This window comes from Chiloscyllium plagiosum, unplaced genomic scaffold (assembly GCF_037043375.1).
Source record: "Chiloscyllium plagiosum isolate Xiang-an unplaced genomic scaffold, Cpla_swu_hap1 HiC_scaffold_5, whole genome shotgun sequence".
NCBI lineage: Eukaryota > Metazoa > Chordata > Chondrichthyes > Orectolobiformes > Hemiscylliidae > Chiloscyllium > Chiloscyllium plagiosum.
Genome location: NW_028270143.1, coordinates 105,018,794 through 105,307,151, shown reverse-complemented (window position 1 = coordinate 105,307,151; position 288,358 = coordinate 105,018,794). Strand labels below are relative to the sequence as shown.

The 288,358-nt window shown below is 40.7% G+C and overlaps 2 protein-coding genes across 6 annotated transcripts in view; both read left to right on the top strand.

Moving 5' to 3' along the window:
* The window catches only part of LOC122550094 (uncharacterized), a 146,765-nt gene extending 31,880 nt beyond the window's left edge, over positions 1 to 114,885 (top strand). The window contains exons 3-10 of one of the 3 annotated variants that reach the window (XM_043690663.2): positions 10,412 to 10,483; positions 26,933 to 27,004; positions 27,090 to 27,170; positions 73,584 to 73,655; positions 85,749 to 85,820; positions 87,379 to 87,453; positions 104,762 to 104,886; positions 113,186 to 114,885. In XM_043690663.2, the coding sequence (XP_043546598.2) occupies positions 10,412 to 10,483; positions 26,933 to 27,004; positions 27,090 to 27,170; positions 73,584 to 73,655; positions 85,749 to 85,820; positions 87,379 to 87,453; positions 104,762 to 104,886; positions 113,186 to 113,718 (1,102 nt within the window). In that variant the 3' untranslated portion in view covers positions 113,719 to 114,885. The remainder of the gene's footprint in view (positions 1 to 10,411; positions 10,484 to 26,932; positions 27,005 to 27,089; positions 27,171 to 73,583; positions 73,656 to 85,748; positions 85,821 to 87,378; positions 87,454 to 104,761; positions 104,887 to 113,185) is intronic. The other 2 variants (XM_043690664.2, XM_043690666.2) reach the window with 2 other exon arrangements.
* Positions 114,886 to 140,351: 25,466 nt separating this feature from the next.
* On the top strand, positions 140,352 to 286,002 carry wdr37 (WD repeat domain 37). Of its 3 annotated transcripts, XM_043690669.2 has the most exons (15): positions 140,352 to 140,466; positions 158,481 to 158,640; positions 198,653 to 198,749; positions 198,851 to 198,946; positions 202,652 to 202,716; positions 203,506 to 203,589; positions 213,437 to 213,572; positions 223,144 to 223,215; positions 224,014 to 224,058; positions 228,852 to 228,928; positions 237,729 to 237,966; positions 239,941 to 240,082; positions 268,629 to 268,763; positions 279,123 to 279,237; positions 284,024 to 286,002. In XM_043690669.2, exons 2-15 carry the CDS (start codon positions 158,503 to 158,505, stop codon positions 284,153 to 284,155), a joined length of 1,572 nt encoding a protein of 523 aa, XP_043546604.1. In that variant the 5' UTR covers positions 140,352 to 140,466; positions 158,481 to 158,502; the 3' UTR covers positions 284,156 to 286,002. The 3 variants fall into 3 exon arrangements, with proteins under 3 accessions (XP_043546604.1, XP_043546605.1, XP_087843667.1); XM_043690670.2 differs by lacking the exon at positions 203,506 to 203,589; XM_087987541.1 differs by lacking the exons at positions 140,352 to 140,466; positions 158,481 to 158,640 and adding an exon at positions 189,521 to 189,672.
* Positions 286,003 to 288,358: the final 2,356 nt, after the last annotated feature.

Here is a 288,358-nt window from a genome sequence, read left to right as displayed (position 1 = left end):
TCTGAGGTAGGGAATTCCAGACATTCATTACCTTTTGAGAGAAGACATTCCTTCACATTTCAGTTATAAATGAGCATCCCCTTAACCTACAATTGTGTCCTTTAGTTTGAGATTTGCCCGTTATTTGAAACATCTTCTCAACGTCTCTCTGTCAAGCTCCCTCAGACTCTTTAATGTTTTAATCAGATTACTCCTCTTTCTTCTAAGCTTTATTGAATGAAGGCCTAAATTGTTTAGTTATTCATGATAAGTCTGCCTCCTCATCCCAGAAGTCAATCTAGTGAATCACTTTTGAACAGTCTTCAATTCAATATATCCTTTCTTAAATTTGGGGACCTAAACTATACATGGTACTCCAGGTGCAGCCTCACGAAAACCCTTGTAACAAGCCTTCACATTTTTAAACTGCAACTTCACAAAATGAAGACCAAAATTCTATTGGCCTTCTTAATTATTTGCTGCACTGCATGTTGACATTTTGTGGTTCCTGCACAAAAACACCCATAAACCTCTGTGCTGCATTTGTATTGGAGTTCTCCCAAAATAATATTAAATAATATGATTACAAACCATGATTATTGTTTCCTTTGTTTTCAAATGCAAGGAGAAACTTAATATAGAAACAATTGAGGCTGTGATATTTACTTCCGGTTCATACATGATGCAAAAATTATGTTATGATTCAAAATTGGATAGATGGATGAAGGGAATGTGGAATGGGATGAGTAAATAAAATATGATCAGGAATGGAGAATAAAGCAACACAGACTTGTTGGGCTGGATAGCTTGGTTTTATACGTTGTAACTTCAGTGGATGGAATTTTCACTTCCCTTGTGTGACATGGGCAATGATGGGAAAATTGGGGAGAAAACACAATGTCAATATTGAGAAAATGTTTTACAGTTTTCTGCTTAGGATAAAATGGCAAATTCAGAATTTTTGTCTTGAGCATTGCCTGTCTTATTTCCATCTGTATCTAATAATGAGCTCAATTTTCCATAGGAGGGGACTGGCAGTTCTACGGGGCAGCCACTCTGGTCTATATGAGAAATATATCTGGCCAACAAGGGCATGGGCATTCTGAAAGCCATGAACCCTGAGGATAATAATTACATAAAGGGACTCACCATGAACAATGGGAGTCTGAAAGTTCATTGGGGCCACAGAGTCAAAACCACAAAAGGAATATAAAGGATTGAGTGTCAGCCTGTGTCTTAGGCAGAGCCTGGCACTCACTCACAAGAACACAAAGTTGGGAATTGCCATGTCAAATCAAAAATCAACTGTGCAGTAAATGTCCAAAATGACTCAGCCTGTGAAGTGGATGGAGTAAGTTGTTGTGTTTTTTTTCTTTTGGGGTGGACTGAAACTTAGGAAGTTCAGGACTAGCTTGCGGCAATTGCAATAACCGTGACAGCAGTCGTTTAGTAATGCCACCTTTCTGGCTTCAATTTATACTTCATCGTCAGGTCATTCATTGCCCTCAATAAGCAATACGAATTATGGCTTCAAGCAATCATGACTGTTACATTGTATGTATGAATTGCGTTGTATGCATGCCTCCTAACCATGTCAGCAAAACAACTATAATCAGACAAACATAAAATCAACCCCTGAGCCTTTCGTATCAGAAAAAAACTTGCTTTATTGGGATTGGAAGATAATGTTTTGCAGCTTCCACATTCACTTAGTGAGTAGTAGGTATGCAAGGACATGGTCCGTGAATGTAAGGGTGCCTTTTCTTTGGGAACAATACTACCATGTTGGCTTACAGAGAGAATTCTGCTTCCCAATTTGCATGAAAACATTGCTTGTGCAATGTAATCTTGCCAAAATGTACATGCCAATGTGCTCCTTATTGAACAAACTTTTCTTTGAGAAGCTTTCATGCCACACCATGTGAGGACATAACATGAAGCTTACTTGTGAAGGATGAGAGGTCTCAGCACTTGCTTCAGTAACATTACATTATCCTTCTGACCATTCCCACAAGCTATCTGCTGATGAACCAGCATGGGTAGTGTATGGCTGCAGTCCTTGTGGCCTTGGTTGAAATGTGAACACAGCATAGAAAAGGATAGTGATGACAACATCATTAACAAGAATGTCCTCTGGCTCCTGTGTATTCTTCAGAGGGAGAAGCAACAGCTAAAAAGCAACTGATGAGGTGGAGGACAAGAATTAGCCCTCTTCTCTACTGGCTTCGCTGTCAATTTCTTCAACTGTTTGAAAGATCTGCTGGAGAAGGACTTGCGCCCATAAAGAGTGGGTGGAAATCCCATCCTGGGTAACCATTAAGGGCACAGCTGCCCTGAAGTTTTAGCCTGGTAGCTTGTGTTAGGAGCAGCTGGGGACGTGGCAGCTCTTAATTCTCAATCCATAAATGCATCCAGAATGTAATAAATGATTTTCTCCATCTGCACATGCCCTTCCCTTGTGATGTGGAGAATCAAACAGATTGGCAGTGGGTTTCTCCCATTGCTGACTACCCCCTGGTGCAATTGCACCTGCTTTGCTTTGAGAGTACCTTATCACCAACCACCAGGGTTCACCAACAGAACAGATTTATACTCCATAAATATTCAACTTATTTTAACTATTGAATGCCACATTTTGGAGATCTGCTTGAAAAATTTCAGAACTGCCATGATTTGAACATATTAGTGAACTCACAGGTTTTTGCTTCCTTCCAAGGTCTTCAGGCAATGGTTGCTGGGAGATGAGGGCTACTCCCTTCAAACATAGCTCACACCTGTATGAACCCCTTCAACTGATCATCCTAGTTTGTTGTACTTGTGTCAAGGCCTTCTGCTGGATGTTCAAAACACCTGCATCATTCAGGCTCAGATTCTCAAGTCACTCTAAGACAGAGATCCTCTCTGGAATCTGGATGTAATTTTATGAGCTTACTGCAGTTTATGCAGTGAAAACTCTGCTCATATAAAACCTATTTGAAGGAACAAATGAGCAAAATGTCAGATAGTTGAGATTTTTAAAATATCTAGCATGGAACTCTGAGCTGGACAGAATGTAGGTTACCTCCCATCCTTACCCTGTCCCACCAATTTCATTCCCACAATCACAGCAGACCTGTGTGGCCAAACCATAGTCCAATAGTTAACATAACTTCTCCACTTTTCAATTCCATGCCTCTAGAAATGAAACTCAGTGCTTTTTTTTTGTTTACAAACTGTTAATCTGGAGTGGAACTTGTAGTGATTAGTCTATTTGAGCTCGAAGATGGAAATCATAGGCCTTGGTGTTGGTCTTGGCCCAAGCTCCCCACCCTACCTTTAACCTATCCACAAAGGGTACCTGAGAGCTCCAGGTCATAGTTATTGGGGGTGATGTGCCCGCCCAATTCAGGGCCCTGCTTCTGCCCCATATTGACATGCAGCTTCCCAGTAATGAATAGTCTCCCAATTCTTCCAACCAAAACAAACCACCTCACATATATGTGTGTTGAAGTTCATTTGCAAATTATTTGTCATTCTGCAAGCTTATTAATGTCCTCCTGTAATTTGTTGCAGTCCTTCTCAGTATTGACTATCCCATTAATGAAGTAGCTGAAGAAAGTTGAGCTTGGGACAATGTCCTGTGGAACTGCTGCAACAATGTCCAAGGGCTGAGATGATTGGTCTCTAACAACCACAGCCATCTTTTTTTGTGCCAGGTATGACTCCATTCTTGGAGAATTTTCCCCATAGTTTTAACCAGGGTTCCTTGATCCCTCAGATCTTCAAATGCTGCTTTTATGTCAAGTGCAATCATTCACCATGTTCCCTCTAAGCTACGCAGCCAGCCATTCTGAGGGTTTATGCACACCTATTGGCACGCAGATGCATTTTCTACTGTTTCCAGAAGCTTTTCTCATAGGTCTGTGCAATAGCAGAAAAATTAGAGGGAATGTAGGTCATTCCCACCTCTCACTCTATCAACATAGCCGAGTTGTTGCTTTTGCTGTGTCCACTGTTGGAGCTATGTGAACTAACCAAATTGACTGAAAGCTGGCATTTATGATGCAGAGACAGAGCATATATATTGTGACGATACTACCCCTTTAATAAGGTTATTTTGTCCTTTTTTTTAAGAGAGGTCAAAAGGCAGAGGTGTTGAAATGTGTCTGGCAAAGTGTTTTGTTTAACAATGGCCAGTTCTCCCAGTTCAGATTTTTCTAGTTTCCTTTAGCTGTAACAATGAGAAGCTGCTGCAGTCTAGAGAAAGCTTCAGCAGACAATTCTTGATTTACTTCTCTCTTTGAAATCTTTCCTGCCTGTAAGAACCTGTGTTTGAATTTACCTTTTGCTAAGGAATGTGTTAATGGGATGTTATGTGAATTCGAATAGCTCCTTAAGTTGCAGTATTGAACCGGTTAAGTTTTCAAATAGTTAAATTATTCTAAATTCAGCTATTTTGTTCATGTTTTAATTGTAGTGTTTAAATCAATTCTGTTTGCTTAAAGCTGAGTGGATTGACCAGCTGCATTACACCTGGAATATTCACTTCATATCTGCTTTTAAACAAGACAAAGTTAGGCTCTGGGCTACCTTCTTGATATATTTTGAGGAGGTCTGGTCTGGTCCATAACAGTGGTAAAAACAATGACTGCAGATGCTGGAAACCAGATTCTGGATCAGTGGTGCTGGAAGAGCACAGCAATTCAGGCAGCATCCGACGAACAGCAAAATCGACGTTTCGGGCAAAAGCCCTTCATCAGGAATTAAGGCAGAGAGCCTGAAGCGTGAAGAGATAAGCTAGAGGAGGGTGGGGGTGGGGAGAAAGTAGCATGGAGTACAATAGGTGAGTGGGGGAGGAGATGAAGGTGATAGGTCAGGGAGGAGAGGGTGGAGTGGATAGGTGGAAAAGGAGCTAGGCAGGTCGGACAAGTCCGGACAAGTCAAGGGGACAGGGCGGAATCGGAAGTTTGAAACTAGGATGAGGTGGGGGAAGGGGAAATGAGGAAGCTGTTGAAGTCCACATTGATGCCCTTGGGTTGAAGTGTTCCGAGGCGGAAGATGAGGCATTCTTCCTCCAGGCGTCTGGTGGTGAGGGAGCGGCGGTGAAGGAGGCCCCCATAACAGTGTTGAATTTCTGGTTAAGAATGGTTGCAAGATCTTAAGTCTTGTTTTTCAGTCTCAAGTACTAGGCTAAGATATTGAAGGTGTAGTTAGTCATAACCTTGGAGTCATACAGCATGGAATCATGAAGCAACTGCCTCCTGTTTGTTACTTGTCTACTGTCGGTCATATTTGGGATAGATATAGAGTTTCTACTTGATCATTTTTTTTAAGACTGTTTAGCTCTGTCTATGCCATGCTGCTTTTGCTGTTCAACATACACATAATTTTGTCTTGTAGTTTCACCAAGATTAGTACTTTATTTTCAGTATCAGAGAATACCTACAGTGTGGAAACAGGCCAGTAAGCTCAACAAGTCCACATCGACCCTCCGAAGGATAACCCACCCAGACCCATTCCCTTCCCCTATCGTTCTACATTTTCCATGACTAATGCAGCTAACCTGCAAATATTTGGACTGTGGGAGAGAATCCACACAGACATGGGGACAATGTGCAAACTCCATGCATGAGGATGGAATTGAAACCCAGTCCCTGGCACTGTGAGATAGCAGTAGCTAACCACTGAGCCACTCTACTGCCCTTGAAGCACAGAGACTGTTATACATGACACAGTCTTCATTAAACCAGGATTCGTTATGACAATTGGTGATGCAGGACTGAATTTACAGATTACGTTCTGAGCAGCACCTCCCAAATTTCTGATGTTTGCTTGCTCTCTTCTCAAACTGTTCCAATTTAGCATTCAGGTTAGCACATTGCATGAGAACAATGTCCTCAGTCTGAAGACGGGATCTAGCCCTCACAAGGATTGTGTGGTGATCACTCCTACCTGTGCTGCGATGGCCAACTGATTTATGGCAGCAGGTTGGTCAGACCAGGGTCAGGAGTACTGTACCTTCATGTTGTTTCTCTCAGCTCCTGCCTTAAGCTCAGTCTGGCATTGTTGTGCTTCAGGATTCAGCCAGCGAAGTTTGAAGATTTAAAAAATGTGAACTATCAGTATGAGAAACATTTCATCCTGTGAGGTTGACTAATGCTCCAATGATTGCCCAACTCACAAGTGACACAATCAGTCAGTAGACAATAGACAATAGGTGCAGGAGTAGGCCATTCTGCCCTTCGAGCCTACACCACCATTCAATATGATCATGGCTGATCATCCTTAATCAGTATCCTATTCCTGCCTTATCTCCATAACCATTGATTCCACTATCCTTGAGAGCTCTATCCAATTCTTTCTTAAATGAATCCAGAGACTGGGCCTCCAGTGGGGCAGAGCATTCCACACAGCCACCACTCTCTGGGTGAAGAGGTTTCTCCTCATCTCTGTCCTAAATGGTGTACCGCGTATTTTTAAGCTTTGCCCTCTGGTTCGGCACTCACCCATCAGTTTCCTGCCTCCAGAGTGTCCAACCCTTTAATAATCTTATATGTCTCAATCAGATCCCCTCTCAGTCTTCTAAACTCAAGGGTATACAAGCCCAGTCGCTCCAGTCTTTCAGCGTAAGGTAGTCCCGCCATTCCAGGAATTGACCTCGTGAACCTACGCTGCACTCCCTCAATAGCCAGAATGTCTTTCGTCAAATTTGGAGACCAGAACTGCACACAATACTCCAGGTGTGGTCTCACCAGGGCCCTGTACAGCTTCAGAAGAACCTTTTTCCTTCTATACTCAATCCCTCTTGTTATGAAAGCCAGCATGCCATTAGCCTTCTTCACTACCTGCTGTACCTGCATGCTTACCTTCATTGACTGGTGTACAAGAACACCCAGATCTCTTTGTACTGCCCCTTTACCTAAATTGATTTCATTTAGGTAGTAATCTGCTTTCCTGTTCTTGCCACCAAAGTGGATAACCGTACATTTATCCACATTAAACTGCATCTGCCATGCATCACCTAACCTGTCCAGGTCACCCTGTAATCTCCTAACATCCTCTTCACATTTCACCTTGCCACCCAGCTTAGTATCATCAGCAAATTTGCTAATGTCATTATTAATACCATCTTCTAAATCATTAATATATATTGTAAAAAGCTGCGGTCCCAGCACTGATCCCTGCGGTACCCCACTGGTCACTGCCTGCCATTCCGAAATGGAGCCATTTATCACTACTCTTTGTTTCCTGTCAGCCAACCAACGTTCAATCCAAGTTAGTACTTTGCCCCCAATACCATGCGCCCTAACTTTTCTCACTAACCTCCTATGTGGGACTTTATCAAAAGCTTTCTGAAAGTCCAGGTACACTACATCTACTGGACCTCCCTCGTCCATCTTCAGAGTTACATCCTCAAAAAATTCCAGAAGATTAGTCAAGCATGATTTCCCCTTCATAAATCCATGCTGACTCTGACCTATCCTGTTACTACTATCCAGATGTGTCATAATTTCATCCTTTATAATAGATTCCAGCATCTTTCCCACCACTGAAGTCAGACTAACTGGTCTATAATTTCCTGCTTTCTCTCTCCCACCTTTCTTAAAAAGTGGTACAACATTAGGCACCCTCCAATCCACAGGAACTGATCCCGAATCTATCGGACTCTGGAAAATAATCACCAACGTATCCATGATTTCTCGAGCCACCTCCTTCAGTACCCTGGGATGTAGACCATCAGGCCCCGGGGACTTATCAACTTTCAGACCTAACAGTCTCTCCAACACCAATTCCTGGCAAATATAAATTCCCTTCAGTTCAGGTCCTTCAGCCACTGTTACCTCAGGGAGATTGCTTATGTCTTCCCCAGTGAACACAGATCTGAAGTATCAATTCAATTCTTCTGCCATTTCTTTGTTCTCCATAATATATTCCCCTGTTTCTGTCTTCAAGGGCCCAATTTAGCCTTAACCATTTTTTTGCCTTTCGCATACCTAAAAAAGCTTCTACTATCCTCCTTTATATTTTTGGCCTGTTTACCTTCGTACCTCATTTTTCTTTGCGTATTTCCTTCTTAGTAATCCTCTGTTGTTCTTTAAAAGCTTCCCAGTCTTCCGTTTTCCCACTTATCTTTGCTATGTTATACTTTTTCTCTTTTAACTTTATATGTTTCTTAACTTCCCTCATCAGCCACGGCCACCCATGCCTCCTCCTAGGATCTTTCTTCCTTTTTGGAACGAACCGATCCTGCATCTTCTGTATTATACACAGAAATATCTGCCATTGTTCCTCCACTGTCGTCCCTGCTAAGGTATTGCACTATTGTAATTTGGCCAGGTCCTCCCTCATAGCTCCATAGTTCCCTTTATTCAACAGAAATATTGTCACTTCCGATTGTACCCTCTCCCTTTCAAATTGGAGATTGAAGCTTATTATACTATGGTCACTACTTCCCAATGGCTCCTTCACTTTGAGGTCCCTGATCAATTCTGGTTCGTTACACAATACCAGATCCAGAATTGCCTTCTCCCTGGTAGGTTCCAACACCAGCTGTTCTAAGAATCCATCTCTGAGGCACTCTACAAAGTCTCTTTCTTGAGATCCAATACCATCCTGATTCTCCCAGTCTACCTGCATGTTGAAATCCCCCATAACAACTGTAGTAACATCTTTGCGACAGGCCAATTTCAGCTCCTGATTCAACTTACATCCGACATCCAGACTACTGTTTGGCGGCCTGTAGATAACTCCCAAGAGGGTCTTTTTACCCTTAGAATTTCTCAGCTCTATCCACACTGACTCTAAATCCCCTGATTGTAGGTCCCCCCGCGCAAGGGACTGAATATCATCCCTTACCAACATGGCCACCCCACCCCCTCTGTCCTTACGATTGCAGCCTTGAATATTCATTTCCCAGGCCCTGTCCACTTGAAGCCACGTCTCAGTTATCCCCACAATATCGTATCTGCCAATTTCCAAAAGAGCCTCAAGCTCATCCATCTTATTTCTAATGCTTCGTGGTATAATTTATATAATCACAGATTACTACTGGCCTTGATATACAGTAGTACCCCCCGTATCCGCGAGATATGTTCCTAAACCTACCGCAGAAAGGAATGAACCCTTTCATTTAAATGGGAAATTTACCTTCCCGGCACCCCCAGTCCCTGGCTCTGGAAGGTTCCAGATAATATGGTTAGGCCTTGGTAGACCATGGGTAACTGAAACCACGGAAAATGATTCTGCAGATATGGGGGTCGCCCTGTATACCCAGGTTTTGTGTTGTATTGAGGCCAAAGTTGCCAACATTAGTTTCCATTTACAAATGTGAAGCTTAATGTGAAGTTGTCTGGCACTTGGAAAACACTATTCCAAAGTTGAATGAGGTATGACAGGTTTTTAATGGCAAGCTATGTTTACAATTGTTTTTGAACAATCTCTTTGGATCTGGAATATTAATTTTATCTTTATGAAATGTCTTAGTGCAAATTTTGAAAAAATAAGATTTTATGAAATTAACATCTGGAAAGGTGTAATTCACATCACAGAGATCACAAGATCTTTGTAGACAGCTTTCTTTAAAATTAGTGGTGACCACTTTCAATTTTCTTTATTCGTTCTTTGGATGTGGCTGCTGCTGCTTGGGCCAGCATTGTTACCCATCCATAGTTGTCTCTTGAATCAAAAGGTTTGCTCGACATTTCTGCTGAACATGAAAACCAAAAGAACTGTGGATGCTCTAAATCAGAAACCAAAACAGAAACTGTTGGAAAAGCTCAGCAGGTTTGGCAGCATCTATGGAGAGAAATCAGAGTTAATGTTTTGGGGCCAGTGACCCTTCCTCAGAACTGCAGAAGGATCACTCAACCAAAACAGTAACTGATTTCTCTCCCAAATGCTGCCAGACTTGCTGAGCTTTTCCAGCAATTGCAGTTTTTGTTTCTGCTGAATGTGAAGTCTGGACCATAGTCCTTAACATTCCACTGATCTTTTCCCAAAGGAGAAGGCATCTGATTCTGGCAAAAAGTGTTTAAGCTCTGCAAAATTTCAATGCAAAATCTGTATGAGAATTTCCTTTGTGTTTTCCCAGTCAGGTAATGTAACTTTGACAGATACTTGGCAGAAACCCTATTTACATATGAATCTGAGGTAATATATATCTTTAGCTCAAGGAGTGTCTATGATTAAGTTTTCATTGTTGGTCTTTTCAGACTGAGGAGTAAATACCAGGCTTATTTTTAAGAAAAGTAGTCTGAAAGCATTTCAAAGTGTTTTGGCTGTGTATCATTGCTCTTACATGCTGCAAGCTTTGGTGATGACTCGTTTTTTAGAACTAAAAATTAATACAATATTCTTACTGTTTCACCTGAGTTTTGGTAATTTGTTACATGATTTTAAAAAAAATATTCTGATAGACAGAACGATGCTCATTGTAAAATGTATTAACTTGCAGAAATTTAAAGGGAAATCGTATAACGGATTTGATTCCAGAAACTTTTGAAGGTCTCTCACATTTGAAATACTTGTAAGTTTCAAACTTTACTTGCTGCTTTGATATTTTGGTTTTTGGTTCTCAGCTCTTTGTGTTGTTTAAATCTGCTTATTAAATGTCTTGACTTATAGATTGTTGAACCTCATATTGGATGGGGTTAGTGGAATAAATAACTTCATTAAAACCTGCTATTGAACAGTGCTTGAGTAACTGCTATCTGAAGTTGCTAATTTCCTCGTTGAAAGAGATTGCATAAAACTAAAATGTTGTAAGCAGTAAAATGAAAATAGTTGATAAAATCTCTCCAACAGTAATAAAAGAATCAATGAGCTTTGGTGGTTTGATATTGCAGAAGCTTCACCTCTGTGACCTGATTTAAATCCAGTGCAGGTTGACTTGGGCTAAATATAAAGAGAATTTCCCATGTAAAATTAGCAGGAAGTTCATTATGAGCAGTAACAAGAGATTATAACATTTGTCAAGTTCCCTTTAAGTTACTAGTAAACATAATTTGATAGGCCAAAACTATCCATAGCAGAAAGCTAATTGACATTAAATGAAATAGTCTTGACAAGAGGTCACTATGATAACTGGGACAAGAAATAGAAAATTCACATTGCAGCAATAGATATGAGTGGCCATGAGTAAGGTACATTCTTGAAGCAGTTTATGGGAAACACCTGGTTATTCTTGATGCTGACAATAGCAGTTAAGGATTAAATAAACTTTTTTAGTTGCCATCATGTGAAAATTATGTCTTTGTACAATTCACGAAAAATATAATTGTCAAGAATGTGTGAATGAAGAAACAAAATTTTTTCAAAATTCTTTCAATTTTTTAAGAACAAGATCACTGTATGCTTTGATCTATGTTATGAAATATAGCATTTTGTGATTTATAGAGATTTTATAGAATGTGGAATACAGAAACTGGCTATTCTACCTAAGTGGCTCTTCTCAGTGATGTGCTCCACATGTGCCTCACACATACATTTTATTCACCTCCTCTGCCACCTCTTTGGCAATACTATCAATATAACCTGCCATTTGTTTCTCATTTATGTTTTTCTAGCATCCCTTTAAGTGCATGAATGCTTTTTGTCTTAACTATTCCTTGTACTAAGGGTAATGTAGAATTCATGGGGGAATCCGATTTTGGCAAAGCAACATTGTGGTAATAGTGTGAGAGGTGAGAGCATGTAATATATTCAGGGTTTTTTTTCCAGATCAGCATTTGCAGGTAGATAGATCCTTGATATGTCAGAGGGTGAAAGATGATCTGCAGTAGATGGAATTGTGGAGTAATCAGATTAGCCACAATCTAATTGAATGACATTGAAGACACAAGCGATCGAGAGACTCACTCTAGCTCAATGAATATGCTTGTATGTGTATGTCTGTATGTGATCAGTTAGGAGCAGGATATTTTGGATCGCATATTTTGAAATGAGACAGGATTCTGGGAAAAGTTATCATAATGTGAAAACATTCAAATCCATATGGGATTGATATTGTTAAATCCAAAACTGGGGTCTTAAACTCAACAAAGCAGAGAAAAACGGTGTGAGGGATAAATTTAATAATTAGATTGGAAATGATATTAGACAAGGAATGGCAAATATTTCAAGACTTAATTCCTAACTTGCAGCAATCATTTATCCATTTAAGGAATTTACAAAAAAAATGACAGTAATGTAGTTCAACCATGAATAATGAGAATTTCAGGCGAGTGTTCATTCGCAAATTAGGTCTTAGGATATTGCCAAAAAGAATATAAACCCTGAAGATTGAGGGTTTTTATATTTTATCAAAGGATGACCAAAATAATGATAAAGAGAGAGAAAATAACATTTGATAGTAAACTAAGTAGAGATATAGTACCATACAGTCATTATGGTGGATGGCGAGTCTAGAGAGGTGGGTATTGTTTTTCTAGGACATGTCAATATTAAAAAAAAGAGGGTGTTCTGGAAAGCATTAGGGGATACAAGTCCCAAGGATCAGATGGGATCTACCCCAGAATTCTGAGGGAGGCGAGGGAGGAAATTGCTGGGGCATTATATAAAATCTTTGCATCCTCTTGAAGGACAGCAGAGGTCTTAAAAACTGGGAATACCCAATTTTGTTCCTTTGTTTAAGAAGGGCAACAGGGATGGTCTGGGCAATTACAGGCTGGTAAGCTCAACCTCAGTAGTGGAAAACTAGTGGAGAAGATTCATAGGAACAGGATTTACTCACATTTGGAAAAATATTGACTTATTAGCTTCTGAGGAAGGGTTATTAGACCCAAAACATTAACTTTGTTTTCTCTGCACAGATGGTGCCAGACCTGCTGAGTTTTCTCAGCAATTTCTGTTTTCATTTCTGATTTCCAGCATCTGCTGTTCTTTGTTTTTGTTTGGACTTATTAGCAATAGGCAACACATTAGTTTGGGGAGGCAGGAGGTCGCGTCTCACCAACTTGGTTGAGTTTATTGAGGAAGTGACAAACATGATTGATGAGGATAGTGTAGTGGATATTGTCTTTGGCAACGCCTTTCACAAGGTCCCTCATGGCAGGCTGATTCAAAAGGTAATATGGAATCTGTGATGAGCTGGTATGATGGATATAGAACTGGCTTGGTCATAGAGGACAGAGGGTAGCAGTGGAAAGGTGTTTTTGTGACTGGGGATCTGTGACCAGTGGTGTTCCACAGGGTTCAGTGCTGGGAGCCCTGTTGTTTGTAATATATAAGGGGATTGTATGTGGTCTGATTAGTAAGTTTGCAGACAACACAAAGATTGGAGAAGCTGGGGATAGTGAGGAAGATTGCTAGAGTTACAGCAGGGTGTAGATAGGCTTCGGTGGAGAAATGGCAGGTTGAATTTATTCTGGACAGATGCAAGGTGTTATATTTTGGATAGTATAATGCAGGAGGGCTATGTACAGTAAATTGAACCCTTTGAACTGAACCCTTTATTAGCATTAACGTACAGAAAGATCTAGATGTAAGGTCCACAGTTCTGTAATAATAGCAATACAAGTGGATAAGGTGGTCAAGAAGACATATGGTGTATTCGCCTTCATCGGTTGGGCATAGAGTATAAAAATTGGAAAATCATTTTGCAGCTATATTGAACTTTACTTTGGCTATATTTAGAAAATGGTGTGCAGTTCTGATAAGGAGACTTCCGATAAGTTACAGATAAAGGTTTACCAGGGTGTTGCCTAGTTTGCTATGTGGGTGTTAGCTATGAGGAGATATTGGTTTGTTTTCACCTGAATGTCAGAAACTGATGGGCGGTCTGATAGAAGTTCACAAAATTATAAGAGGAATGGATAGAATGGATAGTCTGAGTCTTTTTCCTAGGGTAGAATTGCCAATTACTAGGGGGCATTGGTTTAAAGTAAAAGAGGGAAAGTTTAATGCAACGTGAGAGGTGTGTAACACAGAAGATAGAAAATGTCTTGAATGCACTGCCAGAGGAGAAGCAGACATAATAGCAAAATTTAACAACCATCTTGACATATATGAATCAGTAGGGAATAGAGGGATATGGGTTATTTAACAGCTAAAGATTTTTAGTTTAGAAAGGCGTCATGTTTCGGCATGGTCTTGGTTGGCTGAAGGGTGTGGTCTTGTGCTGTACTGTTCTTTGTTCCTTATAAAACAAATTAAAAATGCTTCCATGAGTTACATGGATACATAGGACAGATTCAGTGGAATAAATGTGGGTTCTTTAGAGGCAGAGACAAGTGAAATGATAATTGGGAATAAGAAAATGATAGAGATGTTATACAAATACTCAAACTGGCTCCACATTAAAAGACACAAAGAACAAATGCCAGAAAAATGGGAAACCAAGGGTCTCATGTAATTGAGAAACTTGAGGATATCAGTGAAAGTATGGTACTGGAGAATTAATGAGGCTAAAAGGCAATGGACCTGATGATTGACACTGTGAAGTTTGCGACAATGAAAATGAATTATTGTTTTTAATATTGCTCAATTCCCTAGATTTTAGACCCAAGAATGTGGATTTGTAGGTGACAAATGTAGGCCTCTATTTGATAAAGAAGGGAGAGAGAAAACAAAACTACAGACCAATTAGCTGAACATCAGCACTAGAGAAATACTGGAATCTATTGTCAGCAGTGTAGTAACAGGACACTTGAGAAATCATAAGAGTCCACATGGATTTGTGAAATCATATTTAACAAATCCTGTTATGTCATTTATATAACTAACTTGGGTGTGAACATAGAAGGAACAGTTAGTAAGTGTGCAGATGACACCAAAATTGGAGGTGTAGTGCATAATGAAGAAGGTTAAGTCAGAGTACAACAGGATCTTGATCAGATGGGCCAATGGACTGAGAAGTGGCAGGTGGAGTTTAATTTAGTTAAATGTCAGGTGCTGCATTTTGGAAAGGCAAATCAGGGCAGGACTTATACTGTTCATGGTAAGGTCCTGGGGAGTGTTGCTGAACAAAGAGTCTTTGGAGTGCAAGTTCATTGTTCCTTGAAAGTGGAGTCGCAAGTAGATAGGGTAATAAAGAAGGTGTTTAGTATACTTTGCTTTATTGGTCAGAGTATAAGAGTTGGGAGGTGATGTTGCAGCTGTTCAGGTAATTGGTTAGGCCAGTTTTGGAATATTGTATGCAATATTCCTATCACGATGATGTTGTGAAACTTGAAAGGGTTCAGAAAAGATTTACAAGGAAGTTCCCACCTTTGGAGGGTTTGAGCTGTAGGGAGAGGTTGAATAGGCTGGGGCTGTTTTCACTGGAGCATTGGTGGCCGAGGGTGACCTTATAGAGGTTTATAAGGTTTTGAGGGGCTTGGAATAAGAGGGCAGCAGTGGATGTAATGTATTTGAATTTTCAATAACTGTTTGATAAAGTGTGGCACGGGAGTATATTAGACAAAATTAGGGTTCATAAGAATGGCAGAAATATATTAACATGGTTTATGGATTGATTAATTGACAGAAAGTTGAATAGAAATAAGCAGGTCATTTTTAGGGTGGCAGGCAATCTCTCAAAATGTACCACAAGAAATCAATATTATTTCTATTATTCTCTCATGAGTTATAAATATTATTGGCAAGGCTAGCACTTACTGAAAAAAAATGACATAGCTGCCTTTTTGAACCGCTGTAGTTCATATATTGTTAGTAAGCCCAGAGTGCTGTTAGAAGGTTCCAGAGTTTTGACACGATGAAAGGAGTTTGTGACTATTTTCCAAGTCAGAATTGTGAATGGTTTGGGGGTGGGGGGGTATCTTGCAGTTGGGGTTCTTTCTATGTATCTGCTGCCATTCTTCTTTTACACAGTAGAGTTTGTAGATTTAGAACTTATTGAAGGGCTATTTTTGATTAGCTGCAATGCATTTTGTATTATGATTCCAGCTGATGATATTATTGGATAAATCAGATCCGAGAATGAAATATGTCCTGATTTAAAAAAAGCACAATCTACGATAATTGACATGGTGGTAATTCATTGAAATAGTCATATGAAATTGCAGAGTTTCTCTAGCAACACTACAGAAATTCATTACAGAGTGAAGAAATGAATAAAACCCAAGCTATCTAAAAATTGAACATAGAAAGATCTCAAACACTAAGTAAAACAAAGTTTCAATCCATTTTTTGAAAATATTCATTTGTCAAATTCAGAGAAGTTATCTCTCTATATCAAAAATTTAAGTTCTGCTTAATTGATTCTATCCAGTCTTTTCCCTGTGCACCGTGGAGTTTTCTAATGTGAATATAAAACTGAAAACTTAAACTTTCTCAGATTCTAATAACCTGTCGATCTCTTACCAAATACTCTTAGTATAGAAGTTGCACAAACTAAACATTTCTACTGAATTAACTTATTTACTTAACTGCTCTGGTCACAGGCCTCCAGGCTGAAAAACAACCCTTCACCACCACCTCTGTCTTCTATCTTTGAGCCAATTCTGTATCCAAATGAGCTCTATTCTTGCTTAGCAGTCTACCATGAGCAACCTTGTTGAATGCCTTACTGAAGTCCATAATAGAGCATGTCCACCGCTCTGCCTTCAATAGTCCTCTTCGTTATTTGTTCAAAGAACTCAATGAACTTAGGGATTCACGACTTCTTACGCACAAAGCCATGTTGACTATTCCTAAACAGTCCTTGACTTTCCAAATACATGGAAATCCTGTCTCTCAGGATTCCCTCCAACAACTTGCCCACCACTAATGTCAGACTCACCGGTCTATAGTTCCCTGGCTTTTCCTTACCATGTTTCTTAAATAGTGACACCACGTTAGCTCTTCTGGCACCTCTTGTGGCTATCGATGATACAAGTATCTCAGCAAGGGGTCCAGTAATCACTTCCCTAGCTTCTCATGTACACCTGATCTGTCACGGGATTTTATCCAACTTAATAAATTTTAAGCTGTCCAGCACCTGCTTCGCTATAATATGGTCATTTTTAAAGATTTTGCTATTTATTCCCCCACATTATATATCGCCCATATCCTTCTCCACAGTAAACATTGATGCATATACTCATTTAGTATCTCACCCATCTCCTGCGGTTCCACACATAGGTGGCCTTGCTGATCTTTATTTGAAGTAGTATGCCACAAGGATCGGTATTGGGTCCACTGCTTTTCGTCATTTATATAAATGATTTGGATGTGGACATAGAAGATATGGTTCATAAATTTGCAGATGACACTAAAATTGGAGGTGTAGTCAACAGCAAAGAAGGTTACCTCAGAGTACAACAGGATCTTGATCAGATGGGCCAGTGGGCTGCGAAGTTTAATTTAAATAAATGTCAGGAGCTGCATTTTGGAAAGGCAAATTAGAGCAGGACTTATACACTTAATGGTAAGGTCCTGGGGAATGTTGTTGAACAAAGAGACCTTGGAGTGCAGGTTCATACTTCCTTGAAAATGGAGTAGTAAGTAGATAGGATAGTGAAGAAGGCATTTTGTTTGCTTTCCTTTATTGGACAGAGCACTGACTATAGGAGTTCGGAGGTGATGTTGCAGCTGTACAGGACATTGGTTAGGCCACTTATATCTTCACTTAAAGATCAGCCCTTTATATATTTCTGTTAGGTGTGGAGGATGAGAGTTTTTGTGGGTTGTGTGTCTCTGAAATTGCCTTCTCCCAGAGAGCACTGGAGACAGGAAGATAGACAGCTTAGTGGCATGTTGTAAAGACAACAATATCTCCCTCAATGCCAGGAAAGTGAAGCAGCTGGTAATTGACTTCAGGAAGCAGAGTGGAGGGCATGCCCCTGTCTGTATCAATGACACTAAGGTGGAGGTGACCGAGAGCTGCAGATTCTTAGGAGTAATTATCACCAACAATATATCCTGGTCCATCCACATTGACGCTACAGTCAAGAAAGCATGCCAATGCCTCTCCTTCCTCAGAAAGCTAAGGAAATTTGGCTTATCCACCAATGACTCTTACTAATTTTTATAGATGTGCCATGGAAAGCATTCTGTCGAGATGCATCACAGCTTAGTATGGCAACAGTTCTGCCCAAGACTGCAAGAAATTAGAATTGTTAACACAGCCCAGTTCAACAAGAAAACCAGTTTTTCTTCCATTGACTCTGTTTACACCCCGTTGTCTTGGGAAAATATAATCAAAGACCCCTCCCACCCCAATTATATTATCTTCCACCCTTTTCAGAATTTACAGAAGTTTGAAAACATGTATCAGTAGATTTAAGAACACCTTCTCTGCTGTCATTAGAGCTATGAAAGGATCTCTCATATATTGGAGGTGATCTTTTTCTTCTCCTTCTCTGTAGCTGTAGCATTATATTCTGAATTCTGTTCTATTACTGTGACACACGTATGTAAAGTATGATTTGTCTGGTTAGCATATAAAGCAATACTTTTCACTGTATTTCAGTGCTTGTGACAATAATAAATCAAATCAAATCAAAAATAGCCATCGAGTAGACTGTGTCCCCAAGAGTTTGGAGGAGTTGGAAGTGAACTCATTGAAACATAAGATTCTGAAGTGGCTTGATAGGCTAAACTCTTCGGATGTTTTCTCCTGGCTGAGAAAGCTAGAATTAGGGATCAAAGTCTTAGAATAAGTGGTCAGTCTTTGAGGATGGAGATGCCAAGCAAATTCTTCATTCAAATGGTTGTGACTCTCTGGACTTCTCTGCCCCAGTGAACTTTTGGTGATCAGTTGTCAAATGTATTCACATCAGAGATCAATAAAAGTTTGGAAATGAAGGGATTAAAAGGATGTGGGGATTATGCAGAAAGATGTACAGCAAACTTTGTTTTGATTGGCACCTTATGAACTGGTGCTCTCGATAAATGGACAAAAATTATGTACTTCAAATACAGCGAAGTTTACAATGTTATTCTGTCCAATTATTATAGTTTTAAAAATTTATTTATTTCAATATAAATGTATTTGTTCAATCGAATGGCCACATGAAATATCAATAGTTGTTTCAATTTCAAGCTACTTTCTCCTCAAATACCACAATCTGCCAAGATGTCTGAATAGTCAGTTAAAGATGTGAGTGAGAAGGCTCTCTGCTGGTAAGTCTTGTTACAGGCAAAGTTGTGTTTCTATTTAAGTGATTAGTACTGTAAATAATGGATAACAGTGATGTTTATATCCCCAGTATGATGTTTCTATTACTTTGTGTGTGTTTTTACTTTGATTGATTATGTAGACCTCTTGATTATCCAGAGTATTGTGGGAATCCTGAGGGACAGGATTGACATGCATTTGGAAATGCAAGGACTGATGAGGGATAGTCAACATGGCTTTGTACTTGCAAAGTCATGTCTCATGAACTTGAGTTTTTTGAAGAAGATGCAATCCTGAGATTCCTGCTCTGCTCATCCTGCCTTCTAGCTACCAACCCAACTCAATACATCAGGTCCTCATCCCATTCCCTACCTATGTCATTGGTACCGATATGTACCATGACTTCTGGCTGCTCTCTCTCACCCTTAAGAATTCTGTAGACTCGATCAGAGACATCCCTGACCCTGGCAACCAGGAGGCAACATACCACAGGGTGACAATAGAATCCCTTGTGTGTTCCTATCACCATTGAATCACCTATCACTATCGCTCTTTTATTCTCCACCCTTCCCCTTCTGTGTCACAGGGTCAGTCTCAATGCCAGAAACCTGGCTGTTGTGGCTTTCCCTTGATAGGTCACTCCCCACCAATAGTATCCAAAATGGTATACTTATTATTGAGGGGAACAGCCACAGGGGGTCCCTGCACTGTTTGCCTATTCATTTTCCCTCTCCTAACAGTAACCCAGCTACCTTTATCCTGTAACTTAGGTGTGACTACCTCCCAACAACTCCTCTGTATCACTTCCTCAGCCTCCCCAATGATCTGAAGTTCATCCAGCTCCAGCTCCAGTTCCCTAATGTGGTCTGTGAGGAGCTGGAACTGAGAGCACTTCTCACAGGCGAAGACATCAGTGATGAGCCTTACCTCCCACATCCTGCAAATGGAGCATGCAACTGCCCTAGACTCCATCCTCTCTGCTCGAAATTGTCAAGAGAGATTGAATAAACGTAAAAAAGTGCCTTTCCTTACCAACCCTCCATACATGGTCTTTGTTTTTGGTTAGGGGAGGGGAATGGATGGGAGACACTGCAAATGTAGTGTCTCAGGTTTAGCCACAGCCCAAATACATTAGCTCACTGCCCAACAATCCCTGTGCCTGTGTCCACTCCTGATGAGCCTTCGCTCTGTCTATCCTCGAGGTAAGTCTTTAAGAGGAAAACATACCTTCCCGGCAGCCCCCAGGTCCACGCTCCCACTGCTCCTGCTGCTGCAAATGGAGGTCGCTGATTCACGAGGTCAGTATTTACGAGGGAAATTTACCTTCCTGACAGGCCCCTGGTCCGCGCTGTCACTGGCTTTTCCTTACCATGTTTCTTAAATAGTGACACCATGTTAGCAAACTTCCAATCTTCTGGCACCTCACTTGTGACTATTGATGATACAAATATCTTATACTAATCTTACTCATTCTTCTACCTACTTGAATGTTGCTTGGATTCTTCAAGTCCTCACCTATCCCATCAAGCTTTGATTTCTTTGGATCATTTACTATTTTTTTCCCTCCTTCAATGTGATATCCCTCTTCCTGGAGCATTCTGAAGTGATCATTCCTTTTGTAAAACTCTGTACACTCATCCAACACCCCTACAACCCCCTTCTAATGGAACGTTTTGATGCAAGTGCAGGAGATGTCACACCTGCACTTTTACCTCTTGCTTCATCAGTATCCATAGCTCCGTTACTCTTATAGGTGAACAATAATTTACATATGCTTATTTCAATTTAGTATACTCTATTTGCTGCTCATAATTTGGTGTGTGCTATAATCAGAAGACCAAATATTAATTGGTTGACTTTATGGAATATCACATTCAGTCATCTCTAAATATTATCCAGAGCATCCCGTACGAGTCATAATCCACTTTTCTTTCATGCTGCTCTCTCTGACCATGGCACCTGCAGTGTTTTAATAAAGCTTGACTTATGCAGATTGGTTTTGATTTTCAAATGGCAGCTGTTCATCCACTGATCACCTAACCCAAATCCTAACTTCCTCTCAATATCACCTTTTATTTCTTACTTGTCCCATTCACATATCCATTTGGTTCTGCACCACCAACTCTTTTTGTCATCTAATCGCTCCTATCTTCTATTCAATCATAGACCTGCCCGTTAAATTTCTTTTCCATTTTCTCCCCTTTCTCTAGCTTAAAATTGATCACATTTCTAACTTTCTCTGTTCTGATGTAAGGTCATCATCCTGAAATGTTAACATTGTCTCTTTACTTGCTGACTTGCTGTGTATTTTCAACACTTGCTTGTTTCTATTTATGAATTAAATCAGAGAAAGGGTATAGAGATAGGCCTTGGAGAAGCTTAAGTTGATAAACATTTTAGAATTATTCATGCCTATAAATCAGCCTCTTTTAAAAATAATATTTTGCTGATTCAAAATTTAATCTCATTACCAACTTTTGATTTAAAGGTACAAATGTTAAAATGGCAATTTAGGAAGTAATTTATTCACAGTGCAAATACTTGTGTAAGCTAAGTGGTTTCATTACAAATATGGATAAATTCAAAATGCGAAGGACTGCATGCGTAGTTTTGATTTGTTTTTGATTTGGGAGAAAAGCTCCGTTGATGAAAGTAAACTAATGGGAGACGATGCTGAACCGGGAGAAATGTTGTTAAACGGATGGTGATTACGAGAACCATTGCTGATGACAAACTGCATTTTTGTACTGCTTCTTGCATGTATGAAGACACATTCACATCAAGGTTGAAAGAGAAAATCTCTCATTCCTATGGCCTGTTGAGAGGGAGAAAATTCCTTTTTTTTTGCTCTTCTTAATGTTGGGGGGAAACAACACTGATTTTTGTTTTGTCTCTGTTTGGTCCAAGACTTAAATAACCTCATGTCCTTGATTTCTCTCCCCTGATAAAATTGTTTTCCAGATGTACCTGACAAAGTCCTTTCCCTACAGTATTTTTGAAGTTCAGCATCTGCCTGCCTCCCCCTTTTTTCTGAAAAAGAACACCATTTACTGTGTGTAATCTTTCAGTAAAAAGGGGGAGGCAGGCAGATGCTGATGTATGTAAGTGTTACCCTTGACCCAATAGAGGACAGATACCCGCCATGTACAAGACATGCAGCAGGGGTAGCAAAAATTCTTCAAAAGGTAGCACATATAGTCATGGGCCATTCACTAACGGTACTGACGACACATAGTATAGTGGCCTATGTGAACTCAACAGCCTTTACAATGACGTCACTGCGGCAAACCAGGTTAGAGAAAATCTGCCTTTGACATCGCCGCTGATCACATCAGGTTTAAAGTCCCTTGGGGTTAGAGTCCCCATAAAAGCGACAAGGTACGTAAATGTGAGGAGGTTTAAAGTCCATTGAGCAGGATCTCATTAAAGCAACGCTCACAAATTTACTAAAGCTTAGTACGTACAGGTTTAAAGTCCCTTGGGGTTAGAGTCCCCATAAAAGCAACGCTATCTATCTTGCCAGCTCACCCCTGATACCATGTGACTTCACCTTTCGTACCAGTCTGCCATGAGTGACCTTGTAAAAGGCAACTTGCTTTGCAACTGAGGTAGATTAGAGCAAGGGAATAAATTTTGAAAGCCAGTTGATAAAAGAAAAGCTGGAGTTGTGGTTATGCTTAATTGCTGGGATACAAGTCTAAGGATTCAGGAGAGTGTTTTCTCCTAAGAAATGAAGATGGACCACAAGCATGTGAATAGTTATTGACGTGGAAGTGCTGGTACTGGAAAATGTTGAAAATCACATGACACCAGGCTATAGTCCAACAGGTTTATTTGAAAATACAAGCTTTTGGAGTGCTGCTCCTTCATCAGGTAGCTAATGGGGCAGGATACATAGGACACAGTATTTATAAGTAAAAGATCAAAGTGTCATACAACTGATGCTATGTATTAGACAAACCTAGATGGCTGTTCAGCCTTTAATCACTTAGAATAGAGATACAGGTTTTAAATATTAATATGTAAATCCCACATCTTTCATTTCACTGCCCTGAGATAACTAAAGGTTTTATCAGTATATAAAAGAAAGGTGACAGATAACACGTTAAATGTACAAGGTTAGAGTCTGTCTGTGTCCCAACCTGTGACATTATATAAATTCCTACTTTGGAAATAAAACCAGTCTGACTGCAAGTTGGGAGTTTAACTGTAATTCTAATTTTAAGAAAATGCCTGTTCTGTACTTCCCTGCAGTAGTCATAGAGTCATGGAGATGTAAAGCACAGAAACAGTCCCTTATGTCCAACTTGTCCATGCCAACCAGACATCCTAACTTAATCTAGTCCATTTTCCACTACTTGACCCATATCCCTCTAAACCCTTCCTATTTATATACTCATCCAGATGGCTTTTAGATGTTGTAATTGTACTATCCTCCACCAACTCTTCAGGCTGCTCATTCCACAAACACACACACCACCCTCTATGTGAAAAATTTGCCCCTAAAGGCCCATTTATATCTTTCCCCTCTCACCCTAAACCTATGCCCTCTAGTTTTGGACTCCCCAACCCCAGGGAAAAGACTTTGCCTACTTATCCTATCCATGCCTTTCATAATTTTGTAAACCTCTATAAGGTCACCCCTCAGCTTCCGAAGCTCCAGAGGAAACAGCCCCAGCCTATTCAGCTTCTCCCTATACCTCAAATCCTCCAAACCTGCAACATCCTTGTAAATCTTTTCTGGACCCTTTCAAGTTTCACAACATCCTTGCGATAGGAGGGAGACCAGAATTGCACACAATATTCCAAAAGTGGCCTAACCAATGTTCAGTATAGCCACAACATGACCTCCCAATCCCTATACTCAATGCTCTGACCAATAAAGACAAGCAGACCAAACACCTTCTTTACTATCCTATTTACATGCGGCTCCACTTTCAAGGAACTATGAACCTGCACTCCAAGGTCTCTATGTTCAGCAACATTCCTCAAGACCTTACCATTAAGTGTGTGAGTCCTTTCCAAAATGCGCCACCAGACATTTATCAAAATTAAACTCCATTTGCCACTCCTCAGCCCATTGGCGCATCTGATCAAGATCCCATTGTACTCTAATGTAACCTTCGCTGTCCACTATGCCTCTAATTTTGGTGTCATCTGCAAACTTACAAACTATGTTCACATCCAAAAAGTTTAGATAAATGATGGAAAGCAGTGGACCCAGCACCGATCCTTATGGCACACCACTGGTCACAGGCCTCCAGTCTGAAAGGCAACCCTCCACCACCACCCTCTGTCATCTACCTTCTGTATCCAAATGGCTAGTTCTCCCTGTATTCCGTGAGATCTAACTTTGCTAGCCAGTCTACCATGAGAAACCTCATCGAATGCCTTATGGAGTCCATAGAGATCATGCCCACCACTCTGCCCTCATCAACCTTCTTTGTTACTTCTTCAAAAAACTCATTCAAGTTTGTGAAACATGATTTCCCATGCACAATGCCATGTTGAAAGTCTCTAATCTGGGAATTTAATCTAATCTAAAAACCAGTCCTTGCCTTTCCAAATACATGTAAATTCTGTCCCTCAGGATTCCCTTCAACTACTTACCCATCAGGCTCACCGGTCTATAGTTCCTAGCTTTTCCTTATTATTCTTAAATAGTGGCTCCATGTTAGCCAACTTCCAGTCTTCCCGCACCTCACCTGTGGCTGTCGATGATATAAATATCTCAGCAAGGGGCCCAGCAATCACTTGGGGCAAAACATTTCCTTGTTTCAACTCCTTCAATTATTTGAAATACCTTTATTAATTATTTGAGATTCAAGGAAATTGAAAACTAAAGGTTCTTAGATTCTTAGATTACTTACAGTGTGGAAACAGGCCCTTCGGCCCAACCATAGAAGGTTATTTCATCTTTTTAGCTGAAATTATAATTATAACCTATTTCAGAGCCGAATTATCTTTTCATTGCTTCAAATGCATTGGACTAAAACATTCCTCCTTTTTTTTGGATTTATTTTAGCTCTGTGAAGGTACTGTGTAAACTTAATCAGTTAAATTTCGCTCAACCGTTGAATTTTTAACATGCAAGTAAGGTCCACTTGATTATTTTGTTTGCTTTCTAGTCCGATCACTTGTTGGCATAAAGGCATGGAAGGTCGTTCATGCCAGGTTCTGAAACAGAGTCAGACTTATTTTCCTTCTCCAGTCCCATAACTTGGAAGTGTATTTCCTTAAATGCCCGTGGAAGTTCATTTTGAAATAATTGATTGTCTCTGCTTTTACTGCCTTCTTAGGCAACAAGTTCCAGCTAATGTTTAAGTCGCTGCGTAAAGAGGTTTGTTCTCCTACTGAACACAGCCTCCACATTTAAAGGCCTCAAATCTTTAAATCTGTGTTGCCTAGTCATGATATTATCAATTAAAAGGCACAACTTGTGTCCCTTCATCTAAATCTGTGACAATCTGAATCAGATCTCCCATCAATTTCCTTAGCTAGAATAACCACAATTTCTCCATTCTAGCCTTTTGAGTAAATTTCCTCATCCCTGGAACCATTCCAATAAAGCTTCTTCTCAAGGTCTTCACACCTTTCCTGCAGGCTGATGACACTAAATAGGTGCAACAGAGCTTTATAAAGTTCAGCATAGCTTCCCTGTTTTGATCCTCAATACATTTATTTCCGATGCTCAAGATCCAAATTGCTTTACAATTCTAAAACTATTCATTTAGGTAGGATGGGGCTTGTAGCTATAGGGTTTTATGATGGGTGATGGCTAGTCCCAGGTATTAAATGGTTGCATGGGAAGCGGTGGGAGTGGTTGGAGTGGGGGTTCAGGTTGGAATGGCTAAGATGGAGTGAGGGAGTACCTTCAATGGGGTGTACCAGACAGAAGGGGTGGGGGAGCATAGACCATAGAAGGATGAAGTCCAGATCTGGAAAGAGACCCCTGAGAAAAGGCTTGCTGCTTCCCATCTAAGACATAATTAGGCTTAATTGCTGGGCTTCTCCTGTTTGTTACCCCCTCCCACTGAGCTCAAAGTTGAGGCAGAATGGAAAGCCTCAATAAAGTGAACATAAATTGACATTGTAGGCCACTTTACCCATATCCTATAACATTTCAGATAGGTTTGTTGCAGACTGGTTAGCAGCTGGAAGGCCACTCAAGGAATTTTATAGATCCAAGTGCCTGCAAATCTGCTGGCGTAGAGGCGGGACAATACAATTCTGCCCATTAACTCTGTTTCTCCTTCCACCAATGCTGTCAGACCTACTGAATGTTTCCACCATTTTCTGTTTCTATCTTTTTTTAAGTTAATTTAGTGAAGTTAATTATTAAATCTTTCATATCCACCTGAGAGCTTACAGGGTCTTTAGTTGTCTGAGAAAGTTTGCTTGCTTCACATGGCATTTGAATTACTGTGACAATGCAGTACTCCATGGAATATCAGGCTCTAATTTTATGCCGAAGTCTCCAAAGTAGAAATGGAAACTACAATTGTCTGACTTAGGCAAAGGTGTCACCAGACACTTGCAAATTTGTAAAATAATCCAATTGAATTTATGCTTGATTATGTGCAGTAATTTTGTTTATCACTTTTGATTTGTAAAGATGAGTGAATTCAGAAGAATTATAACATGATTTATAAATTCATTCTTGATCAATGAAATTGCTTCTGTAATTTTACTCTTCAAATACTACCCACATAGTTTGTAATACTTATCTCAAAACCACACATCTATCTATAAATTTTTGGGTTGCTTTATTGGAAAAGAAATAGATATTTACCATTTCCGTTCTTCAAACTCCATTTGTGTTTACATTCTAATTATGTTTTTGTTCTTAGTGTGTATGCAGTGAGCTAAAGAGCCCACTGGAACTTTTGAGTTTTATGGAACTGTATATTCCTTCATTTCTTCTTTTTTATACCACAGGTTTTTATCTTATAATCAGATTAGGTTTATTGCAGATTATATGTTCCAGCCTACTCCAGAAATTGAACTTATGTAAGTTTAATTAAAACATAAAAACAAATTGAACATCAGTTTGATACAAAGACTACATATTAAAATGCATCCTTTCTTTCTAAAGTGATATCAGCAACAATCATTTGTATGCAGTACAAAGGGATCTTTTTAGGACAAAGCATGGATTGCCTTCCCTGAAAGTCTTGTAAGTAGTTCAAGGTTATGAATTTCTTTGTCTTTTTCTGGTTCTTTCCTCCTAAAAACAGTGACTGAATCTCCATTGTGATTTCATAGGCCTTATCAATTTTCCATTATTCTATAATGCCTCATTCAGTTGTAAGCCTAAACAACATAAATATTTTGTTGAAGAATTTTAACAAAAGTAATTTTCTTTGAGAGTACTGTTTACAGTACAATTATAGTCACCTACAAATGTGTTCTAAGTACATTTGAATTTTCCAGCTTTTATGTAACAATAATAATGTCTGAATATGTAAAGGCCTAACTTTTAGTAGCAATTTTCACTGAGAAATTGCACATTTTTAATGAGTTGAGAGTTGCTCCTTTTTTGAGGTATTTTAGGTGTTGGGGGTGATTTCCTCAAATTCCAGGAGCAGCAATTACTGTTTTACATCCTGTAGCATTGTTTTGGAACATTGGGGGAGAAAAGATCAAAACAACAGCACTTTATAAAGGAGGAAGACAGATAAAGGCAGTGATCACCTGGTCAGAGAAAGAAACCTGTACTGCTGTCTGACACAGCAATGAATCTGCACAGTTACTGCCTTTGCTGTTTGAATTCAAGTATCTATGGAGATGGAATGCGTCTAGGAAAAATTATGAACAGCGAAATTCACAGCTGGCCTTGGAGGAGAGCTCACAGTACAGGAACAGATAAGTGCACAGTTTTTAAGTATAGAATTGCTATAAATCTAAAATAGTGAATAGAGTGTGTTCTTTCTTAATTATATGTTTTATTGAGATCTGTCTTTTAACTAAGTTTTAAAAATATATACCATATGTAGTAAGTTAGCCTGGAGAAGTATCTTTTAGAGCAAATGATTTTCTGGGTCTGTAGATTGTAAAGGAGCAAAGATAACCTTTGGTAGAGTGATGTGTTCTTCCTGTCAGATGTGGGAGCTTAGAGAGAGTTTCCATGTTACTGATGATTATGTCTGCAGCAAGTGTCTTGGTTGCAAACCTTATTGGCTCACATGGATTGGTTGCAGCGGCAGTTAGAGGCAATAAGGAATTTACAGGAGTTGGGGGCATGATGGGTGGCAGTTATAGGAGGGGAGAAAAGCCACAAATATAGTCAGTTAGATGGGTTGACTCCAGGAAAGGTAGGAGGGGAAGGCAGGTAGTGCAGGAGTCTTCTGTGGCTATCCACATCTCAAACAAGTATGCTGTTTTGGAAAATGTAGGGGGTGATGAACGCTGAGGAGAATGTAGCACGAATAGCCATGTTTCTGGTACTGAGAATGGCTGTAATGTAATGAGGGGTACTTCAGGTTCCAAGCGATTAACTGGGATAGGGGACTCTCTAGTCAGAGGCACAGGCAGATGTTTCTGTGGCTGGCAGCGAAAAATCAGAATGGTGTGTTGCCTTCCTGGTGCCAGGATCAAGGATATCTCAGAGAGGGTGCAGAATGTTCTCAAAGGAGATCGGGACCAGCAGGGTGTCGTTGTACACCTTAGTTCCAATGACATAGGCAGGGAAAAGGATGAGATTCTGAGGGGAGAATATAGAAAGTTAGACAGGACTTTAAAAAGGAGGTTCTCGAGGGTAATACTACCTGGATTACTCCTGTGGTACAAGCAAGTGAGGGCAGGAATAGGAGGATAGAGCAGATGAATGTGTGGCTGAGGAGTTGGTGCAGGGGAGAAGGATTCACATTTTTGGATGGTAGGAATCTCTTCTTGGGTAGAAATGATGTGTACAAGAAGGACAGAGTACACCTGAATTAGAAGGGGACTAATATACTGGCAAGGAGATTTGCCAGAGCTGCTCGGGAGGATTTAAACTAGTAAGGTGGTGGGGGACGTGGGTCCCAGGGAAATAGTGAGGAAAGAGATCAATCTGAGACTGGAACAGTTGGAAAAGAGCGAATCAAACTGTCAGGGCAGGCAGAAACACAGCAGAGAACAAGGCATGAGTGATAAATTAAACTGCATTTATTTCAATATAAGAGACCTAACAGCGAAATCAGATAAATGCAGGCATGGTTAGGAACATGGGACTGGATATCATAGTAATTACAGAGACATGGCTCAGGGGACAGGATGAGCAGCTTAATGTTTCAGGATACAAATGCTACAGGAAGAATAGAAAGAGGGTCAATAGACAATAGACAATAGGTGCAGGAGTAGGCCCTTCTGCCCTTCGAGCCTGCAACACTATTCAATATGATCATGGCTGATCATCCTTAATCAGTATCCTGTTCCTGCCTTATCTCCATAACCCTTGATTCCACTATCCTTGAGAGCTCTATCCAACTCTTTCTTAAATGAATCCAGAGACTGGGCCTCCACTGCCCTCTGGGGCAGAGCATTCCACATAGCCACCACTCTCTGGGTGAAGAAGTTTCTCCCCATCTCTGTCCTAAATGGTCTACTCCGTATTTTTAAGCTGTGTCCTCTGGTTCGGCACTCACCCATCAGCGGAAACATGTTTCCTGCCTCCAGAGTGTCCAATCCTTTAATAATCTTATTTGTCTCAATCAGATCCCCTCTCAGTCTTCTAAACTCAAGGGTATACAAGCCCAGTCGCTCCAGTCTTTCAGTGTAAGGTAATCCCGCCATTCCAGGAATTGACCTTGTGAACCTATGCTGCACTCCCTCAATAGCCAGAATGTCTTTCCTCAAATTTGGAGACCAGAATTGCACACAGTACTCCAGGTGTGGTCTCACCAGGGCCCTGTACAGCTGCAGAAGAATCTCTTTGCTTCTATACTCTTTCCCTCTTGTTATGAAGGCCAGCATGCTATTAGCCTTCTTCACTACCTGCTGTTCCTGCATGCTTACCTTCATTGACTGGTGTACAAGAACACCCAGATCTCTCTGTACTGCCCCTTTACCTACATTGATTCTATTTAGGTAGTAATCTGCCTTCCTGTTCTTGCCACCAAAGTGGATAACCGTACATTTATCCACATTAAACTGCACCTGCCATGTATCTGACCACTCACCTAACTTGTCCAGGTCACCCTGTAATCTCCTAACATCCTCCTCATATTTCACCCTGCCACCCAGCTTAGTATCATCAGCAAATTTGCTAATGTTATTACTAATGCCATCTTTTATATCATTAACATATATTGTAAAATGCTGCGGTCCCAGTACTGATCTCTGCAGTACCCCCACTGGTCACTGCCTGCCATTCTGAAATGGAGCCGTTTATCACTACTCTTTGTTTCCTGTCAGCCAACCAACTTTCAATCCAAGTTAGTACTTTGCTCCCAATACCATGCGCCCTAATTTTGCTCACTAACCTCCTATGTGGGACTTTATCAAAAGCTTTCTGAAAGTCCAGGTACACTATATCTACTGGATCTCCCTCGTCCATCTTCAGAATTACATCCTCAAAAAATTCCAGAAGATTAGTCAAGCATGATTTCCCCTTCATAAATCCATGTTGACTCTGATCTATCCTGTTACTACTATCCAGATGTGTCGTAATTTCATCCTTTATAATAGACTCCAGCATCTTTCCCACCACTGAGGTCAGACTAACTGGTCTATAATTTCCTGCTTTCTCTCTCCCACCTTTCTTAAAAAGTGGTACAACATTAGGCACCCTCCAATCCGCAGGAACTGATCCCGAATCTATCGGACTCTGGAAAATAATCACCAACGCATCCATGATTTCTCGAGCCACCTCCTTCAGTACCCGGGGATGTAGACCATCAGGCCCCGGGGACTTATCAACTTTCAGACCTAACAGTCTCTCCAACACCAATTCCTGGCAAATATAAATTCCCTTCAGTTCAGGTCCTTCAGCCACTGTTACTTCAGGGAGATTGCTTGTGTCTTCCCCAGTGAACACAGATCTGAAGTACCAATTCAATTCTTCTGCCATTTCTTTGTTCCCCGTAATATATTCCCCTGTTTCTGTCTTCAAGGGCCCAATTTTAGTCTTAACCATTTTTTTGCCTTTCACATACCTAAAAAAGCTTTTACTATCCTCCTTTATATTATTGGCCAGTTTACCTTTGTAACTCATTTTTTCTTTGCGTATTTCCTTCTTAGTAAGCCTCTGTTGCTCTTTAAAAGCTTCCCAGTCTTCCGTTTTCCCACTTATCTTTGCTATGTTATACTTTTTCTCTTTTAACTTTATATGTTTCTTAACTTGCCTCATCAGCCACGGCCACCCATGCCTCCTCCTAGGATTTTTCTTCCTTTTTGGAATGAACTGATCCTGAATCTTCTGTATTATACACAGAAATATTCGCCATTGTTCCTCCACTGTCATCCCTGCTAAGGTATTGCACCATTGTAATTTGGCCAGGTCCTCCCTCATAGCTCCATAGTTCCCTTTATTCAACAGAAATATTGTCACTTCCGATTGTACCCTCTCCCTCTCAAATTGCAGATTGAAGCTTATTGTATTATGGTCACTACTTCCCAATGGCTCCTTCACTTTGAGGTCCCTGATCAATTCTGGCTCGTTGCACAATACCAGATCCAGAATTGCCTTCTCCCTGGTCGGCTCCAGCACCAGCTATTCTAAGAATCCATCTCTGAGGCACTCCACAAAGTCTCTTTCTTGAGGTCCAATACCATCCTGATTCTCTCAGTCTACCTGCATGTTGAAATCCCCCAAAACAACTGTAGTAACATCTTTGCGACAGGCCAATTTCAGCTCCTGATTCAACTTACATCCGACATCCAGACTACTGTTTGGGGGCCTGTAGATAATTCCCAAGAGGGTATTTTTACCATTAGTATTTCTCAGCTCTATCCACACTGACTCTAAATCCCCTGATTGTAGGTCCCCCCGCGCAAGGGACTGAATATCATCCCTTACCAACATGGCCACCCCACCCCCTCTGCCCGTCAGTCTGTCCTTACGATAGCACGTGTAGCCTTGAATATTCATTTCCCAGGCCCTGTCCACTTGAAGCCATGTCTCAGTTATCCCCACAATATCGTATTTGCCAATTTCCAAAAGAGCCTCAAGCTCATTCATCTTATTTCTAATGCTTCGTGCACTCATGTATAGTATTTTTAATTTGTTACTGCCCTCACCCTTCCCATCAACTCCTATTTCACTCAACCTTACAGCATGATCCCTTTCTGAGTTTTCTGCCTCATTGATCCAGTTGTCTTTCTTGACTTCCCTTGTTCTAACTTTCCCTCCAATTTCCTTCTTAAACATCCAGTTTGTCCCCTCCTCCCCCCCTACTTAGTTTAAACGTAGCTGTGTTGCAGTAGCAAACCTGCCTGCCAGAATGCTGGTCCCTAACCTATTAAGGTGCAAACCGTCTCTCTTGTAGAATTTATGCTTACCACAAAACATACCCCAGTGATCCAAGAATTTAAATCCTTGCTTCCTGCACCAGTTCCCAGCCACACGTTCAAGTCCATTGTCTCCCTGTTTCTGGCCTCACCACCCCAAGGAACTGGAAGCAAACCAGAGATAACCACCTTGGACATCCTGGTTTTCAGCCGTCTTCCTAGTTCTCCGAAGTCCCGCTGTAGTATGTTCCTCCTCTTCTTCCCAACATCATTTGTGCCGACATGTACCACCACCTCTGGCTCTTCACCTTCAGCCTTGAGGATTTCCTGCACTCTGTCTGTGATGTCTTTAACCCTGGCACCAGGAAGGCAACACACCATTCTTAAGTCCCGTCTGCTACCACAAAAACCCCGGTCAGTTCCTCTCACTATGGAGTCCCCTATTACCACGGCTCTGTGCGATGTCCGACTCTTCCGCTCTATCTCCACGCCAACCTTTGATTGACAGACCTGGCCGCCTCGTGGACTGGCAGTGCCATCTATCTGTACTGTTTCCAAAAGATTCAACTTGTTCCTGACAGGTACTCCCCCCGGGGTCTCTTGCACCTGTCTCCTCTCTGCCTTCCTCATCGTCTGCTCTCTTCTGCTCTCTTCTAGTACGAATGGTGTAATAACCTTGCTGAAGGTCTTGTCCAGAAAGATCTCGTTCTCTCGGATGAGCCTAAGGTCCTCGAGTTCTTTCATCAGTGCTGCAATATGCTCTGTCAGTAGCTGAACGTGCACACACTTTCCACACTTATATGAGCCAGACACACCAGAGTCGTTGACCTTCCACATCAAGCACGTAGCACACTGAACCAGCTTGGCAGTCATGTCTTCACCCTCTTCAACTGTGGCATAATCACTTCACTCCTTGTCAAAGACTCCTGAGAGTCAAGAGAGGAGGGGGAGTAGCTTTTTTGTTAGGAATAGCATTACGGCTGTACTTAGGGTGGATATTCCTGGGAATACATCCAGGGAGGTTATTTGAGTGGAATTGAGCAATAAGAAAGGGATGATACCCTTTTTGGGATTGTATTATAGACCCCCCCAATAGTCAGTGGGAAATTGGGAAACAAATTTGTAAGGAGATTTCAGTTATCTGTCAGAATAATAAGGTGGTTATGGTAGGGGATTTTAACTTTCCAAACATAGATTGGGGCTGCCATAGTGTTGTTGGTTTAGATGGAGAGGAATTTGTTAGGTGTGTACAAGAAATCTTTCTGATTCAGCATGAGTATGTACCTACTAGAGAAGCTACAAAATTTGACGTACTGTTGGGAAATAAGGCAGGGCAGATGGCTGAGACGTCAGTGAGAGAACACTTTGGGGCCAGCTACCAAAATTCTATTAGTTTTTAAAAAATAGTGATGGAAAAAAAAAGACTGGATCTAAAAGTTGAAATTCTAAATTGGAGGAATGCTAATTTTGATGGTGTTAGGCAAGAACTTTCGAAAGTTCATTGGGGGCAGATGTTTGCAGGTAAAGGGACAGCTGGAAAATGGAAAGCCTTCAAAAATGAGATAACATGAGTCCAGAGACAGTATATTCCTATTGGGATAAACGGCAAGACTGGCAGGTGTAGGGAATGCTGAATGACTAGAGAAATTGAGGTTTTGGTTAAGACAAAGATGGAGGCATGTGTCTGGTGTAGACAGCAGTGATCAAGTGAATTCTTAGAAGAGTATAAAGGCAGTAGGAGTATATAAGGAGTAGGCAGTAGAAGGGAAATCAGGAGGACAAGAAGGGGACATGAGATAGCTTTGGCTAATAGGGTTAAGGTGAATCCAAAGGGATTTTATACATACATTAAGGACAGAAGGGTAATGAGGGAGAGAATAAGGCCCCTCAAAAATCAGCAAGGCAACATATGTGTGGAACCACAGAAGATGGTGTTTTGCATCAGTGTTTACTGTGGAGAAGGACAGGGAAGATATAGAATGTGGAGAAATAGATGTTGACATCATGAAAAATGTCCATATTTCAGAGGTGGAGGTGCTGGATGTCTTAAAACGCATAAACGCATAAATACCCAGGGCATGATCAGGTACACTCCATAACTCTGTGGAAAGCTAGGGAAGTGATTGCTTTGCCCCTTGCTGAGATATTTGGAGTCATGGAGTCATAGAGGTATACAGCTTGGAAGCAGACCCTTTAGTCCAACTCGTCCTTGCTGCCCAGGTATCCTAACCTAATGTAGTCCCATTTGCCAGCACTTGGCCCATATCCCTCTAAACCCTTCCTATTCATATACCCATCCAGATGTCTTTTAAATGCTGTAATTGTACCAGTCTCCACCACTTCCTCTGGCAGCTCATTCTATACATGCACCACCCTCTTCATGAAATTTTGCCCCTAAGGTCCCTTTTATATCTTTCCTGTCTCACCCTGAACCTATGCCCTCTAGTTCTTGACTCCCCACCCCGGGAAAAGGCCTTGTCTATTTACACTATCTATGCCCCACATGATTTTATAAATCTCTGCAATGTCACTACTCAGCCTCCGACGCTGTAGGGAAAACAGCCTCTCCATGTAGCTGAAATCCTTCAAGCCTGGCAACATCCTTGTAAATCTTTTCTGAACCCTTTCAAGTTTCACTAGTCTCCCATGAGGAACCTTGTTGAATGCCTTACGGAAGTCATCGATAGGCACAGGTGAGGTGCCGGAAGACTGGAGGTTGGCTAATGTGGTAAGGAATGTGGTAAGGAAAAGCCAGGGAACTATAGACTGGTGAGCCTGACATCAGTGGTGGGCAAATTGTTGGAGAGAATCCTGAGGGAAAGAATTTACGTGCATTTGGAAAGGTAAGGACTGATTAGGGATAATCAACATGGCTTTATGCATGGTAAATCATGTCTCACAAACTTGATTGAGTTTTTTTGAAGAAGTAACGAAGAGAATGGCACAGTGGCTCAGTAGTTAGCACTACTGCCTGGGTTCGGTTTCAGCCTTGGGCGACTGTGTGGAGTTTGCATATTCTCCCCATGTCTGTGTGAGTTTCCTCTGGTTGCTCCGGTTTCCTCCCACAATTTACAGATGGGCAGTTTAGATGAATTGGCCATGCTAAAATTGCCCATAGTGTTCAGGGATGAGTATGTTAGGTGCATTAGTTAGGGGTAAATGTAGAGTAATAGGGTAGGGTAATGGGTCTGGGTGGGGTACTCTTCAGAGGGTCGGTTTGAACTTGTAGGGCCGATGGCCTTTTTCTACACTGTCGGGATTTCATGATTGATGAGGGCAGAGCAGTGGGCATGATCTATATGGACCTCAGTAAGGCATTCAACGAAGTTCCTCATGGTTGACTGATTAGCAAGTTTAGGTCTCTAGGAATGCAGGGAGAACTAGCCATTTGGATACAGAACTGGCTTTAAGGTAGAACACAGAGGATGGTGGTGGAGGGTTGATTTTCAGACTGGAAACATGTGACCAGTGATGTGCCACAATTATCTGGTCGGCATGGACGAGTTGGACGGAAGGGTCTGTTTCCGTGCTGTGCATCTCTATGACTCTATGACTCCATGATCAGTGCTGGGTCCACTGCTTTTTGTCATTTATACAAATGATTTGGATGTGAACATGGGAGGTATTGTTAGTAAGTTTGCAAATGACACCAAAACTGAAGGTGTAGTGGACAGCGAAGAAGGTTACCTCAGAGTACAACGGGATCTTGATCAGATGGGCCAATAGGCTGAGGAGTGACAGATGGAGTTTAATTGAAATAAATGTCAGGTGCTGCATTTTGGAAAGGCAAATCAGAGCAGGATTTATACACTTAATGGTAAGGTCCTGGGGAGTGTTGCTGAACAAAGAGACTTTGGAATGTAGGTTCATAATTCCTTCAAAGTAGAGTGTCAGGTAGATAGGATAATGAAAAAAAAGTTTGGTATGGCTTTCCTTTATTGGTCAAAGCATTGAGAATATGGAATTGGGAGGTCATATTGCGGCTTTACAGGACATTGGTTAGGCTACTTTTGGAATATTGTGTGCAATTCTGGTCTCCCTCCTATTGGAAGGATGTTGTGAAACTAGAAAGAGTGCAGAAAGAATTTACAAGAATGTTTTGGGGGTTGGAGGATTTGAGTTACAGGGAGAGTCTGAATAGGCTGGGGCTGTTTTCCCTGGACTGTCGGAGGCTGACAGGTGGCTTTATCGAGGTTTATAAAATCATGAGGGGCATGGATAGGTTAAATGGACATGGTTTTTTTCCCTCGGGTGGGGGAATTCGGAACTAGAGGCCTTAGGTTCAGGGTGAGGAGAGAAACATTTATAAGGGACCTAAGAGGCAACTTTTTCAGGCAGCTAGTGGTGCATGTATGGAATGAGCTGCCAGAGGATGTGGTGGAGGCTGGTACAATTAGATCATTTAAAGGCATCTGGATGGGTATATGAACAGGAAAGGTTCAGTAAGGCATTCAACGAGGTTAGAGGGATATGGGCAAGTGCTGGCAAATGGGACTAGATTAAATTAGGATATGTGGTTGGCATGGATGAGTTGGACTGTACTGTCTGTTTCCGTGATGTGCATCTCTATGACTCGATGAGAATGAGACTACGTTGCTTCAAGTAGGCAAGAAAGAACCCTTACAAGGTGACTCATGATCATGTGAACAGGGATGGAAATTTGAATATATTCTCCTTTGGGAAGAGCATAACCACAGGCTATCAATACAAGATTGACACAAAGAAATCCAAGAAGGAATTCAGAAGCTTCTTATTTCATCAATAGCTTACAATGTGGAACTCTGGAAGTGGCTGAAGCAAATATTTGAGATGTTTATAAGTGGAAGCTATGCAAGCATTTATGAGGGAACGAACTAGAAGATTATAACTAGTAGATTTAGATGAGTAAGGCTGGGGGGGTGGGGGAGACTTATGGGGAGTATAAGCACCAGCATGGACTGATGAGTTATGCTCAGTCGCCTCTTGTTGTGCTATGATACCATATGTACTTATGGAACTGAGCTCTGTTTGAGATAGGCTCAAGATAGGCTGCTCTCTAAGAATTTGAGGATTGTTGATGATTGGTCAGTCAGCCAGGATAACCAGTTAAGCTTGGTAAAATAGTCATTCTACTCCATGCAATCCTGCAAGTGTGATGACTGGTTGGACAAGTATTGTAAACCATGAGTGATAATATTGGTATATAGGCGATTTTACCTTGTGTAACTCCTGAGCATATTTATGCCCACAGCAGATACCAAAATATCTTCCAACTAAGCATTGAGAGCATGAAAGCTCTATTTACTGTTCCTGTTACAAACTCAATTCCCTATCCACCGATTCTGTTTCTATCCCTCACAACTGTCTAAGGCTGAGGTTTGTAACCGTGGTCCTGTATTTGACCCCAACATCAGTTTCTGACACAGATTCAGCCCCTTACCAAGACAATCTGTTTTTACATCCATAATGTCATCCAATTCTATCCCTGCCATTGGTCAAAAGCTTTTGATTCCCTCGACAAGACTATTCCAATACAATTTTTGGCTGACCTATGAACATCTGAGTTAGAAGCAAGAGTGTGCCATTTGGACCTTTGAGTCTGCTGTGTCATTTAATAAGTTCATGGTTGAACCAATTGTAACCTTGTTTCCAAATTTTGCCCTAACTGCAGTAATCTTTTTCAGCAGTTACTTATCAAGAATCAAGAAGTATTGAAAGACTGCTTTCAACACATTTTGATGAAAAGCATTTTCCTCATCCAATGCATAACTCCTTATTTTTAAACTGCAAGCCACAGTTCAAGCTCCTCTCACAAGAGGAGACCCAACATTCCCACCCCCCCCCCCCCCCCCCCCCCCCCCACCAACAAGCCCTTTCAGGATCTTTTGTGCTTCATTCAAATCACTTTTTACTTTTCTAAACTCCATTACATTTTACATCCTCAATAAAGTTGACTCAAAACTCTGCTCCCCAAATCCTAACTCTCATCAGGTCTTGTTCACCTCCATATTCTTTGTCACATTGGCTAGTTGTTTGGCAACAACACAACGTTAAAGTTCTAATTCTTGTTTTCAAAATCACATCATAGTATTTGCCCTCCCTCAACACATCTAGCCCAACAACTCTTCGAAATCACTGTGTTCCTCTCATTTGTCCCTTAGAGCTTTGCCTATTGTATTTGCTTCACTCTTTGCAACTATGCTTTCAGTTACCTCTGAAGCTCTGAAATATCCTCCTTAATTCTATTGGCTTCTTTCTTTCTTCAAGGCTTTACTTTAAGATTGACAGTTTAACCAAACCTCTGTGGCTTATTGTGAAAGGTTGGTCCTGTGAAACACTTTGGGATATTTTACAATGTCACAGGCTCTATATAAATATGTGATGTATAGAGTTTTACAGGATAAATAATGGCACTTTGGCCCATTTTGTTTGCACCAGTCATCAGGGATTATATATTCCTAAATAATTTTCTAGTAACTGACCCCTAGCCTTGTAGGCTGTGGCATTTGAAGTGCTCATCAACCAACTTCTTAAATGTTGAGTGGTGGAGATACTGTGCCATGAGGTTGCAGATTATGCTGGAGTACAATTCTTCTGCTGTTGATGACGCACAGTGCCCAGTCTTAAGTTGCTGTATTTGTTTGAAGTCTGTCCCATTTAGCATGATGATGTGCCCCATTAAATGATGGAGGGTATTCGCAATGTGAAGGTGGGACTTTGTCTCCATGGAGACTGTGTGATGGTTACTCTTACCGAAACTGTGATGCCAGCAGATTAGAATCATAGAGTCCTAAAGGACCTTTGGCCCAAGCTGGTCCATGCCGACCAAAATGTCCATCCACTCTAAATGCATTTCCCTGCACTTGGCCCATATCGTTCTAGATCTTTTGTATTCATGTATTTGTCCAAATTTTAAACGTTGTTAATGTAACTGCCTCAGCTACTTCTGCTGGCAGCTCATTCCACGTGTATACCACCCTCTGTGTAAAAAAGAGGTCCCTCATGTTCTCTTTTATTCTTTCCCATCTAACCTTATACTGATGCCCTTCAGTCCTCGATTCCACAACCCCGAAAAAAAGACTGAGTGCATTCACCTTAGCCATGCCTCTCCTGATCTTATACACTTCTACAAGATCCCCCCTCATTCCCCTACGCTTGAAAGAAAAAAGCTCTAGCTTATATAACCTTTCTTTAAAATTCAGACCCTTATGTCCTGGCAACATGCTTGTAAATTTCTTCTGCACTCTTTCCAGTTTAATAACATCCTTTCAATAATATGGTGACCAAAACTGAACACAATATTCCAAGTTTGGCCTCACAGCATCCTGTATAACTACAACATAACTTCCCAACTTCTGTACTCAATGCCCCAACTGATGAAGTTAAAAATCACACAACACCAAGTTTCAGTCCAGCAGGTTTATTTGGAGGTACAAGCTTTTGAAGCGCTGTTCCTTTGTCAGGTAGCTAGTCTAGCTCCCTGAGGAAGGAACAGGACTCCAAAAGCTTGTACTTCCAAATAAAACTGTTGGAGTATAACCTGGTGTTGTGTGATATTTTTAACTTTGTCCACCCCAGTCCAACACCAGCATCTCCACATCCTGACTGCTGAGGGCCAGTGTGGCAAAAACTTTCTTCACTGCCCTATCTACCTGACCTCCAAGGTACCCCTGTTCCATATGCTCTTTAAGGTCCTACCATTCGCCATGATATTCCTACCTTGATTTGACTTTCCAAAATGCAAGACCTCACACTCCTGTAGATTAAACTCCATTTCCCATTTCTCGGCTCATTTCCCCAAGCTGGTCAAGGTTCTGCTGCGATTTCTGACAATCTTCCTCACTGTCCATGATACTGCCTATTTTAGTGTCATCTGCAAACTTACTAATCATGCCTTGGACATTCTCATCCAAATTATTGGTATAGATAACAACTGGCAATGGAACTAGCACCGATCCCTGAGGCACTCCACTAGTCACAGGCCTCCAGTCCAAGAAGCATCCTTCCACTAGTGAACACTACTTCCTACCATCAAGCCAATTGTGTATCCAATTTGCCAGTTCCCTCTGGATTCCATACAATCTAATCTTCCAGAGCAGCCTTATGAAAGGCCTTACTGTAATCCATATAGACTACATCTACCGTCCTGCCCTTGTCAACTTTCCTGATCACTTCACCAAAGAACTCTAACAAATTTGTGCGGCATGATCTCCCACGCACAAAGCCATGCTGACTACTCATAGGACATAGAACAGTACAGCACAGTGCAGTCCCTTCAGCCCTCGATGTTGTGCTGGCCTTTTATCCTACTCTAAGATGAAACTAACCTACATACCTTTCATTGTACTATCTTCCATGTGCCTATCCAAGAGCCACTTAAGTGTCCCTAATATATCTGATTCTACTACCACTGCTGGCAGTGCATTCCAAGCATCCCACACGCTTTGCGTAAAGAACCTACTCCTGACATTATCCCTAAACCTTCCTCCAATCACCTTAAAATTATGCCCCTTCATGACAGGCCTTTCCTCACTGGGAAAAGATTTCTGGCTATCCACTCTATCTATGCCTCTCATTATCTTGTACATCTTTATCAAGTCACCTCTCATTCTTTTTCGCTCCAATGAGACAGAAATGTCAAGATCCCTTTTAGTAGTGAATACTGAAGCAATGTATTCATTAAGGACCTCCCCTACCTCTGCTGATTCCAGGTGCAAGTTTCCTCCACTATCGCTGATTGGCCCCACCCACACTCTGGCCATCCTCTTGTTCCTCACAAACGTGTAGGATGCCTTAGAGTTTTCCTTAATCCTACCCCCCTTCTAGCTCTCCTAAGTCCATTCTTCAGTTCCTTCCTGGCTACCTTGTAACCCTCTAAAGCCCTGTCTGATCCTTGCCTCCTCAACCTTAAGTGAAGTTCCCTCTTCCTCTTGATGAGATGTTCCACATCCCTTGTCACTCAAGGTTCTTTCAGCCTGCCATCCCTTCCTTGCCTCAGTGGGACAAACCTGTCCAGCACTACCAGCAAGTGCTTCCTAAACAACCTCCATATTTCTGCTGTGCATTTCCCTGAGACCATCTATTCCCAATTTAGGCATCCCCGTTCCTGCCTAATGGCACTGCAATTCTCCCTCCCACAATTAAGTACTTTTCCATACCGTCTGCTCCTATCCCTCTCCATGAATATAGGAAAGGTCAGGGAGTTGTGATCATTATCATCAAAATGCTCTCCCATTGAGAGATCTGACACCTGGCACAGTTCATTGCCAAGCACCAAATACAATATGGCCTCCCCTCTATTTGGTCTGACAAAATCAACTCCATCCAAACTATTTAAACTAAGGAGGTTGCAATCAATATTAGGGAAGTTAAAGTCACCCATGACAATAACCCTGTTACTTCTGCACCTTTCCAAAATTGGCCTCCCAATCTGCTCCTCTGTGTCTCTGTTGCTACTGGGGCTTTGTAGAAAACTCCCAATAAAGTGATTGCTCCTTTTCTGTTTTTGACTTCCAACCTTACTGACTCTGTAGACAAACCCTCCTCGATGACCTCCCTTTCTGCAGCTGTGATACTAACTGATTAGCAATGCCACTCCTCCTCTCTTTTACCTCCCCCTCTATTCCTTTTGAAACATTTAAACCCTGGAACATCCAACAACCATTCCTGCCTCTGTGATATCCATCGTTCCAAGTACTGATCCATGCTCCAAGTTCATCACCCTTACTTCTGATACTTTTTGCATTAAAGTAGACACACTTCAACCCATCACACCTTTGCCCAATCAAGTGCCTGTCCCTCCTCACAGACTCTCTGCATGCTGTATCTGGCTGTTCATTACGTACTCCATCCATCTGATCCTGAAGAGCTCCAGCAAGCCTCCTGCCCAGGATATCGGTGCCCTTCCAGTTCAGGTGCAACCTGTCCTCCTTCCGCAGAAGAAGACTACTCCTAATCCAACCCTGTCTTTGCAAGTGCATGTTTATCTTATTGGTAAGATTGGTAAGGATAAGGTCAGGTATGTTTTTCCCTCTTGTTGGTTCCCAGCTGATCCAGTCTTGTGGACCGTTCAGTCCAACCAATCCATGCCGACCAGAAATCCCAACCTAATCTAGTTCCACCTCCCAGTACCTGGCCCCATATCCCTCCAAACCCTTCCTATTCATATACACATCCAAATGCATTTTAAATGTTATGATTGTACTAGCCTCCACCACTTCCTCTGGCAGCTCATTCCATACATGGACCACTATCTGTGTGAAAATGTTGCCGTTCAACTCTCTTTTATATCTTTCCGCTCTCACCCTAAACCTATGCCCTCTAGTTCTGGACTCCCCCAACCCAAGGAAAAGACTTTGTCTATTTATCCTATTCATGCCCCTCATAATTTTGTAAACCTCTATAAGGTCACCCATCAGCCTCTGACACTCTAAGGAAAACAGCCCCAGCCTGTTCAGCCTCTCCCTATATCTCTAATCCTCCAACCCTGGCAACATCCTTGTAAATCTTTTCTGAATCCTTTCAAGTTTCACAACATCTTTCTGATAGGAAGGAGACCAGAATTGCATGCAATATTCCAACAGTGGTCTAACCAATGTTCTGTACAGCTGTAACATGACCTCCCAACTCCTGTACTCAATACTCTGACCAATAAAGGAAGCATACCAAACGCCTTCTTCACTATCCTGTCTACCTGCAACTCCACTTTCAAGGAGCTATGAACCTGCACTCCAAGGTCTCTTTGTTCAGCAACATGCCCTAGGACCTTACCATTTAGTGTATAAATCCTGCTAAGATTTGCTTTCCCAAAAACTTGATTGGAAAGCTAAGTCTGCTGGGCCTAAATACCTCCCTTTGTAACTGGATCCTGGCTGGGAGACTTCAGTCAGTCCAGATTGGGAACAACATCTCCAACACCATCACACTGAGCATGGGGGCTCCCCAAGACTGTGTATTGAGTCCACTGCTGTTCACCCTGTTGACACACGGCTATACAGTGATGCACAAGTCGAATCACATCATCAACTTCACTGATGATATGACTGTAGTGGGTCTCATCAGCATGAACGATGACTCAGCATACAGAGAGGAGGTGCAACAGCATTGGACTGGTACAGAGCCAACAATCTATCTCTGAATATGGACAAGATGAAAGAGAAGATTGTTCACTTCAGGAGTGCACTGTGCAACCACCCTCTAGATGGGCATCGACAGTTCTGTTGTGGAGATCATGAAGAGCACCAAATTTCTTGGCAAACACCTGACGGAGAATCTCACCTGGACTCTCAACACCAGCTCCATAGCCAAGAAAGCCCAGCAGCTTCTCTACTTTCTGTGCAGGCTGAGGCAAGCCCACCTCCCATACCCCCCCCCCCCCCATCCTCACCACATTCTACAAAGGGTTAATTGAGAGTACCCTGAGCTGCTGCATCACTGCCTGGTTCAAGAATTGCACCGTCTTGGATTGTAAGACTGTACAACAACTGATAAGATCTGTCTTCCTTCCATTTCAGATATTTACACCACATGCTGCATCCGAAAGGCTAAGAGCATTGTGGAAGACCCCACACACTTCTCTCTCAAACTCTTCTCCCTCCTGCCATCTGGCACAACTTCGAATTGCTAGTAGAAAAATGTCTATTATTTATCATTCTTCTACTACACTGTAACTTGCATGTTTTGGGCTTCTTATGCTCTTTGTGCCATGTGCTATTGCATAGTTTGTGCTGTCCATGTAGCATCCTTGGTACTTGAGGAACACTGTCTCATTTTGACTGTATCAGTTGTATGTGGTAGAAATGACAAATAAAAGCTACTCTATTCTACTCTACTCTACTATGTAAAAATATATCACACCATGTAATTTGGTGCCAAGTATTTTTCTGGCAATATGTAATATTATGGACTGGATTTTTGCAACCGAGTCTGGTATTGAATTTGGAAAACTCCTGGTTCACTGGTCCCATTTCGTTACTGTGTGCTGACAAATGCAATTTTCTTTCTGACAGTAGGGATTGGAGGGGAAAAATTGACATTGGCGCTGACATCCCCAGATACTGAAGTGGCCAAGGGCATAACCAAGTGCCAAAGTCTAAAAGCAAAATACTGTAGATACTGGAAATCTGAAACAAACACAGAGTGCTGGAGAAATTCAATTGGTCAGGCAGCATCTATTGAGAGAAACAGGGTTAAAAATCACCAGGTTATAATCCAACAGGTTTATTTAGAAGTTCAAGTTTTTGGAAAGCTGCTCCTTCATCAGGTAGCTGGTGTCATTGTGTTCAAGAAGGAGATATGTACTAAAGAGTAATCAATGGTAAGTCTAATGGTGGGATGAAACATGTTGATATCACTGTGTAGTTGTTTTAGTGATTCCTCGCCAAGGGTCCAGAGGAAGAAAATATCATCAATGTATCTGGTGTATCGTGCAGGTTGGAGGTCCTGTGCAGCAAAAAAAGTCTTGTTCAAGCTTGTGCATTGAAATGTAGGAGTATTGTCATGCAAATTTGGTCCCCATTCTTGGACACAAGTTTCTCCATCAAGGATAGGCACCTCAGCACCTCACTCTACTGCAAACCCACGGCTAACCTTACAGTGCTGCATTTCTCTAGCTTCCACCCTAAACCTATTAAAACAACCATCCCCTACAGACAAGCCCTCTGCAAAAACAAGATCTGTTCAGATGAGGAGGAATTTGACCAACACCTGAAGGTGCTGAAGGATGCGCTTATAAGAACAGGAACTCTTCGATCGCCAGTTCCGAAATGCCACAGCAAGAAACCGTAATGACCTCCTCAGGAGACAGACACCGGACATAACCAATAAGGTATCCTTCGTGGTTCAATATTTCCCAGGAACAGAGAAACTACGCTGTGTTCTTCGCAGCCTGCAACACATTATCGATGAGGACAAGAACCTTGCCAAGACCTTCCCTACACCTCCACTTCTCGTTTTTAAATAATTGCCAAACATTCAACAGACCATTGTTCACAGCAAACTGCCCAGCCTTCAGGGAAACATTGACTACAAGACCATACAACCCTGTCATGGTAACCACTGCAAGATGTGTCAGAGTGTAGACATGGATACTACCATTACACATGAGGACACCAGTCACCATGTACGCGGCAGGTATTCACGTGACTTGACCAACATTGTCTATCTGATATGTTGCGGGCAAGGATGCCCCAAGGCATGGTAAATTGGTGAGACCAAGCAGACGCTACAACAACAGATGAGTGGACACTATGCAACAATTGCCAGACAGGGATGTTCCCTCCCAGTCGGGGAACACTTCAGCAATCAGGGATGTTCGGCTTCGGATCTTTGGGTGAATATCCTTGAAGGCAAAGTCTGACACATCTTGCAGTGGTTACCATGACAGGATTCCTGATGAAGGGCTCCGACCAGAAACGTTGATTTTCCTGCTCCTCGGATGCTGCCTGACCTGCTGTGCTTTTCCAGCAACATTCTCTCAACAATGCAAAATGGCCAAGCAGAAGCTGATAGCCAAGTTCGGTACCCATGAGGATGGCCTCAACCAGGACCTTGGGTTCATGTCACACCACAGGTGACCCCACTACATTATACGCTCTCACACACAAGCATGCATACACACACACTTAGACACTCTCACTCACACAGACCCTCTCTCATACACACAATTGTATTTGCTGATACATTCTATTTTGTTCAAAAAGCACACAATCTGTGGGCAGTCAATTTTTTTTATAATCCATGTGCCGTTTTATAAATTCCTACTTTGGAAGTAGAACCAGTCTGCCTCAAGATTGGAATGCATATTGACTCTAACCTCACACGTTTAATGTGTTTTCCGAGCTGAGATTTTTTTTTAATAAAACCTTAAGTTATCTCGGGAATGCGACTTGAAAGAGGTTCTGTGATATTAATGAACTGAAACCTACAAATCATTCTACCGATGAAAGACTTTACAGCAATCTAATTTTGTTCAATATATCGCATCAGTATTAGATTAGATTCCCTACAGTATAGAAACAGGCCCTTTGGCCGAACAAGTCCACACCAACCGTCCAAAGACTAACCCATCCAGATCCATTCTAATCCCTGACTAACGCATCTAACACTAAATGCAATTTAGCATGGCCAATTCACTTGGCCTGCACATCTTTGGATTGTGGGAGGAAACTGGAGCACCTGGAGGAAACCCACGCCGACACAGGGAGAATGCACAAAGTCCACACAGATAATAACTCGAGGCGGGAATCAAACCCACGTCCCTGGAACTGTGAGGCAGCAGTACTAACCACTGAGCCACTGTGAGCCACTATGACACTATAATCTTTTGCTATAAATTCCATGTCCTATGATCCTACTCAACTAGGCACCTGATGAAGGAAAAGTGCTCTGAAAGCTTGCACTTTCAAATAAATCTGTTGAACTATAACCTGGTGTCGTATGATTTTTAATTTTGTCCACCCCAGTCAAACACTGGCACATTCACATCAAGAGAAATGGAGTTAACCTGTCATTCTCTGTACGGACACTTCTTCAGAAATGCCATGGTAAGCTGATTAGAGTGGCTGGATTGCTTCCATGTGCCATTTTTTTTTCAGAAACCATTAGCCTCTCATATCCTCCCAGCTATCCCACATCCCCTATGCCCACTCATTTGAGCACACACCCATACCCATTCCCATACCCCTTCTTAGTTCATTAGTTACCTGGTATCCACCTTACTCTTAACTCAGGAATGCGGAGATTTGATGAAGAAAATAGTTCAAAATCACATAACATCAGGTTATAGTCCAACAAGTTTATTTGGAAACACTAGCTTTCGGAGTGCTACTTCTTCATCAGGTGCTTGTGGAGTATAAGATTGTAAGACTATAGCAGAAGTTTACAGTGTGATGTTACTGACATTATATATTGAAGAAGACCTGGATTGTTTGTTAAATCTCTCATTTTTTAGAATGGGCATGTTAGTTTCAGTTCTTTCAGATGTAAATTCCAGAACTTTCTTAAAGTTACATTCTTAAGTGAACTTTAACAAAAAGTGCCATGTTGGCCCAGATAATGCACTGAAGGTGTGAGGTGCCCTGTGTGAGGCTGTCTATGCCCCAATGTTCAGACTCATTGTATTTTTGAAAAGGGAGTTACAGAATCTTATGTGGATTCATGCAGTTTTTGAACAAAATAAAATGTAATTCTGCAAGTACAAATTCACCCCACAAATTTAAATGTGTGTATGTGACATGAACGCAAGGTACCGGTTGAGGCCATCTCCATCGATACTGAACTTGGTTATCAGCCTCTGCTTGTCATTTTGTATTGTTGCCCGTCCTGAAGTCTGCCTTGGAGGATGGTCACCTGAAGGTCCGAGGTTGAATGTCCCACATTGCTGAAGTGTTCCCTACTGGGAGGAAACACTTCTGTCTTGATGTGCTGTGACAATTCATCTGTTGCTATAACCTCTGCTCGGTCTCACCAACGTACCATGTCTCAGGGCATCCTTACCTGCAGCATATACAATAAACAACGTTGATTGAAGAAGGGCTAATGCCCGAAACGTCGATTCTCCTGTTCCCCAGATGCTGCCTGACCTGCTGCGCTTTTCCAGCAACACATTTCCATCAATAAACAACGTTGGTCAAGTCACTTGATTACCTGCCACGTACATGGTGGGAGGTGTCCCCATGTGTCATGGCGATACCTGTGTTGACACTCTGACACGTCTTGCAGTATCTATAGTGACAAGGTTGTATGGTGTTGTCCTGAAAGCCAGACAGTTTGTTGTGAACATTGATCTGTTTGAAATTTGGTGGTTGTTTAAAAGTGAGAAGCTGTTGGCGAGGTACTCTTCCTCATTGACAATGTGTTGCAGGCTGCAAAGAATAATATATCTGTTGTCGTAGCAGGCAATGTGACCCTGTGTGAGAACCTCTCTGGCTATGTCGAAGGTATCTTGAAATCCATTGTGCAGGGGACCCCCAGCTTCTGTCGTGACACTACAGATTTCTTACAAAGACTCAGCACTGACGGACCAGTCAAACTGGGAACATTCCTCATCACAATGGACGTCTCAGCATTCTACACCAGCATCCCCCACAATGATGACATCGCAACAACAGCCTCAGTACTCAACACCTTAACTGCCAATCTCCGAGCACTGTCATACAACTCATCCGCTTCATCCTCAACCACAACATTTTCACATTTGACAATCAGTTCTTCATCCAGACACACGGAACAGCCATGGGGACCATGTTTTCAATCCAATATGCCAACATTTTCATGCACAGCTTCGAACAAGACTTATTCTCTATGCAGAACCTCCAACCAACATTATACACCAGGCATTTTGACAACATTTTCTTCCTTTGGACCCTTGGCGAGGAATCACTGAAACAACTAAACAGTGATATCAACGAGTTTCATCCCACCATCAAACTCACCATGGACTACTCTCTAGTATCTGTGCCATTCTTGGACACATGCATCTACATCAAAGATGGGCACCCCAGCACCTCCCTCTATTGCAAACCCACGGATAACACTTCTCCAACTTCCACCTGAAACATATTAGAACAGCCATCCCCTCCGGACAAGGCCTACGCATACACAGGATCTATTCGGATGAGGGGGAATGTAACGGGCACTTAGAAGTACTCAAGGATGTCCTCATAAGAACGGGATATAATGCTCAACTTATCGACCGCTAGTTCCGACGTGCCAAATGGAGAAACCGTAATGACCTCAAGAGACAGACACGAGCTGCAAATGACAGGATATCCTTCATTGTCCAGTACTTCCCAGGAGCTGAGATACTACACCATGTTCTTTGCAGCCTGCAACACGTTATCAATGAGCATGAGTACCTCGCAAAGACCTTCCCCAGGCGTCCACTTCTCACCTTTAATCAACCACCAAATCTCAAACAGATCAATGTTCGCAGCAAACTGTCCGGCTTTCGGGACAACACCATACAACCGTATCACTGTAGATGCTGCAAGACGTGTCAGAGTGTCAACACAGGTATCGCCATGACACGTGGGGACATCTTCCACCATGTACGGGACAGGTAATCATGTGACTTGGTCAACGTTGTTTATCTTTTACGCTGCAGGTAGGGATGCCCTGAGGCATGGTACATTGGTGAGACCGAGCAGAGGTTATAGCAATGGATGAATGGACACAGCACAACAATCAATAGACAAGAGTGTTCCCTCCCAGTCAGGAATACTTCAGCAGTGTGGGACATTCAACCTCGGACCTTCAGGTGACCATCCTCCAAGGTGGACTTCGGGACAGGCAACAATGCAAAGTGGCCAAGCATAGGCTAATAGTTGAGTTCAGTAACCGTGGGGATGGCCTCAACTGGGACCTTGTGTTCATGTCACACTACAGGTGACCCCACTGCACTATAAACACACACACACAAATTTGTGGGGTGAATCTGTACTTGCAGAATTACATTTTATTTTGTTCAAAAACTGCACGAATCCACATAAAATCCTGTAAGTTCCTTTTCAAGAATGAAATCAGTCTGAACATTGGGGCACAGACAGCCTCACACAGGGCACCTCCACCTTCAGTGCATTATCTGGGCCAACATGGCACTTTTTGTTAAAATTCACTTAAGAAAGTTCTGGAATTTACATCTGAAAGAACTGAAACTAACTTGCCCATTCTAAAAGATGAGAGACTTAACAAACAATCCAAGTCTTTGTCAATATATAGTTTCAGTTACATCACACTGTAAACTTCTGCTATAAATTCTGTTTATTATAATCTTAAACTCCACAAGCATCTGATGAAGGAGCAGCGCTCCGAAATCTAGTGCTTCCACATAATCCTGTTGGACTATAACCTGGTGTTGTATGATTTTTAACTTTGTACACCTCAGTCCAACACCGGCATCTCCAAATCATGAGGAAAATAAACTTTGAATTAACTTATAGTGATTGGAACCAGGTTGACCTCATTGACTATGAGGTCTTTGATTGGGCCAATCAGCAAAGTTCTGGCTGACCAATTTAACGAGGAAATTAGAATCTCTTCAGTTCCGATAACTGATTCTGAATTGGCTGGCCACAGCTAGTGTACTGTGTACAAGTAAATAAAGAGTGATTTGGTGATGGAATACTGAACCTCTCCAGTTATTTCAGTGGGAATGGGCGAAGAACAGTATGTGCCTGCAACAGTCGTCTTGGAGTTGGAGTAAGCATTTCTAGTATCATGCGTTTATTTGGGAAACGACTCATTTGATCCCACTGTTGAAGCTGGATCCAGTATGTGAAAAGAATGTGATACTTTTTCTGGGCAAATAACATTGGGGCAGATGAAAAGGAACAAGTAATTCTTCTGACTGATTGTGGACCTGCAGCATCCTTGGTTATAAGGGGCTGAACTTTCCCAGAGGCACCAGACACTAAAACCTCCCAAGAGTTGACAGAGTTCGTTAAGGATTGTTACAACCCCAAACCACCCCTAATTCTGAGACACTTTTGATTTTATTTGGCTGTTAGAAAACGGGTTCGGGGATGGAGGGGGGGCGCGAATTCGGTATTGGGATTTTTGACAAGGTTGAGGTGATTGGCAGAGGCATGTGATTTTGAGATAAGCCTGAATGAGATACTGAGAGACTATTTGGTATGTGGTATTAATGACGTAACCATGCAGAGGTGCCTATGAGCTGAAGCCCAACTGAACTTCAAATAGGCATTGACAACTGGCATTGTGATTTGAAAATGTGGCTAATGGACACGGGAAATACAGTGCATCCCAATGGAAGTGGACACCCTAACCTGTCTGACTGAGGTTGCAGATTCGCAGAACCTCACGCAGGGCATGTCTTGAGCAGGTGGACCCTAGGTCAGTCCACAAGAGAGCTTCACAACAAAGCTGAGCCTCTGCTAAGTGTCTAAAAAGTTCTTCAGGATCTGAGCTGGCAAGCCATTGTAGTTGCTGCTAGTAAGTGGACTTGAAACAACAAAGAAGTCCTGCTAAGCCTGACGAGTAAGAAAACTCACAGGCTGGTACGCAGGCGAGTGCAAACCCTGGAGCGTCCCCCTACATGTGGATTGGAACAATTAGATTGCTTAGTGACATCCAAATTGGAACCGATTAATATGTTTGGTCAAATGGTCACCCAGTTCTGAAAGTGGTTGATACAGGTGCAGCATTATCTGTGGTTGCAGGATTTGTCTTAAAGATTCACTTGGGGCTTCAACCATGAAGTTTGCACAAGACCTTAGTCAGACTGAGAACATCCACTTGGGAACCGTTGCAGATTAAGGATATGAATTTAGTTCCAGTTTCCTATGAGAAGCAATTAGTGCAGTTACCACTAATGGTAGTAAGTGGCTCAGGCCCATTTACTATTGGAGTGGAATTGGTGGAGAAAGGTTCACCTAGATTGGCTCAATATTTTTCGATTAGAAAATGACTGCCTCAGTGAAGTCCTAGTGAAATACCCAGGAGTATTTCAGGAAGGGCTTGGGACTATCCAAAGGGCTAAAAACCACTTTGCATGTTGACCAAGAAGCAATTCTGAGATTTTGCAAGACCTGCTTGGTGCCATTTACCTTATGGCCAAAAGTAGAGGTGCAAATCAGGAGGCTGGAGAATGAAGGAATGATGAAACCAATGCAGTTTGCAGAATGGGCAGCACCGGCCATACTGATTGTGAAGCCGATGGCTCGGTTCACCTTTGTAGGGATTTTAAGCAAATGCTAATCTGCTTCTCACAGCTTGATAAAGACCTGTGTAGAGGACTTGTATGCAAAGTTGTCAGGGGTGCTAACCTTTACAGAGCTGGACACCTAGCTGCAATTGTGACTGGGTGAGGAGTCCCAGAGGTGCGCTGCAATTAATACCCATAAGGGTTTATACCAATATACAGGACTGCCATTTGGGGTATGATCAGCCTGTTCCCTTTTCCAGCAGACCATGGAGAACATTTTACAAGGGCTACCCCAAGTTACTATTTTTCTGGATTACATATGAGCACTTGGAGAACATAATTCTTAAATGTTTCTCCCAGGCAAGCATATGCCTCGAAGGAGAAAAAGTGATATATTTGGGTTACAAAGTGGACAAAACCGGGTTACACCCATTGGAAGATAAAGTGATGGCAAACAAAAGAGCCCCAGCTCCCATGTCTTTACTGGAGCTGAGATCTTTCCCTGGGTTATTTAATTATTACAAAAAAAAAATCAAATGTAACCTGGCCTCCATCTTTGCACCCTTACACCTGCTATTGAGAAAGGGTCAGCCTTGGAAATGGTTGTGTGGGCAAGAATTAGCCTTTACGATACTGAAGAAGCAGCTACTGTTATCTAAGGTGTTGGCTCACTAAGAGCAAAGCGGGAGGTAGTGCTGACATGCGATGCCTCCCCCTATGGGTTTGGGGTGGTGTCTCACTGGTGACGCAATGGAGAGGAAAGCCCAATAGCATATGCTTTCCAGACTTTGGCTGATGCTGAATGCAAATAAGCCCAGATGGAGAAGGAAGGTTTGGTGGTCATTTTCAGTGTGAGGAGGTTCCACCAGTACCTTTACAGACAGAAATTTGTCATTGTAACAGGTCACAAACTCCTGCTAGGGTTACTGAAGGAAGACAATGCTGTGCCACCCATAATTTCTGGTAGAATTCAGCATTGAGCCCTTATTCTCAGTCCATTGAAGTTGCCTTTGCCGGACCTTTCATAGGGTCAATGTTCCTGGTCATTGTGGACGCCCATTCAAATTAGTTGGACATGCATAAAGTTTGTTCAGCAAACTCAGGGATGAAGATTGAGAAGCTGCGAGCATTGTTTGCGATATACAGATATCTGGAATTATTGGTCATGGACAATAGGACGTCATTGACTAGCAGGGAGTTTGAATATTTCCTGAAATCAAATGGCATTCGGCAGATATTGACAGCTCCATTTCATCCATTGTCCAATGTTCGAGTGGAAAGAGTGGTCCAAATGTTGAAGACAGGCTTAAAGAAGCAGCCTACACCATCAATTGATAGCAAACTGTCCCGATTCCTTCCGATTGTAAGACCATCCCACACGCAACAATAGGGATAGCTCCAGCAGAATTGTTGATGGGGAGAATACTCCACATCAGGTTAAACCTGATATTCCCAGACCGGGTGGGCGGAGGGTGAAACAGCAGCAAGGATGTCAATACTGGCCATATTCCTCCTCTAAATGAGAGAGGCAGTTTAATTCAGGAGACCAAGTTTTGTGCTAGAACCATGGAACTTGCTCTGTGTGTGTACAAGGTGAAGTTAATATGAGGTCATGTCCCACTACTTACAATGTTTGGGTGTAGGTGATACAGTCCTGAACAAATCCACCGATCACCTAAAAACCCGTTACCTCTCAAACTGAGCAGGAGCAAAACATACCTATTCCCTCTGAGCAGCCAGAAGGTTGTTGGAAATCGTAGGTCCTCCCTGTGTCTAGTGTTGAGGAAACCTCTGAGTCTGAGATCAATACAGCCTCAATACTATTACCTCCTGAAGAGGAGGAAATTCTCCCAAGACACTCTTGATACAAAAGGCGGGCTACAGTCTGGTACACACAACCGAATCGGAGGAACTGGACTTGGGGCAAAAACGTTGCAAGAAAAGCTACTAGAGAAAGACTAGACCTACATCTCCAGACTTAGAGTGGGAGGGATGCAGTGATTGGAACCAGGTTGACTTCATTTACTATGAGGTCTTTGGCCTAGGTTAACAATCCCAATCAGGAAAGCCCTGGCTGCCCAATATGACCAGGAGATTAGAATTTTCTAAGTTCAGGTGACTGGCTGTGGCCAGTCAGCTCAGAAGCAATGTACTGTGCACAAATAAATAAAGGGTGCAGTTATTTCAAACCTCATACAGTTCTTGTTCAAACACACTTGTTTGGTGGAGTATGTGGCCACCTTCCACATCATGAAATCCATTCAAGGTTTTCAATCTCCTGAAGTGGTTAATCACTTGTTGAAATTATCTTCTGGTCACACCTAACATAAAATATAGATAATCCTCTTTTTAAACTGTCAATCAAACTGAACTCTGAGAGCCTTGCTCAGATGATTTACAGCTTTTGAAACTATTCCAAGCATTTGCAACAACATAACAATTGAGGAAATGTCAAAGACGGGATTAAAACTTCACAACCATCTGTTCATTTTTTTTTTCCCTAACCTATGCTAGATAAGCAGTTATTCAAAGCAGCGCAGTTATGTTTAATATTTATTGTTATATTTGTGTTTAGACAGTGATGTTTAATCTCTCTGTTTAACGAGTGGAGCATTTGAACACAACTTAAGACAATGACAGTTGAACAGACCTTATTTATCCTTCAGAAGTGCTTATATCTGGTCTGTGAATCGCAACTCCCATGCTGTGACTTCAAGTCCCATGAAACAGCCAAATTGGGGTTGGCTTGAAATCTGTGCCAATTCAAGTGGTCTTACTCAGTTTGGGTTTCCTCCGATGTGATTTACACCTTGCCCTCTTTTCGCCTCCTAACAAATGTTGTTGCTGTCACAAATAGATGTGAGAACTGCATCTGAATCATGCTGCCATTTTTAACCACTATGAAAAGTTTGGCCTTACGTGATCATTCTTAAGCTAATTTAACCTTTATAATAAATTTTCACGTTTCAGAAGCAGTTTATGCCAGCTTTTAGTTTCTGTTCTTTCCTTGCTACAGAGGTGGAGAGTCCGTTGAAGCATACCCATCTGGCACTATGAAGTTTGTGTCATGAGTAATTTGAGTAATTTGAGTAATTTTAGGCAAACTAGCCATTACAGACCCTGTTATAAGTGTTTGCATGAGCTAAGACATTGCCAGCAGAAAATGAAGGCCTTCATAATATCCGTTTCTAAAATTTATCTCAGCATATGTTTAAATGAATAATAGATTATGTTCATTATATAGTAGGCAGGATTATTTTTAACTCATTGTACTGATGTATAAAGCTGGTTTCATATGGTCACAGTGCAAAACTCCCTTAATATGAATTTTAGGATCCAGAAGTAAAATAGTGTTATCAGTAGATTGTGCTGGTAGGAAAACTCCAATTGTTAGCCAGCAAAATGAAGATTTAAATGAAGATTTACTCCCTTTGGCATAGTGAAAACAATGAAAGAACGAGAGGGAGGTTTCTGGTAAAAACTTTGGGGAAGATTGAAACTAAAGTTATGAGCAATGGAATTTAAAAACTGATCAACACAAAAGTTGATTATTTTACTGAATCATTCTTGAGCTCTGAAATAATTGCAAGGCTTCAATATAAGAGGCATGTGAATCAGAGCACTACACCAACAAATAAAGGGCTTTATAAAATTAATCAAAGTCTTATGTCATTTTCAAAATTATATAATGGAAAAATGAAAGGTACATGTTTATATCCATCCAGAAATGGATGAAGAAAATAAACTGAACATTTCACTGGGTTTCTCAATTCAAAGAAAACTAATCCCATTGACCAGAATCAAGGAGACCACTGAGGTTGAACAATGTGGGAGAGAATATGAGAAAGGTCAAGTAATTCAAGAAATGACGATGCTTTGAATTGGACTTCACTGTTACTGGGTCAAAAAGTTGGAAATCCACTCCTTCCCCTGCAACGGACATTGAATAGAATTATATCCAAGGTGACAGTCCATTACCTCCTATTCAAGAACAATTAGGAATGGACAACATATGCAGGGATTGCCAGCAATGCCTTTATTTCATCTGAAAAAAAATTGTGCATCAATAATAGTTTGGTTAGCATAATTACTTTAAATCTTTCTCATACAACTGTGGACAAGTCGGACTTGAACCAAGACCTTCTGGCCCAGAGTTAGGAATGCTACCAAGGCACCACAAGTCACCAGCTTGACCAGTATATGATAACTTGTGTTTAATTAAATCATTAGATTAAGCTATCTCCACACACACACATCTCTAAAGTACTGGCTGCTGAAAGTCTAGAAATTCCAAGAGATAGAGGAATGTTATGGTATTTTGGGGTTCTATCAACTCAACCATGATAGAATAGGATCCCCAGAGTCAACACAAAATTGTTCTAAAAACGATATACCAGAGAAATATAGCCTGTGACTCAATCTGAAGAGCAACTTGATTGCTAGAGAAACAATTTGCTCTAAAGGTTTTGCAAAATATGGTTGCATAATTAATGCAACATACTGTGATCATGCCTGTCCTTCCTGGATAATACAAGCTGCTTTCTGACGTGAATGTAGTTGCTGGTTAAGTATAATATCCCTGTTGGCTTCAAGTAGCCAATTGACATTAACCAATACATTTTTAGAAATGCACCAATTGTATAGCATATTCTAATGAAAATCCAACAGTAGATCTGGTAACAAGTAAAGATTTTTCTCAGTATTTAACTGTATTATTCATTTTTCTTCCCTTTAGCATGTGTTTGGCTGTTGATGTTGATTCAGTTTTTTTTTGCCTGAAGATTCCATCCTGTTACCACTAATTGTGAAGTGGGCTGCCTCAAAATGCAGCTAATGAGGATGTTTGATCTGCAGATACATAAACTGAAATGTTCTTTTAAAAATCTTGGACCTTACTAGAAACTCAAAAGACTGGCAGATGCTGCAGACAAACAGTGTAATTATAGTTGAGGAACATCGCAAATTGACAAAAGCAAACTAATATTGGTAGTGCTTTAACAGTATCAGAATATTGTTGAATAATTGTTTTATGTATTTCACACATTTCAGAAATGTAATGTATTATCTCTGTTGTAGTATGGACTCAATGGCTATTTTTGTTGTATGGATATTTTAATAATTGTTGTCTATTTTTTTTTTCTTATCTCCCAAATGAAATATTCTATTTGCTTGCATGGGCCTTGTGAGATTTGAGAAAATATCAATACTTCATTGACTGTGAGACCATATATGCTTGATTTTATTCTTCTGGGAGATATGGTTTTGTTGTAATGGAATGTGTGTTTTGTAAGTTTTCTCAAAATAAATACTTGGATCTCTGTATGAGATGGTTGGGTCAGACTTCATGCTGTTTGTTCTTTACAGCCAGCAATAAAATCTGGTAGCATTTGGCTGATGCTTTGCTATTTACATGTGGAACATAGCAACTGGAATGACTAATCTAAGCTTTAGGAAGTATTACAGTATTCAGAGTTAAATCTCCACTTACTTGTCATAGACACATGTCCTTTGATACCTGGGCCAACAATAATTCAGAGACCTCAATCTTAAAAGGTCTAAATGTCTCAGCATCCATAGACTTTTGCTGGAAAGAATTCAAGTTTCTCCAATATTTCGGGTGAAAATGTACATCCTAATATCCCAGTTAAGTGACCTAGCATTAACGTTCTTAATTCTCCCACTCAATAAATTTGTTCAGTCACATTCATTCCATGAAATTCTTTCCACATTTCAAACTGTTTAATCAACATTCATTCTTCTGTACTCAAGGGAATTAAAAACCAAATTTATGTGCTCTATCCTCCATAATGTTATATATTTTTTCCAACATTATATATTTAAATAATGTAATCCTGTAAATCTAAGTATCACTCTGAGATACGGTGCACCCCCAAGGTAATACTGTACTCCAACTGTTCTGATGAAGTCTCTATACAACCAAACCAAAACTTCCTCCCTTCTATACTTTAGCAGGACTGGGTCAGCATACCATTGGTCTTGATGACATATTTTTGCTGTCTGTTTTCATTAGATAATTCGTAAACTTTTCTCATTTTCCTCCAAATTTCTTCATTGTTCTACAGTTCTTAGTTTCTAAATTCTTAACTGAAATAAGGCAAATTTTAAGGGTATGAAACAAGAACTTTCAAAAGTTGGTTGGAGTAGACTGTTTGCAGGTAGAGGGATGACTGACAAGTGGGAGATCTTCAAAAGTATGAAAATGAGCATTCCGAAACATTACTTCCTGTTAGGGTGAAAGGCAAAGCTTGTAAGGGAGTAATGGATGAATAAAAATATTGAAGTTCTAGTCTAGAATAAAAAAGAATCATATATTAGATATAGACAACTATATCTTGATTCTAAAGTGTGTAGGGGCATTCTTACGAAGGAGATCTGGAAGGCAAAGAGGGGATATGTGATAGCCTGGGCAGATAATGTTAAAGGTAATCCAAAAAGATACAGCTAGAGAGCAATGAGAAAGAGTAGGACCCCTTAAAGATCAACAAGGTTGTCTTTGTGTTGAACCTCAGGAGATGGAATTGGTACTGGGTTCACTTTTGCTTGTCATAGAGTCATAAAGATGTACAGCACGAAAACAGACCCTTCGGTCCAACCTGTCCGTGCCAACCAGATATCCCAACCCAGTCTAGTCTCACCTGCCAGCACTCGGCCCATATCCCTCCAAACCCTTCCTATTCATATACCCATCCAAATGCCTCTTAAATGTTGCAATTATACCAGCCTCCACTACTTCCTCTGGCAGCTCATTCCATACACGTACCACCCTCTGTGTGAAAACGTTGCTCCTTTGTCTCTTTTATATCTTTCCCCTCTCACCCGAAACCTATGCCCTCTAGTTCTGGACTCCCCCACCCCAGGTAAAAGACTTTGTCTATTTACCCTATCCATGCCCATCATAATTTTGTAAACCTCTATAAGGTCACCCTTCAGCCTCCGATGCTCCAGGGAAAACAGTCCCAGCCTGTTCAGCCTCTCCCTTTCGCTCAAATCCTCCAACCCTGACAACATTCTTATAAATCTTTTCTGAACCCTTTTAAGTTTCACAACATCTTTCTGATAGGAAGGAGACCAGAATTGCAAGCAATATTCCAACAGTGGTCTAACCAATGTCCTGTACAGCCACAACATGACCTTCCAACTCCTGTACTCAATACTCTGACCAATAAAAGAAAGCATACCAAACACCACCTTCATGATCCTATCTACCTGCGATTCCACTTTCAAGGAGCTCTGAAGCTGCACTCCAAGGTCTTTGTTCAGCAACACTCCCTAGTGTGTAACACTTAAGTGTGTAAGTCCTGCAAAGGTTTGCTTTCCCAAAATGTAGCACCTCGCATTTATCTGAACTAAACTCCGTCTACTACTTCTCAGCCCATTAGCCCATCTGGTCCAGTTCCTGTTGTAATCTGAGGTAACCCTCTTTGCTGTCCACTACACCTCCAATTTTGGTGTCATCTGCAAACTTACTAATTGTACCTCTTCTGCTCACATAAAGAAGGCATGGTACGTAAGTTTGCTGATGATACCAAAATTGGTAGTATAGTGTACGGTGAAGAAAGTTATCTAAGATTACAACGGGATTTTGATCGGCTGGGTCAATAGCTGAGGAGTGTCAGATGGAGTTTAATTTGGATAAATGTAAGGTATTGCTTACAAACAAGTACAGGAATTAGTGGTAGAGCCCTGGGTAGTGATGTAGAAAAGAGACTGAGGGATTCAGGTGCATAATTCTTGAAAGTTTCTGTCACTGATAGACAGGGTGATTAAGAAGGCATTTAGCATGCTTGCCTTTATTGCTCTCACCTTTGAGTGTAGGCGTTTGGACGTTATGTTGAGGTTGTACAGGCCTCTTCTGGAGTACTGTCCAGGTCTGGTTGCCTGTTATAGGAGACTATTATTAAACTAGAGAGGGTTCAGAAAAGATGTACCAGGATGTTGCCTTGTATGGAGGGTTTGAGATGTAAACATAGTCTGGGACTTTTTCACTGGAGAGTAGGAGGTTGAGGGGTGACCTTATTAGATAAGGTGAATAGCAAGGATCTTTTCCCTAGGGTAGGGGAGTTCAAAACTGGGGGACATATTTTTATGTTGAGAAGAGAAAGATTTAGAAAGGACCTGAGGGGCAACGTTTTGACATGGAGTGGTTCATGTTTGGACTGAACTGCCAGAGAAAGAGGTGGATGCAAGTGCAGCTATGATGTTTAAAAAAAATTTGGATAAGTACATGAAAAGGAAAGGCTTGGATGGATATGGGCCAGGTACAGGCTGGTAGGACTAATTTAGTTGGGAACATCGTCAGCGTGCTCTCGTTGGACTTCTGGGTCTGTTTCCATGCTGTGTGACTCCATGTATAATACTGTTCTTTTTCATCCAATTCTTGAGTAAATATCATGAAATGCAGAGACCTAGAAATATCACTTGTCCCATCCTATCTTTCAGTCCCTACTTTCATCCCGCTCTTTTTACCTCCCACCTTTCAACAAATTTGTATCTTGTCACAAAGCTACTCCCAACTCTTTCATGCACTCAGGTTTTATTTCAAAAGATTACTGGTTAAAAACAATGTTGTTTTCTCAAAGTCCATTTGGCTAACAACATTTGACATTCCTTTGTCAATCTTATTACTGACCTCAAAAGTTCAACTGGATGAGTCAATTACAATTTAATTTTAAAAAATCCTTGCTTGCTGTCTTTGATCAGCTGATATGTACTCATGTGATTAGCACTCAACCCATACACCCTTAAATTCGAGTAATTTCCCCACAATTGACATTAAACTGACTGGCCTTTAGCCGCCAGTGTCTTTATTCTCCAACTGTATTGAAATATTGGAGAAATATGCATTATTTTTCAATCCAGTAATTGCACTTCCCAAATCGAGAGATTGAAAGATGAAGTTAGGAGATTTGAATCATTAATTAAAATATCAATTAGTTGTTATAATTTAATGTTTGGTAGATTTAGAAGTTGTACATCAGAATTTACATTAAGCTAACAGATGTAACCACTTGCTTGCAGAAATCTTTTAAATTCCTTCTCATTTTGATATTGCATTCCTTAAGAAATATCAATACTTAATTTACAGAGAAGTAAAGTGGATTCACAGAACAGGAGATCAGGAAGTAGTGCAGAAAGGTTAAGCAGTTCCATTTAACTTCAGGGAAAGGAAAATGATTGGTGTAAATGAGAGCATTGGGACAAAGGAGCATTTGTACCTAGAAAAAATTTAATGTGGAACTGGTAAAAGCAAGAAATATCAACTGCAAAACTGGGAGCTAAATGTCATTTAAAACTTTAATCAATCACAATTGTTGCAATTAATTTAACCAATAAGACCTTCGCTTTTGATTTGTCAATTAATTTGTTAAAATTGCCATTTTCTTTTCAATCAGTTGGAGAGGTCAAACATTCTTGACCGTTACTGGTCAAATCATTGGAAGTTTTGATCCCCAAAGACCGATTTAATGATTTGGAGATGAAAGTAAAGATCTTACTTTGCTCAAGGGGAGAAAATTTTAAAAAAGAAACGATAGCAGGTTATTGACTGAATATTTGCAAAAAACATTAATAAATAGAAACATCAAATTGTTTTGATACATTTTCTAAATGTACTCACTTTATGAAATTTTGGAACATTATGTACAGATAGCTATTGTCAATTGCTCAGTTGGCGTAACTGGGATGTAAACTGTATGATTTATATATTTGTATCATTTATTCTAATGTCATAATTTTAAGGTAAAAGGCAGGAAGTTTGGATGAAAGTTGAGGAAAACCTTTCTCACTCAGGGATTGGTGGAGTCTGGAATGCACTGCCTGGGAGGGTAGTTGAGATAGTAACCTCATAATCTTTAAAAAGTACTTGGATGAGCACTTGAAATATCACAACATTCAAGGCTATGGGCCTAGTGCTGGAAGGTGGAACTAATATAGATTTAATGTAGATTTGATGAGCCTAAGAGCATCTTCCATACTATATGACTCTGAGTTTGGATTTGAACTGGTGGCCTGTTGGTCTTTGCCCAGTGTACAAATGGTTTATTAATTATGTTATTAGGCTTTCTCTAGCCATGATTTGAATGTCCATTGATTCTTTGTGAAAGAAATTGTTAAAAGTTTCCCTCTGACTCTCCTGATTTTTCAATGTGTCATTCTTCAAACAACTTTACAAATTCTCTGATTCAAGCATATTTTCGAGAAACAGAGGGCGGTGATAGAGGGTTGTAGTTCAAACTGGAGGCCGGTAACCACTGGTGTGCTGCTACTTGCAGGGTCCACTATTGTTCATCATTTACATAAACAATTTGGATGAGCATTTAGAATGCCTGGTGAGTAAGTTTGCAGATGACACTAAAACTGGTGGTATAGTGGACAGCGAAGAAGATATGTAAGTGTACAATAGGATCTTAATCAACTGGACCAGTAAGCCAAGGAATATCAAATGGAGTTTAATTCAGATAAATGCATGATGTTGGATTTTGATAAGACAAACAAATGCCAGACTTGGAGATCTTTGAGAGCAGTATTATCTGGAGTCTTCCAGGTGCTGTGAGCTAGTGAGGGTAGAAATAGGAGGATAGAGCAGATGAATGAGTGGCTGAAGAGCTGGTGTATGAGAGAAGGATTCACATTTTTGGGTCATTGGAATCTTTTCTGGGGTAGAAGTGACCAGTATAAGAAGATTGCACCTGAATTGGAAGGGGACTAATACTGGCAGGGTGATTTGCTAGATCTGCTCAGGAGGATTTAAACTTGTAAGATTGGGGTGATGGGACCCAGGGAGATACTGAGGAAAGAGATCAACCTGAGACTAGTACAGTTGAGAACAGAAGTGAGTCAAACAGTCAGGGCAGGCAGGGACAAAGCAGAAAACAAGCTTGGACTGATAAATTAAACTGCATTTATTTCAAGAGGCCTAACAGGGAAGGCAGATGATCTCAAGGTGTACTTAGAAACATGGGACTGGGATATCACAGCAATTACAGAAATGTGGCTCAGGGATGGTCAGGACTGGCAGCTTAATGTTCCAGGATACAAATGCGACAGGAAGGACAGAAAGAGAGGCAAGGGGGGGCGGGAGTGGCATTTTTGATAAGGGATAGCATTACAGCTGTACTGAGAGAGGATATTTCCGGAAATACATCCAGGGAAGTTATTTAGATTGAACCCAGAAATAAGAAAGGGATGATCACCTTATTGGGATTGTATTATAGGCCCCCCTAATAGTTAGAGAAATTGAGAAACAAACTTGTAAGGAGATCTCAGCTATCTGTAAGAATAATAGGGTGATTATGGTAGGGGATTTTAATTTTCCAAACATAGACTGGGACTGCCATAGTATTAAGGGTTTAGTTGGAGAGGAATTTAAGTGTGTACAAGAAAATTTTCTGATTTGGATGTACCTACTAGAGAAGGTGCAAAACTTGAACTATTCTTGGGAAATAAGGCAGGGCAGGTGATTGAGGTGTCAGTGGGGGAGCACTTTGGGGCCAGCAACCACCAGTCTATTAGTTTTAAAATAGTGATGGAAAAAGATAGATCAGGTCTAAATTGGGAAATCTGGGAAACCTTCAGAAATGAGGTAACGAGAATCCAGAGAAAGTATATTCCTGTTAGGGTGAAAGGAAAGGCTGGTACGTGTAGGGAATGTGGGATGACTAAAGAAATTGAGGGTTTGGTTAAGAAAAAGAAAGAAGCATATGTCAGCTATAGACAGGATAGATCGAGTGAATCCTTGGAGTATAAACGCAGTAGGAATATACTTAAGAGGGAAGTCAGGAGGGCAAAAAGGGGACATGAGATAGCGTTGGCAAATAGAATTAAAGAGAATCCAAAGGGTTTTTACAAATACATCAAGAACAAAAGGGGAACTTGGGAGAGAATAGGGCCCCTCAAAGATCAGCAAGGCGGCCTTTGTGTGGAGCAACAGGAGATGAGGGAGATACTAAACGAGTATTTTACATCCGTGTTTACTGTGGAAGAGGATATGGAAGATATACAATGTAGGGAAATAGATGGTGACATCTTGAAAACTGTCCATATTACAGAGGAGGAAGTGTTGGATGTCTTGAAACACATAAAAGTGGATAAATCCCCAGGACCTGATCAGATGTACCCTAGAACTGTTTGGGAAGCTAGGGAAGTGATTGCTGGGCCTCTTGCTGAGATATTTTTATTATCGATAGTCACAAATGAGGTGTCGGAAGACTGGAGGTTGACTAATGTGGTGCCACTGTATAAGAAGGGTGGTAAGGACAAACCAGGGAACTATAGACCAGTGAGCCTGACGTCGGTGATGGGCAAGTTGTTGGAGGGAATCCTGATGGACAGGATGTACATGTATTTGGAAAGGCAAGGACTGATCCGGGATAGTCGACATTGCTTTTTGTAATGCTTTGGGAAATCATGCCTCACAAACTTGATTGAGTTTTTTGAAGAAGTAACAAAGAGGATTGATGAGGGCAGAGTGGTGAATGTGATCTGTATGGACTTCAGTAAGGCGTTTGACAAGGTTCCCTATGGGAGACTGGTTAGCAAGGTTAGATCTCATGTACTACAAGGAGAACTAACATATGGATACAGAAGTGGCTCAAAGACAGAATACCGAGGGTGGTGGTGGTGGGTTGTTTTTCAGACTGGAGGTCTGTGACCAGTGCCACTAGGATCAGTGCTGGGTCCACTACTTTTCATCATTTATATAAATGATTTGGATGTGAGCATAAGAAGTATAGTGAGTAGGTTTGCAGATGACACCAAAATTGGAGGTGTAGTGGACAGCAAAACAGGTTACCAACGGGATCTTGATCAGATGGCCAATGGGCTGAGGAGTGGCAGATGGAGTTTAATTTAGATAAATGTGAGGTGCTGCATTTTGGGAAAGCGAATCTTAGCAGGACTTACACAGTTAAGGGTAAGGTCCTCGTGAGTGTTGCTGAATAAAGAGACCTTGGAGCGCAGGTTCATAGCTCCTTGAAAGTGGAGTTGCAGGTAGATAGGATAGTGAAGAAAGCGTTTGGTATGCTTTCCTTTATTGGTCAGAATATTGAGTACAGGAGTTGGGAGGTCATGTTGCGGCTGTACAGGACATTGGTTCGGCCACTTTTGGAATATTGCGTGCAATTCTGGTCTCCTTCTTATCGGAAAAATGTTGTGAATCTTGAAAGGGTTCAGAAAAGATTTACAAGGATGTTGTCAGGGTTGGAGGATTGAGGTCTAGGGAGAGGTTGAATAGGCTGGGGCTGTTTTCCCTGCAGCGTATGCGGTGGAGGGGTTACCTTTTATAGAGGTTTATAAAATCATGAGGGGCATGGATGGGATAAATAGATAAAGTCTCTTCCCTGGGATGGGAGTCCAGAACTAGAAGGCATAGGTTTAGGGTGAGAGGGGAAAGATATATAAAAGGGACCTAAGAGGCAATGTTTTCATGCAGAGGCTGGTACGTATATGGAATGAGCTGCCAGAGGAAGTGATGGAGGCTAGTACAATTGCAACATTCAAAAATCATCTGGATGGGTATATGAATAGGAAGGGTTTGGAGTGATAATGGCCGGGTGCTGGCAGGTGGGACTAGATTGGGTTGGGATATCTGATCGTCATGGACGAGTTGGACCATAGGGTCTGTTTCCATGCTGTATATTTCTATGGGTCTTTGACTCTGACTTGTACAGTTAATGGTAGGACCCTGGGGGGTATTGTCAAACAAAGATCTAGGGGTGCAGGTACATAGTTCCTTGAAAGTGGTGCCACAGGTAGACAGGGTGGTGAAGAAGGCATATGGCAAACATGCCTTCATTGTTCAGAGCATTGAGTGCAGCAGATGGGCCATCATGTTATTGCTGTGCAAGACATTGGTAAGGCCACATTTTGAGTAGTAAAAGTTTGGGCACACTGCTATTGGAAGGATGTTATTACACTAGGGAGGGTGCAGAAAAGATTTACAATGATATTACTGAGACTGGAGGGTTTGGGTTATAAGCTTGGCTGGAATTTCTTTTTCCCTGGAGTATAGGAGGTTGAGGGATGATCTTAGAGTTTTGTAAAATCATGAAGGCATAGATAAGGTGAATAGCCAAGGTCTCGCGCGAGAGTGGGGAGTCCAAAACTAGAGGGCATAGCTTTAAGGTTAGATTAGATTTAGATTACTTAGTGTGGAAACAGGCCCTCCGACCCAACAAGTCCACACTGACCTGCTGAAGCGCAACCCACCCGGACCCATTCCCCTACATTTACCCCTTTGCCTAACACTATGGACAATTTCGCATAGCCAATTCACCTAACCCGCACATTTTTAGACAGGTGGGAGGAAACCGGAGTATCCAGAGGAAACCCACTCAGACACGGAGAGAATGTGCAAACTCCACACAGTCCGTCGCCTGAGGCAGGAATTGAACCCAGGTCTCTGGCGCTGTGAGGCAGCAGTGCTAACCACTGTGCCACCATGCCACCCACGGGAGAAGATCTAAAAGGAACCTGGGGCAACTTTTCCACACAGTTGGTGTGTATATGGAACATGCTGCCAGAGGAAGTACAATTGCAACATTTAAAAGACATTTGGATTGAATAGAAAAGATGGGCCAAACACAGGCAAAATTTGAATGAGTCCTTTTAAATTAATCTGAATGATACCAATACCCAAGTAAACAAAGACTCCAGACTAACAGCTATAGTAACCTGAACGTTAGAACCTTGTAGCTTGCTTCTGAAGGATTTTGAATTCAGTAGGAAAAGCATCTGATCCTTCAAGATAGTCACCTTGTCAGAAACGTCCATCTCATCTTGCTGTTTTATCATCAATTCTGAAGGAGTTCTCGAACTGCTAAGTTCAATCATCTGAAGTTTGATTTTCAAGTGAACTGACAACTGCACTGTTTCCTGTTAGGCGAAGTTTGCTACCAGTATAATTAGAATAGAGGTTGATTTAAAAAAAACTGTAGATGCTGGATACAAGGTAGACACGCAGGAAGCTAGAGGAATACAGTAAGCCAGGCAGTATCAGAATGTGGAGAAGGCAATGTTTCAGATGTAACCCTTCTTCAGGACTCTGGGTGGGTGACAGGTGAGCTGCAGATAAAGGGGGTATTGGGGTTTGCAGGGTGATGATATAGGGATAGGTGAAGACAGGTAGAGGATACGACCTAGTTGGTCGATGGGAGGAATGAACCTCACAGTGGCTAGAAGGAAGCATCGATGAGAGGAATAGAAGGGAGGGGAGGGGCTGGGAAGGGAGTCTGATGATGGGAAGGGAGGTTGTTTGAAATTGGAGAACTCAATTTGAGTCCTCTGGGCTGTAGGCTGCCCAGGTGGAAGATGAGGTGTTGTTCCTCCAATTTGCTGTGATAATCGAAGAGGCCAAGGATGTTCATGTTGGAAAGGGAGTGGGAAGGGGAATTAAAATGAGTAGTGATAGGGAGGTCAGGTCAGTCCCTGCAGGCCCGGCTGAAATGCTCTGCGAAATGTTCCTTAGTTTACATTTGGTCTCCCTGGTGTAGAGACGATCACATAGGGAACACTGGATATAGTAAACTTGGTTGGAGGAGAGGAATGCGAACCTCTGCCTCACCTGAAAGGACTGTTTGGGGCCCTGGATGGAGGTAAGGGGAGTTGGTGTGGTGGCAGGTTTTGCATCCTTTATGGTTATGGGGAAAGTACCTGGGAGTTCGGGAAGTTTGTGGGGAGAGTGGCACAGGCCAAGGATCGACGAAGGGAACAATCCTTGCAGAAGGCAGAGAGGGGTGGGGAGGGGAAGATGTTCTTGGAGGTGGGGTCTAGTTGGAGTTGGTGAAAGTATTTAAGGATGATGCGTTGGATGCGGAATATAATTGGGATTGGCATACTTACTGCACATGCAATGCATTCCACCAGAAACTTTGCATGAACAACTTGTGAGATAGCATGACAATTGTTCACTTTCAAAATCAGCACTGCTAAGGCAACTAATCTGCATATATACTCTATTATTTAAGATTTAACTATGGGTGAGGTGTCTGATGACTTGAGGGTGGCTAATGTGCCTTTGCTTAAGAAAGGTTGTATGGAGAAATTGGGGAACTATAGCCTGTGAGTCTGAATTTGGCTGTGGATAAGTTGTTGGAGGTGATTATAAAAGATAGGATTTATGGACGTTTTAGAGAGGCAAAAATTGATTAGGGATAGTCAGCATGGTTTTTGTGCGAGGAAAATCATGCCTCTCAAACTTGTGTTTTTTGAAGAAGTTACCAAAAAGATTGATGGCAGAGCAGTAGATGTTGTATTCTCCTGTTCCCTGGATGCTGTCTGACCTGTTGCGCTTTTCCAGCAACACATTTCCAGCTCTGATCTCCAGCATCTGCAGACCTCACTTTCTCTTCAGAGTGAGCTTGCCAATTAGATACAGACAGGAGACAGAATTGTGATGGAGGGTTGCTTTTTGGATTGGAGGCCTGTCACTAGCAGTGTTCCACAGGGATCGGTTCTGGGTCTTTTGTTTGTCTTTTATACAAATGACTTGGATGAGAACATGGGTAGTAAGTTTGTGGGCGACACCAAAATTGGTGGTATAGTAGACGTTGAAAAATGGCAGATAGAGTTCAAGCTGGATAAATGAGGGGTATTGCATTTTGTTACAACAAACAGGGGTAGGGCTTATACAATTAGTGGTCGGGCCTTGTGCAGGTGGTAGAATAAAGGTACCTAGGGATACACGTACATAATTCTTCGAAGTTTGTGTCACATATAGACAGGGTGGTAAAAAAGGCACTTGCCACGCTTGCCTTTATTGCTCAGTCCTTTGAGGATAAGAGTTGGGAAGTCATATTGAAGTTGTACATTAGTGAGGCCTCTTCTGAAATACTGGGTCCAGTTCTGGTTGCCCAATTATAGGAGGGATATTATCAAGCTGGAGAGGGTTCAGAAGAGATGTACCAGGATGTTGCTCACCATGGAAGGTTTGAGTTATAAAGAAACAGTGGGACTTTCTTCACCTGGAGCAAAGGAGGTTGAGAGGCAACCTGACAGAAGTCTATAAAATATTGAGAGGTATAGATAGAGTTAATGGTAGTTGTCTTTTCCATAGGATGGAGGATTTCAAGATGAGAGGGCACATTTTTAAGGTGAAAGGAGTGAGATTTAAAACAGACATGAGAGACAAATCTTTACAGAGGGTGGTTCGCATGCAGCATGAACTTCCTGAAGAAGTGGTGGAATTGGGTACAATTAAAACATTTAAAAGACATTTGGATTGGTACATGAATAGGAAAGGTTTGGAGGGACATGGGCCAGGGACAGGCACGTGGGGCTAGTTTAGTTTGAGATTATGTTTGGCATGGACTGTTTGGATCGATGGTGTTTCCGTGCTGTATGACTCTATGTATAGACATTAAACATATAACAGTACAAAATTTAGCTACAGGAGCTGAAATGCATCTTGTACACACTAAGGCTGGTGATTGAATAGAGAACAGAGAATAAACATGGCGGTGAGGGGAGAAGGGAGAAGAAAAATGAATGGAGTGTTGACACAGGCAGAAACAGTGGAGACACTACTTCTGGGTCTGGTTATAACTTCAGATTCAAGTATGTTTAAGTTGGATGAAATGCAATTCTGCATGAATGTGCTTCCTGGCTTGGTGTAGTCATGTAACCTTTGCCATGAGGCATACATATTCGCAATCAATTGTAATGAAGTCTAAGTCCAAGCAGCAAAGAATTTGTTTGAATTTGTAACTTGGTCTCACAGTGAAGCTAAGAATTAGAGTTGAAAAGCTGTATAAAAGTGTGGCTATTAAAAGAGGAATGCAGGAATTTCAGAGCTGCTGAAAGCCACTATAAGGCCACAGCAGAAAGCACTGGGAGAGAAACAAAAGTTTTTCTTTCCTGCTGCCAGTTGAACTGAAAGCATTGTGAAACTAGAACTGTCAGTCTTTCCACTAGCAGTTTGAAAGCAACAGGATTATAATGGGTTTAATTAGCATTTTATAGTTGTTGCTTGTAGCTACACTTATATCACTGTTGAGCACCCTAAATCTCTCCGAAGAATAGAAAATATGGACTGAAGACATTTTTTAAGCTTCAAAAGCATGCTTTGTAGCCCCATTGAAGATAGCATGAACAATTAGTGTTCAATGTCAGAGTTCAAGGTGAAAAAACAGCCTGCTGATAAACGTCATTTCATTAACACAACTTGCAGAATCCAGTGAACTTGACACCTGACTTATTATCTCATCTAAGGTAGAATATTCTGAGGCAAAAGAAATCTACTGTGATAGCATAACTATGAAGAGAATCAACTCTCTAAATTGACAGTCTGTGATGGAACAATGCTCACAGCAAGAGGACAAATTTGCCTGAGAGCCCAATGCAATGGGGACTGAAAATTTGGAATGCCAGGCTCTGGACATGAAGCTGAAGCCATTTATGTCAGAAACAAATTGAAAGCTTAGACTAGGAACATAGAGGAAAAGATTTGCAGTGCTTCGCAAGCAATCATGGTTGATACAGTCAAACAACTATCAGGAGATGGAAAGAGTTTCACTGCAGAATCATAAAGCAAACACAGTGCTAATTTCAAAAATATTAAGAGTTTTTAAAAAATTAATTCACAGAACATGACAGGCCAGCATTTATCGCCCCTCCCCATTTGATATTGGAAGGGTGGTGGTGAGCTGCTTCTTGAACCGCTGCAGTTCATGTGATTGCTTTGCTGAATGCAGCTAATACCACTAAAGGAAAGAGATGTCTCAGGCAGTGTCCTAAATCAGCCGAGTTGGTTAAGATGATTCTGAAACAGAACCAGAGAGCAGAATGTTCCAACCAACAGACATTGGAGAAAAAGCCAATAGCCCACATGAGTGTCATGCATTAAAAGAAACTGATGAAAACAAATAGTTTTGCTAATGCTTGAGAACAGTTGTTTGCTTGGTGGGTAGCTCAGTGTAAATGCGTGCTAATGTATTTTTTGTATGTTAAGCTGGATGCTTGTATTGTAGTGCAATACTGGACTGAAGAAGGGCTTATGCCCGAAACATCGATTCTCCTGTTCCTTGGATGCTGCCTGACCTGCTGCGCTTTTCCTGCAACACATTTTCAATACCGGACTGTCCTATTTCAAGCTTGCCATAGTCGTATGAGTCTTGAGGCACAGTCCATCTGGGCAGCCACCTTACAAGTTGTAATAAAGACCAAGTGCATTTGAGCTCCTAACATGCAGTAATGCAGTGATGAAATCAACAGCGCCGATTTTCTGTACAAGTACATTGACAGGAAAAACATTGGTTTGATATTGATAATATGAGCCTGCTTTCTTTAAATGTATGGTTTTTAGTCTATCAATTTGCATAAAATCACACTTAGAGTGGATGTGAGAGTAAATGGTAAATGGTGAGAATAAATGTAAGAGAGTCTGCTCAATGTTATTTTAGATTTGATTTTACACAGCAGGGTTTTGAGAAATTCTACAAAAGTGGTCTGTTTACAAACAGAAAGCGGAGCAAATAAAGGGGTTCAGGTTGTCATTCTCTACTATCCATAACAGTGGTGAACAGATTTGTGGAACTAAAAAATTAGTAATTTCCTGCAGGATCTGACATGCTCTTGCAGCCTCAGTTTTATGTGATCGTTAACTTAAGTTTCTAACCCATGGTTAATCCCAGAATGTCATTGGTAATGCCAATGCCCTTAAATATCACGGGTTGGGTTTGAGGCTTGTGTGATTGATCCTGATTTGGTTGGGAATGGTCATTTCCTGATCGGTCTGTTTCTGTAAATATTACTATATCAAGCTGTTCCTTAAGTAATCTGTGGGATAGCTTTTCTAAATTGATACAGATCCTGAGCTGTTAGTGAGAAGTCTTTGCAGGGCCAACAGGGCTGTGTATGCCTTTGTTCTCTCTGAATCTAATGCCTAGTTGAAACTGGGTGGTTAATTGATTTTAGTTTTATTATACTTTTTGTAGTCGTTTGATATAACTGAGTGGCTTGCTAGGCCACTGCAAAGGGCAGTTTAGTGTCGAACACATAGCAATGGGTCTCGATTCAAGTACGGGCCAAATCAGGTAAGGATTTCAGATTTCCTTCCCTAAAGGACATTAGTAAATTGCTTGAAATTTTATGACAAACTTCATGGTGACTAGTATTAAAACTAGATTTTCAGTTCATATTTGTTTAATTTATTTTAAACTGGATTCAAATTCATGAAGTGTCACAGTGGGATTTAAACTCAATTCTCTGAATTGTTAGTCCATGCCTCCAGATTATCAATATTCAAACCAATAATATAACCATTACACTACTATACCCATATTACACTTTTAAAAATTTTATAATCGTTTTATATTGTCATTGGTTGACAGGATAAAATCAAAGAGTATAAACCATTCAATTAGTTATTTCTGGTCAATATACATGTGCATCATGTATGCATTCCATAAGTCTGTGAAGTGCAAAAACAAGCTTTCAAAAATAACGTGGTGCATACAGATAAACTAAGCACTTCTTGTCCTATGTTCAATTTGCTCTGTTAAGGGGAAATTTAGTCGGGCATCCTGATTTACTGCTAGCCATCAATACATGCTAAAAAATGTGTAGGATTAAAAACAAAATCAGCTAATCTCTGCTTGCCCTGCTGTTATATAGCTTCTCATTTCTTGTTACTACACTTGTAGATAAATACTGGCCACATACTTGAAATATGGAATTGATACCTTTTGAGGATCCATGGGAATAAAATTGACAAAAATAAAATCAGCAAAAGTAAAAGAGAATGCAGATATATTGAGACATGTTTTGTCTTGGGCTTTTGCTGCAGCAAAGAAAATAGCAAGTCTTATACATAATATGTGTAAAGATAGGTTTAGGAAGCAGAAATTATGTAGATGTTATAATTCTACATTCTGTACTCATTCCACTATGAGACCTACATTGGGATTTAATTTTGTACATCGTTTGCTTATCATGGGTTTCAAATTATTATCTGGAGCACTGCATTAATCCAGGCCTACATTTTAGGTGAAACAAAAACAGAAATTGCCAACGAAACTCAGCAGTCTGTGGGGAGAAAGCAGACTTAAGGTTTTGTGTCTGGTTGCACTTTATCAGAACCATTTTAGGTGACTCATTTCATTAGTTATATGTTCTAATATATTAACATGTGCTTCACACCTGAAATTATCTATGTGAACGTACAATTTGAAACAAGAGCACAATTAGCCTAAGTTTTATATTTTTGTTATCTAACATATGTTGATGGGATAAAGCAAAACGCTTCAAAAATAGAAATAAAGAAATAAATAATCGAACAATATTTATAAATGGACCAAAGGTTAACAATTAACATTTCATATATTATCAAGCTAACTACATTAACTACATGTTAAAGTATTTTCTATTTTTAAAGTATTTTCCACTTTCTAGTGTTCTTTCTCCCACAATACAGCTGAGAATGAGATTGTGAATTTTTATTAAGCAATCATATATTCTGCATATTTTATGTATTGAAGAATGTATTCTGTTTATGTTTTGCACCAGGGATCTGAGCAATAATAATATATTAGTTTTGGGTCCTGGCGCCTTTTCACAACTATCAAGTTTACACTTCTTGTAAGTAATTTTCCTGTAATTTTGTATTAAAAATGTTGAAAATAAATTTATTGATTTATGTTTTTAAAGTTTTGATGGCCAGTGAATGACTAATTGGATGATCACAGTCAGCATGTGTAATTTTATTAACAAAGTGGTGGACCCGTATCCTTTTTACACTGTTCTATGATTTCAATAAATAACATTGGAGTATGACTGATAATCAATGATTGAGAATGTCAATGGAACATTGCACATAGACAGTTACAAAGTTAGTTTTGATAATCATTTTCATTTATATGAATGATTTGGATGTGAGCATAAGAGGTATAGTGAGTAAGTTTGCAGCTGACACTAAAATTGGAGGTGTAATGGACAGCGAAGAAGGTTACCTCAGATTAAATCTAAATATTTCATTCAACCATAATTCTCAAATTTATTGCAAAGCATGACGCAAGTAAATTGATTAAGAATTTGGTGATTAGAAAGAAACGTATGTCTTGGTAATTAGCGAAAATCAACTGTTTGAAGTGGAAGTAAAGCCATACAACAGTCATTACACACAGAAAAAGACTATTCAACCCAAGTCAATGTTAGCTTTCTGAGGAGCAAGTTAGTCAGTCCGGTTTACCCATTTTATTCCTGTAGCCTTGCAAATTTATTTCCGTTGAGTGCTTATCCACCTTTCCTTTTGAGATAAATAATCCTTTTCATTTCCATAGCCTTACTGGCAGCATGTTCCAGGTAAAAAGGTTCTTCCTCACCTTCTTTATCTCGAATGTAAAACTTAAATTTTATTTCCCCAAGTCCTTGTTCCATTAGCTAATACGAACAGCTTTTCTTTGTCTGCTTCACTGAATTCATTTTAATCTTTGATACCTCTATCTGACCTCCCCTCAACTTCCTTTGCTCGAAGGAGAACAATCTCAATTTTTCCATTCTCACCTCTATTAAATTTCCTTATCCTTGGAACCATTTTGATTAATCTCTTTTTAAACCCTCAAGGACCTTCACAGACTTCCTAAAGTGTGGTCAACAGAATTGAATGAACTAGCCCTGTATTGAACTAGCCAGATCTTTATTAAGGTTCAGCGTAATTTCCCTGCATTTGTACTCAATAGGTGTATATGAAGCCCAAGATCTGTTTTACTTTGCGTAATATCCTCTCAATATGAACTGCTACTTTTAAAAAATAATACACAAGAATACCAAATTCCTCTGTTCCTGAACATCTTTCACAATGTTGAGACCTTATTTCTACATTCAGGTGATATTATTTTCTTTCTCTTCTGGCATCATAGCACACTTGTGTATGTTAAATTTAATCTATCATTCTATTGGTCTATTCATGTCATGTTCTTGTCAATTGACATCATCCTCATTGATTCTTTCACATTTCATGTCATTGGCAAATTTAGAAATTTTACTTTGTATTCATAATTGATGCATTTTAATACTTTTTTCATGGGGGGCCAGCATTGCTGGCATGGCCAGCGGTTTTGGCCTTGAACTAAGTGGCTTGCTAGATCATTTCAATAGACAATTATAAGCCATCCGCATGGAGTGACATGTAGGTCAGACCAGGTAAGGAAGCCAGAGTTCTTCCCCTACAGGAACTGAGGAAACCAGATGGGCTTTTACAGCAATTGATTAAGGTTTCATGACATGCTTTCACTTCCCTACTTTCTTTTATTAATTCAAAATCCGTCAGCCACTGCAGCTAAATGTGAACCTCATGTCTGCAGATCAAAAAGGCTGTGGTTTTAGAACTGAGTCTTAGGAACACAGCTGTCCACTGAACTCCATTCTGAAAAACACCCATTTACTATGACTGTCTTTTATCCTGTCCTCAAGCCAATTTTGTTTTATGGGCACTAATCCTTCTTTACTTTGAGCCTTAATTTTGTTCGTCAGCCTTTTATTGCATTTTTTCAAATAATGTCTTATGTACTCTAAGATACATTTAGACAACATCTATTGTTTTCCTTTCATCAACCTTCTGTTTGCTCATTATTCAATTGGATTAATCAAACACAATCTGCCTTTTCAAATCCGTGCTGGCTTTCCTTAATTAACTTAACTGTGTCTACTTTTTTTCCCCCCAGAGCAACACATTACCATAATTATGAAATGTCATAATTCTGGTTTAGAAACAGTAAAGGTTTATGTGAATCACATAATTCTCATAGCACAGAGGGAGGCCATTTGGCACATCATCTATGCACCAGCTCTCCAAATTCAACTTGTGTCATTTCTCTGTCTTCTCCCTGTAAAGTGTGCAATTTATTTTTTTGCTTATAATAGTCTAATGCCCATTTGAATGCCCCATTTGAATTTGCCTTCATCATACTCTCAGGCAGTGCATTTCAGACCATAACCATTCACTGCGGGAGATAATTTTTCCTTTGTCCAGTTTTTCTTCTTTTGTCAATTACTTTAAATTCCTCTCATTCTTATTCCTTTCACAAGTGGAAACAATTTCTCCATATCTACTCCTTTCAGACACCTCATGAATGTGATTTTGATCTGATCCTCACCCTGAATAGAATAGAAATTCATTGAAGGATTTGGGTTACATTTGTGTTTCCAACATTTCATTCTTGGAAATCTATGGATCCCTTTGTTGGGTTGGGTACTTTAAATACGATTACAATAAAATTGTTTTCAAGCTATGTCCATTTATCACTTGCCCCTCATTTCATGTTTGCAAGCTATTTGTGTTGTCATACGGAAGTTTGACAGCTGCCTCCAGATGGGGACAGTGCCATTTATCAATGGTTAAATCATTTGAATCAGTACATTGAGGGACAATATTCCTGGAAATACATCCAGGGAAGTTATTTGGGTGGAACTGAGAAATAAGAAAGAAATAAATTGCACACTTTACAGGGAGAAGACAGAGAAATGACAAGTTGAATTTGGAGAGCTGGTGCATAGATGATGTGCCAAATGGCCTCCCTCTGTGCTATGAGAATTATGTGATTCGGATAAATTGGTATTATATTATAAACCCCCCTAATAGTCAGAAGGAAATTGAGAAACAAACTTGTAAGGAGATCTCAGCTATCTGTAAGAATAATAGGGTGGTTATGGTAGGGGATTTTAACTTTCCAAACATCAACTGGGACTGCCATAGTGTTAAGGGTTTAGATGGAGAGGAATTTAAGTGTGGACAAGAAATTTTCTGATTCAGAATGTGGATGTACCTACTAGAGAAGGTGCAAAACTTGACCTACTCTTGGGAAATAAGGCAGGGCAGGTGACTGAGGTGTCAGTGGGGGAGCACTTTGGGGCCAGCGATCATAATTCTATTAGATTTAAAATAGTGATGGAAAAGGATAGATTAAATCTAAAAATTCTGGATCAGTGGTGCCGGAAGAGCACAGCAATTCAGGCAGCATCCGACGTCGGATGCTGCCTGAATTGCTGTGCTCTTCCAGCACCACTGATCCAGAATCTGGTTTCCAGCATCTGCAGTCATTGTTTTTACCTAGATCTAAAAATTGGAGAAAGGCCAATTTTGACGGTATTAGGCAGGAACTTTCAAAAGCTGATTGGGGGCAGATGTTCGCAGGTAAAGGGATGGCTGGAAAATGGGAAGCCTTCAGAAATGAGATATCGAGAATCCAGAGAAAGTATATTCCTGTTAGGCTGAGAGGTAAGGCTGGTAGATATAGGAAATGCTGGTTGACTAAAGAAATTGAGGGTTTGTTTAAGAAAAACAAGGAAGCATATGTCAGGTATAGGAGAAAGTAAGGACTGCTGATGCTGGAGATCAGAGCTGAAAAATGTGTTGCTGGAAAAGCGCAGCAGGTCAGGCAGCATCCAAGGAGCAGGAGAATCGACGTTTCGGGCATGAGCCCTTCTTCAGGAGGGCTTATGCCCGAAACATCGATTCTCCTGCTCCTTGGATGCTGCCTGACCTGCTGCGCTATGTCAGGTATATACAGAATAGATTGAGTGAACCCTTAGAGTATAAACGTAGTAGGAGTACACTTAAGAGGGAAATCAGGAGGGCAAAAAGGGGACATGAAATAGCTTTGGTAAATAGAATTAAGGAGACCCCAAAGGGTTTTTACAAATATATTAAGAACAAAAGGGTAACTAGGGAGAGAATAGGGCCCCTCAAAGATCAGCAAGGCGGCCCTTTGTGTGGAGCCTCTGAAAATGGGGGAGATACTGAACGAGTATTTTGCATCAGTATTTACTGTAGAAAAGGATATGGAAGACATAGACTGTAGGGAAATAGATGGTGACATCTTGCAAAATGTCCATATTACAGAGAAGGACGTGCATAAAGGTGGATAAATCCCCAGGACCTGATCAGGTGTACCCGAGAACTCTGTGGGAAGCTAGAGAAGTGATTGCTGGGCCTCTTGCTGAGATATTTGTATCATCGATAGTCACAGGTGATGTGCCAGAAGACTGGAGGCTGACTAACGTGGTGCCACTATTTAAGAAGGGTGGTAAGGACAGGCCAGGGAACTATAGACCAGTGAGCTACCAGTCAGTGGTGGGCAAGTTGTTGGAGGGAATCCAGAGGGTCAGGATGTACATGTATTTGAAAAGGCAAGGAGTGATTAGGGATAGTCAACATGGCTCTGTGCATGGGAAATCATGCCTCACAAACTTGATTGAGTTTTTTGAAGAAATAACAAAGAGGATTGATGAAGGCAGAGAGGTGGACGTGATCTGTATGGACTTCAGTAAGGCGTTCGACAAGGTTCCCTATGGGAGACTGGTTAACAAGGTTAGATCTCACGGAATACAGGGAGAACTAGCCATTTGGATACAGAACTGGCTCAAAGGTAGAAGACAGAGGGTGGTGGTGGAAGGTTGTTTTTCAGACTGGAGGCCTGTGACCAGTGGAGTGCCACAAGGATCGGTGCTGGGTCCTCTACTTTTTGTCATTTACATAAATGATTTGGATGCGAGCATAAGAGGTATAGTTGGTAAGTTTGCAGATGACACCAAAATTGAAGGTGTAGTGGATAGCGAAGAAGGTTACCTCAGATTACAACAGTTGGGCCAATGATCTGAGAAGTGGCAGATGGAGTTTAATTCTGATAAATGCGAGGTGCTATATTTTGGGAAAGCAATTCTTAGCATGACTTATACATTTAATGGTAAGGTCCTCGGGAGTGTTGCTGAACAAAGAGACCTTGGAGTGCAGGTTCATAGCTCATTGAAAGTGGAGTTGCAGATAGGATAGTGAAGAAAATGTTTGGTATGCTTTCCTGTATTGAACAAAGAACAAAGAATGTTTACAGCCCAGGAACAGGCCCTTCGGTCCTTCAAGCTTGAGCCAATCCAAATGTACTGTATAAACCTGTCTGTCAATTCCTAAGGATTTGTAACCCTCTGCTCCCACCTACTCATGCATCTGTCCAGACGCATCTTAAATGAATCTACCGTGCCTGCCTCTACCACCTCTGCTGGCAATGCATTCCAAACGCCCACCACCCTCTATGTGAAGTACTTGCCGCGTGTATTCCCCTTAAACCTTCCACCTCTCATCTTGAAAGCATGACCTCTGGTTATTGAATCCTTCACCCTGGGAAAGAGTTTGTCTCTATCCACCCTATCTATACCCTTCATGCTTTTGTAAACCTCATTCAGGTCCCCCCTCAAACTCCTTTTTTTCTAGTGAAAATAAACCTAACCTACTCAACCTCACTTCATAGCTAGCACCTTCCATACCAGGCAACTCGTAAACCTTCTCTGCACCCTCTCCAAAGCATCCACATCCTTTTGGTAATGTGGCGACCAGAACTGTACACAATATTTTACATGTGGCCGAACCAATGTCTTGTACAATTTTAACATGACTTGCCAGCTCTTATACTCAATATCCTGTCCAATGAAGGCAAGCATACCAAATGCCTTCTTGACCACTCTATCCACCTGTGCAGCAACCTTCAGGGTACAATGGAGCTGCACTCCCAGATCTCACTGCCCATCAACTTTTCCCAAGGCTCTTCCATTCATTGTATAATTCGCTCCAGAATTAGACTTGCCTAAATGCATCACCTCACATTTGTCTGGATTGAAAGCCATCTGCCACTTTTCCGCCCAACTCTCCAGTCTGTCTATATCCTTCTGTATTCTCTGACAGTCCCTTATGCTTTCTCCTACTCCAACAATCTTTGTGTCATCTGCAAACTTGCTGATCATACCAATAGTGCCCTCTTCTAGATCATTTATGTATATTACAAACAACAGTGGCCCCAAGACTGACCCCTGTGGAACACCACTGGTCACCTTTCTCCATTTCGAGAAACTCCCTTCAACTACTACTCTCTGTCTCCTGTTGCTCAACCAGTTCTTAATCCACCTAGCTAGAACACCCTGCACACCATGTGACTTCACTTTCTCCATCAGTCTACAATGGGGAACCTTATCAAATGCCTTACTAAAGTCCATGTATATGACAACAGCCCTTCCTTCATCTAACAAATTGGTCACTTCCTCAAAGAAGTTGGTAAGGCACGATCTCCCCCACACAAAACCATGTTGCCTATCACTGAGAAGCTCATTCTTTTCTAAATATAAATAGATCCTATCTCTTAGTAGCCTCTCTAGCAACTTCTCCACCACTACCGTCAGGCTCACTGGTCTGCAGTTACCCAGAATATCCATACTACCCTTCTTGTACAGGGGGACAACATAAGCTACCCTCCAGTCCTCCGGCACCTCACCTGTATTTAAGGATGCTACAAAGATATCTGTCAGGGCCCCAGCTATTTTCTCTGTCACCTCCCTCAGCAACCTGGGATAGATCTCATCCGGTCCTGGGGATTTGTCCACCTTAATAACCTCTAGCATACCCAATACATCTACCCTACTTATGCCAACGTGATCAAGACTAATCTGGTGGTGAGATTATTGAATACAGGAGTTGGGAGGTTATGTTGCGGCTATACAGGTCATTGGTTAGGCCACTGTTGGAATATTGTGTGCAATTCTGATCTCCTCCCTATCAGAAAGATGTTGTGAAACTTGTAAATCTTTTCTGAACTCTTTCAAGGATGTTGCCAGGGTTGGAGGATTTGAGTTTTAGGGAGAGGCTAAACAGGCTGGGGACAGGATAAATAGACAAAGTTTTTTCCCTGGGGTGGGGGAGTCCAGAACGAGAGGGCATAAGTTTAGAGTGAGAAGGGAAAGATATAAAAGAGACCTAAGGGGCAACTTTTTCACGCAGAGGGTGGTACGTATATGGAATGAGCTGCCAGAGGAAGTGGTGGAAGCTGGTACAATTGTAACATTTAAAAAGGCACTTGGATGGGTTTATGAATAGGAAGGGTTTAGAGGGATATGGGCTGGGTGCTGGCAGGTGGGACTAGATTGTGTTGGGATATCTGGTCGGCATGGACAGGTTGGACCGAAGGGTCTGTTTTCATGCTGTACATCTCCATGACTCTATAAATGATATTTTTCAAAAAGCTGCAAATGCTGAAACCTGAAACAGAAATTGTGAAGGTACATGACAGGTCAGTCAACATTTGTAAAGGGAAAAGAGAAGCTCACAGTTCAATGGTAATCCTTAGTCAGTTTTATGTTCTTAACGTTTTTTTTTAATTTTTCGTTATTTTTGATTGTGGGCTGAAATGGGAATACGAATAAATGAAGAAAAATCCAAAGAACTGTGGATACTGGAAATCAGAAGCAAAATCATAACTTTCTGGGAAAACTCAGCATTCTGCCAGCATCTGTGGAGAGAAAGCAGAGTTAGTGTTTCAGGTCGAGTCAGAACTGTTTGTTGCTTGGATAAAGTTGATATATATGTTAGAAAAAGGCCAAGGGATGGGGAAGGAGTAAAGGTAGGTGGAGATGGATAAAAAACAGTTGGGTAGACAAAGGAATGTGTAAAGGTCAGCCTGGGAGAATGATAGCTAATGGGGACCTTCAGTGGCTGACGATGTGTTATTTGTAGTAGCAGTCCATGTGATGACAAGGCCTGGGTGTGGGGGTCAGGGTAAGGACATGGGAGAAGGTGTTCAGACCCTAAAATTATTGAACTCTATACTGAGTCCAGAAAGTTGCAGGCTTCTCAAGCGGATAATGAGGCATTGTCCTTCCAGCTTGTGCTGAACTTTGCTGGAACACTGGAATAAACCAAGACAGAGATATTGGACAGGGAACACATTAGTGTTTTGAAGTGGCAGGCAACGGGAAACTCAGGGTCATTTTTACAGACAGAATGTAGGTGTTCTGCAAAGTGATTGCCAAGCCTGTGCTTTGCTTCCCCAATGTAGAGGAGGCCACATTGTGAGCAGGAAATGCAGTAGACTGGAGTGTAGTGCAGGTGAATCACTGCTTCACCTGGTAGGTGTGTCTGGGGCTTTGGATAGTGAGGAGGCAGGAAGTTAATGAGCATTACACATTCTGCGATTGCGTGGGAAGGTGATGTGGGGTAAGTTGGGAATTGAGAAGGAGTGAACAAAGGTGTCCTAGAGGGAATAGTCTCTGCAGATGGCTGACAAAGGAGGAGAGGGGAATATGTGTCTGGTGGTGGCATCCTGCTAGTGGTGACGGAAAAGGTGGCTAATGATTCTTTGGATGTGGATGTTGGTGGGATGGTAAGTGAGGACAATGGGGACCCTATTGCTGTTATGGGAGGGAAGAGAGCAAGTGAAAGCCAAAGTGCAGGAGATGAGTTGCACATGGCCGAGAGCCTTGTCAACCACAGTGGTGGGAAATCCTTGGTTAAGTAAGAAGGTAGACATTTTGGAGGAATCCTTGTCGAAGTTGGCATCATTGGAACAAATGTTATGGAGATGGAGGAACTGGAAGAATAGAAAAGAGTCTTTACAGGAAGCAGGGTGAGGGTGTATAGTCAAGCTGACTGTGGGGGTTAGTGGGGCTTTAGTGGACATTGGTGGCAAGCCTACTCCAGAAAAGGAGACAGATGTCAAGATTGCACTAGCTTTCTGCCACTCATGTCCTTCCAGATGGAAGTGGTCATGCTGTCTTAAGTGACTTTCTGCTGGTGAATTTTTTCAGTGCAATTTTAGATCAGATTACTTACACCGTGGAAACAGGCCCTTCAGCCCAACAAGTCCACACCCACCCACCAAAGCGCAACCCACTCAGACCTATTCCCCTACACCGAACACTACGGGCAATTCACATGGCCAATCCACCTAATCTGCACATCTTTGGACTGTGGGAGGAAACCGGAGCACCCGGAGGAAACCCACGCAGACACGGGGAGAACGTGCAAACTCCACACAGTCCGTCGCCTGAGGCGGGAATTGAACCCAGGTCTCTGGCGCTGTGAGGCAACAGTGCTAACCACTGTGCCACCGTGCCGCCGTGTTGGAGTTGCACACATCCAGGCAGGTGGTGAATATTCCATCGCACTCCTGACTGTCAGAACAGAGATCTCTTCCTGGAGAAAGGCTTGAACTGTCCCCATTCACAACCGCCCTCCTCTGCTTGACCAAACTTGTCCTCACTTTGAACAAATTCTCCTTTAATTCCTCCCACTTTCTTCTGATCAAAGGTGTGGTAACATACCTGCATGGGCCCCAGTTATGTCTGTCTCTTTGTGGGGTATATGGAATATTCCTTGTTCCAATCATACTGGCTGCCACCCACATCTTTCTCCGGTACATTGATAACATAATTGATGCTGTTTCTCTCTCTTGTCTGGAATTGGAAAAATTCATCAATTTCACTTTGGTGGATGATGTCAAGCTTCTTTTGTTGCAACTGCACTAATTCAGGCAAATGGGGAATATTCTATCACACTCCTGACTTGTGCCTTATAGTCAGGAGGTCGGTTACTTGGTGTAGGATTCCTAGCCTGTGACCTTCTCTTGTACCGCAGTACTTGTATGACTAGTCCAGTTCAGTTTCTGGTTAGTGATGTTGAATTTAGTGGATTCAGTGATGGTAGCACCATTGAATGTCCAGGGACACCAGTTAGAGTCTGTCTTGCCTGGCATTGCCTGGCATTTGTGTGGTGTGAATGTTACTTTTCAGCCCAAGCCTGAATATTGTTCAGGTATTCCTGCATGTGGAATTGGACTGTTTTAGCATTCGAGGAGTCACAACTGGTTGTTCTGCAAAGAACAGAGCCCTATATATTAATATATGTAGTACACACAAGTATTCCAAGCCCAACTGTTCAGTATGTTCAGCGCCATTTGCAACTCTTCAGAAATATACATCAAAACCTGGACAACAAACAGATTTTGGCTGGCTGATAAATGGCAAGTAACATTCATGCTGTACATGAATGGCATGTGAGGTGTTTGTTGACTTGGGTTTTATTCATCAAAGCAAGCGAGGAAGAGAGAAAGAGAAGCGAGACCACAGGCAGAGAGACAGGTGCATGAAGAGAGAAATGGTTCATATCAGGAGGGATGTCATAATCAGCCGTAAACAGGAGGCTTTTGGAGCTGTCAGATGTGGAGGTGCTGGTGTTGGAGTGGGGTGGACAAAGTCACATGACACCAAGTTATAGTCCAACAGGTGAAGATACCTCGGAATCTGCGATGGATACGACAGATGTCGTTGCCTATACACCTTTGTCTCCTGAAAAGTAGAATGAATTTTCCAAGAAGCCCTGGGTGCAAGAGGCAAGCCACTGTGTGTTAGCTGGGAGGAATGCAATGATTGTAATGAGGTCAGCAAGGTGGACCTTATATAATATGGTTTCCCTGACTGGGGCTTTTAATATGGTCTACTCAGGGACCCCTGGATGACAGATATAAACAGGAGTGTCAGAGGTTCTGTTCACTCAGAGCTGGCTCTGAGGGAGCTGGATCAGTGTCAAGGAGTCTCTTTTTATGTAAATAAATGGTGACTGGGTGATGGGATATCAGCCTCAGTGGAGTTATTTCAGAAGGGTTAGAGGGATATTGGCCGAATGTTGGCAAATGGGACTAAATCAGTTTAGGATATCTGGTTGGCATAAATGAGTTGGAATGAAGGGTCTGTTTCCATGTTGTATAACTTTATGACTCAATGACTTTGTGAGGGCAAGACAAAAAGCTTCAACAAATTTTTTTTTCAGCAAAATTCATAGTCAGTTCTCATAAGGTGTGTTATAGCAGCATTGTTAGGCAAAATCCACATTGAACCAAAGGAGGATGATGAGTGAAAAGGGTATCCCACTATCCCATCAACTCGTGTTAATCTACTTCTTGTTAATGTTGGCATCTTCTTCCCTTCCCTAGCTTTCTTTTTCACACTAGAAGTATCTCACTCCTTTCAGTGTTCTGGTTCTTTATTCCCTTAATCTCCCAGTTTACACCAACCTCTTCTGGTGCTGTGGTAATGTCCCTCCCTCTGGTATAGGTAGCCTGCGTTCAAATCTGCCTACTTCAGAGCTGTCTGGTAGCATCTCTGAGCAGGTTGCTGAGAAAATTTCTGTACCAGCACAGTTACAATTTCCATCCCCAAATCCTCACCCCCCACCAGAGTTCATTCCCGGAGTTCCCCTCATTCCAAATTCATTTTTCTTTTGTTTTTCCTTGATATTTTTCCTTTAGCTTTCGGAAGGACGCATTTGCAAATTCAAATTGGCAAACTACAAATACCAGGGATAGATTCCAAATTAACACTTGATCAGTGACATCGAACAAAGAATAGACCATTCATCCCCTTGAACCTATGCTAGCATTCAGTGAGCTCTTGGCTGATCTGTGGTCTAACTCCATATCCCTTACTAGCTTGGCTTAACAAAAATGTATCTATTTCAGATTTAAAATTAACTACTGATCTAACATTCACTGCCATTTGTGGAAGGAAGTTCTAAACATCTACCACCCTTTGTGAGTAGAAAAACTGTCCACCATCTCTCCCAAACAGTTTGGCCATAATTTTAACACTATGTCCCCTTATTTATTTATAATCCTTAACTAGTGGAAACCAAGAGGGAGGAGAAATAAGTTGAAAACCATGAAGTTGAAATGCCGTTTGCTGATATGAACACAGCAGATAATTTCAATCTATTCTAAATAACTTTATTACTTTATTAATTTAATGGATTATTTTTAAATTAATGTATTTTTAACAAAAGTGATGTATAAGCATTGAACATGGAAAATGTGTTCTCTGAAGATAAATGTTTTGAATTATTTTACAATTTATGCTCTCTTTTAGGAACATAAGTGATAATTATTTAAGCTTAATAGGAAATGGTGCTTTTGATCGTCTATCTTCAATAATCTATTTGTAAGTATGTTGACGATATTAAAATTAAAATAATTCATGTCTTTTTTAAAAGATCTGCAATTCCATATATATATTTGAATTACATTTTCGAAGGTTTTATAAAATATCTAGCTTAATTGCCATCCTATAACTGAACTTGTAGGTATTAAATTGTAGTTTAAATATTTAACATTCGTCTATGGGTTAGCAGATAAATAAAATGGCTCTGAATTCTGTGATATTGGTATTAAAACATGTAGAACAGAAAGATCCTGTGTTTTTAGTTAGCTGAAAAGTGTCTGTGGAACAGAAAAATTGGAAGGTAATTTTTTTTTTACTTTGCCTACTTTATTACTCCATTATCCAATGTTGATTAAACTGCCCAACACATCTTGCCATTGAGGTCAATAGAAATCAAAATGGGGATTGATGTATGTCAGATGGTTTAATTATTAACCATTTATACTAACGTCCAAGGTCAAAGTTATGCCCAGATGCTTTAAAAACATAAGCAATTTTACCCTGGAACTAAGTAATTAATATGTACGGACAGGTTGATTTGCCATCTGATCTTTCTTATCTTAATTTACACACAGTTCTACCTATTAGAATTTTATCTTGGAATAGGAAAAGTGCCGAACAATGATCATTATATGAAAAATAGCTTCCTTATCTTCACAGTGAATTACAAATCAAGAAATGAGATAGATTACAATGCTCTCTTTGAATATTTGGCACCAGCAAACCTTTGCATGGGTGGAAGTGTAAGAAGGTGAGGGGAGGAAGCAGTTTGGCTCAGTATCGTAGATTCACGCAGAATAAAGACAGACACTTTGGTCCAAATAGTCCATGCCGCCCTTGTTCCCAAACCAGATTTGTCCCACCTACCTCTGTATTGCCCATACCCTTCCAAACCTTTCCTATTCATGTTCTTATCCAAATGTCTTCTAACTGTTGTAACTGCATCCACCACTTCCTCTGGCAGTTCACTCCATTCATAAACCACTCTATGTAAAAAAAAAAGTTGCCCCCATGTCCTTATGAAAGCTCTTTCCTCTCACCTGAAAAGTATGCTCCCCAGTTTTGAAATCCCCCACCCTAGAGAAAAAACAAACTGTTATTCATCTGTTAGGCCCCTCATACATGTGACATTTTTTTTTTGTTTTAGGAATATATGCTCATGCTCCTTTTACTTTAAAATCAAATTGACAAATTGTGGAAAGATCAATGCTAGATTAATACAGTCCCTAATTCCCTAAGCAAACACTTATTCCTACAATAGAGGAGAGAAAAACTATCAGTTATAGGATGAGGGCAAATGAATTGCCACCAGCCATCTAATCAGTGTCATCTGTAAAAATCTTTGGGTAAGTTTCCTACCTTCTCTCTTGGCTACAAATGCTATTATTGCTTGGCAGCCTTGAATAAGTGGACAGAAACATAGCAATTAGAAAATGTGACAATATTTTAAGTATGTACACACACAGACACACACTGCACACACCATTGTGTAGACATACTAGTTCAGCTAATTATATTCAAAATTAGTCATATATTTGAAGTATTTGTTCATTTCTAGAGATCTTCGTGCAACCTCCATTTCTCTTGATGTTCTCAAAGGTATCTTAGAGAGTACAGTAAATATTGTCAACCTGTAAGTATACCTGTTCTCAGCAATTGCTCCGCTTCAATTTCAGATATTTCAGATGTAGTGTAATGGACGGAATAAGAGAATATAGTGTAACAGACAGAACGAGAGAGTAGCTGAAACGTTTTGTTCCCTTCATTAATGTCTATAATGTATATTACTTATCCTTGAGTGTGTGTGATCAATTTGTGTGCTTAAACAAAGAGGATCACATATTTGCATATTCACCCTGAAAATCTAATGCTATCTCATTCAAGTGCACGCGTGCAACCACACAGAAATACATTTAAAGAGAATGGCGCATTTTTATAAGAAAACTAAAAGACTTTAAGATGTTGTAGTCTCTAGTTTTAAAGGCAAAGTTATTGCTATCCTATTGGCTGCTGTTTCTGCAGTTGTTTGCAGATTGACTGCTTTTCCCTAGTTATAACAGATTTGTTATCTGTTGCCAGTTTTGGTCACATTATCAATACTTATTTTATCTACACAAAGGATAAGACCATATGAAACAGGTACAGGAGTAGGCCATTCAACCCTCAAGACTGACCACCATTCAAGAGGATCCTGGGTGATCTGACATTCCTCACCTACTTGCCTTTGCCACAGAAGATTTGATTCTTTTACCGATCAAGAATCTATTTATCCCAGCCTTATGTATACATAAGGGCCATGCTCCCACAACTTTCTGTGGCAAGGAGTTCCAAAGACTCTCAACCCTCTTCATCTCAGTCTTAAATTGGCACCCTTTTATTCAGAGAGGAAACATCCTCTCAGTTCAGAAGATAATCCTTCCATACTGGGGATTATCCTAGCGAACCTTCTCTGAACTGTCTCAAATGAAATATCTTTGCCTTAAATAAGGGGACAGCGCTTCTCACAATGTGCTCTCACCAGCAACTTATACAGTTTCAGTGAGACTTCCCTACTCTTATGGTCCAACCCCCTTGAGATAAGTGCCAACATTGCATAAGACCTACTGGTTACCTGCTGCACTTGTGTGCTAGATTTCTGTGTTTTGTGCACAAGTACTCCCAAGTCTCTTTACTTTGTAGTTTTCTGCAGCTTTTCTCCATTTAAATAATATTGGACAAGCTGGTTTCTCCATTGCCTGGTTTGTCGAGCTTAAAGTTCAGAGAGAGGAAGACTGCATAAATCTCTAAACAATATAAGATGTATACATTCCACAGATGGGTTTCATATTGCTACGTCCATTACAGGGGGCAAGCCACTCATGGCTAGTCAAATAGGAACTTTGAGAGTTCTAGCAATCTGACCATAAATTGGAAAAGTGACCTGACCATCAGCAGCCATTTTCACAGAATCACAGAAGTATTATAGTACAGAAAGAGGCCATTCATTTGCACCAACTCTTCAAACCAGCATGGATACTTACTGACAATTTCCTGCTTTTCCTTTCACATTATTTCTATCCAGATAATCATCTAATTCTCTCTTGAATCTGCCTCCCCTGCACTTTCAAGCAACGCATTCCCAAGTCTCACTTCTTGCTGTGTCAAAAAGTTTTTTTTCTCATCTCATTTTCTCCTTTTTGCAAATCCTTTGTAATTATGCCCTCTCATTTTGTTACTTTTCTCCCTATCACTCCAACTGGCCAACTCATGATTTTGAAAACCTCTCATCGGCTCTTCTCTTAGCCTTCTTATCTCTAAAGAGAACATCCCAACTTCTTCAATCTATTCTCTTTGCTGAAGTCCCTCATCCCTGCAATCATTCTTGTAAATGGCTTCTACGCGCTCTCCATTGCATTCACATTCTTTCTATAATGCAGTGTCCTGAATTGTACACTGCATTCCAGCTGAGGTCCAACAAATACTGCATACAAGAGGAACATTACCTCCCTGCTCTTGTTCTTTATGCCGCCTTAATAAAGCCGAAGATACTGTATGTTTTGTTAACTGCTCTCTCTCCACCTGTCCTGCCACCTTCAAATGATCTGTGCACATATATGACCAGGCCCTTCTGCTCCCTCTCGTCTGATAGTTCTTGTTTGTCAATTCTTTGTACCAAGACATGATGCCTCACACTTCTGTGCATTGAAACTCATCTGCCACTTATTTACCATCTCCACCAAATTCTCCATGTCTTTTCAGAATTCTAGACCATAAGACCACCAGATATAGGAGCAGAATTAGACCACCTGGTCCATAGAGTCTGCTCAGCCATTAAATCATGGCTTTTATGTTTCTTAACCCCAATCTCCTGCCTTCTCCCCATAACCTTTGATTGATCCCCTTATTAATCAAGAACCATCACTACCTCTCCCTCCACCTGTTTTTGTGTTATCTGCAAACCGAGCCAGAATGTCTTCTGTTCCTTCATTCAGATTGTTAATGTATAATGTGAATAGTTGTGGACTCAACACTGACCCCTGCTGAACTCCACTAGTTACTGGCTGCCATCCTGAAAAGACTCCTTTATCTCCACTCTGCGTTCTTCCAGTCAGCCAATCCTCTCTTCATGCCAGCAATGCCATGCCCCCAACATCATGGGCTCTTGTAAAACCTAGCAGCTTCCTGTGATTTTGATTTTGATTTATTATTATCATGTACTGAGATACAATTAATATTGTTTTGCGTGCTATCCAGACAAATCATACTTTATGTTATTACATTAGGGTAATTGAACAGAATACAGAATATATTGTTACAGCTACAGAGAAAGCATAGAGAAAGATCAACTCTAATATGAGAGATCTGTTCATAAGGCAGGGAAGAAACTGTTCTTGAATCTGTTGGTTCGTGTTTTCAAACTTTTATATCTTCTGCCCAATGGAAGAGGGTGAAAGAGAGTATTCCTGGGTTGGAGGGGTCTACGATGGTGTTGGTTACTTTCTGAAAGTATAGATAGAGTCTATAGAAGAAAGACTGGGTTTTGTGATGGACTGTGCTGTGTTAACAACACTCTGTAATTACTTGTGATCTTGGGCAGAGCCATACTAAGCTGTGATGCATCCGGATAGGATATTTTTCCATGTTGCATCTATAAAAATCAATAAAAATCAAGAAGCATTGTGCATTTCCTGAATTTCCTTAGCATTCTGAGGAAGAAGAGTCATTAGCGTGCTTTCCTGACTGCAGCATCGACGTGGATGGACCACAATAGATTGATGATATTTCCTCCTAAGAACTTGAAGCTCCCGACCACCTCCACCTCAGCACCATTGATACAGACAGGAGCGTGTCCTCCACTCCACTCCCTGAAGTCAATGACCAGCTCCTTCATTTTGCTGACATTGAGGCAGAGATTGCCACCATGCCACTAAGCTCTCCAACTGTTTCCTGTATTGTTTTGTCATTATTTGAGATCTGACCCACGACAATGGTGTCATTAGCAAATTTGTAAGTGGAGTTAGAGCTGAATTTGGCCACACAGTTGAATGTATAAGGAATACAGTAAGGGACTGAGTATCCAGCCTTGTGGGGCATTGGTATTGAGGATTACTGTGGAGGAGGTGTTGTTGCCTCTCCTTACTGATTGTGGTCTGTGGGTTAGGAAGTTGAGGATTGAGTTGCAGTGGGAGCAACAGAATCCTAGGTCTCAGAGTTTGGAGTTTGGATTTGGTTGGAATTATGGTGTTGAAGGTGGAATTAAAATCAGTAAGTAGGAGTCTCTCGTAGGTGCCCTTGTCATCTAGATGTTCCAGGGATGACTGTAGGGCAAGGGAGATGCCAAGTGCCATGGATCCATTTCAACTGCAGGCGAATCATTGTGGATCAAGGCATTCTGGGAGGCTGGAGCTGATGTATGCTATTGCTAATTTCTCGAAACACTAAGGCATGCAACCTGATTTTTCTTTGGCACTGGGATGAAAGTGGTCTTCTTGAAGCAGGTGAGAATCTCACATGAGAGTCGGGAGCGATTAAAGGGCGGCACAGTGGTTAGCACTGCTGCCTTGCAGCGCCAGAGACCTGGGTTCAATTCCTGCCTCAGGCAACTCTGTATGGAGTTTGCACATTTTCCCCATGTCTGCGTGGGTTTCCTCTGGGTGCTCCGGTTTCCTCCCACAATCCAAAAGTGTGCAAGTCAGGTGAATTGGCCACGCTAAATTGCCCGTAGTGTTAGGTGAAGGGGTAAATGTAGGAGTCTGGGTGGGTTACGCTTCGGCGGGTCGGTGTGGACTTGTTGGGCCGAAGGGCCTGTTTCCACACTGTAGGGAATCTAATCTAATGTCTGAGAATTCTGGTACACGCAGGATCTGAGAGCATGGGTGGGGACTCCATGTGGGCCATTTGCTTTCCGTGGGTTCACTGTCAAGAAGGCCGACCTGATATCTGCAGTGGTGACTGGGGATACAGGTGCACCTGAGGCTGTTAGAGCAGGTGACATTGTTTCACTGACCTCATGTTCAAAATGACCGTAGTGTGCATTGAGTTCATCAGGGAAGGATGCCTTGTTGTCATCGATTCTACTCAATTTTGTTTTATAGCCGTTACATTGAGTAAACCTTATAAAAGTACATGTATGTTCATGTGGTTACCCTGAGACTCTGGTATAGTCTGGTACTATTTCTCGGCACCCCTGGTGGCTTTGCGAAGATTGTACTTAGATTTCCTGTATAGCTCAGAGTCACCCGACTTGAATGTCTCAGACCTGGACTCCAGTAGAGAGTGGACTTTGCATTTCATCTGTGGTTTCCAGTTGGGGAACAAGGTGTGGTATCTTATCAAAGGCCTTCTGGACATTCAAATAGATCACGTCCACCAGCTCTACTTTGTCTGATGTACTCATTACCTCCTCAAAGAATTCTAACAGATTTGTCAGGCAAGACCTCTCCTTTTGAAGTCATGTTTTCCCACGCACTTTCAAGTACACTGCAATCTCATCTTTAATAATGAAATCTAAAATCTTACCAATGACCGAGGTCAGGCAAATTGACCTATAATTTCCCATTTTCTGTTTCTCTCTCTTCTTGAATAGGTGAGTTACTTTCACATTCTGCACTATTCTTCTCACTGTTTATAGTTCTTTCAAGTTCTGTGTTACCTGCAAGTTTTGAAATTGTCCCCTGCACATCAACATCTAGATCATGTACCAGGAGAAGCAAGAGTCCCAATTCCAACAGCTGGAGAATTACATTACAAACCTTCCTCCTTATTTGTTTGATAAAGAATGACAGAATTTTGGGAATAGTTCTGCCTTATGGCAATCCCTCCACAGTAAGTTAGTAGGAAGTGCAGTGCCTGGGAAGCCTGGTTAAAAGATCATTAGCGATAGGTGAGTATAAACCCTTCAATACATATCATGGATATGATAATGAGGTGAACATGTCTACGTAACATGGCTGGAGAGTGACAGAGTGCGAATGAGTGATGGTGCTATGAATGTAAGGTTGCAGTGAGAAGATGATGACTGTTACCCTTGTGGAGCATAGGAAATCATTTCTTTTTTTTCCTGTACTGGATCATAATAAATTGATGCCTGATAGAGGCATTGGTCTCGTGAACAAAATAGGTTCAGGTTGCTCGGGCTTTGAACAAGGCTCTGTTGTTTGAAATGTTGTAGTTTTCTGGCACCACTCCTAAGTCTAGGTAAAACTGAAAGATTATGGTTAGTGCCCCTGCAATTTCCACTCTCACTTCAATATCTTGACGTGCATCTCATTGCCTGTTTCATTGCCTGTCAACTTTAAGTACTAACAGTCTGTCCAACATTACTTCCTTATCAATTTTGAACCCTTCAAGTGACCTTGAGTTCCCTCCTTTGTCATTGTGGACTGGGTGGCATCTCTTTCTTTGTTAAAAACAGAATATGGAGGCATGGAATTGGCCATGTACATAGATCCCTCAAAGTTGCCACCCAGATTGATAGGGCTGTTAAGAAGGCATATGGTGTGTTTGCCTTTATTAACAGAGGGATCGAGGTTTGGAACTTTGAAGTCATGCTGCAGCTGTACAAAACTCGGATGCAGCCGCACTTGGAGTACTGTGTGCAGTTCAGGTCACTGCATTATAGGAAGGATGTGGAAGCTTTGGAAAGGGTTCAGAGGAGATTTACTAGGAGGTTACTTGGTATGAAGGGAAAGTCTTATGAGGAAAGGTTGAGGGCTTGAGGCTGTTTTCATTAGAGAGAAAAAGGTTGAGGGTTGAACTAATTGAGACCTACAAGATAATCAGAGGGTTAGATCAGGTGGACAGTGAGAGCCTTTTGCCTAGGATGGTGATCGCTAGCATGAGAGGACATAGCTTCAAATTGAGGGGTGATAGATATAGGACAGAAGTCAGAGGTTGTTCTTTCATTCAGAGTAGTCGGGGTGTGGGACGCACTGCCTGCAACAGCTGTAGACTTGCCAACTTTACTGGCTTTTAAGTGGTCATTGGATAGGCATAAGGATGAGAATGGAATTGTGTAAGTTAGATAGGCTTCAGATTGCTTTCACAGGGCGGCGCAGAATGTTCAATGCGCTGTACTGTGCTGTAATGTTCAATGTTCTCTGTTAACAAAAGTATTTATTTAAAATCTCAGCCATACCCCCTGCTCCCAAGTGAAAATCCTTTTTTTGCTCTCTATTCAGCCCTAGCCCTGTGTTTACCATTTTAAAATTCATTATATGCCCTTAGAAGACTTTGGGACATTCCTTTTATGTTAGCTGCCAGTCTTTTCTCATAATTTCTCACTGCTTCTCTTAATTGCTTTTTCACTTCCCCTCAACCTTTCATATTCCTCTTGGTTCTCAGTTATATTAACTACCTGACATCTGTCATATAGATTTTTTTTCTTCTTTGTCATCAGGGAGCTCAGGATTTGTTTGTCCTATTTTTCCCATTTTTATCCAAGTCATCTCCACTTTAAAAGTAGCCTGTTGTCTAGTTAGAGTTTTCCCCACCAACCTCTTGTTTCAGTTAATCCAGTCCAGTTTATTCTTACCCCATTAAAGTTGGCTCTCCAGCAATTAACCTTCTCTTACTCTGGATTGACTAATGTTATTCTCCACCATCATCCTGAACTTCAAGTTGACCCCCACTGATATTTGATCCTTGAGCCTCACCTCATTTGCAAGAACTAGGTCTAACAGTGCATTCTTTCTTGTTGGTGAAATCCTATGAATGCAATCTAGGAACATTTCTCACTTGTTATCCTTATAGTACCTTTTAAGTACATTCCTGAAGAAGGGCTTATGCCCGAAACATCGAATCTCCTGCTCCTTGGGTGCTGCCTGCCCTGCTGCGCTTTTCCAGCAACACATTTTCAGCTCTGATCTCCAGCATCTGCAGTCCTCACTTTCTCATAGTACCTTTAACCCCATCATTAGTACTGTGTAATGTTCGCATCTGTCGGTAAATTCCCTGCAGATTTGTTCCTTTTCCTTCTTACCACTAGTTGGTGGTCTCTAGACTATACCGAGCTACATAATTGTAGCCTTTTTGTTTTAGCCAAATTGGTGCATTCCTTGAACCCTCTGAGGCATCCTCTTTCTGCAATCCAGTGTAATGTGCTCTTTAACCAATACTGCCACTCTTCTCCTTTCCTTCCTTTTTCTATGTTTTCCGAAAGCATTATACCCACGGATATTTAACTTGTCCTTTCTTGAGTCACAACACATTTCCAGACGGCAATCTGTGTCTGTAGATTCCCAATCTTTTTTATTATATGCCATATATTCACATTCATAGTAAATTAGATTTAGATTTTAATTTCTTTCTGGTGACTTCACCTATTAACTTGTTATTCTCTCTGCTAGTGTCTACTGTATCTCTTAAGTATTTTTTGTAGTCTGGTATCTTCTCTATTATCCCCTTTCAGTTTCCAAATCCCTGTCAAGTTAGTTTAAAGCCCTTCTCATAGTACTAACGTAAGGTGCCATAACAATTGTATTTTCAGATGCATCCTGTCCAGCTTGTACATACCATCATCTCCAGAACAGTGCTAGTATCCCAGGAATTTCAAGTCCTCCCTCTTGCACCATCTTTCCAGTCACACATTCATCTGCTTTACCCACCTACGTGTATTTCCATACTCATTTATATGTGGCATTGGGAGTAATCCAGCAATTAGTACATTTAAGGTCCTGCTTGCTAATTTTCTACCTAGACCCCTAAATTCTGATTGCAGGATCACATCTGGCTTTCTAATGAAGTAATTGGTCCTAACATTGACGTCCTCTCCCAGAATAATGTCCTGCAGCTGTTCTGTGACATTCCTGACCCTGGCATCAGGGAGGCAACACATCATGTCTATTGTCACTGAAACGTCTGTCTACAGCCTAATCCATGGAATCCCATATTGCTTTCAGTTTCCTTCTTCCTCTTCTCCTGTACAGCTGAACCACTTGCAGTACCACATACTTGGTTCTGACTGCATGCACTGGAGGAGCCAGAGCCCCGCGCAGCTTCCAAATGGAAAACTGATTTGTGAATGGGAGCTCAGAGGAGTCCAGTGCACAACTTGCCTATTTAGAACAACACAGCAAGGGAACAGGTCCTTCAGCCCTGTAAGTTCTCTTGGACTTCTCTTGGAAACTTCCATATCCGCCACAGATTCACCTGCACCTCCACACACATCATCTATTGCATCCTCTGCACCCGATGTGGCCTCCTCTATATTGGGGAGACAGGCCGGCTACTTGCGGAGCGTTTCAGAGAAACATTTCAATTCCCCCTCCCACTCCACCAAGGATATGCAGGTCTTTGGACTCCTCCATCGTCAGACCACAACAAAACGACGGTTGGAGGAAGAACGCCTCATCTTCCGCCTAGGAACCCTCCAACCACAAGGGATGAACTCGGATTTCACTAGTTTCCTCATTTCCCCTCCCCCCACCTTGTCTCAGTCAAATCCATCGAATTCAGCACCGCCTTCCTAACCTGCAATCTTCTTCCCGACCTCTCTGCCCCCACCCCAGTCTGACCTATCACCCTCACCTTGACCTCTTTCCACCTATCACATTTCCGACGCCCCTCCCCCAAGTCCCTCCTCCCTACCTTTTATCTTAGCCTGCTGGACAAACTTTCCCCATTCCTGAAGAAGGGCTTATGCCCGAAACGTCGATTCTCCTGTTCCCTGGATGCTGCCTGACCTGCTGCGCTTTTCCAGCAACACATTTTCAGTTCTCTTGGACTACCCAGCAGTCCACCATTTCTTTCCTGCCTCCAGGCCCTTATGCTGTGGTTTAACAGTTTTTGGGTGTGCATTTAAATAGAACTAATGGCAGATTGAGAAAAGTTCAAATTCAAAGTTATGAGTGTGACTGAATATAACAATAGACATCTGGGAGTTTTTAGCTTATAATAAAAACAACAAGTGCCCGAGAAACTCTGCAGTTGGTGCAGAGAGAAGCAAATTTAACATTTGGATTCTCAAAACATTTTTTTTTGCTGCACAGATGCTGCCTAACCTGCAGTTTCTCCAACTTCTTTGTTCTTGTTTAGGATCTCCAGCTTCTTTGCTTTAATTGTGTTTTTAACTTAGCTATGTTTCAGCAAGTGTCTGTTGGGAATTTCTGACACACTAAATATCTACTTATTAAATATTAGTCTGCAGATTAAGTTGTTTATAAAAATGCAAAACTTGCGTATTGTCAAAAATAATTATCCTAGTATATTTTCAGAATTGAGTTGTACAAAAGACCATGAAATATAGGTGCAGGAGCAGGCCATTCAACCCCTCAAGAATGCCCTGCCATTGAACAAGATCATGGCTGATCTGCCCCAGGTGTCAGCTCACCTTTTTGTGCCAGCGCAGCATAGCTATAAACTCTCTGATATTTCAAAAGTGTACCTACCTCCTCCTTAAATACTTGCAGTGAACTCACCTCCATAACTTTTCGACAAAGATGAATTCCAGATATTCACTACCGTCTGGGAGAAGAAATCCCTTTGCATCTCAGTTCGCATGACCCCTTATTCTGTAACATTGTTCCCTAGTTTGAGAATCCTTACTCATCTCAACCACTACCTTGTCATGCCCCCTCAAAATCTTGTATACTTCAATAAGATCATTCCTCATTTTTCTGAACTGTAATGAAAAAAGGCCTAACCTCTTTAGTTGTTTTTGATAAGTCAACCCCTTAGCCCCCAAAATTAATGGACAATGGTCCTGTCTTTTTGGAGATGGTTATTGCCTGGCTTTTGTGTGGTGTAAATGTTACTTGCTACTTGTTAGCTCGAATTTGGATATTATCCAAGTCTGGCCACATTGGGTAAGGACTAATTCATTATCTGTGGAATCATGAATGGTGCTGAACATCATGCTATCATCAGTGAACATCCCCACTTCTAGACTTATGGTGGAGGGAAGATCATTTGTGAAACAGCTGAATATACTTGGACTGAGGACACTACTGTGAGGAACTCCTGCATTGATGGTCTCTGACGACCATAACCAACTTTCTTTGTGCCAGGTATGACACTAACCAATGGAAAGCATTTCCCTGATTCCCATAGGCTCCTGACTTGCTAAGGCTTCTTGATGCCATACTGGGTCAAATGTGGTCATGATGTTAAGGGCAGTCACTCTCTCCTCACGTCTGGAGTTAAGCTCTTTTGTGTGTGTTTGAACCAAGGCTGTAATGAAGTCAGGAACTGTGTGACCTTGGTGAAACTCAAACTGTATGTCTGTGTGGAGGTTATTACTTAGCAAGTATTGATAGCATGAAAACCAAATGAACTGCGGATGCTGTAAATCAGAAACAAAAACAGAAATTGCTGGAAAAGCTCAGCAGGTCTGGCAGCATCTCTGGAGAGAAATCAGACCCCTCCTCTGAACTGATGGTAGCTAGGAAACTGTTGGTTTATATGCAGAAGAACCTCGTCTACTGCTCACAATGTAGTCTACTCTATATTATGGAAGCATCACATTGATTCAGTGACCACTTTACAGAACACCTACATTTTGTCTGCAGAAAAGACTCTGAGCTTCCAGTTGCCTGCCAGTTCAACACACCACCCTGTTTCCTGGTCAATATTTCTTTCTGTCTCAGGCATCCTGCAGTCTTCCAGTGAAGCTTAGTGGTAACCTGGAAAAAGAGCACCTAATTTTCTGCTTGGGGATCCTGCAGCCTTCTGGACTCAATATTGAATTCAACACTTTAGGTTCGGAGTCTCCTATGTCCTACCCCATCCCACACATCAGGCCTTGTTATCATATAGACTGCTATTATACACAACCCATTATTAGCCACGAACAGTCCCCATTCATAGCTATTCATCCAGGCAAAACTGCGGACCGCAGATGCTGGAGATTAGAGTAGAGCTAGAAAAGCACAGCAGGTCAGGCAGTATCTGAGGAGCAGGAAAATCGACATTTCAGGCAGGAGCCCTTCATCAGGAATCCTCACTCTAATCTTGACTGATGGCTATTCACCCCAGTGGGTTGGATCGTTATGTACTGTTTTGTCTGTCCAACTGTTCTTTGCTGTCTTTGGGCCCTATCCCCATCTATTGTTTACTCCTTACCCCCTATCCCAACTTATCTTCTGTGTAAAAATCAACATTTTCCTGTCTACCATCCTTCTGAGGAAGGGTCACTCAACCCAAAATGCTAACTCTGATATCTCTTCACAAATGCTGCCAGAACTGCTGGGCTTTTCCAGCAATTTCTCTTTTTGTTGCTATCGATAGCATTGTTGATGACACCTTCCATCACTTTACTGATAATTGAGAGTAGACCGATGAGTCAATAATTGAATTTGTTGGATCTGAGCTGCTTTTTGTGCACCTGCACAATTTTCCACATTTTTGGGAATGTGCTTCTGTTGTAACTGTACTAGAATAGCTTGGCTAGGAGTGTCATTGCCTTTGGATTATTCAGTCCCTACAACCATTTCTTGTTATCATATGGAGTGTACTGAAATGGCTGAAAACTGGCATCTCAGATTCTGGTGACCTTCAGGGACGCTGAAGTGGTTTATCCACCAGGCACTTCTGGCTGCAGAGTTTTGAGCATGCATTATGTGTTCAGCCTTAAGTATTTAAAGTCCACCCCATTTAGCAAGATGATAGTGCCACACAAAATAATATTAGGTATCTTCAATGCGAAGGCACGCATTTTCTCCACAAATACTGTGTTGTGATCAGTTTTACATTTGCATCCATAGTAAGCAAATTGGTGAGGATGAGATCAAATATATTTTTCCATCTTGCTAGTTCCCTCCCTGCCCCGGGTGCAGTCAAACAGTTGTGTTCTTTAGGCTTGACCAGCTCAGTCGGTAGTGGTTCTGACAAGCCACTCTTGGTGATGGACATTGAAATCCTTTAGGAGAAAGTGAGGACTGCAGATGCTGGAGATCAAAGCTGAAAATGTGTTGCTGGAAAAGCGCAACAGGTCAGGCAGCATCCAAGGTACAGGAGAATCGACGTTTCGAGCATAAGCCCTTCTTCAGGAATGATCCTGAAGATTCTCCTGTTCCTTGGATGCTGCCTGACCTGCTGCGCTTTTCCAGCAACACATTTTCAGCATTGAAATCCCCTACCCAGAGAGCTGCCACTCTCAGTGCTTCCTCCAAGTGGTGTTCAACATGATTTATCAGCCAAGAGAGAACAGTACATGGTAATCAGCAGGAGGTTTCCTTGCCCATGTTTATCCTGATGTCATGAGACTTCCTGGTGTTTGGAGTCAATATTAAGACTCAATAGGGAGTCTCCCTCCTGACTAGTGTTTACCACTGTGCTGCTACCTCTGGTGGGTCAGTCCTGCTGGTGGGATGGGACTTGCCCAGGAATGGTGATGGTTTGTCTCGAACATTGTCTGTAAGCTATGATTCCATGAATACAACCATGCCCAGCAACAGACTGACAGGTCCAAAAGACTGCTCTCCCAATTGTTGCACTAGACTCCAGGTGTTAGTGAGGAGGCTTTTGCAGAGTCGAAAGGACTGCTTTTGGTGTTGTCATTTATGGTGCCTTAGTCAATGCCAAGTGTTCCGCCCTGTTCATTCCTTTTCTGAGACTTTCTAGCTTTACAACAGAATCATATAACTGAGTGGCCTGGTAGCTATTTCAAAGGGCAGTGAAGAGTCAAACAAAAAACCCAAAGAATGCAGATGCTGGAAATCAGTAACAAAAACAGAAATTGCTTGGAAAACTCAGCAAGTCTGGCAGCATCTATGGAGTGAAAGCAGAGATAACATCTCTGGTCCAGTGACCCTTCTGCAGAACCAGAAACTTCCTTCCAAGATAAATGAATGTCTCATGACCCTTTGGCTCATCCCTGAATTTGAAGCAGCTCTACTGATGGCTGAAAGCTGAGATTCTCTAAAATACCTGTGGTATATAAAACAGGTGATGGGTGGATCAGTGCTGGAGATCTAGCAGTTAGCTAATAACAATGATGTGTGTAGTTTCTTTCATGCAGTCAAGACTATTTGCAGTCTATGTACCTAATGCCCCACTCCAATGCTGGTCAAGAATGGAGAGGTGCTCATCAAGGACATCGAGGTAGATACCTTTTTATGCTGAAGCTGAAGTTAGGGGAGGTGAGGAGCACATAGATGGTGATTTTAATTTGATTTATTATTGTAACATTACCTAAGTACTGTATAAGTTTTGTTTGCTTGCAGCACAGACAGATCATAACACACAAAGACATACCAGAATATAGGGTGATTGAACAGAGCAAGGAATACAAAGCTGCAAAGAAGGTGTACAGAAAGCAAGATCAACATTAGATTTGAATTTCAGAGGCCCATCAGTAGTCTAATAATAACAGGGAAGAAGCTGTTCTTGAATCTGTTGACACATGTGATTAAGCTTTTGTATCTCATGCCTGACTGAAGAGGTTGGAAGTGATTATAACCGGCTTGGGAGGAGCCTTTGATGATGTTGGCTACCTTTCTGCAGCAACAAGATGTGTAGATGGAGTCAATGGATGGAAGGTTGGCTTGCGTGATGGTCTGGGCTGTGTTCACAACTTTCTGTAGTTTCTTATGATCCCAGGCAGAGCAGTTGCTTTACCAACCTGTGATACACCCAGATAGAATGCTTCCTATGGTGCATCTGTAAAACTTGGTCAGGTTCCTTATGGGCATACCGAATTTCCTTCGCCTCCTGAGGAAGAAGAGATGTTGTGCCTTCTTGACCGTCACAGCAATGTGAGTGGACTATGATAGATTGTTGGTGATAGTCACTCCTAGCAATATGATACTCTCAACCATCTCCACCTCAGCTTCATTTTTATAGATAAGGGTGTATCCTCCTCCTTGCTTCCTGAAGTCCAGGATCAGCTCTTTAGTTTTGCTGACATAGAAGGAGAGATTGTTATCTTTGCACCAGGTCACTGAGCATTCCATCTCTTTCCTGTATTCTATCTTGTCATTGTTTGATATCCCACATCACTTCATCTGACGAAGGAGCAGCCCTCCGAAAGCTTGTGATTTCAAATAAATGTGTCGTGTGACTTTTGACTTGGTCCATCCCAGTCCAACACTGGCAATTTCACATCTTGCTACATTGTAGATACCATGTAACATTAAGTCACATAAGGAAATATCCGATCAGATAACCAAAAGCTCGGCCAAAAAGATATGTTCCTTCTGTGTCTTAAAGAAGGAAAGTTTGGTAGACGGGCAGAAAATTGTAGGGAGGTAGTTTGAGTATGGTGCAGAAGCAACTGAAGGTCTGGCAACAGTAATTAATGGGAATGCATAAGAGCTCAAAATTAGATTGGCATAAATATCCTGGAGGGTTGTGGGATTGGAGGACATTTCAGAGATAGGGAGTTGCAATGACATGGAGATATTTGAGAATGAGAATTTTAAAACCCATTTCATTGCTTGGCTGGGGCCTAGTGAAGCACAGCAAACGTGGGGTTATCGGGGATTGTGATTTGCTATGAGTTGAGACATGAGCAACAGAATTCCAGATGTAGGCATCACAGGCCAGGCCATCATTTTTTGCCCAACACAAGTTGCTTTGAACTCAATGACTTACTAGGTCATTTTACAGCATAATTGAGAGTCAACTAGATTAGTGTGGATATGGATTTACATGTGGGCCAGATCAGATAAAGATGCAGATTTCCTTCCTTAAAAGACATTGGTGAACCATCCAAATTTTTCCAACAGTCTGGTAGATTGACAGTCGCCTTTGCTGAAATTAGCCTTATATTCCAGATTTACTCATTAAATTCAAATTTTAACCAGCTGCTGTAGTAGAAGCCAAACTTGTATCCCAACAGCACTTTAGGACACCCGCACCAATCAACCACACCACCCCGTGGTCCAACATTTCAACTCCCCCTCCCACTCTGCCGAGGACATGGAGGTCCTGGGCCTCCTTCACTGCCGCTCCCTCACCACCAGACGCCTGGAGGAAGAACGCCTCATCTTCCACCTCGGAACACTTCAACCCCAGGGCGTCAATGTGGACTTCAACAGTTTCCTCATTTCCCCTTCCCCCACCTCACCCTAGTTCTAAACTTCCAGCTCAGCACTGTCCCCATGACTTGTCTGGACTTGTCCTACCTGCCTATCTCCTTTTCCACCTATCCACTCCACCCTCTCCTCCCTGACCTATCACCTTCATCCCCTCTCCCACTCATCCATTGTACTCTATGCTACTTTCTCCCCACCCCCACCCTCCTCTAGCTTATCTCTCCACGCTCCAGGCTCACTGCCTTTATTCCTGATGAAGGGCTTTTGCCCGAAACGTCGATTTCGAAGCTCCTTGGATGCTGCCTGAACTGCTGTGCTCTTCCAGCACCACTAATCCAGAATCTGGTTTCCAGCATCTGCAGTCATTGTTTTTACCTCCCAACACTATTTGCCTGGGTCTCTGGATTATTAGTTCAGTGACATTACCACAATTCCACTGTCTGTCCCAAGCAGTGTGTCAACAGTATACATGTGAAAGCTAAGGTTGTGTCTTTGACTAATGTTGTCAAGTGGAAGTAGGTGAATGGGAAATAGGAGAAGGCCAAGGATTAACAGAAATAATTCTGAATCACTTGCGCAAGTCTCCAATGTCGATCTTATTTGTTTGTTTACTAATTCTAGTTCTTCTGCCACTTTGGAGGTGAAAGACGACTCAGTTCCCATTGAGGAAGCTCAGTATAGGCATGGTGGATGATATGCACCCTAGCCTGCAGAGGTTGGCATTTTGGTGTGTCCTGTGTCAGTGTGATGGAATTCAAATTAATGCATGATAAAGGGTACTGATCACCTCGTGAGGAGCTCACACAGCCATATGGCCAGCTCATCCCTTAGAATTGTGTACTAACACTGACACTATCCTATGAAAGGACAGATTGCAGGAGTGGCATGCTACTCTGGAAGACTTTGACAACTGTGAAATTCAAAGCCAAAGTGACGTCTATCTGAGCTTCCTTCATCCTTATCTGAGTCAGTATCTATATTCCAGCTGGTGAATTAGAACACTTGGCATCTTGTTCTACTTGCCCAGTTTCTCTAAACCCAGACTTCTTTTTATTTCTGATATCTCTCTAAAACAAGAGCAACAAGACCAGGCTTGGGCTGATATGTCATAAGTTACATCTGTGCTGCACAAACTTCAGGCATGACTCAATAAGAAAAACGCCTAACCATCTCCCCATAACATTCAATGCCATTACCATTGCTGAATTCCCCATCAATACTCTAGGAGGTTACCATTGATCAGAAACTTAACTCAACCAACCATATAAATACTGTGGCTGCAAACTCAGCTCAGTAGATGGGAAATCTCCAGTGAGAAAAATATCTTGTGACTCTCCAAACACTATATACAAGACAAATAACAGGACTGTAACAGAACGTTCTGCTCATTTAAATGAGTGTACTCTACACGCTGGACACAATTTACCACTTTTTATATTTATTTCATTCATCTTGCCTTCCAAATGGTAGTAATACCGCCATCTGCATGCGGAGCTGCATCAAGATACAAATGACAGCATTTCTAAACATGAGAGTATTACTCTAAAATGACCATGTGAGCCCATTAATCAATTTTTTGTTCATGCTAATTTATTGCCCCCAATTACATTAGTCTTTATCTTGCATATTAGTGTTTTCTGTGGCATGTTATTGAATACTTTCTGAAAATTGAGTTATTAAGTATATTCATGAATGAAATTGATTGATAGATACTTGGACACTAATTGAATAAAGGAATAATAGAATAGGGTAAGGAAAAATAACAGATTGAAGATCAGCCATGATCCCATGAATGATAGAGCAGGCTCCAGTTTCTGTGTGGTCTATTCCTACTATTGGTTTTGCTATGTTTTCTTACATGTATATTCGAGAAAAAAGTACTGAAAAGAAGTTGTCCTATTGGAGCCATAAAGATACATTTAGCTACTGTTTGCAGATTTGTTTGTTTTAATCATATTACTTTTTTAAAATTGTCAATTCATTCTGCAGGTACATATCTCATACTTTAAAATGTTGCTTATGCAAGTATCCACATCTGGACAAGCTTATTCTGACAAGAAATGTGGAGATTAACTGCAAAAATATCTTTTGCACCATATCACTGATGCAGTGTTGTAAGTTGTTTATAACTGCAGTTAAATTATTTTAAACACTAAAATGCTGGAAATATTCAGGAGAATAGAAGCATCTATGAATAGAGAGCCAGGGTTAAGGTTTGTATGGCACAAAAACAAGGGATACCCTCTGCACCCTCTCCACTGCAATCATGATTAGAAATGCACACAATATTTCATCTGCAGCTTAACCAATGCTCTATAAAGTTGCAACAAGAGTCCCCTGCTCCTATATTCTACACCCAGGCTAACAAAGCCTTCTTCACCACCCAATCTACCTGTGATCTCACCTTCAGGGAGAGTCAAGATTCCTTTGTTCCTCAGTATTGAATTGAATTGAATTGAACTGAATTAACTTATTATTGCGTGTACCAAAGCACAATGAAAAGCTTTGTCTTGCAAGCAATACAGTACGCCTTGTTATAGGCAAATAAACTGCATCTTACCTGAGTATCAGCAAACAACTGATCTAGTAAGTGTTAAAAACCAGACAGGCCTCATCTTGATGAGGTCAGGATGGTTTGCCTTCTGTCTTGGCTCCAATCAGCTTGATCCTTGCTCTTACTTAAAATCAGTAATTGATTACTAATTAATATAAAAACATCAAAAAGGACTACTATTCAGCATAATCATGCCGATCCCCTAACTCAATGCCATACTCCTGCTCTCTTCCAATACCTCTTGCCACATTTTTCTTCTGAAAGTACCTCTATTTCTTGTTTTTATTAATTCACAGGATGAGGACCTCGTTGGCTAGGCCAGCACTTATTGCTCATCTAATTGCCCAGAGGGCAGTTAAGAGTCAAGATAACTTGAGTAGGAAAGAATTGGAGGGATAATGGGACAAGTGCAGGCAGGTTGGACTAGTTTAATTTGGGATTATGGTCGGCTTGGACTGGTTGGACTGTTTCCTTGACATATGACTCTATGACTCTGTTTTTTCTCATAAGTTTTCAGACACTTTTTCAGAACAGATTGTTTCCATAAATATCACCTTAGATGCTGAATCCAGAGGGAAAAAAAGATAAGCAAACAAAGTGATTGTTGATAGTAAGCCAGAGAACAAGAGTTGATACTGGCAACTGTGAGTGGCTGAAAATTAGTTGGTAGTAATGGAAGCAACCCTTGTCATGACAAGACCAGGGGCGTGGAAGTGAGTAAAATATGTGGAAAGGGATATACATCTCTAAACTTATTGAACTCTACAATGAGTTCTGCCAGTTCCCCAAGCAGAAAATGAGATACTGTTCCTCCAACTTGCGTTGAGCCTCATCGGAGTAGTGTAGCAGGCCAAGACAGAAATGTTAGCATTGGAACATGGTGATCTGTTAACATGTCAGGTAACTCAAAGTTTAAGGTCATTTTTATGGCCATAACAGCTATAGTGCATTCATTTTTGCTCATCCAAGTCATTTTTATGAATTGTGTATAGTTGTAGCCAGTTATGGCATCCAATATATGCTCTGAACCTTTGCCACCCTTGGTGCTTCCTCAAAATGGTGGTCAACATGGAAGAGTACTGATTTGTCAGTGAAATGGGTGGTTTGTGGTAATCAGCAAGTAGTTTCTTTACTCATGGTTGATCTTAGCTGTGAGATTTCATGCTGTCTGGACTAGATTGGAGGACTCCCAGGACAACTCCCTCTCAGCTGGTGATGGTATTGTCGGGACATTGCACGTAAGTTATGATTGCATGAGTGTGACTTTGTCAGGCTTTTGCTTAACGAGTTTAAGATAGCTCTCTCAATTCTGACATTAGCCTCCAGATGTTGGTTAGGAGGACTATGTGGGGTTGACATGGCTGAATTTGCCATTGCCATCTCCAGTGTCTTTGTTAATGGTAGGTGGCCTGTCCAGTTTTATTCCTTTTTTGTGTCTTTTCAGCAGTTGATACAACAGAATGGCTTGATATTGGAGTGAGTCAAATTGGCAGGAGACTGACATCTTTGATTTTGATTTTAATTTGATTTAATTTATTATTGTCGCATGTACTTAAGTACATTGAAAATTTTTGTTTTGCCTGCAGTACAGGCATATCATAACATACAAAGATTGTAGGGTAATTAAACAGAATGAGAAATATAAAGTTACAGCTGCAAAATAGGTGCACAAAAAGCAAGATCAATATTAGATTTGAAATTTGAAAAGTCCATTCAGGAGTCTAATAACAGCGGGGACGAAGCTGTTCTTGATCCTGTTGGTACATGTGTTTAAGCTTTTGTATCTTCTGCTTGACAGAAGAGATTGAAAGAGATAATAACTGGGATGGAAAGGTTCTCATCTGGATCATCAACTTGGAATGTTGCGTTAAAAGGGTTGCAAATGGGAATATTTATGAAAATGTGTCCTTTAGTTTGTCGTATAATTGTCCATAACCATTCACAACTGATTTGGAGATGCCAGTATTGGACTGGGGTGTACAAAGTTAAAAATCACACACCACCAGGTTATAGTCCAACAGGTTTAATCGGAAGCACTAGCTTTCGGAGCGCCGCTCCGGTTGTGTACTCTACAACCACCTGATGAAGGAGCGTCGCTCCGAAAGCTAGTGCTTCCAATTAAACCTGTTGGACCATAACTTGGTGTTGTGATTTTGAACATTCACAACTGGGTGTGGTAGGACTGCAGAGCTTTGGTCTCATCAGTTGATTGTGAGATTGTTTAACACTGTCTATTGCATACATGCTGCTTAGTATGCATGTAGTCCTGTCTTGTAGCTTCACCAGGTTTGGATCTCATTTTTAGGTACAAAATTTAAAAAATATATAAGCCATGAGTATTAAGTTAGCCTAGAGCAGTGTTTTGTGGACCAATTAGATGGTGCTATTTTCTGGGTCTGTAGATTAGAAGGAGCAAATAGGTCTTGAATAGAGTGATATGCTCTTCTTATGGATGTGGGGGTTTCACGAGTGTTTAGGGGTGACTGAGGATGATATCTGCAATAAATGTCATTGGTTACAAATCCTGTCAGATCGAACAGATCAGTTGGAGCCACAGTTGGAGGCAATGAGGAATTTACAAGAGGTAAGAGGTGTGATGGATGGCAGTTTATAGGAAGGGAGAAAATCTGCCAATACAGTCTGGCAGATGGCTGAATTTGACTTAACTCCAAGAAAGGTAGGTGAGGTAGGTGGCTAGTACAGGAGTCTTCTGTTGCTATCCCCATTTCAAACAAGTATGCTGTTTTGGAAAATGCAGGGGATGATGGACTTTCAGGGAATGTAGCACGAACAGTTTCTGGTAAAGACTGGCTCTAATGTAATGAGGGGTACATCTAGTTCCAAGAGATTGATTGTATTAGGGGACTCTCTAGTCAGGGGCACAAACAGGCATTTCCGCGGCCAGCAGCGAAAAATCAGAATGGTGTGTTGCCTCCCTGGTGCCTGGATCAAGGCTGTCTCAGAGAGGATGCAGAGTGTTCTCAAAAGGGAGAGGGCTCAGCAGGAGGTCATTGTGCACATTGGTACCAACTGCATAGGAAGAGAAAAAGATGAGATTATGAAGGGAGAATATAGAAAGTTAGGCAGAAATTTAAAAAGAAGGCCCTTGAGAGTAGTAATGTCTAGAATTCTACTGGTGCTACAAGCTAGTGAGGGCAGGAATAGGAGGATAGAGCAGATGAATGCGTGGCTGAGGAGCTGGTGTATGGGGGAAGGATTCACATTTTTGGATCATTGGAATCTCTTCTTGGGGTAGAGGTGACCTGTACAAGAAGGACGGATTGCACCTGAATTGGAAGGGGACTAATATACTGGCAGGGAGATTTGCTGGAGCTACTTGGGAGGGCTTAAAATAGTAGAGATTAGGGGCGGGTGGGACCCAGGGAGGCAAGCGAGGAGGGGGATTGGTGTTTTTGGTAATGAACTTAGGGAGGATATTCCCGGAAATACATCCAAAGAAATTATTTGTTGGAATTGAGAAATAAGAAAGAGATGATCACCTTATTGGGATTGTATTATAGACCCCCTAATAGTCAGCGGGAAATTGAGAAATATATTTTGTAATGAGATTTCATTTATCAGTAAGAATAATAGGGTGGTTATGGTCGGGAATTTTAACTTTCCAAACATAGACCGGGACTGCCATAGTGTTAAGGGTTTAGATGGAGAGGAATTTGTTGAGTGTACAAGAAAATTTTCTGAGTTAGTATGTGGATGTACCTACTGGAGAAAGTGCAAAACTTGACATACTCTTGGGAAATAAGGAAGGGCAGGTGACTGAGGTGACAGTGGGGGAGCACTTTGGAGCCAGCGACCATAGTTCTAGTAGTTTTAAAATTGTGCTGGAAAAGGATAGACCAGATATAACAGATGAAGTTCTAAGTTGGAGAAATGCCAATTTTGACAGTATTAGGCAAGAACCTTGAAAAGCTAATTGCGGTGGGGGGGGGGGGGCAGATGTTCGCAGATAAAGGGATAGCTGGAAAATGGGAAGCCTTCAGAAATTAGATAACGAGAGTCCAGAGACAGAATATTCCTGTTAGGGTGAAAAGAAAGGCTGGTAGGTGGAGGGAATGCTGAATGGGAGTTCTGTTAAGAAAAAGAAGGAAGCATATGTCAGATATCGACAGGAGAGATCGAGTGAATCCTTAGAGTATAAAGGCAGTAGAAATATACTTAAGAGGGAAATCAGGAGGGCAAAGAGGGGACATGAGATAGCTTTGACAAATAGGGTTAAGGAGAATCCAAAGGATTTTCACAAATAGATTAAGGACAAAAGGGTAACTAGGGAGAGAAGAGATCAGCAAGGCAGCCTTAGTGTGGAGCTGCCGGAGTTGGGGGACATACTAAACGAGTATTTTGGATCAGTGTTTACTGTGGAAAAAGACATGGAAGAGATAGAATGTGGGGAAATAGATGGTGACATCTTGAAAAATGTCCATATACAGAGGAGGAAGTGCTGGATGTATTGAAATGCATAAAGGTTGATAAATCCCCAGGACTTGACCAGGTGTATCCTAGAACTCTGTGGAAAGCTAGGGAAGTGATTGCTGAGTCCCTTGCTGACATATTTTATCATTGATAGTCACAGGTGAGGTACCAGAAAGTGGAGGTTGGCTAATGTAGTACCATTACATGGGAAATAGTGATATGGCTAAGCCAGGGAACTATAGACCGGTGAGCCTAATGTCAGTGGTGGGCAAGTTGTTGAAGGGAATCCTGAGGGATAGGATTTACATATATCTGGAAAGGCAAGGACTGATTAGCGATAGTCAACAACTTGATTATATTTTTTGGAAGAGTAACAAAGAGGATTGATGAGGGCAGAGCGGTGGATGTGATCTATATGGACTTCAGCAAGGTGTTCAACCGTACTGCTTAGCAAGGTTAGATCTTGCGGTGATAGTGGAGGTTTGTTTTTCAGACTGGAGGCCTGTGACCAGTGGAGTGCCACAAGGATCAGTGCCGGGTCCACTACTTTTCATCATTTATATAAATGATTTGGATGAGAGCATAAGAGGTATAGTTAGTAAGTTTGCAGATGACATCAAAATTGGAGGTGTAGTGGACAGCGACGAAGGTTATCTCAGATTACAACGGGACCTTGATCAGATGGGCCAATGGGCTGAGGAGTGGTAGATGGAGTTTAATTTAGATAAATGCGAAATGCTGCATTTTGGGAAAGCAAACCTTCGCAGGACTTATCCAACTTAATGGTAAGGTGCTAGGGAGTGTTGCTGAACAAAGAGACCTTGGAGTACAGGTTCATAGCTCCTTGAAAGTAGAGTCGTAGATAGATAGAATAGTGAATAGGCATTTGGTATGCTTTCCTTTATTGGTCAGAGCACGGAGTACAGGAATTAGGAGATCATGTTGTGGCTGTACAGGACGTTGGTTAGGCCAGTTTTGGAATATTGCGTGCAGTTCTGGTTTCCTTCCTATCTGAAGGATGCTGTGAACTTTGAAAGGGTTCAGAAAAGATTTACAACGATGTTGCCAGGGTTAGAGAATTTGAGCTATGGGGAGAGGCTGAATAGACTGGGGCTGTTTTCCCTGGAGCGTTGGAGACTGAGGGATGTCCTTTAAAGAGGTTTGTAAAATCATGAGGGGCATGGATAGGATAAAGAGTCAAGGTCCCCCTGGGTTGGGGGAATCCAGAACTAGAGAGCATAGGTTTAGGGTGAGAGGGGAATGACATAAAAGAGACCTAAGGGGCAACGTTTTCACGCAGAGGGTGGTACATGTATGGAATGAGCTGCCAGAGGAAGTGGTGCAGGCTGGCGCATCCATAGGCATCTGGACGGGTATATGAGTAGGAAAGGTTTAGAGGGATATGGGCCAAATGCTGACAAATGGGACTAGATTTATTTAGGATTTCTGGTTGGCATGGACAAGTTGGACTGAAGGGTCTGTTTTCATGCTGTACATCTCACTGACTCTATGACTTTATGACCTGATGCTGTTCCTGATGTGCTTTCCTGTACTCTTTATTGAAGGATTTGACTACATACCTTGGTAGTCATGACAGGTTGTGACAGGAAGTGATATATGCCAGGCTAGGAAGTTAGAAGCTATGAGAGCATAAAATTCTACTGCTGCTGATGGCCCATAGTGTCTCATGGATACTCCAATAGTTTCTTGATGGAGCTAGTCTCATTTAGCGCAGATGTAATGCCACTCGATATGGATGATATCTTTAGTGTGAACACGGAACTTAGGCTCCCGAATGACCAAATACATGCATCAGCAACATATATCACTGGGGTTAAGTTTAAGGTGAAGTATGTTTTCCCTCTTTCTAGTTCCCTCATCACCTGATGTTGGCCCAATGTGGCAGATATGTCCTTCTGGACATAGTAGCTGATTCTGTAGTAATACTGCTGAGTTAGGAATATGTCAGATTGAGTAGTAGGTCCAAAAATATGAGGTTATCCATGATGGTAGGAAGAATGGAAGAATAATTGAGCAGAATATTTTGTAAACAGTTAAAGGTTAGAAAGTATAGGTGTCCTTGAAAATAAGTCACTGAAGGCTAATGTGCAGAAGCAGCTAACTATTGGAAAAACTAATGTTATGTTGACTTTGATCATAAGAGAATTTGAGGACAGGAATAGTGATGCCTTGCTTCAATTGAATAGAACGTTTGGTTCAGCTGCATCTGGATTACTCACTTAGGAAGGATGTTATTGCTGCATAAGGAGTGTAGCAAAGGTTTATTAGATCTGTTTCTGGGATGATGGAACTGCCCTATGAAGAGAGATTGGGCAAACTGGGCTTGCGTTCTCTCGAGTTTTGAAGTAAATCAGGTAATCTAATTGAAATCTACAAAATATTTAAAAAGATTGAAAAAGTAGATGCAAGTAAGATATTTCTCCTCGTTGGAGACACTATTCCAAAATAAGGCTAGGACCTTAATGTGAAGAGTTTTATTTTTCTCAGAGGACTGTGATTAGAGTCATAGAGATGTACAGCATAGAAACAGACCCATCGGTCCAACCTGTCCATGCCGACCAGATATCCCAACCCAATCTAGTCCCACCTGCAAGCACCCGGCCCATATCTCTCCAAACCCTTCCTATTCATATATCCATCCAAATGCCTCTTAAATGTTGCAATTGTACCAGCCTCCACCACATCCTTTGGTAGCTCATTCCATACACGTAACATCCTCTGCATGAAAACGTTGCCCCTGAGGTCTCTCTTATATCTTTCCCCCCTCACTCTAAACCTATGCCCTCTAGTTTTGGACTCCCCAACCCCAGGGAAAAGACTTTGCCTATTTATCCTATCCATGCCCCTCATAATTTTGTAAACCTCTATAAGGTCACCCCTCAGCCTCCGACGCTCCAGGGAAAACAGCCCCAGCCTGTTTAGCCTCTCCCTATAGCTCAGATCCTTCAACCCTGGCAACATCCTTGTAAATCTTTTCTGAACCCTTTCAAGTTTCACAACATCCCAGAGGACTATGGAAGCTCAGTCTTTGAGTATTTTTAAGTGAAGATTGACTGATTTCTAAATATCAGTAACAGACAGCATTAAGATGATAATGTGGGAAAAATAATTGAAATGGTTGAGCAGCCACAATCATATTGAATGATAGAGCAAGCTTGACTGGCTGTTTGGCCTTATTCTAATCCTATATGTCTATGAATGGAATTAATTATTTTCAAAAGGACGTACTGGATGTAATTTTAGGTATTCCATCTAATACTGTTGCATGTAATATTACTTGAAAATTTTAACTATTAATGTGTCTATTAAATGCAAATCTTATTTTACTTTTAACATGTTTGCCAAATCTTTTATTTTGGGGAACTTGACCTAGGTTATAGCTATTAATTAATGTTACCAACTTACAGATACAAAGGAAGTCAAGAAACAGAATATATTAAAAGATAAAGAAAGAATTATTGAAGAAATGGAGGCAGTCAAAGCTAGTGCTATTACAAGACTTTCAGGAGAGAAACACAGTGATGGCACTGAAAGAAAGCCAATTAAGTTGGAACGTTCTCGACATCCTGAACCAAGTATTTTGTCAGTTGCTCGAGTACAACCAGAATTAGGTCTCGAAATTCTGAATAAGGATTTACAATTAGGTGACAAACAGGCAGAAATAAAAGAAGAGATATTGAACAAAAACTTGGAAATAAAAAACAAAATAAAGAATGAGGAATTAGCCAGAAATAAAGAAAGAGAGAAACTGAAGCAATATAACATAGCTAAGTTATCTTCAAGTTCACAACGACCAGAGCTGCCTGCTTCAGGAAATGAAGAAAATACTTTGGGCAGACTGCATAAATTGAAGGAAGCTTTAAAATCACTTTATCACTACGCCTCTCATCGAATTGCTAGCAGAGATGCTGATCAATTTGCAGTTAAACTTGACTCCTGAAACAATGGAGCATTACTTTGAACAGGACAGAACAGAAACATCAAATTTTAAATTTTGATGTAGAAATTATCACAACGCCAAATGATTCATTTTTTTGTGATTAAGAAATAATCCAAAAATAAATTGGGGTCAACGTTTAAGGTAAATTGATTTTCTGATGCTTTATGGTTGTCAGCCTGTACATAATACATTTATCCACGCTACAACACCATTGGAACATTTTCTCTATGACAATAATATTGCTGTTTTATATATAAAAATTATTGAAGCATTTTTCTTTTCCAAATGTATCAGAACATTTACAGACTTGCCAACAGCTACTAGTTTCGGCAATTAATTAATCAGAGCAATAAAGAAAAAGCTTGAAAATGTCTCAAGGTTGTCATAGAAAATTTATCAGCATGATCCAATTTCCATCAAAGAAATAAAGTTCAAAATTGGCAAAACTGAATGCATGCTCAAAAAAAAACATGGAGACAAGGTAGAAACACACAAAGAGGCCAACGCATCTAAAATGTGAGAGATGGGAACTATGAAATCAAGGCAACATGGAGGAATGTAAGGTCATAGAAAAATGAAAGAAATAAGTAAAACAATACCTTCCATTCTTTATTACACAAAAGAGATTTGTCCATAGAGATCAAATGTGAATAGAAGTACATTTTGTGCATACTAGATTTATGTAATTTAAAGTAAAAAAAAAAATCTGAAATAATAAAAGGTGAAGAATACATTTCAAATAGATAGGACTCAAATCCCATATATTTATATTTAGAAACTTAAGTTACAGATTTCCTAAAAATAAATTTAGTCGTGAAGTAATGATTAAATGATAATATCTGTTTGGAAAATTTAATTGTTGAATTTGTATGAAGTGATAGTTTCCATGTTAATGTAAAATTACAGAGGGATTGTTGATAATCCTCTCAATTTACACAGTTTAAAGATTTGTTTTTGTCCTCTTATGCAATTCAACATCTAAGTTAGAGCTTCTCATGAAGCTCAGCATCATACCTAATCTTGGGAAATTTGTTCATGATCTATGCTTGATTGTACATGCATCAGCTTTTTAATCATACATTGCACACATCATTCTAAGTGTTGTCTGTGCTTTCAAACAGATTAATAAAGCTTAACAACAGTAGCAAGTACTTGTGTTTTCAGTAATTAAACAACTGCTGATTAGAAGTTATTTTTCCATAAAAATGGTTGGACAAAATCTCACATTTATGAAGTGCCTTTAATGCAATAAAGGTGCAAAACAGGAACATTTTAAAGCAAAGTATAACATTAAGCCACTTGAACTGAAAAACCAAAACCCTTACCAGGAACATAGGTTTTAAAGGGGGAAAGAGTGCTTGAGAGGCGAAGAGAAGGGATTCCAGAAATGTGGGGCCCTGACGGATGAAATTATGGTCACCAACAATGATTCAATCAAAGTATTGAATAGTCAAGAGGCCAGAATTAAAGGAGCACAAATACCTCAGGGTTCTGGGGCTAGAGGAGATTATAGAGATGGGGACGAATTTAAAAATAAGGGTGAGAGTGTTAAAATTGAGTCCTTGATTTCTTGGGAGGTCAGATGGCAGAGGGTTGTACAGTAACTTCCATTGTTACTGGATACAAGTAACGATACCCAGGAGAAGACCATGAGAAATTTAGATGAATGTGGGGTTGAATGTGGGGGAGTGAATAGGAGTGCATGAATTGCCAAGTCGAGAAGGAGCTAATGCATGGACCATGGTTTCAACCACTTGGAGGTAAGATGGTCTTGGGAGATATGTTAAAGAGATTGAAATAACTTACTAGTATCACATATGTGAGAAACACATTTCTGGGTCAGATATGGCATCAAATTTGCAAGTAGTTTGTTCAGCCTCAGGGGCAGTTGATGAGGACATGGATGGGATAGGTAAATTGAATTTCTCTTGGAGACTGTATTTGGTTTTGGCAGTATTAATTGGAGGACATTTCTACTTATTCAGGATGACATGTTGGACATAATTTTGAGACAGTGGATATATTTGAGAGGGGTTACTATGAAGAAGAGCTAGGTGTCATGAAAATGCATTTTTTGGATTATGCTGCAGGGAGGTAGGGGACCAAGAATAGATCTAGAGAAACACCACAGATGACATGCACATGAGTAAGAAGTACAAACATTGAATGTGGTTCACAGGCTATAATTAGCTCTCTAAGAGTGGAACCAGATGAGTACTTTCTCTCCCAATGGATGATGGTGGAGAGCATTCAAGGGGAATGATGTGGCAACTATATTCAAGGCTGCAGATAAGTTGAAAAAGACAAAGAGGAATCATTTACATTTTTCACAAAGGTTCCATCTATGACTTTTATAGCATATGTAGCAAGGGTAGAAACCTGTTCAGTAGAAAATGTGCGGACAGATTTGAGAAGCAGCAATGTTTTTAAGAACTTGAGAGAAAAGAGAGTTTGAAAATGGGGTGATAGTTTGCAAGAATGATGGGATCAAGAAATTATTTTTGAGAAAGAATTGACAACAGAAAATTTGAATTAGAGTGTTACAATATCTGAAAAGAGGGAACAATATCTGCTGCAGCCAAAGTGGGAAGAGTTGTTATTAGGGATGAGTACATTTTGCATGTTGTGGTTGACTAAAGTGGTCAGCTATTAAGTGGGTGAACAAAGAACAGTCCAGCAATAGGCCCTTTGACCCACCAAGCCTGCACTGACACATGATGGCTTTCTAAGTGAAAAGCATTTTGCCTCGATGTGGTCCATATCCCTCTATTCCCTGCCTGTGCATGTATTTGTCAAGATGCCTCTTAAAAATTGTTAATGAATCTATCACCTCTTCTGTCAGCACATTCTAGGCACTTATCACCCTTTGTATAAAAAGATTGCCTCTCAAACTTCCCCTTTTACCTTAAACCTATGCCCTCTCATAACTGACATTTCTAACCTGGGAAAAAGACTCCAACTGTCCATTCTATCCATGAAGTGGATAATCAGTGCAGCTGCCCTCAACTGTTACGGTGCCAGCATATCTGTGGAACCCAAGTAGTAACATTCCAGTGCGATCTCTTGAAATCGTGGCTCCAAAGAACACCGTTAACTGATTGCTACCATTACTAATCAGCAATAGTTGTCCCCACTGGCATAAGCCATCCAAAATGGCCATCATGTTCTGGCACCTTGGTTAGCTGCACAAGGGAGAGGGTGGGTTGCTGGCAGCAATATTATGCTAAGGCTGTATTATTAGGGTTCTGCTTCAACTTTCCTGAATACAAGCTGACAATTTTTTGTAGGAAGATGCATTGATATGCTCAGTACTTTAGACAATAAGCATTATCACTGTGCACATATCATGTTGCTTGTAAGGAGCTGTCCTTTGAAGCCACACCGAATGCAGATTGCCATGATAGTTGGAGAGAGAGGCCAGGTGGAAACTTTGTGAGGTGATGGAGGCACCTCTTAGGCATGATTGAGCAGGCTGACAGTGCAAAGATCCAAGAGAAGCAGAATCATCTGCACAACATTACTGTCTCCACAGATCTCCTGAAAGCTACATCAAGTTGGGTAGTCCAACCCTGCCATTCTTCTTGGCATCTTGCCCCTCAGAAGAAACAGCAGGCATCAACTGTTTCAAGACCTGCATAAGCAGGAGATAGTAGTGGCGCTGGACCAGTGTAGACAATAAGCATCACTGGACCAAACCAGAGGATCACTTGGAGCATGGATAAGCTGGAGTGCCATAAGATCTCCTCAAACAAGGAGGCAGAAGTTGAGATGCCCCAGGAGGGCCTCACAGATGTTCAGATGACAAGACTATGGTCAGACAAGCCAGAGAAGAATTTGACAATCAAAAAGCCACTGCTTCCAAAGGAACTGAGTTACATGGACGTGTTTCTTTTCTTGCTCTACTTTTAATGGACCATCTGCCTAAGAGACCACTGCATCCACTATTCAATAAACGTCATTGGTTGAGAAATGTTTGATTTTGCACTATTATTTAAGATAAGGGCAAAGTTATTCTTTTATCTGCTTGTGATGTGATAACTTTAATTCAGGGAGCCTAGATAAGAGATTACTAGGCTTTATGTTTATTTTTTCATCAACATGTTCAGAGATTTTATTACATACCTCTAGAGCAGGTGAGAATTGAACCTGGGCCTCCAGAAACACTACCACTGTGCCACAAGAATCCTGCTAGGATTTGTGTATTTTTTTATACCCAGAATGCTATCTCTTACAACTGAGTGACTTTCCCACCATCATCTAAGCTCTTTTCTTTTTTAATACTTCAAAGTGTTGTACGCACAATCGATTGATTTTCCTACTTTTTTAATCTTTGTTTCTTTTTCTTTAAACTCGCATTAGCTACTTACTCAAATTAACTACTTGCACCAACTGCGCACACCTGTAACTTTAACATGGTGGATACTCCTGTAAACAGGCTTGTGAAGAGCTGTGGTATTCTGGGCCGCTCCTCTAATAAGAAGGCTGATCAGAGAGCAGTCAGCCTGTTGGAAGGTCCCTAGGTCTTCCCATTGCTCCCATTCTGCTGTCGCTTTTTAATGTTCCTGTTGAGTGTTAGGATTTTGCACTGCAGTGATTTCACATGCTCAGTGAGCTTGCACAGATGCCAAGATTTCCCTTCATTGCTCCCCCAAGGAATGGTGCAAGTCATCTTTCTGGTGTGCTTTGCCTACTACATGTAAACTCAAAGATGAGAAATGTCTGGACTATCGATGAAGACCCCAGCCAACAAGATCTTGATCTCTTACATCCTATAGAAGCAAATCACCTCTCTGCATGATGTTCATGAATTGCCTGTGCAAGGCTCACTATGTGTCGATCTCAGACACAATATCCCACCATTAAACAGATGAGACAAAGCGCGTGTTCCTAAAGACTACCTCTGTACCTTCACTGCACTGCTCAAATACTAAGTCTGTGCTCATGAGAGTGTGTACAGACATAGAAATTATTATTCAATGAGAGAATCAAAGGTTTCCCGAATGAAGGGCAGTATCTCATTGTAATGGGGAGGAATCTACACTTGAGGCAATTCTATAAGCCCCTAGCAAGGAAATAAGACTACAGCAAGTGTTAGAACAGTGAATATGTGTATATATTTGCATCACATTTATGTAAGTTACTGAACCACCCTTGCCACTGAGATGTCTTTGAAAGGATTTCTTCCTTGCTCTGCCCCTATGTCTAGGTGTGGGACCAACATCCACAACTGGGTGGGGGAAGCCTATTGACTGCAGACTGCGATGATTTTGATTGATTTTCTATGTAGGATCAGGCTTAGAGGGTCCCAGGCTGCTGAGAGTTTCCCACATGGATACAAGTGCAACCTCCTCGGCCTGCCTGTTACGGACAATGGTGTCACTGGCTGATGGGAGGTAGAGGGGCAGAATACCTCGGGGGTGTCCTGAAATGAAACTCTCAGAATTATAGAGATCTACAACACAGAAAAAAGGCCCTTTGTTCATCATGTCCACATTGAACATTCTAATTCCAATTTCCAGCACTTGGCCCAGAGCCTTGTGGGTTTGGTTTTGCAAGTGCACGGAAGTTATGCTGAAATGTTTCAACATGTTGGTTAGGGCACAGCTAGAGAATTGTGTGCAGTTCTGGAATCCAGAAATCAGGAGGGATGTGATAGTACTGGAGAGGGTGCAACAGAAATTTATAAGGATGTTGCCTGGCCCTGATAGTTTCAGTCATGAAGAGACGTGTCAAAATACTTGTTAAATGCCATGAGGCTTTCTGCCTAAATTGTCCTGGTGAAAGTACTGAATTCCAGATTCCCACCACTGTCTAGCTGAAAAAGTTTTTCCTCACTTTCCCCCTAAACCTTCTGCCCCTTACCTTAAATCTATGCCCCCAGTCATTGATCCCTCCTGTATATCATGTCTATGCCCCTCATAATTTTATACATTTCAATCATGTCCCCTCTCAATCTCTTCTGCTCTAAGCAAAGTAACCCCAATCTGTCCAACCTCTCTTCATGAGGTTACCTTCTGGAGGGAGCTTGGCCGTGGAGGCAGCAATGCCATTGAAGCATGGCAACAGCTGGGAACCCAGAGTGGCGAAGAGCTGGTTGGTGGTTTAGCGGTTGGTGACTTAGCTAGTGAAAGCGTGCCCAAAGCGTGGAGAGCTAGCCCTTGTGAGTGTCTGCAGTCCCATGGCATAAGAATGACTGTAATGTTGAACTTTTTAACTTATTTTTATTTTTCTATTTTTGTACCAAAGATTTTGTATCGAGGTATCTTTGTACCTAAGATGGTGCCAGGAATAGTGACTGCACAATTTTCACTGTACTCCTTTAATTGAAAAGTGTTGCACTGGAAAAGCACAGCAGGTCATGGAGCATCCGAGGAGCAGGAGAATCGATGTTTTGGGCATAAACCCTTCATCCTGTACCCCTGTACTTGAGTACATGTGACAATACAACCTGATTCTAATTTTAAACTTACTGATCGACCCTCCTACATTTAAGTCGAAATCATTTATATAAACTTAAAAGAGCAAGGGCACAAACACTGACTCCTGTGGTTCTCCACTGCGCAGACTTCCTGTTGGAAACACACCCTCAACTATCACCCTCTGCTTCCTGCAACTCAGCCAGTTGTGGATCCAGTTTGCGAAATTTCCTTGGATCCCATAGGGCTTACCTTTGCTGTCAGACTGTCAGGCAGGACCTTATCAAAAACCGTGATGAAGCCCAAGCATTGCCCTCATTATACACCTAGTCACCAATCAAGTTGGTCGAACATGCCCTCCCCTTAACAACATTCACAGCTGGGCTGGAGCGAGCTCATTGGCTGATATGGTAGACAACTAGGAGACTGAAAGAACACAGCAAGCCAGGCAACATCAGGAGGTGGAGAAGTGACATTTCTGGTCGAGACCCTTCATCAGGATTGGTACACCCTGGTGGCTGGTCTGAGTGTGTATCATCAGCCACTGAGTGTTTTATTGGATCTGGATGTCCAAGGCAGCTGCCGGCCTTTCTACAGAGGCAACTAAATAATCAAATGCCACAACCACCATGATTGACAAAAGGTGGATGCATCTTTTGCTCCAGTTGAGTGAGGATCTCTGATATGTTCCTCTGCATGAATCTGCAGGGCGAGCATGTCAGTTATAGCTGAGAACAGAGGCACGTCTTCTGCATTGCAGTCAGCAGGTGTCTGCTCTGTTCTCTGAGTGCAAGAAATTTTCCTCCAACACCTGCAATGATGAATGAGTGATCTGTCACCAGATTGGGCCCCTGCGTTTAATCCAGAGAGATTATCCACCAAGGTGAAAGTCTCAATGCTGGTGGAAGTAATTGGTGAATGTCTTGTCATTACATCCTCTGCAGGTTCAGATATTTCATCCTCAGAGGTGCCTGTGTGAGACAGCCTTTATGGCCTCTCTCTCTCTCGTGCCTGTGGAACAGAAAAGAGAGAATTAGTAAATTATGTGAGATATTGTGCTATGATTTATTAATTTACTCACCAGCTCGATACATTTTACTGCATTTTCACACCTTATCAGCCCTTGTGACAAGCAATGTTTACCTCTGAATACGTTTAGCATGCAGAACAATACTATCCTCATCAAATCTCCACAGAACGTTTTAATATTAATCAGTCCTTACCAATCATCTCCTGGACCTCAATAGATTCCCCAATTAGTATGTCCCTGTTAAATACCTTTTAACTGGGCCATTATCCATTGAAGAAACTAACTGACAAAGTAGTGCTTTCATGAAATTGCATGAATCAATGAAACTCACACTGGCAAATAGTAAACAAATCTCACAACCCAGCTGTGGTAATCAGTTTAATAATCTTTATTCTTTTATCAAGTACAGGTACAATTTCTAACTTATTTAGAGTATATAGGCCGAGTATTTTTACTAACATTTCCTAACTTAAAAGACAAAGCAGTGAGTAGAGTGTGTTCTTTCTTGATTATATATTTTTATTGAGACATGTCTCTTGATTAAACTTAAAAATATAACCCATAAGTATTAAGTTAGTCTGGACCAGGGTTTTGTACAGGAATAAGATGGTGCTATTTTGGAGTCTGCAGATTGGAAGAAGCAAAAATGGCCTTTAGTGGAATGATATGTTCTTCTTGTCGGATGTGAGAGTTCAGAGAGAGTTTACATGTTACTGAGGATTATATCTGCAATAAATGCTGTTGGTTGCAAATCCAATCAGATTAAATGGATCGGTTGGAGCTACAGTTAGAAGCGATAAGGAATTTACGAGAGCAAGGAGATGTGATCATTGGCAGTTATAGGAAGGGAGAAAAGTCGCAGATACAGTCACATAGATAGGTTAACTCCAGGAAAAGTAAGAGAGGTTGGCAGGTAGTGCAGGAGTCTTCTGTGGCTATCCCCATTCAAACAGGTATGCTGTTTTGGAAAATGTAGGGGGTGATGCATTCTCAGTGGAACCAAGTTTCTGGTATTGAGACTGGCTATAATGCAATGAGGCGTATGTTGGGTTCCAGGAGATCGATTATGTTCGGCGATTCTCTAGTCCAAGGCACTGACAGATGCTTCTGTGGCCAGCAGCGAAAGGTCAGAATGGTGTGTTGCTTCCCTGGCGCCAGGATCAAGGATGTCTCAGAGAGGGTGCAGAATGTTCTCACGGGGGAACAGGGGCCAGCAGGAGGTCATTGTCCACATTAAAACCAATGACATAGGAAGGGAAAAGGTTGAGATTCTGAAGGGAAATTGCAGAGATTTAGGCAGGAATTTAAAAAGGAGGTCCTCGAGAGTGGTAATATCTGGATTACAATCGGTACTACGATCTAGTGAGGGCAGGAATAGGAGGATAGAGCAGATGAATGCGTGGCTAAGGAGCTGGTGTATGGGAGAAGGATTCACATTTTTGGATCATTGGAAACTCTTTTGGGATAGAAGTGACCTGTACAAGAAGGGTGGAGTGCACCTGAATTGGAAGGGGACTAATATACTGGTAGGGAGATTTGCTAGATCTGCTGGGGAAGATTTAAACTAGTAAGGTGGGTGGGGGCACCCAGGGAGATAGTGAGGAAAGAGAACAATCTGAGACTGGTACAGTTGGAAAAAGAAGTGGCTCAAACAGTCAGGACAGGCAGGGACAAAGCATAGAACAAGGTAGGACTGATAAATTAAACTGCATTTATTTAATGAAAGAGACCTAACAGGGAAGGCAGATGAACTCGGGACATGGTCAGGAACATGGAACTGGGATATCATAGCAATCACAGAAACATGACTCAATGATAGACAGGACTGGCAGCTTAATGTTCCAGGATACAAATGCTACAGGAAGAACAGAAAGGGAGGCAAGAGAGGAGGGGGAGTGGCGTTTTTGATAAGGGATAGCATTATAGCTGTACTAAGGGAGGATATTTCTGGAAATACATCCAGGGAAGTTATTTGGGTGGAACTGAGAAATAAGAAAGGGATGATCACCTTATTGAGATTGTATTATAGATCTGGACTTCCCCATCCCAGGGAAAAGACTTTGTCTAGTTACTCTATTCATACCCTTCATCATTTTATAAACCTGTATAAGGTCACCTCTCAGCCTCCAATGCTCCAAGGAAAACAGCCTCAGCCTATTCAGCCTCTGCTTGTAGCTCAAATTCTCCAATCCTGACAACATCTTTGTCAATCCTTTCTGAATCCTTTCATGTTTCACAACATCCTTCCAATGGGTGGGAGACCAGAATTGCACATAATATTCCAAAAGTGGCCTAACCAATGTCCTCTACAGCTGCAACATGACTTCCCAACTCCTGCACTCAATGTTTTGTCCAATAAAGGAAAGTATACAAAATGCCTCCTTCACTATCCTATCTCCCGACTACTCCATTTTCAAGGAGCTATGAACCTGCACTCCAAAGTCTCTTTGTTCAGCAACACTCCCCAGGACCTTACCATTAAGTGTATAAATCCTGCTCTGATTTGCCTTTCCAAAATGCAGCATCTGACATTTATTTCAATTAAACTCCATCTATCACTCCTCAGCCCATTGGCTCGTCTGATCAAGATCCCATCCCTGAGATAACCATCCCTGAGCCATGTTTCTGTAATTGCTATGATATTCCAGTCCCATTTCCTAACCATTCCCTGAGTTCATCTGCCTTCCCTGCAAGGCCCCTTGCATTGAAATAAATGCAGTTTAATTTATTAGTCCCTGAAGAAGGGCCTGTGCCCGAAACGTCGAATCTCCTGTTCCCTGGATGCTGCCTGACCTGCTGTGCTGTTCCAGCAATAAAGTTTCAACTTTGATCTCCAGCATCTGCAGACCTCACTTTCTCCCCTAATTTATTAGTCCTACCTTGTCCCTGCTTGCCCTGACTGTTTGACTCACTTCTGTTCTCAACTGTACCAGTCTCAGATTGATCTCTTTCCTCACTATCTCCCTGGGTCCCAACACCCCCCCAACCTTACTAGTTTAAATCCTCCCGAGCAGCTCTAGCAAATTTCCCTACCAGTATATTAGTCCTCTTCCAATTCAAGTGCACTCGTCCTTCTTGTACAGGTCACTTCTACCCCAAAAGAGAGTTCAGTGATCCAAAAATGTGAATCCTTCTCCCACACACCAGCTCCTCAGCCACGCTGTTCTATCCTCCTATTCCTGCCCTCACTAGCTTGTAGCACTGGGAATAATCCAGATATTACTACTCTCAAGGACCTCCTTTTTAAATTCCTGCCTAACTCTCTGTAATCTCCCTTCAGAATCTCAACCTTTTCCCTTCCTATGTTGCTTCCAGTGTGGACAATGACCTCTTGCTGGCCCCTCTCCTCCTTGAGAACATTCTGCACCCTCTCTGAGACATCCTTGATCCTGGCGCCAGGGAAGCAGCACACCATTCTGATTTTTCACTGCTGGCCACAGAAACGTCTGTCTGTACTTCGGACGAAAGATTCCCCTAACACAATTGATGTCTTGGAACCCGACATACCCCTCATTGCATTAGAGCCAGTCTCAATACCAGAAACTTGGCTGTTCGTGCTACGTTCCCCTGTAAATCCATCACCTCCTACATTTTCCAAAACAGCATACCTGTTTGAAATGGGGATAGCCACAGAAGACTCCTGCACTAGCTGCCTACCTCTCTTACCTTTCCTGGAGTTAACCCATCTATGTGACTATTTCTGCGACGTTCCCCCCTTCTTGTCACTGCCATCCATCACATACTGTTGACGTTGCAAATTCCTCATTGCCTCTAAGTGTCTCTCCGACTGATCCATTTGATCTGATAGGATTCGCAACCAACAGCAATTATTGCAGATATAATCCACAGTAACCTGTAAACTCTCCTTAAACTGCCACATCTGTCAAGAAGCGCACATCACTCTACTAAAGGCCATTGTTGCTCCTTCACAATCTACAGACCCAGAAAATAACACTGTCTTATTTCTCTACAAAACGCTGCTCCAGTTAATAGTTATGGCTTATATTTTAAAATTTGGACAGGTTTAGACAGATCCAGTCTGAGATTTGGACAGATTTGGGGTATTAAAGGTCCCAGCAGATTTAAACACTTTCCAATTAGTGTCCTAGATCTTTAAATATAATGTAGGTGAGACAATTTGTTGAATTTCGGTTACTTAGAATCATCGAATCATAGTGATGTACAGTACGGAAAAAGATCCTTTGGTCCAACTCATCCATGCCAACCAGATATCTCAACTTAATCTAGTTAGGGCGGCACGGTGGCCCAGTGGCTAGCACTGTTGCCTCACAGCGCCAGAGACCCGGGTTCAATTCCCGCCTCGAGCAACTGTCTGTGTGGAGTTTGCACTTTCTCCTTGTGTCTGCGTGGGTTTCCTTTGGATGCTCCGGTTTCCTCCCACAATCCAAAGATGTGCAGGTTAGGTGAATTGACCATGCTAAATTGCCTGTAGTGTTAGGTGAAGGGGTAAATGTAGGAGAATGGGTCTGGGTGGATTGCTCTTTGGAGGGTCGGTGTGGACTTGTTGGGCCAAAGGGCCTGTTTCCACACTGTGAGTAATCTAATCTAGTCCCACTTGCCAGCACCTGGCCCATATCCCTCCAAAACTTCCTATTCATATAGCCATCCATATACCGTATAAACGTTGCAATTGTATTAGCCTCCAGCACTTTCTCTGGCAGCTCATTCCATACATGCACCACCATCTGCGTTAAAAGTTGCCCCTTAGGTGTTTTTTATATCTTTCCCCTCTCATCCTAAACCTCTCTAGCTCTGAACTCCCCCACCCCTCGGAAAAGACTTTTCAATTTATCCTATCCAGGATTTTATCAATCTCTATAAGATTGTTATTGGTTAAATTAAAAGTGAGAGAAATGGATCTTAAAATTGCTAAAGAGTTTCTGGGGTTTGAAGATGATTCCCAAATTTGCCAAGAAAATTTATGTCGGCAGAAGAAGGCCATACTTTTTGAATTAGCAAAAAAGTTAGGATTGGTTGAACCAGGGACAAAAGTAAAGCTGAAATTGTAAGGGTGTTAGTCAAGCACTGAGATGTGGCAGAGAAACAGATAAGTGCAGCAGAGTTCAAAAGCTTAAATTATAATTAAGAAAATTGAGTTAGAAGATAAAGAAAGGGAGAGAAGAGCCATGAGAAGAGAGAGAGAGGAAAAAAGGAGAGAGGGAGAAGTAAAGAGAAGGGGAGAGAGAGAAAAAAGAGAGAGACGAAAGTGAGAGAGAGGCAAAAGAAAGGGAGAGTAGGTTCATAGCTGAGCAAAGAGAGTGAAGAGAAAGAGAGAGAAGAAAGAGAAAGGGAGAGAGAATTTGAATTTCAGAAGTTGTGAATTAGCCAAGAAAGTAAAGTTAACAGGATGGAGATGATGAGAGAAGGTAGTGATAAACAAATACGTTAAAACATTGTCACATTTTGATGAGAAAGATGTTGCAGCTTTCTTTATTTCATTTGAAAAATTGGCTAGGCAGGTTGAGTGGTCAGAGAACTTGTGGGTAATGCTAGTTCAAACTAAGCTAATGAAGTATTTGTGGTGCTCTCAGAAGTGAAGTCAAGAGATTATGCAAATGTCAAACAGACTATTTTGAGTGTTTATGAACTGGTACCAGAAGCATATAGACAGCAGTTCAGAAACATAAAGAAGTAACCAGATCAGACTTACAGATTTTGAAAGAGTTAAACATAGTCATTTTGATAGATGGGTGTGGGCCTTAAAAATAGACCAATGAGGCTTTAAGAGAGATTATGCTGCTGGAGAAGTTTAAAAACTCACTTTCAGAGATGAAAAGAATCATGTGGATTAACAGAAACTTCAAGAAGTGAGAAGAGCAGCAGAGATAGTACTTTCTAACCAAGACAAGGATGTTGCCAGGGTTGGAGGATTTGAGCTATAGGGAGAGGTTGAATAGGCTGGGGCTGTTTTCCCTGGAGGGGAAGGCTGAGGGGTGACCTTATAGAGATTTCTAAAATCATGAGGGGCATGGATAGGATAAAGAGACAAGGTCTTTTCCCTGGAGTGGGAGAGTCCAGAACTAGAAGGCATAGGTTTAGGGTGAGAGGGGAAAGATATAAAAGAGGCCTAAGGGACAACTTTTTAATGCAGAGGGCGCTGCGTGTGTGGAATGAGCTGCCAGAGGAAGTGGTGCAAGCTGGTGCATCCAAGGCATCTGGATGGATATATGAGTAGGAAAAGTTTAGAGGGATATGGGCCAAATGCTGACAAATGGGACTAGACTTATTTAGGATATCTGGTCGGCACGGACAAATTGGTCTGAAAGGTCTGTTTTCGTGCTGTACATCTCTTTCTGACTCTATAATGGATGTATCTACCAGATTTCTGAAGGCAATTCCATTATGGTGAATTAAGGCAAAAAGCGTGGTAGAGGAGTTAGTAGCTTTCTTCACATGGTATGGGCTACCCAGAGAGATTCAATCAGACCAAAGGTCTAATTTTACTGTGAAGCTGTTTAAGGAAGTCATTTATAGCTTTGGTATGCAACACTTTAAATCCAGTGCATACCATCCTAAATCCCAGGGAGCTTTGGAAAAGAGGCATCAGACCCCGAAGACCATTTTAAGAGCACACTGTCAGGATTAACCAAATGTTTGGGATAAAGGTATCCAACTTGTATTGTTTGCCATTAGAGGTACACCAAATGAATCTAATCAGTTTACTCCCTTTGAGTTAATATTCAGACATGAAGTGAGAGGGCCATTGAAATTAATGAAGGAGAAATTGACAGGACCAAAGTCAGAGATCTCACACTTGGATTATGTATCTGAGGTGAGAGAGAGATTAAATCGAGTAGGTGAGGTAGCTAAACAGCACCTGAAGAGGGCACAGCATAGAATGAAGCAGGTGGTAGATAAAAACTCTGAAATTTGGACGTTTTCATGTGGAGATGATATATTAGTAGGAGATCCTTTCAAAGCCAGGTTTAATGGTCCCTATCAAATTGAGAAAAAGTTAAGTCAGGTAAACTATCTGGTAAAGATGCTGCATATGAAGTAAACTGTATCAGATCTGTCATGTGAATATGTTGAAACCTTATTAAATTAGAGAGAGGGAACTGGAGAAACAGGTGTTAGTTACTGCGCTGCAGAGTGAGAAATCAAATCCGGCTGTTGTGGAGTATGGTGTATCTCAAAATATGTTAATCAATGAGGAAGTCCTTGAGGAGTGGGATAGGTTAGTGAATTATCTGCCTCAGGAGCAAAGAGTGCAGTAGAAAGGTTTGTTACAGCAGAATGAGGACAAATGCAATAATAAAATGGGGAGGAGTAATGCTATTGTGCATGAGTTGGAGGTAGGGAATGCTGTTCCAATAAAACAGCACCCCTACAGGCTTAATCCTTTTACAGCTACACAGGTCCAGAAGGAAGTGGATGTGATGCTCAATGAGGATATCATTGAACCAAGCCAGAGCGCGTGGAGTTTGCTGATCATGTTAGTTCCCAAACCTGACAGGACTCAACGATTTTGCGTGGACTATTGGAAGGTCAACACCGTAACAAAATCATACTTGCACCCTATACTAAGATTGGAGGATTTATAGAGAAAGTTGGACCAGCCAGTTGGATTTACTGTGTGGTTATTGGCAGATACCTTTATCAGAGAAAGCGAAATAAGTTTCAGTGTTTGTAACCTCAAATGGGCAATATCAATTCAAAAGGATGCCTTTTGGAATGAAGAATGCATCAGCCGCATTCCAAAAACTCATGAACAGATTTGTGGCTGGGTTAATAAACTGTGTAGTCCATATGGATGATTTTAGTGAGTCATGGAAAGATCACATGTTACAGTTGGCAGAGCTCTTTGAATGATTAAGAGAAGCAAAACTGGTAATAAACTTAAAGAAAACAGAACTTATGAAGGCAGAGGTGATGTTCTTGGGACATAACATTGGTCATGGAAGGTTAACCCCAAGGAACGCCAAGACGAGGGCCATCAAGGAATTTCCACGACCAATCTTAAAGAAAGAGGTATTTCCATTTTTGGGACTAAGAGTATTCTGCCAGAAGTTTGTTTTAAACTTTAGCAGTGTAGTGTCACCACTAACATATTTACTGAAGAAGAACACAAAATTTCAGTGGACAGAACAATGACAGGAGGCCTTTGACAATTTAAAAGCAATATTAACCACCATGCCAGCTTTAGCTACACCAGATTTTTTGAAACCCTTCAAAGTTGCAATTGATGCTAGTGATATAGGAGTTGGAGCTAAACTGCTACAGGAAGATGATGATAAATTTGAATGGCCAGTTGGCAATTTTTCAAAGAAACTCAACACCCACCAGAGAAAATACTCCACTATCGAAAAGGAATTACTGAGTTTGGTACTGGCCTTACAATATTTCAATATTTATGTGATGAACAATGTGCCGGAGAAAGTTGTGTACACAGATCACAATCTTCTTACATGCTTGGAACAATTTAAACACAAAAATATGAGACTATTTCATTGGAGTCTAAAGTTACAGACTTTTGATTTACAAATTCTACATGTTGCAAGTTGTAAAAAATGTGATAGCAAATGCGTTATCGTGGATGTTTTTCTTAGAATCCCTACAGTGTGGAAACAGGCACCGGCCCAACAAGGCCCTCCTCAGAGTAACCCACCCAGACTCATACCCCTACCCTATTATCTCACATTTATCCCTGACTAATGCATCTAACCTACACACCCCTGAACACATAGCTAATTCACCTGACCTGCACATCTTTGGACTGTGGGAGGAAACCGGAGGAAACCCACGCAGACACGGGGAGAATGTGCAAACTCCACACAGACAGTCGCCCGAGGTTGGAATCACCAATGTTATATATATCTGTGCAGAAATTAATATGAACTTAGATTAATGTCCTTTGTACTTCATTGTAATGGGGTTAAGATTTAGAAGAAAAATGAAGCCATCTTTTCAATATGATGGTTTTTTTCTTAGGGGGAGCTGTAATGAAGTTAAAGGCATGTACTATATCTTTGAGAGAGAGTGAATGCTGTTTTCGACTGAGAGCTTACAAGCACCTGTCATATGAATAGCTAGCAGTCTCAGAGTGTACTAGACAATTGAAAATATGTAACATTTGGCTGTGAAATACATACCTGAGTTGGTTGCTGTTCTGACAATTCAAATTTAGCCAATCAGTTTAAATTATGCCCCAGGATAGTAAAACCCAATTGAGTTTGAATTTATTATTTTTGCCAACCTTGAACCAATGAGATGATCCTAGTTTGGGGTATTAAAAAACTGGCATTTTGAAAGTCAGACAGAGAGTAGCTGCCATCCAGAAAGACTGCCATTCAAAACACATATCAAAGGTACCTTTTCTCATATGAAACATAATTGCAATAAAAGACAGAAGATGACATAGGGAGATTTTCAGGCGAAAGAAGAAGGACACCGGAGAGGACAACCATTGTGTGGTCTTGAAATTAGGTTGATGTAATATTAACAAGGGTTTTTATTAGAATAGTATATTGTTATAAGCTTGGAGGAAGATAATAAACAGTTAAGATAAAGGGGGCCTTAGAGTTGTGAATAGTTATTGTTTAATGTTCACTTCTGGGATTAAAGAAGAAATTGATATTATTTTTCAGTAAATAGTGGAATTTGGGAGCTCTCCGTCACTCATAGTTTAACAGATTATGGAGCGAGGTGAGCTTTTCTGGGTGTTTGGTTGAATTAGCAGAAGGGTTCACGCCATGTCCTAACAAACAAGATTCCACAGTGAAGATGCACAAACTCTTGTATAGAGGAACATGTAAGAGCGGATTAACATTTGAGAAATGCAGACAATGATGTCCACTGAGCTCTGCTATTCTGATCTTTCAGTTGGCACAGGACTAGTGTTATTCCTCACCTGCCAGCTGGACCACGTTTTTCACAAAGATGGTGAGGATGCAGAGATTAAGAAAGGCTTCTCCAGTCTGACCAATCTCGTTCTTGTGATGCACCAGCATGTCCTGCAGTGAGGTTCGGCAGGCATGATTTCAGTGATTAACATCATGGACACTAACAGTGCAAGAAGAAAGCTCACTGCCACATTCTCAAGAGTAAGTATGGGTGAGCAATAAATTATAGAAGGCACACAAATCCCAATAAATTTTATTTGGTCATGGGATGTGGGCTTTGCTGACTGGGCCAGCATTTACTGTCTATCCCCAAGTTAAGAGTCAGCAATATTGCAGAAGTCCCACGTCAACCACATCAGATAAGGATGGCCAGGTAAAAGACATTACTGAACCTGATGGGTTTTTGTTGATGACCATCAACAATGGTTATATGGTTGCCATGACTCCAGTGATTTTTAAATTCCAGATTTTTATTGAATTCAAATTTCATCATCTATTATGGTGGGATTCAAATCCAGGACTCAAATGGCATTACTCTTGCCTCAAGGCACTGGAGCAGTACCATCAACGCTGCCTGTGCAAGATCCTGCAAATCTGCTGAGAGGAAAGACGCAAACCCAGAGTGCTCACTCAGGCCAACAGCCCTAGCATCGAGGTGAGAAAGTTTATAAGGTATGAGCAGGTAGGGAAAGAGTTAAGTTTAGGCTCGCTTGATAAAAAAGCACAGCTAGCATAACTTGGATCAGATAAGAACTTGCAGTAAACAATGAGGTGCTGGAGGCAAGGGTAGTGGGTTAATGAGGTGAAAAATATTAATTATGTAAAGCCAGTTAACAAGGTGAAAAGCATTCATTGTGTGAAGCCAGTTAACAAGGTTAAGAACATTCATTGTATAATGCCAGATGGCTTAATTTGTACTGTTAATGCTAGCTAATTGTAATGGTCACCCAATCAATATAGGTGTTGCCTTATATGGAGGCTGATCCTTGTAAGTGATTATATAATTCCTGAAAAGTCTGCTGTTCAAGAGAAGAGCGAGAACTCGTGTCTCTGTGCACATGGGCGATCATTCTCTCTGTCTGGGGCCCGGAATAAAGATGAAGGAGGTAAAACCATACTATGTCTCTGACCATTTTGCTTCGACTGAGGCGGGAATGGGATGACAATATTGGTGTAGTCAGCAAGATCCAAATAAATACTTATGATTGAACGGTGTAAATGATCGCCCGGGGCGTTGGTGTCTCAAGATAGACAGGCCCACACGATAAGATTTTAAACCTTGGTCCCCCTCGCTATTCCTGTGTGTCGGAAATGGTTCCCTCTTTCGATCACTCTCTATTCAATGTATTCCTTGAACAGTAATTAGTTCAGTTGAGAGAACAGTTTCACAAGAGAGACTCGTGTTCTTTGTGTTGTATTAGGGGGTGGGGTTTAATTGAGGTTCAAGTCCTTTGTGCTGTATTGGGGTTTGAGTCCCTGGGTTTTACTGAGGTTCAAATCCTCCGTGCTGTAATGGGGTTTGGGTGCTCTTGGTTTTATTGAGGTTCAAGTTCTCTGCACTGTATTGGGGTTAGAGTTCCCTGGGTTTAATTGAGGTTCGAGTCCTTGTACTATATTGGGGCTCGAGTTCTATATATTTAAGTGAGATTTGAGTCCTCTGTGTTTAATTGAGATTCAAGTCCTCTGTATTTAATTGGGTTTCAAGCCCCCATGAAGAGTAAAGTGAAAAAAGGATCAAAGTCCCTAGTGGTGAAATTTGAGGCTCTGTGAGTCTTTCTTCTGGAGGAAGAGAGTGGCTTGGATTGCTGCGCCATGTAGTCCACTACGAGGGCTTTCTCTTCTTCTAAGTGTAACTTTAGTCAGAGGATGGAAAAAAATAAATAAAATGAGAAATGCTGAAATTAAGGTTGTACTAATACTTGGGTTGACAAAAGAAAAGTTTCAATGTAAATTATGCCATGCTGAGAGTGTTGGATGTTTATAAATTTTGGTTTGTTAAAATACTGGTCCTTAAAATGCTTTTAAGTAACTGTTTTCCCTTGTTTGAATCAGGATCTCAATTCAATGTGTTTTGTGGGCTATGTAATGGGACAGATTTTGTTTTTACGTTGAAATTGTACAACATTATGTCCTTTTTAAAATTATCTTGTCGCCTTAAAAGAAATTGATTGAGTCCCTTGAGCCCCTAATTTGTTTGAAATTCTACAAATTCTCCGGCTACTTGCGGAGCGTTTCAGAGAACACCTCTGGGACACCCGGACCAACCAACCCAACCACCCTGTGGCTCAACACTTCAACTCCCCCTCCCACTCCACCAAGGATATGCAGGTCTTTGGACCCCTCCATCGCCAGACCACAACACGACGGTTGGAGGAAGAACGCCTAATCTTCCGCCTGGGAACCCTCCAACCACAAGGGATGAACTCGGATTTCACCAGTTTCCTCATTTCCCCTCCCCCCACCTTGTCTCAGTCAAATCCATCGAATTCAGCACCGCCTTCCTAACCTGCAATCTTCTTCCTGACCTCTCCGCCCCCACCCCAGTCTGACCTATCACCCTCACCTTGACCTCTTTCCACCTATCACATTTCCGACGCCCCTTCCCCAGGTCCCTCCTCCCTACCTTTTATCTTAGCCTGCTGGACAAACTTTCCTCATTCCTGAAGAAGGGCTTATGCCTGAAACATCGATTCTCCTGTTCCCTGGATGCTGCCTGACCTGCTGCGCTTTTCCAGCAACACATTTTCAGCTCTGATCTCCAGCATCTGCAGACCTCACTTTCTCCTAAAATTCTACAATGCCTGTTTTTTTAAAAAAAAAATTGGGTCAGTGGTCATGCTTTAACCAGATGAGAATACTGTATTATACTACCTTTGTTGCTGTGTTTCTAATGCAGAATGTTCACAAAAAGAGTGCATTTTTAATTTTGATGTTTTGTTAAGATTTTAGAGAATATTCGAACTTGAGGCTGAGTTGTTTCAATTCTCTTAATTATTGTGAAGACTTCATTGGCCCCCTTCATATTGCAAATTCAAAGGATGCTGATCTCTGTCAAAGTTGCCACTATATTCTGACTGTTTATTTGGGAAATTTCATTTCGAGAATATTTTTTTAAATATTCAGCATTTGCTTCCCACAAATATTTGAGATTTAAATCTGAACTGAAACTGCCTCTTCAATTGGTAAAGCGCAGGAAACATTTTTGTTGTTGTTGTAGAGAAAATATAGAGAATCACCAGGGGATGCAGAGAGTTCCTCAAAAAGTAGGTCCTTTATTTGCAAACAAAAAACCATGACACTAAGAAAGCAGATTCTCAAATACCCACGAACCTCAGGGTCTGTGGATTACTATATCTTTTTTGATCATGTTTCTGTTAGCTTATTAGCATGTTCAACTATATTAATCAAAGTACCTCACTCTAGCTACACAATAAACCAGTGATGTTAGTTCCCATTATCTCTTTAATTGTACATTCTACTTAATGTTATTCTAATGTCATGGTTAGATATTTATTGCTAACTCTGCTACAGTGATCTTCTATTCCAGACTAACCTGTCATGATAGATATTTAGCTATTCCATCTAGTCTCCTGTCTCAAGCTGACTCTACTAACTATTAATTCGATATTTTAATGTCATGTCCCAAATATTTATGGTCCCAATCCTGCCATAATAACACTTAACAGCGAAACTTGCTTTATTACTTATGTTATCTCATCCCACCAAAGTGACCTTTCAGCCTTAACCTTACTCTGCTAATTGGTGTAAGAGCATTCCACTATTCTTATCCCATCCTGCCTTCCACAGAACACAGATTGCCAGTGGTCTTCATGCTTTAACCCTTCCCATGCTCTCATGTTCTTTATTTTCCATATTGTTTACTTGCTGTTCCAGACTTTTGAAATACTTTTTCTGAAAGCTTTCACATTAGCCAAGTATCAATTTTTTTAAAGGAAAATAATTTTGAATAACCTGAATGGGGTCAGCCAAGGATTTGATTTTGGGACCACTGATTGTTGTTTATAATTGACTGCATTGTTTAGGCAGTACAATTTAGAAGTTTATGGAACGTATAAAACTTGATAATGTCATAAATAGTGAACAGAGTAACAGACTTCAAGAATTCAAAGAATGTTGAAATAGGCAAACACAATTTAGTGTGAATGCAGGTTTGCTCGTTGAGCTGGAAGATTTGTTTTCAGACGTTTCGTGACCATACTATTATCAATAACATTATCAGTGAGCCACCAAGATACGTGAACATCAAGTAGCCACAAAAAGACATGACCCTCTCTGACTAGTATCCTCAAATACAGATGAGGAAGGACACACTTCGAATGGGACAACACATCCGTCCTAGGTCAAGCCAAACAGAGACACGCAGGAGAATTCTTAGAAACATGGCTTTCCAACTGGAACTCTATCAACAAACACATTGACTTGGATCCTATTTAGCGCCCCGTGAGAAAGAGGACAGGAAATGACATCACCACAGGAAATGATGCCACCACAGTCATTAACATCACTAACCCAAGGTAACCTAAACAAATAAATAGAAAGCTGGCCATGTAACCAGTGCTTCATCCAAAGGCTCACTGATGATGTTACCTAGTATGGTGACGAAACATCTGAAAACAAACCTTCTAGCTCAGCGAGCAAACCTACATCCAGAATCTCAACCTGAGCTATAAATCTTTTCAAAACTTGCTAACAATTTAGTGTAGTTAAATGTGTGACTGTCTTCATACTGATAACCACCTTAGATGGAAATGTGTTGCTGGAAAAGCGCAGCAGGTCAGGCAGCATCTAGGGAACAGGAGAATCGACATTTTGGGCGTTAGCCCTTCTTCAGGAAGTGCTTATGCCCGAAACGTCGATTCTCCTGTTCCCTGGATGCTGCCTGACCTGCTGCGCTTTTCCAGCAACACATTTCCATCTCTGATCTCCAGCATCTGCAGACCTCACTTTCTCCTCAAAGATGATAACCACCTTAGCAAGGAAGGAATTAGAGAGAAAATGCAAAGATACTTTCAGCAGCTAACATCTTCTCTCGAGTTTCTCCATTCACAGGTAAAGTATGCCTTCAGACCACCGCCCATCTCTCCACAACCTGATCCAATGGATTCAATCAGCTCCCCAGTCATGAGCACAAAAGGTGAAGAAGCTAACAAGATTGAAGAGGAGGTCAATACGCTTTTTGTCAGTGGCCTTTCTATGGACATTAGACCACGTGAGCTTTACCTTGTCTTTCGATCATTTAAGGGATATGATGGTTCACTGACTAAGCTAACATCACAACAGCCAGTTGGCTTTGTTACATTTAACAGCAGAGCGGGAGCAGATGCAGCGAAGAATGCTGCATTCACCTAGTCTGCAGCTGCAGCTGCTGCACTGCACACTCAGATGCGTTGGTGTCCTCCATCTGAAGCATCTCCTGAAGAATAGAAGTCTTGTCAGCTTTAAGTATTTCACTGCCCTTCCCCAAGAATTCAGATTTCTCCAAGGAATGATGCAAGAACAGACTGAATTTTGTTTTCAAGTTGTACTTTACTGAAGGAGATTGTAGAAACTGGCTTGTTTCTACTTGACTTGGAGGGGATGGAGTGGTCACTAAGGACTATGGATTTACAAACATTACTGGTGAATTTTTTCCACGGGGAGGATTTTTTAAGTTCTAATTACTGTAACAGACTAGTAATTTTTGCTGTTATGCAAAATCATTGCATGCTGTGTCAATAACTTGCTTAAATACTGGCTGTCAGAGTCTTATGAAATCTGGTAGTGCCATCTAGGTGGTTATCGTGAAATGATAAAAGGAGAGAATGAGAAAGTGTATAAGGTATGAACAGGTAGGGAAAGAGTTAAGCTTAGGATTGCTTGACAAAAGGCTCAGCTAGCATGACTTGGATCAGATAAGAACATGCAGTAAACAATGAGGTGCTGGAGGCAACGGTAGTGGGTTAATGAAATGAAAAAGCATTCATTATGTAAAGCCAATTAACAAGGTTAAGAACATTCAGTTTTACGCCAGATGGCTTAATCTTTACTGTTGATGCTTGCTGAATGTAATGGTCATCCAATCAATATAGATGTTGCCTGATTTGGAAGCTCCTCCCTGTAAGTGATGATATAAATCCTGATGAATCTGCTGTTTAAGAGAAGACCGAGAACCCGTATCTCTGTGCACATGGACGATCGTTCTCTCTCCCTCCAGGGCCTGGAATAAAGATGAAGGAGGTAAAACTGTACTGTGTTTCTGAGCGTTTGCTTCAACTGAGGTGGGAACGGGATAACAGAGCCACTGACTCCCCTTAATTGGCTGTGCCGGGCTGGACATGTCATCTGCATGACTGACAAGAGAGTTGCCAAGCAGGTGCTCTACCCCCAGCCCAGAAACGACAGGCAAACCCCAGGTGGGCAGAGGTAGCATGTAAGTGATACCCTCAAGGCTCACTGGCAAAGTGCAGCGTTCTCACAGATACCTGGGAATCCCGGGTCCAACACTGTCCGAAGTGGAGGAGCAGCATTTCGGAAGGTGTCGAGCATCTGGAGACTTGCTGTCAGGAAAAAAATGGAAGCCAGGCGAAAATGGTGAGAGGAAAGAGCTGGCACGTCAATGCCCCAGCCACCCCTTCCTGTGACCACCACCTGCCCTAAGCGTAACAAAGGTAAAAACAATGACTGCAGATGCTGGAAATCAGATTCTGGATTAGAGGTGCTCGAAGAGCACAGCAGTTCAGGCATTCAGATTTTACTGCTCCTCGGATGCTGCCTGAACTGCTGTGCTCTTCCAGCACCTCTAATCCAGAACCAAGTGTAACAAAGCCTTTGGTAGCCGCATCAGTCTGTACAGCCATCACTGGTCTCACCCCGAGAGTGGAGAGTCATCCTTGTCTGTGAGGCTCTTCCGATGATGACTATTGCTATTGCGTCCCCTTAGCTTGCAAAATTAAATTAAATCCTCACTAAAGCATGCATTTCTTTATTTTTATTAAACAAATAAAACCCATTCTAATGGATGTGTACAGTGAAAACAAATACAGTAGCGCCTCGACTTACGAACTTAATCCGTTCTGGGACCCAGTTCGCGAACTGAATCAATTTTCCCATTGTTTGGATATTTCCGGAGTCTTTTCTCTTTTTTGTCTCTTGGAGGTTGGTGAAAACGATCCAGAGAAACTTTTTTTTTCTTTGTTGCAGAATTTTCCGAAAATGAGACATCACATTGTCATTTAAAATGTTCACTGCTCTGTTGGTCACAGTTTTGTTAGGGTAATGCCTCTCAACAAAAGCCTGCACTTCACTCTATTTGCTACAAATGTCTTTGATTTGAACACTTGATACATCTTCCCTCTCTTCTTCCTCCTCTCCAGAATGCTCCTGCTGCACAACCTTCACCTGCTCCTGTTGCAATTCAACAAGATCTTCTGTGCGGAGTTCTTGTCTGTGGTCCTCCACCAGCTCCGCCACATCATCCTCATCGACCTCCAAGCCCATATTTTGGCCCAGGGTCACAATCTCGTTCACTACATTTACCAATGTCTCCTCCTCAAAACCCTTGAAGTCTCTCTCAGGTACACAATCTGGCCAAAGTTTCCTCCAGGCCGAATGCAACGTACGGAAAGAGACCGCGTTCCATGCCTTATCAATAAGGCTTATGCAGTGGAGGATATTGAAGTGGTCCTTCCAGTACTGACCAAGGCTCAAATCTGTGTCGTTGGTGACCTGGAAACACCTGGCGAATAGAGCCTTCGTATATAATTTTTTGAAATTTGCAATGACATTCTGGTCCATGGGTTGGATAACAGGAGTGGTGTTGGAAGGAAGGAACTTTACTTTTATGAAGTTGTATTCAAGGTCCAAGTCTTCTTCCAAATTTGGAGGATGGGCAGGAGCATTGACACTTAAGTGGCAAATTATTTGTTTCAAGATATTCCTTGACAGCTGGTGCAAAAACTTCCGTCAACCATTCCATAAAAATCATTCGCGTGACCCAAGCCTTGGTATTCGCCCTCCACATTACCAGAAGTTTAGCCTTCAAAACATTACTGCGTTTAAAAACGCAAGGATTTTCAGAGTGGTAGACTAATAGAGGCTTAATCTTGCAATCCCCACTTGCATTCACACACAATAAAAGCGTTAACCTGTCCTTCATTGGTTTGTGGCCCGGTAGTGCCTTCTCCTCTTGGGTTATGTAGGTCCTTTTGGGCATTTTTTTCCAGAAAAGTCCAGTTTCATCACAGTTAAAAACTTGATGTGAGACATAACCTTCATCTTCAACAAACTTATTGAATTCCTTCACAAAGTCCTCCGCTGCCTTTTTGTCCGAACTAGCTGCTTCTCCATGCCTTATTACACTATGGATTCCAATTCGTTGACGAAATTTATTAAACCAGCCTCTGCTGGCTTTAAATTCTTCAACGCTAGCAGTACTTGTACTCGGCGGTGTCGCCAACAAATCACGGTGTATGTGTAGAGCCTTCTCGCAGACTATCTCGTTAACACTATCTCCAGCAAGCTCTTTTTGACTTATCCAAACTAATAATAATTTTTGAACCTCGTCTAACAATTTAGGCCTTTGCTTCGTTAAAATAATCACTCCTTTAGCCACGTCAACTGCCTTTAGTGCCTCTTTGTTCTTTAGGATAGTACAGATAGTCGATTTCGCCATGTCATACTGCATTGCGAGATCAGATACGCGAGCACCATTCTCGTGTTTAGCTATTATTTCCTTCTTCGTTTCTACAGTAATACGTTTAGGCTTCTTAACACCACTAACACTACCACTTTTCACTTTCTTGGGAGCCATAATGAGGGCTAATTTAATGCAAAAAACAAAAAAAAAGCGTAAGAATGCTTGGACGTTGGATGTTCACAGCGCGTGCGCGCCAAAGACGAAGTGAATGAGATCACATGGGGCCAGAGAGCTTTTGCGTTCAAAGCGCGCGTAGAAAAGCAGAACAATGACAATGAAACCACGGGCTTTTTGTGTTCGTACCTTCGTTCATACCTTGAATTTTGTACGTACTTTGAAGCAAAATTTTACTTACAATCCTGTTCGTAAACCAATTTGTTTGTGAACGGGGTGGTTCATATGTCGAGGCACTACTGTACATGATGTTTATAATGAATCTGTTCAGACATGCATGTTGCACCACACCTCCGGAGCAGGTGGGACTTGAATTCACACTCTGACTCCAGAGTTGGAGGCGTTACCACTACACCACCAAAGGGCATCAGCCAGAGGTGCAAATGGACATGTCCTGTCGGGGGAAGCAGGACTGATGAAAAGAGCATGCGCAGTCAGGCTCCAGTCTTGAGGGCTGCAGCTGACGCGCGTGCGCAGTGGCTCCCCTTCGCTCGAGCAGCGGGGTTGACCTTTCACCTTTCCGCAGTGACAGAGCCCGGATGAGTTTGCAGGATGTCGTTTTGAAGGGAGGTGAGTGTTTGGAAAAGAGAGAATATCCAGATTATAACTGTCGCCGGTGAGTGGAGTGTCCGACAAAGGGAGCCGCCTTGGAAGCGGGAGAGCGCTTCAATGAGCCGGGTCCGGGTGGACGGGCTGGAGCCAACTCCCTCGGGGCTCTCCCCCAACCCCCTCCCACCCGAGGGCAGCTGCTGCTTTGACCGGGCGACGTCGTGTGGGGCACTCGGCTTCTGCCCACTTTTACGGTTTTCGAGCCCCCCTCACCTCCCATGTTCACGCGTTCTCATGTTTGTGAGGGAGAGTCAACTCTTGGAGCATCAGATCTGCCTGTTCCCTTTAGATCCCGCCCTCCTAGCGTTTCCTATAGTGCCCAGTGTGCCCATCGTGAATGAGAGCCCAGCTCTCATGTTCCCCCACATTAGACAAGCTGCTTTACTACTCAGTTCTTGCCACTTCAGACCAAGTGCCTCAGAAAGAGTGACATTGCTTTTCGCTGGCTCGTGCTGAGTCAGCTGAGAGATGTTCCTTGCAGTTGTTGGTAGTATACCATTTGATTTGGCCTGTTATCTGTCTTCTTGTTCACCCTCTCCAGTTTCCATATTGCTGTATCCACTCACACAATGCTAGTTTGGTCACCATGCAAATGTCATGCCCTGAGCAGCATAGCAGCACTGTAATTGGTTGTTATCAGCAGTGTGTGAATAGTTTTAAGGATTTCTGAGCCATTAATTGTCCAGCTGTTAAACACAGATAAAAGATAGGAGAAAATGAGGACTGTACATGCTGGAGAGATCAGTCAGAAATTGTGGCACTGGAAAAGCACAGCAGACCAAGCAGCATCCAAGAAGCAGGAGAGTCAGTGTTTCGGGCATAAGCCCTTCAGTATATTCAGAAAATACGTATTTTGCTTCTGTGTTTTTAGTTTTGAAGAGTAATTGAGACTGACATTTTATCCCAATTTATCAACTATAACCATCTGCATCCATAAACCATTCATCTATATTCCCATCTGCAAATTATTTGTCATCTTACACATGAAATATGATCATCTTTGTTTTTAATAAAGGGTCCATAGTCCTACAGGGCTGCTGAGGTCACTATCCCTCAGGCAAGGTGAGAGGTTGAGGAGAGTCCTTTATGGTAACCTCAGCTGGTGATCATCACAAACCAGCCACCTTGCCATCTGAGCTAACTGATCCCCTCATTCTTAGTATGGGCAAATGAATTAGGACCGGGACTAGTCTTTTCAATCCTTCAAACTTGCTATGCCATTTGACAGATCATGGCTGAGTGTTTGTGGCTTCAGCTTCCCTTTCCTGCCTAGCCTTGATGACTTATGATCTTTATTAGTTATAATTTCCAGTGTCTGTTCACACAGTTTATCAAAGAGGTTAGTTGATGAATCATCAAATGCTTTTGTGAGGGAAGATGGCTGTTAGTTTTGTCATTTTCTGTGAATGTAGCTGACTGTGTCATCAGTTACATTCATAATTGTTTTAAATATTTAATTATGTAACTTCTCAATCTTTTGTAATAAAGCAATTTCAGTTATTTATATCAGTGGTGTATGAATTGCAGTTGTTCAGAGCTAATACGAGATAAACAAGATAAATTGCACCTCCTGACAGCTTTCATAACCTGCTCCTCTTCAGGTGACTGCAAGTCACTGCAGAATATGTGCCCAGTTGTTTCATGAATGACTGGTTTATTAAAGGGAGTATAATATATGATTGTTGTTGGCTTTGCTTGAGCACTGATGTTTTAGAATCCTGATTGCTATATAAAATTGCCTTTAGGTAGTCTTTTCTGAATTCTGTCTAATGTCATTTTTTTTTTAGAAATTGACTTGCAACATCAAACAGAGTGCTTAAATATCAGGCAGGAAGGAGGCTTTGAGGTCAAGATGAGATCAGTCATGATCACAGTGAATGGTGCAGCAGACCCAAGAATTGCCTACTCCTTCTAAATCTTATATAATTGTCAGTTATTCCTGTCACTTATATTTTCATGAGTTGATCAACTTCCATTGTGAGACTTATTAATATCCAGAATATGCAATGCTGAATGTGTTGACAGTAACTTTTTACTTCACCATGTATGAAATTTAAGTAAATGAGACTATGGTTAGCTTTTTTTCATAGCATTTGTTAGATTATTTCTCCAGAGAAGAAATAGGGTTGCAAGCTGAGTGGTTGTGTAATTCGGTTTTTAGTTATCCAGAGTTGTGTGTAATTCTGGGCAGGGATTTTCTTCTCCTCTGTTTGCCTCAGTTAAATTGCAGTCTCAGCTGAACCAAATGACAACTAGTGATAGGATTATGCTCTGCTGTTCTTTTGATCTGTAGTGGTGTTCCAGGGACAGTTCAGCCATCTTAATTTATTGAACTTTTTGGATAAAAGCTTTATGAGCAATTTACCAATGTGAGTCATGAAACATAACAATGTTGGAACATTCAGCTCCTGGAGCTGATTCCACCTTTAATTAAATTGTGTCAGATCTTTTAACTAATAACAACCTAACACAATTCTTTAATATTGTTCACAAAAATCTCTTAATCTCAGTTTTGAATTTATTGAATCACCAGACTTCAGTATCTTTTTTGGGGTAGGAGAGTGTGAGATCTACTCCATTTTTGTGTGAAGAAGGTCTTCCTGATAACACAACTGAAAAACCTTGATATCATTTAAGCTTGGTTTCTTCTTGTTCTTGACTTTCAAATCACAGGAACTGGTTTCTCTTTATCTTTCCGATTGAACCTTTCCATAATTTTTAAACACTGCAAATATATTGGCCCCTAAATATGGATCATAGAATTTGTTTGCTTTTGTTGTGGGGAGTGATGCTGGAACTAGTAATATGGGAGCTGAATGAAATGGAGGATTCAAGGGCAGACTTTGTGAAAGTCGCATTAAAAGTTTCATTTCATGAAGGGAAAGCTTACATATACATTACTAAGCATTGGAAATTCTCATTAGCTTCAACAAAGAAATTTGACCTGATAGCAACTTGCATTTAATGAAGTAAAACATCCTGTGGTGCTTCACAGCAGAGTCATCAAGCAAACTTACACCAAGCCACTAAGGCAATTGTAGGATTGGTGACCAAAAGGTTGGTCTAAGTGATAGGCTTTAAGATAAGTCCTAAAGGAGGAATGAGAGGAGGAGAGATTTGAGGATGGCATTCTAGAGCTTAGAATGTGGGCAAAGGAAGGCATGGTTGCCGATTGGGTTGCACACCAAATGCAGTTGTTATGCAATGTACAAACTCACGAACGTGCCTTGAAAAGTTTTGCTTTTCTTTGAATAACTCACAAGAGAAAAACTTTGATTTGGGATCATTGTTTTACTACTGTCAATCAAACAGTCGTGAACAGTGAATGCTTCGCAAACCATGTCTTGGCGAAGGCAGCTGCTAAAGAGTTTGGGGCATGATCTGTAGGTTATTGAAATGTCTATTTTGAATTTTTAAAAAAATACTGAATTGTGTTCATTTTCAACTTTAGCTTGGATAAGTAAGAATGTTTTGTGTCTGCATAATTCATGTTGTGACTTGCTGTGATTTGACAAGCAAAGATTGAGGATAAATTTATGCTGATATGTTATTTGTACAGGACATAGCATAGAGGCAGAGGTGGGGAAATGGCTCTTAATATTGCCTCTATGCTATGTCTTGTACAAATAATTACAAAACAGTGTTCATATTTTATGCATTTTAAGGCTTTTAATATTGTGCCAGATATCTCCTCATTAAAGTCTTACTCATGAGTTAATGTGGGTAAGTTTGATGTCGCTAAAATCTGTGAGCTACTTAAATGTTTAGTTCATACAGTTAAATGTAAAAACGTATTCTTTTAATAAAATATAGATCATGTCTTATGTAAGTGATTTTATGTACATGAATTACATTTTAAAAAAGTAGTGCTGGCTGATTCAATTCAAACAGTTGTAAAATCACGACACAATGAAATATGTGGTATGAAGTATTTCTGTACTTTGGCTATAACAAACTTTTAATTTGTTAAATGAATGTTTGGCCATCACTGTTATACTGCAAATTCATGAACACAGTTTTGAAGATTCACTTCAAAACAGGAGATATCAAATCAAAGAACACCATCATGGTAGTTATTGGAGGCAACTTGAGAATGTGTACGAATGTTGAACCAGGATAAAATAATGAATATCAGTGAATAATACAGTTGATTTCATGATTCTTCTTGGTTAAAGCACAGCATTATCTAATTCTGGTTCAGTGTTTCATTTGTGGTTACTAATTGACCTCCAGTAATTCAAAATGCCATTGCGTCTACACCAAATACAAAATGCATGTATTCTGTTTCAAAGTGTCGACTTAATAAGTTGCACTGTTTGAATTTGCATGCTGTTTGGTGTGCATATCTGGGCTGAAACTGTCTCTGATCTCTTTGCGTTGTATTCAAAGGCATAAAGGATTTTTTGTACTGCAGGATTATTAGCAATCTGGGTATTTTGGTGATGCATATTGTGCCAAGCATTTTATCAGCTTAAGTGCTTGTAATAGTTTATAATACCCTGTTGATGAAGTGGAACATATGCATGCTCTGTACACATTCCGGCAATCAGCACTCAGTGCACTTGCTGGTTGAATCTGCTTCTACTTTCTCATGATCACTAGGCGATGGGTGGCTAGGATTTGGAGGTGGAGGTGGCCCAGGACTTGCATATCCTTGGAGGAGGGGGATGGGGAGTTGAAGTGGTTTCAGAGAACATCACTGGACAGATGCCCTAAACAATCCCACTGTCCTGTGGCTGAGCACTTCCCCCTCCCACTCCACCAAGGACATACAAGTCCTGAGCCTCCGAATCCCAGCCACCTGACAATTGGAGGAAGAACACCTCATCTTCCACTTTGGGACCCTCCAACCACACTGAATCAATGTCGGTTTCACTAGTTTCTTCACCTCCCCTCCCCCCACATTATCCCAGGTCAAACCCTCCAACTTGGCACTGTCCTACCTGTCCACTTTCCTTCCCACTATCCTCTGTGACTTATTGCCATCGCCACCACCTCCTCCTGCTCTCTTCTCCCCCCCCCCCTCTCCCCCCATCTTTATCTACCTACTGCATTCCCAGCTACCTTCCCCCAGCCCCACCTCCCTCCCCTTTATCTCTCAACCTTTGGGCCACCCTCAGCATTCCCAATGAAGAGCTTATGCTCGAAGCATTGACTCTCCTGCTGTTTTGTTGCTGCCTGATTGGCTGTGCTTTCCCAACGCCACACTTTTTGACTCTGACCTCCAGCATCTATGGTCCTCACTTGCTGTTAGTCCAGAGGCCTTTGTTCTGGGGACAAAGGGTCGAATCCTGCCATGGGAATAAATATCTGGATGATAATCTAATGATGACCAAGGATTCATTCTTGCTTAAAAAACTCGTCTGATTCACTAATGTCCTTCAGGGAAGGAAACTGCCATTCTTATCTGGTCTGGCCTAATGTGACTCCAGACCCACAGCAATGTGGTTGACTCTTAACTACCCTCTAGACAATTAGCGATGGTCAATAAATGCTGGCCTAGCCAGCAACGCCTGCATCTCGTGAATGAATAATAAAAAATGACTGGGCTGTGTTCACAACTATCTCTAGTTTCTTGTGATCTTGGGAAGAGCAATTGCAATACCAAACTGTGATGCATCCAGAAAGGATGCTTTCTGGGATGCATCTATAAAAATTAGTAAGCGTGTTAGTGAACATGCCTCTTCCTTCTTGTTTTCATTTCAGCTATATTCAGATGCCTCCTTTGTCTTTTGAGTATTTTACAGCTTTCTCTCTGATGGATTTGTTTTTGCCTTGTTGTTTTGTTCTGTCTTGTTTTTCTAATCCCAATCTGGCTGACAGGCGTAGCCAAAATACTCTCTGAGAAAAATGCATTGTCTGTGGCGAATGAAATTGAGGGCAGTATCAAGTTGAACAAACACTGCACAATTCTGCAAAGATTCATGCTTGGTCAGAAAGTAAGTCAGATTTCAAAAAAATTAAAGTTGCCATTGTTCCAGAGGAAAATAGACTGCTCACTGATTAGAGGGGAATAGCCCTCTAATGATGCTTGTATTCTCTGTCCCTTCCTGTGAAAGTCTGGTAATCATTACCAGAATAGTTGCCCTGCAACAGCTCCATATCTTTTTGCTTTGAAGCATAGGATTATAAGAGCAGGGGTCATCTATTTGGCCCATCAAGTACCTGCTTTTCTCTTCATACCCTTTGTTTCTTTTCATCCTAAAAGCTGTGAAAACTTTAAAAAAAAGTGTCGATATTGTTTTGACCAGAACAATTTCCTGTGGTAGACAATTCTACAGACTAACCATTCTTTGGGAGAAGAAATTTCTCTCATCTCTTTCCTAAAAGGCTTAGCCCTTACCCTTAGATTGTGACCCCTGGTTCTGGACTCTCCGTGGTCATCAAGAGCATCTTTCGTGAATCTATCTTGTCTAACCCTGTTAGAATTTTATAGCTTTCAGTTAGATTTCTCCCCCAAATTCTTCTAAACTCTAGTGAATATAGACTAACCAATCCAGTCTCTTCCCATATATCAACCTCATCATCCCAGCAGTCAGTCTGGTGAATCATCTTTGTACTTCCTCCATGGCCAGAATATCCTTTCTCAAGTAAGGAGACCAAAACTGCATGCACTATTACAGGTATCCTGTACAATTGCAGAAAGACTGTGCCTATATGCATATTCTCTCACCTATGAAGGTGCCTGCTGCACCTGAATGCTTACTTTCCATGCCAACTGTACAAGATACCCACGCCTTATTGCACCTCCTACTTTCTTAATCTTTTGCCATTTGATTAATCTTCTTGTTTTTGCTATCAAAGTTAAGAACCTCACATTTTTCCACATTCTCCAGCATCTACCCTATATTTGCCTTATTAGTTGCTTATACTTGCCCACTTTGAAGTCTCTCTACCCTCCTCTGAGCAGATATATGAATGATACTGAAGGAAATGGAAATGTTGCGGGGAGAATGATTAGTTTGTGGAGAAAGTGAGGACTGCAGATGCTAGAGATCAGAGTCAAAAAGTGAGATGCTGGAAAAGCACGGCCAGTCAGACAGCATCCGAGGAGCAGGAGAATAAACATTTCGAGCATAAGTCCTTCATTATTCTTGATGAAGTGCTTATGCTCTAACCGTTGACTCTCCTGCTCTTCACATGCTGCCTGATCAGCTGTGCTTTTCCAGCACCATACGTGACATGAAGCTTGTCTGGGTAGTTAAGTGAGGAAGAACATTTTAGTGTATTTTCTAGATGGCATGAAGTTAAATAAAATGGATGTCCAGAAGACTTGGAGTTCAGGTGTGTAGGTCTTTAAAATGTGACAAACAAGTACAGAAAATAATTAAGAAGGCTAATGGTTTCATAACCTTTATATCTGGAGGACAGGAGTATAAGGGCACAAATTATACTGGTTTGACCTTGCTTGAAGTACTGTGCGCAGATTTAGGCACCACATCTTAGGAAAAATATATTTGCCTTGGCCTTGGAGGGAGTGTATCGTAAGCTTGCAAGAGTGATAACTGGACTCCAGGGAGGGGTTATGTTGAAAGGAGAAATTATACAAATTAGGTCTGTTTTCTTTAGAAATTGGAAGGTTAAGAGATGATCTGATCGAAATTTTCAAGATATTAACAGGATAAGAGAGGTTTGATTAAGATAAACTATTTCCACTGGTTGGGGATTCGAGAACTAGGGGGCATAGCTTTGAGATTTGGGCCCAACTGTTCAGGAGGGATGTTAGGCAGCACTTGTACATAGAAGGGCTGGTAGATGTATAGAACCTTCTACTGCAAACTGATGCCAGATTAGTTTTAATTTTAAATCTCGGGTAGATACATTTTTGTTAAGCAAAATTATTAAGAGGTTGGGCCAAAAGTATGTTAATGAAGCAAGGCCACAGATCAGCCTTTATCCCACTACTGGTGTCAGTGCCCCATGAATTGAAATCCTCCCACAATGATATTTGAGCCAAACATTTAACTTGTTGACTTTATTTATTCTTTGCGTGTTTGTCTGTGATCCAGGTCGTAATTCCAAGGTTTTTCTCTTGGAGGTTCTGCTTTTAGGTTTAACTCTTATTCAGAAATTTTTAGCAGACCCTTCTTTTCATCCCTTTTAACATTGATAGTTCCAACGAGGCGACATCTACTGATCTCGCCCCTCTAACCCGAGGTTTTCCAACAGCCCAGAAGTGATATGCTTATGCCTGACACCAGGTAGGCAACACAGGTCTTGGGATTCTGCTTTCAACAGGATATGTCCCCCTAATGTTTTACATTCCTATTTCCTCCCCCACTTGAATGGCTCCCTGTACCATGGTGTTGTGGTCAATTCCTTCATCCTCCCTGCGGTCCCCAGTTTTGGCCACACACCTTAGAACCACCTCATGACTGTCGGGCAATTGTAGGGGCAGAGTCACCTTGAAAACTTCTTTGTTTCCTGCATTGGAATCACCCACATTAACACCTTCCTGTCCTTATTACAGACCAAGTTTGAATAATCTAATCTAAGGCATGACTGTCTCTGAGAACAAAGTATCCAGGCAACTTTTCTCTGATGTGCCTCAATGCTTTCAGCTTGAATTCCAGCTCAACTCAAATCCAAAATTGGTCAAACTGCAAACACTTGCTACAGATGTGTTCTCTGTGGATCACCATGGTGTCCAGCAGCTCCCAAGTACTGAGATTGCAACACACCATGCAATCTCCCATCACCATCATATCTTATCTAAGTTATTAATTAAATCACTCTTGTATCCCTGTTCTTTTCACTTGAAGAATCCCCAGTCTTAACCCTTCATTGTAATTAGTTTTATTTTTAAAATGGTGCGACTTTAAAGGTTACTGTAGAAGATCGGTGAATCTCTACAGAGCAAAATCCATATTTTGTTTTCTTTTTTCTGGAGTGTGTATGCGTGTGGGCATGCCTAGAGAGGTAATCCTTAATATTTTCATATTGCAAACTATGTTAACCTGCCTTGCATGATTTGTTGAATAAAGTTTTGATTTGTAATAAATCAATAATTTTGTGTATATTAGTGAAACCTGATTTGTAACAGGTAGAATATTTCCTCTTTTGGGAATGCTAGAACAAGGCAACTGTGTTTTAAGAATACGAGGCCTTCCTTTTAAGATTAGATTAGATTACTTACAGTGTGGAAACAGGCCCTTTGGCCCAACAAGTCCACATTGACCCTCCGAAGAGCAACCTACCCAGACCCATTCCCCTACATTTACCTCTTCACCTAACATGACCAATTTAGCATGACCAATTCACCTAACCTGCACATTTTTGGACTGTGGGAGGAAACCGGAGCAAACGGAGGAAATCCATGCAGACACTGGGAGAATGTGCAAACTCCACACAGACAGTTGCCCGAGGCGGGAATTGAGCCCGGGTCTTGGCACTGTGAGGCAGCAGTGCTTGCCACTGTGCCGCCCCTCTTAAGAGAAGAGAGTATTTTTCTCTCGGATGGTTGTTAATCTGTCAAGTTCTCGTTCCCCAGAGAGTAATGAGCTCAGACGTTGAATTTATTTGAGGGTGAGTTTGATAGATTTTTGATAGAGGGAAGTGGAGACATTTGGTGGATGAAGTGGAATTGAGTTAATCATGATTGGTGGAATAGTCTCAAAGGGCTGAATGGTATAAGTTATAAGATAATACGTTGAAAGGCAATATGTTGATGTTTAAACTATAGTGGAAATTGAATAAATTTGACACAATAAACTTGAGTTTTTTTAAATTACATACAGTACAGTAAGGTTGGCTGTGTGACATTTTGGTCTATATTGTTTAGCCATTATTGAAATTTAAATGATATGACAAGTTGTGATGAAACCCTTGGATGATATCATCTTTTTTCATGATTATGCAAGTAGTTCTGACTTTTTTACAGCTTGTGCCTCAGCTAGTACTTTATGTCACTTATATAAACATAAGTGGAATTACCGTTCAACCACACTCAAGCCTGCTCCAATATTCAATGAGGTCATGGCTAATTTGACTACAACTTGCAATCCACATTACTACCTGTCCAGACAATCTTTCCAACTCTTGCTGAACAAGTCCACCTCACTTTGCTTGAAAAATATTCAAGGACCTCACAAACTTGATTAAGTTTTTTGAAAACGTAACAAAGAGGATTGATGAAGGCAAAGTGGTGGATGTGATCTATATGGACTTCAGTAAGGTGTTCAACATGGTTCCCCATGTGAGACTGCTTAGCAAGGTTAGGTCTCACGGTGGAGGTTTGTTCCTCAGACGAGAGGCCTGTGACCAGTGGAGTGCCACAAGGATCAGTGCTGGGTCCACTACTTTTCATCATTTATGTAAATGATTTGGATGTGAGCATAGGAGGGAAAATTAGTAAGTTTGCAGATCACACCAAGATTGGACGTATAGTGGACAGTAAAGAAAGTTACCTCAGATTACAACGGGATCTTGATCAGATGGCCAATGGGCTGAGGAGTGGCAGATGGAGTTTAATTTAGATAAATGTGAGGTGGTGCATTTTGGGAAAGTAAATTTTAGCAGCACTTGTACACTTAATGGTAAGGTGCTAGGGAGTGTTGCTGAACAAGGAGATCTTGGAGTGCAGGTTCATAGCTCCTTGAAAGTAGAGTCGCAGGTAGATAAGATTTGGAGATGCGGTGTTGAACTGGGGTATACAGAGTTAAAAATCACACGACACCAGGTTATAGTCCAACAGGTTTAATTGGAAGCACACTAGCTTTTGGAGCCTGATGAAGGAACGTCGCTCCGAAAGCTCCGAAAGTGTGCTTCCAATTAAACCTGTTGGACTATAACCTGGTGTCAGGTAGATAGGATAGTGAAGAAGGCGTTTGGTATGCTTTCCTTTATTGGTCAGAATATTGAGTATAGGAGATCATGTTGCGGCTGTACAGGACATTGGTTAGGCCAGCTTTGGAATATTGCGTGCAATTCTGGTCTCCTTCCTATCAATCCTCTTCATTACTTCTTCAAAAAACTCAGTCAAATTATTGAGACATGATATCCAATGCAAAAGCCATTAGACTATCGCTAAACTATCCTTATCTTTCCAAATACATGTAAATCCTGTTCTTCAGATCCCTTGTAACAACTTGCCTATTACTGATGTCAGGCTCACCGGTCTATAGTTGCCTGGCTTTCCCTTACCGCCTTTCTTAAATAGTGGCATCACGTTAGCCAACCTCCGGTTTTCTGGCACCTCACCTGTGGTCATCAATGATATAAATATTTCAGCAAACGGTCCAGCAATCTCTTCTCTAGCTTCCCACAAATTTTTTACGTACCCCTGATCAAGTCCCAGGGATGTATCCATCTTTATGTATTTTAAGCTATTCAGCACCTCGTCCTGTGTATATGGGTATTTTTCAAGATGTTGCTAATTATTTCCCCACATTCTTGATCTTACATATCCTTCTCCATTGTAAACATGGATGCAAAAAGCTCATTTAGTATCTCCCCCATTTCCTGTGGCTCCACACATAGACTGCCTTGCTGATATTTTAGGAGCTGAAAATGTGTTGCTGGAAAAGCGCAGCAGGTCAGGCAGCATCCAAGGAACAGGAGAATCGACGTTTCGGGCATAAGCCTTTTCCTTTTAGATCCGGTCTAACCTTTTCCATCACTATACGCTGTATATGGAGGTTGGCGGGGTGGTAGGTGAGGACCAGTGGGGTTCTGTCCTGGTGGCGGTTGGAGGGGCGGGGCTCAAGGGCGGAGGAGCGGGAAGTGGAGGAGATGCGGTGGAGGGCATCATCGACCACGTCTGGGGGGAAATTGCAGTCTTTGAAGAAGGAGGCCATCTGGATTGTACGGTATTGGAACTGGTCCTCCTGGGAGCAGATGCGGCGGAGACGAAGGAATTGGGAATATGGGATGGTGTTTTTATAGGGGGCAGGGTGGGAGGAGGTGTAGTCTAGGTAGCTGTGGGAGTCGGTCGGTTTATAAGAAACGTCCGTGTTGATTCGGTCGCCCGAGATAGAAATGGAAAAGTCTAGGAAGGGGAGGGAGGAGTCTGAGACGGTCCAGGTGAATTGGAGGTCGGGGTGGAAGGTGTTGGTAAAGTGAATGAACTGTTCAACCTCCTCGTGGGAGCACGAGGCAGCGCCGATACAGTCATCAATGTAGCGGAGGAAAAGCGTATCATCCGCCGTCATTTCCGCCACCTCCAAACGGACCCCACAGGGATATATTTTCCTCCCCTCCCCTATCAGCATTCCGAAAAGACCACTCCCTCCGTGACTGCCTCGTCAGGTCCACACCCCCCACCAACCCAACCTCCACTCCCGGCACCTTCCCCTGCAACCGCAAGAAATGCAAAACTTGCGCCCACACCTCCCCCCTTACTTCCCTCCAAGGCTCCAAGGGATCCTTCCATATCCGCCACAAATTCACCTGCATCTCCACACATTTATTGCATCCGCTGCACCCGATGTGGCCTCCTCTATATTGGGGAGACAGGCCACCTACTTGCGGAACATTTCAGAGAACACCTCTGGGACACCCGGACCAACCAACCCAACCACCCCGTGGCTCAACACTTCAACTTCCCCCTCCCACTCCACCAAGGACACGCAGGTCTTTGGACTCCTCCATCGCCAGACCATAGCAACACGACGGTTGGAGGAAGAGCGCCTCATCTTCCGCCTAGGAACCCTCCAACCACAAGGGATGAACTCAGATTTCTCCAGTTTCCTCATTTCCCCTCCCCCCACCTTGTTTCAGTCAAATCCCTCGAACTCAGCACCGCCTTCCTAACCTGCAATCTTCTTCCTGACCTCTCCGCCCCTACCCCACTCCGGCCTATCACCCTCACCTTGACCTCCTTCCACCTATCGCATTTCCAACGCCTCTCCCCCAGGTCCCTCCTCCCTACCTTTTATCTTAGCCTGCTGGACACACTTTCCTCATTCCTGAAGAAGGGCTTATGCCCGAAACATGGATTCTCGTGTTCCTTGGATGCTGCCTGACCTGCCGCGCTTTTCCAGCAACACATTTTCAGCTCTGATCTCCAGCATCTGCAGTCCTCACTTTCTCCTCTGATATTGTAGGAGCCCTGTTCTCTCCCTAGTTACCCCTTTGTCCTTAATGTATTTGTAGAATCCCTTTGGATTCTCTTTACCCCTTTTTGCCTTCTTGATTTTCCCTCTTAAGTATACTCCTACTGCCTTTATACACTTCTCAGGATTCGCTTGATCCCTTCTGTCTATACCTAATATATGCTTCCTTATTTTTCTTGACGAAAATCTCAATTTCTTTAGTCATCTAGCATTCCCTACACTTACCAACCTTGCCCTTCATTCTGACAGGAATATGCTGTCTCTGGACTCTGGTTATCTCATTTTCAAAGCCTCCCACTTCCCAGCTGTCCCTTTACCTGTGAATATCCATCCTCAATCAACTTTTGAAAGTTCTTGCCTAATACCATCAAAATGAGCCTTTCTCCAATTTAAATTTAACTTTTAGATCCAGTCTAACCTTTTCCATCACTATTTTGAAACTAATAGAATTATGATCAATGGCCCCAAAGTACTCACCCACTGACACCTTAGTCACCTGCCCTGCCTTATTTCCTAAGAGTAGGTCAAGATTTGCACTTTGGAGATATTGAGGACCACAGATTGTGGAACTCAGAGTTGATAAAGTGTGGCACTGGAAAAACCACATCAGGTCAGGCAGCATCCGCGTTTTCTCTAGTAGGTACATTCACATACTGAATCAAAAAACCTTCTTGCACACATTTAACAAATCCCTCTCCATCTAAACCCTTAACATGATGGCAGTTCCAGTTCTATTTTTGGAAAGTTAAAATTTCCTACCATGATCATCCTATTACTCTTATAGGTAACTGAGATTTCCTTACACATTTGTTCCTCAATTTCCTGCTGACTATTGGGGGGATTTATAGTACAATCCCAATAAGGTAATCATCCCTTTCTTATTTCTTGGTTCCACCCAAATAACTTCCCTGGATGTACTTCCAGGAATATCCTCCCTAAGTACAGCTATAAAGTTATCAATCATCAAAAATGCCACTTCCCCCTCCTAAGGAAATGGAATCCCTGGTCAAGAAGGAGAAGAAGGCTTACGTTAGGACAAAATGTGAAAACTCAGGGTGCTTGAGGGTTACAAGGAAGTCAGGAAAGACTTAAAAAGAGAGCTTAGAAGAGCCAGGAGGAGACATGAGAAGTTGTTGGCGGATAGGATCAGGGTTAACCCTAAGGCTTTCCATAGGTATGTCAGGAATAAAAGAATGACGAGAGTTAAATTAGGGCCAATCAAGTATAATAGAGGGAAGTTGTGTGTGGAGTCAGAGGAGATAGGGGAAGCACTAAATAAATATTTTTCGACAGTGTTCACTATAGAAAATGAAAATGTTGGCGAGGAAGATACAGAGATACTTGCATCTAGGCTAGAAAAGATTGAGGTTCACAAGGAAGAGGTATTAGAAATACTGCAGGGTGTGAAAATAGACAAGTCCCCCGGGCCGGATGGGATCTATCCTAGGATCCTCTGGGAAGCAAGGGAAGAGATTGCCGAGCCTTTGGCATTGATCTTCAAGTCATCATTGTCTACAGGAATAGTGCCTGAGGACTGGAGGATAGCAAATGTGGTTCCCTTGTTCAGAAAGGGTAGTAGAGACAACCCTGGTAATTACAGACCAGTGAGTCTCACTTCAGTTGTTGGTAAAGTGTTGGAAAAGGTTATAGGAAATTAGATTTATAACCATCTAGAAAAGAATAATCTGATCAGGGACAGTCAGCACGGTTTTGTGAAGGGTAGGTCGTGCCTCACCAGCCTTATTGAGTTCTTTGAGAAGGTGACCAAATTGGTAGATGAGAGTAAACCGGTTGATGTGGTGTACATGGATTTCAGCAAGGCGTTTGATATGGTTCCCCACAGTAGGCTATTATACAAAATGCAGAGAAATGGGATTGTGGGAGACATTGCAGTTTGGATCAGTAATTGGCTTGCTGAAAGAAGACAGAGGGTGGTAATTGATGGAACATGTTCATCTTGGTGTCCAGTTACTAGTGGCGTACCACAAGGGTCGGTGTTGGGTCCACTGCTGTTCGTCATTTTTATAAATGACCTGGATGAGGGCTTAGAAGGATGGGTTAGTAAATTTGTGGACGACACTAAAGTCGGTGGAGTTGTGGATAGTGATGAAGGATGTAGTAGGTTGCAGAGAGACACAGATAGGATGCAGAGCTGGGCTGAGAGGTAGCAAATGGAGTTTAATGTGGACAAGTGTGAGGTGATACACTTTGGCCGGAGTAATCGGAATACAAAGTACTGGGCTAATGGTAAGATTCTTGGGAGTGCAGATGAGCAGAGAGAACTCGATGTCCATGTACACAGATCCCTGAAAGTTGACACCCAGACTGACAGGGTTGTTAAGAAGGCATACAGTGTTTTGGCCTTTATTAATAGAGGGATTGAGTTCCGGAACCAGGAGGTTATGCTGCAGTTGTACAAAGCTCTGGTACGGCCACACTTGGAGTATAGTGTACAGTTCTGGTCACCGCATTATAAGAAGGACATGGAAGCTTTAGAAAGGGTGCAGAGGAGATTTACTAGGATGTTGCCTGGTATGGAAGGAATGTCTTATGAAGAAAGGCTGAGGGCCTTGAGGCTGTTCTCGTTAGAGAGAAGAAGGTTGAGAGGTGACCTAATAGAAACATACAAGATAATCAGAGGGTTAGATAGGGTGGACAAGGAGAGCCTTTTTCCAAGTATGGGGACAGCAAACACGAGGGGACGCAACTTTAAAGTCAGGGGAGATAGGTATAAGACAGATGTCAGAGGTAGTTTCTTTACTCAGAGAGTAGTCAGGGTATGGAATGCTTTGCCTGCAACGGTAGTGGATTCGCCAAGTTTAAGTACATTTAAGTCGTCATTGGACAGGCATATGGACGTACATGGAATAGTGTAGGTGGGATGGGCTTCAGATTAGTATGACAGGGCGGTGCAACATCGAGGGCCGAAGGGCCTGTACGTCGCTGTAATGTTCTATGTTCTATGTGTGGTCTCTCTCACCCACTCCTTCTCTCCTTCCCATAGCATGTATACCCTCCTGGTGCGTTAAGCTGCCAATACTGTCCATCCTGAGTCATGTTTCTGTAATGCTAGTCCCATGTTCCCAAACAAGCACTAAGTCTATCTGTCGTATCAGCCATGCCTCTCGCGTTGAAATAAATGCAGTTTAATTTTTCAGTCCGACCTCATTCTCCGCTTTGTACCTGCCTGCCCTGACTGTTTGACTTGCTCCTTTTCCTAACAGCTTTAGTCTCAGACTGATCTCTTCTGACTATCTCTTGCACCCACCTACCAAAAATGTGAACCCTTCTCCCCTGCACCAGTCCTCAGCCACACATTCATATGCTTCATCCTCTTATTCCTACTGTCACTAGCTTGTGGCACTGGGTGTAATCCAGATATTACTACCCTTGAGGACTAACTTTTTAGCTTCCTGCCTGACTTTCCTATTTTCTGTCCTCAGAAGCTCGTCCTTTTCTCATCGTATGTCATTAATTCCACTGTGGACAATGATCTCCTGTTGGTCCCTCTCCCCTTTGAGAATATTCTGCACCCTCTCACCAAGATATCCTTGACCCTGACACCAGGGAAACAACACACCATTCTGATATCTCATTGTCAGTCGTGGAAATGTCTGTGAATCTGTCTCGAGACTCCCGATAGCAAATCACTTGACATATCTGCGTACTAACCTTTCAACAATAATGCACTAGGATATCCTGTACCTGTGCATTTCAGAAATTACAACTTTTCTCCATAATGTACTTTTTCTACCTAAATGGACAATTGCATATTTTCTTATACTATATTCTATTTGTCACATCTTAACCTGTCAATATCTTTTTATAACCCCCTTATGCCAGCTTCATAACTTATATTCTCTCTTAGGTTTGTGTTGTTTAACTTTCTGCTGCGATAAAATATACACATTCCCTCAAAAGTTGAATTTATCCTATCCTAACACAGGACCTGAATCCGCAGCCTTGATGTGGGCACCTAACCTACATTGATATTTCAGTGCCCTTCTGATTGCATGTTGCACTGTTGGAGTTGCCATCCGTTGGAGAGTGATTAAACCAAATCTCTTTCTTTTCAAAAGGAAATGAAAGGTCCTATGTTAATTTTGTAAAGCCCACTTTATGGGCATTTAAGCGGGCATTGGATAGGCATATGGAGGATGGTGGGCTAGTGTAGGTTAGGTGGGCTTGGATTGGCGCAACATCGAGGGCCAAAGGGCCTGTACTGCGCTGTATTCTTCTATGTTCTATGTTCTAAGGCAAAGTGTTTCCCTCTGTGCTGGCCAACATTTAGCACTGTGAACACTGCTAAACTTAGGAACATATTAATCCTGTTCCAGTTTGTGGCAGATTTTTCTTTGTAGCCTGGCTATTTGTTCACGTGACACGGATGAGACTGTATATTTTTTTTAAGATTACATTACAGTGTGGAAACAGGCCCTTCGGCCCAACAAGTCGACACCGACCCGCCGAAGCGCAACCCACCATACCCCTACCCCTACATTTATCCCTTACCTAACACTAAGGGCAATTTTTAACTACAGCCAATTCACCTGACCTGCACACCTTTGGACTGTGGGAGGAAACTGGAGCACCTGGAGGAAACCCACGCAGACACGGGGAGAATGTGCAAACTCCACACAGTCAGTCGCCTGAGGCGGGAATTGAACCCGGGTCTCCGGCGCTGTGAGGCAGCACTGTGCCACCGTGCCGCCCACCAATAATTAGTAATTATTCGACTATACAGTGCTTTGAGATGCAAGTGTGATTTGAGTGATGATGACCAGAGTGAATTGCCACTTCTCATTGGCATGATTAGCCAAATGGCTTGCATTTGTGTTGTCGCATTTCATGAGTCTAGTCATGTGGTCAGTATTTGTCAAATGGTGTACACTGTGTTCTTCATAAATCTTTCCACTTAACCAGGTGAAGAGATCACCAAGAAGTGATGCCTATTGAAAGTGGAAGCAGTGCAGCTGCACGGCAGGGGAAATCGAAACGCAAACCTCACGCTATCTCTATTCGAAGGACAAACAGCTCTGAGCAGGAACGTGTCTTATCTCAGCGTGAAATGTTGGAAGGACAGGTACTATAAATCTTTATTGGATTTGAGAACATGGGCACTTTGATGTGATCAATCATATCATTTGACCAATTTTAAATACAGTGACTATTGTACTAATGCCATTCTTAGAAATGCACTTTTACAACACAACTACTATTAGTTTAGTTCTAGAAAGAAGAATTAATTCCTAGCAATACATCTTTTGTCTGCACATTCTGATAATATGCTGAAGATTCAATACCATTTGATGAAACAAGTCAAGATTTGAGGTTGAAATCCTTCACCCCAAACATGAAAGTAATTTATTTCCCTTTTCTACTTGTACTGAGTATGCTTAATGTTTCTAATGTTTTCTAATAATTTTGTAATTTGCATTGGATTTAAAGAAATGTGTGCAGAACCCCAGTGGTGTGACTTTGCAGTATATTTTTAGTATAATACTTCCTTTGGTATTTAAGGTCAAAAAGGCAAATGCTGTGATGTTTGTTCATTGTTAACTGTTAAATCAGATAGATATGTCCTCCTTAAACTGCTGATGTTTGAAGAAAAGTCAATGTGTGCACTATCTGTGACGATGCTGCTCCTTTAATAAGGTTATGTGTCCTTGGTTTTTGTTGTGAGGGGTCGTAAGGGCAAAAGTTCCAATACATCTGCAAATATGTCTACGTGAAAAGGCTTTTACATTTTTTGTGTAAGTGTTTAGAAATGAAGTGGGAGTAGCCAGTTCTCCCAGTTCTGGGTTGTTTCTGGTTTGGTGTGGTCAAGTTTTGGCAAGCAGTCTGTTTGAAGCTACTGGTCAAGTTTTTAGCTGGGACCCAAAGAAACGGCTCCATGCTGGTTCTCTTTCTCGCTGACATCTCTCCTGTAAGAACCTGTGTTTGATTTTACTTTTTTTGCCAAGGGGGTATTTATTGGGACATTGCAGGTATTTGGGACAGCATCATTTAGTTGCAATAGAGTTCATTGGGTTTTCAGATAGGCATCGTTATTCTAAATGTGGTTCTCTTTTGTTCATGTTTCGTTCAGTATTCTGTAAGTAAATTCTGTTTTGTTTAAAACTGAGTGGCTGGGCCAGCCATATCACTCCTGGAATATCCACATTACACCTGCTTAAAACAACTAGAAAAGTGAGGGTATGGGCTAATTTCTTGAAATGGCCTGGTGTATAACAGATGAGGGCTGTTTGTGAGATTTGTTCTATGGTTTCAATTTGAGATTAGGCTTGTTGGACTCAAAGGCAGCGAGTGGTAGATCTTAGTGTCTGCTGTTCTGGGTGTTGAATTCAGTTGGTTTAAACAGTGCTGGTATCGTAATAGCTCTTTCAGTCAATAAGAGTTTTCTGGGGGTGGAAGAAGTGACTTTGGGGGTTTTAGAAAAGGTGAACAAGACAAACTTGCTGGAATGGACAGTCAAGCTGGAATTGGAGTTACCTTCATCTGTAAGAAAAGGAAAGATAATGACAGGAATAGCTCAGCATTTAAATTTGCTGGAAATGCCATCGGAATCTTTGGAGATTGCTTAATTCTCAATTGAATTTTAGCTGCTTGAGTTAGAGGCAAAAGAAAACGAAAGAGAAAAAGAAATGAAACTTTGAATTATGATTAAAAGCAGAGGAAATGCAAAAAGAAAGAGAGAGAAGAAAGGAGAAAAGAGAGAGCAAGAGAGTTTGAACTTGATAAATTGGCACTTCGATAGCAAAGTCAGCTTAAAAGAATGGAGATGAAGGTAGAAGGTAAGCCTAGTGAGGAAGAGAATGAGGATGAGCAAACCCATCGTAGCTAAAGGCCTGGTGGAAATGTGTTTAAATATCTTTAAGCTTTGCCTAAATTTGAGAAGGATGCAGAAGCCTTTTTTGTCTCATTTGAGAAGATGGCTAAACAAGTGCAGTGGCCAGTGACCATGTGAGTTTTGTTGATCCAAACAAAACGGCTAGGTCGAGCTAGTGAGGCGGAGGAGGTATCTGAGACATATGAGGAGGTGAAGAAAGCCATTTTAAGTGCATATGAGCTTATGCCAAAAGCCTACAGACAGCATTTCAGGAATCGAAGGAGGGACCCTGACCCAATCTACATTGAATTTGAAAGAGCCAAAGAAAGTAATTTTGAGAGGTGGATAAGGGCATCAAAAATACAGCAACCTATGATGGTCTTAGAGAAACAAATTTGGAGGAGTTCAAAAATTCACTTCCTGAGCTGGTGGGAAATCATGTGGAAGAGCAGAGTTAAAATGGCAAGATTATCAGCCAAAATGGCGGCTGATTATGAGTTGGTTCATAAATCCAAGTTTGGCTTCCGACATCAATTTCAATCTGTGAGGGATAGACATTGGGTAAAAGAAAAATCCTCACGGGGTAAGGGAAAGGTAGAGCTTGGTGAAGATCATAAGGATAACAACGCAGGGTAAAAAGGAATTCATTGAAAGGGAAAGAGAAGTTAAAAAGCTCCAGTATTTTCACTGCAATAAAGTAGGCCATGTGAAATCACAATGTTGGTAGATTAGAAGAAGCACTGGAAGCCAGCTGTAGGCAAACAGGAGTGGTAACGGAAAGCACAGTGGAGGCTAGAAAGCTGCCCCAGAATATACAACCTGGGCAGAGGTTGGTTCGAGAGGAAGTGCCAGATTTTTTTAAACCATATACTTGCGAAGGTAAAGTTTATTTGCATAGGCCAGGAGCAGCAGGCAAAGAGATTACAATATTAAGAGATCCAGGATCCTCTCAATCTTTGATGTTGACACATGAGATATATACCTCCTGAAGGACTATTGCCAGAAAAGGTGCTAGTAATGGAAATTCATGATGAGACAAAAAGTGCTCAGTTATGTAGAGTGTGGTTAGAGTGTTCTTTAAAGAGTGGAGAAGTCGTGGTCGGAAAACTGGACAAACTCTCAGCTGCGGGAATACAATTTGTCCTTGCTAACTGTTATGAAGTTGAAGGCATATACTGTACCTTTAAGAGAGCCTAAATGCTGTTTTGCACTGAGTGCTTACAAGCACCTTATCATATGGCTAACAAGCAGTCTCAGAGTGTACTGGAAAATTGAAAATGTGTAACAGTTGGCTATGAAATAGATACCTGAGTGGGTTGCTGTTTCAGCAACAATTCAAATTTAACCAATCAATTTAAATTATGCACAAGGGTACTAAAACCAAATGAATTTGAATTTATTGTTTTTGCCAACCTCAAACCAATGAGATGATCCAGTGTTTGGGGTATAAAAAAGCAGGCATTTTGAAAGTTAGTCAGAGAGTAACTGCCAGCAAAACAGCCTCTATCAAAATTAAAAATCACCCCATACCAGATTATAGTCCAACAGGTTTATTTGTAAATACTTGCTTTCGGAGCTCTAAGAACCAAGTAATTCCAAATAAACTTGTTCAATGATAACATGATGTTGTGTGATTTTTAACTTTGTATGCCCAGCACCTCCAAAATCATGAATTCCTGAAGAAGGGCCTGTGCCCGAAACGTCGAATCTCCTGTTCCCTGGGTGCTGCCTGACCTGCTGTGCTGTTCCAGCAATAAAGTTTCAACTTTGATCTCCAGCATCTGCAGACCTCACTTTCACCTCCAAAATCATGACTCTCTATCAAAGGTACCTTTTCTATATGAAACATCTTCACAGTAAAACAAAGATGATGATCCAGGGAGATCTTCAACTGAAAGCAGAAGGATATTGGAGACAACAGTAGCTGTATGGTTTTGAAATTAAGTTGATGTAATTTTAATATGGGTTTTTATGAAACAGTATATTGTTCTTGAGTTGGAGGTAGATAACAATCAGTTAAGAGAATGGTGGGCCCTTAGAGTTGTGAACAGTTGTTTAATGTTAACCTTTAGAGTTAAGGAATGAATATTGATATTATTTTCTTTAAATCGTGGTATTTGTGAGTTCTTTGCTAGTCATAGTTTAACAGATTATGAGGCGAGGTGAGCTTTTCTGGGTGTTTGGTTAAATTAACAGAAGTGTTGTCCCTTTTCCCCCTTCAGTCAAAGCAAAACACTCAGAGACACAGTATGGTTTTACCTCCTTCATCTTTACTCCGGGCCCTGGAGGAAGAGAGAACGATTGTCCACGTACGCAGAGATATGAGTTCTTGGTCTTCTCTGGAATAGCAGTTTCTCAATGAACTATATTGGTGTCCAGTTACTAGCGGCGTACCACAAGGGTGTGTTGGGTCCACTGCTGTTCGTCATTCTTATAAATGACCTGGATGAGGGCTTAGAAGGGTGGGTTAGTAAATTTGCAGACGACACTAAGGTCGGTGGAGTTGTGGATAGTGATGAAGGATGTAGTAGGTTGCAGAGAGACATAAATAGGATGCAGAGCTGGGCTGAGAGGTGGCAAATGGAGTTTAATGTGGACAAGTGTGAGGTGATACACTTTGGCCGGAGTAATCGGAATACAAAGTACTGGGCTAATGGTAAGATTCTTGGGAGTGCAGATGAGCAGAGAGATCTCTGTGTCCATGTACACAGATCCCTGAAAGTTGACACCCAGATTGACAGAGTTGTTAAGAAGGCATACAGTGTTTTGGCCTTTATTAAAAGAGGGATTGAGTTCCGGAACCAGGAGGTTATGCTGCAGTTGTACAAAGCTCTGGTACGGCCACACTTGGAGTATAGTATACAGTTCTGGTCATCACATTATAAGAAGGACATGGAAGCTTTGGAAAGGGTGCAGAGGAGATTTACTAGGATGTTGTCTGGTAAGGAAGGAATGTCTTACGAGGAAAGGCTGAGGGCCTTGAGGCTGTTCTCATTAGAGAGAAGAAGGTTGAGAGGTGACCTAATAGAAACATACAAGATAATCAGAGGGTTAGATAGGGTGGACAGGGAGAGCCTTTTTCCAAGTGTGGGGACGGCAAACACGAGGGGACGCAACTTTAAAGTGAGGGGAGATAGGAATAAGACAGATGTCAGAGGTAGTTTCTTTACTCAGAGAGTAGTCAGGGTATGGAATGCTTTGCCTGCAACGGTAGTGGATTCGCCAAGTTTAAGTGCATTTAAGTCGTCATTGGACAGGCATATGGACGTACATGGAATAGTGTAGGTGAGATGGGCTTCAGATTAGTATGACAGGGCGGCGCAACATCGAGGGCCGAAGGGCCTGTACTTCGCTGTAATGTTCTATGTTCTATATCGTCATTTTACAGGGAGGAGCGTCCAGATAGGGCAACATACATATTAATTGGGTGACCGTTGCAATCAACGATAACCAATAGCAGAGACCAAGCCCATGACTGTTATACAGTGAATGTTCTTAACCTTGTTAATTGGATCCATACAATGGATACTTTTCCCCTTGTTAGCTGACCTTGCATACTGAATGCTTCCAAATGGCTCTGCATAATGACTGCTTTTCCACCTTGTTAACCCATTACTCTTTCCTCCAGCACCCCATTGTTAACTGTAAGTTCTTATCTGATCTCAATCATGCTCACCTGAACCTCTTGTATCACAAACCTCAGAACTTAACTCTTTCCCTGCCTGCTTATACCCTATACATATTCTCGGGAGGGTTCAACACTGTGTCAAAACATAACGATATAGTTGGTTCAGGTAAGAGTGCTGTCTACTGTGGCTGAAAAGCCAGTGGAAACTCAGGCAACTGAGGATATCACAGGAAACATATCCTGGCAGCTTTCCTGACTGTGTGTGACTCCGTTACCAAAGTCACCAATTGAAACAGGAGAAATCAAATAGTATAGATAAGAAAGTTGAAATAGAATTAGCAGAGACCCTGTTTGATCAGATGGTTGAGACAAAACAGGAGCAGATGGATGACAAAGATATCTTTAGCTCAGAAAAGTTAATTGAGTTACAGCAGAAAGATGAATATTTGAAGTGATTGTATCCAAAGGCAGACACTGAAGAAGAATCTAGATGTATCCCTGAATGCTACTATCTTAAAAATGATGTCTTAATGAGGAAATGGAGGCCATCACATATTCAGGCAGATGAGGAATGGACAGAAGTTCATCAAGTCGTATTGCCAGTGGGTTATAGAAAGGTGTTGCAGGTAGCACATGAACTACCAGGAGGAGGTCATTTAGGGGTAAGAAAAACTTGAGCTAAAATACAAAAACACATTTTTTTGGCTTGGATTGCTCAAGGATGTAGTTGAATTTTGCCAGACTGTCAGACATGTCAGGTAACTGGAAAACCACAAGCAGTAATAAAACCCACACCTTTTAATACTTTTTTACATTTGAGGAGCCTTTTATAAGAATCTTAACTGATTGCGTCGGATCTGTACCTAAAACAAAAAGTTGGAATTAGTATTTGTTCACAATAATGGATGTGTCCACTAGATTTCCAGAGGCCATTCCAATGCACAGTATCACAGCTAAAAGGATTGTAGAAGCGTTACTCAAATTTTTCACTAGATATGGAGTACCACAGAGATACAATCAGATGAAGGATCAAACTTTACATCAAGGAAGTTACGGACAACTTAGGAATAAAACAACTCAAATCTACTGCATACCATTCAGAATTGCAGAGAGCGCTAGAAAGGTACCATCAGACATTAAAGACCATATTTATAATTGAGACTTATAATTGAGACTGTCCAGATGATTGGGATAAAGAAATTTGTACTTTTTGCCACCGGAATTGTGCAAATGAATTGACAAAATTCAGCCCAGTTGAATTAGTTTTTGGGCATGAAGTGAGAGGATCACTAAAATTGATTACAGCGAAATTGGTGAGTCAGAATTCAGAGACCACATATTTGGGCGATGTGTTAAATTTTAGGAAACGGTTAAATAGAGCAGGGGAGTTGGCTAGACTATGTTTAAAAGTAGTGTTTAGATCAGAGTGGTGCTGGAAAAACACAGCAGGTCAGGCAGCATCCGAGGAGCAGGAAAATCTATGTTTAGGGGCTGGGGAGAAGGTAGCAAAGAGTACAATAGGTGAATGGGGGTGGGGATGGAGGTGATAGGTCAGAGGGGAGGGTGGAGCGGTTAGGTGGGAAGAGAGATTGACAGGTAGGACAGGTCATGAGGACAGCGCTGAAATGACGGATTGGAACTGGGGAGGGGAAATGAGGTGAAGTCCACATTGATGCCCTGGGGTTGAAATGTTCCGAGGCGGAAGATGAGGCGTTCTTCCTCTAGGCGTCGGGTGGTGAGGGAGTGGCAGTGGAGGAGGCCCATGACCTGCATGTCCTCGACAGAGTGGGAGGGGGCGTTGAAATGTTGGGCCACGGGGTCGTGGGGTTGATTGGTGTGGGTGTCCTGGAGATGTTCCCTAAAGCGCTCTGCGAGGAGGCGTTCAGTCTCCCCAATGTGGAGGAGACCACATCAGGAGCCACGGATACAATAAATGATATTGGTGGATGAGCAGATGAAACTTTGATGGATGTGGAAGGCTCCTTTGGGGCCTTGAATGGTGGTGAGGGAGGAGGAGTGGACGCAGGTTTTGCAATTCCTGCAGTGGCAGGGGAGGGTGCCAGGATGGGAGGGTGGGTTGTTGGGGGGTGTGGACCTGAGTCCACACGGACTCAGGTAGTCACGGGGGGAATGGTCTTTTTCGGAAAGCGAAAAGTGGTTGGGAAGGAAATATATCTCTGGTGGTGGGGTCCGTTTGGAGGTGGCGGAAATGTCGGCGGATGATGTGGTTAATGCAAAGGTTGGTAGGGTGGAAGTGAGGACCAGGGGGATTCTGTCCTTGTTACGGTTGGTGGGGTGGGGTTTGAGGGCAGAGGTGTGGGATGTGGATGAGATGAGTTGGAGAACATCTTCAACCACGTGAGAAGAGAAATTATGAACCCTACAGAAGGAGGCCATCTGGCGTGTTCTGTGGTGGAACTGGTCCTCCTGGGAGCAGATACGGCGGAGGCAGAGGAATTGGGAATACGGGATGGCATTTTTGCAGGAGGTAGGGTGGGAAGAAGTGTAGTCCAGGTCGCTGTGGGAGTCGGTGGGTTTGTAAAAAATGCCAGTGTCAAGTCGGTCATCATTAATGGAGATGAAGAGGTCCAGGAAGGGGAGGGAGGTGTCAGACATGGTCCAGGTGAAGGTAAGGTTGGAGTGGAATGTGTTGGTGAAGTTGGTGAACTGCTGAACCTCCCCAGGGGAGCACGAGGTGGTGCCGATGCAGTCATCAATGTAGCGGAGGAAGAGGTGGGGAGTGGTGCTGGTGTAACTACGGAAGATGGACTGTTCTACGTAGCCGACAAAGAGACAGGCATAGCTAGGACCCATATGCGTGCCCATGGCTACCCCTTTGGTCTGGAGGAAGTGGAAGGATTCGAAGGAGAAATTGTTAAGTGTGAGGACCAGTTCAGCTAAACGAATGAGTGTGTCAGTGGAAGGGTACTGTTGAGGACATTGGGAGAGGAAGAAATGGAGGGCTTGGAGGCCCCGGTCATGGCAGATGGAGGTGTAGAGGGATTGGATGTCCATGGTGAAGCTGAGGCGTTGGGGGCCAGGGAAACTGAAGTCTTAGAGGAGGTGGAGGGTGTGGGTGGTGTCTCGAACGTATGTGGGGAGTTCCTGGACTAGGGGGGAATAGAACAGTATCGAGGTAGGTGGAGATGAGTTCTGTGGGGCAGGAGCAGGCTGAGACAGTGGGTCGGCCGGGGTAGTAAGGCTTGTGGATCTTGGGAAGGAGGTAGAATCGGGCAGTGCGGGGTTCCCGGACTACAAGGTTGGAAGTTGTGGGTGGGAGATCTCCTGAGGTGATGAGGTTCTATATGGTCTGGGAGATGATGGTTTGGTGATAGGGGTGGGGTCATGGTTGAGGGGGTGGTAGGAGGAGGTGTCTTCGAGTTGGCATCTGGCTTCAGCGGTGTAGAGGTCAGTGGACAGTGGACTGAAAGCTGTGTTAACCACTGCTCCGGTAATAGCCACACTTGATTACACAAAGCCATTCAAGATGGCTATCGATGTGGGTGTTGGTGCTGTGCTCTTAAAGGAAGACATTGAGAAGATAAAAAAACCTATTGGGTATTTCTTCAGGAAATTGAACATTCATCAGCAGAAATATTCGACAGTTGAGGAGACTTTGAGCTTCTTGTTGGCATTACAGCATTTCAATGTTTATGTCACCAGTAATGTACCTGAGACAATCATATACACTGATCATAAATTCAAGGACAAAAATTCCATGCTGTTCAGATGGAGCTTGTTGCTATTGCCATTCAGTTCGAAAATTGTACACGTGGCAGGAGGCGAAAACGCAATTGCCAACACATTTTCGAGACTTGGATGAGAAACTGAGGTGTTCGGTGGCACGAGTAAATGGACTGAAATAGAATGTAGTAGCGCATGTTTGCATGGTTATGTGTGTTGTCGTGTACTAACACTTTTTAAGATTAACGAGTTTTAAATGCAGCTGTCTTGGGATATTGATGGTTCATTCTTTTTTAAGAGGGAGGTGTGATGATGCTGGCCATTTAACAAGGTTATGTTGCCCTTGGTCTTTGTAGAGAGGGGCCATAACGGCAGAGGTTCTGATATGTCTGGAAATATCTACTTGAAAAGGCTTTTAAGTTTTTTTTAAAACACTGATGAAATGGGTCAATAGGCTGAAAAAATGGCAGATCGAGTTCAATCTGCATAATTGAGGGGTATTGCATTTTGTTACACCAAACAGGGGTAGGGCTTATACAATTAATGGTAGGGCCTTTTGCAGTGTTATAGAACAAAGGTACCTAGGGATGCATGTACATAATCCTTCGAAGTTTGTGTCACACATGGACAGGGTAGTAAAAAAGGCATTTGCCATGCTTGCCTTCATTGCTCAGTTCTTTGAGTCTCGGAGTTGGAAAGTCATATTGAAGTTGTACTGGACATTGGTGAGGCCTCTTCTGGAATACTGGGTCCAGTTCTGGTTTCCCAGTTATAGGAAGGATATTATCAAGCTGGAGAGGGTTCAGAAGAGGTTTACCAGGATGATGCTCACCATGGAAGGTTCGAGTTATAAAGAAACACTGGGACTTTCTTCACTGGAGTCTCGGAGGTTGAGAGGCAACCTGACAGAAGTCTATAAAATAATGAGAGGTATAGATAGAAGTTAATGGTATTTGTCTTTTCCATAGGATGGTGAATTTCAAGACTAGAGGCCACATTTTTAAGGTGAAAGGACATGAGAGGCAAATTTATTGTAGAGGGTGGTTCACATGCAGAATGAACTTTCTGAAGTGGTGGTGGATGTGGGTACAATTATAATATTTAAAAGACATTTGGATAAGTACAAGAATATCAAAGGAACAGGAGAATCGACGTTTCGGGCATAAGCCCTTCTTCAGGATTCCCTTATGCCTGAAACGTCGATTCTCCTGTTCCTTTGCTGCCTGACCTGCTGCACTTTTCCAGCAACATATTTTTAAGCTCTGATCTCCAGCATCTGCAGTCCTCACTTTCTCCTAGGTACAAGAATAGGAAAGGTTTGGAGGGACATGGGCCAAGAGCAGGCAGGTGGGATGAGTTTAGTTTGGCATGTTCTGGTTGGATCGAAGGGTCTGTTTCTGTGCTGTATGACTGTAAGACTATGACTTGTGCAATGAAAAGGGAGATGCCAGTTCTCCCAGTTCAGGGTTTTTCTGCTTTGGTTTTGGCAAGTAGTCTGTTTGAAGCACCAAATAAACAGCTCCAGCTCCACGCTGGTTTTCTCTCGCTCACCCACCCTCTCTCTCGCTTTCTCTCTCTCTCTCTCTCTCTCTCTCTCTCTCTCTCTCTCTCTATCGCTCTCTGACATCTCTCTGTCTCTCTGACATCTCTCCTGTAAGAACCTGTGTTTGATTTTACCTTTATTTGCCAATGGGGTATTTATGGGGATGTTGCAGGTGTTTGGAGCAGCATCTTTAAGTTGGGATACAGTTGACTGGGTTTTCAGGTACGTTATTCTAAATTCGGTTCTCTTTTGTTTGTGTTTCATTCAGTACTCTGTAAATAAATTCTGTTTTGTTTAAAACTAAGAGGTTGTGCCAGCTCTGTCACTCCTGGAATGCCGACATTACACCTGCTTAAAACAATTAGGAAAGTTAGGGTCTGGGCTACTTTCTTGAAATGTTTTGAGGGGGTCTGGCCTGGTCCATAACATAGCTATCTTATAGTGAAAACAAACATATATTTGAAATAACTTAATTGAAAAATATTTATGCTATGTTATACTAAAATACAAGTAATTTATTATTTCTGCATTGACAAAATATCATTATGCCCCTGTTATGGACTAGGCCAGACCATTCAAAACATTTTTAAGCAGGCAGCCCAGTGAAAATTACCCAGAGTAAGTTAGTAAGGTTGACTACAAGGTTTTAAGACAGACAAAAATTTATTCACAGCATTACGCGATGAAGCACAAAGAAAGAATAAAGAACCCCTACAGAACTCACTCTATCCAAACTAGACTTAATCATGCTGTTCTGAATATACACAACAGTCCCAATAAGCAAACCTCCTTAAAACACCATTTTAAAAAAATGGAACAAATGCTTACAGGTTGAAGTTCGAAGAGCAGAGAGACAGCCTGTTTCCACACAGCTGAACTCCGAGCCAGTTCTGGACTGAACTGCTCAGCTAAAGAGCTAACCACTCCCCTTTCATCATACAGGTCACTTCTAAAACATGACCACTTTGGCCTGAAGTCTCATCTGAAAACAAAAAGGCCTCCCAATACCCTTTAATCTCTGTACCAAACTAGTCTAAACGGAACTGGGAGCTCTTTTTCGACCCCTCTGAGAAAAACCAAGGACACAGTATCCTTGAGAAACAGAACAGCTTTTAGAAAAAAGGGACCAGCTTTGTGACACCACAAGCAATGATCATTTAAGATGTGTGTAAATTAAAGGCACTGTGGGATCATATTCAATAATGACCGAGATCAGTGAGAGGTGAAAATAGCCTCTTTATTGAGCATTTTTTATTACAGAAATGTAATTAATTCACAGAAGGAAGTTTTTATCTATATATGTATATGTGTGTATATATATATATATATATATATATATATACACACAAGTTAATGAGGTCATTCAGATCTATACTGTGTTTACTTAAAGAGAACAAAATAACTGTTGGTATTCACCATTATCTATGTTTACAAACAACCTGTTGGCATTTAACTAAGGCTTCAGCAGGGCCCAGTTACTGAATGGATCCTGTTATGCTTTGGCAGAGGGACCTTACCTGGTGGCCTTCCCCCACTGTGCCTGAAGAAGGGCTTATGCCCGAAACGTTGATTCTCCTGCTCCTTGGATGCTGCCTGACCTGCTGCGCTTTTCTAGCAGCACATTTTTCAGCTTCCTCCATGACAGCGACTTCCACAGTAGCACAGTTCGAGGCAGTGATGAAATCCAAAGTACAGTTATACTGTAGAGTCTTTTATACACAATTTTTACATGCATACAAATTTTAGCACTATGGTGTCACATAGACGTATCTAGTGTGTACACGTGTTTGCGTGACATCTGTCCTGGGGAAGCAGGTGGTGACTTTATCACTTGCTAAATGTGGCTGTCACTCCTGATGGGATTAGAATGTCTGTCTAGTTGCATAATTAAGAGGTGTCAGTCCTTTTGTCTTTAAAGTCAAAAAGTGTGGTGCTGGAAAAGCACAGCCGGTCAGGCAGCATCCGAGGAGCAGGAGTGTAGACGTTTTGAGCATGAGCTCTTCTTCAGGATGATGAATTGAGTTTAATCCGTAGGATTCATGTACTTGGTATACTTGTGTAAAATCCTGTTGGGTGTAGACTTATTGTGAGCATTCTCAGTAAAGGCAACTTTATTGGTATGAAAATGTATAGTTGCATAAGAATCTTTTACAAATGATTTGTAACTGACGACTTGGCTACTCCACATCATACCCTCCATTAACAATGATAAACTCTACTACATAGGCATAACTTACGAGGTGACTCAGAAAAATAACATTATTAAAAATAAAATTGTGACCACAAAAGATAACTCATCGATCACCAAAATGCAATAAAGTTGAAATTCATGCTTAGTGAATGTTCAACATGCACAAACAGGAAATAGAAATCAAAAGTCAAAAGAAATGAGAGTAGAAAATAGCAAACCGGAAAGAAGTGAGTGTTGTTAAAAATCTCGAATTGACAGGAGATTGGAACTGGACTTGAAGTAAATGCGCACAGTTTAACAGAATAAAAGAATAATACATCCAAAAACAAGGTAATCTGGTGCAATCATATCCAACAATTAATCAGTCATCTAAATTTAGCCATGTCATCAGCTGTATGATACTTTGATCTTTTACTATAAATTCTGTGCCCTATGATCCTGCCCCTTTAGCTATGCGATGAAGGAGCAGTGCTCCGAAAGCTTGTATTGGAGGACGGGAAAAATATGTGGCTGTAACAGCTGCTCCTTTTTTTGAGGTATTTTAGGTGCTGGAGGTGATTTCCTTGTATTCCAAGAGCAGCAATTACTGTTTTATATGCTGTTACATTGTTTTGGAACTTTGGAGAAAAAGTCAAAACAACTTTTAAAAGGGAGAAGATCAGACAAAGGAAGTACGTGGTAAGGTCAGTGCAGGAGAGAGAGAGAGAGAAAGAAAGAAACCCATGTTGCTAACTGACAGAGCAGTGAACCTGTGCAGTTACTGCCTTTGCTGTTTTGAATTCATATATCGCTGTACATCGGAGTGCGTCTGGGAAAATTAACAAACAGTGGAATTCACAACTAATCTTGGAGGAACCTGTTTGGGAGAAGTCACAGCACAGAAACAGATATGTTTAACTGTGGCCTTACAATAAGTCTACAGGAGTGAGTAGAGTAGGCTCTTTCTTGATTATATGGTTTATTGAGATATGTCTCCAGATTAAACTTAAAATATAAGCCATAAGTATTAATTGAACCTGGAGCAGTGTTTTATAGAGGAATAAGACAGTGCTATTTTCTGGGTCTGCAGTTTGAAAGAAGCAAAAATGGCCTTTAGTAGAGTGTTATGCTCTTCTTGTCAGATGTGGGAGTTTAGGGAGAGTTTATGGGTTACTGAGGATTGAATGGATTGGTTGGAGAGACAGTTAGAGGCAATGAGGAATTTTCAAGAGCAAGGGGATGTGATGAAAGGCAGTTATAGGAAGGGGGCAAGTCTCAGATACAGTCACATAGATGGGTTAACTCCAGGAAAGGTAAGAGAGGTAGGCAAGTAGTGCCGGAGTCTTCTGTGGCTATCCCCCTTTCAAACAAGTATGCTGTTTTGGAAAATGTAGGAGGTGATGGATTCTCAGGGGAATGTACCACGAACAGCCAAGTTTCTGGTATTGAGACTGGCTCTAATGCAATGAGGGGTACGTCGGGTTCCAAGAAATCAATTGTGTTCAGGGCCTCTCTAGTCCGAGATACACACAGACATTTTGCGAAAAATCAGAACGGTGTGTTGCTTCCCTGGTGCCAGGTTCAAGGATGTCTCCGAGAGGGTGCAGAATGTTGTCAAGAGGGAGAGGGGCCAACAGGAGGTCATTGTACACATTAGAACCAACAACATAGGAAGGGAAAAGGTTGAGATTCTGAAGGGAGATTATAGAGAGTTAGGCAGGAATTTAAAAATGAGGTCCTTGAGAGTAGTAATATCTCGATTACTCCCGGTGCTATGAGCGAATGAGGGTAGGAATAGGAGAATAGAGCAGATGGATGCATGGCGGAGGAGCTGGTGTGTGGGGGAAGGATTCACATTTTTGGAGCATTGGAAACTCATTTGGGATAGAAGTGACCTGTACAAGAAGGACAGATTGCACCTAAATTGGAAAGGGATGAATATACTGGCAGGGAGATTTGCTGGAGCTGCTGGGGAAGATTTAAAATAGTAAGGTGAGGGTGGGACCCAAGGAGATACTGAGGAAAGAGATCAATCGGAGACTGGTACAGTTGAGAACAAAGACGAGTCAAAGAGTCAAGGCAGGCAGGAACAAAGCAGAGAACAAGGTTATTTCAATGCAAAAGGCCGAACAGGGAACAGATGAACTCAGGCATGATTAGGACATAGAGATGTACAGCATGGAAACAGACCCTTCGGTCCAACCCGTCCATGCCGACCAGATATCCTAACCCAATCTAGTCCCACCTGCCAGCAACCGGCCCATATCCCTCCAAAGCGTTCCTATTCATATACCCATCCAAATGCCTCTTAAATGTTGCAATTGTACCAGCCTCCACCACTTCCTTTGGCAGCTCATTCTATACCCGTACCACCCTCTGTGTGAAAAAGTTGCCCCTTAAGTCTCTTTTATATCTTTCCCCTCTCACCCTAAACCTATGCCTTCTAGTTCTGGATGCCCTGACCCCAAGGAAAAGATGGGACTGGGATATCATAGCAGTTACAGAAACATGGCTCAGGGATGGACAGGACTGGTAGCTTAATGTTCCAGGATATAAATGCTACAGGAAGGATAGAAAGGGAGGCAAGAGAGGAGGGGGAAGAGCCTTTTTGATAAAGGATAGCATTACAACTGTACTGAGGGAGGATATTCCCAGAAATACATCCAGGGAAGTTATTTTGGTGGAACTGAGAAATAAGAAAGGGATGATCACCTTCTTGGGATTGTATTGTAGACCCTCTAATACTCAGAGGGAAATTGAGAAAAAAATTTGTAAGGAGATCTGTTATCTGTAACAATAATAGGGTGGTTATGGTAGGGGATTTTAACTTTCCAAACAAAGACTGGGACTGCCATAGTGTTAAGGATTTAGATGGAGAGGAATTTGTTAAATGTTATGGTTCTGTTCGCCGAGCTGGGAATTTGTGTTGCAGACGTTTCATCTCCTGTCTAGGTGACATCCTCAGTGCTTGGGAGCCTCCTGTGAAGCGCTTCTGTGATGTTTCCTCCGGCATTTGTAGTGGTTTGTACCTGCTGCTTCCGGTTGTCAGTTCCAGCTGTCTGCTGCAGTGGCCGGTATATTGGGTCCAGGAGGATGTGCTTATCGATTGAATCTGTGGATGAATGCCATGCCTGTAGGAGTTCCCTGGCTGTTCTCTGTTTGGCTTGTCCTATAATAGTAGTGTTGTCCCAGTCGAACTCCTGTTTCTTGTCATCTGAGTGTGTGGCTACTAAGGATAGCTGGTCATGTCGTTTCGTGGCTAGTTGGTGTTCATGGATGCGGACCGTTAGCTCTCTTCCTGTTTGTCCTATGTAGTGTTTTGTGCAGTCCTTGCATGGGATTTTGTACACTACATTGGTTTTGCTCATGCTGGGTATCGGGTCCTTCATCCTGGTGAGTTGTTGTCTGAGACTGGCTGTTGGTTTGTATGCTGTTATGAGTCCTTTTGGTCGCAGTAGTCTGGCTGTCAGTTCAGAAATGTTTTTGATGTATGGTAGTGTGGCTAGTCCTTTGGGTTGTGGCATGTCCTCATCCGATACCCAGCAAGAGCAAAACCAAGCAAAAGCACTGAGGATGTCACCGAGACAGGGAACGAAACGTCTGCAACACAAATTCCCAGCTCGGCGAACAGAACCACAACAACGAGTTACAAATCTTCTCCCAAATTTGTTAAATGTGTACTAGAAAATTTTCTAATTCGGTATATGGATGTACCTACCAGAGAAGGTGCGAAACTTGACCTACTCTTGGGAAATAAGGCAGGGCAGGTGACTGAGGTGTCATTGGGGAGCACTTTGGGGCCAGCATCCATAACTCTCTTAGTTTTAAAATAGTGATGGAGAAGGATAGACCACATCTAAAAGTGGAAGTTCTAAATTGGAGAAAGGCCAATTTTGACGGTATTAGGCAAGAACCTTCAAAAACGGATTGGGTGGATATTCGCAGATAAAGGGACGGCTGGAAAATGGGAAGATTTCAGAAATGAGATAACAAGAGTCTAGATTTGGTATATTCCTGTTAGGATGAAAGGAAAGGCTGGTAGGTATAGGGAATGCTGGATGACTAAAGAAATTGAGGGTTTGGTTAAGAAAAAGAAGGAAGTATATATCAGGTATAGACAGGACAGATTGAGTGAATCCTTAGAAGAGTAGAAAGGAAGTAGGAATATACTTCAGAGCGAAATCAGGAGGGCAAAAAGGGGACATGAGGTAGACTTGTCAAATGGAGTTAAGGAGAATCCAAAGGTTTTTTACAAATACGTTGGGATCAGAAGGGTAAACTAGGGAGAGAATAGGGCCCCTCAAAGATCAGTATGACGGTCTTTGTATGGAACCACAGGAGATGGGGGAGATACTAAACAAGTATTTTGCGTAAGTATTTACTGTGGAAAAGGATATCGATGATATAGAATGTGGGGAAATAGATGGTGACATTGAAAAATGTCCATATTACAGAGGAGGAAATTCTGGATGTCTTGAAATGCATAAAAGTAGATAAATCCACAGGACCTGATCAGGTGTACCCAACAACTCTGTGGGAAGCTAGGGAAGTGATTGCTGGGGCCCCTACTGATAGTCACAGGTGAGGTGCCAGACGACTGGAGGTTGGCTAACGTGGTGCCACTCTTTAAGAAAGGTGGTAAGGACAAGCCAGGGAAGTATAGACCAGTGAGTCTGACGTCGGTGGTGGGCAAGTTGTTGGAGGGAATCCTGAGGGGCAGGATGTCCATGTATTTGGAAAGGCAAGGATTGATTAGGGAAAGTCAACATGCCTTTGTGCATACGAAATCATGTCTCACAAACTTGATTTAGGTTTTTGAAGAAGTAATAGCGGATTGAGGAGGGCAGAGCGGCAGCTGTGATCTATATGGACTTCAATAAGGCGATCGACAAGGTTCCCCATGGGAGACTCATTAGCAAGTTTAGATCTCATGCAATACAGGGAGATCTAGCCATTTGGATACAGAACTGGCTCAAAGGTAGAAGACAGAGAGTGGAGGTGGAGGGTTATTTTTCAGACTGGAGGCCTGTGACCAGTGGAATGCCACAAGGATCGCTGTTGGGTCCACTACTTTTCATCATTTATGCTCACATCCAAATCATTTATATAAGAGGTATAGTTAGTAAGTTTGCAGATGACACCAAAATTAAAAGTGTAGTAGACAGCGAAGAAGGTTACCTCAAATTACAATGGGATCTTGATCAGATGGGCCAATGGGCTGAGAAGTGGCAGATGGAGTTTAACTTAGATAAATGTCAGGTGCTGCATTTTAGGAAAACAAATCTTAGCAGGACTTATACACTTAATGGTAAGGTCCTAGGGAGTATTGCTGAACAGAGAGACCTTGGATTGCAGGTTCAAAGCTCCTTGAAAGTGGAGTCGCAGGTAGATAGGATAGTGAAGAAGGCGTTTGGTATGCTTTCCTTTATTGGTGAGAGTATTGAGTACAGGAGTTGGGAGGTCATGTTGCAGCTGTACAGGACATTGGTTAGACCACTGTTGGAATATTGCATGCAATTCTGGTCTCCTTCCAATCGGAAAGATGTTGTGAAACCCGAAAGGGTTCAGAAAAGATTTACAAGGATATTGCCAGGGTTGGAGGATTTAAACTATAGGGAGAGGCTGAACAAGCTGGGGCTGTTTTCCTGGAATGTCGGAGGCTGAGGGGTGACCTTATAGAGGTTTATAAAATCATGAGGGGTATGGATAGGATAAATAGACAAAGTCTTTTCCCTGGGGTGGGGGGAGTCCAGAACTAGAGGGCATAGGTTTAGGGTGAGAGGGAAAAGATATAATAGGGACCTACGGGGCAACTTTTTCACACAGAGGGTGCTACATGTATGGAATGAGCTGCCAGAGGAGGCTGGTACAATTGCAACATTTAAGAGGCATTTGGATGGGTTTATGAATAGGAAGGGTTTGGAGGAATATGGGCCAGGTGCTGGCAGGTGGGACTAGATTGGGTCGGGATATCTGGTCAGCATGCACAAGTTGGATCGAAGGGTCTGTTCCCGTGCTGTACATCTCTATGACTCTATGAATGGAGATTGTTGCAATAGAAGTTAGATATTGTAACTTTAACAGGAAAAATAAAGGACATTTATTCATGCTGTCAGTGACAATTTGTAAGTCACATTGTGTTAAATTGTATATTTCTGTGCATATAATATTTTCTTACAGCACAGTCTGTATAAGTATCTGATTTGAAAAGTGCTAAAGACCTGGATTTGATTTGAGCCGAATTGAGGCATTTTGATCTTTTTTTAAATTGGTTTCAAGTATCATTGTCCATTCATGAAATTTTAACTTCTTCATTCCTCCCCAAGTTTTTATTTATTTTGTTTGATAAATATAAAAATATTGCCATTCGTCATCTTGCTATTTGGAGGGACCAATGATGTTGGCTGTCTGTGAGGGAGTCTAGTAGAGTTTGGTGTAAATACGCTGAAGTTTTGTTGTGCTCATGTTTTAATTTTCTTTTAATTTCAGTAAGTGAGTGACAGGCACTCTAGGAGATCCCAATATGCAGTTGTTCTTCCTAACATCTAGTAGCTTATTTTTTGAGGAACATATATATTTTTGGTTGTTGATTCTGTGATTGGATGAAATAAAGAGGATGAGTTGTAGTAATATTGTGTGCAATTCTGGTCTCCCTCCTATCGAAAGGATGTTGTGAAACTTGAAAGATTCACAAGGATTACCAGGGTTGGCGGGTTTGAGTGATAGAGAGGCTGAATAGGCTGGGGCTGATTTCTGTGGAGCTTCGGATGCTGAGGGGTGACCTTATGCAGGTAATAAAATCATGAGAGGCATGGATAGGGTAAATCGGAAAGGTCTTTCCCTGGAGTGGGGAAGTCCAGAACTGGAGGGCCTCGGTTTAGGGTGAGAGGGGAAAAATTTAAAAGGGTCCTAAGAGACAACTTTTTCACACAGAGGGTGGTACGTGTATGGAATGGGCTACCAGAGGAAATCGTGGAGGCTGATACAATTACAACATTTAAAAGGCATCTGAATGGGTACATGAATCAGAAGGGTTTAGAGGTATCGTGCTGGCAAATGGGATTAGATTATTTTGGGATATCTGGTTGGCATGGATGAGTTGTACTGAAGGGTCTGTTTCTGTGCTGTGCATCTCTATGACTTCATAACTCTCTTAAAGGTGGTGTTAATTTCAATTTACAATCCTTTTGAATTGTTGCTTTTGGAGTTGCTTTTGATCTAATACCATTGGATAATTCAGTAAATGTGCTTTGATTTATGTCACAATTATGTGAATATCAACCATTTTGTTTGCTGTTTGAATACAATAGAAAAACATCATGTTACCACTTGACCTGCATTCGTTGCTGAGCAGAATTGTTTCAGGGAACATTAAGCAGTTAAGTTGTTTAGCAATAATGAACTGGTTTGCACTAGAAATACTTCAGTGAGTTTGCACTGAGTTGATGACAATATTATTTGGTCCTTAAAATGATCTGGTCTGCTGTGTTTCACAATTCGTAGCATCTTGGGTTGCTATGACCACACTACATGTTCATCAAGGCTTTCATATAAAACTTCCTTTCAGCTCGGCATGAATGCGTTGGACCGAAGGGTCTGTTTCCTTGCTATACATGTCTATGTCTCTACCCTAAAGTTTTTAATTTAAAGTACATTGATAAGTCACTTGACTTGGCTCCTACCTCAACTCATTGCCTTCTGTAGCATGCATTTATGACTTTTTTAACTGTCTACTTGACCATTCCAATGCATGCCTGGCCATGCTCTCTCATTTTACTCTCCCTAAACTTGTAGTCATCAAAAACTGCGATAGACAGGGCAAAATTATTCCACAAACAACAGATCAGACCTAAGTGTGAATGTCATGAATGGTAGTTGAGAAGGTAAACAGTGGTCAGGAGGAGGAGGCTTCACAAAAATCTCCATTCTCGGTGTTGATGGAGCCTGGGACATTTGCATCCATTTTTAGCCGAATTGTCAAGTTGATGATCCATGTTGCTGTCCACTTGAAGTCCGTATCATCATCTGTCTTCTGTCAGTTTGATTCTCTTGATGTATTATCAAGAAGAGGCTGAAGGCTCTCACTATTGTAAGGCTATGGGCCGTGAGAAGATCATTCCTGACAATAGTATGGAAGACTCATGCTCCTGGCTAAAACTGTTCCAGTACAGTTACAATACTAGCATCAACCCAGTATTGTGAAAAATTGCCATGGTATGCCCTGTTCACAAAAAGCAAGATGGTTCCACCAATTAGCAGCATATTAGTCTACACTTGATGATCAACAAAATACAGAAGTGATCGTCGCAAATGCTACTTGCTAAGGAATAATATGCTCCCTGATGCTTACATTGGGTTCTGCCAGAGTTACTTATCTCCTGTAAGAAACCAAAAAAATTGCCAAAACTGTAAATCAGAAACAAAAGCAGAAAATGCTGGAAAAGCTCAGCAGGTCTGGCAGCATCTGTGGAGAAAAATCAGAGTTGAGTGACCCTTTTTCAGAACTAGTTCAGATTGAGTGACCCTTCACTCGACTTGGGACATTAACTGTGATTTCTCTCCACGGATACTGCCAGACCTGCTGAACTTTTCCAGCAATTTCTGTTTTCGTTACTTATCTCCTGACCTCATTAAACCCCTGCTCCAAGCATGGCAAAAGAGCTGATTTCCAGAGGTGAGGTGAGGCGAGAGTGACTGCCCTTGACATTGATGCAGCATTTAACTGAAGATGACATCAGAAAGCCCTTGCAAATCTGGGGGCTATGGGAATTGAGGGAAAAATCTTCATTGGTTGGGAGTCATACCTAGCACAAAGGAAAATGGTTGTGCTTATTGGAAGTGGATCATCTAAGCCCCAGGGCATCTCTGCTGGAGTTCCTCAGGGTCGTGTCCGAAGCCCAACTGTCTTCAGCTGCTTCATCAATGACCTTCCTTTGCCACCAGAGCACTAGACATTGTCTATATGAACGTAGACTGATTAGTAAGGTTAGATCACATGGGATCTAGGGAAGACTAGCCAATTGGATACAAAATTGGCTTAATAATAGGAGACGGAGGGTAGTGGTAGAGAGTTATTTTTCAGACTGGAGGCCGATATGACCAGTGGTGTTCCATAGGATCGGTGCTGTATCCATTGTTGTTTATCATTTATATAAGCGATTTGATTAAGAATGCAGGGGTCATGGTGAATAAGTTTACAGATAAGAAATTTGATGATATAGTTGACAGTGAAGATGATTATCTAAGAGCACAATGGCAATTTGATCGATTTGTTGTTGAACAGAGAGACCTTGGTGTTCACGTACATAGTTCCTTGAAAGTGATATCACAGGTCGACAGGATGGTGAAGAAAGCATTTGGCTGCTTGCCTTCATTAGTCAGACCATTGAGTGTGTCGGGACCGGGACATTATGTTGCATTTATACATGGCATTGGTGAGGCTACTTTTGGAGTACTGCATACAGTTCTGGTCACCTTGCAATATGAAAGATGTTATTAAATTGGAAAGGGTACAGAAAAAATTTACAAAGATGTTACTGGGACTGGAGGGTTTGAATAAATGGATGAGACTGGATAGATTGGGACTTTTTATCCTGGAGTGCAGGAGGCTGAAGAGTGACTGTATTGAGGTTTACAAAATCATGACTGGCATAGATAAGGTAAATATCTAACGTCTTTTCCCAAGGGTAAGGGAGTTCAAAACTAGAGGGCGTAGTTTTAAGGTGAGAGTAGAAAGATTTAAAAAGAACCTGAGGGGCAATTTTTCCACACACACGGTGGTGTGTATATGGAATGAAGTGCCGGGGAAGTGGTAGATGCCGTTACAGTTAAAACATTGAAACAACATCTGGAAAGGTGCATGAATAGGGAAGGTTTAAAGGGATATGGGTCAAACGCAAGCAAATGGGACTAGTTCAGTTTAGGAAACCTAGTTGTCATGGGCGAATCGGACTGAAGAGTCTGTTTCTCTGATGTATAACTCTGACCCTGTGACTTTCTGTGCAAGCATCAAAGAACAATGTTCAACACCGTTTGCAATTCCTCTAAGGCTGAAGCAGTCCGTGTCCAGATGCAGCAAGAACAGTCTCCAGCTTGAGCTGATAATTGGCAGGTAACTTTGGCACCACGCAAGTAACAGCCATTTACAGCCCAGGCTTGAAGGGTTGAATGGCCTACTCCTGTTCCTACTTTTTTTTCTGACTTTTATTTCTCTAAGTGCTTGGCAATGACCATCTGCAACAAGAGAATCTCATCACTGGCCCTTGACTTTCAACACTCCTTCTGTCGTCTCAGTGTAGAACCGCCATCCACAAGGTACAAGTTCGGAATGCGATGGAATGTGGGCACTGTGAGATGTGCAGCAATCAAACAAGTTGACACCATCCAGGACAAAGCAGCTGTCTTGATTAGTGATCCTTCCACCATCTTCAACATTCATTCCCATCACTACTGAAACATGTTGGCAGCCATGTGTACCACCTACCAGATGCAGTGCTGAAGCTCAACAAGTTTACTTCAACAGCTTCTTCTAAACATGTGACTCCTACTTCTTGTTTCTTGAGGATCACCAATCTTAATCTCTTAACCTTGGTCTAAATCTCTGAAGTTTTTTTCCCCTTAATATGTCCATATTGGTACCACCTTTGGTTTTTTAAGATGTTCCTTAAAGCCTGTGTCATTGATCAAATTTCTGATCACCCATCCTAATATTGACATAGGCAACCCTGTGCCAAGTTCTGCTTATACAATTCTGCAAAATGCCTTGGATGTTTTCTGTAAAAGTGCTTTCTGAATACAAGTTGTTGTTAAATGTGGTAGCTTTCTGGCTCTGAGTTAAAAAATTGTGAACCAAAACTGCAGATATTGAAGTGCAGTACACAATGCACTGTTTAGGATGTTCTGCTTAGTTAGGTATGCTGTCTTTAACATAGGACATCAAACCAAAGCCTCCCTGCTTGTTTGTGGAATTTGTTTGGAAGGGCAGGAACTTCTCGATGTCAAGTCTAACATTTTACCTTTAATCACAGCATCTCTCATAGATAATCTGTTTATTTTAAATCTCATTTGCTGGTTCCATGAAAGCCATTTAAGTAATAATAGTGAATACACTTGAAAATTCTGAAGCTCATTGGGACATCCTGAAGATTTGATAAGATATAGATAAATGTGGGTGTTTTTCTTAGAGTCTAAAATCAGAGAACCACATTAACAGTGTCTGAGCTCCGTGTACATTTTTGAACAAGTTGTACTTCCCCTCAGCTGGCATCTTTTCTGTAAATTCCAAGTTTGCCCAAGGCTTGAATCTTGCTCTGAAGAGGCTTTCTAGTATGTTTGTTGTACTGTACTCTAGCTCGGGAAATAAGAGAAAACTGATCTTGTGATCCATCTTCTTTCGCTCTTCATTGATACTTTCCTTCATACTGATAAAATTGTGGTTATTGCCTGTCTGATTTTTCCTCCATTGTTGCTACACGGTTTTTCTGATTTTCTTCACCCTTACTGTGCTGAAATTGGGGAAACAGCTTTTACCTCCCTCCAACTTCATTTGCTCTACAATCGCCAGTATCCATGACAATTAAGAAACTATAAAGGGATAGATTGATCAACAATTAAAAAATATTGACCTGGCTCTAAAAGCTATGGGTTTGCCCTTGGCGCCATCCATAGTTAACTTATTAAGTTATGAAAAGCATAAAACTTAAAGCAGAAAAGATGAAGGGCAGTAGAGCTTATTGATCAGAATGTAAAGACCCTATTCCCTTGGTTGACTGGTCAATAATGTGTGTCATAGATTTAAAGAAGATATATGAAGTTTAGATGGGTTTTCATGGGACGTTGTAATCTTAGATGCACATTCAGTTAATGTTGTTTAGTTAAGACCAGGGATTTAAAAAAAAACTAACCTTTTAAAAAATTTTCTCTACCCCTTCCCTCCATCGTAGATCACATGATACTACTCCTTGGCTGAATTTGACAAACTCACCTTAGAAAGGAGATTGAACCTATAATTTTCTTAACCTTTATTGATATATTACTCCTTCTGACCATAGTATTTTCAAGTGAGTTTAGAGGAGAAAAAGCATTTTAGTAACAGGGAACATGTGGGCCAGAAAACTAGGAAGTAGGCATTTTAATAACTGATTTCAGGACGACCTTGGGTAATTATAGTGATTTACTTCAGTAAAGCTTTGGAATCATTAACTAAAAAAGGAGTGATTAAATATCTGGATGAAGAGAAAATAATTAGAATGACACACCTTTCAGAAAAAATTCTTGCTTGGTAAATCTACTCGTCTTTAGAAATGCTATAATTGTGGTATGACTTTGCAAAATATACAATGAAGTACAATGCAAGAAACTTTTAAGGGGGATTCAGTTGGAAAGAACAAGGAAAAGGTTAAAAAGCTGGATTAAGAAGTAATGAGAAAGGAGAAAGCGAAAGCAGATTGCAACAGATCTTGATTTTAAGGCTAGAGGGAGCTGTGTCATAATTTGCAGTTGATGCTAATCAAGATGGTATAAGGTATACTTTTCAAGGGATTAGCAAGGGGTTATTTGATACAATGAGAATAATTGGTAAGTAGAATCTCTCAGTAAATGAGGTGATGCATTTTGATGCATTCTACTTTGGGGAAAGCTATGAAGGGACTTGATTATAGTAATATAACATAGAACATAGAACATAGAAAAATACAGCGCAGTACAGGCCCTTTGGCCCTCGATGTTGCGCCAATCCAAGCCCACCTAACCGACACTAGCCCACTATCCTCCATATGCCTATCCAATGCCCGTTTAAATGCCCATAAAGAGGGAGAGTCCACCACTGATACTGGCAGGGCATTCCATGAACTCACGACTCGCTGAGTGAAGAATCTACCCCTAACATCTGTCCTATACCTACCACCCCTTAATTTAAAGTTATGCCCCCTCGTAATAGCTGACTCCATACGTGGAAAAAGGTTCTCATGGTCAACCCTATCTAAACCCCTAATCATCTTGTACACCTCTATCAAGTCACCCCTAAACCTTCTTTTCTCCAATGAAAACAGCCCCAAGTGCCTCAGCCTTTCCTCATACGATCTTCCTACCATATCAGGCAACATCCTGGTAAACCTCCTCTGCACCCGTTCCAGTGCCTCCACATCCTTCCTATAGTATGGCGACCAAAACTGCACACAATACTCCAGATGCGGCCACACCAGAGTCTTATACAACTGCAACATGACCTCAGGGCTCCGGAACTCGATTCCTCTACCAATAAAAGCCAGTACGCCATATGCCTTCTTCACCGCACTATTTACCTGGGTGGCAACTTTCAGAGATCTGTGTACATGGACACCAAGATCCCTCTGCTCATCCACACTACCAAGTATCCGACCATTAGCCCAGTACCCCGTCTTTTTGTTACTCTTACCAAAGTGAATCACCTCACACTTAGCTACGTTGAACTCCATTTGCCACCTTCTGCCCAGCTCTGCAACTTATCTATATCCCACTGTAACCTGACACATCCTTCCTCACTGTCAACAACTCCACCGACTTTAGTATAATATTTACTGCAGACAAATTGGGATAAAAGGTAATTTCTGCACAGCATAAGTGGTTATGAAGCTTAGTGTACAATCCTGGAGTTTGTGATTGGATCAAGCATTTTGTTTCTTTTAAGGACAGCTTGGATGTGCAGTTGAAGGAAAAGGGCATAAATTAATATGGGAACATGGTGGATAAATAGAATCAGAAGTACTGTTTGTGTAAAGGATAAACAAAATGCAATAATAGGAGCAAAACTTTGCCTTCAAGGTGCTGTTTCTATCTTAGTATTTCTCTAGTTTTTGCTTACCCGGTAAAGATCTATGTTCTTCCATTCCCCCTCTGCAGATCAAAAGGGCTTGTGAAAGGGTGAATTGAAAAATAACCTGTGCAAGCACTGTTTCATTAAAGAAATGGTAAGACTTTGGCGGGAGATCCCTTAGGAAATGCTGGAATTCATTTTTTAGGAAAAAGAAGTTGAATGCAGTGTACAGTTAGTGACATGACCTATGGTAAGTAAAGCATGATTGGAAATCAACAGGTGATACTGAATTCTCAAGTGCTCGTTTGATCAGCTTATATTTTGATCTGTTTGAGATTATTAGAAATAAATGGTTGTGATGTTTAATCAACAATTCTATCTCTTTGTTTTATGATTTCTATGCATCTCATCAACATTTTTTATTTGGTCTCCTTTTTATTCGAGTAAATTGTGGGGCTTCTTTGCTGATCAGCAAATATTAGAAAGATGATTGATTTGTTGGATATGTGCATGATTTTGCAATTCAAAGAGAAGAAAAGTAGCTTGATTGAGAATCCTATGTTTCAGCTGAGTTCAAAGATCATTCTACTGGATGATGTTATATCAATTATTCACCCGTATGACTCTATGACACTCTTGATGCTCTGAATAATTGCACAATCTGATCTGCATGTGAATTGCAGATAAATTAAAGTCATGGATACAATATTATTTTATTCCTTTACTTTACCTTGCAACAATCTTAAATCACTGGTAAGGTCCTAGGGAGTGTTGCTGAACAAAGAGACCTTGGAGTGCAGGTTCATAGCTCCTTGAAAGTGGATAGGATAGTGAAGAAGGCATTTAGTATGCTTTCTTTTATTGGTCAGAGTTTTGAGTACTGGAGTTGGGAGGTCATGTTGCGGCTCTACAGGACATTGGTTAGGCCCCTGTTGGAATATTGCGTGCAATTCTGGTCTCCTTCCTATCAGAAAGATGTTGTGAAACTTGAAAGGGTTCAGAAAAGATTTACAAGGATGTTGCCAGAGTTGGAGGATTTGAGCTATAGGGAGAGGCTGAACAGGCTGGGGCTGTTTTCTCTGGAGCATCGGAGGCGGAGAGGTGACCTTTTAGAGGTTTATAAAATTATGAGGGGCATGGATAGGGTAAATAGGCAAAGTCTTTTCCCTGGGGTTGGAGAGTCCAGAACTAAAGGGCATAGGTTTAGGGTGAGAGGGGAAAGATATGAAAGAGACCTACGGGGCAACTTTTTCACACAGAGGGTGGTACGTGTATGGAATGAGCTGCCAGAGGAAGTGCTGGAGGTTGGTACAATTGCAACATTTAAGAGGCATTTGGATGGGTATATGAATAGGAAGGGTTTGGAGGGATATGGGCCATGTGCTGGCAGGTGGGACTAGATTGGGTTGGAATATCTGGTTGGCATGGACGGGTTGGACCGAAGGGTCTGTTTCCATGCTGTACATCTCTATGACTCTATGACCTATTGGGTCATCAGGTGTTTTGGCTGCTCCTGTCAGTGAAGCGTTCTGTGTGTACAGCATGTATGCCTATTCTCTTGGCAGTTGGTGTTTATAAGTACCGTTGGCAGGATTAGGTAGTAGAATTGATGTTATTTGCTCTGTTCACTCAATATAGCCTGTATAGCTTTGAAATAAATAAGAAGCATGACTTAAGAAGTGCTTTATACTCCTGCAGTGTTGTTATTGTTGCAAAGAAATTTGAAAACCAATTTCACTTGGCAGAGTTCCCAAAAGAGTTATTTCATATAAACTATTGATAGTTTTTAGTGAAGTTGGTAGAAGAATGGTATTGAGATGGAGAATGGCTGTCTCCAGTGGTTGAAATAGTTAACTTCCAGTGGTTGATGTACTTGGCAATTTGTCTTTAGGTTGAGTTCTAGTCCCTTTTTTTTCTCTTTAGTCTTTGAAAGTATTATTGTCACCCAAATCTTGCCGATCTTTCCACAATATTGAAACCTCACAAAATTAAAGTTATTAATGACATTCTCTGTGAATGTGGAATATGATAGCCTCTGATCCTTCTTGATTTCTCTGCAGCCTTTCAACGTGCTTTACAAAACCAACTAGCTCCAGTCATGTCTGTCACTTTTCTTGCAGTGACTTCTCTTCCCCAGTAATCACAAGTCTGAGCTTGTTCTAAAACTGACAGTCATGTTACACAAATGCCAGGCAATTATCTTCAGTAAGAGCCATCTCCTTTGAGATTCAATGGTGTTACAACTCTGAATCTTCTACTTATGATATCCTGGGGATTATCAGATACTAACTTGACCAGCCATGTAAATACTCTGGCTACAAGAGCAGGTCAGAGACTGGGAACTCTGAGGCAGGTAACTCCTCTCCTGACTCTTTTCCAAAGCCAGTCCATCATCCAAATGGTACTGGACACAAGTCCACAAGTGTAATGGAATACTCAACACTTGCAAGGATGAGTACAACTCCAACAGCACTCTAGAAGCTTGACACAATCCAGGACAAAGCAGCCCAATTGATCAGCGTCCCATTCACCAATTTAAATGTTTGCTGTCTCCAAAGCTGAATGCACAGTGGTAATAGTGTGTACCAGATGCAAGGTGTATTGCAGGTAATCACCAGGGCTCCTTCAATAGAACTTGCAAATCCATTACGTCTGCCACTTAGAAGGCCAAGAGTAATAGTTACTTGGGAAGACCACCAATGAGTTCCCCTCCAAACCACACATCATCCTGATTTGGAACCATAACAGCATTCCTTTGCTGTCACTTGATAAAAGTTTCTGGAATTCCCTTTCCAATAGCAACATATATGAACCTGCACCAGATGGATTGTAGTAGATGAAGAAGCTGGTTCATCACCACATTATTAATAGTGATTAGGGATGGGCTTTGGCAGTGATGCCCACTTTTCATGAAAGAATAAGAAGAAAGGATCTGTCCTTGGTTACCATCTATTCCACATAACTGCCTCTTGTTGATATAATCTAAAGACAGGATCAGGTTCTTTATCTATGAAGAGTGCCTTCCCTATTTTGATCATCTCTTACTCCCCCACCATCTGTGTTGTCAATTGGCTTGTCCATCATCCAGTTTTGCTTGAGCCACAATTTCATATACTTAAGCATTGCGGATACTAGAGGAATTATTTTCATCCTACGTCTGCAATCTCTGTTCCTTCACTCCATTTCCATCTCACTTCCCCACCTTTGTCTTGAGCTAAAGTAGAATGTTATCAAGTTTGTTGTCCCGTTTGATCCCAACATTCTAACATCATGAGCTCTTTATTAGAAGTACCGTGCAATTTTACTTCTGTCTCTGGTCTTTTCTCATCCCAATTTCCACTGGAAATTTCATCCAACTTTGCGTCGGTTCCGGAGTAAAGAATTTCAGTTTCTGCATTCAACTCCCTTATATTTAAGCTTGTATGAAATTCTTAACTTGTATCCTAACCAACACTGAGTCCTCTGACCGACTTTGGACCACAGTAACAAAATTAACTCTCAGCTTTGTGTCCAATTCCCTTTGTGACCTTGCAAACCCATTCCATGAGGCCTCACCAAAATATATTAGCTTTCTAAAAGCTCTGTGTCTGTAAACTCACACCTTTCACATCTTCCACCCCCATTGCCTATCTTACTTTCAAAAATCTACGCCTTTAACTGAGTTCCCTCCAACCACAATCCTCTGTTAAGACTGTCTTTACTCCTAATATCTCCTTCCTTTGTCTGAGTGTCCATTTTCACTGGCCATATTTCTGAGAAGTGATTTGGGAGGTTTTTTCACTAAATGTACCCTATAAAGGCAAGTTCTTTTCATGAGATACTGTACTTGGACTGAATTTTCTGACATTTGACTTTGATTTACAGCTGATTTTATATTGAAATGCGAATAATGTTACAATAATTTATATATAAAAACCTTCTAAAACACCCTTCAAATGTAATTTAAAACACTGCATTTCTACCTGAATAGCACTGACTTAATTGGGAAATTTTAGTTGATTTTTCAAAAACTAAATTCTCTTGTTTGCTGTGACCATTCTGTGTAAAACACCAATCAGTTCAAAGTCAATGAGTAGTGTGCTCCTATTTCACTGCTGCTGAATGCTATCATTAGTACTGGTTACTAAGGTGATTTTTACCTTCAACTACATGAATCAGCAGCTCAGAAAGAAAGGAGCGTGGTGTTTGCTAATTGCTGTTTTCAATGTGTTTGCATATGGTGGTGACTAACTGGAAAATACTAAATTAGGCTTGACCTCAGCATTTATCCATTGATCATTATCTGTTGTTTGTGATGCTTGCTATAACTGGGTGAAATTCTTTACTGTAAATTGAAGCCTAGAGTAGCAATGCAAAATTATTTAATAATAAGGGTTTCCCTTGTTAAGTTGTTTTAAAGACTATATCTGCTCATCCATTTGTCATGTTCTGGTTAAATTCCATTAGCTTTGACGTGGGATAAAATGGAGGTAAGAGAGAAATCTGTTTTTGAAGGGAAGGAAGTATAACATTGTCATGCATGTTAGTATTTCTTATTTGTTTTAAATGAAAATTTGATTTTGGTTTGCCATATTTACACATTTTCAAGTGGATAAAGCTCTGTGAGCCAATAAGTCTGGAAAAATGCTAAGTTATATAGCTAACTGGAAGACTTGCATTTGACAAGTAACCATAAAAATGATATAGTAGCTTGTTGCTGATCTTCATAAAGTTAAGTTTGAACAAGTAAATCTTTCATAATTTGATGTACATATCTGCTAATGGTGGTAATATGTATTTGTATGTGAATTTATAAATATTTACAACGTAATTTTAAAATATTCTATGAGCTTGAGTTTTACTTGTGTACAACGCCTAGCCATAGCTCCAACTATTACTTTCCAATTGAAATGTGTTTGTGTTAGAACTCCCCAACTTAATTCTCTGTGCTTGCAGTGGTACTGAGTCAGATTGATATTCTATATACAGGTTTCTTAAATCCAGTGTAACTGCTTGTTACTTTTGAGTATTGCTTTTCAGATTGGTTCAGCATGTCACTAGATATTATATATAATTCTGCTCCTTATACAATACTCATTTGCATCCTCCAATTTTTAAGTCAGATGTTTGAAAGTCCACTGCTAAATCTGGCTGGATCATTGCAAACATATTGTTTTTGCTGTACACACGCAAATCCTCTTTTTACTGCAGCATTACCACAGAAGTTAAAGTTGAACTGCTTTTATTAAAAAGATAATTTTACTTCAAAAATTTGGCTTCCTGCATTCCAATCCTACATTTACATTCTACTCTCTTCTACTCTTTTCCTTCCTCACCTCCAATGGCTGCCCTTTCAAATTGCATTGAATAGAAAATATTGGCCATTGATTGCAGATCCCTAAGAAACCCCATTGTTCATTTCTTAAGCTGGATCATACCACTCTGCTGATCTAACTGGAATGCTAAAACTGTTCAGAAGTAGTTAATTTATCAGTCTTGATTGAAAATATATAGTATATCTCACATGGAGCAGATCAGCAGACAAGAAGGAATAAAAATATTCATACTAAACTCATTTCAGATTGTGGAAAAGTTCCATCTATTTTAAAAGTTGTAATCTTTTTCAATTTTGCCACCTTTGTAATGGTATTGAAATTTCATAAATATGAATGCTTGTGAACCAATATTCCTCTGAAACGTCTGGCCATTTTATGTCCCATGGCATCCATGTTAGCTGACATCATAACAGTTCTCATTGTCCTCTTTGCTTTAGATCTATCCATATCACTGCTCTCCTCACTAAGTAATTCTGTCTTTCTGATCTATAATTTATGTCTTCTGCTGAGTCTTTGTTCAATATTTGTGCCTCTTTCCGTACAAGAGATTTTCTCTCTTCTTTTATGCGACCAACGTTTACTTATCCTTTTTGCATACTTGTAAAGTCTCTTGCAATTTGACTTAATATTCCTAGCTAGTCTACTTTCTTTCTATTCCTTTTTGTGAATTTGTTGGTGATCCTTTGATAATTTTTTCCACAATGGTCAGAAATCACTTGGACACTAGGTTATTGTCCAACAGGCGAAAGTGAGGACTGCAGATGCTGGAGATTTAGAATCGAGACTGTGGTAATGGAAAAGCACAGCAGGTCAGGCAGCATCCGAGGAGCAGGAGAGTCTACACCTTGGGCAAAAGCCCTTCATCAGGAATGTCCATCAGATTTATTTTAAATCACAAGCATTTGGAGCACTGCTCCTTCATTAGATGAAACAGAGGAAAGCGCACAGGCACAGTTGTATTCTGAGAGATAATGGCAAGCTAATGGCACTTCCCATTATCTCCCTGCATTTAAATTCTGTGCCTGTGTGCCTTCCTCCACTTAGCCTGACAAAGAAGCAGTGCTCCGAAAGCTTATGATTTCAAATAAACCTGTTGTCATATGACTTCTGATATTGTCCACCCCAGTCCAACACTGGCACCTGCACATCATATTTCCACAATAGAAATGGTTCCTGGGAATTGTCACAAAAGAGGGTGATGGGAACTGGAATTCTATCCAAAATCGCGTAACATTGAAGTAGTATTTAGATATTTGCTTATGTTGCCACAACCTCCAGATCTGTGGGCTAAAAGCGAGGAAAATGGAATTAGCACAGTTAGAGCTTTGTTGATTATACAGACACAATGGCCTCCTTCTGTGCGGTAAATATGATTCAGTAAATCAACTTTCACCCCACCTTTTGCTAACAACCTCCATTTTTGAAGGATCATAACCATTACCAGCTTGTGTCCCTTTGTGGAAGAATCTTGTCCCATTTGTCTACCCAAGCTATTCATCTACCTCCAAAGGTATTGTTTATGGTAACTCAGATAATTTGTTTTTTTAAACAAATAAAACTAAGTTTCATGAAATTGTACATCAAAATTTTGAAAAAGTCATAAAATCTTAAACAATTGTTTAAATACTTGTGATCAAATCTTGAACAATAGACATTTTCAGTGACTTTAATAGTAAATGCAAACTACGGAACTCCTGCAACATTGATCAGCCAGCTGTGTAGAACTCTTCACTCTTTCAGAAAAGCTGTCTCCATTGGAGGTATGAGATTGCAATGCACATTGGGCGGCACGGTGGCACAGTGGTTAGCACTGCTGCCTCACAGCGCCTGAGACCCGGGTTCAATTCCCGCCTCAGGCGACTGACTGTGTGGAGTTTGCACGTTCTCCCCGTGTCTGCGTGGGTTTCCTCCGGGTGCTCCGGTTTCCTCCCACAGTCCAAAAGATGTGCAGGGTCAGGTGAATTGGCCATGCTAAATTGCCAGTAGTGTTAGGTAAGGGGTAAATGTAGGGGTATGGGTGGGTTTCGCTTCGGCGGGTCGGTGTGGACTTGTTGGGCCGAAGGGCCTGTTTCCATACTGTAATGTAATTAATCTAAAATTACAATCATTTCTGCTTTTAACTCACCACAGATTGAACCATGTGCAGTGGCTGCAAGCCTTCTAAGTTGCCACGTGTAAGAATATGTATCGGGTATGAGCAGGCAGAGAAATAGTTAAGTTTTGAGATTTTGTGAAACGAGGTTCAGCTGAGCATGACTCAGATCAGATACAGTGCAAGTGGGTATTGCAGATGCTGGAAATTGGAGTCAAGATAAGAGTGGTGCTGGGAAAGCACTGCAGGTCAGGCAGCATCCGAGGGGCAGGAAAATCAGTGTTACAGGCAAAAGCCCTTCATCGGGACTCCTGATGGAGGGCTTTTGCCCGAAACATTGATCTTCCTGCTCCTCAGATGCTGCCTGACCTACTGTGCTTTCCTCGCACCACTCTAATCTTGACTCACATCAGATCAGAACTTGCAGTTTACAATGAGGTGCTGGAGGCAAGGGTAACAAGTTAACAAGATGGAAAAGCATTCATTATGTAGAACCATTTAACAATATTGGAAGCATTCAGTACGTCAGATCAGTTAACAAGATGAAAAGTCTTCATTGTGTGAAGCCAGTTAAGGTTAAGAACATTCATTATGTAAAGCAGATGGCTTATTCTTTACTGTTGATGCTCGCTGATTGTAATGGTCACTCAATTAATATGTATGTTGCCTTATCTGGATGTTCCTCCCTGTAAAATTACTATATAATTCATTAAGAAACTGTTCTTCCAGAGAAGAGCAGTTGGCACGGTGGTTAGCACTGCTGCCTCACAGCGCCAGGGGCCCAGCCTCGGGTAACTGTCTGTGTGGAGTTTGCACATTCTCCCTGTGTCTATGTGGGTTTCCTCCGGGTGCTCCGGTTTCCTCCCACAGTCCAAAGATGTGCAGGTTAGGTGAATTGGCCATGCGAAATTACCTATAGTGTTAGGTGCATTAGTCAGAGGGAAATGGGCCTCGGTGGTTTACTTTTCGGAGAGTCGGTGTGGACTTGTTGGGCCAAAGAGCCTGCTTCCGCACTGTAGGGAATCTAATCTAATCAAGACCGTGAACGTATGTAAATTGTGCCATGCTGTGGGAGTTCGATGTTTAAAAATATTGGTTTGTTAAAATACTGGTTCTGAAAATCTTTTTAAGTCACTGTTTTGCCTTGTTTGAATCAGGATCTCAATTCAGTGTGTTTTGTGGGCTATGTAATGGGGCAGATTTTGTTTTTACATTGAAATTGTACAACATTATGTCCTTTTTAAAATGATCAAACTTGTAACCTTAAAACGAATTGATTGAGTGCCTTGAGCCCCTGATTTGTTTGAAATTCTACAATGCCTGCCTAAAAAAATCAATTAGGTCAGTGGTCATGCTTTAACCAGATGAGAGTATTGTATTAAAATATCTTTGTCTTTTTAATGTGGAGTGTTCAAAAAAAGGAGAGTGCATTTTAATTTTGATGTTTTGTTAAGATTTTAGAGAATATTTGAACTTCAGGCTGAGCCGTTTCAGTTCTGTTAATTATTGTTAAGACTTCATTGGCCCCTTTGTATTGCAAATTGAAAGAATTTGAGCACTACCAAAGTTGCCACTGCATTCTGACTTTTATTTGGGAGGTTTCATTTGAAGAACATATTTTAAAATATTCAGCATTTGTTTCCCATGAATATTTGAGGTTTAAATCTGAACTGAAACTGCCTCTTCAACTGGTAAAGCCCAAGAAACATTTTTGTTGTTTTCTTGCTGTTTCAGACTTTTGAAATACTTTTCCTGACAGTTTTCTCATTAGCCAAGTATCAATTTGTTAAAGAAAAATAATTTTGAATAACCTGAATGGGGTCCCATGATGGTTTGATTTTCGGACCACTGATTGTTGTTTATAATTGACTGAATTGTTCAGGCAGTACAATTTAGAAGTTTATGGATTGTATAAAACTTGATAATGTTATAATGTCTGAACAGAGTAACAGACTTCAAGAATTCAAAGAATGTTGAAACAGGCAGACACAATTTAGTATAGTTAAATGTGTGACTGTCTCCATACTGATAACCACCTTGGCAAGGAACGAATGAGAGAGGAAATGCAAAGATACTTTCAGCAGCTAACATAGTCTCTAGAGTTTCACCATTCACAGGTAAAGCATGCCTTCGGACCACCGCCCACCCCTCCACAACCTGATCCAATAGATTCAATCAGCTTTCCAGTCATGAGCACGAAAAATAAAGCTAATAACAGTGAAGAGGAGGTTGGTACACGTTTTTTGTCAGTGGCCTTCCTACGGACATTAAACCATGTAAGCTTTACCTCATCTTTCGATAGTTTAAGGGATATGATGGTTCACTGACCAAGCTAGCATCAAAACAGCCAGTTGGCTTTGTTACGTTTAAACAGCAGAGCGGGAGCAGAAGCAGCAAAGAATGTTGCATTCACCTAACCAGTTGCTGCACTGCATACTCTGATGCGCTGGTATCCTCCATGTGAAGCATCTTTGAAAGGGTGGAAGCCTTGTCGGTTTTGTGAAGTGTTTAACTGCCCTTTTCCAAGAATTCAGATTCCTCTGTGGAGTGGTGTGCAAAGACAAACTGAATTTTGTTTTCAGGTTTGACTTTATTGAAGGAGATTTTGGATAATTGGCTCATTTCCACTCGACTTGGAGGGAATGGATGGTCACTAAGGACTGTGAATTTAAGAACTTTATGGTGATTTTTTTCCCACATCAGAGGATTCTTCAAATTCTATTTCCTGTAATGGACTAGTAATTTTTGTTATACTCATTGCATGCTGTGTATGAATAAGTTGCTTAATTACTGGCAGTCAGAGTCTTATGAAAGCTGTTAGTGCCATCCCGGTGGTTAGCATGAAGGAGGGAGTGAGAATGTGTATCGGGTATGAGCAGGTAGGGAAAGAGTTAAGTTTTGAGTTTTGTGAAACAAACAGTTCAGCTGAGCATGACTGAGATCAGATAAGAACTTGCAGTTAACAATGAGGTGCTGGAGGCAAGGGTAATGTGTTAACAAGATGGAAAAGCAGTCATTATGTAGAGCTGTTTAACAATATTGGAAGCATTCTGTATGTAAGGTCAGTTAATAAGGTGAAAGGTATTCATTATGTGAAGCCATTTAAGGTTAAGAATATTCATTGCGTAAACAGCAGATGGCATAATCTTTACTGTTGATGCTTGCTGATTGTAATGGTCACCCAATCAATACGTATGTTGCCTTATCTGGATGCTCCTCCCTGTAAAATGTCTGTATAATTCATTAAGAAGCCACTCTTCCAGAGAAGACCGTGAACTCATGTCTCTGTGCAGATGGGCGATTGTTCTTTCTCTCTCTCTCTCCACGGCCTGGAATAAAGATGAAGGAGGTAAAATCATGTGTCTGAGTGTTTTGCATTGATTCAGGTGGGAGTGGGATGACACGTGTGCATCATGTGTGATAGTAACTGCAGAGGTGTTTCAATGTGTTTAATGGAAAAAATATTATTTGCATTGCAGATGTTGAGTTTCAGAGCTAAGTAATTAGCTCTGTTGAATTTAAAGCCAGTGATTGGGGTGATGGAGTAGTTTGAAAACACGGATAAAATACTGCTGAACGAGGAATCACCAACAACTTGCATTTATGTCGTTCTTTTTCATTGAACAATGCCTAAAGAAGGATTATTTAGAAGTGGTAACCAAAGGTTTGGTCAATGAGTGGGGTTTAAAAATAGTAGGGAGATATGTTATGAAAGGTGTTTATTTATAATTATATGAAACTAATGATTCAGAAGTGGCATAAAAGTGGATTTTATTTTTCCAGTTCTGTGAAAATCTGACTTTTTATGAGATCAAAGTTATTTGAGCATTGAGTTCAAAACAAAATTTTCAAGAAATCATGTACTTTCAGTTAAATGACCTGGAGAGAGAATTGTTCGGGTGCTTACTGACATGAATCTTACAAAGGGAGAGAAAACACAGGCAAAAAGCAGGTTCGTGAAGGGGAACAAGGCCCATAATGGCAGAGGATCTGTTTTGTATGTTCATTAATGAGTGATTGAGTTAACGGTTGGTCATAAGGGTCTCAGGGCGAGACATTAACTGAAGAAAATAATATTTAGTGAATGTGCAATAATCTGCACAATGGTCACTGATTACAGCCATGCCATTTGAGCAAGAAGCTCTTCATTGAGATTTGAGCTCTTTTAAGGATATTACTGGGCTAAAAAGGCAAATCGTTCTTCCTAATGGTTGCAGTGAGATTGCTTCAATGCTTCTCTTGTGTAATTAGTTTTCTTTTGTCTAATAAACATTGATGTTCTTTTGGTAGAAGTACATTGGTAGCCTCTTGTGAATAGGTTCAGTGACTGACCTCCATGGTAAAAAAAAGAGAAGTAAAACGTATGGTCTACTGAGCCAGTTTGTACCCTGGGATCTGACCTGTAAGGTGTTGCCATTTGCTCGGATCATAACAAATGAGGGAGGATTTGCAGAACATGGAGACTAAGTGGCTGGAAACATAGGCTGATTATGGGTCATTGGCATTAAGTAAACTTTGGACTTTTATTGAGATCAACTCCATGTTTTTAGTGCTCTCATCCAGTTGGTCATACTTTCTAACAAAACATTCTCCCCATATGTGGACATTGGGTGGACATGTTTCTGAATCAGGTGTCAACCAAAGGTTGGTTTGAAATCTTCTGATTGTATTTTCCAGTACGCTTGAAAAGCATTAGCTCTTCCATCCTGTTTTAAATAAATCACTGATCCTGATTGCATTCTTTCTTCCTTTTGCAACAAACATTCCTTGGATAAGCAGCAATAATTCATTTCAAGCTTTTCAGGTTAGATTGCAAGGTTTGGATAGTAAAGGTTGTTAAATTTCCACTGGTGGTTCTTTTCTCTGGAATGATCTCTTTTCAGAAAGCCAGTTGGTGAAAGATAAAACTGGAACCAATCTTTGCACATTTGATTACATTTCTTCATAGAATAATGCTTTATAAATGTACAACTCCTGACTCAAGGACAGTTTGTTTGTGCTTGCTTATGATGCAAGGAAATGCCTAGTTAGTGCCTACTGTCTGCTTATAATTAATACAGTTAGCCTGGTTGCTATATTTTAGTTTTTATGTTTGCTCAATGGTAAACAAGCTTGCATTCCGGGGCGTGTTTTCAAACTATGTTCTGTTTCCACTCTGTTATTGGGAGAGGGCATCTAACAGTGAGCATTTATTGAATTCAAACAGAATGACTTTTTGCTTTGGTTGAGTTCTGGGTTTTGGTGACAATTCATACCAAACTGAGCTTTTCAGTTATCAAGACAAACTCATAAAATTAATTTTCATTGCATATTTATGTCAAGTACTTTTTGATATGGTTTTAATTTAAATTATAAGACATAGTCAATAAAATGGTTTTGAATACAGCCTAGAGACATGAGGGAGCAGTGACCTTTTAGACTTGGCATACTTGTAACTACTTTTGACAATTGCTTTAAATGTGTGGTTACTTTTATTGATTTAACTGATAATTGAAGAAAATAGATGTGGCTTTATCTATGCCACATATATGTTAATGATCGCTTCCTTATTGCAGTGCTTTTGTATAAAAGATTAATCAACATAAAAGCAGCTCTACAATTGATCATGGTCTATTAGCACATCCTTTTGTTGTAATACACTGTTGACGGATTTCTGATGCACCCCCTGCCAAAATGGACTGTGTGCTTTTTGCATTTGAATCTATTTGCTGAATATTTCATAATGATCCAAATACTTAGTTGGTTTTAGACCTCAGTAATTCATCTTTTCATTGTGAGTGGTTTTTTAAGAATCTAAGTTTTATTGTCTCTAAGAATTGATGCATTCAAATACAGTGATACCTTTTCACCGTCGACCTTAGCTCAGTTATGGAGAAGAAACAATCTTTTCATCAGGTACGCATACAGAACAAAAGAATATTGGAATTCTGAATAAGTAACAGTCCTCCAGTACCTGAAGTCATTGATCTACAATGGGAATAATATTCTAAAATACTCGTCTAGTTAATAACTATCAAGTGACTCTTAATGTTTTCTTTACAGGATTCCAAGCTACCATCATCAATTCGGCAACCTTTGCTGGAACTGTTTGGACAGATTGAACGAGAGTTTGAAAATTTGTACATTGAAAATTTGGAATGTGAGTATCATCTGCATACAGTTACTTTAAAAACAGTCAAAGCAATTTTATCATTTTTGCGTGGAAAATGAGGGTTCACAATGTGCCTCGTTATCTTACAGTGCGAAGAGAAATTGAAACTTTGAATGATCGTTTGACAGCTGAAGGTCAAACAGTGGATGGGGGAGATTTAAGCAAAGGACAGCTAAAGGCAAAAGGTGAAGAAAATGAAGCCTTTAATTAGGTTTATTAAAAATATTGTGAATTTAAATGTATAAAATGGTAGAACTTAAAACTTACGATATTTGCATGTTAATTTTGTAGGCCACAGCATGATGTGCTACAGTTAGTTTTGAATGTTCTGAATAGCCCATTCTGGACTGTATATTGGGAAATATGCAAAAAGACCGGTGTATAATCACTGGAATGATACCAGGGCTGTGGGAGAATATTACTATAATAAGAAAGTAATTTTTAATTTTCAGTTTTTTAAAGGTATTTTATGTGCTAACACATTCACTGCCATTCTCCTTGGACAAATATAAGTGCAAAGTGAGAGAATGTTCTTTCTTTTAAGGGTAACCTATGTAGCTGTTCCACTTGAATCAATCGTTAAACTAGAAGTATTGAAGATTAAAGCAACAAACTAAAGAATCCCAGCATGCAACTGATGCCAGCATTATGTAATGGATAAAAGTGACAATTTCTGTTGCTGAAATTATGATAGTATGCTATTTCTTTGCTCAGTTTTACGCACTAAGTTGTACACTTACCTATGAGTGATTTCTCTCATATATGTTTGCCATTCATGTATCAAAACAGAATTAAGAGAATTCTAAAAGTCAGTGTTTGAAAATACAGACTTTTACATCGGAATTTAAATCTGAAAATGTAGTATTGATTTTTCTTCCAAATAACTAAAGTTTACCAAATAGTTTACTCACATTTTTCAGTCTGTCATTGCACTTATATTCTTCCAAAGAGTGCGTTGCAGGATGGGCCATCACATACATTCAAGTTTGATTTTTGGGGCAGATAGGAGAAGTGTGGTTAAGACCACTGTCAGATCGGTTGTCATTTTAATGAATGGTGAAACAGGGTTAATGGGCCAAAAGATCCTTGTTGCTCCTATTTCTTGTGATTTTATATTCTTAATTCTAGATTTAGTTTCCCTCTTTATTCATAAAACCTTTCAAGCTTTTAGACATCCAGCACAGTATTTACAGCTACCTTTAAAATACCTTTAAAATACCTTTAAAAATCTGAATGATGAAATTGTTTTCTTCTTATAATTATATTCTTTCATGGCTGGTATCATTCTAGTGATTACACAATTCATTTCACTGTCACTTAAATATGAGGGGAGATGGTGGTATAGTGGTAATGTCACTAGACTTGAAATCCAGAAACTCAGGCTAATGAGCAGGAAATGTGGTTCAAATCTTACCCGAGAGGTTCAATTAACTTACTAACCATGCCTCCTAAATTCTCATCCAAATCATTTATATAAATGACAAACAAAAGTGGACCCAGCATTGACCCCGGTGGAACACCAGACAGGATCCCATGTCACAGGTCTCAAGTCTGAAAAACAACCCTCCACCACCACCCTCTGACTTCTCCTGTCAAGCCAACTTTGTATCAGATTAATAAACTCACTCTGGCTCTCATATGATCTAAGTTTACTAATTCATCTACCATGTGCATCCTTGTCAAAGGCTTTACTAAAGTCCATGTAGATAATGCCTACTGCTCTGTCCTCATTGATATTTTTGGTTATATTCTCAAAACATGCCATCAAGTTTGTGAGACCAACACAATTTGCCTGACCTTAGTTATCCGTTGTGAATGGCTTGGGGGCACAGTTACTGTTACCTGGAAATTCAACTGCTGGGCGGCACGGTGGCGCAGTGGTTAGCACTGCTGCTTCACAGCGCCAGAGACCCGGTTCAATTCCCGCCTCAGGCGACTGACTGTGTGGAGTTTGCACATTCTCCCCGTGTCTGCGTGTGTTTCCTCCCACTGTCACAAAGATGTGCAGGTTAGGTGACTTGGCCATGCTAAATTGCCCATAGTGTTAGGTGAAGGAGTAAATGTAGGGGTATGGGTGGGTTGCGCTTCGGCGGGTCGGTGTGAACTTGTTGGGCCGAAAGGCCTGTTTCCACACTGTAAGTAATCTAATCTAAGTAATCTATCTAAAAATAATTACTGTGGCTGAAAGGGCAGGTTGAAGGCTATGTATTCAGCACGTAGTAACTTGCGTTCTGTCTCATCTGTCAATCATCTAGATGGCACATATCAGGATGTCTGTATGAATGTAGCTCCAACAACACACAGGCAGCTTGACACTATCCGGGACAAAACTGCCTGCATGATTGGCATTTCCTTCCTTCGTCACCGATGTAAGGTGGCAGCAGTGTGTGCTGTTTACTAGTTGCACTGCAGTATCACACCACAGCTCCTTAAAAGCACCTTAAACCTGCAACTGCCCCCAGCTAGGAGAAGTGCAGCAGATGCATACGAATGCTGCCACCTGTATGTTCCACTCAAGCCCCACACCATCTTGACTTGGAATTATATCACTGTTTCTTCAATGTTGTTGTGTTGAAAATCCTAGAACTCGCAAACGGCACTGAGAGTCAGGAAGACCGCTCTCAATTACTTTCTTGAGGGCAATTAGAGGATGGGCAATAAATGCTGATCTACCTAGCAGTGCCTGTAATCCCATGAACCAATAAAACAGTCGTCCTTTGGAGAAGGAAATGACTTGTGTGGCACTCCAGACGAAAACCAGTATGGTGAACTCTAAACTGCTGCCTGATATAGCCTAGCAATCCATTCTGTTCAAGCGCAATTAAGGATGGTCATCATCCGATAGCGATTTTCCTGCACGTCCATACACACCATCTACTGTGCCTGTTGCTCTCGATGTGGTCTCCTGTACATTGGGGAGACAGGATGCCAACTTGAAGAACATTTCAGAAAACATTTCTGGGGCACATACACTAAACCTCTCTGACCTGTGGTCAAACACTCCAACTTCCCATCTCGCTTTGCCATGGACATGTTAGCCCTGGGCCTTCGCCACTGCCAAATTCTAGGCACCCGATGCCTGGAGGAAGAACGCCTCATCTTCCGCCTTGAGCCCCTCCAACTGTACAGGATCACTGCCGAATTCACCAGTTTCCTCATCTCCCCTCTCCCCACCTTATCCCAGATGCAACACTACAACTTGGCACCCCCGTCTTGAACTGTCCTACTTGACCATCTTCCTTCCCACCTATCTGCTCCACTCTAACCTATCACCTTCATCCCCTACCTTCGTCTACATATCGCATTCCCAGCTACTTCCCACCCCTCCCATTTATCTCTCAGCACAACCTCCCCCCCCACCCCCACCCCCATTCCTGATTAACTTATGCTCGAAACATTGACTCTCCTGCTCCTCTTTCTATCAATATTTGATAGTGCTGCCTGACCGGCTGTGCTTTTCCAGCGCCACACTTTTTGACTCTGATCTCTAGCTTCTGCAGTCTGCACTTTTTCTCCCCCTTATGTTAAATGTCTAACTGTTCTCTCTTATATATGCTGTTTTGACCTAATTATATTGCGTGTTGTTTACAAAAGATGCACTTACAATCTCACCCATACCCCCGATCACTTTTTCTTTTAAAATGTATTCATCACCATTTAACAGTTGGTTAGTATACATTTTTAAAAAAATCTTGGTGATTTGCTGTTAAGATCATTTGTCGCAGATTTCATCTCTGTAGAGGGGTGTTTAAAAGAAAATAAGGTAATTCATGTTTTGTTTCTTTCTATCAATATTTGATAGGTGTTTTAAGTCTTGTTAAGAACTGGCTTATTACATGTATTACATGCAACGTTCTTTGGTTGACAAAGTTCCGATTGTATTTGTACAGCAAGCCACAGTACCAGCCAGTTATCTCAAAAACTGAAAACAACCTACAAGGCCTCTACTAGCAAGGTATGTTATTGAAATGTATTCAATGTATGCAAAGTTTCTGCCAAAATTAAGTAAGTATAATATAATATTCCATCATAACTTGTGGAAAAAAGTTTTAATTCAAATGCACTAATTTTATGTGACTGATTTTATTCTGCTGGTATTTCAGTGAACAAAAATCTAGAATTAAAAAGTATACAAAAACAAATTATTGGAATGCAATATGTTTTGTGATTTTTAATAAAATTTAAACATGACCATGACTCATCTTGAAACATTCTCACATTGAGCTGCAAAGTTTGGATTCGAGTCCCATTCCACAAGTTGAAGAGTAAAATCAAAGCCCATACTGATGGAGTCTTGCTCAATCAGAGGTGCCTTCTGTCAGATGAGATGTTAACCAGAGGGCCTGTTTATCTTCAAAGGTGGCTGTAAAAGATCCCTGGATGTAGATGATCCAATTTTACTAATCATTGGTGTTATTGCTAATGTCCTGGCAATGTTTATAATTCAATCAACCTGGTTTTGTTACCTGACTGTTTGCAGGACTTGTGTGTACAAATTGGCTGCGATGTTTCCTGCATTATGACAGAGATGCCTCTTCAAAAGTACTTAATTGTTTGCAAAGCACTTTGATTTTTGTGAATGCAAGTAAATATACGTTTTTCTCTAAATGCAGTTCTTTTTGATTCTCGCTGTCTTTAAACTAAGAACATTTATTTGATGAATGTACTGCAAATTCATCTGGAAATGCTATAGTCTGACCAGCAAGCAACAAATCTTAAGTTTTTTCTTCCGCTTATGATATAGCGGTCAAACTCTTTCCCAGGCAAAGCAATTGGAGTACGCAACTTCAACATGGGAAGTTGGGAGCTGTGGGGTGGAGACTCGTGGGTAATTTCTTTTTCAGTGAATCCATATGCATGTTGCATCTAATTGGTAATGGTGATGATATGTTTGATGCTTAGTATTTTGAACTATGTTGTGGAAAATATAACAAAAGTGCTTTTGGATGAATGTCATACATTTTTGGAACGTCAGTAACCTTGTGTATGTATGATATGTGATTAACAGTAGAGAACAAATGGATATGAGTGTTTGTTTTGCATTTTTTGTAACTATGCTGTTTAAAAAAAATGTAAACTTACCAATGAAAGTTTGGCATCAGTATTCATAAGCCTTGCTTTTCTGTTATTTGGGATCAACAGCTTGTTAAATGAATCCCAAGTGATAGTTACAGCTCCATTGGATTCTGGAGGGAGAAAAGTTTCTGTACTTTGCTTCTGTTCTTTCAGTAGAAATATTAGTTCATAAGTCACTGTGGCACATTTCAGCTAACATAAGTATTGTGTAAATGGGGTATTGCATTTCAGAGCCTTTGAAAGGAGAATGCACTGCAACACATTTAGGACACTTGAATCGTGATGGCAAATTATCAACAGTGGTAATAACTGCCATTTTGTTAGAAAAAGAGCTTGTTTTTTTTCCCCCCAATTTTCTCGTAATTAAGGCCCCTCCTTCTAGATTTTACCATAGTGAATCGTTCTGTCCCAGGCTTCATTTCCTTCCTAATCTCAGGGATCCAAATTGGATAGAACTTTCTGTGTGGCACATCTAATGATTCATACAGGCTTAAGTATGCTCCCTTGTCAGAATTCCTTTTAGCTTTTGTAACAGCTTTGTCAACTTGCTCCCTCCCTTGCTTAAAGGATCCAAAAATTTCTCTTGCCTTTCTTTTTCAAGTTTCACATTTAATTCATATAACCTCTTTCTTTTCATGTCAAAACTTATCTCCTTACATTTCATTTGTGCCTCTCTGTCCAGTTTACTAGCTTCCATATGACTTCCTTAGGTAGTTTACTGTCCTTTTCACTGCTTTGCCGAAGTGCTTTAAAGGAGTTATGGTAATGTGTTTTATGAGTCAGTCGGTTGGACTTATGAATAACAAGAAGGCAAGTTAACATGTTGGTGGAAGGAGCAGAGCAAGTAGACTTTAAGTAAGCTTTGAAGTGATAGTGTTGCCTGTAACACCTCTGGAAAGGCTGCATGCTGGATCATAAGCACAAAACTTATGTCAGCCGAGAGCAGACAAGGATCAAGCAATATGCATTGCCTCTGTAGTATCATACATTCAATGTAGAGGTTTAAAATGGTCCTTTTTAGTTTGTTGCAGATCAAGGTAAGATGGTCATCTTACTTATCCTCTATGACCTTCACCCTTTTTATTTATGGATTGTACCAATAGTTAACAGATAGTTGTTATCTACTTTCACAGCGGACAGCACTGAGTTTAAGGAGATGGACCATTTACACTTCACAGTTTCTGACATTATATTTCATGTGCCATATTTTTTGTTATGTAATTTATCTAGTTCCCTTTGTAGTGTCGCCATGACCTTTTCCCAACTTATTTTCTTACTAATTATAGTTTCTTCAGCAAATTTAGCAACCATGCGTTCAGTCCCTTCATTCAAGTCATTGCTATAGATTGGTAATGGTTAAGGCTCCAGCACTGATCTTGAGGCACTTATTACATCATGCCAAGTTATGCCTATTCTTAGCCAACCAGTGCTATGTCCATGCTAATATGTTCTCTCTATACGATAAGCTTGAACTTTGATGTGATGAGGCACTCTCGTCAAATGCTTTTGGAAATTCAAGTACTGTGCAACTGCAGATTTGCTGTTCCTTCAGTGTTGCCGGGTCAAATCCTGGAATTCCTTTCTGTAAACCAATAGCAAATGGACTCTGACGGTTTAAGAAGGCAACTCACCGCACCTTTTCAAAGGTAACTAGAGATGGGCAATAAATGCTGGCCAGCCAGTGCCACCCACATCACATAAATGAATTTCTAAAAAGGGTTGGCTTCTTTGAAGCCCCCATAGCTCCCTGAGCCCCAGAGTCAATAGTTGGTTGCACCTCCTAGCTCCTTGGACTTCTGAGTCCAAAAGCTTAGATCCTGCTGCAGCAATACCTTTATAGGTTGGAGCTGCTTCTTCCTGCTCCTTAAATGGCTGAGTGGTGAGCAAAGATGATAATTTCCTCCAAGTGCCTCTGTTATGGTCAGGATGTTCAGCATTTTACATCTTTTTATTTTCCTTTTGTTTTTGCAGTTGGGTAGCTTTAATGGTTTTGGGGAATGATTAAGAAGGTTTAAAATTCATGTACAACGTGAATGCCAACAAATTAAAACACTGAACATCTATTATTTTAAGGAACACAAAGTAGTTAAAATATGGAACTTGGCACATGAATGAGGAAAATACTGCAAATGCTGCTGAAAACATTGTTCCTGAGATAGACTAGTTGGACTGAATGGCCTGTTTCAATGCTCTAAGTTATATAGTAACCATTGCTGTGAAGTTGACACCACCAACGTGGTTATGATTGGCCAGGATTTTATCTCATGCCTCTATGCTGCTGTTTCTATTTTATAAAAGTAATGACATTGAGATGCATCTGAGGATGTCTTATGAGGTAACCTTCACTAATGGGGTTTGGTTAGCTAAGTTGACTGGCCAGCTGGTTTATGATGCAGATTGATGCCAACAGCATGGGTTCAATTCCCGTACCAGCTGATGTTAGAATGAAAGTTACCTTCTGAAAGTCTCCCCTCACCTGAGGCGTAGTGACCCTCAGATTAAACCACCATTAGTTGTCTCTCTAATGAGAAGGCAGCTCTGATAAAATTGTGAAAACTTAAACTTTTATATTTACTTCAAGAATACTTGTTTTATATGTACTGCAAAATCCCATCTGAACATTAATTTTCATCAGACTTGTACATTTATTTTCACATTCACTATGCACTGTCCTCTCTGCTACAGAATATACTTGCAATCAAATGTAATGTAATTTGAATATATATGTGTTATTGCTATAAATCACACTGGATTGGTTATATTGGTTAACTTGTAGCTTTTGAAGTATTTTTTGAATTGTTTCTGCATCCATTAAGAAAGTATATAAATGTCCCATCTTGTTTCAATATCTACATTTTAATTCTTTTTTACATTTTATGACAGACTTTATTGTAACTATCTTTATTTTGCAAACTGTAAAGGCTATTCTGAATATTTTGAATAGTGTAGAAAAAACAGGCAATAATTTAAAACCTGTTCTATTGTTAAAAAAATGCTGCAGATTGTAGTAACATGAACTTAAATGAGGAAAGAGATTGGAAACAGAACTGGCTTTTCACCCCTGGGATTTAAATGTAATGGATGGAACTCATAGAGGCCTAATTTCTGTTTTGAGTCTCAGAATCTTAGCATACTCCTAGAATCAGAAGAGTATTAGAGTTGTACAGCACAGAACATGAATCTTAAAGCAAAGATATAGCTCAGGGAAACAGAACATTTCATGTGGATGCTCATTTGAGGTGTTGTTTGGATAGCAATAGCATAAAAGTGTTCAGTGTTCTTCTAAAAGATTTTGTCTCTCTTCTGGCAGTGTTTGACATTGACAAAGACAGAATTAGGGCATGATTGGGAACATGGGACTGGGATATCATAGCTATTACAGAAATCCTATTCAGGGATGGACAAACTGGCACCTTAATGCTTCGGGATGGAGATGCTACAGGAAGGAGAAAAAGGGAGGCAAGAAAGGAGGGGGGGTTTGGGAGAACATTACGGCTGTACTTGGGGAGAATGTCCCTGAGAGACTGTCCAATGAAGTTGTATGGGTGGAACTTAAAAGTAAGAAAGAAATGATCACCTTGTTAGGATTGTATTATAGGTCCCTCAATAGTCAGTGGGAAATTGAAAAGCAAATATGTAAAGAGATCTCAGAAAAACAGGGTTGTAATGGTGGAGGATTTTAACTTTCCAAATATAAACTGGGACTGTCATAGTGTTAAGGGCTTGGATGGGGAGGAATTTGTTCAATGTGTTCAAGAAATGTGTTTCTTATTCAATATGTGGATGTACCAACTAGAGAAGAAGTAATACTTGGTCTCCTGTTAGGAAATAAGGCAGGACAAATGACTGAGGTGTCAGTGGGGGAGCACTTGGGACAAGTGATCATAATTTTATTAGATTTAAAATAATTATGGAAAAGGATAGAACTGATCAAAAATTTGAAGTTCTAAATTGGAGTTAGGCCAATTTTGATGATATTAAATAGGAACTTTGAAAAGCTGATTGAGGCAGGCTACTCGCAGCTAAAGTGATGGTTGGGAAGTGGGAAGCCTTTAAGAAAGAGATAATGAGAGTTCAGAGACCGTATGTTCCAATTAGTGTGAAGGTCAAGGCTGGTATGTGGAAGAAATGCTGTATGACTGGAGAAATTAAGGCTTTGGTCAAGAAAAAGCAAACATATATCAGATATGGACAGCTGGAATCAAATGAATCCCTAAACCTTCAAAAGTGCTCCCCGGGATCCTGTCATTAACTGTTTCTGTTACCAAAAATGCAACACATTGCATTTCTCCAAGCTAAACTCCAGCTCCCATTCCTCAGCCCACTGGCCTAGTTGATCAAGATCCCATTGTCGTCTTCGATAACCTACTTCACTAACTATGCCACCAATTTTTTGTCATATGCAAACTTATTAACCATGCCTCCTGTATTCTCATCCAAATTGTGTATATAAATGATGAACAACCATTGACCCAACATTGATCCTTGTGGCACACCACTGGTCACAGGCCTCCAGTCTGAACAACATACCTCTACCGCCGTCCTTTGTCTCCTACCCTTAAGCCAATTTTCTGGCACTCCTTTGATCCCATGTGATCTTATCTTACTAATCAGGCTACCATGCAAAACTTTGTCAAAGCCTTGTTAAAATCCATGTAGACAACATCTACCACTCTGCCTTTATCTATCTTCTTGGTCACTTCAAAAACTCTAATCAAATTTGTGAGACACGATTTCCCATGCACAAAGTCAAGCTGACTATCCCTAATCAGTCCTTACCTTTCAAAATGCATGTAAATCCTGTGTTTCAGAATCCCCTCCAACAATTTACTCGCAACTGACATTCAGCTCACCTGAATGTAATACCCTGGCTTTTCCTTGCAGAATTTCTTAAATAATGACATAACATTGCAACCGTCCTACCTTCCAACACCTCACCCATGGCTGTTGATGACACAAAATTCTTTGCTAGGAGCCTGCAATTTTTTACCTAGCTTCCCACAATGTCCTGGGAGACATCTGATCAGGTCTTGGGGGGGTTTATCTACTTTGATGTGTTTTAAGACCTCCTGCATCTCCTTTTCTGCGATATGAACTCTTTTCAAGACATTACTATTTATTTCCCCTAGTTCCCTAGCTTCCACATCTTTCTCCACAGGAAAAACTGATAAGAAATATTTGTTTAGGACCTCACCCATCTCCTGTGGCTTCACATGCAGATGGCCTTGTTGATCTTTAAGGGGCCCCCTTCTCTCCATAGTTAATGTTTTGTACTTAGCTTGGATTCTCCTTTACCTTATGTGCCAAAACTATCTCATGTCCCCATTTTGTCCTCCTGTTGTAGTCCTACACCCTCTATACTCAAGGGATTCACTTGATCCCAGCTCCCTATACCTGATATATGCTTTGTTTCTCTTGACCAGAACCTTAAAATCTCAAGTCCAGTTTATTGAGTTTAAATTTCACTAGCTATCGTGGTGGGATTTGTCCTCAGGGCCTCAGGGTCACTAGTACAATGACACTGCTGCAGTGCTTCTCCTTTCCCCTAGGAGGCTGCAGTGCTTCTCCTTTCCCCTAGGAGGCTTGCAGAATGCCTGAATCTGCTTGAAGGACTCTTCCCGTGCTGTAACCATTCTATGATTCTATTCCATGACATAGAAATAAAGTTTTATAAGCTTTTCAGTCCCTTGACTGAAAGCATCATGTGCAAAACTATTCGCTTTTTAAAAGTAATTCATTGAAAATTGGGTGACGCTGAAGACAGTGATTTTGAGTTTTTAGACTATAAAGAATCAGTAGGAGCCTTGAATTGTATATAGATCACATCATGTAGCTGATAATAGGATGTTTATAGACCAGTGCATTATTTGACTGTTTAGCAACTTTCATTATCACTTTCTGGTAACTGCAAATTATCAGGTTTGTTGAATTAATTTTGTGACTTGGTGTGCCAAGATTTGAAATCATAAACTTTGTATTAAGGTTTAGTATAAGAATTACTAGACATTTAACCCTTCAATGCAAACTACGTTACTCTTCGACTTTAATGTTGATGGGGTCTGTTTTAAATGCCAGCCTTGGCTCAGTTGGAGTATTTGGTGCTGCGTAGTCAGAGATATTGTCATTCAAATAAGATGTTAATTCAAAGTTCTGTCTCCTGTCTCATCTTGATTTTAAAGATGTTATTCTGCCATTTGAAGGAGAGCAATGGAGTTCTCCGAGAGACCTAGCCAATATTTTCTGCTTGTATTTTAAAAATATAGAAATATTACTTTGGGAACGAAGTATAGTTCTGTTACAGAGACTATTTCTTGAGACCATTTTTAGATGAGTCTGTGTTACATTGGTGCCCCATTTGGTGCTTTTGATTGAAAACACATTTAGCTGGATGTAAAAGATGTGTTCACAATTTCGCTTCCATTCTCTCCCGTGCAGTGAGCCCACTCATAACTGCATCTTTTGCTGGTGGGTTGCACTGAGTGCTTATACACTACCTTCAGGTCAGGTATTACTGGACAATCAGTCATAGTACTGGCAGGTTAATCTGTTGGTTTACACAGGAGTTCTGAGATCAACTGAAATGCCTTTACTGCTGCCTTAGCAGGACTCCATGTTAGAGTCCAACAGGTTTATCTGGAAGTACATGCTCTCGGACGAAGGAGCTACGGTCTGAAAACTTGTACTTCCAGATAAACCTGTTAGATCATAACCTGGTGTTGTGTGATTTTTAACTTTGTCCACCACAGTCCAACACTGGCACCTACACATCAACAGTACTCAGTTACTAAAATGGAAGCTTTATAGAGTCAGAGATGTTCAGCACGGGAACAGACTCTTCGGTCCAACCCGTCCATGCCAATCAGATATCCCAACCCAATCTAGTCCCACCTGCCAGCACCCGGCCCATATCCCTCCAAACCCTTCCTATTCATATACCCATCCAGATGCTTTTTAAATGTTGCAATTGTACCAGCCTCCACCACTTCCTCTGGCAGTTCATTCCATACATGTACCACCCTCTGCGTGAAAATGCTGCCCTTCAAGTCTCTTTTATATCTTTCCCCTCTCACACTAAACCTATGCCCTCTAGTTCTGGACCCACCCACCCCAGGGGAAAGACTTTGTCAATTTACCCTATCCGTTCCCTTCATAATTTATTAAACCTCTAAAAGGTCATCCCTCAGCCTCCGCGCTCCAGGGAAAACAGCCCCAGCCTGTTCAGCCTCTCCTTAAAACTCAAATCCTCCAACCCTGGCAACATCCTTGTAAATCTTTTCTGAATCCTTTCAAGTTTCACAACATCTTTCCGATAGGAAGGAGACAGAAGTGCACGCAACATTCCAACAGTGACCTAACCAATATTCTGTACAGCCACAACATGACCTCCCAACTCCTGTACTCAATACTCTGACCGATAAAGGAAAGCATACCAAATGCCTTCACTATTCTATCTACCTGCGACTCCACTTTCAAGGAGCTATGAACCTGCACTCCAAGGTCTCTTTGTTCAACAACATTCCCCAGGACCTTACCATTTAGTGTATAAGTCCTGCTAAGATTTGCTTTCCCAAAATGCAGCACCTTGCATTTATCTGAATTAAACTCCATCTGTCGCTTTTCAGCCCATTGTCCCATCTGGTCCAGATCCTGTTGTAATCTGAGGTAACCTTTTTCGCTGTCCACTACGCCTCCAAATTTGGTGTCATCTGCAAACCTACTAACTATACCTCTTAAGCTCACATCCAAATTATTTATATAAATTACGAAAAGTCATTGACTTGTGGGGTTTAATACCACATTTGGTACATCAGATTTCAATGAAGGTTTTGGAGTCCACGATGGATCTGCATTACACTGTGTTCTGTATCATAGCAGAGCCCCAGTCCACTCGGTAATTTATGACATTGCTGTTTGTGAGACTTTATTTTCAAATTGGCTGCTTTATTTTGATACATTGTAACAGTGACTCCAAATCAAAAGTGCCTGGGATCTCCTGAAGTGGCATGAATTCATAGTAATAAATGTTCCTTGGTTAGTATGTGCACAAAGTCGATAAATCATTTTTGAGGATGTACTGATATAGTGTACTTTTTGAGTCCATTTTAATTTAATCATCCAAAGTAATTATTATTGTCAAAGGTTTAACTTAATGGTTTGTACACAAATGCCAATAAAAATCAGGCTTGATTTAATATGGAACCATTGAGCTTCCTACCCAAATATGACATACTACATGAAACAACATTTGAGTACGGCTTGTGGTTTGTGTTTTTTAACTAATTTACTAACATATATACAAATAGTTGGAATGATTTACTTACTTCATCGTTAGTAACAATGGAATAGGTGAAATTCTGTTCTCTAGCTTTAATTACCAATCCTTTACTAACACTAAACGTCAAAATGCTGCATTTTGTAGAATATTTTGTTGAATTCTGATGTTGAATTGCTTGCAGTTTTGCCCAAGATATTTGAAGTCGTATTGTTCAGAATTTTCATTGAATGCAATAATGACATGTCTTTTGGAGCACCTACCTTGTATTCTGCGTAGTAATGAAACAGTGAGAAGCTATGAATTGTGTTTTTGTTGTGATGCTGTGAAATATTTTGTCTTGTCATCAAATCAAGCTTTTTTTTCCAATTCCAGCCATTTCCCATCAAAAGTTTTCTAAATTCTCATTTTAAAATGCTGAAAAATGTTCTTAAACATTGCAAGCAATAAAGTAGAATTATTGGAAATAAAATAATTTGTTTAAATAAAACTAGTGGAAATAGAAGCAAAAATGAAAAGGAAATATTTCAAGATTTTATTGTCCTGAATGGTTAATGAAGTCAAGCATTGTGTAAAACGGTCTGCTAATTTAAGTATTTCAGCCTAATAAAGTATTGGAGGAAATCAGGACATTAGTTGTTTGAAAAAGCAGATAAGTCATTCAGATTCGACGATAGAACATGAGGTATTAACAATTTTGCCATCTTATCTATCCTTCATATTCAGTTTAGTGCCCAGTGCGTAATGATCACAGACCACAAGATTATGACTGAGTTTTGTAATTTTTTGTGTGAATTTGCAAATTTATGCAGCATATGATATAGAATTTGAGAAGCTGCAATGCAAGATTGTGCACATGTAGTTTATACAGGATGAAAATTTATTCTTAATACTACACCAAGCTAGTCTGAAAGGCCACATTAGATCTTGTGACATTTCTCCCTGATAGCCTTTTTATCAGTGTGGCTGTTGTGTTGATTAATTTCAAGTGCACTTGCCGAGTTAATGTGTGTGTTGAACATGTCAGAAATTGATAGAAAATTTTATTGCCCTAAAGTAACCTTTTGTCACACCCCAGAATCTGACAAAGATTATTTTGTCGAACAGAAGGTATGACAGGATAAATCTGTCTGAAAGCATTTGTTGAGCAGTTTGGTAAGTAGTCACTAGAAACTGTGAAAATTAACTAAGATAGCAAGTGGCACTTATGAATAATGTTTGATTCTAATGTGAGATGGTGTTCAGGTTTCTGGCAATTTCAATATTTAACAAAAATGCATATATTTGTGCTGTAGATTTATGTCTAACTTTGTATTTTTGTTTAAAGATTGTGTCAAGTTTCAAGACAACAACTTCTAGAGCGGTCTGTCAGCTGGTGAAAGAATACATAGGACACCGAGATGGGATTTGGGATGTCAGTGTTACACGCTTGCAGCCTGTGGTGCTGGGCACAGCATCAGCTGGTAAAATTTTATTATAGCATTTCAGTCTCTGCTTTCAAACTTTATTTTGTCATGACTATTTTTTCTACGGGGTAGCTTTTTAAATTAATTTTGTTGCAACATTATAGTATTTTACCATTCCCATATATTTAGCATTTTTTGAAGTTATTTTGTTAAACTTGGTATTTGAATCATGGTGTGGAATGCTGATCTTAATTCATTTGTGAAGACGAGCCTCTAATTTTACCAGAAACTGTCTGTATTCCTTAGATCACCTTTAAATGTGGGTGCTCATATTGTCTCCCGTAAGGTGGCTATGAAATTTATTGAAATTAAGAAAAATCTTTCTCTTGAAGATGTATCTTACAAAGTCATATGAGTAGATTTTTTTGTAATGCATTTAGCATTGCCCAGTGAAATGTTTTCTCAGATGTTTCCCAGGCTTTATGCTTAGAAATATGAAAACTTCAGTCAGGTAAATAACTCAGTTCTTCATTTAAAGACTGAATCTCTTGGTCTTGTATTTGCACTTGGGTATTTGTCAGCTTTGAATGATATACTTGTGTGTAGGTGCAAAAGTAAAAGCTGTTTATAAATAGATTAAGATTAGAACACAAACTATCTTGTATGTTGAGGTGGTATTGTGGACTTGGTTCTTAAGTTGTTACTTAATTTTTACTTTGTGTTTGCCTTCATAAAAGAAAGAGCCAGTGTAAAAGATGATAAGGTCAAAGCATGAATGAGATTAACTTTGTTAATCTTTCTCAGGCTGCTAAGAGAACCAGAGGTTCTGACCATCATTCTCCAATCCTCTCTGGTTATTGGGATGGTGTTGGAAGACTGCTAACGTTGTACTCATAACAAAAAAGGAGGAAATGATGTATTCTAATCTAGGAAGTCAGTTAGTGAAGATTAGAACTGTAGCCAATTTTTGCACACTTTTATGGTTTTTTTTATTTACGGCGATACCATTAGAAACATGCTGTTGTTGACATTCTCTTAATTTGTGACTGATGTCTACTCAGGGTTGCAAGTTTCTGTCACGGGTCATGGTGTGCCCAAACAGGCTGACTCTTGAACTATAGATATTATGCCACGCGGAGCAGAATGTTCCACAAGCAGTGGGATATAGAGTGCAGCATTTATTTTCTTTTCGTCTCTGCTGCTGCTCTACCCTATCGCTAAGACAATTGTGAGTCAAGAGAGTGATGCAGCTTGGTAGATGTTGCCATTTTGAATGATTGGTAGCAAATGTATTCCAGTCACTAATTTCAATGCTGTTGCACTTCAAAGCTTCACTGTGTCTTTGAAGCCTTTTCTTTGTCCTCCCCTGGAAGACTGACCCTTTGAGTGTTAAAAAACCAAACTTAGTGAGCATGATATATTTAACCATCCAAGAGCAACATCCTGTCCATTGTTTACCTTAGTGTCTGTGGAATTGGCTTCAAATAGGAAGCCTTTGTTCAGTGGTCTTCCCATTGAATCCAGAGGGTACGACATCAGCATTGCTAATGGGATTTCTCTTGAGCTTTTATATGTCACCGAGACAGTTCAGGTTTCGCTGCATGTCAGGAGCAAGATGATGACATCTGTTCTATACACTAGCACTTTTCTAGTGAGAGGTCTCTGTTGTCTACCATTCATTGGCATAGTTTGTAGACTGTTGAGCTAATGCACTTACTCCATGTTGGGCTTCCTTGTCAATGGTGATCTTTTGAGAAATATGGCTACCCAGATTTAGGAAATATGGCTACCCAGATGTAACATTTTTCAGAGTGTGTCCTTCAGCATGTATGGAAGATATTTGACTGATTAGATGTGGATTGATGTCCAAGTTTTGTTTTGGCAATTTCAATACCTGGCTAAGTTTTTTGTACGAGGAATTAGAAAGATCAAAGGTGGCTTGAAAACCTGTTGCAGAGTGGACAAAGGCACTTGAGTCATCTGTCCAGTGTCAATCGTATACATTTCTGGCACTCAGTTTAATTTGGGCATAGAGGTTACTGAGATTAGAGTTCGCTATCTCGAAAGTATTTAATAGTGGCACCAGAGAGCCACAAGGTGGATAGCAAAGTAAGAAAAGTTGTTGCAGTCCTACCAAGCCTTAGGCTGTTCTCTTGTTATAAAGAGACACTGGTGGTGGTTTAACTACAGGGTCACCATGCCTCAGGCAAGGGAAGAAATTGAGGAGGGTCTTTTATGGGAACCTCAGCTGGTGAGGAAATCAAACATACACTATTGCTATCACACTGCATTGCAAACCAGCCATCCAGCCAACTGAGCTAAATAACTCCCTTGCTGAGGTCGATAGGCACTATCAAATCAATTGTAAGTAGTATGTGACTATCTCTTCACCTTATTTGACTCTGGTTCAGATTTTGAAGCTGTTTGTTTCAGATCTCCCACTCAAGACAGTTGTTGCCATATCATCATGGTGAAGTTGCAGGATTATGAAGTCTCTTGGTCATCCAGATTTTTGGAGCATAATCCAAACAATTGTTTAGCTTTACTGATTCAAATGTTCTGATCAGGTCCATGCAAGAAGAGTTCCTGGCATTGTTAGTGAAATATTTGTTGGTCTTGTCTGGCAACAAAATTCCTGCCCAAGGTATTTCTGGTAGGTCTGAAGCCATCCTTTGTTGTTTGTTGTTCATTTATGGGATGTGAGCATTGCTGGCTAGGCCATCATTTATTGACAGTCCCTAATTCCCGTCAGAAAATGGTTGTGAGTTTCCTTCTTGAGCTGCTGAAGTCCATGTGATGTAGATACACCAATAGTTCTGTTAGGGAAGGAATTCCAGGATCTTGACTCAGTATCACTGATAAATGGTGGTGTGGTTCCAATTCTGAATATTATGTGGCTTAGAGAGGAACTTGTACATCATTATGTTCTCATGTATCTGCTGCTTTTAAATTTCTAGGTCATGGAGATCGGAGGTTTGGAATGTGTGGAAAGCATCTGGTCAATTGTTGAAGTATATGGCACGCACTGTTGCCATTATGTGGTGGAATAATGAATGCTGAATGTGTTAGATGGGGTGCCAATCAAGTGGACTGCTTTGTCATGGATGGTGTCGAGCTTCTTGAATGTTGTTGAAATTTCATTCGTCCAGGCAAGTGGGAAGTATTCCATCACACTCCTGAGTTGTACTGTGTAGATAGGCTTTGAAGAATCAGGAGGTGAGATACCCTCTGTGGAATCCCCAGCCTCTAACCTAATCTTATAAGTATACTATTGACATAGCTGGTCTATTTCAGTTTCTGGTCAATGGTGGAATCTCCCAGTAAGGTTCAGAATGACAGATTCAGTGGTGATACTGCCATTGAATGTCAAGTGGCAATAGTTTGATTATCTTTTGATGGAGATGGTTCTTGCCTGGCACTTCTTTGGCATGGATATTACTTTCCACTTATCAGTTCAATTATAAATGTTGTCTAGTGTTTGGATATGAGCTACTCAATATCTGAGCAGTAACAAATGGTACTGAGCAGTTCACTGATAATTGCACTTTGCCATATCTGACCTTATGATGGAGGGAAGTCATTAATGAAGCAGCTGAAGGTGTTTGAGTCTAGAACACTACCTGAGGAACTCCTGCAGACGTACCTTGGGGCTGAGATGATTGAGCTTCAACAATTATGTTCATTTTTCTTTGTACCAGGTATGTTTCCAAACAGCAGAGAGTTGCAATTGACTCCGTTTTTTGCTGGAGTTCTTTGAACTGAAATTGATCAAATGCCACGTTGATAATGCTGTGGGCAGTCATTCTCACCTGACCACTCAAGTTCATCTCATTCATCCACATTTGAACCAAGTCTGTAATGAGTTCAGGAGCTGAGTGGGCCTGGTGGAATTCAAATTGAGAATTAGTGAACTGTTTATTATTGAATAGGTGCCACTGAGAACACTTGTGATGGTGTCTTCCATCACGCTGCTGATAATGAAGGGTAGACTAATGAGAGCAGTGTTTTCAAAAAATAAAAGTTGTGTTCTTAGTTTTCATTCCTTCTAACATTCAAATAGAGGATGGGCTAGGGTACAACAAGCATCTGACATCATGAGTGGCTGTTTCATGGTCATTAGCCAAGACATCTCAGACAATTGATTGATACAGAGTAAGTTACCCAGAGTCCCATGTGCTCTGAGGCAGAAGGAGGGCCTCATCAAACAGTCCTAGTATGCAGCAATCACACCAGTCATTACTCATTATGTGGTCCTCATTGGGCGGTTCTCACACAGAAGATGAACCAGAAGAGGAGGAGGAAAACCCAGTTCAGCTAGATATCAGAATGCTGCTTTCACATCTTTAACAAGACTGACATTCTGTCCCAACAGGCTTTTTGCCTTCTGGTATCAGTGAGCCAACCCAATTGTCATGGTTGCATGCTTTCCTTTGTCTAAGTAGCTAATGTTTCACAGCTAAGGTGCTGCTTGACAAATTGAATAAACTATCAGAAGATTGCTACAAATCTTTGATTGCCTATATAGGTAATTGGCATCATCCCCCCCTCCCCGCCCCCCCAACAAGCCAACAAACTATCAGGAGTAGCAGCACAGTTATTTTTCCTACCAAACCCATAGAAAGAGTATAACAAATAATAGATTTTCAATACTGCGAGCAGTTGTTGTGTTCATTTTTGTTATATCCAGTTGAATAGGCCATATTAAGCATTGTTTTCAGTGAATCAGCCCTGTTTATGAATGGTGCTTGAGTTCAACGGTTGACTTCATGTGATCACCCTGTTGTGGAATTGATTTGGATATGTGAAGGTTTTCCAAATTGGCTGTGCAGTTGTAATTTCTGTCTTTGAGTTGGGTTCTTTTTGTCGCTAAGACATTGATTTCACTGTCCTGGAATTTGGGCCTCACAATGCCCTGGTGCTAGTTGGATATTCACCACTGATTGAACAAGTTTATTATCTGTCCAGCAAATATCAATAAAATACAGATACTGACGTCACTTACTAATTTGACTGAAACAGTGCCATAATCCAGGAGGTGCTAGTGCTTTGATCTATAATACTTCCCTGGGGTTTTGTATTTGTCCATCTGGCAGGGGGATATATTTGTTATCATGGGACCATGTTTTATATTCTGGTTGTACCAGAAAAGGGATACCAGTTTGATTAGCTTTTCCCCACCTTGGTTATTTGCAATAATCCTACTCTAGACCTCCGAGTCGTTGCCAACCCTGGCATTAAAGTGTCCAAGATAGATGATCTTTTCTTCTTATGGGATGGTAGTGCAAGCTTCAATTCAGAATAGAATTTCTCTTCAACTTTTGATCCTGATAGGTACTGATGACAACAGCAAATCCCTACAGTGTGGATGCAGGCTATTTGGACCATCGAGGCCACCTCAGTCCTTCAAAGAATATCCCACCCACACCTATCCCCCTACTGTATCCCTGTAACCCTGTATTTCCCATGGATAATCCACCTAGCCTGGACACTATGTGGCAATTTAGCATGGTCGATCCACCTAACCTGCAAATCTTTGAACAGTAAGAGGAAACTCGAACACTAGCAGGAAACCCACGTAGACATGGGGAGAATGTCTGTGTGGAGTTTGCACAATCTCCCGAGGGAGGAATTGAAAAAGAGTACCTGGCACAGTGAGGCAGCAGTCCTAGCCACGGTGGTTCGAGTCTGCAGTTAAAGTATCATGAGTCTATTTCACTTATACATTGAAAGCTCTAGCAGACCATCAGAGAGAGATCCTGTTTTGACAGATGAAACCCATCTTGTTGACACAAGAGTTGCTAGCGACCTTTCCTTATCACCTTTGTCCCTTCAGCTACCCCTTCCCACGAAGACATGTTTTCTCTGAGAGCGACAGTGTCAGTTTAGAGTCTTGATAGCTCATGATTGCAGGGCATCTTCGTGGGCAGTCGCTCCTGAGATTGCTCATGAGTGTTTTAGCATTTCAAATTGAAATATTTAAAACTTTCTTTGTTTGATCAGATAGATGGTGATCGTGTAGGGTGTGGGTCCCCAGCCAGGGGAAAGTGGACAGTCTATAGTGACGGCCTCTTTTCTCACTCCCTCCCTATTTGAGGTCAGTAGAGGGTGTCCTGAAGAGGACTGCTCAATTTCAAAAGCTGCTGCCAAAAGACATTTCTGACCCAATATAGATGTCGAGTGGCATTCATACAACCACTGAATGCGTGCACATTCAGGACTAGGAGCTCCCATGAACACAGACCTGTCTTGTCATCAATTTTCCCTCGCCATGGGATTTGGAATGGATCCTACCAGGAGACCGTGTATGAGTTAGCATGGGGATGTTGAGGTATCATCATTGTCCAAATGATTTTGATGGGTTAGCAGTCAGATTTCAGTGACCTGTCAAAGTATATCAGAGCTGAAAATGTGTTGCTGGAAAAGCGCAGCAGGTCAGGCAGCATCCAGGGAACAGGAGAATCGATGTTTCGGGCATAAGCCCTTCTTCTGTCAAAGTATATCAGTCTGGACTGTCCTTGTGCAACAGCCATCTTCCACCTTTGCAGTTGGTGAGATGCACAATCCTCCTTTGCCTGTACTGTCAATGAGAACTTATTGGACTTGTTGCCATGAGTGCTCCTACTAAGAGCAAGGAACTCCCGAACATAGCGCTCAAGTGATTATCAGAGCACAGCAACTTCAACATATCAACATGCTGATCCACTTATATAAGCATTTCTTTCACAATGCCGTATCCAGAAAACAAGTTTCCATCTGCTCTTTTTCATAGGAATCTCCAGTTAATAGCAACATTTGTCTGTAGGTAAATACAATTAATAACTTAGACAGTGATAACCTCGAGTGGGTGATTTATTCGAAAAAAATCTGAAGGACAGTAAAGATTACATCTAGAAATATATGAACTAATCAAGGTCAGTCAGCCTGGATTGTTGAGGAAAGGTCATGACTGACTAAATTGATTGAATGTTTTCAGGTATTACCAAGGAGGGTCACTGCATTCGATAGTCTGCATGGATTTTCACAAAACCTCTGACAATTTCCTAAAACCAGACTCGTAAGAAAGCTCAGGGCCCATTGGAATCAAAAGATCAATGTCACTTTGGATCCAAAATTGACTGAGTAGAAACAAGCAAAGGTTGATGGTTTGCTGAAGATCTTTTGTGACTGGAATGTATGGTTAAGAAGTTTGCAGATAGTATAAGAATTGATTTTTTGCGTGATTAATGAGGAAGAAAGCTGTAGACTGCAGGAAGACATCAATGAAATAGTCAGGTGGAAGGAAAGGTGACAAATTGAATTAATTCTCGAGAATTGGCATAGTGGTTAGCACTGCTGCCTCACAGCATCAGAGACCCGGGTTCGATTCCAGCCTCGGGCGACTGTCTGTGTGGAGTTTGCACATTCTCCCCGTGTCTGCGTGGGTTTCCTCCGGGTGCTCCGATTTCTTCCCACAATCCAAAAATGTGCAGGTTAGGTGAATTGGCCATGCTAAATTGCCCGTAGTGTTAGGTGAAAGGGGTAAATGTAGAGGAATGGGTCTGGGTGGGTTGTGCTTTGGTGGGTCAGTGTGGACTTGTTGGGCCAAAGGGCCTGTTTCCACACTGTAAATAATCTAATCTAATCTAATCTAATTGTGAGAGCAAATAAGAAAAAGGAGCACACACAAATACAGAGAAATGAGGGAGCTAGAGCTTGCATGTTTACAGGTCGATGAAGGTGACAGGATGGATAAATAAGGTTGTGCAGAGAGCATAGGAAATACTTCCTTTTTTAGACATAACATGGAACATGATAATATGGTGATTATGCTGGAATTATCTAAAATTCTAGTTGGATTACAATTTTACTAATGCGTGCAGTTGTGGTTTTGGAAGAATGTAATATTACCAGTTGGAGCATAGGTAATTTATATGAATATTGACTGAATTGAGAATTTTAAATGAGAAAATTTTGGATTGGAAAGATTGCTGAATCTTAACTTAAAAATTGTTAGCCTTTATCGCTCAGAGAAGGAAGACAAAATGGCCCAACGGAGGGTCCTTAAAATGAACCTTGAGGGACAGCTGGTAAGTTAGAGAGTGATTTTCTCTGACAGAGAACATTCACCAAACTTTTTAGATTTGGATGAGTGCAGTTGGGACAATGTGTGCAATCTAGAAGAACACAAGGAATAGGAGCAGTAGGAGATAATATGGTCTGTCAAGCCTGATCTGCCATTAAATAAGATGATTACTTTCCTGCTGTACGTATCCCTTGATTTCCTGAAAGACAAAAAAAATCTGCCTGTCCAATGTTAAACTTTTTCAACAATGAAACATCTGCAGCCAAAGTCATACTGGACTTGACTTATTAACTCTGTTCCTCTCTTCACAGATACTGGGAGATATGCTGATTTTCTCCAGCATTTTCTGCTTTTATTTCAGATTTCCAGCATCTGTATAGTTTGCTTTCGATTAAGCATCCACAGCTTGCGTGGTGAGAGAGTTTCAAAGATTCACAACCTTCTGAGTGAAGAAATTTCTCTTCATTTCTGACTAAACTAATTGATCACATGACTCCTACTGAGAATGCAAACAAGTGGTTGTAGATTCCTCAGTGACACAATTAAAACAGACTGGAGTTGCATGAGTACCAGTCAGTCAGCTGACAATAAGACCTACAAACAAAAGGCAGTATTTGATCTTGTTACAAGTTGCATTTCATGCCATTGTCAACGTTTGATGCAAAATGGCAGATATCCAAAAAAACAGAATTTTGCTAATTTGACTTATTAAATATTATACACTTTTGAGAGATGTGGCAGTTTTCAACATTTTTGTTTTGTTTACTCAAACTTTATTTTGAAATAAGACTATGTTTTTCCTTTCCAAAATACTGCCCTAACATTTTTTGATTTTCTTTGAGTGAATACTGTTTAAATAGTAAAGGAAAAGCACTAATCTGATTTGATTTGATTTGTTGTAGTCACATGTACCTAAGTACGGTGAAAAGTTTTGTTTTGTGAGCAGTACAGACAGATCATGGCAAACGAGGACAAACAGATCATAAGGTGCTTAGACAGAGTGAGGCATACAATCTGGGTTATCATGTGAGAGGAAACTTTTATTATGTTCCTAACTAATCCTTGTCCAAGTCTGGTGTACTTCTTTGCACAGCATGTATTGTGGAAAAATGAAAGAGATTCAAACTTTAGAAGTCATAGATATATTTTACATTTTGGGATAAACAGTTGTTCATCTTTCAGTTCTGAAGTGAATAAAGCATATGTTCCACTTAGATAGTATCACATGGAGTGACATTTTTCTATGTGTATTCATAAACACCTTTCTCTTGATACTCACTGCTTAAAAATGTTTGTTTCCAAACTCATCTTGTTTATCACTTGTTAGTTGCTTTATGCATTATATATTCATATGCCTATATTTGAAACCCTTTTTGTATGTATTTTGGTTCATAAATGTTACTGCTGCCTTTATTCACATTGATGCTTATATTGTAACCTTTATTAGCTTGTCTTTAAGAGCAAAGCAATTGCTTAGATTTGTATGAACTCAGTTGTTGTCCCAAAAGAAACACTGTTTATCTTTCCAAAAGAACCCTCATCTAAGACTGCTACTTTTCTTTACAGATCACAGTGCTATGTTGTGGAGCATTGAGACAGGGAAGTGTCTCTTGAAATACACTGGCCATGCAGGGTCAGGTGAGGTCATATTTGTATGAGGTTTCGTAAAATAAATCTTAGTTGTTTTGTTTTCTAATTTATATGGGTGGGGATCTAACTGTTTATCTATGAGGTGAAAAATAAGTACATTGATCTGAAATACTTTTGCACTTAAAAGTAGGATAATTGGGATTAATTTAAATAGGCATACAAAATAAATCATTGTGAACTGGCAGCTCATTTTGTTCATCTATGTCAACAGAAGAAAAAAAAATCAAACTCACTGTAAGGTAGGCTGCCATTAATCATTGCCCAGTTTATGCTACAGCTCAGACCAATTTCATGACCAATATCTTTGTAAATGATTTGTGACGGATGTGGTGGCATTTCACCAATGCTGAACTAGTTTAGATTGAAATAATTTTCATGCAGTTAAGTTCTAAATGTCAAAGTCAAGAAATAAATGCATGGTCTATGAAACCAAGTTTTGGACAGCAAAGCCTGCATGCTGTGCTCTGGCATATTGGGTCTGATTTTTATGCCCACAGTTCCTTGCATTGAGCTCCCGATCTTAACTGCTAGGAAACACTTGCCCACTCAGACAAAAAGATCAAAAGCAGATTCCTTCCTGAGCTGTTTGGGTTTGAACAATAGTGGTAAACTGAAAAATGGGTTGCCTCATTGTCTTTAGTTACACATGCTGTGGGGAGCAAAGGAAGGAAATGGGGAAAAAAATTACACAGAGTAATGCAATCCCCTTACATAAAATGATAGCTACTGCAGATTAGGAGCTTTAAAAAAATTAATTGTATTTTTTTTTCCTTTTCCCTCCTTTAGTGAATTCAATCAAATTCCATCCATCAGAACAGGTAGCTCTCACAGGTACAGTATGCAGAATTATATTTATTATGTTGTGCAGCATTAAGTTTCATAGTTACTTTAAATGCTATAACGTGGACATAGCACTATGAATCATCAGATTATTGAACAGCTGCAGCGTTAACAAGGCTAACTATCAGCACCCAGGGGTTACCATTGACCAGAAGCTGAACTGGACCAGCCAAAGAAACAATGTGGTGACAAGAGCAGATCAGAGGCTAGGAATTCTGCAGCAAGTAACTCTCCTCCTCTTTCCACAATGGCTGTCCACAATCTACAAAGCACAAGTCATAAGTGTAATGGACTGTTGGCTCTCTGAATAAACATTTACTGAATGCCCTTCTCTTGCATTTCATCTATTCATCTAATGCCCTCTTCAAGGCCTCAGTTGAATCTGCCTCCTTCACACCTCCAGGAAGTGCATTCCAGACCATAATTAATTGTTTGTGAACATTTTCGTTTCTCATCACATTTCCTTCTTTTTCAAATTACTTTCTATCTGTTTTCTCATTCTTGATCCTTTTAGACAGAACCATTCCTCCATGACTACTCGGTCCACCTTATTATTAAAAATCCATTTCCCTTCTAAGAAAAACAGCTCTCATTTCTCAAATGCCTAATCATAGCTGAAGTTTCTCATCCCCGGAATCATTTTCATCTATACCTTTAGCATTCTTTCAAATCCTTTCGGTAAAGCAGTTTAGTATAGAGTGTAACTCCATTTTCTCTCTGCTGACATGTGTCACATTACACTTCTCCACATTGAACTTCATCTGCCACTTATCTTCCCATTCCTTCAACTGAGCAACGTCTTTTTCTAGCCTTAGCTTATTATCCGGACAGGGCAAAATCATTTCACATCAATTTTGTATGCTTTTCACAAGCAACATTTATCAAACTCCTTTTGGAAGTCCCATGCTCACCGCATCAACAGTATTACTCTCTCAACTCTCACTGTTACTTGTCTAAAAAAGACACTATCAACTTTCCTTAAACACGATTTTCTCTTATGTCCACACTGGCTGCCCCTAATAACCAATACTTTTACATGTGACTCCTAATGCTGTCTTGAATTATTGTTTCAAGAGATCTGCCTGCTGATGAAGTTAAACTGATTGGTTGGTCTGAAGTTGCCTGGCTGACATCCTCTCAAACCTTTAAGGGTATAACATGGCAGTTCTCCAGTCCTGTAGCACCAACCCTAAATCTAGGGATTATTTCCATCCCTGTGCAATTTTAACACTCAGCGCTTTCAATAACCTTGGTTGCATCACAACCAGTCCCAGAGCCTTAACAATTTCAAGTACCGGAGCCTATCAAATACTTTCTCATTATCAATTTTAAACCCTTCTAAAGATGGACTTTCCTTCTCTGTCACTATCACTTTAGACACCATTTTGCAAATTATTAATTCACTACTTCAGTCATGCCCATGTCTCTTTTTTTGGTCCTTAATCAGGCCTATTCTTTTTACCTTATCCTTTTAGTTTATGTGCCACTGGAAGACTTTGGGAGTGCCTTTATGTTAACTGCTAGTCTTTTTTCATTGTCCCTGTTTGCCACTCTAATTTTCTTTTTCACCTCCCTTCTATGTTTCAACGATAGAACAGCTGAGATTAGAAGAAGTGCAGACTGATATTTGGGCATTTTTGAGACCTTGGCTGGTAAAATAAGTTCAACATGAATCTTTTACCTCCAATCCAAATAATATTTGATAGGATAAGATTCCATTTCTGTTGGTTGTTCATGTCTTCCCTGACATGAATTTGGGAAGTCAAGTCTCTGGGCGGTGTCAACTTGCATCATAAAATGTATATCCAGTCAAGGCTGACTTGGAGCTTCGGAGGCTGAGGGGTGACCTTACAGCGGTTAATAAAATCATGAAAGGCATGGACAATGTCTTTTTCCTGGGGTGGGGGAGTCGAGAACCAGAAGGCATAGGTTTAGGGTGAGAGAGGAAGATTTAAAGGGATCTAAGGGGCAACTTTGTCACGCAGAGGGTAGTGCATGTATGTACTGAGCTGCCAGAGAAAGTGGTAGAGGCTGGTACAATTATAACATTTAAAAGGCATCTGAATGGGTCTATGAATAGGAAGGGTTCAGAGGGATATGGGCCAAGTGCTGGCAAATGGGACTAGAATAGGTTAGGATAGCTGGTCAACATAGATGAGTTGGATGGAAGGGTCTGTTTCCATGCTGTACATCTTTATGATGCTATGCTGCACAGTGGCTCATTGATTAGCACTGCTGCCTCACAGTGCCACGGACCTGGGTTTGATTCCAGCATTGGGTGACTGTGTGGAGTTTGCATGTTCTCCCTATGACTCCCTCAGTCCAAAGATATGCAGGTTAGGTGGCCATGCTCAATTGCCCCATAGTGACCAGGATGTGCAGGATAAGTGTATTAGCCATGGTAAGTACAGGGATGGGTGGGCACTAAGTCTGGATGGGCTGTTCTTTGGAGCATTGGTGCAGACTTGATTGGCTGAATGACCTGTTTCCTCACTGTAGGGATTCTATAATTCAGAAGGATAACTGTTATAGAGTCATAGAGATGTACAGCATGGAAACAGACCCTTCGGTCCAACCCGTCCATGCCGACCAGATATCCCAACCCAATCTAGTCTCACCTGCCAGCACCCAGCCCATATCCCTTGAAAACCCTTCCTATTCATATACCCATCCAAATGCCTCTTAAATGTTGTCATCGTACCAGCCTCCACCACTTCCTCTGGCAGCTCATTCCATACATGTACCACCCTCTGCGTGAAAAAGTTGCCCCTTAGGTCTCTTTTATATCTTTCCCCTCTCTCCCTAACCTTTGCCCTCCAGTTCTAGACTCCCCGAACCCAGGGAAAAGACTTTGTCTATTTATCCTATCCATGCCTATCGTAATTTTGTAAACTTCTATAAGGTCACCCCTCAGCCTCCGAGCTCCAGGGAAAACAGCCCCAGCCTGTTCAGCCTCTCCCTACAGCTCAAATCCTCCAATCCTGGCAACTTCCTTGTAAATCTTTTCTGAACCCTTTCAAGTTTCACAACATCTCTCCGATGATAGGAGACCAGAATTGCAAGCAATATTCCAACAGTGGCCTAACCAATGTCCTCTACAGCCGCAACATGACCTCCCAACTCTTGTACTCAATACTCTGACCAATAAAAGAAAGCATACCAAGCACCATCTTCACTATCCTGTCTACCTGCGACTCCACTTTCAAGGAGCTGTGAACCTGCACTCCAAGGTCTCTTTGTTCAGCAACATTCCCCAGGACCTTACCTTTAAGTGTATAAGTCCTGCTAAGATTTGATTTCCCAAATTGCAGCACCTCGCATTTATCTGAACTAAACTCCGTCTACTACTTCTCAGCCCATTGGCCCATCTGGTCAAGATCCTGTTGTAATCTGAGGTAACCCTCTTCGCTGTCCACTACACCTCCAATTTTGGTGTCACCTGCAAGCTTACTAACTGTACCTCTTATGCTCGCATCCAAATCATTTATGTAAATGACAAAAAGTAGAGGACCCAGCACCGATCCCTGTGGCACTCCACTGGTCACAGACCTCCAGTCTGAAAAACAGCCCTCCACCACACCCTCTGTCTTCTACCTTTCAGCCAGTTCTGTATCCAAATGGCTAGTTCTCCCTGTATTCAGTGAGATCTAACCTTGCTAATCAGTCTCCCATGGGTAGCTTTGTCAAACGCCTTACTGAAGTCCATGTAGATCACATTTGCCCTCATCAATCCTCTTTGTAACTTCCTCAAAAAACTCAATTAAGTTTGTGAGACATGATTTGCCCTGCACAAAGCCATGTTGACTATCCCTAATCAGTTATTGCCTTTCCAAACACATGTACATCCTGTCCCTCAGGATTCCCTCCCTTGCATTGAAATAAATGCACTTTAATGTATTAGTCCTACCTTGTGGGAAATGAATGTGTACACTTTTTAGGGCTTACCATTTAGAACATTTAAGGGTTTTTCAAAATGGGTATTTTTTTTAAATTTAGTTTTACAGATTATGCCAAAAGAGGGAGACATAACATTGGGGGAAGAACCAGATTCAAAAAACTTGCGAATTTTTTGTTTTGCTTTTACATGGAGAAGGCTTTGCACCAAAGAGAATGAACCAAAAGAGGGAGCTCTTGATCTGCTTATTAAAATTCTTAATTTCAGTTTAGACTTTCTCTGAAATGCAGTGCAACAAAATCAAACGCTCTAAAAATGCATTGTACTTGTGTTCCAGCCACATTGTTAATTATTTTATATGAATCCTACATAGTGTTGTGCGTAATGCAAAGTTTGCAGGGAAGTTATCATTAAGACCGTATGAATTGGTGATTAAATTTCCAACATTGACTTCGGAAAGAAATGACACTTTTGACAACTGGCAGTGTGGGTACAAGTGGTGTTAAATTTATCCTTTACTTTGGAAAGTTGACGATTATTAGCATTATTTTCCTAGCAAATGCAAGTTTTGTTGAAAATAATAAACATTTTAGATATCCTGACAACTTGTTTTCATCAGAAAAATCATGATTTGTTTGCTGCTTTTGATTGGTTTTAAATTGGATGAATATATTAAAATTCTTTGAGTTGAAGGAATTGGGAATGCTGCATTGTTGCTACATTGCTCAGAAGAAGTTGAAAAGTATAATTTAGTAAAGGTTTAATGTGAAAGTTTTTGTTTATTTCTCATGTGAAATGATGATTTTGTATTTCTCTGTGGACAGTTTAATATGGCCACAATGGCACCATATAGATGTATTTCTTAGACTATTTTTATTTGTACTTGAAGCATCTGGAGATCAGACGGCGCATATCTGGCGATACATAGTGCAACTGCCCACTCCACAGCCTGTAATTGATTCAAACGTGAGTAACTTTGTCATTTGTGAAGCTAAAACTAGTATAATTTGTGTATCATTATAAGTTAATACAAACCTTTTGTAATCTCTTCCCCATTTTATGGAGATCCAAATGATTGAGTGCAAGGAACCTTTTGCCATCTGCCATTTTTTCTGTGTTAACCCTCAAGGACCTTTGTTAAAATCAAGGTCATTGTCATGTGATAAATCTTATTACCTTGTTTGGAATATGGTGAGCAAGAAATAGATAATATGCAGAAAGCACAGAGGTAGGGAATGCATTAATTGTAATTTTCCAAAAATCCTTAGATTCTGCATAAGTACCACAGGATTGGAAAACTGTCAATATGACAGTTACATGTGACAATACACCTGTATTCAAAAAGGGGGGAGGGAAAAAGTGGGTAACTATAGGCAGCCTAACATGTATCATTGGGAAAATATTGGAATCAATTATTAAGGGTTAATAGAACATTTGGAATATCATAATCTAATCAAGCAATTTCAGCATGACTCCATGAAAAAGAAATTGCGTCTGACGAATTTGGTAGAGTTCTTTTGAGGAAATCTTAACCAGAGCAGATAGAGGGCTATCAATTAATATACTGTATTTGGAATTCCAGAGGGCGTTCAACAAGGTACCTCTCAAAAAAGGCATCTCATCAGATCCCACGATGGTGGAGGTAGTATATTAGCATATTAGAGAATTGGCACATGAGCAGAAAATCGTGAGTGCAAATAACCTTTTTTCAAGTTGGCGACCTGTGACCAGTGGGGTTCCACAGGGCTCAGTGCTGAGAATGCAACTGTTAACATTATATACTAATGATTTGGAGGAAAGAAGCAAATATGTTGTAGCCAAAGTTGCAGACAACACAAAAATAAACTGCAGGGCAGGTTATGAGAGGGATGCAAACAGTTTACAGAGTGATATTGAGAGGTTAAGTAAGTGGGCAAAGAGTTGGCAAATGGAGTATAATGTGAAAAAATGTGAAGTTGTTCACTTTGATAGGGACAATAAAAGAACAGAATATCATTTAAATGGGGAAATACTGCAGCAGTTACAACAAAAAAGGAATTGAGAGTACCTGTGCACAAAACATAGAAAGTTAGCACACAGGTGCAGCGAGAATCAGGAAGATGAATTGAATGTTGGCCCTTATTTCAACGGGGTTGGAGAATAAGAGAACAGTAGTCCTACTGCAACTGGACAAGATGCTAGTGAGACCACATCTGGAGCACTGAGCGGTTTTGGTCCTCTTATTTCAAGAATAATATTTCATTGGAGGCAAGTCAGAGAAGATTTACTAGGATGAACCCACGTGTGGAGAGGTTATCTTATGAGCAAAAGCTAAACAGTTTGGGACTCTGCTTACTCACTGGAGTTCAGAAGAATGAGACATGATCGAGTTGAAACATGTAGGATTCTTAAGGGGTTTGACAGGATAAATGCTGTCAGGATGTTTCCCTTGATGGGAGAGTTTAGAACTAGAGGGCATTATCTCAGAATAAGGGCCACCAATTTAAGACTAAATTAAAGACAGTACGCTAGCTCAGTGGTTAGCACTACAGTGTCACAGTGCCAGGGTTATGGGTTTGAGTCTGCCCTTGGATGCCTGTGTGGAGTTTTCACATTCTTCTCATGTCTGCATGGGTTTCCTTCCACAGTCCAAAAATGTGCAGGTTAGGTGGATTGGCCATGGTAAATGTGGGTTATGGTGATAGGGTAGGGGTCTGGGTGGGATGCTCTTTGGAGGTTTCATGGACTAAATGGTCTCTTTCCACTTTGGAAATTCTATGATTATATTAATTTCTTTGTTCAGAGGGTTTGGAGTCTGGAGCTCCTTCCACAGACTTGTGGAGGCAGAGACCTTGTGTATATTTAGGGCCGAGATAGAAAGAAATCTTAATCAGTTAGGGAATCATAAGACATAGGAGCAGAAATTAGGCCATTCGGTCATGACTGATAAGTTTCTCAATCTCATTCTCCCACTTTCTCTCTGTAACCCTTGACCCCCTTGACAATCAAGAAACTATCTGTCTTCGTCTTAAATATACTCAATGATCTGGCCTCCAGAGCCTTATGTGACAGTGAATTCCATAGATTCACCACTCTCTGGCTGAAGATGTTTCTCCTTATCTCTGTTCTAAAAGGTCTTCCCTTTACTCTAAGGCTGTGCCCTTTGATCCTAAACTCTCCGACTGATAGAGCATCTTCCCATCATCCACTCTGTCCAGGCCATTCAGTATTCTGTATGTTTCAATTAAATCCTCCTTCATATTCCTAAACACCATTAAATGTAGACCCAGAGTCCTCAAATGTTTCTCCTATGTTAAGCTTTTGATTCCTGGGATCATTCTTCTGAACCTCCTCTGAACCCACTCCAGAGCCAATACATCCTTTCTGAGATATGGGGCCCAAACCTGCGCGCGATACTCTAAATGCGGTCGGACCAGAGTCTTTTAAAGCCTCAGAAGTACATCCCTGTTTTGATATTCAAGTCCTCTCAAAATAGATGCCAATTGCATTTGCCTTCCTAATTACTGACTCAGCTTGCAAGTTTACCTTGACAGAATCCTGGATTAGAACGCCCAAGTCCCTTTGGATTCCAGACTTGTGAATTTTCTCTCTATTTAGAAAATAGTCCATGCTTCTATTCTTCTTACCAAAGTGCATCACGTCACTTTCCCACATTGTACTCCATCTGCCACCACTTTGCCCACTCGCCTAACCTGGCCAAATTGTTCTGCAGTCTCTATGCCTCCTCAATACTACCTGTCCCTCTCCCTAGCTACGAACCTTATCAGAATACCCTCAGTTCCTTCATCTAGATCATTAATGTATAAAGTGAAACGTCCCAACTCTGAGCCTTGCAGAACTCCTTTTGTCCACAGCTGCCATCCTGAGAAGGACCCTTTTATCCCCACTCTCTGCTTTCCGAATCAAGGGTTATGAGATAGGGCAGGAAAGTGAACAGGAGGAATATTGCATTAGCTGTGATCCTATTGAATGGGAGAGCAGGCTCGAGAGGCTGAAGACCTTATTCCTGTTCCTATTTTTTATGCTATTATAGACTAACAGCATACAAAGAAACATAGAAAGTCGGAGCAGGAGTAGGCCATTTGACCCCTCGAGCTCTGTCATTTATTATGATCATGGCTAATCATTGAGCTCGATACTCTAAACATGCCCTGCTCTCATATTCCTTGATCCCTTTAGCCAGAAGAGCTATATCTACCTCCTCCTTGAATACATTCAGTATTTTGGCCTGAACCACTGTGGGGCTTCCATAGGCTTACCACTCATTCTCAACCCTAAAATGTTGCGCCTTATCCTTAAACTATGACTTCAGGTTCTGGATGACTCCACCATCCGGAACATTCTTCTTGTATCTAACCTGTCTAGCGCTGTTAGAATTTTATGATCTCCCTTCATTCTGTGAAACTTCAATGAATACAATCCTAACCGATTCATTCTCTCCCCATATATCAGTCCTTTGTTTGTTTTATAGTGGTAGGTTCCAGTGACTTAAAATTGGGATGTACTGTATCAGAGCATCAGAAATATTTTTAAAGAGTTCATCAAGTTGCCTTTTTTAAAATTGTTATTCTTGAACATTCTGGGTATAGTAAGGCGCACACAGCCTCAGGATTTTTGTTTTAATGTCACTCTATACCAGACTAGTATGGGATTGTAAGATCAAATTGATAGAGTTTTAGAGCAGCTCCTCTCACATGCTGCCACTCTGACTTACTGCTCATTTACTTTATGATCTTCCTACTCCCTGACTATCTTGCTGATCAATCCTCCCACTCGCGAACCCTTCAGGTTGGCACCCCTGCTTGATAAGTCACCCCCTGCCCCCCCCCCCCCCAGTTTGCTGCCTCTCCTGCTTTATGAACCTGCTAGTTGCCATGTTTCCTACTTTCTTATCCTGTCTCCTGTCTACTGCCCACCCTGATCCCGAACCACATCTCTCCCAGTAGCTGCTTGTTGATCCTAATGTTCAGAGCTCCTTTTGCTCTGTCCAAAGTTGAAATTACCAGGCAATTCCCACATAGGCTGATACATCAAGACTTTCACATGATTTCAGCACACACCTCATTCATATACCCACTCTGAAGACTTGAAGACCAGACCAATATGTGACTCAGTAGGGTACTTTATTTTACAATATGCCGATTAAATACCTTGGAATGTTTTATTGTCAAAGTGGCAATGTAACTGTATGATATTGCTGTTACTTTCTCAAAATCTGTGTGGACAACATCAACGCATTCCCTTATCAACCTTATGAAAAATCTGTCTTTACAAATCTGCACTGGCTTTCATTAATTCTGATCTCCCCTGAGCCAGGTATTTTTTTCCCTGATGTTATTTCGAAAGCCTTTTCCAATGCTAATGTTCAATGACTAGCTTTAGAGTCATAGAGATGTACAGCATTGAAATAAACCCTTCGGACCAACCCATCCATGCTGACCAGATATCCCAAACCAATCTAGTCCCACCTGGCCCATATCCCTCCAAACTCTTCCTATTCATATACCCATCCAAATGCCACTTAAATGTTGCAATTGTACCAGCCTCCACCACTTCCTCTGGCAGCTCATTCCATACACGTACCACCCTCTACGTGAAAAAGTTGCCCCTTAGGTCTCTTTTATATCTTTCCCCTCTCAGCCTAAACCTATGCCCTCTAGTTCTGTACTCCCCAACTCCAGAGAAAAGACTTTGCCTATTTATCCTATCCATACTCCTCATAATTTTGTAAACTTCTATAAGGTCACCTCTCAGCCTCTGAAGCTCCAGGGAAAACAGCCCCAGCCTATTCAGCCTCTCCCTGTAGCTCAGATCCTCCAATCCTGGCAGCATCTTTGTAAATCTTTTCTGAACCCTTTCAAGTTTTACAACATCTTTCCGATAGGAAGGAGACCAGAATTGCACGCAATATTCCAACAGTGCCCTAACCAATGTCCTGTATAGCCACATCATGAACTCCCAACTCCTGTACTCAATACTCTTGACCAATAAAGGAAAGCATACCAAACGCCATCTTCACTATCCTGTCTACCTGCGACTCCACTTTCAAGGAGCTATGAACTTGCACTCCAACGTCTCTTTGTTCAGCAACACTCCCTAGGACCTTACCATTAAGTGTATAAGTCCTGTTAAGATTTGCTTTCCCAAAATGTGGCACCTCGCATTTATCTGAATTAAGCTCCATCTGCCACTTCTCAGCCCATTGGCCCATCTGGTCAAGATCCTGTTGTAATCTGAGGTAACCCTCTTCGCTGTCCACTACACCTCCAATTTTGGTGTCACCTGCAAACGTACTAACTGTACCTCTTATGCTCGCATCCAAATCATTTATGTAAATGACAAAAAGTAGAGGTCCCAGCACCGATCCTTGTGGCACTCCACTGGTCACAGGCCTCCAGTCTGAAAAACAACCTTCCACCACCACCCTCTGTCTTCTACCTTTGAACCAGTTCTGTATCCAAATGACTAGTTCTCCCTGTATTCAGTGAGATCTAACCTTGCTAATCAGTCTCCCATGGGGAACCTTGTCGAACGCCTTACTGAAGTCCATATAGATCACATCTACTGCTCTGCCCTCATCAATCTTCTTTGTTACTTCATCAAAAAACTCAATCAAGTTTGTGAGACATGATTTCCCACGCACAAAGCCATGTTGACTATCCCGGATCAGTCCTTGCCTTTCCAAATACATGTACATCCTGTCCCTCAGGATTCCCTCCAACAGCTTGCCCACCACCGAGGTCAGGCTCACCGGTCTATAGTTGCCTGGCTTGTCCTTACCACCCTTCTTAAACAGTGGCACCACGTTTGCCAACCTCCAGTCTTCTGGCACCTCACCTGTGACTATCGATGATACAAATATCTCAGCAAGAGGCCCAGCAATCAATTCTCTAGCTTCCCACAGCATTCTCGGGTACACCTGATCAGGTCCTGGGGATTTATCCACCTTTAACCATTTCAAGACATCCAGCACTTCCTCCTCTGTAATCTGGACATTTTGCAAGATGTCACCATCTATTTCCCTACAGTCTATGTCTTTCATATCCTTTTCCACAGTGAATACTGATGCAAAATATTCATTTAGTATCTCCCCCATTTTCTGTGGCTCCACATAATGGCCGCCTTGCTGATCTTTGAGGGGCCCTATTATCTCCCTAGTTACCCTTTTGTCCTTAATATATTTGTAAAACCCCTTTGGATTCTCCTCAATTCTATTTGCCAAAACTATCTCATGTCCCCGTTTTGCCCTCCTGATTTCCCTCTTCAGTATGCTCCTACTTTCTTTATACTCTTCTAAGGATTCACTCATTCTATCCTATCTGTACCTGACATATGCTTCCTTCTTTTTCTTAACCAAACCCTCGATTTCTTTAGTCTTCCAGCATTCCCTATAGTTACCAACCTTCCCTTTCACCCTGACAGGAATATACTTTCTCTGGATTCTTGTTATCTCATTTCTGAAGGCTTCCCATTTTCTAACCATCCTTTTCCCTGCGAACATCTGCCTCCAATCAGCTTTCGAAAGTTCTTGCCTAATACCGTCAGAATTGGCCTTTCTCCAATTTAGAACTTCAACTTTTAGATCTGGTCTATCCTTTTCCATCACTATTTTAAAACGAATAGAATTATGGGCACTGGCCCCAAAGTGCTCCTCCACTGACACCTCAGTCACCTACCCTGCCTTATTTCCCAAGAGTAGGTCAAGTTTTGCACCTTCTCTAGCAGGTACATCCATATACTGAATCAGAAAATTGTCTTGTACACACTTAACAAATTCCTCTCCACCTAAACCTTTAACACTATGGCAGTCCCAGTTGATGTTTGGAAAGTTAAAATCCCCTACCAGAACCACCCTATTATTCTTACAGATAGCTGAGATCTCCTTACAAGTTTGTTTCTCAATTTCCCTCTGACTATTGGGGTGTCTATAATACAATCCCAATAAGGTAATCATCCCTTTCTTATTTCTCAGTTCCACCCAAATAACTTCCCTGGATGTATTTCCGGGAATATCCTCCCTTAGCACAGCTGTAATGCTATCCCTTATCAAAAATGCCACTCCCCCTCCTCTCTTGCCTCCCTTTCTATCCTTCCTGTGGCATTTGTATCCTGGAACATTCAGCTGCCAGCCCTGCCCATCCCTGAACCATGTTTCCGTAATTGCTAAGATGTCCCAGTCCCATGTTCCTAACCATACCCTGAGTTCATCTGCCTTCCCTGTTAGGTCCCTTGCATTGAAATAAATGCAGTTTAATTTATTAGTCCTACCTTGTCCCTGCCTGCCCTGACTGTTTGACTCACTTCTGTTCTCAGCTGTACCCGTCTCAGATCGATCTCTTTCCTCACTATCTCCCTGGGTCCCACTTTAGTAGTTTAAATCCTCCTGAGCAGTTCTAGCAAATTTCCCTGCCAGTATATTAGTCCCCTCCAATTTAGGTGCAATCTGTCCTTCTTGTACAGGTCACTTCTACCCCAAAAGAGATTCCAGTGATCCAAAAATGTGAATCCTTCTCCCATACACCAGCTCCTCAGGCATGCATTCATCTGCTCTATCCTCCTATTCCTGCCCTCACTAGCTCGTAGCACTGGGAGTAATCCAGATATTACTACTCTTGAGGACCTCCTTTTTAAAATTCTACCTAACACTCTGTAATCTCCCTTCAGAATCTCAACCTTTTCCCTTCCAATGTCATTGGTTCCAATGTGGACAATGACCTCCTGCTGGCCCCTCTCCCCCGTGAGAACATTCTGCACCCTCTCTGAGACATCCCTGATCCTGGCACCAGGGAAACAATACACCATTCTGCTTTTTCTCTGCTGGCCACAGAAACATCTGTCTGTACCTCGGACTACAGAATCCCCTAACACAATTGATCTCTTGGAAGCCGACGTACCCCTCGTTGCATTAGAGCCAGTCTCAATACCAGAAACTTGGCTGTTCGTGCTACGTTCCCCTGAGAATCTATCACCCCCTACATTTTCCAAAACAGCATACCTGTTTGAAATGGGTATATCCACAAAAGACTCCTGCTCTAGCTGCTTACCTCTCTTACCCTTCCTGGAGTTAACCCATCTATGTGACTGTATCTGAGACTTTCCCCCCTTTCTATAACTGCCATCCATCACATACTGTCGCTGTTGCAAATTCCTCATCGCTTCTATTTGTCTCTCCAGCTGATCCACTCAATCTGATAAGATTTGCATCCAACAACATTTATGGCAGATATAATCCGCAATAACCCTTAAACTCTCTTTAAACTCCCACATCTGACAAGAAGTACATATCACTGCAAAGGCCATTTTTGCTCCTTCACAATCTACAGACCCAGAAAATAACACCATCTTGTTTCTCTACAAACACTATCCCAGGTTAAATTAATAGCCATGTCCCTGAGAAGTTTACTTTATCTAATTCGAATTGTGTGGGAATTTTGTTTTGGGCAAGGCAATTAAATTTTAACAAAGTAGACTGTATAGCTAGCGATTCTGCTATTCCTTTCCTGAACTACTACATGTGAAGTGATGTGAAATGGTGAGCTGATAACTCAAGGTGGTTGGACTTCGACTGTGCTCAACAATCTGTCAACAGAAGTTCAGAAGAGTTAAATTGTTTCTTGTGTACTGCACAGCTGGAAAATTAATCCTTTGGCTTTTTGCCACAGTTATCTGATTTGACTAATTACTTTAATTACTTTGAGTGCAACTGTTAATATGGATCCAGCATTCTATCTGTAAGTTGAGTTTAATTCTCTGTATTTTGTCACAGCAAATGTCTGGGGAGGAAGAAGTTGATTTCTCAGACAAAGATGAAGTGGATGGAGAAGTGGAATGTCCCAGTGAAAGTCCAACAGTCCGAGCTCCATCAACTACACTCAAGAGTCATCAGGGTGTGGTCATAGCTGCTGACTGGTTAGTTGGAGGCAAGCAGGTGGTCACAGCATCCTGGGATAGAACTGCAAACCTTTATGATGTAGAAACGTCAGAACTAGTGCATTCTCTGACAGGTAAGGCTAAGGTATAGGAAAGTGTGATGTACACTTCTTAGACATTTTTATGATGAAAATACAGAACTAAGCTTTGAGATGTTGAAGAAAGCAGGCTGTTTACCTGGGTGATGTATTTTTCTTTTGCTAGTCAGCATGGTGGCTTAATGGTTAGCATTGCTCTTTCACAGCACCAGGGACCCAGGTTAGATTCCTGCCTCGGGTGACTGTCTGTGTGGAGTATGCATATGCTCCCCGTGTCTGTGTGGGTTTCCTCCGGGTGCTCCAGTTTCCTCCCACAGTCAAAAGATATGCAGGTTAGGTGAATTGGCCATGCTAAATTGCCCATAGTGTTAGGTGCATTAGTCAGAGGAAAATGGGTCTGGGTAGGTTACTCTTCGGAGGGTCGGTGTGGACTTGTTGGGCTGAAGGGCCTGTTTCCACACTGTAAGAAATCTAATCTAATCTAGTCTTTATTGTGTGAAGGCTGAGAAATTGCTGTATAATTTGTTCACCTTTAAGGGAAAGTACATTTAATTCATTTATATGAAGCTGCAATATTAAATTTGGGTCAGTTGTCTTGCACATCAGATTTAGGTTATTTCAGTGCCATTTAGGGGCTGTGATATTAGATACCTGCGGCATGGTTTCTGTAATAGGGAAGAGCAAATAGACTATTATACTGACCATATCCTTTTCTATGTTGAAATGTTCCTCTCTCCACGTATCTTTGTGTTATTCCACCCTTTCTCTTTCGTACTTCACAATCCATGTATTTTGTGTAGGAGAAAATAGGACTTGCTCACTTCCACTTCTATGCATTATGCATTTGCTAAAGAACCAAACAGTATCTCTGAGCAATTGAACACACTTTAACCATGTTTATCAATATGTGAGATTACTGCGAGATAACATACATACCTCCGATCTTAAGCGCTAACCCCTCCCTCTCAAGCTCCCACCAGTTGTTTCATTTTGTAGTGCTTTGTGTTTTGAAAATGTGAGTCAGGGGAGCTGACATTTTGAGTACAATCTTTTGTACCACGTGACCCTATAGCAAAGAGCACTATCCACTGCTCTCATTCATTAGATCAGAACAGAACTCCACGACATCTCTTGAGGGGGATTCTCCTGACAGTGTTTGCTTTCAAGCAGTCTGTGGGTAGCAGTTGTAAAACATCTTTCACAGTAGAAAGAAGATGAGTGTAAGAAACTGATCAGCATATAGATATTGCTTTTGCAATATTTAGCAATGTGAGACAATTTAGTAAAGAACACTTGATGCCCCAGAGATTTATCTGATTTAACTATTTTCAGCAACATTGCAGTTTATTTCCTCCAAGATCTGCATTGAGCTGTAGAATTCTTCAAAACAGAATGTTTGTTTGTAAAATGGTTATTGTGTCATAGATAATCTCTAAAATCAATATTCCTGTCTGCTAAATGATACTTATGTTATGAAAATTCTTCAGTACCACTGCTAGTAGCTTCAGTCTGTAAGCAAGGATAATTTTGGGCATACAGGTCAGGTCCTTCAATGACATCTTCTAAATCTTTGACCGTACCACCTAGAACACCATGCAAGTTCCCTGCTAAGCTGTGCATCATTCCACTTGGAATGATTCTTCCATTCCTTCTCTGTTGCTAGGTCAAAAAACCTGGAACTCTCTTCCAAATAACACTGTCCCTTCTGTTTAAGGACAGTAAACACTTCACAAAGGCAGCTGATGCTTAGCTTCTCCAGGGCAATTAGGGATGGTAATAAGTTCTGACCTAGCCAATGATAGCCACATCCCATGAATAACGAAAAAGAGTGGATAAGTTTATTTCCGCAACTGAAGCGATAGTCTAGCACACTCATTGATGACTAATGAAAGAGTATCATTGAAGAATTAAACTCATCTTGGGTGTTAAAAGAAAAATAAATACAATTTTGATTTCGTATTCTTCAAAATTAATTGACTGCACAACTTATCTTTGGTCTCCCTTTGTCAGGACACGACCAAGAGTTAACTCATTGTTGTACTCACCCTACTCAGCGCCTTGTCGTAACATCATCACGTGACACCACCTTTCGTCTCTGGGATTTTCGAGACCCTTCAATACACTCGGTCAACGTCTTTCAGGGTCATACAGAGTGAGTGCCTTTAAACTTTTAAACTTTCAAGAATTACTGCTATATTTCTCCTGCAACTCTGAACAGTGTGAGATATTTACATTTGGTTTGCTGACAAGATCACAAGGCAAACATGTGTCTCAAGACTGCTTCAACGTATCTTTTCGGACTGTGTAAATTACATTAATTTAAGTTTTATTTTTGGCAAGTTGTAAACCTTCAGTATATAGTCAGAAAATATGTTGATGAATAACTTGCTTCGTCTTACAATATTAGTGATTTTCTTTGTGCCATGACTTTCTCAACATCCACTTTCTAGTGCAACTTAGAATGCAAATTAATTTTGAACTTTTAATTGGGTCAGTATTTTTGATTTTATGTTTTTTTCAACAGTTGACTGATAGTTAATCAACTTCAACGTTTATAGTGCTTCATGGTGATCAAAGTGCTTGCATCATTTGGAGGATGGCTTTTCAGTAGGACATGGTCTTAGTTGAGAATTTATTTAACTTTGCCTCACTTTGTTCATTAATATTTGTGTGTGTGCTTGTACTGCTGATTTCTTCTCTTTTAGAGACTGGGGCTGCATGAGTGTTGGAATGGAACCGAACCACAATCATTGGTTCTGTAGATGTAATATATTTGGATTCCAAAAGGCATTTGTTCAGGTACCACACGTAAGACCACTTTGTAAGATAAGAGCCCTGGTGTTAGGGTTAATATGTTAGCATGGATAGAGGATTGGCTAATGGAAGCTAATAGAGTTGGGGTAGAGTCGGGTATTAACAGGGATCAGTGCTGGAGCCACAATGATATACCGTTAATATTAATGACTAGGAAGAAGGAAGTGAAGCTTGCATATTACTTAAAAATAGTTGGGAAAGCAATTTGGGAGGATGACACAAAAAGTTTACAGAGAGATATAGACAGGTTAAGTGACTGGGCAAAACTTGGCAGATGGACTGTAATATGGGAAAAAATGCATGTTATTTAAATGGACAGAGACTGCAAAAAAATGCAACCCCGAGGGTTTTGAGGGCCTTAGTGCATGAATAATAAATAGCCAGTATCCAGGTTCATCGGATAATAGAGATGGCAAACAGAATGTGGACCTTTACTTCAAAGGGAACAGATTATAAAAATTGGGAGGTTTTGCTAAATTTTTGCAAGGCAGTAATCGGACCACATCAAGAATACTGTGAACGTTTTTGGTCCCCTTATCTAAGCCAAGACACAGTGGCATTGGTTACAGTTCAGAGAAGGTTCACTAGGTTGATCCTGAGTAAGAAGGCGTATATTTTTAATAAGAGCTTGAGTTCCAGCTTCAGGTGACTGTGGAGTTTGCACATTCTCCCCGTGTCTGCGTGGGTTTCCTCCCACAATCCAAAGCTTTACAGGTTAGGTGAATTGGTCATGCTAAATTGCCCATAGTGTTAGGTGCATTAGTCAGGGGTAAGTATAGGGTAGGGAAATGGGTCTGGGTGGGTTACTCTTCAGAGGGTCATGTGGACTTGTTGGGCCGAAGGGCCTGTTTCCATACTGTAGAGAATCTAGTCTAGATTTGACGTGTATAGATAGGATTTTAGACGACATGCTGAAGCATCGAAGATTCTTAGAGGGCTTTACAGGGTAAATGCGAAGTTGTAAATGCTATGATTCAATGAAATGCTGAGAGGTTATTTTCTCTCGTAGAAGAGTCTAGGACCAGACGGCATAATCTCAGAGTAAGAGGTCACCCATTTTAGACAGAGAAGGAGAGGAATATCTTATCAGAGCGTTGAATCTGTGAGATTCTATAACACACAAAGCTGACAAGTTGGGTCATTAAGTATGTTCAGGGCTGAGAAAGACAAATGTTTAATTAGTAAGAAAATCGAGAGTTATGAGGAGAAGGCACTTAAATGAAGTTGAGCATTATCAGATCCTCTGTGATCTCAGTGAATGGCAGCGTATACCTGAGTAGCTACATAGCCTACTTGTGTTCCTACACCTTATGGTCTTATGTTGACATGCGCAATTAGTAGGGATAGCAAAGAGTAGGGTGGGACCTTTGCAATTGTTACTGTTATTGATTTATTCACTGGTTTGTGCTTTTAAATGTTTTAAGGAAACTCATTCTGTTTGAGGTATTGTCATGTCTGCAGACTGAAATTCCACTTAAATACTGCATACACTGGTTACACTGCCTTGGACCATGTTCTTGTAGGAGAAAGTGAGGTCTTCAAATGTTGGAGATCAGAGCTGGAAATGTGTTGCTGGAAAAGCGCAGCAGGTCAGGCAGCATCCAGGGAACAGGAGAATCGACGTTTCGGGCATAAGCCCTTCTTCAGGAATGTTCTTGTATGCATTTTTATTGATATCAAGAGAAGCAAATCCCTCCAAGCCACACATCATCCTGACTTGGAACTAAATCAGCATTTCCTTCATTGTCACTGGGTCAAAATCCTGAATTCCCTTTTGAATTCAGCACATTAAATATACCTACACCCCAAGGACTACAGCGGTTCAAGAAGGTGGCTTCCCTACAACTCCTCAAGGGCAGTTAGGGATCGGCAATAAATACTGGTGCAATGCCATGCCTAAATGCTAGTGCCCATGTCCCATGGACAACATTTTGAGAAAAATTACTTTTAGTCTGAATGGCAAGAGGTTCAAAAAAGTTGCAATAGTTTATAGGATTAAATGAGCATAACTTTCACTGGGGAGTTTAGTTTTGGGATTTCAGAAGAAATATTGTCGTTTTATAATCTTGAATAACAACTAAAGTCATGATTATAATGATTTGTGTTTGTCTCCGAACTGATTTGAACCCAATTGAAATATTATGGATCAGAAGGCTTAGACCTCATACACCATTTTTAAACGCAAGTTACTCTGATCAACCTTGGCACAAGCAGAACAGAAAAGAGTCCTACTCCAAAATAATAACAACGTTGTGAAGGCATTATGGTATGGCATTTATATTGAAAGGTTTAAGATCAACATTGAGCATGATATAGGTAGAATGCAAACCAAAGTCATTTGATAGTACAAATTTGAGTCTTGCTGAGAAAATCAATATTTTGTCAAAGCTTCTGATCTTGCATTTATTCAGATAATTCGCAAAAAAAGTGCAGAAAATAATCATTTTATATTGTATGAGAAGAGAGTGCTGATTGGCTGGCAAGTAGATTCTAGTGCAGGCATTGCCATGAAAAATGCATAGTTGAATGATGACTGACTTTTAACTGACAAGCCTTGTTCAGTTTAAATTAGGTGGGTTAACTCTCATTGGTGAAAGCGTTGGCCTGAAATGAACCAAGAAATGGCAGTTATCTGTTTTGTGGTATTGAAGTAAACAAAAGTTTTCTATCTATAAATAACAGGGACCTGCATATTAACAAATGAGGTTTCCGGTATAAGCCAACTGACTGACTAATTTAAATTTGTTGTCAGCATAATTCTTCACACTTGGATTATTGAGCAAATGCTATCCAGTTGAGGAGAGCCATTTAATGTTGGACTATATATTTTGGGTTTTGCAAGCACATGATGGTTGGATATGGTTAATATCTTACTGGTTATGAACAGGCAAAGGAATCTGCTGATCTGCCAGTCTTGGGGATCTACGGCCTATGTACTTGGCATCATGCCGGCACTGAAATTATATACCATATTATTCAACTGTGTGCTCAGCAGGCTGTCACAACCTGAGAACCATAGACCAGTCAACTTAATACCAGTGAGTGGTAATAAACTGAAATTTATATTTAAAGAAGTTAGAGACAATCTAGGTACTGAAAATATCAGTCAAAAATACAGAAAATCTGAAATAGGAGCCCAACATGGTTCAAACCTGTTCTTATCCAGTGTTCCACCAGGGCAAAATGAAAGATGGGTGAACAATGCACTGATGGGAAGTGAGGAAGCAACTTAAATACTATATTTTGCATCAGCATTTACTGTGGAGAAGAATATGGAAGATGGAGAACATGGGGAAATAAATAGCGACATCTTGAAAAATGTCCATATTACAGAGGTGGTGGTGCTGGGCATCTTAAAACACAAAGGTGGATAAATCCCTGGGAACTGATCAGGTGGAGCCTGGAACTCTGTGGGAAGCTAGGGAATTGATTGTTGGGCCCCTTGCTGAGATATTTATATCATCAATAGCTACAGGCGACGTGCTGGAAGACTGGAGGTTGGCTAACGTGATGTCACTATTTAAGAAAAGTGATAAGGAAAAGCCAGGGAACTATAGATCAGTGAGCCGATGTCTGTAGTGGGCTAGTTGTTGGAGGAAATCCTGAGGGACAGGATTTGTATGTATTTGGAAAGGCAAGGACTAATTTGGGATAGTCAACATGGCTTTGTGCGTGAGAAATTGTCTCTCTCGAACTTGATTGAATTTTTTGAAAAAATAGTGAAGGGCATTGATGAGGGCAGACCAGTGAACTTGGTCTTCAGTAAGGCATTCGACAAGGTTCCTAATGGTAGACTGATTAGCAAGGTTAGATCTATGGGAGTAGAGGGAGCACTAGCTATTTGGATACAGAACTAGCTGAAAGGTAGAAGACAGAGGGTGGTGATGGCGGGGGGTTGCTTTTCAGACTAGAGGCTACCTCAGAGCACAATGGGATTTCGGTGAGATGGTCAATGGGCTGAGGAGTGGCAGATGAGGTTTAATTTAGATAAATGTGAGTTGCTGCATTTTGGAAAAGCAAATCAGGGCAGGATTTGTGCACTTAATGGTAAGGTCATGTGTTGTACTGGTTCATAGTTCCTTGGTAGATAAGACAGTGAATGAGGTGTTTGGTATGCTTTCATTTTTGGTCAGTACGTTGAGTATAGGAGTTTCGAGGTCATGTTCTGTGGCAATTTAGGACATTGGCTAGGTCACTTTTAGAATACTGTACAATTCTGGTCTCCCTGCTATAGGAAGGATGTTGTGAGACTTGCAAGAGTTCAGGAAAGATTTTCAAGGATGTTGCCAGGGTTGGAGGTTTGATCTATAGGGAGAGGTTGAATAGGCTGGTGCTGTTTTCCCTGGAGCATCGGAGGCTGAGAGGTGACCTTATAAAAGTTTATAAAATATGAGGGGAATGGATAGGGTAAATAGACAAGGTCTTTTCCACATGGTGGAAAACTAGAGGGCATAGGTTTAGGATGAGAAGAGAAAGATTTAAAAGGCATCCGAGGGGCAACTTTTTCACACACGGTGGTATATGTATGGAATGAGCTGCCAGAGGAAGTGGTGGAGGATGGTACAATTGCAACATTTAAGAGGCATTTGGATGAGTATATGAGTAGGAAGGGTTTGGAGGGATATGGGCCAAATGCTGGAAAATGGGATTAGATTCATTTAGGATATCTGGTTGACATGGTCCCATGAGTTGGACCAGAGTGTCTAATTTCATGCTGTATATCTCTATGATTCAATGACACTAATAGGCTGTATGCCTTAATTCTTACCATCGTTCTCCTTTTAATTCATTTATACCAGCTTTCTCTGAGCTCAGGAAATCTGGCCAATAAAAGCAGGAGGACAGGAACCAAAAACCATAAGATGTAAGAACAGAATTAGAATAGTCAGCCCGCCATAGCTGATATGTTTCTCAACTCCGTTCTCCTGCCTTCTTCTCTTAACCCTTGATCCCCGTACTAAACAAAATCCTATTTCTTCTTTAAAGATACTCGAATTACTTGGCCTCCACAACATTCTGTGGCAATGAGTTCCACAAATTAACTCACCGTCTTGCTGAATAAATTCCTCTAAAGGGTTCTAAAGGGTCGTGTCTTCACTTGGGGGCTGTGCCCTCAGGTTCTAGTCTCTCCTACTAGTGGAAACATCTTCTCCACCCCCACTCTATCCAAGCCTCTCACTATTTTGCAAGTTTTGATCAGATCCCGCTTCCCTCATCGTTTTAAACCCCATTGAGTACAGACCCATTTAGACAAGTGCCTTGCTTGTGTGCATGAGGAGCAGGAGTGTTTCCTCCAAACAGAACAAGCTGAAGTAAAACTCCTAACATGTGATCTGTGTGTTTCACCTGTCACCACCAACCATCATAGAATTCCTCTACCCCCACAGCAATGTCTCTCAATCTTCCAGGATACCTGTCTGCTCATGTTGGCGCTGGTCTTGGTCAGCCTGGCTGCCTGTCTACAGGATGTTAGACAATAGAAAATAGGTGCAGGAGTAGGCCATTTTGCCCTTCGAGCCTGCACCACCATTCATTATGATCATGGCTGATAATCCTCAATCTGAGATCTGACAGATGAAATGGGAGATTGAATTGAATTAGGTTTATTGTCATAAGTACTCACATGATTGCAGTGAAAAGTTTGCAAGTTGCTACTTACGGCACCATCTTAGGTACAAAGGTAGTGAGGTAAAAAGCAGAAAAACAAAGAGAAGTTAAAAAGTTAATTATTACTGTCCTTACTAAAAACTATCCATTCCAAAATAGACCCTTGTGAAAAGGCTTACTTCTGGACTATATATATAGTTTGAAAGTTGCTGTCTGATTTTCAGCATATTGCATCAAGGAAATGGTTCACCAAAAAGTCACTGTCTAAGCATTTAAGAGGTGCTATCCGAGGAGCAGTCAATTTCCGAAAAGGAGGGAGAAATGTGTGGAAAATCGGAAAGATTCATCAGTTATGAATCATGAATAACCTATATTCTTTATTGTAACATTGTTAAAAGGTGATGCATCAATGTGATTTTCTTTTCTCCTCTTCCTGAAGAATTTGGCAGATGCTATTCTTAATATTTTAGTTAAGCATTGCAATAACTTGTTCCACCGAAAGAAAGACTTAGTTTGCATCATGTTTGTCTTTAAAATGTCTTCTCAGGTTAAATTTTGTTGTTGTTTGGTTCAAAGTCTTTTGTTTTTTTTATGGCAATCTGAGATAATGTAAATATTGATGCATGTTGTGATATTGCATTATAAAAGCTGCTGTATGACTTGGGATAATCAAACTATGAAATGTTGGTGTTTGTTACAAATATTTATATTAAGCTTTTGTGATTGTCTCCTCATTCTATTCCAGAACATTTCAAACAATAGGCTTGGAGTAGCTTCAAATTTCAGTCATATAAGTATTATTTTGAACTTCTTAAATATGTCAAGATTTTAACGTAGCAAACTTTTAAAGTATAAAATTAATATATAATGTCTATAATGGTGCAAATTTTCAATCTGAAATCCCAATGTTTAAGCAGTCTTGTTGAAGGTTAAGAAATATTGTTATTATCATATTCCTGGAATATGTCAGATCCCAAACTGAAATCTGGCTTGATTGATCATACTTTTTTTTTAAGTTAATGAGGTGGCCTTTTACTGAAACACAAGCATGTGATGCTGTAGCTTTGATTTTAACAATAAGACAAAAGTTAATTATGCAAAAGCAAAGAAATTAAAATAGAATAAACCAAGCTATTTGCTTACAGCACTGTTTGAAATATTTCAAAACACACGCTAGAAGACAATTCTATTTATCCAACTACAATCACATTATAGTATTCAAACAGCAGATAGAGTTTCCTTCTCTAAATCATTGATATGTTTGACTAACAGTTGCTTTCAAATCACAGTCTTGAGAGTTTGACAACCTCTTCTTCACACAACTGTGTTTAGATTTTCTCAGTTTCAGATAAAGCCTTCATGCTTCTAATCAAAACCTTCTGCTCTAGAACTAACCGATTTCCTCATTTTTCTGAACTGACTCCTTTCTCCAGGAAAATGTTTTTGATATCCAACTTTAACCAGACTATCCATGAACTGGAAACGCCAGAAGTGTTCGGAGCTATGGGGTTTTGTTTCGTCCTCAGCATAAGTGACAAAAGGCTAATGCTCTTCAACGTTTCCTCGATCTGTTTGTAAAGCTCCTCTAATTTCAAGCAAATTCATAATACCACTCCTGGAAGCCCCTCTTGTATTTAATTCATTTCTTTTAAAAAGGAGCATGGCTCCAGAAATACTGACAAGCTAAGCATTGGATTCCCTCATGCACATACCCCAAAACCTATGTGCCATTAGTTACACATCCAACTGTAAAATAAATGATATTGGTGGGCGGCACGGTGGCACAGTGGTTAGCACTGTTGCCTCACAGCGCCAGAGACCCGGGTTCAATTCCCGCCTCAGGCGACTGACTATGTGGAGTTTGCACGTTCTCCCCGTGTCTGCGTGGGTTTCCTCCGGGTGCTCCGGTTTCCTCCCACAGTCCAAAGATGTGCAGGTCAGGTGAATTGGCCATGCTAAATTGCCCGTAGTGTTAGGTAAGGGGTAAATGTAGGGGTATGGGTGGGTTGCGCTTCGGCGGGTCAGTGTGGACTTGTTGAGCCGAAGGGCCTGTTTCCACACTGTAATGTAATCTAATCTAATCTTAACATGTAAATGAATCACCCCTGCAGAATATCCAAGAGAAAAGCAAGTGCACTGTCAAAATTATCATTTGTATTTATTACTGGTCCAATACTTAAAAAAAAAAAATGGCATTTTGGTTATTGACTCGATTGAAATAATTTAAATTTAAAATCAAGGTGTGCTATTGACAAAAGTTGGGTTGGTGTGAGGGGGTGGTGCTTAAAGAAGTTGGAAGAAGACAGACAGACAGCTGCCTTCATGTACACCTCGTCTGTTGATCCCTGCTCCCAGAAGAGGTAGGCAATTCTTTTGACATTGCATAAACTAATAATTTATTAATAGGTACATGAAGATTACATTTATTTTGTTAAACTATATTATTGCCACTGCGTTTCCCTTATAAATGAGGTTGCATCAATCCTATCCAGTAGGTGGTGCTAATAAGCTAGGTATTTGTCTGTCCCTGCCTCAGGTTCAACTTACAAATTGCTTTTTCTTTTGTTAGCAGTACGCCTGTCAGCTTAGTGTCTTTAAACTGAGATGGTGATAATAAAATTTGGCTTATTCTAGAAATCAAAATTTCCATTCAAAATATATTGAAAGAAATATCCCACCATTCGGCCTCTCGTGGTTCTTTTGAAAATGTACCTAGTTGGTCCCAACTCTTTGTGTAAAGCCTCTCTAATTTCTACATTTGAAGTATATATACAATTCCCTTTTGAAAGTTACTATTAAGTATGATTCTACTTTGAGATAGTGTATGCATGATTTTCACAATTCACTGCATAAAATTTCTCTTAGATTTTATATAGCAGGCCTAAGTGGCTGAAAGGCCTGTTTTTCCCTATATGCTTATCCTGAGTCTATTACAAATTCTCTTGCTGTCAACTCTTCACAGTCCTTGAAGTACTTTTTAGGAAGTGAGGTCACTGTTACATTTAATGTCTCATCTGAAAAGTGGCATTGCAACATTACTGCAATTGCTCTGTACACCTTCCTTTGAAGTGCCACCTTAGGTAATCGACCCTAGACTTGGAATTGGACTTCTGCTGTTCATGAGCTCAAGTTGATTGAATTGGACAGACTAACTTAAATTGTGGAGTACCTCTATATTTTTGTTGTTAAGAGATCAATAAAAGTACATTGTAAACTAGACATTTCTTGATTGTCACATTGTCATAGAGATGCACAGCACGGAAACAGACTCTTCGGTCTAACTTGTCCATGCCAACCAGATATCCTACATAAATCTAGTTCCATTTGTTAGCATTTGGCCTATATCCCTATAGGTTTGTTGTCATTCGAAAAAAGGAGATTGAAGGGGGGGTCATGATTGAGGTCGACAAAATCATGAATGGTATAGACAGGGTAGATAGATAAGCTTTTTCTCAGGGTGAAGGATTCAGTAACGAGAGGTCATGCTTTCATGGTGAGAGGTGAAAAGTTTAAGGGGGATACATGCGGCAAATACTTTACACGGAGAATTGTAGGTGCCTGGAACGCGTTGCCAGCAGAGGTAGTAGAGGCAGGCACAGTAGATTCATTTAAGCTGCGTCTGGATAGATGCATGATTAGGTGGGGAGCAGAGGGATACAGATACTTAGGATTTGGGTGACAGGTTTAGACAGTGGATTTGGATTGGCTCAGGCTTGGAGGGTCAAAGGGCCTGTTCCTAGGCTGTAAATTTTCTTTGTTCTTAAACACCTCCTATTCATATACCCATCCAAATGTCTTTTAAATGTTGTAATTGTACTAGCCTCCACCACTTTCTCTGTAAGCTCATTCCATACACGCTATCCTCTGCGTGAAAACGTTGTCCCTTATGTTCCTTTTAGATCTTTCCCCTCTCACCATAAACCTATGCCCTCTAGTTTTGGACTCCCCCCCCCTCCCCCCCGGGGAAAAGATGATGTCTATTTATCCTATCCATGTCACTCATGATTTTATAAACCTCGATAAGGTCACTTCTCACCTCCGATGCTCCAGGAAAACAATCCCTGCTGATTCAGCCTCTCCCTATAGCTCAAACCCTCCAACCCTGGCAACATCCATGTAAATTTTTTCTGAACCCTTTCAAGATTCACAATATCCTTCTTATAGCAGGGAAACCAAAATTGCATGCAGTATTCCAAAACTAATGTGCAGTACAGCCACAAAATGACCTCCCAACTCCTGTACTCAATGCACTAACCGATAAAAGCATATTAAATGATGCCTTCACTATCCTATCTACCTGTGATTGCACTCTCATGTCATTGGTAACTATTTGGTATTGAAGATCCTTCGCCTGGGTTTGTAGCTGTCATGTTCCAGTTTATGTTTTGGACATTATTTGAAGTAATTGGTGACCACCCTGCCAAGGAAAAAGAATTCCCAGCTTAACTTTTTTTTTGTTTGTGGGAAATATCTTGTTATAAAGCCAGTATGAAACCTGATTGTACTTTTGAGGAGTGAAGACTTCTCAATCTGTATAACTTAGGTAGGCTGTGGATTGCAAAGCTTGTGTTTGCTGACAGTCATCTGAACATTTTACACATTACCCTTTCTGGCTTTTCAAAAACAACTCATTATTGTTCAAAACCAGAGAGAACTTTTTTGTTGTTTTTCCTGTTGTGAATGGAGGGATGTGTGTGTGTTTTGCACTATTTAATGAGGTAAATATTTATATTTTCATTCTGCATATTATTAACCAGTTCTGCAAAGTTTAAAGAATGAGTTTTGTTTTATAAAAAAAAATTTGCATTCATTAAGAAAGTTAGTGAATCTTTTTATTCTAAGTCTAATGTAGAGAAAGCATATGAAAACAAACAATGAACAAGTGAAGCCCACATGGCCGTTTGAGCTTACTCTGTCATTTTATAAGATCATGGCTAATCTGATTGTAATCTCAACTCTACATTCTCAATATTCTTTCATCCCTTGGTAATCAAGAAACTGTCTCCCTCTGCCTTAAAAATGTGTATAGATTCTGCATCCACTGCCTTTTGAGGAAGGGAATTCCAAACACACTCAGCTTCTAGGAGAAAAATGTTCTCTTACCTCAGCTCATGAGCGCCCCTTTAGTTTTGAAGTATGATCCCTTTGTTCTAGGTTCCCCAGCAAGAGCCAACATCCTTTCAACATCTACCCCATCAAGTCATCTTGTATGTTTCAGTTAGGTCACCCCTAAACTCCACACAATACAGGCCTTTTCACTTGGCTATCTGCTCTTTCCAGGTATTAGTCTAATAAATCTTCCCTGAATTGCTTCCAATGTATGAACATCCTTCCATATATGGTGGCTAGCCTTGTACACTGTACTCCAGATGCGGTCTCACCAATGCCCTGCCTAAGTGAGGCATAACCTCCCTACTCTTGTATTTGATTCCTTTGAAATAAAATATAGTGTTCTATTAGCTCTCCTGTTTACTTGCTGTTCCTACATACTAATTTTCTGTGATACATCCACCAGGACACCCAGATATCTTTGCATCTCCGAGCTCTTCAATCTCTCACCATTTAGATAATGTGCCTTTTTTTATTCTTTCTGCCAAAATGGACAATGTCTCAGTTTCCCATATTGTACTCCATTTATTAGATCTTTGCCCACTCACTTGACCGATCTGTATCCCTTTGTAAGCTCCTTATGTCCTCTTCACAACTTACTTTCTTACCCATCTTTGTGCCATCAGCAAATTTAGCTACCATATCTCTGTTCCTTTCATTTAAATCATTTATAGAAATTGTAAAGAGTTGAGATCCCATCACCAACCTGGCAAAACACCACTTATGATATCTTGCCACCTTCAAAATATATTTATTCCCCATCTCTGTTTCCTGTTAGCCAGCAAATTTTCTGTCCTTGCCAGTACCTTACGTCCATACCATGAGCTTTTATTTTCCAGAATAACCTTTGGTTTGGCTTATCAAATGATTGGCTCTACTGAGAGCAGGATAAAACATCTACATTTAGAGCTCATGAATATTTTGCTGCATGAGTTCCAAACAGAGTATCGAGTACAGTTTCATTGGATTATTCAAGATTTCATGGCCTGTAGTAAAGTTACGACTATTTTGCAGAGGATTCCTGTTCTAGAGCAATTGAAATTAGAGTCCCCTTTCATTTGGAACACAAGCAACAATTGCAGTACTATAACTTTTGACTGTCATTGTGTTGAGTTGCTTTTACTGAAGCATGCTGTTTTTGTAAAATTTTTATTAAACATCATTTAGATGCTAAATCAGTATAAAATATCAAGTCAACTGCATTGAGGAACTAAGTTGAGATTTGATCCATTCCCCCAAAAGAGTTTTATTGAACAATGAATTTATCATAATAGGGTAAAGCTGACCAATCTTTGTCTGGTAATAATGCATAATAAAGTTCCTCAAGGGTCTGTTGTGGGTCCCACAACATTCAGACTCATGATAAGTGACGTGGAGCAGATATTATTGATTATAGAATAATGAAATTACAGTAGAAAAGTCAATTCATTGCATTATAGCTATGCTACTGTTTGCTTTTACAGTTGAAGGTTTCACACATAGTTGTATTACCCTATCCTTTCCTTGATGATCTGAATTCTTTTAGCAAGATAGAAGCTGGGGACAGGAGCAGGCTGTTTGACCCTCCAAGCCTGTTGGCGTTGAATAAGATCATAGCTGAAAGAATTGTGGTCTCAACTTATGACCGAAACGTTGATTCTCCTGTTCCTTGGATGCTGCCTAACCTGCTGCCCTTTTCCAGCAACACATTTTCAGCTCTGATCTCCAGCATCTGCAGTCCTCACTTTCTCCTTGTCTCTTATGATCCAAACTAGAAGAATTTATCTTTGAGCATTAGCACTTTCAACTGAATGTCTTGAGGGTTGCGCTATGTTGTTGTTTGGAAAGCATAGGAGATGGTGGGACTAAGTGTAAAATAGCAAGTTTCAGATAAATTTGAATTCATGGGAAGCCAGCAAGAAGAATATTAGGGTATTTAACCGTGAAAGTGACAAAAGCAGGTACATTTTAGTATGAAAAGGGACTATGTTTTTTGGAGTTTTATTCTACCAGAGATCAGTTCATCAATCAATCTTTTAATCATTTCACTTATTCCCATTTAATCTGAAGTATGCTTTAATCTGCTCAATATCTTGGAAAATAATACTGAGACCCATGGGTTGAACACAAACCTTTACCTTGGTAATATGAGTATATTAAAAAATACCATGTTCCCCCTTTGTCTCCTCTCTCAGGTAACTTTATTAATGAAGATTAGGTAAGTGAACAATACTGAGTGAAACACAACATATTTACAATGTTAGCACTTTAAATCGTAGCAAAACTAATTTTAAAAGGGCCTAGATCCCAGCAAATTAAAACAAAACAAAGATCTGCGGATGCTGGAGATCTGAAAGAAAAACAGAAGTTGCTGGAGAAACTCGGCAGTTCTGGCAGCAATTGTGGGAAGAAAGCAGAGTCAGCATTTCGAATCAAGTGACTCAAGTCTGGAGAGTTCTGAAGAAGAAACATTAACTTTGTTTCCTCCATGCAGATGCTGCCAGAGCTGCAGAGTTTCTCCAGTAATTTCTGATTTTGGCCCAGCAAACAGTTGTTTAATTCTGCTGTAGTAAAGTGTTTATATAAAATGTTTACATATCGCATGCTTCTTTTCAATACCAAAGGCACTACATACATAATTCTGGATTAGTGGTGCTGGAAGAGCACAGCAGTTCAGACAGCATCCGAGGAGCAGTAAAATCGACATTTCGGGCAAAAGCACTTCATCAGGAATAAAGGCAGAGAGCCTGAAGTGTGGAGAAATAAGCTAGAGGAAGGTGGGGGTGGGGAGAAAGTAGCATAGAGTACAATAGGTGAGTGGGGGAGGGGATGAAGGTGATAGGTCAGGGAGGAGGGTGGAGTGGATAGGTGGAAAAGAAGATAGGCAGGTAGGACAAGTCATGGGGACAGTGATGAGCTGGAAGTTTGGAACTAGGGTGAGGTGGGGAAAGGGGAAATGAGGAAACTGTTGAAGTCCACATTGATATCCTGGGGTTGAAGTGTTCCGAGGCGGAAGATGAGGCGTTCTTCCTCCAGGCGCCTGGTGGTGAGGGAGTGGCGGTGAAGGAGGCACAGGATCTCCATGTCCTCGGCAGAGTGGGAGGGGGAGTTGAAATGTTGGGCCACAGGGTGGTGTGGTTGATTGGTGCGGGTGTCCCGGAGATGTTCCCTAAAGCGCTCTTCTAGGAGGCGTCCAGTCTCCCAAATGTAGAGGAGACCGCATCGGGAGCAACGGATACAATAAATGACACCAATGGATGTGCAGGTAAAACTTTGATGGATGTGGAAGGCTCCTTTAGGGCCTTGGATGGAGGTGAGGGAGGAGGTCTGGGCGCAGGTTTTGCAGTTTCTGCGGTGGCAGGGTAAGGTGCCAGAATGGGAGGGTGGGTTGTAGGGGGCCGTGGACCTGACCATGTAGTCACGGAGGGAACGGTCTTTGCGGAAGGCGGAAAGGGGTGGGGAGGGAAATATATCCCTGGTGGTGGAGTCTTTTTGGAGGTGACGGAAATGTCGGCGGATGATTTGGTTTATGCGAAGGCTGGTAGGTTGGAAGGTGAGCACCAGGGGCGTTCTGTCCTTGCTACGGTTGGAGGGGTGGGGCCTGAGGGCGGAGGTGCGGGATGTGGACGAGATGCGTTGGAGTGCATCTTTAACCATGTGGGAAGGTAAATTGCAGTCTCTAAAGAAGGAGGCCATCTGGTGTGTTCTGTGGTGGAACTGGTCCTCCTGGGAGGTAAAAACAATGACTGCAGATGCTGGAAACCAGATTCTGGATCAGTGGTGCTGGAAGAGCACAGCAGTTCAGGCAGCATCCGAGGACAGGCAAAATCGACGTTTCGGGCAAAAGCCCTTCATCAGGGATTTTGCCTGTCCTCGGATGGTCCTCCTGGGAGCAGATACAGCGGAGGCGGAGGAATTGGGAATACGGGATGGCGTTTTTGCAGGAGATATGGTGGGAAGAGGTGTAATCCAGGTAGCTGTGGGCGTTGGTGGGTTTGTAAAAAATGTCAGTGTCAAGTCGGTCGTCACTAATGGCGATGGAGAGGTCCAGGAAGGGGAGGGAGGTGTCAGAGATGGTCCAGGTAAATTTAAGGTCAGGGTGGAATGTGTTGGTGAAGTTGATGATTTGCTCAACCTCCTCGAGGGAGCACGAGGTGGCGCCAATGCAGTCATCAATGTAGCGGAGGAAGAGGTGGGGAGTGGTGCCGGTGTAATTACGGAAGCTCAACTGTTCTACGTAGCCAACAAAGAGACAGGCATAGCTGGGGCCCATACGAGTCCAGAATCTGGTTTCCAGCATCTGCAGTCATTGTTTTTACCCACTACATACATAAGGTTGTTGCTTTGCAATGAAATACATTGTTTATGTTCTCTGGAATGCGTAGTTTTGATGGAACAATTAACCTCATTTCATCCCATTCCCTCTTTGTTGTGCTATAAATGAAAGAGCCCAAACTTGATTGACATTTTGGCACTCAGTCGTTCAATGGATTCTATACTTGAGAAATTGAGGTTTGTGATAGGGCATTCAGTTTACTTTTTGTGTATGATTTAGAGCAATGTACTACCACCAACAGATGCATTTAATGAACTGACTAAACCAGGTGAAGTGAAAATCTGGTCTGTGTTAGAGAAAATAGTAAACATATCTTTGCAGACATTTTAGAAAAATGCTGGAACAGTCCATCTTAAAGTTTAGAAAGGCACAACTTAAATTTTTGTGAACCTGGTGAAGTTTTTAATTTGTTTTTGTTTATGTTTCAATGAGCTTAACTATAGGTATTAATGTCGAGTAAAAAAACTCTTCCAAAACTCATCAGTTCATTGGTGCTATCTTTGAGAAAGTCTGTGCATAAGAATGTTATTCTATGGTCAATATCTTTCTAACACTTTGAATATTGTGTAGAGTTCTGGTCAGGTAGGAGAAAGTGAGGACTGCAGATGCTGGATACCAGAGTTGAAAAATGTGGTGCTGGAAAAATACAGCAGGCCAGGCAGCATCCGAGGAGCAGGAGAATCGACGTTTCGGGCATAAACCCTACCATAGTACCAGAAGGATGTGCATGGAGAGGGTACAGAAGCGGTTTACTAGGTTGTTGCCTGGTATGGCTGATTTTAGCCATGAAGAATGTTGGATCAATAGGGTTTGTTTTCACTGGAATGCAGGAGGTTAAGGGGGTGACCCAATTGAAATTTATAAGATTGTGAATGGCATGGATACAGTGGAAAGTCTGAAGCTTTTTCCCAGGGTGGAGGGGTCAATTACTAGTGGGCACAGGTTCAAGGTGCGAGGGGGGAAGTTTAAAAGAGAACTGCGAGGCAAGTTTTTCACACAAAGGGTGGTGAGTGCCTGGAAAGCATTGCCAGAGGAGGTGGTGGAAGCAGACACAGGATTCAAGAAACACCCTGGGCGAATGCATGATTAGGAAGGAAATATGATTTGGAGATGCCAATGTTGGACTGCTATAAATTCTGTGTTTTACAATTGTGTACTCCACAACCACCTGATGAAGGAGCAGTGCTCCGAAAGCTAGTGTGCTTCCAATTAAACCTGTTGGACTATAACCCGGTGTTGTGTGATTTTTAACTTAAGGAAAGAAATAGAGGAATATAGGTCCTGTAAATGAAGACAGTTTTAGTATTGGAGGGCAAAATGTGGTAGCGCAGGCTTGAACAGCCAAAGGGCCTGTTCCCTTGCTGTATTATTCTTTGTTCTTATAAAAAGTTAAATGTATCCATTTTGCTCAGATAAATGAATGTTAGAGCAAATCTTTTTAAAAAAAAGATTTTTGAAATAAAATATTGATGCAACTTGCAAGAATATTGTAATCATTCAAGGTAGTTATCAAACCAGAGTTATTAGTAGAAGCAGTAGCCATAAGTATTAGCGATTTTTTTTTTCAAGAAATAACCTTTTTGTAATTTTCTCTACTCCCTTTGACCTCGAGGACCTCACTTAGTACAGTTGATATTACTGTGTCATTGATTACCATGAAAGGTAGAAAAATGAATATTCATCCAAAAAAAAACCCATATAAAGGAACTGAAGTAACTTGTCTACACAGACCTACTTCTGCTTTTCTTTTATGTTTTAGCTGATGCACTACTCTATTACAATTAATTTTCTATCAAAAAGTATCAAGACCAGGATGGTGTCCAGGTTTGGGCTGAAAAGTGGCAAGTAATGTTCACTTCACACAAATGCAATGATCATCTCTGACAAGAATCTAACCATCATCCTTTGATAGTGAAGTTATTATCACTGAGTCCCCCATTATCAACATCCTGAGGGGTTATTAGAACCTGAACAGTTATTGACCAAAAACTGAACTGGACTCGCCATCTAAATATAGTAGCAAGTTAGAGGGTAGGCATTCTGCAATGAGCAACTCACCTCCTGACTCCCCAAACCCTCTCTACCATCTACAGTTGAGGATTCTGATGAAATACTCATCATTTACCTGGATTAGTGTAACTCCAGCATTACTTAAGAAGCTTAACACCACCCAGGACAAAGCAACCTGCTAGATTGGCACCACATCTACAAACAACCAATCCCTCCACCAACAGTGCTCAGTAAGAGCAGTGTGTATTATCTTCAAGATGCACTGAAAAAATTCATCAAAGATCCTTGGGCATCATGCCAAACCCACAACCAGTTCCATTTAGAAGGACAAGGGCAGCAGATCCATAAGAGTACCACCACCACCTGCACTTTTCCTTCAAGGCACTCACCACCCTGGCTTGGAAATATATTGCTGTTCCTTCACTATCGCTGGGTCAACTCACAGAACATGGACTGCAAAGGCTCAGGAAGGCAAGTCACCATCACCTTAAGGAACTGGGGACAAGCAATAAATACTGACCAACCAGCAATGCATATGTCCCAAGAATAAACACAAGCATTGTCTACTCATACATTCATAGAGCTGTACAATGTGGAAACAGATCCTTCGGTCCAACTGGTCCATGCCAACCAGATATCCTCAATAAATGTAGTCCCATATGCCAGCATTTTACCCATATCCCTGTGAACCCTTCCTAATCATATACCTATCCAGATGCCTTTTTAATGCTGTAATTGTACCAGCCTCTACCATGTCCTCTGGCAGCTCATTCCATACATGTACCACCCTCTGTGTGAAAACATTGCCCCTTAGGTTCCTTTTAAATCTTTCCCATCTCACTTTAAACTTATACCCTCTAGTTTTGGACTCTCCCACACTGGGGAAAAGGCCTTGGCTATGCGCTCCTCCATTCCCCATAATTTTATAAACCTATATAATGTCACTCCTTAGCTCCAGGGAAGATAGCCCAAGCCCTCTAACGTTGGCAAGATCCTTCTAAATATTTTCTGAACCCTTTCAAGTTTCACAACATCCTTCCAATAGGAAGGAGACCAGAATTGCATGCAGGTTTCCAAAACTGGCCTAACCAATGTCCTGTACAGTCACAACTCCTAAACTCAGTGCACTGACCAGTAAAGACAAGCATACCAAATGCATTCTTCACTAACAAAAACAGCAATTGCTGGAAAAGTTTAGCAGGTCTGGCAGCATCTGTGAAGAGAAATCAAAGTTAATGTTTCGAGTCCGGTGACTGTCCAGAGGTCTTCTCTTAACTGATGCTGCTCGACCTGATCAGTTTTTCAGGCAAATGTTTTTGATTCACAGCATCTGCAGTTCTTTTGGTTTTGCCTTCTTCACTATCCTCTCTATCTGAGACTCCATTTTCAAGGAACAATGAACCTGCACTCCAAGGTCTCTTTGTTCAGCAATACTTCCCAAGACCTTACCATTAAGTGTATAAGTCCTACTAAGATTTGCCTTTCCAAAATGTAGCACCTTACATTTATCTAAATTAAACTCCACCTGCCACTCCTTGGCCCATCAGCCCATCTCATCAAGATCCCGTTGTACTCTGATGTAGCCTTCCTCGCTGTCCACTACATATTCAATTTGGTGTCATCTGCAAACTTGTTCACATCCAATTCATATTGATATAATATGTATGACAAAAAGCAGTAGACCCCAGCACCGATCTTTATGACACATCGCTGGACACGGCCTCCAGTCTGAAAAGCAACCTTCCACCATCACCCTTTGTCATCTACCTTCGAGCCAGTTCTGTATCCAAATAACCAGTGCTCCCTCTATTCTATGTGATTTAACCTTGCTAACCAGTCTACTATTGGGAACCTTGTCGCATGATTTACTGAAGTCTGTATAGATCCCATCCACCACTCTGCCCTCATCAATCCTCTTTGCTGCTACTTCAAAAAAACTCAAGTTCGTGAGACACAATTCCCAATGCACAATGTCATGTTGACTATCCCAAATTAGTCCATACCTTTCCAAATACATGTAAATACTGTCCCTCAGGATTCCCTCCAAGCACCTTGCCCACTTTTATGCATTTTAAGATGTCCAGCACCACCACCTTTGTAATATGGACATTTTTCAACATGTCTCTATTTATTTCCCATTCCTGTAACTCCACAGTGATCTTTCTTTATAACATTTTTTTTACTTTAAGTACAGGTTATAACTGGTTAGAAGAGCTACTTTTTTCCTGAATGTTTTAAAGACGGATCAAATTTATATGAAAGTAGGATACCCAAATGCAATGGGCATAGCTTTTCAGTAAGAAGTTATTTTTAGATGTTTTGAAAATCTTAAATTACATTGTAACCATTTTACTGTGTAAAGTTTTAACAGATTGGTATGCAAACCAGTTTCTGGCATTTTTAACTGTTGAGACAGCTGTTTGTTCTAATGAGGAGTGCTAGCATTACAGTATTTTCAGTGATTGAGACCCGCTCAGGGAGCAGAATGTTCCAGAGCAGTCAGTGGTGTGTGAGGAGAAACTGCCGCACTGTCAGCTGGAAGTGTATGCTCCGTTGCTCTCTAGGACAAGATAAATGAGTTTTGCTGAGCTTTGGCAGAGACATCAGCTTTGTCTGGGAACAGCGGTATCATACTGCACCCCAGTGGGATTCTGCTTTTAAATTTATGGGCTGTGATTGATAAAGCAAATGAGGGATCTTATTGCTCTTCAGGTGTGACAAGAGGGATAGTCCTCACCACATTACAGATTTGCCTCTTCACTGAATTTAAATGACAAATCAACTGTTTTGTGGAACTGCACAATTGCTCTCTTACAGTAAAAGAGCTGGCATATGACCTATTGTTTTTATCTTTATTGACAACAATTATTCTTGATGGAGTTCTACAAAATTTTCATTTTCACTTGGCCGCTTTTGACAAATCAAGGCTTCCATTGAATTGAGGCAGTGACCCCCTTTTTTCTTTTGCATCACACAGCTGATAATAGGTCTTCATTTGCAGATCCATGACAAATCTGCTTTTATTCTAGAGGACTTTAGTCGGTCAGGAACTTTCCTACTACTTTTGAAGCATTTGTTTGGATAGATTTGGTCCTGTGAATAAATCTTTAATTTTTCTTTCTTTCCCTTTTGAGGGGAGCTTTAGCTGTATGCAGTGCTTAATTTAAATCATTTTCAGGTATTTTCACACCATTCAAATTTTTAGTTAAAATATAGTATTTAAAATAAATTCCAGTGTTGCTATGATGGTTATTTTTATTTCATAAGTACTCTGATTGCTTTATTTTAAATAATTATTTAAAAACTTATAAAGTATAAACTTTATTAGCTGTACTCTTCTGTTTCTAAGATGTGATTTAATTAACTAGTGTTTCTAGAGCATAAAGTAACCTGTTGCCATAAAAACAGACCCTAATTTAGAAACTAATGGTTGAGCACTATAAATAATAAAATGTTCAGCCAGTATTATGCAGCTGTCTTTCCAGCTAGCGCCTAGTGATCGTGGTTAAGCTGTAAACATTCAGGAACAGAAATATACTTTTTCAAGTGCAAGTAGCTCCTTTCTGAAGAAAAATTACTTGCACCATCTCACCCAGCAATTGATAGTATTGTTGATTTGCTGCACTTTTATAGGTGTAATTATCTCAACAAAAAAACTGCACTATATTCAAATTCCATTTCTGCAAATGCTCCCATTTTCTTCCTGTGCAGCAAATCGGGGAATTGCAGTGAGAATGGAGCTGGCTGACAATGTATCTTTAAATAGATGGTTGTCATCTAGGTGAAGAGAGTACAATTTGTCAGGCACTTTAGATTACTGTGATGTGGCTGCGGCAAATTGAATTGACATATGTATTTTAGTGCAACGTATCCTCAATCTCTTGACAAAAAATGGAGCTGGATTGTACTTGACGGTTATTTTTGTGAAATTAGACAGTCGTTCATGGAATATACCATGAGCTTCACTATCACTTTATTTTCATTAAAACATGCAACTCTGACTGTAAACCTCATCACCTGATAATTTTTATGGGCAGACCCAGAAAAATCAGTAGGTGCAATGTTATTGTACAAGTGTAATCAATACATCTATTGCCACAGAGCAGTCAATTGTTTTCAAATGTTCTTGTTTCTCTCCAATGCGAACAGAAATCATTATATCAAACTTTTATCATTAATTATGCAAAACAAAAATATTGCTGATGTCTGGCTTCTTGAAAAATGTGTGATCCATGTGAGTGAGTGAGCACTTCCTGATGCAACGAAGATCAGCACAGATCAGGCACACTGCTTGTCCTTTTTGTTCTACCCACCTCCCTGTTGTTCTCTAATATAGGTCTTGTTGCATCTGAATTATGGCACTCACATTAATTTATTATGGCTGTCAGTTTTCCCACTTATGTTTTCTCCTTCCACTTGCTACTGCCACTTCATCAAGTGTCTAGCTCCAGTACAGATCTTCCCACTTTGTCCTGCTCTGGCATAGCTCTGTCCTCATTGTCCAGCTCTAGCATATGTCTCTCCTCATTGTCCTAATCCTGTGTAGCTCTGTCTCCATTGTCCTGCACCGGTATAAGTCTCCCCTTGCTGCCAGAGTATAACTGCTATACTGTCAAAACAAATAAGGGTGGCTATTACGATTTAGTTACCCCAAATATTTTTTCAATTTTATTGTTGTACTACTTGGATGAAGACTATTATTGAAATGCCTTTATTCTTCAATATTTGAAAAGTTTGGATATGCAAATAAAAGCTGTGGTCAGATTACCAAGATTGCAATTCTGGTTGTATGCAGTAATTTCTTCGTATTTCTAAACCATATCTATTATATATAACTGAGCTACTCAAAATTGAATGCATTTGCTAAAGTAACATAGGAGAGACTGTTTCCAGTGACAGGAAGATACAGCGTTAAGATAGTGGCATAAGAACCAGAAGTAAAATGGGAAGCATTCTTTTAACTGCATTGGTTGTTATGCTTGAGAGTACACCGATTGAAAGGGTATCTGAAACAGATTCAGTGATAATTTACAAAAGGATGTTGAGTAAATCCTTTAAAAGAAAGAACATACAGGAATTTGGAATATGGGAAGCAAGTGAAAATAGCTTTAAAGAGATGGATGATGCACAGTAGGCCAAATTGTTTTATTCAATGCTTCTATAATTCTGTTGAAAATGACACAAGTATACAGTTTTTGTGCATTTCTTTTCTCTGTCATGATTAGATAAAATCTTAAACAAATATAATTTTATTATCTAGGTACAAATATAATTATGAACCTACACAAAAACGTCACCTACCTAGAAATTCAGCCAATTAAATCACTCAGTGTGCACCTTTTAAAGGTATTTTCATTCAAAAGAATGGTTCTTCAGCCTCTTTTGAGTCATGTGATTCCAATGGAACCTGAACTGAGTATTGATAAGCAGTTTATTGGTGTTGTGTTGTTAGAAAAAGTTAACATTTCAAACAACAATAAGGTATTTTGGAAATAAAAGTCTGGAAGGCTAACCGATTGCAGATGTCTGAAGAATAGTATTCTCTGTCTATAATATTGAATATATCAATTAAAGTTCCTGATGTACTGTTTTGTCTTATTCCTCCACCTGATCAATCCAGGGAAGCACCTAACATGAAACAGGAAGTATTTGGAAGAGTGATTCTGTAACCCTTTTGAAGTATTAGAAATTTGTAAATTAAAAGACCCCAGTCATGGAAGTAAAATGCGGTAAGTTCTTTTTAATATTCATCTGGCTGGCCAGCATTGATAGCCCATTCCTATTGCCCTTGAGAAGGTGGTGGTGAACTGCCTTCTTTAATCACTGCAGTCCACTTGCTGTAGGTTGACCCACAATGCCGGTATGGAGAGAATTCCAGGATTTTGACCCAACGACTGTGAAGGAACGGCGTTATATTTCCAATTCAGGGTGGTGAGTGGCTTGGAGGGGAACTTGCAGATGGTGGGGTTCCCAAGTACCTGCTGCCCTTGTCCTTTTTAGGTGGAATTGGCCGTGGGTTTGGAAGATGGTGTCTAAGGATCTTTGGTGAATTTCTGCAGTGCATCTTTGTAGATAGTACACATGCTACTACTGAGAGCCAGTGGTGGTGGAATTTAATGTTTATAGATGTGGTGCCAATCAAACAGGTTGCTTTGTCCTCAATGGTGTCAAGCTTCTTGAGTGGTGTTGGAACTGCACCCATCCAGGCAAGTGAGGAGTATTCCATTACACTTGTGACTTGTGCCTTGCAGATGTTGGATAGACTTTGGGCTGTCAGGAGGTGAGTTACTCATCACAGTCTCTGACCTGCTCTTGTAGCCGCTGTATTTATGTGATGAGTCCAGTTGAGTTTCTGGTTAATGGTAATCCCAAGGATGTTGACATTCAGTGATGGTAATACTGTTGAATGTCAAGGGGCAGTGGTTTGAGTATCTGGTATTGGTGATGGTCATTGTCTGGCATTTGTGTGGCACGAATGTTACTTGTTGTAACATTGTCCAGACCTTGTTGTATTTGAGCATGGACTACTTCAGTGTCAGAGGATTCGTGAATGGTGCTGAACACTGTGTAATTATCGACGAACTTGTCCACCTCTCACCTTATGACAGAGGGAAGGTCAGTATGAAGCAGCTGAAGATTGTTGGGCCGAGGGCACTACCCCAATGGACTCCTGCAGCTTTGTCCTGGAGCTGAGACGACTGACTCTCCACAACCACAACCATCTTCCTTTGTGCTAGGTATGATTCGAACCAGCGGAGTGTTTGCCCCCGATGCCCATTGTTTCCAATTTTGCCAGGGTTCCTTGATGCCATACTCAATCAAATGGCCTTAATGACAAGGGCTGTCACTCTCACCTCATCTCCGGAATTCAGCTCTTTTGTTCATGTTTGAACCAAGGCTGTAATGAGATCAGGAGCTGAGTGGTCCAGGTGAAACCCAAACTAGGCATCACTGAGCAAGTTGTTGCTGAGCAGATGCTGCATGATAGCACTGTTGATGACCCTTTCCATCACTTTACTGATGATCGATAGTAGGTTGATTAGGCGGTAATTGGCTGGGTTGGATTTGTCCTGCTTTTTTGTGCAGGACATACCTGGGCAATTTTCCACATTGTTGGGTAGATGCCAATGTTGTAACTAACTGGAAGAGCTTGACTAGGGGAGTGGCAAGTTCTTCAGTATTATTGCTGGAATGTTAACAGGGCCCATTGCCTTTGCAGTCCAGTGCCTCCAGCCATTTCTTGATATCACGTGGAGTGAATTGAATTGGCTGGAGACTGGTATCTGTGATGCTGGGGACCACTGGGGGAGCCTGAGATGGATCATCCATTCTGCACTTCTGATTTTACACCAGTGTCATTCGCAATTTCCCATCTTAGTGTAGAGGGTTATGTTTTGCGTGAATCTTTTATGCAGGTTGGCTAGTTTAACTTAGTCTAATTGGCATCCAATTGCTGTGTATATTCCTAAAGCAAAGGGGTTTTTACTCTAATAGTTTGACCTGAATTTAAATCTAGGTGTACAGAATGACTTAGGCTTGTCTAACTTATAATTTCTAAAACAAAAGCTATAAATACTGCTAATGCAAAGCAGGATATCAAATATTTTTACTCATTATTCCTGTTTATTTCCATCAGATAACAATGAACAGGCACTAACTTGTCCAAGTTTACATGATGGTTTTCTGCCTAAACATTATCTCAGTTTCAAGAGGCTAATTGACTTTTTATGTTTTCCATCATTTTGCATGTTAACTTATACTCTTGGCATTGCATTTTAAAAAATGATATTGTGTAACTATATATTTATAGATTTGAAGCTGTGAGGTGAATGATCTCAGCTTGTTCACCAGGATTTTCTTTGAAAAATACTTGACTTCTTTAAAAATGCCAAAATAGCATTTTTTAGCTTTAGGGTGGTATTAAATTAAAGAACTTTGCTCCATTTACACAGAGTGGTTTAATCCTTATTAAACCTTAATTTAGTGTCAATTTGGATTAAGTGTTCCTGCATAAAAGGGCCTCTGGTGGCCTGGATGCTGTTAAATTCAATCAGCATCCAGATCAGTATGTGACGCCTGTATTCCTCAAGTAACACATAGACAGGAACAACTGCCATTGTAAATTACAAAATATTAAACTTCATTAAATGATCATATATGAGTTTGTCCTTTTTAGATCCATCAGTTCTGGATGGAGGTGGAATGCAGAAATGTATTCAGATTTCAATATAAGTAGTGATGTGCACTGAAAGGAAGATGTATGCATTATATTCAAAGCAGGAATATTTAGAAAGAAAGGCAAGCTTCCATTTAAATACTTTTGATGAGATATCAATGGACTCAAAACATTAGCTATGTTTCTCAGTACAGATGCTGCCAGACCTCCTGCGTTTCTCCACTTTCTGTCTTTGTTTCAGTCTCCAGCAACTGCAATTCTATGTTTTATTTTATTCTGTATAAATACCACCTTTCACAACCTGCAGGACTTCTCGAAACAAAATTAGTCACAGCAATGTAGAAAACCTGGAAGCCAAATTGCACATAGTAATAAGCTCAGGATCATACAGCTATCCACTTCTACACTTATGATAAATATTGACAGGGGCAGTGGGGAAACCCTCCTCTCTTCTTTGAAATAGTCCTTTGGGATTTTAGAGGGTGTAGTGTCTCATCCAGTAGCTTTTTTCCCTCTTCGTGTGGGTGTCACTGGCTGGGTTAAAATTTGTTGTCCATTCCAGAATTTGTCCTGTCCTTGAAAAGGTGATGATGAGCAACTGACTTCAACCATTGAAGATGCATAGATGTATTCACAGTACTATTAAAGATGGGTACACACATTTTGACTCAGGCTGGTGCCTTGGAGAGGAACTCACTGACAATGGAATTCCCAGGCACCTTTTCCATATCCGTTTATGGGATATGGGTGTTTCTGGCTAGGTCAGGATTTATTGCCTGTTCTCAGTGACTCAGAGGGCAGCCAAGGATAACCACGTTATGGGTTTTGAATAACATGTAGCCATATAAAATGGCATAGTTCTTTTCTAAATGGCATTAATGATCAAGCTTGCACAAAAATGAACAGTCATTACATAGTTACCTTAGGACTAGTTTTATTGAATTCAAATTCACAACCTCCCATGGTAGCATTCGAGCTCATGAGGTACAGATGGATATGGGTCTTCTGGTGCATGAATCGCAAAATGTTGATATGCTGGTACAGTAAGCAATTGGGAAAGCAAATGGAATGTTGTTGTTTATTGTAAGTGGTATGGAATACCAAAATATTCAAGTTTTGCTCCAATTGTGCAGTACTTGGTGAGATATCGGGAGCACAGCGTGCAGTTTTAGACTCCTTATTTAATTGCATTTGAAACAATGTTAAATTGATTGATTGTTTTGATTGATGGCTGGGGTTGTTTTATGAAGAAGGGTCGGAAAGGATGGGCTATTATCCGTTGGAGTTTAGAAGAATGGGAAGGGAGTAGAATAATAGTAATGTCATTGAACTAGTAATCCAGCACTAATACTCTGGGGCATAGGTTCAAATCCCACCATGCAAAATGATGAAATTTGAATTCAGTAAAAATCTGGAATAAAAAGCTAACTTAATGACCATGTAATTAATGTTGTTAAGGGGCAATCTTACTAAAATGCTTAAGATCTTGATGGTCCTTAATAAGGGGTTGCTTAAAAGTTGTGACAAAGACAGAGACTTTGAATTAGGAAAAACCCTTTAAAAATTGAGGTTCTCTCATTTAAAATTGAGGTGAGATTTTTTTCTTCTACCTTGTTGATAATCTGTGATTTCTTTCCTAAAGGATAGTGAAACAAAGTTTATTGCCTACATTTAAGGCTCAATTATGCATTCTTTACTGGTAAACGTATAATGGATGGAAAGGAAAATAGAGGTCACAATCAGGTTAGATAATATTTTATGAAATGGCAGAGCAGCTTCTATGAGACGAATATCTTATTCCTAATTGATATGATCATGTGACTCACGGATGCAGTAAAAAGATTGACAATTGTTAGCCTTTGTATATTATTTTTGCCCAATTTCTGATAAAAACAATCCTTCTGGAAGTAGGGGTTGTGATAAATTACTCTTCCAAGATTTGGCACTCTACCCAAAGTGTTTTGCATCTGAATATTCTGGATGCAAACTTCACGGAGTTGAAATTTGCATGCGATAGTTTTGTTGAAGTTTGACAGATTTTCATTCTGTCTCTACTTGGGAAATCTAATAGTAGCTATGGCTTGTGAATTTGATTTTTGTACTTGGTGTGATTTATTTTCCAACGATGCATTTTAAAATTATTATTAATATTGAAAGATGAATATTAACTATCAACATAATTGATGCTATCTCCTGTTTTACATGGAGGATTGAACCTATTTAGAATAAACTGGTAATGTCACTGATCAGCTGGCATCAACTCCAATAATTTATGGAGTGTGTGTATCTGATTTCTTGTTGGTGCATAAAATAATTATCTTTCTGTATATATCTTTGCCATTCTGCAAACATATTTTGAAACTACCATACTGAAAGGCCATACTGATGTGGGACACAGTAGTCAAATAAGAGCTGAGATGAGGTTTAGTGCTTGTTAACACTTTATTTTCCTTATACCCGAGATCTTAATACTGATGGATGACTGTTCATCGGACAAATTGGTTTAACAAAAAGAAAGGCTTACTAAGAAGAATGAGGCATATGGCATTTAAAAGAAATTCTAGGAAACATTGCATCTAAATATACCTTATACCAGCTAGAGACAGATCTCCGATGTGTAGGAATTACATTGTTTAATGATAACGCACGTGTTTTATATCTTTTCAGCACTGTAACATCTGCTGTCTTTACTGTGGGAGATAATGTTGTATCTGGCAGTGATGACAGAACTGTAAAAGTCTGGGATTTAAAGAATATGCGCTCTCCTATAGCAACAATTCGTACTGACTCAGCAGTCAACAGGTAAATGATTTTAAATTTATTTATATGTTGTAAATCTTAATTGGCTACTAAAGCAATGTTCTTTTCTCTTTGCTGAGTTGATCATTCTCCATTCATTCCCTTATGCTCATTTCAAAAAACATTGTATACACTCCAGTCCTCTGCTTCTGGGACACCGTGGGTAAGATACTAAATTAAAAATAAAGGCTGCTGTTAATATTTTAACAAATAATAATTACACTTCAGAAAGATAGTGTTACTTGATTTATGATCTGAAAATTTTCAGAACTTCCTGCTTAATCCCTTCTTACCATCCCAATGATCTAAAATCTGTGATTCTCCTTAAGTCATGTAACCTTCTGGCATCCTATTTATTCCCCAGTGATTAATCATTAGTGACTATGCTTCAGCTCCATATGCTTTAAATTCTGAAATTCCTTCCAGAAACCTTTCTACCTCATTACATGTCTTTCCTCATTTAAAATGCTCCTTAAATAATACTACTTTGACTAAGCTTTTGGTGATTAGTAGCTTGGTGTCAAACATCGATAATATTTCCAGGAAGGTTTTAATACACTAAAGATGCTATTTAGAGTGAGCTGTTAATAGAATTTAGTGATATCACAAACCCAACTATGCTGTATAAAGTTTATTGGTGATAACTGTGGTACATTTAACTTTCCCACTCCTTGAACAATCAGAACTGGAGGATATTTTAGGTGAACCCCTTATAATTCAAATTCTTAGGGACAAGCATTGAGTCAAAGTACTGATGAAGATGGAAATGGGAAAGCACTATAATTCTTGTGAACTTCCCTGCTATAGTTAATTTACTTAATTCTACTTTTTTTAGTTTTCAAATTCTAACATTTCAAAACCTGACTTGTGTTGTTTTAGCTTGCACAGATTGACAAAGTTTGTGCTATATCCTTATTCTGATAGTGGGGGAAAATAATTATTGTGAAAGTGGAATTAAACTCTGATCATTCACACCTACATCATTGAAGAGGATTTTAAAGTTACATGCTAGTATATATTCACAACAATATTTTTTGATTTCTGTTCTGTTTTATAATGGGGAGACAAATGTATAATTGGAAGAATACTATCAATACTTGTTGAAATTTTCAATTTTTCCGGTAAAATAGAAACATTCTTTCGTAAAAGCTCTCAACTTTGGATTTGCACATAGATAGAAAGGCTCATGAGTTTATTTTGTAAATTCAAACAGGGGAATGCAGCTTTACAAAACCCTGGTGAGACCACACTTGGAATATTGTGCCCAGTTCTGGTCACCCTACTATAGGAAAGATACAGAGGCTTTGGAGAGGGTGCAAAAAAGATTTACTAGGATGCTGCCTGGACTGGAAGACTTGTCTTATGTAGAGAGGTTGACTGAGTTTGGACCTTTCTCTCTGGAGAGGAGGAGGAAGAGAGGTGACCTGATCGAGGTGTACAAGGTAATGAGAGGCATGGATAGAGTCGATAGCCAGAGACTTTTCCCCAGGGCAGGATTGACTGGCACGAGGGGTCATAGTTTTAAGGTGATAGGAGGAAGATATGGAGGAAATGTCAGAGGTAGGTTCTTTACACAGAGAGTTGTGAATGCATGGAATGCGTTACCAGCGGTGGTGGTGGAAGCAGAGTCATTAGGGACATTTAAGCGACTGCTAGACATGCACATGGATAGCAGTGAATTGAAGGGTGCATAGGTTCAGTTATTTTGTTTTAGATCAGGAATATTCCTAGGCACAACATCATGGGCTGAAGGTGCTGCACTTTTCTATGTTCTATGTTCCCCAGGCCATGTTGACGGAGGAGGAAACTGTCACTAGAAGTGTTCAAAATTGAGTAGGAAGAAGTGTTGAATGGGCAGTTTGTACTTAAAGTTTATAAGGTACTGGGGCTGAATGAGATGCATCCAAGGATTTTAAAGGAAATGAGAGTGGATTTTGCTGGGACTGACCATAGTACTTCAATCCTCCCTAGATTTTGAGAAGATGCCAGAAGACTGGAAAATTGCAAACATGATAGTCATGTTCCAAGAAAAGTTGAAAGGATAATCATGGTAATTACAGGCCAGTCATTTAACTTCAGTGATGGGAATGCTTCAAGAGATAGTTATATAGGTTAGGATTGGTAGTCATATGGAAAAATGTGTGTTGATTACGAAGAGTCACTATAAGTTTCTAAAGGGGAAAATCATATTTAACGAACTTCCTGGAGTTTTTTGAGCAAGTAACACAAAGGCTTGATGAGGTTAATGCTATTGATATGATGTACATGAACTTTCAGAATGCTTTTTGATATGGGGACACAGCAGATTTGCGAGGAGTATGAGCCAGGAGCAGGAGTAGACAATTCAGCCCCACGAGCCTGATCCATCATTTCACATGATCGTGGCTCATCTAAGTCTCAACTCCACTTTCCTGCCCACTATCCATAACCCTTTAACCCATTACTAACTAAAATGTTGTCTGCTCCTTAAATTTACTCAGTGTCCCCGCACATTGGGATAGTGAATTCCACAGATTCATGCTTCTTTGAAAGAAATAATTTCTCTTTATCTCTGCTTAAAATGTGCTGCCCCTCATAAAATTACAACCCTTCATTCCAGATTGCCCTATATGAGGAAACATCCTCTCTGTGTCCTCTTTGGCATTTTGTATACCTAAATTAGATCTCTTCTCACTCTTCTAAATTCCAGAACATAAAGGCCTAAACTGCTTAATCTCTTCATAAGATACATGTGCTTAACACACGTTTCACAGCAACTTTCGTTCACCTGCATACTCCCTGACCTTCCCTGTCCAGCAGTACCAGTTTTAAAATAGTCACTCCAGTTTTCCAATTCCTCCATTTCCTCCATCCTCTTTATCTCTGTAATTTCCTTCAGCTCTGCAGGTACAACAAGGGATATTAGATACATTGTAAAACTCTCTCTACTCTTTTAAACTGAAAGTACACCTCTCTGGATGTTGTCCCCATAAAACAGTCTCAGGACAGGGACAGGAGAGTGTTAGAAACAAAGTGAAGCTCCCTTTACACTGCCCCCATCAAACCCAGAACCGGGACAGCAATGGGGTTAGATACAGAGTAAAGCATCCTCTACACTACCGTCAATAAACATTGCCTGGACAGGGATGGCACAGTAAAACACCCTCTGCTCTCTTAAACTGAATGCAAAATGAGAGTAAAGCTCCTTCAATACTGTCCCCATCAAACACTTCCAGGACAGGAACAACACGGGGTCTGATGTGGAGTGAAACTCTCTCTACTTTTTAAAACTGAAAGTCAAGGTCCCTGTCCACTTCAGCCACTTTGAGGAGAAGCATAACACGAAGTTAAATGTAGATAAGGTCCCTCGATACTTTCAAATTGAAACTAAAGCTACCACTTCTCTTTTAAACTGAAAGTAAGGTGCTCTGTATACTGTCCTCATCAAACACTCCCAGGGCAGTACAGCACAGCGTTAGATACAGAGTAAAACTCGCTCCACGTTGTTATTGTGTTTTAGAATCCTGATTTTGGAAACCTCACCGATCTTTGCCCAATTTCTGTATCGTTGGCATGTTTTGTTATTTATCTGCCTGCATTTTACAGTAATTTACTGACAAATCAAAATTCATTATTTCATTTGATGATTTGAAACTGATCTCAATCTGAGAATTTTTGACTTGCTCGCTACCTGGATGAATGCTGCTCCAACAACACTCAAAGCTTGATACCATTCAAGGCAAAGCAGCCTGTTTGATTCGCACCACATCCACAAGAATCTATTCCCGCCATCACTGACCCTTAGTAGCAGCAGTATGTGGTATCTATGAGACTCACTGCAGAAATTGACCCAAGACCCCTTGATACCTTCCAAACCCATAATCACTACCATCTAGAAAGACAAGATCATGGGAACATCGCCACCTCCAAATTCCCTTTCAAGTCACTCACCATCCCAACCTGAAATATAGAGCTGTTCCTTCAGTGTTGCTGGTTCAAAATTCTGGAATTCCCTCCCAAAGGACAATGTGGGCCTAACTACAGCACATGGGCTGCACTGGTTCAAGAAGGTAGCTCACTACCACCTTTCCAAGGGAAACTAGAGATGACAATACATTTTGGCAAATCAATGACATCCTCGTCCCAAGATTGAGTGTAAAATAAATCCTTATTTCTGGAATCAGTCAATTGTACGCTCAGTCTAGTTAAGCTCATAGAATAAAAATGTCTGAACCAATATGGATACAAATTGGCTGAATGATAGGAACAGAGAGGAATGGTCAATACTTATTTTTTGAGCTGAAGGAAGATATGTGTCCGAGTTCCTGACAGGTTGGTATGGGGTCCTGTGCTTTTCCTGATACATATTAATGATTTGGATCTTCATGTACAGAGGGCAGTTTCAAGTTTGCTGATGACACAAAATTTGAAAGAATTGTAAACTATAGAGTGGGCAGATAGGTGGCAAATGAGGTTTAATGCAGGGAAGTGAGGTGATGTATTTTGGTAGGAAGAACATTGTTTTTTAATGTTCGGGGATATGGGGAAATTACACATCAAAATAAATGACAACCCCATGGGGCAGCACCAAATCCCTCTTGAACCACAGAACCTCACTTAACAAGACACACTTTTCTGAATCATTAAATCATTCTTTCTTTCCACCAGCAAGCAGTGCTGCACAACCTAAGTGCTTTGGGACATTCTGAGAATGTGATAAATGTTGCATATAAGAAAGTTCCTCCATGTTCAACCATTTGTTGAACCAGGCACCAGGTGGTGATGCTCGTTTGAAGAACCAGTGCAGATACGATGAGCCAAACAGTCTCCATTTCACTGTAGGGTTTGTGTGATATTTGAAGAAAAGGGTTTCTTAGTGGAGTTACTGATGGATTGCCATCTTAAATTAGCGCTGATCAATTTGTATATCTTTTGTACAATTTTGTATTTTTTTAGGAACAAAATTACAGGTATTGGGTTTCAAAATTAAGCTAGTATATTATGTTTTTCATTTGTTTTCTTTTGAGACTATCAAGGGTTGCATTAACATTACATTAAAAGGCTTGTTTTCATTTACATGATTTGTAAGTTTATACCAGTAATTTGTAATTCATAGATTTAGTCAGTTTAGAAATGACAGATGCTAAACCAAAGATTGAGTTTGTGATATAACTTCCTTTTCTCTACCTCTGGCACTAATTAGCGCTGATTTTCACTGATGTTTCCTCTGAAAGCAAATGGTTGAACATGGAGGAACTTTCTTATATGCAACATTTATCACATTCTCAGAATGTCCCAAAGCACTTAGGTTGTGCAGCACTGCTTGCTGGTGGAAAGAAAGAATGATTTAATGATTCAGAAAAGTGTGTCTTGTTAAGTGAGGCTCTGTGGCTCAAGAGGGATTTGGTGCTGCCCCATGGGGTTGTCATTTATTTTGATGTGTAATTTATATTGAGTTAAATTATCTCCAGTCAGTGCAATTGGCTATACTTAGCCCCTATAATCCTGGACACGAGAGAGCACTCATAACTCTGGAAAGTGCAGATGAGGACATCGTTGAACTCAGCTTTTATTGTCTTTCCTCACCTCTATAACTGCATATTAAACCAAGCACCTGTAACCAAGACTCTCATAAGAAAAATGTTCATTCAGATAAAAGTGGCTCTTAATGCAGGACAGTACTCAATAAGAGTTGTATTTTCAGAAGCAGGAGGAACCAGATTTGAAAGGATGAGAGGGGAAATGCCGAGGAGGATGTTACTGCCATTTCAAAACATTATTAGGGCAATGTTAGGTGAATCTTCTGTATTGAACTTTTGAAATTAGCTGAGACATTAGCACCTAAGTTGAAAGTATATTTCTGCATTGTAAAGGTTACTGATTAAAGTAAAAGTGGAAAACAAAAGCTTAAGTAAATTTTGAACTGATGGTTTTCAGTTTACAATGGCATTTGCACATCTGTGTGTACTTTCCTACTTATTAGATTTGGATTACTGTTAGAATCAAAAATGCCTCTGTCAACACAATCCTTTTATGAACTTTGCTCGTTTTGTAGCTCATTTTTAAAGCAATATTGTAATTATCCTGTAAAAATCTGATAAAGCTCATGAGAGACAGATGGAAGGCATTCGCAGACGCTTCCCTTATCACCCATCCTGTATCAGATGGAAAATTGCTTTGCTTTAATCCTGTGTTTTTTTTGTAAATTTCAAACAGTGTGTACACTGAAGGTCACGCAACCTTTCACTTGGAGGTTGGGTGAGTTTAACAAATTAACAGCTGTATGATAACGACCAAGTGTTAAGGTCAAATTTTATAAACATCTTCAAATTGTTCCATTGCTCTTTTCATCTTTCCTGCATTTCTTTACTGTTGCACATTGTATATCTCAGTGATGACAGTCTTGTTCAGAATAGATGATTGAGATTCCACATCTACTTTAGGCCTTAACCACATGGAGTAGGCTGGCTCTTCTTTTGAGTTCTGAGCAAGTGCTGCATCGCCATCTTTCAGATGAAATAGACCAGAAGTTGTTGAGGTGGTTAAAATATTTTTTTAAAATCTTGTAGCACTTAAGCATCCAGGCTTTTCAGGTGCCATGCCCAACGTTCATGGCTGTATGTAATCTGTTTAGGCAGATGTAAAGCATGCCACTCGTTACAGCAGAAAAACAGGCAGCCAAATCAAATCAGCCTCCCTATCTGTGTAGTTGCAACACATGGGCCCTCAAACTTACCCCAAAACAGATGAACTGGCCATTCATCTCACTTTCTGTTTACGGGACCCTGTGGGAATGCCTGCCTACACAAGATTAAGTACACTTCAGGGATAATTCATTGGTTGTGAAGTGCTCTAGTACACCTTGAAGTTATGAAATACTCTTTCAAACTGATCTGGCCTTTTTAAAAGAAAATCCTACTTCCTGTTTGTCTGATTTCTGTGCTTCGTCATCAGTTTTCAAGACACGCATTGGAAGAATTACCCGTTTTGTTGATATTGGGTGTGCTGCATATCATTAACAAAAAAGGCACACTGAGTGAGAGTGTAGAATCATTTGACAACCACATTTAGGTTCAAATTAACATGCATCACTTTGGGATTGAATAATATATTTTTCCATCGTGCTAAGTTCTTGGAGTAGAAATAACACCATTTGATGATTATTGCAAACGATATTATAATTTCTTTTCCCACTGATATGGACCTTTTTCCCGTAAGTTACTTAGGAGATTATAGATTGGCTAGTTCAACATTGATAGTAAGAAATCTAATTGAATTCCTTGTAAAATAGAAAACTATTTTAAAATATGAAGAAACCAAAATTAATGAACAGCCAACATGCATTTTAAAGCCTTTGCTTCATCGACCACATTGAATTTTTTGAATTGGCGACAGATAGACAAGGGCAAGTTACTAGATCTAATATATTTAGATTTCCAAAGCACCTTTGATAATGCACCACATAATCATCTAATTAACAAAGTCACACATGTAGAGGAAATGGTGGTGTGGTGGTAATCTTCCGAACTCGTTCAGAGGCCCAAGCTAATGCTTTGGTGACTTGGGTTCAGATCCCTACAAGTTAGTTGGTGTAGTTCAAATTTAATTAATAAATCTGGAGTTGAAATTAGTTTCAGTAATGGCAATTAATGATTAAAATTATCAGCAATTGTTGTAAAAACTATTTGGTTCACTTATGTCCTTTAGGGAGGTAGATCTACTATCCTTACCTAGTCTGGCCTGCACATGACTCTAGACTCTCAGCAAGGTCTTTGACTTTTAACTGCCCTCTGAAATGGTCATACAAGACACTCAATTCAAGGGGTGTTAAAAATGCTGGTGCCCACATCTTGATTTTTTTTCTTTAAAAGTAGCAGAAGATTCAATGCAGCGAATAAATACATAATAACTCTTCAAAGTGACTGAAAGTAGTAAATGGGGTTACACAAGGATTGATACTTTGATTGCTTTGATCACAAATTATATTAATAATTTAATCAACACAATTTCTAATTGGAATGGATCATCACTTGGGAATACTGAAACACATTACAAGGAAATATTAATAAGATTTCAGAAAAGGCATATAATTAACCAATGAGTTCCACCTTTAAGTATGAGGTGTTATTTTAGTATGCTATAGTAGGGAGGTTATGTATTCTTCGGAAAATAAGAATCTATTTGGGATAAGAGGTGCAAAGGGTTGTAAGTGTTCAAGTACACAAATTTCTAAAAATCATGATGGAAGCCATCGAGACCAAACAAAAACAATGAAGAACTGGAATATATTTCTGGAGGAATAGCATTTTAAAGTAGAGAAGGTATACTAACTTGTACCAAACTTGGTTACACTATATTTGGTGTTGTCTGAAGTACGTTTCCATGTTTGAAAATGGATAAAGAGACACTGGAGATAGTGTGAAGAAGGTACATAAATAGTTTGGTTGTGAATGCAGGAGGTATGGATAGTAGATCATATCAATATTGGTGGTGTAGTGTACAGCGAAGAAAATTACCTCAGATTCAACGGGACCTTGATCAGATGGGCCAATGGCCAAGTAGTGACAGATGGAGTTTAATTTAGGTAACTGCAATGTGGTGCATTTTAGAAAGGCAAATCAGGGCAGGACTTAACCATTAAATGTATAGGTCCTGGGGAGTGTTGCTGAACAAAGAGATCTTGGAGTGCGGGTTCAAAGTTCCTTGAAAGTGGAGTCACAGGTAGACAAGGTAGTGAAGAAAGTGTTTGATATGCTTGCCTTTATTGGTCAGTGTATTGAGTATAGAGTTGAGAGGCCACGTTGCGGCGGTGTAGACATTGGTTTGGCCACTTCTAAAATACTGCATTCAATTCTGGTCTCCCTGGTGTGGGAAAGATGTTGTGAAACTTGAAAAGGTTCAGAAAAGATTTACAAGAATGTTGCCAGGGTTGGAGGATTTGAGCAGTTGGGAGAGGCTGAACAGGCTGGGGCTGTTTTCTATGGAATGTCAGAGGCTGAGGGGTGACCTTATAGAGTTTTATAAAACCATGAGACTCAGTGCTGAGTGAATAGTCAAGGTGGGGGGTCCAAAACTAGAACGCGTAAGTTGAAGATGAGAGGGTAAAGATTTAAAAGGGACCTAAAGGGCAACTATTTCATGCAGAGGGTGGTGCCTGTATAGAATGAGCTGCCAGAGGAAGTGGTGGAGGTTGGTACAATTACATCATTTAAAAGATATCTGGATGGGAATATGAAGAGGAAGGCTCTAGAGGAATATGGGCCAAATGCTGGCAAATGGGACCAGATGAATTTAGGATGTTTGATTTAGTATGGACAAATTGGACCGAAGGGTCTGTTTCCATTCTGAATAGTTCTATGACTGTATGACTCTATGACTATAAGAACATTTGTATATAAGATATATTTGGAGGTGCTGGTGTTTGACTGGGGTGTACAAAGTTAAAAATCACACAACACCAGGTTATCGAAAAACAGGTTTATTTGGAAGCATTAGCCACCTGATGAAGGAGTAGTGCTCAGAAAGCTAGTGCTTCCAAATAAACCTGTTGGACTATAACCTGGTGTTGTGTGGTTTTTAAATTTGTAAATAAATGCTTGACTTGAGGTTATACAGATTCAGAATGGATGACCAAGTTGGCCTTAGTTTATCTTGGAAAGAGAAAGCTGAGAAATTACCTACTAAACAATTGTCAAAATTATGAAAGATTTTGACAGAATGGATAGAGGGCACATTTTCATCTGTTGAGAAAGGTAAAATTAGAGGCTGTTAACATAAAATAATCACCAAGAAACTGAATGGGGACTTCAATAGAAACATCTTTACCCAGTGAATGGTGAGAAACCACAGGTATTGATTAAGGCAAATGTTGCAGCTGAAATCAAGGGGAAGCCCCATAAGCCTATGAAGGTGATAGGAATAAAAGATCATGCTGATCAGAATTTGATCGGTGTGGAAAGGAGGAAGAATAAGTGGAGCATAAACACTGGTATGAACCAGTTACACTGGCTGGTGTGATTTAGTGCCCTATCTTTTATATCTATGTAATAATACTTTTCCAGTTAGAATATGTTATTTTTCCCCTCACTTTGTCTCATTTTCTGTTACTGTGTTGAAATATCATTGATTTGTTGCATAAAAAATGTTGTAGAGCTAAAAGTCTCAGTGCTGATTTTTTTTTTCAACCATTTGTACTAAAATCTAAAACAGCCAGAATAACTGAGCTATATGTTTGTCATTCCAAAGTAGCTGAATGGGTAAAGAGGAAGACACTGTGCCCGTATTAAGGTTAGAAGGTACTAAATATACCTGGAATTCTGGCACTGTGATATTCTATTGAATGTTATTTGAAGTATTCATAAAATGACTCTGTTCCTATTGCAGAATAAGTGTTTCAGTTAATCAGAGGATTATAGCACTTCCTCATGACAATCGTCAAGTTCGATTATTTGATATGTCAGGAGTACGTTTAGCACGTCTACCCCGCAGTAATCGTCAGGTAATTCAAATTTTATTTCAATGCTTAATTTTTATCCTTCTAATAGACTTATCATTAAGCTAGTGACTTTTCTCATACAATTATAACCAAGAGAATTAGGATTGCTTTAAGGTTTGTAAAAATGAATAGATGCATTTTAATGAAATAGCAGTAGTTCCTGCTCCTGAAAATAGTTGAAACTTAGTTATTGACCAATCTTTGTGTTTCCTTAAGAAGCTTTAATCAGCAAATCTTACAATATCTACAGAACTGTGGAAGTCAAAAGATTAAAAAGTGAACAAGACCATTCTTTTCATCAAATTTGTAAATGCATTACAATGTAACTATAATGACATAACATTGTGTTTTACTTTGTCCATAAGGTTAAGTAGAGTAATAATTTTTTGAAAAATCGAAGCTTACAAAAAAATTGTATATATCTTAAGTGCAAAATGATGCACAAACTGAAGCTGACATTTATGCATATAGAACCTTATAAATATTGCCAGTTTAATGCATTTTCCCTTGACAACTGTGGCCATGCACTTGGTAAACTGTACTGGCGTTTGATGTAAAAATGAATAGATGCATTTTGATGAAATAGCAGTAGTTCCTGTGCCGGAAAATAGTTGAAACTTAGTTATTGACCAATCTTTGGGTTTCCTTGGGAAACTTTAATCAGCAAATCTTACGATATCTACAGAACTCAGTTGGTGACAAACTAAATCACATGGGTCCAGGTTCAAGTCACACTCTAGGACTTGAGCACTGAAATCAAGGTTGCCACTCCATCGTCGCATTGAGGGAGCATTCCATTCTTGGTGGGACAGTAAATTGTGGTCACATCTGCCTGCTTGGTTGAATGAAAAAGTTCCCCTGGTGGTATTTTAAGGAAGAGCATGGGAGTTATCCCTGATGTGCTGACTAATGATTATCTGTCAGCATCACAGAAAAAAAAATCATCTGGCCATTATCACATACATAGCTGTTGTCCAAGTTTACTGAGTGCAAATTTACAGCTTTGTTAGCTCTGGAGTAACAGTAACTATGCTTCAAAAACACGTTACTGGTATGAAACTGAAAAGGGTTCAGAAAAGAGGGGTTGGAGGGATATAGAGAAAGGCTGAATAGACTGGAACTATTTTCCCTGGAGAGTCGGAGGCTGACGATAATTTTATAGAGGTTTATGAAATTATGAGGGGAATGGATAGGGTAAAAAGACAAAGTCTTTTCCCTGGGGTGGGGGAGTCCAAAACAAGAAGGCATTAGTTTAAGGTGAGAAGGGAAAGATATAAAAGGGACCTAAGGGGCAACTATTTCACGCAGAGGGTGGTGCGGATATGGAATGAGCTGCCAGAGGAAGTGGTGGAGTCAGGTACAGCTACAACATTCAAAAGGCATCTGGATGGATATATGAATAGGAAGGGTTTAGAGGGATATGGGGCAAATGCTGGCAGATGGGACTAATTAAGATACCTGGTCGTCATGGACAAGTTGGACCGAAGGGTCTGTGTGATTCTATGACTCTATGAAGTACATTATTGTAGCACTTTCATAGTGATTATACGATATGGATGTAAGTCTTGCCTTTTGTTCTTTACTTGGTTCAGTTTTCATTGGGAGTTAGAAAATAACATGGATTTCACAACAGCATCATTGATATTAATTTTACATATATTTAGGTATTTGACTGATATGCCTAGTGATCATAGGATGCAATAACAGAAGTAGGCCATTTGGTCCGTTGAGTCTGTTCTGTCATGTCATTCAGTGAGATAATGGCTGATCTGATAATCCTTATCTCCAATCGCCTGCCTTTTCCCCATAACTCTCGATTCCCTCACTCATTTTAAAAAAATCTGTTTATCTCAGCCTTGAATATATTTGATGGTAACCAACCTCTACTGATTGGTTATTCATAGACACTTGCACAGATTGATACTGTCTGAAAGAAGAATTTCCTCCTCACCTCTGCCCTAACTGGGTGAACCATTCCTCCAAGATTATGCCCTTGTATTAGGTTGCCCCACAAGAGGATGTTTACCATGTCAAACTTCCTCTATGTTTAAATAGAATTGCCTCTCATTCTTCTAAACTCATCGTACATTCTGCAACCAACTCACCTTCTCATAAGAAAAGCCCTCCTTACCAAAAAGCAACCCAGTGAAACGTCCCTGTACTGCCTCTCCAATGTCAGTACGTCTTCTTAGATAAGGGGACCAAAGCTTTTCACAATGTTGCAACTGTGGTCTACCTTGCACCTTATATAGTTTTAGGAAAACCTCCCTGTTTTTATACTTCACTCCCTTTGAAATAAAAGTCAACATCTCATTTGCTTTCTCTATTACCTGCTGAACTTGTATGTTAGCTTTTGGTGATTAATGCAGAAGGACTTCTAAATCCTTTACTACTGCAGCAGCTCTCAAGTCTTTCTTCAGTTAACTAATATTTAGCTCATCTGTTCTTTGTGTCAAATTGCATAACTTCACATTTTAACTTTCCATCTGTCAAGTTTTGCCCACATATCTAACCTTTCTATGTCCCACTGCAGGCTGTTTATGTTATCCTCGCCATTTGTATTCTCAGCTATTTTTGTGTCATCTGCAAATGTTCCTACAGTACATGTACTTCTATCTTCCAAGTCATTAATATATACTGTAAGTAATTGTGATCCCAGTACTGATCTCTGTGGCATGCTGTTGGTCACAGGTAACCATTCTGAAAATGTTCACCCCACTTCCTTTATCCTAACCTGCCTTTTATTAGTTAACCAATTCTCTATTCATGCTAATATATTTCCTCAGTACCATCGACTCTTATCTGATTAAGTAGTCTATTGTACTGCACCTTAACAATCACCTTCTGGAAATTCAAATGTATTCACTGCTTCCTCTTTATTTACCCTCATTGCTACCACCTCAAAGACCTCTTTTTGTGAGGCATAATTTCTTCTTCATGAAACCATGCTTGATTATGTATTTCTAAACACTGTCCTATGCGTCTTTTATAATAGACGCTAAAATTTTCTAAAGAACTGCAATATAATGAAATTCAAAATGCTTGACGTGAAAAAAATCTGGGAAAGTGCTCGTGCTTAGAAAGAAAGAAAATAATGTGTTTTGAATATGAAAGTGATCTGGGGATCCTGTTTTATAATACATTAATACTGTGTATTAATGTTGAAAGGTATTAGGTAAAGAAAATCAGATTTTGAGATATACCATTAAACCGAAATAGGAAGGTATTCCTGCCACTCTGAGTATTGTGTGAACAGTTGATTTCAGTGGGCACAAACAACTATTGTAACTATGAAAGTGAACATAAGGGAGCAACCAGAATGATTTGAAGAGGTGGAGGGATTGTATTATGAGGAATAATTATGATAATTAGACATTCTGATATTTTAGAATCATCAGGTCAGATTGTTCAGGAAAGATGTTAGGCAGTACTTCTACACACAAAGGGTGGTAGACATTTGGAACTCTCTTCCACAAACTGTAATGGATGCTAGATCAACTGTTACTTTTAAATCTGGAATGTGTAAATTTTTATTGAGCAAAGGCGTTCAGGATATGGGCCAAAGGCAGGTCTCTGGAGGTAGGCTACAGTCAGCTATGAAATCATTGTATGGTGGAATAGGCTCGAGGAGCTGAATGGCCTACTCCTATATTACCTGAAAGGATGAGGTGGGGAGGTGATACAATTACCAATTTCAAAATTCTAATGGGTATCAATAATGCATCACTTTGGGAATGAGTAACGTATTTTTTAGAACTCTTAAGCTGCTGGAACAGAAGTAACACAGTCTGATGATTATTGTTAACCCTGCCATTTTGCTGTAGAACAGGAGAACATGGGTTGCAGCTGATAGGGGATAAATTCAAGACTGATCTATCAAAGCATTTATAAGTGAGTGGTGTATCTATGGAACAAGATGGTGGAAGCAAAAAATATTAATTCATTCAGATGCTCACTGTGCTCCTCTAGCAAGATGTTGCAGATACAATGGGCTGAATAGCTTACTTTTGCATTGTGACACTTCAGCGATTCATTTGTGGGACCTGAAGGTCATTGGCTGACCAGCATTTATTGCCTATCTCTAGTTACTCTTGAGAAGTTGGTGGTGAGCTACCTTCTTGAACTGCTGCAATCCTTGTGCAAGTTGTCCTGATGCAATGTGTCACTAATTCAAGTTATGATGAATGGAAAGTGTAACATGCTTTGGAGAAACTTTAGATATGTGACTTCTAAAGTTTTCCACAGCTGGGGATTTTTTTTTGCCTCCTATCAGGACCTGTTATATTCTAATTGATAATGATGACATGTCAATTGTATCAACCGACCACCAGTTTTAATAGAGCTAAAACTAAATGGAAGTAAGAAAACTGCTAAGCTTATTGTAAAGTTGGAACTATTGAATACTAAACTGGAAATCATAACATTCATCAATGAACTGCAAGTTTCAATAATTCAGATGATTCCAATTTGCAGAAAAGCTTGACACGAAGATGATAGCCATAAGTCTCTTACAGTCCATGCCAAGAAGTTGCCATAAATTTAAAAGCATGATTGAGAATAGCAGTGCTTATTTCTAGGAAATCTTTCCCCTCCTTTGTGATGTGGTCATTCATTTTACTGACAAATTTAGTCTTCTCTAAAGAAGCCAAATTGTTTACTAGAGTTCTAGTGTAATGCTAGACAACGACTGAAGAAATTAATTTGAATAGAAAGGATTCAGAGCCTGCAAGAGGAAATAACTTATGTTGGGGTGACAGACTACTAACTCCTTTTTTATCACCTGTTACAGGGCCATCGACGTATGGTGTGCTGCACAGCTTGGAGTGAGGACAATCCAACATGCAACCTCTTCTCTTGTGGTTTTGATCGTCAAGCTATTGGTTGGAATATCAATATCCCAGCACTCTTGCAAGAAAAGTAAAATACCATAGAGTGTTTCAAAACTGACTTTAAATAACTCTAATCTTTATATGCTTAACTATGTTTCTATTGTTGTTACTGCTGTGAGTCTTCCATCTAAGAAGAAAGAATTGTATGATTGGCATTGAATGGCTTAACATGCATAATCTGCATGCAATGTCCATGAAACTATGCTTGGTTAATGAGCCAATTTTGAATGCAACCATGCATATTTCTTATGTTTGTAATTTATGTGTTCTTCGCTGGTCGTTAGAATTGGTTGACCTTCTCACATACGGCGTATAAATGATTTGCACAGAAGTTATAGCTGGATTCTGTAGCAGTGTGAGCAGGGCATTTTTGAATGACTGAAAAAATGTGAAGTTCTACCAAATGTAAATTATGTGAAGGGTATAGTTGTGTTTGTTGTAACCTGAAAATTCTACATATCTTCCTTGTTGCCTTGTAGAAAATGCGGGGTTAGGATATTGTAATTTTGATGTAATTTCGCATATTATATTTTCCTTCAGCAGTCTTTCTACCTGCAATCAGTATCTGACTGTATCAATGTACTGCAGTGAATTTGAGATATGTATTTAGATCTTTTCCTCATTTCAGCAATGTTTGGAATTCAGGTATTTGAATATCATAGGAGTGGGCAGTAATGTTCATTTGTGGAATTATAACCTCATATAATGTAGTTAGTCAGTTATAGGCCTTGGCTCTGATATGCATTTTGTCAAAACGTACACTAATGAGAAAGAAATGCTATAAAGTTTTTTTGTATACTTTTTTTTTCTTTACTTCTGTGATTCAAGCCAATATTAAGTGCACAGAGTCCTACCTCCAATCTGAGAGATTGTGGGCATATGATTAGTGTTGTAATGTCTGCGATCAGGAAGACTCATTAAAGACTAAAGGCAAATTATTTGCATTCGAGATCTCATACGCACCATAACTTTGTTAGTCACATGAGACTTCAAGTGCTGAACATAATGGCTTGGATATCTAAATATGCACAAATTATCTAAATTCCGAGTTTAAATGATTTGGAACCCATTGTGTTTCAGATTTAATGTATATTTGCATATTTTTACATAGTTAAGCACAATCGTGCTTAATATTAAGTAATTTGGCCAGCAACCAGTTCAAGTGACAAAGCATTGTGGTGCTATCCTTTGTCCAGTATGCTGTCAATGCAATAATCTAATTTCATGAATTATTTTGGTTCCTGCGTTAGTACCAACAGAAGCTTGAAATAATCAGATGTTTACTGGCAGGTATAGATTTAAATTTTTCTTTATTAACCCCAAAGATTAGTAATGTTCAAAACTGCATCCTGCATTTAGCTGCCTGAATGCTAAACAATGTATTGCATATTGTTCATAATCTGTGTTTCAATTGATGTTGGCTTTAGTGTTAATGGTTTATCAGTGTCGCAGTTAGAGCAAATAATGCAGGAAACAGTTTTTTTTTGTTTTCTAACAACTGGACAATCTTAATGGACTTGTTTGGATTTGATATCAACAAATGAATGGTTGATTTCCAAGTCAGCAGTCCATAGCTGCCTTGGAACTTCCTATTGGATGGATGAATACTGCAGTATGCTGAGTATGATTATGATACTGTCACAACATATGGCAGTTTACAAGTAGAGCACTGGATATTGTTTAAGCAGCAGATTGTTCTGACATAAACTATAAACTATCCAATGTAAGAAACATTACTAGACAAGATGTTGTAACTTCTAAAATCAATTTTTGTTTGTTTGTGTGATTTGTATCACGTCCCCGTGTGTTCCATGGGCAACTCAGTAAAAATGTAGTTCCTTCTTTTCATTAAAGCATTAAATATTTGTGTTATAAATTACTTTTCCAGTGCTTTGGGACTGCTGATTCAATGTTGCATAGAGGTGTGACAACAACTTATATGCAAGTAAAATGTTTTCGGAGATGATTGTAATGTTATTCATAAGTAGTCATAAAGCTGCCAAGAGCATTTTTGCAGAGAACGTTTACTGCATTAGGTTGTTGGATCAGACAATGAATAGGATTTCTGATCTAAGGTAATACATGTTGCTAACTGTTGCTAACTGTCATGCTCATTTTTGTCAGGTTTCAGAGTGCAACACAGGCTTCTACTGAAACAGATGTGGAAAGATGTTCTGTTTCTGTATTGTGATAAGACACTTGTGCATTACATCTGTTTCTCTAAAAGAAACCCCAGTTGTACCCATTTCACTTATCTATCAGTATTTTAGTATCTTGTTTAAAATTGAATTTTCATTTATTTCAGAAGCTTGAAACAAAGTGTGAAATTAAAAATGAAAGAAAAAATACTTTGTTTTGGCTGAATTATATTGATTTCTGTTGCAGAGAATGTAATATGGTATTTAATTGCCCAATTCCATACTTCTGTTACATCTATATTTTACTATATCAATCAATTACTGGCCTATCTCCATAGTTCTATCTTCTGTAACCTCAGAGTCATCTAAAACTTAGCTGCTCACTTCTTAACTCAAGCCCTGTCGACACCCTGCTCAAAGACGTGTATTGATTCATGTTTAACCTCTGTCTCAGTTTTAAAACTAAATCCTTGTTTTCAAATCCTCTGTGTACCTTTGTCCTCCCTAACTCCCTTCCAGCTCCATAACCTCCTCAAAGCCCTCTACTCCTGGCTATTTGTGTACTGCTGATTTTTACATTTCCATTATTAGTGGCTATGCCTTTAGTTAGCTGAGCCCCAAATTTTGGAGTTCACTTGCTCACTTTTGCCTCCACTTCTTTTCTCTTTTGAGAGACACAACCTGTCTGCTTGACTAAGGTTTCGGTCATTGCTCAAATACGTCCTTGTATGGGATTGGTGTAATGTTTTCTTTTGTTAGTACTCGTATGAATTGCCTCACAGCAATAAAAATGTTGCATTAAATGCAGTTTATAGTTGATCTTTCACCCAAAACATCTTTCTTATCAGCAACCATGATGGATATAACCAAAATATCTGTTATATTTTGGTTTATTGATGTAGCTGCTATAGTTTTCTATTGTTGATTCAGCCAATTTGTGTTCCTTTTGCACATATTGCATTTTCTGCCTTGCCATTTCACAGTGAAAAATGTTGCATAATTAAGAAGCTTTTTTTCAAGTATAAATTTTCTTGGCTTATTTTGGAATAAACAGAAGGCATGTATCCCAGTGGAAGTGGATCTGTTACTCCAAGCATGTGGACCTTGGTTTTATTTCTTTTTTTTTGTTTACAGCTTTTTTGTTTTGTGTATAAGTTATGGAGCAGCTTACTTCGGGTTGGAGTAATGGGATTGTAAGTACTCATCAAAGACAAAGTTTTTTTAAAATGATGGATTGTGCCCTTTTATTTTATAGATTTACTGTCTTTTTCTCATGAAGCAAAATAAAACTGTAGCCCTTTTGAAATGCATTGTGCCAAAATGCTCTGTTACAGCATATTGTGATTTTCATAAATGTAGAAAATATTACATAATATTTTAGGATTGTGATTCTGTAATATCTATTTGAACCTTTTAACAGGCTATAACATGTAAGTGTACATCAATGTGATGTGCAGGACCTGCACTATATAATTATGCAACCTGTTGGCCAGAATACAAAAAAATTAGAACTGTTATGGCAGAAGGAGGCCATTTAGCCCATCTTGCCTGTACTGATTCCTTTGTGTAAATCTCCTGCCTATTTCCCATATCCCACTTCTATCCAAATAATCATTCAGTGCCTTCTTGAATGCCTCAATTGAACTTGCATCCACCAAATTTCCAAACCGTACATTCCATACCCGAACCACTCACTGTGTGAAAAAGCTTTTTCTCACTTCACCTGTGCTTCATTTGTTCATCACTTTAAGTCTATGCTATCTTGTTCTTGTTTATTTTGTGTGTGAACAACTTTTCCCTGTCTACTATATTCAGCCTGCTCATAATTTTGCAAACCTCTATCATATCTTCTCTCATTCCTGGAACCATTCTTGGAAATCACTTCTGCAGTTTCTCTGAAGAATTCATAGCATTCCTGTGTTGTGCTCAGAGCTCTGTACTGTAATCCATCTGAGGCCTAACAAGTGTCTTAGACAAGTTCAGCATCATCTCCTTTCTCCTTTATGTCATTATTAATAAACTTTAGATCGTAACACGTATTATTAACTGCTCTCCACCTGTTCCGTCACCTTCAATGTTCTGTGCACATATACACAC

Excerpts from the sequence above, each read along its gene's own strand:
- wdr37 (XM_043690669.2), top strand. The coding sequence starts at position 158,503 with ATGCCTATTGAAAGTGGAAGCAGTGCAGCTGCACGGCAGGGGAAATCG. Across the intron at positions 228,929-237,728 it reads AGCCTGTAATTGATTCAAAC|CAAATGTCTGGGGAGGAAGA; the intron begins GTGAGTAACTTT and ends ATTTTGTCACAG. Across the intron at positions 268,764-279,122 it reads ACTGACTCAGCAGTCAACAG|AATAAGTGTTTCAGTTAATC; the intron begins GTAAATGATTTT and ends TTCCTATTGCAG.